This window comes from Aphelocoma coerulescens, assembly GCF_041296385.1.
Source record: "Aphelocoma coerulescens isolate FSJ_1873_10779 chromosome Z unlocalized genomic scaffold, UR_Acoe_1.0 ChrZ, whole genome shotgun sequence".
Taxonomy (NCBI): domain Eukaryota; kingdom Metazoa; phylum Chordata; class Aves; order Passeriformes; family Corvidae; genus Aphelocoma; species Aphelocoma coerulescens.
Genome location: NW_027184085.1, coordinates 10,493,393 through 10,712,081, shown reverse-complemented (window position 1 = coordinate 10,712,081; position 218,689 = coordinate 10,493,393). Strand labels below are relative to the sequence as shown.

Sequence of the window (218,689 nt, the reverse complement as noted above, 5' to 3'; positions counted from 1 at the left end):
CTGCTGGCAGTAAAAAAGTCACTCTGGAAATATGCACAGGGAAGTTATATATAGCAAAGAAAACTGTTCCCTGCCCTGGGGAAGGCATGTACAAAAGGGTTATGGGTCAAAAGGGAGGATTTTCTTCTCTGCAGTAAGAGGACCAGTGAACAAGAGGCAGAGACTGGAGTTTGTCAGTGTGTGCAAGGTTTCCAGGAAAGAGTGAGCTGAGACAACTACTCAGGCATGACCTCTTCCAACCAGCCTACTTGCCTGAACCCTAGGCTGAACCCTAGGACAAGAGGCTTCTGGCAATTTTGGACATACAAGTTTCTTTCCAGCTTCCTCAAGCTTGCAGTTGGGTAATCCTGGCCAAGGATCACCCCTGATCCTAATTGATTTGCACCCAAGGTCAGTTTGGTTTAGGCCCTGCATACCTAATGGTCACAGTGTTGTTTTAGGAGTGATTTATCCTCCTAAACCCAAATGAGCTCTCTGTCCCTGTGTTGTATGGTGCACGCACAACTGAGAAATTCAATTTTTTACTTGGGCACAAAAATTCCACTAGGGACAAAGTTCTGTTAAATCTCACGTAACTTTGATCATTTTGAATGAAGTGTCAGTTGCCAACAGGAGGTCAGAGGAAGTAATTTAAACTGATGGTTTGTAAAGGAAGCTATCAGTTAGGGTTTAATGCATTTGGCCCAAGATGAACTTTAAAACAGGGATCTTAAATTGCTTTTAGGTTGGTCTTCCTCTGAACTGATTCCAGTAAGAACAGTGTTGCTGTTCAAATGCAGTAGCTGTTTTAGTAATTAGGTTTTTAAGTCTGTCCTAAAGGACTTGTACAACAACAGCAGTGAGTTGAGGAGGAAGAGCAAGGGGATTTTTCCAGTATGAAAGGGACAGAGAAAGATGGGAGAAATAACTTTTCTGTATCCATTGCAGAGATAAGGCAGCAGGAATTATTTTGTAAGTCTTCATCCCAACTAAATAAAATGCGATGTTATCTACCTGCCTGCTCCTTTTCACAGTTTGATTTGTAGCTAGCTTTGTATTGATGGATTTGAATCCAATTCTAATTTAATGCAACGGAGTTGGAAACTCTACATTTTCCTACCTGTGAAAGCTGTTACTCCCCTGGTGTATTTTTCTTGCTCTTCCTACCCAACTGTGCCTTTCCTGAGGCAACAAAAAATCCTCTCCCGCAATCAGCCTTAGTGCTCCCATCTGCATAAATCCACTTTCTCACTCAACAGATGTGTGGTGTGTAAGAGTCGCTGCAGACAGCAGCAAAATCTCCATTCAGCAAAAGTCATCAAAACTTCTGCTTACAACCCAAAATGCTCAATTCTCAACAGCCTCTTCTTGATTCATACGCAGCTGCTGGCTCTTACCACATCCTGTGTGCTTGGTTCTCGCCCACACATTGCAAAAGTGTCAGCAGTGCTGTGGGCACTTGCTAAATCTTACAGTACTGATGTTCTGAGTTGATGAATGAATTATTAGTAACTGTTTTATTAGGTTGGTGTCCCAAGCATAGCCCTTGGCTGTTCTTGGCATGGAGAGTGTCCTTCTTCAGGCAGCTGGGCTAAAGCTAAGCTCACATCAGTTTAACCTCTGTGTCCCTTTTGGAAAGGAGTTTGTTCATACAGCCCATCTACTTGTTAATTTTATCTTGATCATGTGTTTCACATCATCTGAGCTAGTCTTGGCTTTGGGGCTGGAGTGCCTGGGTTGGGGTCTTCATCTCTCCTTTCCGTGCTCTCCATTCCCATTGCATTTAGAGGCCGGAATGCTGTTAATATCCATGTGTGATGAAGTTAAGTCATTGTCTTTTTCTCAGCTGTTTGTTTCTGGCAGCTGGTCTTTCACAGCAATGCACCAATGGGGCGGGTCAGTAAAAAACTTTAAGTGTGAGGAAAAGATGAGGAGAACTTCTGCAAAACTTGGGATGCCTCTGGGTGTAAGAAAGGCACTCTGGGAAAGACCTTGTGTTTTTTGTCATTGAAGCCTTTCTGAAGCAGAGCCAACCACATTTCACAGCCAGAAAGCAAGTTGGGTCAGAAAGTTGGCAGAGCTTTTGGTTCTGTTTTGGTCTTTGTCTGAAGCTGACGGGCTGTGAACGCTGCTGAAAGCAGAGCTCTCCTTCCCACTGCTGCACTTGGAGGGTTGAAGTGTTTATGGTGATGGGTGGGGGAGTGAAAAGGGGTTTGGGCAGAACGCTGAGCTACTGGGATACACTGGTATGAGATGAGCTGTGGGGAGTTGGAAGCCATTTCCACCTCTGTTTCCCAGTCTCAAGCAACTGCTTTGGAGCAGGGGAAGAGATCCTCTAGAGGAGATGGTTTTCCATGTAGTGGTTTCTTTGCCATAGGGCTGCAGATGTTCACTTCCCTTTGGGGCTCCACCTGCACGTGAGGCCAGATGCCACCAGCAGCTCATTGGCAGCCCCAGTGGCTGAAGGGGCAAAAGATGGGATAGTATTGCCATAGAGATTATACTTAGAGTTCTACAGAAGTGGGCAGGATGCTGGGAGAACGCAGCTTAACAAATCACAGTTGTTAAACTGATATTTTTATAGAGTTGTGGAGGGAGAAAATATCATCCATGTTGCATTCAGTCCTAATTTATTGCTTTTGTCTCTTATTCCTATTTTTGTTTGCTGGGGTGACAGAAGAGACTTTGAAGACATGTTTTCCTTAATTGACATGGCTTGTTGTCCTCAGAAATACTGGAATACAATGAGTAGTTTTCCACTGCCATTGTGCCCAGTTAAGTCTGTGTGTTTCATCCTCATGAAGAAATTTTGTCATGCACAGGTTTCTGGTATTTCCCTTTCTCTCCTCTGCTCTGGCTGTGCTCTCTGCAGATCAGACGGATATGGACATCCCACACATTTGCATGGATCTAAAATATTTTGAATAAGGAAGCTTTGGGTTGCATGTTAATGTAATTTGCTCACATATTAACACTTAGAAAACTCTGCTGCAAGGTCAGTCTGGTTGTTCTTGCAAAGCAGTCCTCACCCAAGGAGGTTGTTATACTCTATGTTATTATACAGTTGAACATGTATATTGGAAGTCCTCCTTTTGTCTTACCTCTCCCTTCAGCCTTGTCTTGGTTGTGACCAGCCAGTGGTTTAGGCTCTCATTGTTGTGCTGTGGCCCTGACCCACGTTCACGGGAGCAGGCAGGTTCCCAGAGCCTCCAGCAGGCAGCTGATACTACTGAAAATTGTCATCTTGTGCTTTTCCCTTCCCCTACTCACTTACAGCTCTCACTTAGCTCTGATTTTTCAAAGCAGCCAAATCCTTAAAATTCAGCTGGACATTTCCTGTTTATGGCTCTTTTTTGCCATATTTTGGCCTTATTCAGCCTTAATGCTTTTCTTTGAACACAGAAATTTAGAGGGAGAAAAGTGGTATTGAATCAAGCCTAGTTTATTGATCCTTAGGAATATTTGCTGCCTTGCTGCACTAACGATGGCTGTTTTGCATGATATATGATGTATTTCTGTGACATCCACACAACCTCTTGGTCCACAGGCTAGCCCAATCTCCCACTAAATGCCAACTTGCAGGTAACTGTCTGAAGAGCAAAAGGAGACCCAATTCTCGTGACAACACCAGAATGGGACAAGGTGGAACATTCAGAACAGTGATTCTGACTGGGCCAGGAGATTGTATAGGTACACACACACACACACATATAAATATATATATTTTATATTTTTTATATATATATATATATGAAATTCATCACCAGTGTCAAGTTTCTTTCAGGAAGAGCATGCTTGCTGCTCTGTGTTGAAGTTGTGAAGGGCTCACCAGAGCTTTGACAGCATCTGGATGTTAAATATTTCAAGGACTTTCTCAGCACAAGCTAGGATTGCCCGACACATGCTGCATGCCAAATTATTTTACTGAAATCGGTAAAGGCTGCAATAAATCAGGAGTGCCTGAAGAGTAACCACATATGAGCTAGTTTGCCAGTATGTTGTGCTATTAATGATTACCCACCCTTCGTTAGGGAACAGCACAAGTAGCACAGTTGGTGTATCTAACCATTAGCCAACGAATGTTTTCCCTTCTGTTCTGACTGAACTGCTAAGGGGGGAAGGTGCTGTTAGGGTTGCACATTGATCATGTCTACTGTGGAGTGGCTGATGCCATCGGTTCATGGAGTGGGAGCCTGACATCTCAGAGCTGTGCTGGGTGATTGTCACCCCAGCTCCGAACCAGTGCTGCTGGGGGCAAGGAGTCACCTACGCCAACTAAGAAAGGGAGTGGGAATTCTGGGATGGATGGGGTTGTGGAAGGACAGAGAGGGAAAATGCTTGGAGGAGAAGGCAGCAATGGATGGCATAGAGGGCAGGGCTGTCTTGTACAGGCCACACATGGGACACTTCAGACAGACACTCCTCAAACGTTTCTTCTCCTCTGCAGACGCATTTGGCTGGTGATGGGGCTGCACTCATCTGATGGACACACTGTCTAAAATCAGGGCAGGTACTGAATAAACAGGAGCCCTCCTGAGCCGCTCCTTGGCTGCTCCTTCGTGCTGGCCTGAAACCCGGGACAGGATCTGGAGGGTTGCCTCAGAAAGAGAGGCAGAAAGCAGCAGTGGGGTGAGGCCATGCTGATGCATCCCTCGACCAGTTTCTGTGCTGTGCCTGCTCTGACACCACGTCTGACAGCCTGATTGTTTGTCCGAGCTGCTCAGCTTGGAAAGGCGTTATCCCAAGGGTAATATTTCATACACATTCTTGTAATTCATTGAACCCCCCTTTGCTCTCATGGCAACCAGCCACCTACATGCATTTAATCCAAAAATAATTGTTGTAGATTATAAATAGCTCCTGCACACACTAGGAACGTATTTCAAGGAAATATTTTGACATGATGCCTGAAAGAAGAGTTAGTTAGGAAAAGCAGCTTGGTTCAGCTAAGTGCCAAGGTATGCATTGCTAATTTCCCCTGTTGTTCAGTGGAAATGAGTTACTATCGTGATTGTTCCTTTGCCTGCTCTTTTTTTCTGGAAAAATAGAAAAATAGCTGACCTAACTTTGATAAGTATTGGCTGCAGAGGTATAATATAGAAACATAATTTTCTGGAGTATTGAGATCCCCCTCACCTGTTTAAGGAATCAAACAAAATATAAACAAAATATCATTCCATAGATACTTTTTTTCTCTGTATGTCTGTCTTTTTTTGGTTTTGAGTTGGTTTTTTTTTGGACTGAAACACAGACCTGGAAAAGCTATTACTTGATACATAAGAAAAAATAGAAACACAATTTTGAAATACAGTATTCTGGCTGCAAAAGACCATGTGGAATTACAAGAACAGCGTAACTTAATTCTCCAGTGTTTTGGTCCTTCCAGACCTCTGCTGAGAGATGCTGAACCTTGTTAAGCACTTTAATAGAGCAGATTGATGTATTTTGTCTTTCGCAAGAACTTGGATCCCTGTTATCACTGTGTCCTGAGGCCTTAGAGACCTCACTGTGTCTTTCCTTGAGGACACCTGGAACACACACATCATGAGTCAGTGGGCACTGCCAGATGTTTTGAGTGACCTTCTTGCAAGATGCCGGAGATCAAGCCCTGCCTGCTTGTAGTATTAAGGGACCTGCAAGGGGGTAAATGTGGAAAGAATGTATCTCAGATTCGTTGGTGTGAAGCATGCACAATTTCTTGTTGAGGCAAATCAGCCTTCTAGTGACAGTCAAGGCTTAGGACTCTTTTAGCCTGAAGTCAAACCAGACGTAAATTGCTTATTTTGCAGAGAAAGGTCCTTCTCAAGGCAAAATTCTGTATTTATCCTAGCAATTAACACCTCAGTAAATGGACATCAGAATGTGGATTTTGCCCTTTTCTGGGAGGAAAATTATCTTTCCCAACTTGCTCAGTTTGCTTCCTGCCTGTTCTTGACAGACTCTGAAATCTCCCACATCCATCACTGAAAACAGAAACTCAGCACTTTATGAGCTCAAAATAATAGATTTTTACAATTCTTTTTCATCATTGATTTTCTTCCCTCCAAGTGACCCATACCACTGCCTTAAAATTCTTCATCTTGGCCATCCACTGCAGGGATCAGGCCAGAAGCAATACCATCAATCATGAAATAAACACTGAAAGATTTAGATAATTTCGTATACATTTCATACAGTCAACCCCAGAATTAGGAAGTGTTCGCTGTTAATCATGGAGGGTGCCTGGACATTCATTTTCCTGCAATGAAAGTGCCAGAGCCTATTTCTGAGTAATTTATTGTTGATTTGTCAGAGTGGTCAGTCCTCATAGAAAACAGTCTTTTATCTCTGACACAACCAGCACAGCTTTAATGGGAAGGGACTCTTTAACCGAGACAGTTTAAAAACACTTGCCTTTTGACCCCTTTCTTTGAGATGTGATTGAATGTGTGGAGTGTTTTTGCAAGGAGTGCAGAATAAATAAGCAGTGAGTGAGCTGTCACAAGCTGTGGAGTGAAGGTCGTATTCTTCTTTTTTTTTTTGCTTGTGTTTTGCCAGATTAACTTCAATGAGATGGGTGACTGGTCTGAATCGAGCCCATTTCTGTGATGAGTTACACGTGCTGCTCCATAGGGCAAAGTGAAACTCCCCAGTAGAAGCTGCCTCATTTAGAAAGAAATCAGAGGGGAAAAATGTATTGGAACTAATAAGGCGACAAAACTGGCATGCAGGAGGTGAAAAGCAAGAAGCATACAACCATTTCCATGTCAGGGAAAACTGCACTGTCAGTGCAAAGCTGTTGCTTCCACTGTCATGCCAGGTTGATTTTCAGTTTAAACAACCTGCCTGAGTCTGTGAGTGTGGGGGGTTATATTTGTGTAAACTTCATTTGCCCACTTATAAATTATATGGAAGTTAAAACATTCCTTCCCTGGTAGATTTAGAGGTAAGGGTCGAGGGGTTGTGCTTGCATGAGTGTGTGACCCAGCTTTTCCACGAGGGCAGGTGCAGTCAGCACCCCAGGAGAGGAAGATTTCAATCTGTGGTTTACCAATCATCTCTCAAGCCTCCCTGCACCTGGCTTTGCCCATAGATACAAGAACTGTGATTCCATAGCCATACAAGGAATCTGTGCTCCCCAAGAAGGCTCAAAAACGTTGGGATTTTTATCCTGTTGCATATGTGTTAATGCATCTATCATTGGAGAGTGCCCATGGCTCCACAGGAGCTCGAGCCAAAGAAAACACATCTTGGGGGAGATGCCACAGCAGGGACACGTGTACAGAGTCTCCAGGCTGCATTTGCTTTGGCACAGGCTCCAAGGATTGCCATGAGCAGAGCAGCATGAGGGCTGCTTTGCTTTCCCCTATGTCACAGGGCTTCCTCAGCTTCCCTGCATAGCTCCAAGTATAGGAGTACTTTGAAGGAATGCTGCAGTGAGCTGTGGAGAAGCAGCTTTCTCACAGGTGTAGCTACAGCTACCTGAGCTGCCTTGACCTGTGTCCGGCCATAGCTGCAAACCAGCTGCACAGCCCATGAGATAATGTTTCCTTCTCTGCAGGTGGGATGGCAAATCTGTGGGAGATCCCATCTACAGGGACCAGACCATGGCAGATACCCGAGCTGCCTGCAACTTGCTGCAGATGGGTCCATAATGGAAAAATTTTGGTTTAGCAGCAAGGAAGGTCAGTGTGCAACACTCCTTGAGGAAATTTGTGCTGGGAGCAAGTAGGAAACTGTAGTTACATATTCTAGTATTCTATAGAGTGAAACATAATTTCTATAACTATCCAGTGTATTTTTCACTCTTAAAGGCATCTGTTTTATTAACGATACTGTCATCAGAACAAATAAATACTTGAGACCTTATATAAGGTGTGGCTTGATGCCTTAGTCACTGGAACATTTTTCCTAGCATTTGCAAACCATTGAAAGAAGCTATTTTCTTCAATGAGCAGTATTCTATACTCCAAAATAAAGGCTGGTCAGTTTAATTACCACATGTAATTAAAAACAAACAAACAAAATAGCCCACCCTTTATTTGTAAATTTTCAGTTAGCATGGATTTTTCACTAAGGTCTCCTCTTGCTCAAGCCTCTATGTCTAGTCTCTGCACTCTTTGGTGTAGAGTTTGCAAAATAAACCCCAGAACCTTGCTGGGGATCCATCATAGTCCTAAATGGGTTGAGGGTGTCAGGGTCTGACCTTTTACAGGCTGTTTGGTAGCATGCACATGCCATGTCTTGAGTATTGCACTTCCTGTGCCAACAGCTTGCACACTAGAACAGGGCTCCCACAGGTTTTTTTTAGTCAAAGGACACCTAATTGGTTTGTGGAAAAGAAGGAATACTTCCCGGGACCATCCTCCTCTGTGCTGCCACTATGATGTGCCTCTGCAAACAAAAGAACAAGTGCTCAAATTTTACTTCAATTTGTATCATCAGATCTAGTTTCCCACCTATTCAGTTTCTTCTACATACATGTGGGAACTGCCTGCTGTTAAAAAGTTATTTCTGGGTCAGTGACCTTCCTCCTCAACATCCAGAGCTTCTAGAACATGACACTGCTATGGGATGCTCATCAAAGGAGCAATTTAGGTGGATAACCTTGTAAACTTCAGAAGCACAGTGCCTTCATTCTGACTCTTACAAAGACTGGATAGAAGGGGTCTGTTTATCTTGCTGTCCGTGCACTTAGAGCAGTGTCCCAGGCCTTTCAAAGGAGCCCAGACTGAAAAGGAGCACATACAAGCTGCAGAGGTCGATGGTGGTTGAGAGCTGGGATGCCATGGAAGATTTCACATTCTTCAGCTCTAATCTCTTATAACAAAATGGAATTCAAACCTAACCCCTGAAAAAATAAGTCAGGTCTGGTTAGTGTGATGCCATGTCCCATGTATCCATCAGGATTTGGTTTTGGTGGATTAGTGCTCTCATTTAGGTGTTTTCTTCTTGGTCAGCAGTGTTATTGTTTTAGCTGATACTTTCAAAAGGTGTTTATTTTTGCTGATAATCTAAGATGAGCCCTGTAATTATCTGTGAAATAGAAGCAATTCCTTTCTGTAGCTGTGATGCTCTCTGGAGGCAGTGCCTGACGGTCATCATTTCATGTTTTCTGACGGGCCTTTTTCCATGGCTATTTTCAAAACAGTTGCATCAGATTTCAACTGCCTTGGTCCTTCATTGACATGTTTTACCAAAAATGCCTCCAAAAAAAAGCAAAGACTTTTTGTCTCCTAGATGGATTAAGTGCCATTCTAGTGTTTGTGATGAGAAGTATCTTTCTCTGCCTCAATATTTTTATTTAATGCAATTTTTCTTGTTGGGCTCCAGAAGTAAGACAGCCCCTCGTACTTACTAGGCAAAATAAATAAAATATTTTCACTTGCATGGTTTTCCACCTATTCAAGTGGCAAAAGGATGTCTTGAACAAACAGATAAGAAACATAACAGCCTTTTCCCAGTTTTTAGCCATTCTTTACCTCGTCCTCTGCTCTTTACTACCCAAACATAACTTGGTGCTGCTGTGAGTATGCCACTGTTTTCTTAGCATCCCTTTCTACCTTTTTCCTGCTCTGACAGATGCTTTGCTGGGTGCTCTACCATCCTCATTCGGGATGTAATACCTATTTACCCATGGCAGACCTTGTGGTTCCCTGACATTTCCTCAGATCTCTTTTTCCCTGGTTTTCCTCTTCTCCTTCCTCTCTCTTTTTTTCTGTTCTTTCTCTCTCTTCCTTCCTGTCCCAGACCTGCTCCTGGGGGATCATTTCTGAGGGCTTTTGCATTCACTCCTAGCCTTTGCTCTGCCTGTTTCTTACTTCATACAGCCTTTTACAGACTGCGTAACTGTTGATCACAGAGAGGTTAGGAAGAAATTCCACCTCTGTCTTGAGAGAGAGATATAATTATTCAGCATTTTCTCTCTCTCTCTCTCTCTCTTTCTCTTATCTGATTGTGTCTTTTTATCTGAGATGGAACACTGCTCTAGGTGCCTCCTGGAGTTCCAGTGGTGTGGGAAATCTCTACACTCCCCAGGCCTGGATGAACGTGTAGCAGCTGAGCTTGAGTTGTGCTGATGCCTTTTCCTGGTCTTAAAATCAAGACCGTCATACATGGTTAGAAGGGGAAAAGGGATTTTTACCTTGGTATTTATTTTAAGGATCCTTAGGTGTACACGTCCAGGTCATATGCATCGAGATGCACCCTGCCGAGTCTATCTCTCTTTGTCTGTCTGATCCCCAACATTGGGTATAACATTATAGGTTTTACTAATTAGCAGATCTATCAAAGATTCCCCAATGAGAGGCTCAAGTGAGCCCCCCTCCCCAAGGAACCTTCCCCTGGATGGTTCTGTCTTGGTTTACAGAATGTGTTCTGGAGAGGACACTGGGCTCTGGGGCACACTGATCCCCAGCTACGAAGCTTCTAAAATGTTTAGTCTCTCAGCTTGACAAACAAGTCCAAGAATGTAGGCAAAAAGCACTAGGAATACAGAAGTTGTAAAAAAGGTATAACAGGGGTATAAAGGAAAGGGCAAAAATCTTCATGGCATCAGTGCAGTATTCCTTGAAAGCAGAAATCTGGATCTGGACTTCCAGGTTCAGTTTGGACATTCACGTGGAAGGAAGTCTAATCCATGAAATGACCAACATGAGGCCTTTCAAAGTATCTGCCCAAGATGTTCTTGAAAATCTCTGTTTTCTGTCTGTTTACACCTTCAGCCTTGCTCTGATGTCCCCGAACATGTCAATGCTGACAGCTGGAGACCTGGCACTTGATGCGAACACAATGCTGCAGTGGGATTAAGACTATTTACAATAACTGGTTACTTGCTTTATGTTTGAAGCAGATGGAAAATACACCAATGAAAGTGTCGTTTGTAAACGGATTAAGAATAATGACAGTGCATACTTCTGAAGACTGCAGTGAAACGTCTAAAAAAACCAACCAACCATAAAATCCCAGCACACCCCTACCCCCACCCTTCCTACCCAACCATCATGGTCATAGCTCTTTTAAAGGTAGGAATAGGAAGGAGGGAAAAATAAACTTCTCTGTTTAGGATTGCTATCAAACTTTCAAATTTCTTGTATGCATTTATACTGAGCCTAATACAACTGCCCTGGTGGAGGCCAGTGAGTAGTAGATAATTAATAACTGCTCAAGACCTACATGCATGCAAGCAACCTCAATGTATATCCAAAGGGCACCTTTCTCCTCGTGTTCAGAGGCTTTGCCTTTCCGCTACAGAAAGAGCCTCTTCAAGAGGCAGTGATCATGGTTTGCTTCTAGGCTATTCCAGTTACCAGCAATATTCAGAAAAGAAACTTGAATTTGTATTATTAATTCAACAACACCATTATGAATGAACTGCAGGAAATAATGCATCTTCTTCCTATGTAAACAGTATAAATAAAACTTCTGATAAGCACTTTACTACATTGAATTCCTCATTCTTTTCTTTGAGAGCGTTCCAAAGTTTAGTGTGCAGCTTAATCAACTTCATACGTGCTTGAGTTGGGCAAGTCAAAACTAACATGACCCTGCACAAGGAAAAGCATCCCTTGCACGAGAAATCCCATTCTGCTTATTTACTATACATAAAAACAGCCCCAACCATTCCTTGCCTGAGGCAACAGGAACTTTTCCATGTTTCCTTAACCACTGTCACCCTTCAACACTTTTCAGGACGAAAGCCTTGTTCTCAGGATGACCCTGCCTGCATGGTCATTAAAGTTGAGATGGAGCTGATGAAGCAAAATGACTAAACCTCCAACTTTAATGTATTCAGCTGCAGTATAGTTACCAACTGCAAACTGTGGTGCTGTTCAACCTCTCTTTTCTCTCAACTATTGATCACACTGAACTTCTTCTGCATATAAAACTTTGGGACCTGCTTTGGCAAAGAGTTGAGGTACAGGATTATCTTCACCTGCAGGTTACCATTTTTAAATTAGCAAGGCTGTTAGCATGGGTTAAATAAATACATATGTAAGTTAATATATTATTTTTTAATTAAAAGATAGCAGTGTGTTGATACAGTGCTGTGTGGGTGGCAAGCATTAAAGAAAAGGCAGGGAGACAAGTAAAGTAATTCAGGTAGTGAATCAGATCTGCACTGAGTGGCAAAAGTTGTGGAAAAACCCTACCTTTTTAGAAGCATACTTATGCCAGGCCAATATACAGGTCTTTTAAAATCAAAGTCCTCCTGAATTCATGACACTTGGGTCTGGGCTGGAAATCATCCAAAGGATTTCGGCTCTGTTCTCTGATATGATTCAATCTCTTTAGAAAGGAGCTTTTTGGAGGGAGTGTGACCACTTCTGGAATGTGTTAAATTAAATCCTTTGTTATCTATAGACAGACATCACAGGGGTTACAGCAGTGCAAACCTCTCCTCATTTCAGATCTTGTCACTGGATACTTTCTGCTTGGAGCGGGAGGGTAAGGAACACGATGTGGAGACAGGTGTCTCCTGAGCTCTTGGGTCCAAGAACCCAGGTCCTGCTTTTGTCCCTCTTATCTCCAAATCAGGAGAGGCTGTCTGGCAGAGGTGAGTGCTTAGCCCTGTTAGAAAGACCCACAGCTTCCTCTGGCTTCAAGACAGCAAGTCCTGTCTTTGCTTACTCATTATTTGTATAAAGGAAAAAGAAGTAATTATGACAGAATAAACATTTGAAACATCCTCTTGAGAGCAAAAGCCAAAACAAGTGGTGAAAAAAAATCTGCCGTGCATCACTCCTTTGCTTAACTGAGCACAGGAATAGCAACAACGTGCAGGGTTGCCTAGAGGAGAGAAATACCTCGAAGCTGGCAGTTCACAGCACAGGCAGCAGACCATGGTGACAGTGGATGCTGTGCAAGTCAGGAAAAACTTCTGAAAAACCCCAGAGTTTCCCAGTTCCTCTATCGTTAGCCTTTTTCTGGGTACTGGACAACATACCAAAGGGATTAACATCTTAATCATAGCTGTTTCTTATATGGGGATCTGCATTGTTTATTTATTTATTTTGTTATCAGGAACTTCCTCTTAGAGACATGGGAAACTGAGGCACAGAATGGTGAAATTACTTCTTTAAATGTTGCCTGCAGCAGGGGAAAAAATAGAAGTGTGTTGCTCAAATCTTACCCCTTTATTACTCCTGTGCTGGTTTAACAGAGGACTTAAAGTTTGTTCCTGGCATATCCCCGATTTTTCTGGCTGTAATCATACATGAGTACAATCTGTTGCTCACATGTCCCTGATTTTTCTGACTGCAAAATGAGGTCGTTTATACTGCAGGTGAAAGTGCTAGAAAGGCTGATTCGCACCCCCCATGTCCCGGGAGCTTTTCGTACTTGTAGGAAGTTACGTGTTGATCAAAGCCAATGCATCTGCCAAACACTGCAAAGGCACGGTGGTTTTGTAGGTTTGCTCCCCTGGTCCCAAGCAGTCTAACCGTGAAAACAGGATATGGTACAACGGGCCAGACCTGATGCGCTGCTTTATCAGAGTCTGCTGTCATTAATCTCCGTCTTTATGAATGGTGGGGAAGTGGCAGCTGTACACAAGGATAAACAGCCGTCGCCGCAGAGATGCTTTGAACTGCTCTGTTTCTTTGGGGAAGACATTTGAGATAAAGCCGAATCTGGAAAGCATCAGTGATGGTGCACCGAGAGCCGCTGATCACCCCCGGCGCTTCGGACCCTTCCACCACTTTCCGTCCCCCCTCACCCTGGGGCGGGCACCCCCCTCCCCCTCTTCCCCCTGCTGTCCGCAGCCGGGGGGTCGGGAGTGGAGCGTGGCGGGGAAGGGGGGGGGGGGGGGAGGGGGCGGGGAGAGACTGTGTGTTGATGTCCCCTCACTCCCACCGCACATCTGCCGCGACCCTGCCACATCTGGCCGCCGCCCCGCCGCGGGGCAGCATCTGCCGGCACATCTGGGCTCGCGCGGCCCCTCCCCGCGGGCACATCTGTCGGCGGCGGGGGGCGGCCCCGCGGCGGGGCGGGAGGAGCGCGGTCGGCGCAGCCCCGCCGCCGGCCGGGGCGGGCAGAGCCGGCGCGGCGCGGAGGGGAGCGGCGGCCCGATGGGGCGGCCGGCCGGCAGCCTGGCCCCGCTCCGGCTGCTGCTGCTCCTGGCGCTGGGACACGCCTGGACCTACAGGGAGGAGCCGCAGGAAGGCGACAGGTGGGTGTTGCGATAGCTCGGCTGCTTCTGTGCGTTTGCTCCCCGTCTACCACCTTCTTTTTCTTTTTCCTACCTTTTGGGTTTGTTTTTTTTTTAATACTACGACTCCCTGCCCTGTAGGGAGGTCTGCTCCGAGAACAAAATCGCGACCACCCGCTACCCCTGCCTGAAACCCACGGGCGAGCTCACCACCTGCTTCAGGTGAGCACCGCGGCCGCGGAGGACGGGGGGAAAAGGGGGCGCGGGGCACACGCGTGTCCGCGGCTGGGGACTCGGGGCAGCGGGGGACACATGCGTGTGGGTGTCAGGCGCAGGGACGGCTGCTGCGGCAGCTTTTTGTCTCCCCCCTGCTCCGTGCTAGCCCACCCCGGCATTCCCACCACCCCGCGCACCGCGGAGCAGGTAACTTGGTCACATCCCTCCCGCGTTCCGCATCTCCCCTGGCAAGTCCCGCAGCTGTCCCAGGGAAGGGTTTCAGTAACTCGCTGCAAACGTCACCTCCGAGACAGCGCTGGAGAGCGCGCCTGTGGTTCTGATTGCCGTATCCAAGCCACCGACAGTCACTGACACGGTGAGAGAGGCTCCCTCTGACTTGGGTGTCCAGCAGCACATTGGAGCTACAGCTGCATCAGTTGCAGGATAATCAGGGAGATCGTCTGGATTTGTGCCACGCATAAGATATCTTAAGTTAGGTAGATGAATCATACCCTCAGAATGAGTAACTTCTTCAGCAATCATCTCTGGGGGAGAAATTCGGCAGAGGCCTCTCAAATTAAGTAAGATGAATCTAATCATGAGTTTTCATTTTTCAGCTGTGTGTTTGAGGAACTTCATCTGTTTTAATGATGACAGCTGTGCAGAACAGTTGACAGTGGATGTGCTTTTTCAAGAGCTGTACACAAAGTGTGAGCACACACGTATCCCTCCACTGATGCCCTCGGGTTAGCCCTGTCCCCACAGACGAGATGTTTCTCATATGAAAGCTGCTTCTTGTGAGAGGTTGCTTTGTGCAGGCAACTGTGCTCTGCCTGTGTGTGTATGCCTGCATGTGGCTGGGAGCCACTTTATATATACGAATAACACGATAATGCATGCAGAAAGTGCTACAGAGATTGTCCATTTCTTCTGTTCAGCATTAGTTCCAAAGAGCTATAGACACATGGTGCAGCAATGTTGCCCCTCTCCCATGTTCTCAGGCTTGTTCATGCCCTCTGACAGCCACAGACACCTGGGACAGTGTCCTGCAACTGCCCAGTTCTTAGCAGCATTAGCTTCCTCCCAGTCCCTGGGAAGGGCACTTCAGGGAATGGAGACCACCTTTCCCTGCTTCCCTTATCATCTCTCTCTCCTCTCCCTGTGAAGGTGAGGCAGAGCCCTTACAAGCATCTCTGTAGCACCCAATGGCAACACCTTTTGGAGAGAGACAGTGTGTAGGTTTTGCAGGGAAGGTTTTGCAGTTACTTGGTTGAACCTGCAGCATGTCTCTGGCTTGGGGGCAGAGCACTGGGGTGGACAAGGTTGTGCTGACTGAGGAGTTACTGAATGAAGAAGCCAGAGTGGGAGCTGCATAAAGCAGCACACACATGACCATCCTGTTCCTTAGTGCATGTCCCAAAATCCTTCTGAGGAAAGAAAGTGGTTCTGCTTTGTGTGTGATGGAGGAGGACTACACAGGCTCCACTGGCTGCTATGGACCACTGTGCAAAGAAAGAAGGTCTCTGTCCAGCTGCCAAGTCCCACTTGTGCCTTCTTTCATCCTTCCTGAGGTATTTCTGACCACTGGGCTCTAGATGTGATGAGCCTTCCTCCCTCCCCAGCTCTCCCTTTGTACAGTCCCAAGCGTTATTCACAGTCCCAAATCAGCACAGTCTGTGTGAATGAGCATTTCCAAACTGCTGCATTGAACTCTTGGTTGTTCTAGTTCAAACCTTTTCGTATCTATGATTTCTAAGTCTGCCTTGCTTTAGAAAAGAAAAAATTCCGTTTCTTTGTAATCACATACTTTCAAGGTTTTACCTTTAGGGTTGGGTGAGGGCTCCATTCCCCACCCTGTGAGATCTCTTTCATGATGTCCCTGCGCAAGAGCAGGGCAGCATCTCTGAGAGGGAGGCATGTGGCTCAGCAGGGCAGCTCTGCACCGAGTCCATACCTGAGCTGCTGGCAATGTGCTGCCAGTCCTGGCCCTCGGAACTGTGCCACACTCTGACACAGACCCGCAGCATCACCCTCCTGAGGTGCTGAACCCCAGGGGCAGAGCAGCACCCCATTGCTCCAGGTAACAAGGTGTGCTCCCAGCAGGCATGTGGGATTACCCTCGGCAGAGCACATTTTAATGTAAGATTCATTAATATTTTGAGGTTGAGGTTGTTAACAAGATGACAGGAAACTTGCAAGTGTTGACTAATCCTCTAGTGCCTCAAGGCGGATTTTGTTTCATAGGACATTCAGGAGCTTAAGGATTCAGTTTGCGTCTCTGGAATGACAACCAACAACTTATATTCAGCTTGATGGAAACTCAGCTGTGGCTTTGAGGAGCTTTCACTCCAGTTTTCACATAAACTTGATTTTGATGTTCTAGAATTTATTCTTACAACACTTCATTTTTTATCTTCCTAGATCTCTTTTTTCACAGTACTTCATAATGAAAATAGTTACATAGTTCATATACATAGATGATGTGGGAGATAGATGAAGGGATTGTTAGAGGTAGATGAAGGGATAGTTGATGTGAGCTTCTATTTACTACTAGCAGACACACCTAACTTCTTTCCTATGTCAAAATAACTTTTGTGTAGAAATTACACAAACTGACACAAAATTTATCTCATGTCATAACACATCAGGCATAAGGCAACATGCACCACTACAGATGAACTGTTGTGCAATTAGTCAAATAAAAGAAGGAATACATATGAAGTGAGACATCAAAATTCCTGACCAAAATTCTTGATGGAAAACAATTTCATCTTTATATTAGTCCTGCTGGAATTTGTCAGGAAAATCAGCATGTTTTCTGAGCACTTCAATAAAAATAGCATTTTTCATCACAAAAAATATTTTTTTATTTTATTTTTTTAACCAGATTTACTCATGATTAAAGATGATCCAAATGGAGGGCCAAGCTAGAAGTGGGGCCAAGCACTGAGAATATATTGGCTTTTTTCCCTGTGGTCATAGCAACCACATACACAATCAGATGTATTTTTCTCTTTTGAGTGTGTGCAGTCTGGCCCTTGGTTTAGTTTGATTTGTATTTTTTTATACATGTCCTCTGTATTTGTTTTCATAAGAGTACAGAGGAACAGATGCAAAAAGCAGAGGGAGCTTATACAAAATCTTTTCTGTGGAAATCTCATTTAAACTCTTGTGTGTAACGGCACAAAGTACCCGGTACTGATGTTCCCATCAGGTAGGTACACTGAAGAATTTCTGCAGATTTGTTGATAGTGGTATGGTCCAGTAAGACACTGAATTCCTACTGTATGCAAAAGTTCATCAAATTTTAGGAAATTTGGGCAGCATGGGAATATGAAGCCCCAGTCTCTTGTTACTGTCTTCTCCAGTTATTTGGATGGGATGTTAACCTGTTTCACTCTCAGACAGACTTCGAAACAATTTGTTGGCATGAAAAATTACATAAATGTTGCTGTTTTCTCCAGTGCCTGTGACAATTCAGTTTGTGCATCCTTGCACCAGTCTTTTTCATTACAGTCCGTCCTTCATTTTCATTTTAAACAGTGCTGCTGTATGTTGTTTTTCTGCTCCAGAAGGAAAAGCAGCATCTGGAACAGGCATCCCCTTGCTTCGTCCTGATTGTGTAGCTGTGTTCCCATAAGGGAGTGGTAGTGGTTATATCACTTCCAAGTTCAGAAGGATCAATGTCTAATCTGGTACAATTTATTAATTTGAGTTGCTCCATTTTTTAAAACCAGCAAACTTTATCACCTCAGTAACTGTTGTATGTTAGGAGAGCTAAATATTTTATTCAGTTAGAATTCAGAGAGTGTAGTGAATTATTCAGAAAGGCAATATACAGACTGAACAGAAACATTTGCTAGTGGGAAGCTGTTACAAGTTGTAGGAAGATTCAATCACGAAACATGGGAAAATGAGAATATTTTTATTGCCTGACTGCCCATCTCTTTGCCTACTAGACACTTAAATATTGTTGTAAGCTGACATGAAAGAAACAGTTTTGCTCCTCCTCAGAAAATGTTTATAAAGTGTTAAATTAAGAAAACCATCATGCGTAGATAAGGCAGATGAAAACTTGAACCTGGATCTGCACAGCCTGGAAGAACACTTTAGCCATTGCCTTCATGGGCTAAGGGAAGATTCGGTTTTCTGTCTTTCATGAAACTGTTAGTCTCAGCTGACAAAACTGATTTTTTAAAAAACAAATAGACTATTGATATGGTAAGAGGAAATATCCATCTTTCTCTGACATTGCCATAAGTACTCTCCTGCATTTTTTGCTGAAAATGAAGCGTGCAAGGACAAGTTACACCCTAATTTCGTGTGTACAGTGATGGAGACTGCTCCTGGTCTTGCCTTCCGCAGGGGTAAGAAGTTCAGAGTTAGGGTGCTGGGGAGAACAATCCTAGCTAATGAATCGGTCGAATCTTTGTAAAGATGAGCCAAATCTTTACATATTACAAATGTAATACAACAAATTGCTACAAATCAGCCCCATGTTGTGGGACTTAATTCTTAGAATTTGGCTTAGAACTTAATCTGTAACTTTTTTTGGTAGTATTTTGCAAGAAGAAGGTCTTTTAAATAGGATGAACACATTTCAGTGTAGGTTGTCAGCCTCTTCATCTGATAATTAGCAGCAACAAGTATTTTGCATAGGCCCTCCCAGCACTTCAGGTTTCAAATTCTGCTGTAAAAAATTGTTCTACGCTTCATAACAAAAACACAGTTCAAATGTATTGTGAAAGAGAATGCATATATATCTATACCCCACTTATTCCTGATGCTAAACAGGGATCACATGCCTCAGAAGGCATTTCTCTTTACCCTCTTAAATGCTGACACTGCTGGTGAAGCCTACTATTTTTATAGACTATCATTTTGCACATTCTTAAAAGATAAAAGTAATTGCGAATAAGTTGAATTGTAGCTGTTTCACAAAGAGCAGCACTTTCACTAATATGCCCTTGGGGACCGTATGCAATTCCTGGTTCCCAGATACTCAGAGAGCATGTAGCAGAGCTTTCCAACATGAGAAAAAAATTGCTGTATATAGTTTTGGAACTTTCAGCTGGAGTAAGCAGGGATAACATTCGGTCATCTTATCTTCTGACTTTACTTTTCATAAATTTCTTTTTTATAGTTGCTATTGCATTTCCTCTCTGAAGTTTTGCTGACTATTCCATATCATTGAAAGACCCCCAACTGACATATTATAATATAAGAGCTAAACAAGAAACGAACTTGATTAGAGCAAAGTACTGCCTAATCTCCAGTTATCTTGAAGGGAAATGCACTCTGTAGTGGAATTTTGCTGGAAATTTAAGAGAGAATATGATTTCAAATTTTGTATTGGTTTCAGAAAACTGAACGTAAAGAATATACATATATATGCATTTTTTTAATAAAATCTTCCAGGGAGTTGCCATCACAGGTAGAACTTTGTACATATCTACATATCTATGAATAAAATTTTGCTTCAATACAGTACTTTTTTACAAAACAGTGTATGCTACAGTGGTGCCAACACATTCTTCCTAGCTTTCCTAGATTTTTTTTTTTTTTCCCACTATTGCGTTGGAAGTAGCACCTTCAAATTTTATGGTTCTGACTGCATTCAGTCCTGAGTTTCATTCATTTTTCTTTGCTGTGATTGCCAAAGGAACAGATTGCTCACTGCTACTGAGACACATTGTGAATATATGCTGATTAAGGCTAACACCGACGCCACACAGTTGTCTGTAAGCTTCCATGCTACATTTGGGTGGCCATGACTTTCTGTGTCACTTTTCTGACTCAGGTGCTAAGGATAAGAAACTTAATTATTTCTGGATTTTGGTGATGTTAGAGACACCTGAGATCTCAGGAGAGGTCGATGTGACTGGCTGCAGCAGAGACCCCTGCAGCAAAACATGGTGCTCCTGTGGGTTTCCTGTGCCGTGTCTCCTCTGTACAGCCAGCTCACTGCAAAATGAAACAATTTAATTAATGGTCTTTAAGAACATTGCATAATTACTGTGAGTTGTGCTCTCAGGTAGGACGTGCTAATTAAAGGATGAGGTGAGGCAAGTGGTCGTTCACGTAGTCCAGCAGTTTTTGATGTTCACATCAAAGCAGTTTGGAGAATTTTAGAACTGGCCAGCTGAGAGCTTTATGATAAGTGCCTTGCTTGGTGGTTTGATTGATAATGAAACCCAGGTGCTTTGCATTATGGTTTTCATCTACAGAATATAGGGTTAAATATGAACTGACTTTCCTGGCCATGTCGTCTAGCTCAGAGACTCCAGACAAACAAAATAGTAGCCCCAGGGCCTCCCATGGCTGATACGAAATAGGTAATAAAAATAGGCCACCAAAGGGAACATGACGTTCGCAATTATCCTAAGTATTGTATATGCTCCCTAAGGTCAGGCTGTTTTGTCCTTAAAAAAGTGATTGTAGTCTCTCCTGCTAACAGCAGGATGTTATTAATACTTGTATTACTGCTCCCATTGTGGTAGACACCCATTGAGCTGAGTTGAGCTGTACTGATTGCAGACAAAACAGGCAAGACAGAAAAGGCAGGAATGGAAGGCTAGAGATATGGAGCAGCAGTGAAGAGAAAGGACAAAACCCTGAGGGGCATGGAGCAAGCAGAAAAAAGAATTGACATAGCCATAAAAAGACAAAAATTCCATCTTGGTGGTGGTTTGTGTGACAGATATGTGTGTGACAGAAGGGAGGTAATCACTCCCCAAAGAAGTATAATTTAAATGCTTCCAGGCTTCTACTTAAGTTAAACCCATAAAAACAAAACATCAGCCAAAATCAGACAAAAACCCCCATGCATGCACCCCTGGGAGGATTCCTGTTCTCCCAGCTAGACTTGGAGCTAAGCTCCAGGGACTGATGCATCTTCCCTTGACAGACTCTCCCCTTACTTCCTTCCTCAATCTGGAAAATCTCTCTCCCTCTCTGTCCCTCTCTGTAAAGTGTGTGTGAGCAGGGGCAGGAGAGACAATTTACAGGCAAATATTTAAATTTCCCTTTCAGTCATTGCTCAGTTCAGATTGCCAGGGCTCCTTGTCATAGCGAAGGGTTATTGGGAAGTAGTTGAGCATGAAATATTTAAACTATGTGTGGAAAAGTAGATCAGGCCTGCTAAAGATCCCAGGTAAGACAGGATTGGCCAGTACAAAGAACATGTGAGCAACAGGTTTTTTGAGATCTCTGCTGTGCTGGCCTGTTTTTCTGTCATTGCATGTTTGGAAAGGAAATTATTGTATGTGGGGAACAAGGTCACACCAAGCAGGTATGCGGGAGATGCCTGATGTTGATTTGCAGATAAGCAGTTACACTGAACCTGGGGTATATCTCATTTCAGATTACACTCACTCTTGCGCAGTGCTGGTCGTTTGGGGCATGTGTGATTTTGGGTTTCATTGAGATTGTGCTGAATTCTCACAATCTTGAGTTTAATCTTTTGGTTTTGCCTCCACTGCAGTGCCCTGAGTCCTGAGACGGCTTTTGTCTCAAAGTGTGAGTCACTGCTGAGTGTTCAGCACCCATGTCACTCCAGCTGGAGCTGTTGGGGATGGCACATGGCTTTGTCATAAGTCAGTGACAGGGAGAACGTCTTCTCTGGAGACCCTGTGTTGCTTACATCTCACACAGACCACATTGGTCACTCCAGGGTTCCTCTTTATAATTGTGCCAACCACCCCAAACAAGCAAAGCCAACTTTGATTTACAGTAAAGAAAAAAGTTTTCCCAAAGTCTGCTCAGATTTTTTTTCTTTTATCTGTGTTGTCTGTTTTCTATTTGGTTGGTTTCAGTTTTCAAACTAATAGTGGCTTCTTTCGTAAACTAACAGTAGCAAATATCACTCTGCTCAACTGCCATTTCTTCTATGTGGTTCCAATTGTAAGCAGAAACAATGGAAAGCAGAATCCATACAGTGCTGACTTGATTTCTTCTTGGCCGAGTAAAAGAAAACAATTTGTTTGCATCTCCTCAAGAGTAGCTCTGTTTAACTGTTGAGGAGAAAAACAATTTCAGTTTTAGACAGTAATCTCCGAGTTTAGTGTTTGGAAAATCCTTCTCCCTTAATGAGTGTTTTCCATTGTGTTGTGTTGATTTCATTGCTGATCCTGGTTCAAAAAATGCAGTACAAGACCAGCAAGCATTTAGCATACATCCAGCTATTAAAAATAAGTTCTTCTGAGTTTCTTTGTTAGTTTCAAGTTCTAACCACATTCATTTTCATTGACAATCCGTGCTGTAATTGAAATGAGATTAAATACCCAGTGTTTGTATTAACTGCATTAATTTTAGCAGCCACTCAGTAGTAAACACAAATTAAACAGAATTTTTCTCCATCCTTTTCAAATGGAGTAGGACATAAAGTGATGCATACACAGTGTTTTATGTGGGAAAGAGAGGCAAAATCTAAGATATAATCCAAGTTTTTAAGTGGGTCGTTTTTGGAAAATGAATAAGCTTATTATAGGTCAAAGGCAAGTTATTGTAGAGCATGAGTTTGGAGAAATATAAGACAGTATTCATCTGGGCTAGCAAGCATATTATTTCTCTTTCTATAGAAAAATTACTGGTCCATAGCTTCCAGTGTAAAACAGCAGTGTTCATGTTGGCTTCATCATTTCACTATCAACCGCTGAGGAGGAAGGTTGACCACCTAATTCTCTGTAACAAGGTGTGCAAGTCCAAGAAGTTATATTGTACAGTCTTCAAAAGGGATGAAGAAATACATTAAGTATTATCATAATATTTCAGGAGAAATGGATGAATGCTCAAAATACAGAAATTTGTGAAAGTACACCCAGAAAAAAAGTGTGCTCAGAACTCTTTTGTAAGAGAGAGCAAATAACATTACTGGATGCACTTTTTCTTCGTAAATAACTTCCTGCCCAGAGCTCCAGTGTCTCTGTGGAATGTTAATATTCCTGTGATCACATTCAACACGTTAAATGTGTGTTGTGAATCGGACATCTTGTCTACTCAATAGGATGTAATTATCATACTCAATTTTCACTAAGGACTTTATTATCATAGCTGCACCAAAATAGCGGAGTCATTTCCTAAACATGGCTCTCTGGAATTCTGACAAAACCCCTTAGTTTAGAGATTATTGCCTTGGAGAGTTGAAACAAAAATAGCCAAAGGGAAAATTATTTAATCTTTTAAACACCATCTGCGGGGAGAGGAAGAAATGGGTGAAAACAGGGTTGAGGGGCTTTGGTAGTTCTAAGTGGTAGAGAAGTGGAGAGTGAGAAAGAGACTTGAGGGACCAGGAATGGAGCTACTGTTTGGTAAATGCTTAATCCTACTGGGAATATGTGCTTTTAGCTGCAGCTTCTTAAGGCAGGAGTAAGGAGCAGTGTCAGACAGGCAGTGCTGGCAGTCTGGGCTGATCTGTGGAATCCTGTAGCATGATGAACCGAACTGTTGGTCTGCACAGTGGCCTGGACAGTCTAAGGGAAAGTGGTGCCTCAGACTGTGACTCTTGGGGTGCCTCAGATGTTGACTTTTTCATATGTTACTTAACGTGCTGATCATATGCAAAATTATATGTTTGGTTAGGCAGTTGTATAAAGGTTGCTTTGATGTATATTTGGATTTTAAAAGCTCATTAGGGGTTTTTTTGGTTTGTTTTCCCTGTGGAAAGTGTACGTCTACTCCATTGGGCTTCTCTGGAGGCCTGGAGAGATAAGGACCCTATAGCAAGCAGGTTGTTGCAGTTTTTTTGTGTTTTCTTTTTTTTTGGTTGTTTGGTTTGGGATTTTTTTTTTGTTTCTTTGTTTTGTTTTTTTGTTCATTTGGGTTTTTTTTTGTTTGTTTGTAGTTTTTTGTTTAGTTTGTGGGGTTTTGTTTGTTTTTTGTTTGGGGTTTTTCTGGTTTAGAGTTTTCATGGGAAAATTTTCATTTCAAGCTCTTCTGATTTTAAAATTAAGAAACACAAAATGAAATGGGGAATCTAATTAGAAATAGAGAACATGTGATTCATTATTATTCTCCCTTATCCTGCTTGCCTTCTAGCTTGTCTAATAGCAAACCAGAAGATACTGAACATGCTACTTCTGAGAGTGTTGCCCTGCTCAGTGTCACACTTCATTTCCCTACATTTCTAACTTCCATCAAAGTGCAGTAAATTAGGGATGACAGAGGGAAATGGGACAATCTGACAATTCCCAGTTTTCAGGCATTTCTGTTCAGAGTCTGCTTTAGGAGTCCAGGGTCAGATTCTTTTCTCTGTATATGGTCAGTGAGGAGAAGGAGAAAGAATTACCCCTTACAGCAAGCTAACGTGATATTTCTTCTTAGTTTTAAAACTTGTTAAAGAGAAATGGAAATTTTCCTGTCATATAATCTCAGCAAAGAGCTTTACCCACAAAGCTTTATAAAGACAGACCAGCATTCCTGGATCTCCTCTGGATTTGAAGTAAATTCAAAGTGCAGTCAAACCTTCTGTGCTTGATTTTAAATCAGGCCCTTTTCCTGCAGAAATTTCTCTGTGTGGCAGAGGAGCTTAAGAACATTTAAAGAATGTGTCTGCAGGACTGGTCATTTTTTGATTTTTCTTAAAAGCTCACCTCTGTTAAAGGATGTCTGTCTTGGTCCCTGCATGGGCACTAAAGAATGGATGGACGCTGTATGAAAAGATTTGCAGAGGTTTGCATTTCCATAGCTCTACTGACTTCCCTGGACCTGCACCAAAGTGTGTCAGTTGGAGAATTCTTCATAATTATTCTCAGCGTTCCACGAAAAAAAAAAAGAATGCAGGAAGATGTTAAAGCAGATTGAACGCGTCTTACCAACAAAGTGAATTCTCTGCCTGATTTTCCAAGCTGAGATTCTTGGCCAGAGTCTTGTTTGTGCTATTTGTTGTCCTCGCACTGACCTATACTTGAATTTGTGGTTTTATTGACCATGCCTGGAAGAGTCCTTGGCGGTGCCCCTCCAGATTTACATTGGTGGGAGCACTGTGATCCAGGGAGGCAGTGGGGTTTAACATTAGGAGGGACTTGCCAGGAGTCCAGTTCTAGGTCCTAGGCTTAATTTCTCTGCTCCTCAAGGAGCTGTATCATGCCAAATTCTTCTTTCAGTTACCCACTAAAGTTTTCCATCGGATGTCAGTATTAGCTACTTCTCCAGCTATAAAATGGAGGACAAAGCCTAATTTATGCCTCACAGGGAAGAAAGAGAACCTAAAAGCTTAAGCTGAAGATGTAGCATTCCTGTTACAGCAAAGAAGATTGTTGTAAATCAAATGTTCAAATAACTTGCTTGACTTTGTTTACTTTGGTGATTTGCTGTCATTCAGTTCAACAAAATACTACTGTTTGAGATAAGAAGAATAAAATGCTCATTTTTAAAAGTATATTTTTTCATATCCACGAAGAGACAAATTAGATTTTTGAGATGTTTTCTTATGTTTCAAAAGTATCCAGAGTATTTCCACAGGGGGAGTAAGCTAATGGTACATCACTGGAACATCTCCAGTGAAAACAACTGTGGCAGAGTGAAAAGAGCAGTAGAAAACAAGTAGTCAGGGACAACAATGGCAAAAATACACATATATTTATTTATACATCCTTGTTTGCAATATAGACCTCTGGATATTTTTAAGTACCAGTAAAATAGACTTCAAACATTTTCATTGACCTTGCAGCCATTACAGTTATAAGTAGTTCCAATGAAAAGAAAACTCTTCCAAGAAATTTTCCTCAAGGACTTGACAAAGATTTAATACAGGACAAATATATCTTCAGGATGGAATTAATGGAGAAACTTTCCTGTGTTCAGATTCCTCTTAATTGTATATTAGGTCTGAAGACCCTGGCTGTATTCCATATTGTTCCATTTGTTGTTTGCATCTGTAAGGCTTCTCTTTTGGAAGAAAGAACCAAACAAATCTAGCAACCCTTTTATTAAATGCCATCTTGACCTTGCTTCTTGGAAATATAATGGCCCAAAGGATGAAAAATTACAGCAAGTGTTTATTACTGAAATCCAGTCTCAGTTGTGAGAAGATTAAGTGTTTCAAAAGATTTAATATCCTGCCTGCTTCAATGGGATGCATGTGGAAAAGAGCTGCAAAGCAGCAGAGAACCGGAAATGGCTGTGTGATGTCCTGCTCTGTAGGCACGTAGTTGATACTTGTGGGAAATGCTTGAGAACACAAGTTTTAGAAGGGATCCTAACCAAATCCCTGATTTCCCTATCAGGCTCCTACGAGGAAGACTTGGACCATGTACCCTTACATCATCCCAAACTGCCTGGTGACAATAGCAGAGAGAAGCAGAGACTCCCAAAATATGGGTTTGGAAGTCAAGTGTCAAATTGGTGTTCTGCAGTGGGATATCAATATCTGAATGAAAAGCTACTTTAACCCTGATTTTTTGTAGGAAAACTGTAGTTCCTAAACCCATCTGGATGCATGAAAAAGTCTGTTTATGAGGAAGGTTTATTTGGAGAAGCAGGTTCCTGATAAATACAGAAGCAGATGCTAACTTCTACTAGAAATAAGTTTTCTTTTTAAAATGGCTAAACTGCAGACTTTAAAAAATTGCAAGTTTTTTCTTGCTCCTGGAGACAAAATGAGATTGGTTGTCTTTGCAGATGCTTTTCCATCTTTTACTGCACAACAGGAAAACATTCTCCATTTGAAAGGCTTCCTGAAACATTTCATGATATCCTTATGACTGTAACTTAGTTTATTGGGCAGAATATTGTTTTTGCAGTCCTTCTTACTGAAATATGAGTTTTACAAGTAGATACAATATCTTTTTCATTATTTGGTATCTGACATATAGAGCATGGCACATTATCTACCTGCTTTACTCAGACTAAATACATATCTCGGAAAGGCTTTGAAAGGCACAGACACCTGCTGCTCTTTGTTCACATTTTTTCATACTGATTTTCATACAACTTTTTTTTTAAAGATTTCCTTCTTAAAGAGTAAATTTTCCACAATGTATTTTTCTGTTAACTGCTCTGAGGTAATTCATAGGCCACATTTGGATGGTCTGTCATTCCCTTTGTAAAGTCAATGTTTAGATGGAGGATTAGCCATCCTGAGGTTTTCCTTTTACAGTATATAGCTGAAAAGCATAACAAAAGGAAATTATTTATAAACTTACCATCTCAGCTGTTGAAGTTAGAAACGTTCTGACAATCTCTTAGCTGTCTGTAATGGCAAGGCATGGACTCTCTTGGAAGAAATTTCAGCTGAGATATGACAACATATACACATAAAAATGCTACATAAATTAATGTCTCATCCAAGAGAGCAAGAATACCTTGTGCTTGGTTTTAGTGCCTGTGAACAAAAAAACTAGCTAGAGTCAAAACCTGTTTTGCAACACTAGTGCAAATTGGATATAGTTCCATTGGCTTTGATTGAACTTCTCTGGATTTATGCTGCTTTAAATGATGGTGAAAATAAGGTTTAGTCCCTGAAATTCAGCTTTCGTGAGGTCTCTCATTTCCCATCAGGATAAAGTAATTTGATTGTATTTTACAATGAGTCATCTAACTCAGCAATTGTTGTGTATGAGCAATTAAGTTCTGGTTTTTTTGAACTCTTCTGTTTCACCATAGATTTTTGAAGTTATTTTTGATTGTCGGTTATGAAGATTAAAGGAAAAAAAAAAAAGCAGCAAGAAAAAAGGCCCCAGCAAAAACCCATCAAAATCCAGCTTTTTTGTGTAATTTGTTTGGCTAGTCAGCACTTCTGGGCTGCTTCTAAATAAATAAATAAATTATGTGCAATTTTTTTTAAAAAGTTGGAAATCTTCAATGAACTGATGTATCTTCACTAAAGACAATGACACTTTGTATTTTTAGCCCAGCTGAAGTTTATTCTCATCCCTGTGATGCCCTAAGAGATGGATGATCAAACTGTTTGGATGCTTCAACCCATTGAGTTTGGTAGAAGTCCAATGCATCTGAGGACCTGTGCTCAAGTAGAGGGTATATGGAATAAAATTATTAGGAAGGATCAGTTAATTCTGGTATGTGGTAGAACTTTGCAACTTGCTGATGCGAAAAACAAAACAAAACAGGTCACAAATATATATTTTTTAATATGAGCAAGTCTGTATTCAATATCTTAGTCAAGTAAAATAGGAGGATGCTCTGTATTCCCTCACCTTCCCATCACTTTCTCAGTTCTCTGAATTCTCCTGCATTTATCAGCATCCCTGAACTGAAGAGAGCAGAAAAGATGCTTAATTTTAAGGCTGTGTTCTGCCAAGGCAGAACATACTCTCTCTTTTCCCTGTTAATTATCCAGAAGTCTCAGCACTGTTTTTTTATTACAAGTCTGCATTTTTCCCTTCCTAGTGTGTCACTTTAACTCATGAAGTTTTGCGCAGATTCCTGCAAACTTGCCTCAAAATTTTTCTTTTTTTATTTGCTTGCAAACACCTTAACTTTGCTAGAACAGTGTTGCAAGTAAGCAGAGACATAGAAAACACTTCAGCCTTATCAGGAGTCTGGGGAGAGTGTGTAAGTCTGCCAAAGCAGGAATTGGATATGCCCAGGAGGGAAGCGCCGCCAGCATTGAGACATGGCAGGATTACACTGTCCTTGTTCCATGCTGTGTGACATGGTACCATGCGGTGAGTCTGAGAGGAAATTAAAGACATGGGTCTGATCACAAATGTAAAAATGTACTTGTGATTTTGATTTTGAACAGAAAACTAATCTTGGATCATTTTTCTTGGACGTAGTTGGAAATGTAGAGATGCAGAACAAGAATCCCTGAAACCACTAGTCTGTCATGGTAGCAACAAGGAAAAAGCCCATTAACTTGAATAAATAAGGGGAGAATTATGTCTTTGAAAACTCTAGACTTGTTAGAATTCAGAGAAAAACAGAGGCAGTGTTTCCCCGGGGTACCCAAAATTGTGAGGAGGTGCTCTGAAGTGCTCCTTGTTCTGTCATCTGAGAAGAGCCAAAGGATATCCATCTCAGGGGAGAAAACTGCATGTTCTGTCTGCTTTAGAGCTGTCACCACAGTCAGACTTTCTCTGGTGCTTTCTTAGAGGAATATATGCAATCACTGGAATGTTTGTGCTTTTCTAACACTTCTGCTTGGTGGATCATCGCCTCAAATGTCTGGAAATGAGGGAAAATAAATAGGGGGCTAAACTTGGCAGGAATTGATCCCCAACAGGGATTACCTAAACCATTTGCTGTTCCATGTATCCCTTAAAGAGGCAGCTTGTTGTAGGTAAAACAAATTTTTCCGGTCTAACAGTAGTTTTGGGGCAATTGTCACTTTGAGATGATACTGAAAGTGAGAAACTTATCAGCTGGGCAAGGCACAGGATTGGGACAACCAGGAATTGGAAATGAGAAAGTCAAGTGTGGTGCCACAGTCTATATAGTGAAGTCTTTCCAGTAGAGGTGAGAAATCTTTTAATACTACTGTGCAAATCCTTGACAAGACCTCAGTTGGAAGAGCCTGAGTAATCCTGGTCATTAACTTGCAAGGATGAGGAGGCATACTTGGAGCAAGGCTTTCAGAAACAGGGACAGCCCATGTGACAGCAAGAGGGAAGTGGTCTAGGGATGGAAAGGATCCCTCTTGGAAAGGTACAAGGCAGTTGTAGTTAAAAAATTATGTAGCTATTTGGGTGACGATGAGTACCAAGCTTTAAGATATGGCTCTTGTTAGATGTAGTGCCATATTCATGTGAAAATAATTTTCTAGTCTTGGAACTGGTTTGCACTGGGAATTCTGGACATGGTGATGGCACCTTGCAGGTATCTTTATCCAAGCACCCAACTTGGGAGTTGCCTTCCTTCTGCTGCATAGCTCAGATCCTTTCACCAGCCAGCAAAACTATGTCCGTATATGTGTCACGTCGCCAACTGTCTAGTGGCCAAACTGAGCCAGCCTATTCCCAGCTCTCATGGGAAGTGCCAGTGCCACCTTTACAGGTCACAAACCAGCAGCCCCCAGGCTGTGGTCGTGCTTACTCCAGCCTGGAGGTGCTTTGTGTCAGCACAAGCAGGGTGTTCGGGTCTCCAGCTCAGCCCCTCACACTTGCACCAGTGCCTGTGGTTCCATCACTGATTACTTTAGCAGGATGGAAATCCTCAGGCTCACACAGTCATGGTCTGGTGCCTTAAAATCGTGGCTCCTTCCTTTTTGGCATTTTCGCTGGGCTTTTTTTGTTACTGAATGTAGTGAATGTGGGAAATCTTATCTCTTATCTGAATGACTTCCATGGCTGTACTCAACATCCTGTGATGGTGCTGCCTCTTTATGAACATCTCCCTTGTCATTGTTGGCAGGGAACACGTATCCCTGGAAATAAGCAAAACAAGGAAATATAGAAAATATTTGCTATAAACCAGAGTTGTATTTAAACTAAAGGTTTTCCCAAGGAGTTTACTAATACACATTTAGAGTAGACCATTCTTTTTCTAGTCCTGAATGTTGATTTTTCCTTTTGAATCCCAGCAGGATAACATGGGGAGTTTGAAATGTCAGAGTCTCTTTCATGGATCTTAACCACGACAAGTCTTTTGTACAGAATGATTTAAAACCTGAAATGGAGTTAGATCCTTAATGTCATGACTGTGCACAAATTCTTGAAAAATTATTTTTTTAATTAGTTTGCAGTATGGTATTGTGCTAATGTTTGAAGGTGGGGAGAATGTCTGAGTCTGCTTTTCTCAGTACCTGATTGACAGATTTTAACATCAATTAGACAGTATCTCCAGGGACACAGTTTTGAGTAATAGCCATGATGTTGTTCAAAGAACAGAACTTTTGCTCTTTAGGTAGTTGTTCCAAGTGGCAGTTTTGAGATTAAATGTCTCAAGACACATGTAAAAAGAGAACTTTTTGTATGTGTGCTGCCTGCTCAAATCCAGCCTGGAGGCTGCTGGTACACAAGCTGGAGTAGTTTGGCTTTGCTGTCTTCCATTAGGAGAGTGAAGAAGTGGGTTTAGTCTTGTTTAGATGATTTTCAGAGATTCTTGTTACCAGACAGTAAGAGAGAAAAGCCTTAATCTGGAGGTTGACTCTCCAGTGACCCTTAAAGTTGGAATAACTGAGAAAGCAGCAGTTGCACCAGCAAAAGCTGAAAATTAGCTGAGGGCTAAGAAAAGGGATATTGTTGCTGTAAGAAGAACTGAACCAATGCCAGCAGAAAGCTGATACAGCAGCGACATGAGCGATATTATCTCCCCAACAGTCGTGACTGTGTTCCAGAGGCTGCAGGGTCAGAGCGTGGGTTTGCTTAAGGCCACATGAAGACAAAATACATCCTTTCTATACTACTGTAAACAGGGATCTGAAACAGGATAATTAACATTATTAGAAGGAGCTCTCTGCTTTGTCAAACTTCTCAGTGTGTTTCTCATCCAAGAAGGACGGAAGAGTCTTTGAAAAAATAATTTCTACCAAGTTTAGTTGACTCAATGGCCAGAAGGAGAGAGGCAATGGCTCTATTTTCTGTCATTTGTAGAAACTGCTCCATCTAGATTAATTTTACCATGAGTAGGATTTTACTGCGGAATGAGGATTTACAGGATGAAGTCAAGGCAAACGTGTCCCAGCCATCCACACAACTTCCAACCCAACACTTACAGTTGTTTTCTCCCAGCCTTCTGTATTTAAGGGTCATTACCACAAATACCAGAGTTTTTGGGACAGATTCTCCTCTTTTTGTTATTTTTTTAGGTCCTTGGGTCATGAATGAAGGACAGCTCAACCATGACTCATGGCAGCAGACCACCACCAAAGGCAGTATGAACACTTAACAGAAAGAACCCCAAGCTGGTCAAATATTTGCAAGTTATGGCACATTTAGTCCTAGGCACAAAGGTGGCTAATTCTTTAGATATAACCACCACATGAGCTGGTTAACTAATTGCCAGGAGGGCTCAGGGCACTGGAAGATACTGGAAGAGTAATGCAGCCTCAGAGGTGCTTGGTTTAGACTCATGCCACATGGTGACTGTCCTGTAACTTCATATATAAAACAAACAGAACGGAAAAAATACAAGCAAATAAACAATACTAAGAGTTGGGTTTTTTTTTTTTCAGATCCTGATGAAATTGTTGAGTGAAATTTAATATTTTGTGTCAATTTAACAACCTGACAAGTCAGACCAGGAGGTACAATGAGCTAAACTAAAAATTTTACAGAAAAGTAAAACAGTGTATTTCAGCTGGTGGGGTTTGTTTTGTTTTGTTTTCATGTTTACTTTTCCAAAAAATTAGGATGCTAACATGATGAAGTCACGTGCTGTGGGTCAATGTGTTCCCAAATGCAATGCTGAAATAAAACAAATCCCATGCCTAAACTCCTTGAATTTGGACAGAGACTGCCCCTTGAACTTGTGGGAATACCAGCAAGGAGCAGCAGACACTTCAGTGCCTCTGAGGAGCCAAGCCCCCTTTTCAGATGGATCAGGTGGCTGGAAATGCTTACCACAGTTGTATACAGTCTCATTCTCCAATTTTACTTTTGCTGTTTGATTTTTTTGTTGTTTCCCAGTACAGAGATATGTTTGTGTGTGTAGCACCCAGAAAAGGAAGCCAGAAACAAGCCAAATATTTTTCTGCAACTACCTGTTACAAGTTAAGAGCAGTTACTGTGTCTAGTTCAGGATCTGAAAATATAGTTCCAGTTCTAAAGCTAATAGCTGTGTCTCATGCTGTTATTTTGGCAGGGGTTTCCAGAGGGGGTACAGTTCAGCAAAAATGGGTGGAGATCTCAAGAAGCATTAACTTTCTTGGAAAAGTCTAAAATGACCAAATATTATGGGAGAAATTGGAAGAACATCAATTATCTCTACTCTCTGGAGTGGTATCAGTAAGAAGGTTTTCTCAGACCATATATGATCTCTTGTATTTATCAATTGAAATGAAAATCCAAAGGTAAAATCAGGGCTGGAAAGCACTTTGTAGGCTCTGACACCCCCCAATATCTGTAATTTATACCTGGGTTACAGGGAAATGTGAAACAGTATTTTAAGCTGTGACAGCTGTAAGCTTGCTGTAATTTTTAAGAAAAGGCAAAACTAGCTAAGAGCCATAATTTTAATATGTTTTAGGATCTCTGTTCCACTTGTCTTGAAAATGATCACAATTCACACTGCAGAGTGAAATCAGCACAGGAAACTCTGTTTTTTAAGTAGAAACTAGGTACATATTCTTATATCCTCCAACCATGCAGGATTTTGGGGGGAAAGGATGTGACTGTTGCTAACTGGCATAAAAATTGCTTTTTCCTCCAATATAGATCACTATTTACCATCTTCCATGTAGAAGATTTTTAGACACTCTTATGGCATTTGTTCATTTGTTGGGTTGGTTTGTGGTTTGGGTTTTTTCTCCCAAACGACGCTGGTGTTTTTAATTTCTGTTACATAGCACCGATGAGATAAATGAAGCACCACAGGGGCCCTGATGATGCAACTGGTGTTTCATACTCAGGGGAAGCCGGGGGAGCTGTAAATCCTCTAAGAAGGATGCTGTGAACACAGTAACTTGTGAGGAAAATAATTCTGAGCCTTCCTCTCCCCAATCCCAGCATCCCTCTGGCTGCTTCCCAAGGGATGCTGTTCATGCGGGTGCACAGTGGGGATGGGACACATCCCACTGAGGACTCTCTCAAGAAGCAAGTCCAAACCATATCTGTGCTTAATAAAAGGAGCCAGCTCCTGCCAATATCAGCATCTCCCATCAGCTGGCATCAAAACTAAGTGGGTGGGGAAGGAGTAGGAGGTTCCATGAAGTGCCCACAAAGCTCCAACTGTGATCTGTTTTCAGGAACAATATAATGATACTGACTGTGGGATAGAAACCTAAACTGCTTGCGTTTTTGCTGACATTTTGCCAGTAGTGTTTTAGAGCTCAAGACCACACAAGGAAAATGGTGTTCCAGGATATATTGCCTCCTTAAAGAGAGGCTGTGAGACTATGACCTAATGTTTATAATTGTAAGAGTTATTGAGAGTCAATTGAACATGCAAAATTCCCAAGTGACTGCATTTATCACTTGTGTGATTAGCATGCTTGTGGAGTATAAACAGCTGAACAGATCCAAATGGTTGATGAAGTTTATCAAGAGAAAGAAAATTTAAAATACATCAGATATTGTTGAAAATGTAGGTGAGGTATGATTTTAACCCCTGCTGAGAAAGAGGATGATCAAAGAGTTTTTTAATGGGCTTTTCATTATTGCTGGTCCCCATAAATGTCTGGGCAAATAGAGTTTACTTGGAAACTGATAGGAATATTGATAGCATCAGTGTACTTTGTGGGATTTTACACATTCAGATATGAAAGTTTGCACTATGAATTATGAATTACTCCCAAGATGCTTTGGTTTTTGCAAAATGCTCCTAAGACGAGCTTTACTTTTAGCATAAATACATCAAAGTATGCTAAAATATATAGCATCATCTTTATTATGTTCATAATAAACTTTATGTAATACATATATAATCTCAAATATTTATGGGTTTGTACATGTATTATTTATATATATATATATATATAAATAATGCAAATCTCTTCATCATTCCCTAAGGCATCATTTCATGCATTGTATTTGTATAAGTGTAGCAAAGGTTTCTTTAGGTGAGATTACAGTTGGAAGTCTGCAGCTTTTTAAAAATTACTTTTTAATTAGGATTTCAGTATAGATAGTTGAAATCATCATCTTAGATGACAGAAGGTCAGATATTTAGTACTAGTCTGTAAAATCCTGAAGACCTGTTTCGTTGTAGATGAAACACAATGATTTTTGAATTCTAATTGTATTTTATTTTTACATTTTTGTTGGCTCAAGATAGAACATGAAATTATTTTTATTTTTGTTGAGCTTCCTTTTAAGAGGATTTATTATTTTGCTTTGGCTTAGGCTGAAGTTAGGGATTTTTTCTCAGCCTACTCCATTTCAATATGCCTGCATCCTGGAGAGGGAATCTGGGAAAAGAGGGGAGAAACTAAAAGTACAATTATTGAAAGTACAAAAGTGCAGTTACTGAAAGTACAAAAACTGAAAATTGCAGATGATTTTCATTGACTTCAAAACAAGTTTTACTTTGTGCTCTTTTACCCCTTCTTGTTTATAGGTTTTTTTTTAAGGCATGCCAATGATAATTTTATAACAAATACCTTTTTTTCTCTCTTTTTTATTTTAATCACAAGGTAAATGGAGACATTCTTTTTTAAAAGCCTTCATGTGAAAAGGAATACTTTGAAAGTTATATTATTGGTGGTAACTACTGCCAAAGTTATTATCCATGCTGCTATCACAATATTTCACAAGCAATACCTTCTATATCTTCATTCATTTGTGAACATAAATTCTGCAGTTCCAGAAACTGCAGAGATTTCTGCAAGAAAACCCAAGCTGGAAGGTGTCTGTTGAGGGGATAGCTTCAGAACAGATTTATGTAGCTTTCAGTTTGCGTGCAGATGGAGTTTGGAAACACTGTTTTTATTGGTTTTGTTCTGCTTTTTTCTTCTGGCCGACGTTGCCCGTCTTGTTTCAGTGAGCCCCGAGAGCGTGCTGTGGCTGGGACCTTGCACTTAATTCAGTAAACACTTCTTTGAGTAAACACTTCATTTAAAAAAAAGAAAAAAAAAAACATTTTGGAATGCATTTTTTTAACAGCTTTTACACCTGTATTATTGACACTTTTAACAAACAATATATGCCCCCTGACCATGGTGCAAGAAGAGACATGCATTGATTTTGGAGAAATAAACACTTGCAGATGAAAGGGACCTTTTCTATGTGCTTCCCTTCATCAGATCTGCCCATTGGCATTGCTTATGTTTTGGATGACTTTGTCATAAAAACCGGGATGATGGGAAGTCAAATGCCTCATCGGTGCACGGAATGTCAAATTTCTGTAGTTGTGGTGGCTTGAGGTGTGGGGGCTGCCTTAAAACCACCCTCTTCTACCAGCCAGGTGTCTCAGCTGGGCTCTACAAATGTGGTGGTTTTCTCAGTAAAGCCCATGACTCACATTTTCTCTGCTTAGTTTATGATTTATTTGTCAAAATGGCCATAACGCGCACTGCTTGTAAATGGTCCGTAGCCTCGTGAGAGAGGCTTGGCTCATCTGCTGTGGCTTTTGAAATCCTAATGACCATTTAATTGAGTAAATGTGAGATAAGCTGTGAGCTAGGGCTGGTTTCATGGCTCTGCTTGCATTTAACAGTGTCATGGTCTTCAAACAATACATATCCTAAAGCACGAAACCATGCCGGGTGTTGATGGCATTAAGCTATTTTCCATACCCACGGTCTAGCTGTGCATCTGCGACTCAGTGTGAATTGCCCCACAGTTGGGGAAGTCACAAATACCCATGTACACTGTCTTTCATTACACAGCTTAATGAGATTTCCACATCCCCTGGGAAGCCAGCATGTCCCGCAGATGGGTGATATCCACATTAGCTTTTTCTATGGCCAACACATCCTCGTACTCCTGAGATCCTCTCCAAAGGAAAGGCATGATTATGCGTAACAGATTGTAAAAAAAAGAAGTTAAAACGAATGCCGACATTTCAATTTCTTATTGTAAGAATGTATTTTAAACAATGGAAGGAAGGAATATATTACAATTTTGGGTTTTTTAGTTTGTTTCTGTATGAATCTCCAGGTAATGTTGAGAGGCTGGTTTGTAGCTTTTGTGCTTCTGGCAGATACCCAGCCGGAGATAATTATCTTTCAAGAGTCCCTGGCTTCTTTTTTAGTAATTTAAAATAACTGGCCAGCAGAGAATAAATTGTTCCAAAGTTTCATGCTTGGAATGAGATTTCCCAAACTACAAAGTTTTATCAAGAACAAATGAGATAGTAAACGAACGTGCAGGCAACCGCTTAAGATCTGACTAAAGGAAAATTCTGCTCCAAACAACACAAAACTGCAGGAATGTGTTTTGTCAAAGTCACAATTCATTGAATTAAAATTTCTCAGAGCTTACTGCTCTCCCCATCTCTTAGAGCACAAATAAAGAACGTGTTTTTCCATTTTCAATCACTCTGGATCTGGAGTTGACACAGCCATCAGAAAGAGAGGAGCTTGGTCAAGTAGCTGTGTTGGGGAGTATAAAAGTTCTGTTAAAAGTTCATGTTAATTTGTATGTGCATTGTGAAAAATAGTGGAATATCAACTTAGAACTGAGCATCAACCAGGTCACAGAAATCACAAGGTACTTTTATCTTCACATTTACAAAGAGGTGTGAATAAGTCCTTCTACAGTCACCAGACTGCAGTCTGTATTTTATCAATCTTAACAGAGCTCTTTCTACTTGATTGCTTATAATGCTGATATAATATTTTATACTTTGTATTTTATATAATATATTTTTAGTAATGTTCCAAAAACATTATTGAAAAAAGCTCAAATAAACCATTATTGAACTTACTAAAGAGTTACTAAAAAGCCTCAGGTAAACTATAGAAAGGTAAATATCATTGAACTCACTAAAGATGAAAAATATGTCCTCTTAAATACATTTTTTGATTGATAAGAAAACACAGCCTACTTAGCACTAAAATCATCTTCTGAAGTTACATAATTTCCAAGTATTTTAAAATGAAGAAATGTTTAGAGTAATTTCCTATTTCCATAAAATGCCATGCCTAGAAACAAGGCAGAAAATCTGCTTTTCTACTTGCATCGTGCACATGCAAAGGACATCCCCAGCTAGCCAAGCACTGTCCTGGGCTGTAATCAAAATGAGACTGAGATCCAGTACTGGTCTAATATATTGAGCGTGTTTCAAGTGTCAATAATGAAACCAGATTTTCTCCAGATTTTGAATATGCCTTGCTATATGTGAGATTTTCTATGTAATTTTTTAAGGTGGGAGCAAAATATTTTTACAGTCTGCACGATATTTTGAATATAGGTGTGTAAAGGGTATGATTTGATTTTTCATTTCTGGCCTTAGCACAGCTGGTGCTGTTTTGTAAAACCTGATTTTGGTTTTGGAGTGATAAATGAATGCCTGACGGCCACATGCAATTGGAAATGTGGTCATGTCCCAGACAAGACAGGACATCCTCTCCTTGGGCACAACCAAGAGTCTGATCTTTTCTGGTAAAGCTGAATTAATACAGAGAAAGTTCTTAACTAGGAAATTTTTGTATGTGCAAGAACTTTGTGGTTTTAAGTATAGCCACAGGAAACAGAGTAATCGTTAATGAATTTGGAGTAGATGAGCTGGCAAACTGAAAATGAACAGCACTCTCTGTAATGAAATGTTAGCCAACACTGGGTAGAAAAACCTATTTTGTGAGATCTTCAGTCACAGTGGGTGCTGCAACACCAATTTTTGGTGGCTTTTTTGTTACCAAAGGACTTGCTAATAACACACAATTGAGGCTGCAAGTAGATCCATAATCCTCCTGACAGAAGTGCTGCTTTTTAAAATTTTGACTCCTGTGAATAATGTTAGCCTTTCCAGTTTTGGACAAGAGTATGTCCATTACACATTCTATTAATATTTTTCCTATGGCAGGCGAATCCTCACACAGCAGTGGTCTCTTGGGTGTTATTTCCCGTGCAAATTCCGATTGCAAACTTAAAGACATTTTTAGTTTTTAATTATGATGGTGCTTGGTAAAATGACACTGCAGCAAGGAATACAGCCCATGCAGTGCCTCCCCTAAGAGTGCAGAGATGCCTCCAAGTTATTTTCTTACATACTTTCCTTGCCTATGGCCTTTCTTTGGTCTATGAGTTAATTGATCCAGGATTTTCTGATATAATTGTCTTAAGCTGTTGACAATTCAGTTAAGAAAGCAGTTGAGCATGTAAACAAAAAATAAACTCCATATGCTTTCATCACTCTTGCAATTAGGCAGCACTACTGATGGTTGGCTTATCAGGAACAACAGTGGGATTTTTTCCTTCTATAATTGAGGATGAGGTTGTGCCTTGATGACTGACCACCTGGGACTTCAAAGCTCCAGGAGAGAGACTTCAGCTATTATCCATGCTGTGATCATTTGGTGTTTCTCAGTGATGGCAAAAGAAAACAATGGCACCCCCAAATTTAACTAGTTCCTCAGGGCTTTATGTGATGCTGAGAGAAAGGCTCATTATGAAGTTCAGACCAGAACTTTAACTTGCTTGGTGGGACAGAGCAGAGTCTTTGACCTCAGCAAAGTTTTAGTCTCTTTTTCTTGTTGATTTAGCATAGGGCTGCATATTTGGCATTGTCAAAGTGGAGGTTGCAATCTGCCTTCAAAAGAGAACGGCAAGTGCAGTGTCCTCACAGCTGTGGGCTTTTTTGCCATTTCACATTCAATGTAAAGAAAATATATAAAAAGAACAATAAATCAATAATTGTTATAAAGTAGAAACCTCACTTTGGTTATGTTTTAGTACTGGTATTTGCACCAAAGGCTTTTATCAGCCTTTAGTGGCAGTGGGGATAGCCATCAGAGTATAATTAAACTCCATTTAGAGGGTTTAATTTGTCCTTTGGTGCTGAAGGAATCATTCCAAAGCTTAGAGTTATAAAGGGGATTTAATCACAAAAGATTAAATAAATCCCAGTTACATTTGACAAGCATTTCACTCTTCAGTAAGTCATATGATCCATAATTATTCTCCTAAAGCCTAATTAGCTCTGTTCCTTATTTAAATCATATCTCTTCCACAAGACAGTCCTGGCGTGGCTCGATCTTGCCTTTTTGTTGCATGTTTTACTAATCAGACTTTTCATCCATCCAGTTAATCAGCCCTTCCCCGCCGTGAAGCCCGGCTGCTGTACTCCCTCCCTGCTCACCAAGATGCTTTAGATGTCTCATAACCCAGCCTCAGAAAGCTTGTGTGGCCAAGTGCCCCAGGGCAGATGATAGCAGGAGTCAAAGGCCAGCATGATAGAGAGCAGTGTGATTTAAACCTGTCTGAAGAAACCTCTGAAGAGATTTTTGCTGGAGGCTTTCGTTCCACCTATGACCTCCTCCACCAGGACAGACACCCACTTTATTCTCTTTATGGAAATTTTTATTTTCTTCGTTTAGAACAATACCATCTCTCTTCAGCTTTCATGTCCTTTTTCCAAGTGGGGTTTCTTATCAGGAAAATCTTGCAGTATTTTTCCCCAAGGTGAATACAGTTTCGGTATCATACTGGGCATGTGTCATTCTGCCAGTGTACATACTTAGCTCAGAAAAAAAATTCAAATCTTTTACCTAATCAAAAATTCCTCAGACAGAGTGCATGAACTTTTCCAAATACTTGAAATTATTAATAGAGATGCCTTCTGAAGTGTAATAGCAAACCTGAATGCTCCTGCTAGCAGACATGTAATCTGTTCCCATCTGTATAGTGCTGGGGAACATTTGTCAAGGTTCATTTGGCTACAGTTATCCCTTGTTTTTCCCCTTTAAAACTCAGTTGCAGAATTTCCGAAGTGTTTTCTGTTGAACAATAACAAAGAAATGAGGGAGCTCTCATGCACACTAATGGCTTGCATGTTTTGCCTGAAATCTTTAGTGGCTAGCAGCTCTGTGCAGATGCTGTTTCCTCTGCACCAAGACCTGGCTTGGAGCTGGAGGCCAGATCTCTGGAGAGTGGTGTCACACTTCCATATTGTCTATGGCTAAATTCCTTAAAAGGAGGCACAAACCTGCCCATCTGTGTGTGCTTATCACTGAGCTAAGTGACCAGACTGCCTGGGAGCTCAGGTGTGTAAACCCTGACACAGGTATCAGAGTAATGCCTTGCAAATACATCTTGATTCCACAGATTTATCGTGCTGTGCTGATTTTTATTATTATTTAGTTTAATTTTATTTTATGGTGCTCCAAGTAGACAGCAAAAAATATAAAGCAACACAAACCCTGCTGCAGGCAGGAAGAGAGCTAAATGAGGAAGGAATAGATTTGTTGGACTGATACTGGACAACTTCTTTTCCATTATGTTTGATAAGATTGCTTATTGAGGCCAAGCAAAAGCCCAGGCAAGATGTGCAGTTCTGTCCATGCTCACGCAGTGGTGCAGCCTGCCCCCCTCTGCTGATGTGTGGGCTCAGAAGGGAATTAATGAGCCATGCTTACGGGAGGCAGCAGGTTTTTGGTTCAGATTGCACCGTCTCCACACTAGAGATTGCGAGATATCTGTCTCCAGCACGCCCTTTGGGGTTTGCTACACTGCCAGAGCTGGTGCTGATGCAGACAGGGGGTCTCTGGCCTAGCTAGAGCTCTGTACAAATCTCCAGGGTAAAAGCAGACCATGAGATGGCAATCACCATGGTTAGGACCACGGAAGGTAAAGCTTATTAGCAAAGCCTGGGGCAGAAGGACCCCCTGGCAGCAGTGGTTTGGCAATTCAGAGCTGCCATGTGCGTGGCCAGCACTCTGCTTTGATCAGCGTATCAACTCCTGATGTTTCTGTCCCAGTTTCTTCCAAGTGACATAAACTCTGCCAGCAAAAATATCATTCAGTATGCTCCAAATCATTCAACACTTGAAAAATTCCTTAAAATCAGTCTGTGCTCTCAGACTTTTGCACAGAGAGATTTCCCAAGTGGTCAGAGCAGATGTCAGATGTTCTGCTTCGAGCATCTTCCCAGTTTCCCCCTTCCTTAAAACAGAGGGATACACAGATATTTCTTAAGTTGCAATCCATAGGAGAGGGGAATTACTTTGCTACATTTCTGAAGCCAGAATGTTTTTCTGTGGAGCTATGGTATGGAATCAGTTTTAAATTTAAAGAAATGTAGTCCTTTGGAAATGAGAAAGTCTGAGTTCTGAACCTGAGGCAGTCAATGATGCATGGACTTTTCTATTCTCCTTACTCAGGCTCTCCTTGTTACCTTGTGGATATCCTGTTGAGCTGGGTCTGAAAACAAGTTGTGTGGCCAGAACTGAAGATGAGATGTATCACCAAGGGAAAAAGAATCTTGGCTATTTTATATAAGCATAACTTTTTATAGGCTTTTCTAACATCAGCTTTAAACAGCTGAATTAAAATTTAGAACACAATTTGATTAAAAAAAAAAAAAAAGGACAAGAAAAATTGCCTGAGGAAACATCCTGTGTTTATAAAAAGCCACATTACTGAAGAGTGCACCTCTTGTTGTGCCAGGTCCGCTTCCTTTGGCACAGGTAAGGAGCAATGCCATCGGCATGGACACTCCTCATATGTCCTGGAGGCTGGGACACTGTATCGCTCCTACTGGGCCCTCTCCCTCTGGCACTGTGGACCATTTCCTTCCTTCCCCTGCACCCTGAGCTGTCAGTAGCACCCAGCAATGAGAAATCTCTTATCCAGCCTTAATTAACGCAGTCTGAGTCAAGTGTGTCCCTCTCAGCCTTGCCGTGCTGCCACTATTATGTGTGCCAGGATCATGCAATTCAGGTACAACCTTACAAAGAAGGATGGAGAGGGATAAGGACATAGTGGAAGGAATGAGGACAGCAAAGAGCTTAAGAGACAGAGAACTGGTAGCAAAACATACAAATTCCCAGCTCTGGAGAGGCATCCTCCTGAGAGGTACTTTGCTCCCTCACACAGTGTACCTTTGCAGCTGTAGTTTAGTCCCAAAGTGTGGATGAAACTGTTAAGAAACTTGAGGCCATTCCAAGATTTCAGAGCAGCTTTGTAAATGCACCAAAGCCTTTGTTTGACCTTTCCCTGTAATCCCATGAGTGCAGCATTGTTTAATCAAAAATGATCATATCATTATTTTTTGAATAGTTGTAATAATAATAATAATTGCTATGTGATTTCTTTTTCACGATTTTTATACCAGCAGTCATTTAACAAAAATAGCTGAGGTGTTTACATAATTGAGAGCTTTTAAAAAGACATTGTCTACATTGTCCTGGTCCATTCAAATTTTGAATAAATCCTGGGCCAGAGAAAGCTACGGGATGTTTGAAGTTGTTCAAGGGGGTAAAAGGATATGAATCTCACTGGCTTTAGAGAAGCCAAGATTTTCAAAGGCAAATTAAGTCTGTTTACTTAATTTTTTCGGTTAGGAGTCTGGCTCTTCTGGGAGGGACTGGGGAATATTTTGAAACCCAAACCAATGGAGCCAGGACACAACGATGTCTCATTTCCTCAGCCAAACTCTTTGCCCGAGAGGTGAAGAGCTGGCCAGGTTCTGGACACTCTGAGGGTCAGTTTTCCTGCTCCATCACGCACAGACTATGGGTTTATTGGTGGCTGTGTGGGTTGCCTTACCACTGACCATGAGGGCAGTTTAGGATACTTTAGGCAGACAGGGATGCAGCTCCCTGAGCACAGCGTGCAGGGGCTGTAGCTCCATCTGGAGCAGAGTCCGCTGCAACTGTGTGAATTTTGCCACCTTAAAACACCCACATGACAAAAACCCAGCTCTGTTGGTTCTAGCTGTTACACTCCACAGTGTGTGTGCCACCTTCTTGGGATGCCACCTCCTTATTGCTGGGACAGGGATGCAGGAGGAAAACCATGCTGTGCTTGGCTGTTTTTAATACTCTTCAAGCTATTGCTTAAGACAGGGCTGGGACAGATGGACTTTTGTTCTGACCTACCTATGGCAGTTTTGTGGTCTTATCATCACTGGTTATTTATGCTGCTCTTTTGTGTAATAATTTCCAAAATAATCTTGGTTTACAGTGCTTCATCTTTCTGGGTATTTGGAGAACACATGCATGTACTTAGTGAGGTGACAGGCTGATTTAGTTTCTCAGTAACTTGAAAATAAAATGTCTGTTAAAAAGCCATGAAAGATTTGAAGAGCCAAAATGCTACATTCAAAAATGACAAAACACTCTGAAATTTGTTTTAACAGTTTGGATGCACTAATACATTCCTTTTATCTCTCCTAAACTTCTTGGCTCACTAAAAAGATTCCTATCCAGATTGTCTCTAACAAATTCATCCTACACATGGGTTGCACAAGTAAAACCAATCTTAATTGTTCATTCTTAGGCTTTCAGCAGTATTATCAAATTCTGGATTGATCGTTGTTTTTTAATCTTAATTATAGTGCTGTTTTAAGTGCACAGAGGGGCTTTAAAAATAATTTGAGCTGGGATCATGTCAAAAGCTGCATCTGGATTCCTGGAGGATGAGGGAAGCTTTGAATCAAACATCTGGCAAGTTTGCTGGATAGAGAAAGGCCAGCACAGTACTCTCAACCTGTGCAGTTATCAATGGGAGCTCTTGGCTGCTGTGGCAGAGTTGCTCAGGCTTTCTGTTTCATTGGGATTCTTGTGTCCAAGGTCTTGCTTAACACCTGAGCTGATGATTCCTGGCTGTCCTGAGAAAAAGTTATGCTTGGGGGAGGAAGAGACAGATTTCTTCATGGTGGTGGGGGTTATTTTTAAGCTGTTTTCTGCAGAGGGACTTGAGAAGATAAACAAACAAACAAAAAAAAAGCCAAAAACATCAAGTGAAGGACTCCCAGGCTATGCAGTATCCCTGTGCCTGCTGCAAGCTGCCTTCCTTGGCACTTTACACTGGTGGGATCCCACTCTTGTGGTACCACATCGCAATGAGCCCAGGTCAATCCTTGCAGTTTTAGGGTCCGAAGAAGAGCTTTGAAGACCACTTCCCTCTCTATTGCCCTTATTGGACCTCCTTGATGTGACATACACAATGGCCTGACTTTGTTGCTAGTAAAAAGAGTGATGGCAACATCCTGAGTGTCCCACTGGAAATGCCGTGTTTGTTGTTCTGCTTGTACAAACTGGTGTTTTTCAAGCAGAGCTCCACCCGCAGTTTCATGGTGCAGAGTCCTTGCTGGCATTACAAGGTTTCTCGTGTCTTCCCACCCCCTGGTGCTTGTCCTTGCATTGCTCTGCCTGCACAGCAGTTTCAGGCTGACACAAAGAGTGTTCACAAGCAAAGCTGTACTTCCAACCTCACCCACAAGTGCTGTGTTTTTTGTTTGTGAGCAACCAGAGTGTTTGCAGGGAGCAACAGCAAAAATTCACTGGTTACAACAGAGTCCCGAAGCTTTGTGAATTTTCCCCTAAATTATTCGTGTTCAATTCTATCCTTCATGTCTCAGCCCTGAAGTGAACACCATGAGACAAATGAATTAATTTCAATTATTAGCAAAAAGGTGAATATTATCTTGCAGGGGCAACCAAAGTTATGTGTGTTTTGTGTGTGTACATTTAGAACATTGTATGTTGATGTCAAAAGGTATCCTGGAAGCTGGGTAAACTTGGTGCTCTTCATGTCACTAAACTTAATATGAAGAAGTTTTCTCTCTTAACTCCAAATAGCAGATGTGTCTGTTTAATTCATTTGTTTTTATCATCAGAAGCAAATTTAACTTCAAATTTCTGATTTCTGAAGTTGGATCAGAAATACTTTCCAGGCTTAAGAAATCATTTTGATGTCTAGGAATAGGAAGAAAAATAGCTTGTGTCCAACGATGCTTATTTATAAAGACTTTAAAAGGGGGGGAAAGAAGAAACAATGTAGTTTTTGTGACCTGAGCATTTGGCACTCACCCAAACCCGTTTGCATGCTGAGTCCGTCCATTACACACTTTGTCAAATCTTTCATATAATCCCACTGTCTCTGCTCTTAATCTTAAAAAAATAGCCCTTTGTTTTGTATATGACTCTGGAGGATAAAGAATAGAGACTCTCTGCAGTGTTGTCAAACCTGGGTGGGCATTTTAATGTATCTTATGCATTTTTCTATTGTGTAAGGGCATTTTGCTCTGTGTGCGTGAGTCTGCTGAGTGTCCATTGTTTATATCCTCTGCTGGTGTTATCTCCAAATTCCTCCCCTTCTCCAAGGGAGTAGATTTCTCCACAACAACTTCTCTTCCAGGGTCAGAAAAGATGTCTTTGTGGGGCCACTGGCAAGGCACACAGCTCTGCTCGTGGGCTGCCAGAGGGGTGAGTGCTCCTGCAGGGAGAAAGCCTATATTAAGATTTTTTCTTGAGAAATAATAGGAAAATTGCAATACCTCAGGAGGCAGGGGGATGCCTGGCTGCTCTGCCAAGGGCAGACCATGCATGCCACGATGTGCAATTGGGAACTGAGTCTCTGAACAGACTGAAATCTGCAGCTTCCATTTCCACTATGATTTTAACCTATATTTTGTGAGTCTCCCTGTTTTCTGTAAAGGAGCACTTTGGTTGCAGACACTGTGTACAGCTGTTTATTGCTTTGTGTTGATGCAATTGGTGATGTCAAGTCCCAGTCCGTATCTTTGCATCTCTCAGGAGAGACAGACACATTCAGCTGTCAAAATGCCGTGTTCTGGTGAGAAGGGAAAGGAAGGCAGCTTTAAATCTTGGATTTGCTGAAATTGTTTGTCACCTATCCCCTCCATTTTAGCTCATGGTCTGAACAGCCTCCCTATGTTCCCTGTGTTGCTGAAAAAAAATGCAAGACCTTAGACGCTCTGTTATTTTAAGACTAAAACAACATTATACTCACCCACATTATGCAACTAAGAGTTGCACTTCGTAGCTTAGTGAGTTTGTATACCATTAACCTTTTCTCAGCTAACCTGTTCTTCTTGGTTTTGCCTTATGTCCATAGCTCCAGGGTTATGACTGCTGGTACCCTATAACATGTCTCAGGGAAATATTTGGAGTTGTGGTTGGATTGGTATGGAAGTGATAGAAGGATGGGTTACTCTGTGGCAGCATCTGTCCAGAAAAGCAAAAAGTATCAGCTGGTTGCCTGCAAAGTCTCTTGTCAATTCATTACACATTTCTTTCTTAAATAACTTATTTTCTGGCTTTTTACCCAACAATGCTATTGTCATTGTGCCAGCTGAAAATCTTACACCTGCAGGTGCAGCTGGTCCCTGGGATCATTTGTTTAACAACCCCCCTAAAATGTGGTCATGCAGTGCCAGCATTTTGGTCCATGTCCATGTTTTTTTCCAGGGATGCCTGTTAGAGGATGGTTTGCTTTTTACAAGCCAGCTGATGAAACAAAACAGAACTGCAGTGCAAGCCATTGCCAGAAAGTATGTGAATATTGAGACTTAAACCACAAGAAAGCCAATCCTTTGCAAGCTGCAGCAGTGGAGGCTCTCTGTGTTTCACCCCATGAGGGCAGCTGAGGTGACACCAATGAGATGGGATGATACCAGCTGGCGTGGACACGGCCTTCAGCTGTGGGATCTGTAGGAATGTGGCGCTGGGTAAAGGTGTTTTCACTTAGTTAACTGGAGCAGGTTCTTTGGTTCCTGTGCACAGAAATGGCCTGTGCCTGTTTTTTGGTGTATCCTCTCCACTCCTGTGGCTTACTCAGGGGACTGGGGTGAGCAGGCTGCAGATGCTCTGCACAGGCCTGTGCAATGACAATACTTAAAAACTCAGCACTTCTGGCACCTCCTGCCCACCAAGCTGCAATGCCACAGCCTAAAGTGCTGCCTAAAACCACCAATAGCATTGAGCTAGGTGATGCTGATGGTCCACCAGTCCCAATATGTCACCTTCATAAGTACCCAGAGCCATTATCCTCAGTACTCTGATGTAGTTTCCCCCAGTTTCCAACCATTTTCAATTCAGGGACTCATAGAACAGGAGACATTTTCTATAAATTCAGTTATATTTAGTCAAAATAATGGATTACTCTTGCATGACTTAATTCAATTTCCTCTTTGACTGAAGACATTTTTATCATCTCCTGGCAAGGAGCTCCACAGTTCAAATATCCCTTGTGTGGGTAAAACTTATGTTTATTTCATTTGTACCTGATTCTTACTAGTTTCATGTGATGCGTCCCGTTTCCTGCAATGTGCCAGTGATTTAGTGTCAGATGGTACAGTGCAATCACACATTTTGAGACTTTTCAGCCTGGCAGGCTCCCAAGTATTTTACAGACATTTATTCAGTAAAAGTTACTCCAACACAAAAGTTCCTCCTATGAAGTCTCTAATTCCCCATATTTCTTAAATCTGGTTTCTGGGACAAACATCTCTTAAAATATATTTTCTGCTAAGTTAAAAAGTTTCTCATTTGTAGTCAATTAGGAAAGAAATTATTGAGGGATGCATTTTCATTGAGATTTTCTGCAGAAGCAGGGAGGAATTGTGGCCAGATATAGCACAGGCAGGACTGCACCTACAAAGCCTGGGGCTGTTTCTCCTGGCACACAACACATTTGGCTCCCCAAAACCTCCATACCTGACTGCTATGGCACTCTTATGAGCTTGTGGCAGGTTTCTAGGCTTACCCTGGCCACCTTGAACCACTGATGTGATGCATTTCTTCCCTACAGCTGGTCCTCCAGCACTGTTGCTGTAAGGGCTGTAACCTGACCTTGATCTCCAAAGGGCCTCACCTGCTTTGGGTTGATGTGTGAAAGCCTGTACAGTACCAACAGCCCAGCTTCAGGGATCGATCCCCCACCCTAGGGCAGCACTGCCTTATGGTTGTGGCTGGGGCCAGTTCCCTGCATGGGTTTAACCCTGAATGTCCTGACCAGACACTTTCCAGAGACCCCAGGACATTGTTTCACCACGTGGCTCATGCAACAAATTCATCCTCTCACCTCCCTTTTTTGCCCAAAACATGTCCAATGGGTAACCTGCAGATTGTTTGGTTCTCATCCCCACTGGTGGGCCTGACATTTCTGAGGCCAAGGAGCAGCTCTTCAGTCACCCATCCTTAGGCTGGTGTATCACCATGCTGGGGCCAGCAGGGAATGTGGGGATTTCTTCCCTTTGTCAGCTTCTCAGAGAGGTGGGAACCCACCAAAGCAGCTGCTGGTCCAGCATCCATCTGGGCTTGGTGTGCAATGAGCATCCCTGGGACAGATGCATAAGGAGATTGGGAAAGAGGAGGTGAGTCTACTGATAACTCTCCAGAGATGTGTGCTCTGCCACAGGCATTTTCCATAGGTGACTTATTTACACAAAGCAGAGATCATGGGATTTACTGATAAACTGTAGGAAAAGGGGGAGCTGGTGAAATGAAGACTTCTTATCTCTGCATGATGTAGCATGCAACCCAGGATATAAATTACAATTTTCACCAAGTACTACTGGAAATGCTGTTCCTGAAAAGCAGAGGTAAAGCCCATGAAGCATGCTAAGCAGCTGTGAGCTTTTTAACTAAACTCAGGATAAGTGGCTCCTCAGATAACTGCTTCACTGGAGTATCTGTCAGCTGTGGGTGTCATTTGGGTGGGAGATATCAGAGGATGAGAAAAGGGCTTATTTCTGTACTTTCTGGGATGTCCTCAGGGTGGCTGTGAGAGGCTGCATGCTAATGAGTTCAGCAGCTGCTGGAAGTGATATTTTCCCACTGTCAACACGGATGCTGTGTTACCAGGGGTTGATGTCTTTAAAATGAAGGATGCCTATGACAGGTATCAAAACTCCTCCAGTCTTTGTGGGCTTTTTTTCTTTGTTTCTTCTAAGATTTAAACCAGCTATGCTCTTACTGTCTCTTTTAATTTTGTATGAGTATTTGACATCACAGGCATAAAGTGCAAATTTTTTAAGCTCTTGGAAGCATTTCTTAAGTTCTGCTAATGCCCAGTATTGACCTTGCCAGTGGGCTGCTCTCCCAAGTGCCACAGACACAGGATGGTGTGCCAACAAAATCTGCAGAGCAGTTCTCACTGAGTGCCCAGGTATGAAAAGTCTCTCCCTCACATGGCCATCCCCTCTTGTGATTACAAAGGATAAACAACCCTCTGTTGACCAGGTTTTCTGAGAGGTTCAGAGTCGGGTTTAATTATGTATTCCCCCAAACAAGAGTTAGCTTTTATTATTTCTAGAGATTCAAGCCTGTTGCTAGAATACTAATGCTACTAGTTAATCTTTCTTGAGGCAATGTAATTTTTTCTTGGCCATGTAACTTATCTTCCTTTGCAGCGAACAGATGTTCTCACTGGATTCCTCACATCTCTGAGGTCTCTTTCCTGAATGTTTTACATTCACTTAGAATTTATGAATGTGTAGAAGCTCCTTCTGGGATGTGCTGTGTTTCTTCCCAGCAAGTTTCCCAGGGCGCTGGGATGTCTGTTGGCTTTCTGGTGTTTCGTGGATTTGTGCGGATGCAGCTTTCCAGATTGCTTTGTCTGACAAGGATCTCTTCTCACCTTATGCAGCTGATAATTAACTTGCATTAATTATTATTAATAACAAGGGCAGGTCATTATCCTACTATTTCACTTAATGTTGGAAACTGCCAGAATTTTCATCCTGAATGTTTGTCTCTATTTTTTAACTTCTCAGCCCATAACATAGTATCAGTAATGACAATGAATCATTAATTTTTACATCACAGTGCATGTGACGTAATGAGAGGGGGTGGCTTTCTGGTCCTTAATCTTTCAGCTTTGATATGCCTAGGTTTTTTGCAGGCACAAATATATGGCTGTCTCTCTGGGTCAGTTTTGGGTTTCTACACTTTACTTGAAGGTGCAGCTTTCTGAAGTTGAGCACCTGCCATCTGTGCTATGACAGGTAGTCTGACATGCCTGCACTGCTCCATGAGCAACAGCAAGTACAGCTAATCCATGCCATTCCTCATACACTTTTCCAGTTGAACATATGCAAACAATTTGAGCAGAAACTTCAGCTTGGCAGTATTTAGGTAACATGCGCATGGGACAAAACTTTCTTCTGCTATGGGATTACCTCATGGGAGAAGTCCTTTGTTTCATTCCAGTTTGGCCTTAGAAGTACATTTTGGTTTAGTTGGTGAATTTCTAAAAATGAAGTTCAGACAAGTAGGGCAATGGCTTAGACAAACAGTTTATAACGGTTATAGTTGTTCCGTGCAGCTTCTTCATTATTGTAGCTATGGAATTAAAAAAAACCCCAACCATTTATATTTGTTTCGGGTTTTTTTACAGCTCATGGCCAAAACTAATTCTTAAAATTACTGATTTAAAATAAATGTCAAGCTCCTCTGTTTACAATCAAATTTATCTTTTTAAAGTGTGCGGGGTGGAGGGGGTGCCTATCCTCCCTGTCTGTTTTCTTTTCACCTCCCCTCACGTTATCTGGAGAAGAGTGTGATACATGTTATGGAGATCATTTATCTAGACTAACATATTAAGGAAACTTGGCAAAGGGGGACATGGTTTGCCTGCACTGACTACGCACAGAGGATGTGCACTGGGCTGTTCCCCATCTCCCATCTTTTATCTCTCCTGGTTATGCTGTGCTGGCCCCCATCTATCAGATCATGAGCTTTAAAGCCATCAGCGCTTTTTTAGGCTCAGACTTTGCGTTTCAGTTTTCAAAACTTCTCAGCACTCCTAAAATCCCAGTTTGGAATCAGAAAGAGATGTGTGTGCTCAAGTGCATCAGTGTCTTGTTCTGGAAAATGCTGCATACATCTTTAGAATGGAGACTGTTTAGTTCAAGTGTGGGTCTTTCAACCACGTTTGACCATCTTGAATCCTTCTGGAGTTAACTACAGCTGCTGGGTGTCATTAGGCATGTTGCTTTGGGATAATCCCAAAGGGATTTTGGTATTGCAGTGGCTGACTTCTAGGCACCCAGCTACCTAATGAATTCCAGATCCCAAAGTCAGACATTCAGACACATCCAGGGGAAACAAAGGACCTGAATGACAGAGCACCATGGAAACCCATGAGATGGGGATGCTGCCTGAGAAGACACTGGGGAATTTTATGTTAAATATTGCTCAGTGCTGCACTGTCTGCCTGGAACCTTTTCCTGCAGCTTCAGGATTCTTCAGGATTGCATGCACCTTTTTTTAATAGGGAAAGTGGAAAGATCCTTGTGATGAGCCCTGTTTGACAGTGGAAGCTTTGACTCAGGTATTGGGTGCTTGGGGGCTTGGTGATGGCAGAAACAAGGTGCTGGTGCCCTTCTGTTTCATGTCCCTGGGGGCGAATGGCAGGGCTGCCACCACCAGAACTGGTGTGGAACTTGCACCGTTAATTCTTAATTGTATCTCAGCTTCAGTGGGAAGATGTGTCCAACTGCTTTTCAAAGGACTGGGCTGGATGGAGAAAAAAAAGCCTCATGGAAGCTGGATATCAGCAAGACAACATTTACACATTTGGCCTGTGAAGCTGTTTTAGCGTGTCCATCCCCAGTGCGTAATACAGTCCGTCAGTTCACAAGGCTGAAATACCTCTGCAAATAAAAAGCAGCCATGCTGGCAAACAGTCTTCAAAGGTAGCGAAATAATCCCTAAGGGGAGATCTGCTTTTGTGTGGAATTCCCCAGCAGACGGCTGGGAGATCTTAACAAACAAGTCCTTTTAAACTGCCATGTACTTTGAAGCCTGAGTGAGCATTCATTCATTCGGCACAAAAAGCAACAGTAAAGGGGGGGGGGGGGGTGGGGTGGGGGGAGGGTGCCAAGGGGTGGAAGGGCTTAGTCAAGGTGAAAATGAAGTTGGGTCTTTCCCCAAAGCCACTGTGGGTACAAATGAATTGCTTCACTGGAGGTAATAAAAGATATGTTATCCCACATTTAATAAAAAGCAACAGTGAAAATACAAAGAGCTCATTTCAGGCTTCAGTTATCCGATGTTTATTGCACACAGGCCTTTCTCCAGGACAGAGACCCAAGAAGTGTATTGCCCTTTGAAGTGTGGGCTGTGTGGCCACTTGCCCATTCGTTGGTTTATGGCTAAATCTCCTTGATATCTTCCACTTTCATCTTTCCAGTGGTGGCAGGGGCCTCTGCAGAGGAGAGAGGGTAAGCAGGGTTCTGGATGTGCACTGGGGACAGGGCAAATCGGGGAGTGCTTCACCCTTGGAGCGTAGGTAGAGAGGATGCAGCATGAAACAGAGGCTGGGCTCGGCGAGATGTAGAGCACACATAGCTTTGAGTAGAAGTGATCTTGGCAGGACTGTGGGGACTACAGGCTTTCCAGTGAAAAGTGCTGAGCAGAACTATTGTGTTGCGAGTGTTCCCTTTGACTAGGAATAACACAAACTGGTCCTAATTTTGCTTACCCCGCTTATTTTCAACTCTCATTAGAAACCATTGAGTTATCTCTAGTGGTTAGATCATGGTATTTGGAAAAAGAAGTTTCTTGACAGTGCATTTCCTGCTAACTAAGATACTAAACTCTGTATAAGAATCCCCACTAACATCAACAAGCTTTGGGCTCAGGCCATCGTCCACTTCCAGGCAGTAATAACCTCTGCACGTTTTTTGTATCAAAAGCAATTATTTTACAGATGAGCTGCAATGAACTGTCTGAGAAGTTTACCTTTGTAATGCTATATGGGCAAAAAACATCAGTGGACTTGAATCACTGTCATTTTTAAGTTTTCTTGTATGAAACAGTAACGTAGTATTTAACCTTATCTTACTTTTCCTAATGCTAAAGTTTTTTGCACCAGCCTCATGTTTGCAAGCAAGCCGAAAAATTTCCAGCAAATGGAGTGGATTAAGATAGTCTTTTTTCAAGGAATTGTGTTGTGAACATTCTTAAAATAACATCTTTCTTTCCTCAAAAAGTAGATTGGTGTGCTGTGATATCATTGTGCAGTCATGACTTTGAGAAACAAACTTATTTATATTAATGAAAAATATTTCAGTTGAAAGTGCTGTCAAAACAATCTCCAGGAAAGTCATTGTTGTGGACTGAAAAGAATGCTACTTCACATGTGTTTAATTATTGGGGGGAAAAAAATGAATCTTGCCTTGCATCACAAAAATCAATCTGCAATAACAGGAAATCCTGAGCCATTTATGTAGAGGTTCCTCTTTCATTGTAACTGGCAATTGGTTCCAGCTTTTAAAACCTGTCTAATTCTCAACTGCTACAAGAATACTGCCTCAGCTGGATTATAGACAGCAAAGCTTTGTGAGTCTGTTTTAATGCTGTAAATCAAATCACCAGCCAGCAATGGAAATAACTTGTTGGTATGCAGGGATGTTCTGCTGCTTTTTGCTTATGGACGCATAGGTCAATTGAAATAGTAGTCCAAATAGTCCAAATCCATGAGCAAGAGGATGATTATTATCCTCCCTTCCTCAGCCTATGCATGCCCCTGTTTACACAAGCTAAGGAAGTAAAAGTGAGGTCTGGATTGCTGTTATTTTTGCCATCCCAAAGCCCTGCGTTCCCAGCTCTGGTGGAGGATATTTGTACAACAAAGAGCAGGAGCAACAGCCCCATTGCCAAAATTTTGTGCCTTTTGGGGTAGAAAGACAGCAAGATGAGGATAAAGGGCATTGGGATAGTGCAAGAGAGCTACACAAGAGTGTTGGTGCTATGTCACCAGTGAGCCTTTTCAAAGTCTTTGGTGCACACAACAGCAAAGGGGTCAGCCAAGGGGCTACACAGCAGCTGCTGCTTCCCAAATGTAAGACGCAGGGATTGAAACTACGACTGTGCAGGGTCTCCCTGCCAGTGAATAGCATCAGCCTTCTCATCTATATGACACCTTATTTGTTACTAGTTTATGCAGTGTCTGTATGACACCTTTTTGTAATCTCTGTAGGTCGCTTAAGTAGGAAGTACTTTCACCACCTCTCATGTGGTGTTCCGTGGTTCTTCTGCATGCCATGGAAGTCTAACACTGATGCATGTGTCTTGGCATCAATGCTTTCAATCTTGTCAGTGGATTTACTGACACTCTTTTGTATGTTCCTTGGTTTTCCCTTTCTGATCATTTCTCTATAACATAGGGGGGTTTCTCATCCTCTAATTGATTTTCCCACCTGTCACACACACATACATGGAATGCTTGCTTAAAAAGTTCGCAAAACTAAATTACTGGGATCTTGGCATAACATAAATCTTGCTCAGGTAATCAAACCTCTCAAGCAGAACACTTGATTTCTGCCCAAAAGTTGGCAGGGGGCACCATTGCAGGGGTCCCTGCAGAAGGATGAGGTGAAACTCCCCAATCTGCTGTGCTGCTCATTTCATGCAGTTCTTCCTGCCCTGCTCCAGTGCATGATCCATTGCTGCCCAGAAAATAGACAAAAGGCTCTCCTTCATTACCCTTTCCACATCTTCATTTGACTTTATTTGTCATTATCTTTCCTGAATTCAGCTTTGGCTGCCTTGGGGAGCCTCTGGGACAACCAGATTCTCCACCATGATGTTAATCATCACATTGGAGAATAAAAGTAGGGGCTACCAGCTGGCCTGTGCATCCTGGGGGAATGTCTAGCTGTCCAAAATCCCCTCCTGGAGCCCCTTTGCAGCAGTCAAATACTGTGCTGTGAAGCCACCTAGCAGGTGGGTCAGGCCCCAGGCCTCTTTCTGGGCTTTTGCCCCACAGTGCAGAGATGTGCTGGGGAGAACCTGGACCACCCTGGAAATTAATGGCTAAGCACACTGGGTGTGCAGACAGGCACAGCCCCGATGCTCAGCTGTACCACAGCTGCAGCTATAAGACAAGCTTGACTTGTATCCTTATATCACAATTATAACTTAAATTCCATAGGTCTTAACCACCTGCTTTGTGCAGCCTCTGGATTGAAAGGCAAGCACTGGCTGCTGTCTTCCAGAGCTAAGGCAGATATCTACTTTACCACTGTTTGATTGCTAGCTGAAAATTAGAAGGGAAAGTAAAGTCACCCCCACAGGTACTCGAAGTGGCTTCAGGAGAGGATGATCTCTGACTATTTTCAGATTCCTTATGAAAGGCTTGCACACTTCATAAAATTCACGTTCTGCATCAGCTGCAATTCTCGTCTTGAAGGATCATTTTCCAGGCTGTTACATGACTCACGTACAGTTTCTCCTTCCTTTGCCTGACCCAATTCCTCAACTTATTTGCTATTCAATTCCTCTGATGATATTTGTCCTGTATATTTAGAGACGAATATGACTGTCTCTTCTCTGTCTACCTGTGAAGGCATGCTCCACATGCAAGGATTTAGTGAGGAGCAATCTTCTGCTTATGGGGGACTTCTTCTCTTCCTACCCTTTGCCAAGGAGCTGATGGGTGTCCAACTGCTGTCCTGCAGCTCCAGCATCAGAAACCACCACATCTCCAGGCAGATCAAACCGCTGACTGGCATGACTTGGAGAGTTAAACTGCAGCTATAAGAGGATCACATTAGGGCTTGCCTGATGTCTTCATTCATCATTAAACTACAGAACCCCCTTTCTAATATTTGGATTCTGAGCCTGTTTACCCAGGGATTTATTGGTTTATCTGCATGGTGAGTCACTGCCCTCTGTTTGGAAAGCAGATGTGTGATGCTGCCCTGTGGCATGCTCAGAGCTGGACGATGGGGTGGCTCCACACGGAGCTGCATCAGCAGCTGGTGGCACTCAGCTGCTTAATGCTTTTTTAATGCAAATGTTCACAAAACTGCTTCACCTCAGGTCTCAAATTGCACACGTGGCATCTGTCTATATTTACATATTATGTCCAAAGGCAAGGGGTGGCCTGGACTGTTGCCATATGTTACAAGATGAAATTGCCCTTTCATAAGCTAGATTGAAAGCTGGAGGCATGTTTTCAGTGTCACCAGTTACCTAGTTGATGTCCCTAATGGGTGGCATTTTGGGGGCTTTAGTGTTGCCATTCTGCCACGTTTTAAAACCAAACCAACAGTATGAGCACAGAGAAAAATTACTGACTGCAGTGTGTAAATGAAGCATTGCTAGGTCAAAAATAACCCATGGAAACAGGACACTGTTATTTGCAGTGTATGTAAAAGTAAATCACAGCAAACAAACTGGCAAAATCAGTGCTGGGGAATGCATGGATGGTTTCTCTGCTGAACTCAGTGGGCGAGCTCACGGATAAATTACAGGCACAGAGAGCAGCAGGAAAACAGGCTTAAGTGGTTTGTTTGTAGGCAAAAAAAAATCTCGCCTTATTCAGATTCTTCTGGATAAGATACCCATTTTTAAAAGTAAAGATTTGACATTCAAGCGTAAATTAATCTTTTAGCCATTGCCGCCAAGGCTACCTGCGTTATTTGGCAGCACCATGAGCCTGGCTGTGGTTGTCAGCATTTGTACGTTCGCAGTCCTTTGCAGAGCAAGGCTTGTCATTCATCCTGCTGGGAGCAAACCCAAAAGAGCTGGGATTGGTTGAGCACCACAAGTCGGGAGCAGAGGCTAATTGTATTAAAGAGTTCACAAACAAATGTGTCAGAAAACAGGAAATAGCAACACTTGGGGCATGCTATCTCCTGACTTAAGGGCAAAAATAAGAATTTTAAAATATTTTGTTGCCTGAAACATTTCTGTGCAAGAAAACTTGAAATGCTCTTCAAATTATCTGGGATTTTTTTTCTATTGAAAATGTCATCAAAATTGACACAGTGATGGAAAACACTTGAATTGCAATTAATCAGCATTTTTCCTGTACTGGATAGGTCTGCCTGGAGTTTTTGATCTGGCCTGTTCAAGTCAGAGACAAGCCACTTAGGAGGGAGCTTCTGAGAAATAGTTTAAAAAAATGGGATTTCATTTTCAATGGAGGTAACATGTATATAGATTTATTTATATGACAATGGAATAAGATTACTTTGAAAATTCATCTAGCTGAATTGATTTGCTTGACACTCTAGCACAGAGTAGAATCTCACTTCTTTGTGGAGCACAATTACAGCAAATACTTCAAGCAACCCCATCCTCTCAGTTATTATCTGTGACATGATTGTGTAGGTACCACTCATTTTGTGAGTAATAACCATGTTGAGATCAAGTAAGAGATAACACAAAGGTGAGGGGAGGCTCTGGAAGATGGCAGGAAAGAATAGTTTGGAATGAAACAAGTTGCACAGCACCACCGCAAAGCTGTTGTGGCAGGAGCCTGTGAATGCACCCTGCCTGCCCTACAGAGAATAATCCATGATCTCAGTGTCAACAAAGTGCTATTAATAATTTTCCTGGGAGCCTGGAACACACCATTGTTATACACAAAGAAAGGAAAAGTAAATAAAATAACTCCTATTGTAGCTATTTTAAAATGCTCAATCTGGAATCCTGCTTTTCAAAAATACTCTGTTTTGGATTTTTGCCTGCATGTGGACCAACTCCAGCACTTTTCTAGCCGGTGCTGTTCAATCAAAAATGTGGTAAGGTAATAGGGGTAATCCCTTTCTTGCTGTAATTCCACGGGGAATAATTTAATTATGTCAAGGATAGCTGTTTTAATTATTGCATAGTAAATGAGGCATTAATAAGTCCCTGGACATCCTGCTGGATTATGAACTTCCACAGTGCATGTAAGGGGTTTTTTTAAATCTTTTTTAGTGGTAGTACGTGTTTGGAAGCAATGGTGGTTCTGACACCTGTGTCAAGAATTATTCAGATGAGATAAGGAGGTATATTAAAAATGTGCCCTACATTCTTTGAAAACAAAGATTGTCTGTGGCATTACTGGCGTATATCACACTTCTTTGAGGTGTATCTGAAACTCTGGATGGGTGGCAGCTACAGAGGCACAATAAAGTAGCATTTTTGGCAACCTCCGACATGATTGAAACAGTCTGTGTGTTCATGAGAAGCCCAATCCTTTTTTATTTACTATTTTTCCTCTGTTATTTATAAAACATCGTGGCAACATAAATATCCTACATGAAAAGCTTATTGCATCCTGTTTAAAATAGTTGTTTTGTTGTGTACAAGCCGTATTTCCTGGATACTTCAAACTGAATTTGCCGGCCAGATTTTCCCAGTGCTTATAGAAAGATTTACACTGACAAATGCAGATAAATGCATGTCTCTTGAGTGCCAGTAGTGCTTGACCCTGGGCTGTAAAGCACCTTTGCTGGGGGCTCCTGCAGGGATGCTGCTAGGTGGGACCTCTGATCGATGCTGATAAATTTTACAAAATTGAAGTGTCTCCATCACGAGTGGTGCAGTAAAGCTGCCACGGAACACGCGATATTAAATGGATTACCAAAGAGCCTTCCCACTGGCTGCGGTGCTTGCCTGCCTACCTCCTGGAAACAAGCACAAGAACATTTTTTTGTGAAGGGAAAAGAACAGAGTGTTTCCAGTGAAGTATCATAATTTGTCCCCTAAGGGTTCATTGAAAAATATCCTTTAGAGTAATTATTTTTCATTGGGATAAGAAAGGCTGTAGAATCTTAGATGTTGTGTGGGTTCTGGAAAAACCCCAGCTAGTGAATAAACTTTCTTTTCACTTCGTGGCAAAAGCTTATTATTCACAGCAAAGAATTCAGCCTGACAAGAAGCTCAGATCTGACTTCCATTTTAACAGCCCTCCTCCTCCTCCTGCCCTCTGCTCTAATCTGGCAGACTTCTGCGTTTCTTGCATAGGTTTTTCATTTTACCACAAGCATAATTTCAATATGCAATAACATTGTTCTCTTTATTGGGTTGTTTTTGGTTGTTGCTTAGCTAGTAACCCAGGCTGGCACTCCAGGTCCGTGACGTGACTCACCCCGGAGGAATGCCCGACTGAAGACTTGCCCCAGGCCAGTAGTGGCCTTCCAGCCTTGCCGGGTCAATGCAAAGTGTATTTGTGTCCTTTGCACCCCGTCTGCTGCCGGCCTGGCATATCAGTAGTTTGGCTTTCATTGATAAAGGAAAGCGGGAGAAAAATATCTCCAGTGCTAGAGGAACGCCCAACCCTTCGAATCAGAAAGTAAGGTACAAATGAAGGTGGAAAGAGATCCTTTTTTCTTGCGTTTCCGTGGGCGTGGTCTAAGCCGAGGTGAAGCGGGCAACCTGGCAGCGCCGGAATGCTGAGCATCCGAAGGGCCAGTGCCCCTGCCTTCCCGCCTGCCCACGGCTCCCCGTCACTCCTCTCCCACCCGAGCAACTTTGGGCTGCCTCCATCCTTGCGCAAACACAAGGCTTTGCTGCGTGTCACCCTCAATTATGGCCATGCAGCTGATGGTCTGCGCTCATTAATCATCGCGGGGAGGAATGCTGGGGAGGGAGCTGTGCGGTTCTCTCTCTCTCGTGTCCTTGCTGATACAAGGTCTTCTCACATTCTGGTATTAAAAACATGACTCCCTCTTTATCACTGTCTGCAGACAGGGCACAGCTGCGGCCAGCAGCACCAGTCGTCCTGAGGCTCAAACCGGCACGGCCTTTCACTACCCCTGTTCCACACTTGTGGGTGCAGAGGACAACCCAGGTAGAGATGTGCTTCCTACACCACAGCAGCCATGTGCATCCCAGCCAGTGGGACAGCCACAGAGACAGCCGAGGTGAAAGCTTCAAAGAAGATGCAGATTTCTGTGACTTAATAAAAACAAGAAGAGGTGAGCTCTGTGCAGGTCACCAAAGATGGGTGAGCACCAGTGTGTCCCCTCCACCCCACCAAGGCTTCAGACACTCAGCTCCCTGAGAGATTAGGCCCTGCAGTTAGTAAACACAGACAATAAGTCTTGGGTTTCCCCCCCCTTCCTCTAGTGTTTTCACTGCCAAGCCCAAACTTTATGTGTAACAGATGGAGCTAATCTGCAAACTCATAGTGCCTGTTCATCTCCCAGTCTTGACCTTTGCATGTAGAAAATGGCAGGGAATTCATACGAGCTATTTTAGCAATCTCTGGCAGCTTGATTGACTTTTAAGTGCTGAAAAACATGTCTTGCATTTAAAACAGAGTTCATTAGAATAGGGGTTGCTTAGCATCATTGCAGCGATGTGTTTAAAAAGAAAACTAGAGAAACCTAATAGTATAGCTGGCTTTCTGGCTTTGCCAGAGATTTGAGAAATATGAAATTAAATAATACTTCAGCACAGAGTCAACTACAGGAACTTACTTAAATTCACTTTGGAGTAGTGGCTGTGTTATTAAGCTTTTAAAGTAAAAAGAAAAACGCAGGTAGCTGTTACCTTGCAATATTACCAACATGAGAAATTCCTGTCCTGTGGTTTACATTTCCCTATTGTCCAAGAGCATGAAGGGAAAGGAGATGGGAAGCAATGCCTGACAATGACCTGTGTGCAAGTGTGTGAAGAAGAGAGGGAAGAAAACGCACCCCCAATTCCTCTGCAATGTACCAGGAGGTATCCAGTGCTGCAGACCCCACACACACTGGCTGCATAGGAAAGGAAAGTGGAGGTGGTGGATGGATGAGGCCAGGCCAGAACATCTCTGCACAAGGCCACCATCCCTAGAAGTGGTCTCTGCCCAGCAGAAAAGTGGGGTGGAAGGTGAAATTCTCTTTTATCTCCCTTCCCTCCTCTCAAAGAGAAGATCAAGAGGTTTTTTTCTGTACTACCCTATGCTTCTTGGAATGCTGGAGGAGAACATGTAAAAACAAAGCAAGGGCTGCAGAAGGCAAAGCCTGGGGAGAGCTGGAGCTCACCTTCCAGTCTTTTCTGGTGCAAAAACTGTTTTAAGCTGTTTTCTCAGGTGACACCTGTCTTGGGACTTTGTCTTGCATTTACAGTAGTAGAGAGCACTCACATCTAAACCCAGAGCCAGTGGGAGCAAGGCTTCAAACACAGAACGGTGCAAAAACTGAAAAAGCGGCCTCTTGTGAGCTCAAACTCCTCCACAGTAAGTGGATAATTTTTTTTGTGTGTGTCTTAATCTGCCTGTGTTTCAGCTTGCTACCTGGAAAAAAAAGGAGGAAACTCTCCGTAAACTTCACAGAATCTGCTTATTTTTGTGTGTATATAAAAGAATGCGGGCATAGCTCAATACATTATATTTGCTATATAAAATGAAACGTTAGAAAACAGCTCTTGGGCAACACATTCATCTTTTCAAACTGATAGAACCCTGATTCTGACTAAGCAATTATGTTTTGACTTTTGTTCTCAATACAGGGTTTTTAATCCTGTAATCTTTCCTCTTGGCTGCAGTTGCTGATCTCCAATCTGAATCCTATAAAATGGTTTTTGGAAATATATGCATGCTAGTAAATTTTCTTTATCTCTCATAGCAATAATACTTTCAAAAAATGCCATAGCACAGATAAGCACGTGCTACACATGAATCTGTCCTTAGCTGACATGTTGGTTTGAAGTGTTTTCTTAGCCCCTTGGTAAGATCACTTCCAGTGTTTCCTTTGCATCTCTTTGTGCTTGCATCAGTCAAGAATTTATTGCGAAAGGTGAAATGTCTCTTCCAAAAATACAAAACCACAGATCTCCGGTCAAATGCTACAGAGAAATCTGCAAGTTCCATGCAGATCGTATAACTGAAAAAGTGAATGAATCATTTGAGCTCAGTGAGTGCATTTTCTGGTCACTCCTGGGGTCCTTCTCATCTGGAGAGGGTTATTTCTTGTGAGTTCTTCCTACCTCCTTTCTGATGCTATTGTCACAATTGTCCAGCAGTGAGGCAGCTGCCTGCCTGAGCACCCAGCAGCGACTGGCAAGGCTCTTACCTCCCTCTCTCCTCCTGCAGATCAATACTGTCTTGTTTGTCCTGACCCTGTCTGAGCTTTACTTTCATCTTGCAGAGCAGATAGAACAATCTTGCAAGATACTTTCAATGTTGAGAAAAAACCAACAGTGCTCCTGTCCCTGTCCTGTGCAGCACTTTCAGCATGCATTGTGTTGTGGATACCACCGTGTCTCCTGCAAGCTGCTAGGATCTCTAAAGATGCTCTAACCCCTTGGAAGAAGAGAAATAATAAACACCACCTGGAACTAGAAACTTGCTAGTTGTGCTGTTACCTGGGGGGTTAACATTTTTTGTCTTTTTTTCATCTGCGCAAAGGAAGCCTCAGAGCAAACCTGTTTCCTTTGGCTGCCGTGCTATCGCGGAGCTGTGCTTCTCACCAGCATTCCCCCAGCCCTGCTCCTCTTTTGGGTCTAATGCTTTAGTCAAATGGTTCTCCACTGCTGATATTTATGTGGGGCAGAATGTGCTTAGGAGAGGCCAACCAAGATTTATATCTTATCATCTAAAGCATGTTTTTGGAAATAACGGCATAATTGACAAAGAAAACAACTCCCTTCTGCAACAAGCCAGCTTGTCATGATGGTTAGCACAGAGACCAGCAGCCACTGGTGAGATTTCAGCTCTTTCAAAATGACTGCTGTATTTTTGATGTAGGGAAAGCTCTACATGTGCCTCCACTCAATCAGCAGAAATATGTTGGGGCATAACTAGTGCTTAGATAGGAAAGGGTGTCAGTACAACCATTAGTTCCTTGAGTTATTTGCTTTTGGATGATGCTTTAAGGATTATTTCTTGATTTCGGTTTCTGAGTGTGATGCTGTTAAAAATACCAGCAGTTTTCTTGGAATTTGCAGCGTGTTGAGTTCTCAAGTGAAAGCTGAAAGTTGCAAATTACTTGGGAAAAACAGCAGTAGCCTGGGGATGTGAGCTGACTGGGGTCTGGTGTTGGGCAAGCACTGATTGCAGTGGTTTTTCAGGCACTTCAGTGTGAGCATTTGCCACACGAACTGCTGGTCAGAGAGAATGCTGTGAATTGCAGGCACCACCGCCTCTGCCTGCACCGCAGGGCTCAGCAGTGTGTGGTTACTGACTTTCTGGGCTGTTTTGTTTCCCCACGTACCGAGACCAGCGACTGTGGCTGTCAGGAGGGGATGGCTGTGTTTGAGGGCAAGGACTTTGTGCAAGCGCCTGCTTTTTTTGCATGCAGTGATCTGGAGTAGAGGATGTCCCTGCTGATGTGAGGGCTTTGCAGTGAGCCCTTTCATCATGCCCACCGTGTGAAAACCCGTGAGAATTGTGCTGCAGGGCTGTGCAATAGGATGTTTAGCTGTGTGGGTACAAGGGTGTCTGTCTCCGGGGTTTCCCGAGGAGAACAACGACTTGCCTGTTTTCTTACACATTTAACTATGCCTCTGACTGAGTGTCCTGTGTCAGTGCACACTGCTGCCTCCTTTTCAGAGCTGATGACAAAGGCCTTCTAACCCAGACCTTGGTTTTGGTCTTCAGAGGCTCTCTCTTATTCCTCGTTGGCATTATTCAGTGTAGCAAAGCCAGTACCCCATAATATTTTTTCAGCATTGCCACTCCTGACTGGTTTTTAGACTTTCTGCCAGCCCTACACTTCTACAGGTGCCGTGTCAGAGGCAGATGGGGGTTTGGAGGAGCTTAGCCCTGGAGTTGTTCCAATGGCCAGAGTGGAGGTTCAGAGGCCCCTGGGTGGAATCTCTGCTCTGTAGCTCTAAGGCATTAAGAGCCGTGGTATTATGGCTTGTTGCTTGTAGAAGTGCTGGTTTATCTGTCTGTATCTGTCCAAGTGCACATGTGCAGCTTATGCTGGCCCCTGTGAATGCCATCTTGCACAGTTCTTGAGAGCAAATCCAAACTTAACCCGTCTTTCAGCTGGGATGAAATATGAACTGAAGTCCAGGCTTTGCATGGAACATCTGCTGGTAGAATAAATACTGTAACAGCCCCCTAAATCCACACTTACTTAACACCTATAGGTTGAATTATGAAATGTAGTGAATCCCATCACATACTTCACACATTTCCTGTTGACAATGAAGTGGTGGAAGCAGGCTGGTATCCATCCCCACTGGAAACATTCATGTCAAGGTTTCATTCCAGGAAAATCATTTGGGTTGTTCTGTAAACTTCACTGAGATGATCTGTAACCTTTTGTCCAGCTGTGCCAGAGACATGTAATGCAGCTGGGGGGAGGCCTGATTCCCTCCCTGCACTTCAGGGCACTCTCCAAGTCAGGTATGATCCAGGAATGCAGTTGTAATCCTCGTTTGGTTAGAGAAGACCATTTAGCTTGCTGTGTGATGCTGTAATTACTGCTCCTTTCACAAGAGAGAGATTATGGCCATGTGGTTTTCCTTTCAGATTTGGGTCTTGGTTTCCATTTACAAGTGGTTCTTGTAAACAGAGTCTCCCTGTTTCATTTTTGCTGGAAAGCTTCTTGTCATAACACTCAGGGAGCTGCTTTATCTTGCTTTCAAACTAGCCCAGGTAGCTGGGTAGGCTGAGAGTAAGCTGTTCTTCCTCAGCATTCCCACTTGCAACAAGAGCTTCAAAGCTTAGGACCAAAGGAAATGGCCTCAAGTTGCACCAAGAGAGGATTAGTTTGGATACTAGGAGAAATTTCTTCAAGAAAAAGGTTGTCAAGCACTGGAACTGGCTGCCTGGGGAAGTCATGGAGTCATCATCCCTGGAGGCATTTAAAAGACATGTGAATGTGGCACTCAGGGACATGGTTGGGTGGTGGGTTTGGCAGTGCTGAGATAATAGTTGGACTCGATGATCTGAGAGGGTGATTTTGTATGAGCTTAGGTAAAATGCTGTCAGGTGACAGCACAAAAACAGCACAAGGCAGGATTGGTGCTGTGCCTACCCACCATGTACAGCTGGCAGCATCTCTGCCTGTCTGTGACAGTGGGGACTGGCAGGCTTGTACCTGTGGTGCTTTACCTAGAGCCCTTCCTCATGGGTTTGTGAGCATCCTCTGTGAACCTCCTTAAACCTCTAGCCCCCAACTCACCCCAAATATTGCAGCTTAGTGTTGCATGAAAAAGTACTTGTTATCTGGTTTATTTAATTCTGCTGCCTCATCATTTCCTTGGGTTAACTTTGGACTTTATGAACTGAGACATGGTACAGCAGTGCTCCTTATCTGCCTGTTCCCCACCATTCTGGAGTTTCAGCCCATTGTTCCACCTCCCTTTCACTGTCTTTTTTTTTTTTTTTTTTTTTAAACTCTGAAAACTTCTTGCCTTATTTACAAGTTTTCTGCAGGACTGTTCCATGCTTTTGAATATTCCTGTCCTTTTTCTCCAGACATTTGAAGATCTGTCCCGCACTCTAGGATCAGCCTGTATGGGTGTCCTCTGGTGAGCTCTTTGGGAGCTGGGGATGCAATTCACTTCATGTTTACAGTTGCCTTCGGGTGTTTTGTGCTTGACCTGTAGATCCTGGGAGCACCTTTCACCTGCCTGTGAGCACCTTTCACCTGCCTGCAAGTGGGTGGGTTGCAGACCATGAGCCCCACAGTCTGTTTAAGGGCTGCAGTGGAGAGAGGGCTGCTGGAGCCTCAGTTTCCTGGGTGATGCTGTGTACAGGGCATGCAGCAGCCAAGAGGTGAGGAATGGGACCAGGATTAGCCCATCTCTTTGGGTATCCCCGTGCAATGGCTCTCTGTGTTGGCTGGGAGAAAACTGCTGGCTCCAAATGTGTTGGTGGCAGGGGAAGCAGGTCCCTGCAAGGAGGGAGCAGCTCTCTGGTGTCACCCCAGCCACAGGCCTGCCTCATTGCTGTCCTGCTTTCCTAAGACACTGCTATGCCTTTCTAGATACTTTGGAAATGCTGAAACAAAAAAACTAGGTTATTGTCTTTCTGGGCCCCTGTGCAGTATTGCAGCAGGGAGGTGTTGAGTTTCCCTACAAATCAAAACCTGCCTTTTCAGCTCATCCTGCATGTGTTACCTGGCTTTCAGTGCAACAGGAAACTTAAATGTTGCCTTTTTTTTAGTATTATTTCCCCCATGCCAGACCTTATTTGCTCACTTTCCTTTCTGCCTGCTGACCTGCAGGCACAAATAAGGTAGGCTGAGGTGAGGAAGGCAGACGGGACCATGCAGCACATTCTCATCTTGGTGCAGTTGCAAAGCTCTCCCTGCATATCCAGAGCACATTGGCTAACCCAGGCTCTGTGGATGCGGTGGAATTCTGGCCATGATTCCTCATCTATGTAAATAGTCCAGATTTTTGTACGCCCTGCTGCATCCAGGACAGGCGGGTCTCCAGGGCACCGTGTATACAGTGCAGTCCAGCACCACAGGGATGGCTTTGTTTTTAACCACACTGACGATCCCATTGTGTTATATAAAGGTTTTGGCCATCTCTATGTGCTTTCATGTGAAATGGTGCCATTCTCTTGGCTTCCTTCTCTGAACTAGACATGCCTACATCAAAATCTGTTTGCTGAGTGAGAAGCCATTAGCGTTTCCAGAGATGATCCTCAGTGCATTGCTGGCTGATGCAGTTGTTCTCTCCTCCTGTGTTTCTAAGTAGCAAAGAATGTATAAGTAAATAATGATTTGGGGGGGAGAAATTGGTAATGGAAAAAATAACTTGAACAAGATTTGATAAAAAAGCACTGTTCTGATTCAAACTCATGGGTTACAAGCATTTCCTGCAGGCCAGTGGGAGTTGGAAGACTGTCTTTGTGGGTCTTTGAAATCTTTGACATTTCAAAAGTGAGACAATCTTTGTGCCTCTTAGAAAAACATCAGACAGCAATTAAGTTGTAGTTTATCAAACAGCTCTTTTAGGTAGTACAACCAGCAGAACAAAATCCAGCCCCAGCTTACAGATAGGCCGCAACACAAGTGTCATTTCTTTTAACCTGCCATGGTGTTGAGTAGGTTAATACATTTTTAACTTGTTGATTTTGAACCCATACAGGGATTACTGTGATCTCTTAATAAGGCATGTTGACTAGGGGAGATCAACCCCTACTATTAGAAGTTGAGCTAAATCTCTGGTGAAGACAACAAGCTGAAGCAAAAATTTGTGCCACTGGCAAAGTCTGTGGCTAACTCCCTAACTAGCAAAATGCTTCATCCTGCTGGATTTACAACAGACCTGCTCTGAGAAGGGGGGCTTATCAGTCCAGTTTTCCCCTCGCTGGTTGAATGATGGACTACAGCTGCAGGGTCCAGGACCCCCGGTGTGCTGGGATGAGGGGGATGAGCTGGGCAACACTGGATGTGACCCCTCAGCCCCAGCAGATGAGCAAGCTGCTGTCTTGGTCCACAGCCCTTGGTCCATGCAGATGAGGAAGCTGTGAGCATCACTAGGTGCTCCTGCCTGTGTTCCAAGCTCACTGAGCCTGGCCGGGCCTGCCATCATCACAGGGGTGAGACTGAACCAGGGACAAACAGGTTCAAAGGCTGAACTGAAATGCAAAAAAAACCCAAACAATTCAATTTGGGCTTCCCCCACAACACTTGTACTTGGGGGCTTGGAGTGTCCTTTTTGCCTTTGCAAAGCAGTCGATCAAGTCTGATCTTTAAACACCACTTCTTGGTGAGGAACTGAAACATTTTGGCCCCCAGGTCCATCTTATATTTTTCTTAGAATTAGTCATTTGCTGAAACAGCGCTGTAGTTAGGTTTCTCCCCTGCCCTCCTCCAGTGAAATGTTTGTCATCCCAATAAATAGGAAGAAATTCCCCAGCTCAAAGCCCGGGTGTCCTTGAGGCCAGAGGAAGAGTCATGAGGCTTGCTGTAGCACTTCAGCCTGGAGGATGCACTTGCAGATCTGCTGGGTCCAGCCTGGCAATTCCAGTCATGCTTAGTTGCTAATTAGCTCCTCCAGCCCTTTCTCCGGGAATCACGATAATGAACATAAAGAACTGTTTATTCTAAATGAGACTTCCCAAGGGTAACAGCCTCCTCAGTGGCTGTAGAAGTGGAAGGCAAGCCTGAGGAAACACCAGGGTGCTGTAGTTTTTGGCAGCAGCTGATAAACATTTCTTTGTGGATGGAGCAGAGCATGTAATTTACTGCCCAGCTCTAATAAGAGCAGTTTTGACCATTTTGCTATTCTTTTCCATTGCTGTCAAAATGCAACAGCTAAATCCCAGTGAGAAATTGTGCATCTGACGCTTTTGTAGGTAGCAGTGTAAAACTTCCTGGACTCTCTGAGAAAACTGAATTCATCATTTTTATAAGATCTCATAAGCTCTCTTAACTGCTCTGTCACTCATGGAGGGGCAGACCAGTTGTGCCCATCCTTCCACAGAGGACAGCTGTGGTGGGATCAGGCAGCACCTAAACAATTGTGCAGCTTTCAAGGGCAGAAGGCTTCTGCTGGACTTTGTGCTGGTTTTGCATTGCACAGGTGAAGAAAGGGGATGATCTAAAGCCATGAGCTTGCTCCTCAAACAAAACCATCAGCCATTTTTTTTCAATCCTCAGCAGCATTTAACTCTAAAGATCATCTCCTGGCAGGAACTGATCAGAGCGGCTACTTCACTGTGCTTGTGATGATATCAATAAAAATGCAGTAAAAGCCCTGTTGTCCCTGTTTTATCCCCAAAGCCATAGAACAGGGAATATATCAACACAGAGCAATGCCTGGTCAGAGCGATGGATTCAGGCAGCTGTCACACTTCCAGGCCCACATTAGCATGTTCAAAACTGTCTTGGGCACCTTGAGCACTATTGCACTACACTGTGTGTGAACAGTGAATTGAATTAATGAAAATTCAGAGATTCAAGCTGTGTGCCAATGAGGCCAGTATCCATGTCGTCAGGCGGTGAACATGGGCTTCCTGGCACAAGCTGTTGGAAAAGAATCAGGTTAGTCAGGGTCTGTGCTCAGTGGTGGGGCAACCTCAGCTGGTTTCTCAAGGGGGTTAATTCATGGATCCTGACATAGGTATATGCACTCCACACTGGGCTAGAAAAAATCCAGACATAAAGACTGGAGTGCCAGTTCCCATGATTTTTCAACCCAGCCTGTGTTTTACAGTTGTCCCCCCTTAGACATCCACCAGCACTCCTAGATGGTGCAGAGTCCCTGGGCTGGCACTGAGCTGCTGTGGCAGCCCATGGTGTCTCACTGTGGTGCTCTGACACTCTTCTTCTGCAGGACTGCATCATTAAAACATTCTGGCAGATAAAGCTGGACATTGGCTGAAAAAGTACAGGGAGACAAGCATAATTTCTGGTGGCTTCAAGCAGCACTGAAAGGGAGTTTGCTCTGCTGGGAACGCTGATCAAATAAAGTCGCCATTGCACATGATAGTGACCTTGTGAACATGCAAAGGGTTTTGGCACTCACAAATTAAGAAAAGCCAGCGTTAACCACATGCCAGCACAATTTTCACTGGACTTCTGTGGTTCTCTGTTGTGATTCAGCATTTAATTATGTGATTGTAGTCTGGAGTTTTTTTCAAGTTCCATTTCTGGAAGGGTTTCCTGAGAGGTCCAAATACAATGATGTTTTAGTATTGCACTCTCCCTGGCTTATGAAACAGTTGAATCCACAGGGAGAATCAGAGGAGCTGCAACTGAGGGGGCGGCTGCCCTTGTCTCCAGCTCTGCAAACAGAGTTCCCCTAAGAGCTCCCTCAAGGCTGACCCCTCTCTGGAGGAGCTCTGGGTTCACAATGTTTGGCTGTCAAATCACAGGCACACACCCAGCCTCCCACACAGGGCGATGCATCTGTGCATGGGGTGCTCGGGTTTGAGGAGGTACCTCTGTGGGGTCTCCCCACCCCAGAAGGGCTGTGGTTGGAGACTGTCAGCAGAGTGAGCAAGGAGGCCACCTCCTCCTCTTGCTTTTGGTGTAAATTTCATCATTTCATGGCCTTTGACCACCTTCCATAGGAGTGAAGATCTGAAACAGAGTTTAAAAAATTGGATATCTCTGCTGAAAATTGGGGCATTAAAGACCATGTTTTCTCTGGCAAGGCACTGGGGTTAGTTTTGCCATGCCACTGCCAGGCTGAGATGCTCTCCAGAAGCCTCTGTCCCTCCCTGAGAAAGACAGGGGCACCTGTACTTAGGCACATTTATCCCTGTGCATGCTGACATGGTGATTTTGACATGAAATTCAGCTACTTCACAGAAAACTGTGTACAGTTATAAAAAGGGATGTGTACAGCTACAATAAGGAATGTGATGGCTTTGATTTTCCTGCACTCACAATGTGCTAACATGGAGAACTCTGTCCTGGTCCTTGCACCCTGTCATAGCCAAAAACATATTCGGTCAGGAATTGTTGCTCTGGACAGGGTTTGCATAAGGATTTGGGATTCTGGTCCATGACAGGCACACTTTGATGTCAATCTAGAACACCAATTCTTTTCTTCTGTGAAAGCTGAAGAGGGGTGTTTATTTAGTAGCAAATCTAAGGAATTAGAATCATGGAATTATCGAAGTGGGAAGAAAAAAAATCTAAGTAAGGAACTATCAATTTTCTTTATGTTAAACTTAGTTTCTATTTGCAGCATTCATACCCTAGTGGTTAACATCACGGAAGCAGAAACATGTTATTACTACTACCAGTACTCATTAAGAGTGTGGAAAAGTCCAGAAATCCAATTCAGAGCAAATATGAAACATGACACATACATTTTATTTCAGCGGGGGGGTTTTGTGCCAGCAAACACCACACAAGTTCTCAGTAGAAGCTTCAAGCTCTGTGTGCAAACAGGAGAGTGTGATGCTGTTTTCAGGTTATGAAGCCCCCTGTACACGATGACAGTGATTACTGCTGAGCACCAGTGCACTGGGTTTTGCTGGATCCTAAAAGGAATTAACAGAACTATGGACTTGTGGTTACCTAATGTCCTGGCACTGAGTTTTTTCTCGGTGTCATGGATTGCTTCAGGACCTCTGTGTTACTAAAGGTTGCACATTTTTCTTCTGCTTGCAATAGAATCTGAAACTTCATCTATCATGAACTACTCTGCTTAACATTCTGCCTTAACTTTCATTTGATTTTTATTATTGCACTTTAGGAGATTCATCCACAGAAGAGTCTATGTGGGCAACAATAAAAAGCTCAAGTTAAATTTATTCTGAGTTATTATCTGCAATTGTGACAGATAATAGATACTGGATTTCTGTTAGTATTGTGGTTCATTTAAATAAAAACCATATGTCTGAAGTCAGCGCCTTGGAGATAAGTCAGACATCTGGCTGAGGCTCCACATTTGGGAATGTAAATGATGCAGATGGTGAGACTGTAATACACACGGTGCCCATCGGGTTGTAGCACTGATGAACAAGCACTTCATTAGTAGAAAAGGTGGGGAAAAAATCCGAACTGAGATGAAATTTCTCGAGGAATGTACAATATTGATTTCAGTTTGCTGCTTGCACTCATGGGTTTGGGGGAGTCTGCTTTACCCCACATGCCAAACCTTTATTCCAAATATATTAGAGTGCCAGTTATATTATAGTGCTTTCAAACAACTTTACAGAATCAGATTGATATCTTAGCCTGTAAAAATGTTGTTTTTCTTCCTTGGAGTGTCTCAGAAATAAAAAATAACTTGTAAGCAGAGTAGCAAAGAAAACACCTAGTTTGTTTTATTCTGCGTAAAATATCACCTCTACAGAACTTTCTGGTGTGAACTGTGCACTCAAAGACAATGCACAAGTATTAAATGTAGATACACTGGAGGTAATGTGGAAGCAGTACAAAATGACACAAAATGTACATTCCAAGAGGAACAGAAACACAAAATGGATGTTCTGAGGTATGAATCTAGTAATTGTAATCTTTTTTTTACTGATACTGATTTAGCCTCAAGTCTAAATTTAACATTGTCTCTACAGGCTAGCTCAGACAGATGCCTTGGGTGTACAATGTGTTTACCTGCAAGACCACTTTTTGGATACAGCAAGCACTTACCAAGAAGAACTAAAATTAACTCATGGAGAGCCAAAGTGACTGTCACCCACAGTCACATGAGTCATGATAAGCCAGTCAGAAAAAATACACTGCTCCCTTATCTTCTGCACTTCCTTAGCAGTCATTCTGTATTTACTTATTAAAGTGCAACATCAGATTGAAAATTTCTGGTAGTCATGACACATCATGAAACATGTTAGAGGAGGATGAGTTAATAGGAAAAAATCACCCGAACTTTCCCTGGTGGCCTGTTTTAGATGAAGGTGATGACTCTTGCCTGTGGCCATGGTCATGGTTTGTCTTGGGTCTCCTCTCAGCCATGACTGCTGTGACATGAAAAAGATATTTAAATATGTATAGAGAATAAAGCATTAGCCGAGATGAAGGCACATATTGTAGCAGAGTTGTTTAACTCTTGTGTTAACAACACCGAATTTTCAGGTTTATGGTACCATTCCAGCAAGGGCTGTGAAAGTAGGTTCAGGTCCTTCCACAAGGACCGTCCTTCCACATATTTCCTGGGTATGAACAGGCACTACAGCAGCAAGATATTTATGATGTAATACCTTAAATGTACTAATGGTAAAGGAAGAACCAGAAACACGGCACTGAGCATTGTCAAGAAACAGCAGCCTGACCAAGGCCACCAAAATTAGCCAACAAAGAGGTGACATTGTGAGAGAAATACCAAAAGCCCATGGCAGAGTGATGGGGAGACACAGGTTCCCACAGGCAAACAAGAACACAACCAGCAGCAAGCACGTCTTAAAACTGACACCCAGCAGGATGTTTGCCCTCATTGTGGGTCACGGAAATGAGGCAGACAAAGCAAAGTCCCATCACTAGAAGAAAACAAACGTTTACAAGTGAGTTGAAAAGACCTTGCAGTCACAGACAAAACAACTGGGCTGGTGCACAGGGCAGTTTTCCAGGATGATATGCAGAGGGGAAACTTGATGAAATGAGGCAAACTGAGGGGCCTACTCAATCTTCCTGGGTAAATTGGTAAATAACCCTGACTCTGTTCTCACTCTGGTCTCAGGTTTTTTGCTTCTGACCCCAAATGTTGAACCCATTTTGATACTTCAAACACCAGAGTCACTCCAGCGCTTGGAGCTCTGAATGGCTGCCTGGAACTGGAATTGCTGCACCAGCTCCAGCAGAGTCATCCCCAGTGTGCATTGGTTTTAGGAAAGCATGTAATAATATGAATTTGGTGTATGCGTGCAGGCACCAGTATCTGAAAACACAACCCCATTTTAATGGGAGGTGAAATCAATACAAGAGTAATTGCACAAGGCTGCAGGGCATCAGCCTTCCTCCCAGAATTCATCATGTTCGAGGCTCTCCATGCATCCATCACAAATCACCCTCACCAGCTCAGGACCACATCTTCACTGCCCACCTGAGGATGGGAGGGTCCAGGTTTGGGTTTGTGATCTTTCCTCTCAGCTCCCTTGTGCATCCCAAGATTTTTTGCCTTCAGGTCTCTGTCCCAGCAGCAAGGGTTTGCCCCAAGGCAGGTCCACTTTGCCTTTGGTTCATTTCTACTTCTTTGCTCTCAGTGTTTCACAGCCATCCAGAACAAAGTGCTTTTTTGTCCTGCCTCAGGCTGCCCAGGTGTCATGCCTGGTAGCAGACCTCATCCCTATTTTTGAGGCAGTGGGTTAGAGGGGACTAGGGAGGAGGAGAGTCTTTCTTTCAACTGGAACATGGCTGCAAATATCAAGTGTACAGGCTGAAATGGGGGTGAGTTGTCTCAATAGCATTTCAGTATCTCATAAAAATCATAAAAGTGTTCAACCTCAATAGGTTATTCAGAGCTAAAACCATAGTCCAGCAGCAGGATGAGAAAGAAGAGCAGCAGCCAATGCCAGTCTCACTAAATTAGGCAATAAAAACTGGGAGTGGAGCTGTGGTTTGATCAGTTAGGGCATGGTGTGGTCGCTCCTGCAATTAGTACTTGGCTAACAAGCAATTGACTGGCTTTGGCTGGATTGAAAGCTGAGCCCTGTGTAGATCACAGCATGGTGGGGAAATGGGGGGAAGTTTCTGAAAACAGCTTTGCTTTTTATTTTTAGAACTGTTGTCATGGCAGTCATTTGCTTATAGTATTTTTATATAATATTTATATATATATTTATATATAATATTATATATATATATATATATATATATATATATATGTATTTATATATATAATATTTTTATATATTTGCACTGGCTTTGAGAGGGCACTGCACTCCGTGCCCAAATCACTGCAGTCCATGTTTGGCTGGACGGCATTCCTGCTCCTGCCACTTTGAACAGAGGAGCTGAGTGCAACTTCCCACTGCAGTACAAGTGGAGTAGTCTCAGCTACCCAGGCAGCTCAAACACCACTGCCACATCCCAGATAGCAGGCCTTCCAGTGACACCATATAAACAACTGCTCGTTCCAGTAATGCTTCCCTACTTAGGAAATTGTTTAAGGATTCACTCCATCTACCCCATCCTGCAACAAATAACCTGCAGATGTGTGGCTCTAAAAATAAAGCTTGGCACTGGGGCCATGGTACAGCATCACTACATAATTCAACAAACTTTCATACTGCGTTGTCTTAGAAATTAATCTTTTCTGTATGCTGGAAGTGGTTCATGGAGACAGATTCTGTCCTAACAGAGACTGCTCTGTGCACTGAGAGCATTTTGCTATCATCTCTGTTGGCAATAAACATGGGTCTGACTTGTGAACATGTTATGTTAAGAATTATTTCTTTCCTTGTCCAATTCATTAAGTCTGTATACTTAATAAGCAGTTTCAGCATTTATAAGGTCTTCTCTGGGAACAATAAAACAGAGGGGGAAAAGAGAGAAACATTTGGATCAGTGAAACACTCTTGAAATATCATCTTTGTAGTGTCTTTACAGATATTTCCAAGGGCTTACACTAAAGAACATCATTCCATTGCTGCTATTGATGTTAAAATTATAATAAAAAAACCACTTTTAAGTTCTTATTGCTTAGATAGTGATCATAACTGACCAACTCTTCTGTTTTAAAATACTTTAATGAAAAAACAGCATTGTTCGTATTTCATTCAAGTTTTACTGCTTTTATTTTTTCAGTTTTTCCTCTTTTTAAACTCTATTGTGGAAACGAAGTGGGAAGAGAAAATAGTGATAGGGGACCAAAGCTTCCATGCCACCACAATTAATCAGATCACCTTTTTTTTCCCCCCTCCTTTTTATTTTAGTTTTTAATTTGTTTGTATCCAATTTTTTTATATTTTTAAAGAATATCTGCTAGTGTTACTTTTGATTTGGTTATGTACACATCTGTACACTCACCAATAAGCTGGAGCAAAGATCCTCAGAGGCTGGAGCACATTGTATTCAAAGGGAGCCCAAGGGATCTGTGTTTGCTCAGTTTGGAGAAGAGGGAGCTAAGGGGCAAATTTAATTGGTGTCTCCCACTAAATAATGAGGAGTTACAAGGAAGACATGGTGGGGTGTAGAGAAGATGAAGCCATATCTTCATCTGAGGTGCACTGCAAACAACATGAGACAAGGGCCACGAGTTGCAGCAGGGACATTTTAAGCAGATATAAAGGGGAAAATGGGCAGTGAAGAGGTTACACAGGAGGAGGGTCCCAGAGAAGTGAGGCAATCTCCATCCCTGAAGACATTCAACACTCGTCTGGGCAAGTCTCTGAGCAGTTGTTTGCTGTCAGGTGCACTTGGATCACAAGCTTTCCAAAGGTCCCTTGCAACTCAAATTATGCTGTGAAACTATTTTTCTAAAATTATGGGAGGTTTGTTTCTGTTGCTTGGCTGAAACCTTGCCTTGAAAAATCCCCTCGGCTGTGCTGAAGCAGGGTCATGCCCCGGTAACTCTAAGCCAGTTCTGGAAGGATAAAAATCCTTAGGCTTAAGAGGCTGATGAGCACCCTTATGCGATTCTTAATGTATAAAATTGGATTGCTGTGCCTTTTGCACAGTGTGTGCTCTGAAGAGAGGAGCCATCACATACCCCTTGTCTGTAGATGATGTGGAGAGTGACCACTGCGATTTTCACGTTGTCCTAGTAATCAGGGACAATCCATATAAACCTCTTTTCCTTGCATACCTCTTGTCCTTTCACTGTGAGCTTTCCACAGAGAAGCAGAATATCCAAACCGAGACATCATCCTCATGCTGTCAGAGTCCAGCCAAGTGCTGGAAACCACAGTGTCATCCGGGCATCATGGGTAGCCAGTGTGGAGAGTAAGGTGCTCAAAGATGTATCTTTCTTCAAGTGTTTTTCCATGCTATTTGACTTCCTTAAAAGCTGAAGGCTTTGTGTTTGGCTCTCCCCACTTCTAGACTATTTAAGTTGGAAGTGTTAGTCTGGCTGGACTTGCTTACTTACCTTTTTCCTAAAGTGGAATTTCAAAAAACATTGAAAAAACAAATTGAAAGAACTATTAATATCTGGATTAAGTATCTGGGTCTGTGTCTAGGGTGTAGATGGATGGTTTAAAGTATAGATGGATGTTGTGCCCAATGGGGGTGTACAGGAGTAGTGGTACATGTCAAATCCCAAATTCGTCAAAACCAGGAAGAGTCTTGCAACAGTTTCTAATGACAGATGTCAGCAAGACTTGATCCAGTTTATGTCAGAGTGATTTTTTGGAACTCTTCTTCCAAGAAGTCCAATTGTAGCACATCCTCAGAACTGAGCATATCCTCACCCACCATCCTGAGTCTTGGTCCGAGCCTGTTCCCAATCTGACACATGTTCCTGGCAAAGTTGCCAGGGACTGCAGCAGAACCAGGATCAGGCCCTTTAATATCAGCACACCAGTAAGTAAATGTAGACGGAGTGACTAGCTTGTCTCTGAAGGTTAATTGGGATTTATGTCCTGTTTGGAGATCCAGCCTTAGCGATCTGACTTCCTGGCACAGTTTGTGTGATGTGTTTTTCTATGCATGCATGTGTAAAAGGCACTTGCCTTTTGTTGTTTATCAAAAGGAGTTTATTAGACATTGCTGATGCAGCATTTTTGTGATCTTGTTGATGAAAGATGCTATATAAACAGGGCTGCATTGGACTGGATTCAGTAAGTCTGAGAGCTTGCCAGCAATTTATTGCTGTTTGACTCCAGTGACAGAGCACCAGCACAGCAGCCAGCCCATGAGTGCAGCTCCTCGCAGCACTGCTCTGGCTCTGCCTTCCCTCCTGAAATGGAATTTATTACTCTGTATCTCACATGGATACTTGGTAGGAAATTGGAGCTACGAAATGAAGAGTCATGGAAGTTTAAAAAAATCCAAGAGACAGGACAGATGTGCTGTGATTAGTCCTGGCTCACCTTGGGTTAGATAAATAATGAATGTGTGCTGTCAGCAAAACATACTACTTACAGACTTGGAAGGAAATTTGGCTAGCAGTCCTTTAATTGGAAGTCCAAGGTGGTGGAAAAAAAGACTTTTCCTTAATTTTTTTACTTTAAATCTCAAAGCAGTGAGTTATTTTAAAACACAGGCCTAATCTTGGATCATTTAAACTCAGATTTAGAAGCCTGCTTGTTCGTAGAAATGACAATATATTTATGAGGATGGATTATACTTTGCCAGTTCATTAGATCTTTTATTAAATGCAAACAGTGCTATCATTGTATAAAATTCCTTTTTTTCTTCCCCTCAGAATTCATACTTGTCAAACATTGACTTGATTCTGCAGAATCCATACCAATTTCACCTGCAAAACTAAACAAAATAATTTTCTTGGTACAATGCCAGAAAATAAAAGAAATTTGTAAGAAAAGAGAGCAAGACAAAGCTGACAGCATGTATATAAAGCTGAGTCTAAGCAGATGAAAACAGTCAAAAGCCTTTTATTTAATCCTTCTGCTATTTTTGACATGTTGTCTAGTGATAAACCACATGAGCATTCCCTTGTGCTAAGAAAAAAGCCAACAATGAAATAAAAATCCAAGAAAGAGGGGAAGAAAGTACAGTCTAGCACTGAAGGAATCTCGTATGTGATTTCGAGGATGATGTTTACATGCATGTAAAATATCCAACAAATGGCTTTTCCAGCGGCAGCTGGGGTCGTTACCTTTTTGAAGTTGCGTAACGTTTTCCTGCTGAGAGTTTCCTTCTTTGCTTAGGGGACATTTGCAGGCAGACCTTTATTTAGTAATTTTTGGACACTGGTATGCTAAGTGAGAGACAGGCCCTGATGGTTACCAGTGCTGCCAGTTGGTCTGCATTGCACAGATTAGCCTGTGCTTGGTCAGTGTGTTTGCAGCCCTGAGGCTCTGGGTGGGCCAGGGGCAGAGGAGGGACAACGTTGGTTCTGGCCCTGTTGTGCAGTGTCATTCAGCTTCCCCGAAAATGTGGAACCTTGGTCTCTGTTGCTCATAGGGAAATGCCAACAGCATCTTTTTGTTTCACTCCACATTGAAAGGGATGACCACAGGAAACGTTTGCAAAGGTATTTTTTTCTGCCCAAAAGGGAGACAGAAAACTGAGGTTTAGTTGCCTCTTCTTTCTGCAGTGAGCAGAAGCTCATGAGAAATTTTTTTTGGTGTGGCTGCTGTTTTCACACCAGCCCCTTTCTCTGCATCCCAAAGCCCTAAAAGAGTCCAAAAGTGATGGTTTCCTGGGAGTGCTGATCTGCTGACACAAGGAGATGTGCGGGGGGAACGGTCTGCCTGCCCTGATGTTGCTTGAAACCTCTACTGAACACCTAAGCGCATCTCATTTACTTAAGCAAAACCCCAAACTCCATCAAGGAGAGATGTCCTGCACTGTGCCCATGGAGAACAGAGGTCCAGGGTGCTCTACAAGAAGATCAGACTTTTTTGTTTGGTGGATAAATTTGCCAGACCTGTGAGGTTTTTCTTTTTGTGCATCTTCCAGTTTCATGCCGGTCAGCACCTTGAAACCCCCACTGATACTCGTGTGGGGGAGAGGGCTTCTTTCACCCCTCAAAGTATTTTTATTCTCTTTTATAGAGGAATGAGCTCTGCAGGGGCTGGAAACCATCATACTGGTTTGGAAGGTCTCTTCTGAGAAGAAGGAACCACAGTTTATGCTCCACCACCATAAAAATCCCTTTGACCATTAAAAGATGATATGAAACAGCACTTAGAGAAAGGGAGGAGTCAGTTAACATAAGGAGCAGCCAAGGAGCGTGTCTGAAAGCTTTCAAGAGCATCAGTCAGGGTCTCCCAGCATAAGCACTGGCACAGTTCCTTAGAGTCAAGAGAGGTATGTGGCTTTTACCAGGAGAAGATCTGGTCCCTGGCTTGCGTTCACACAAGAAGAGTCCAGGAACTGTGAATCTTATCAAAACCTTCCCATTAGCAATGACTGGAATGCAATTTCATTTCTGGTATCTGTCTTAATAGCCAGAGTTGAGCAAAAGAGGAGATAGCAGGGCTTTTTTTTTTTTTTCTCTCCTAAGAGGAAGAAAACCACTATATGTGGTCAAAGTTATTTAACTTAAGTAGCTAATGAAAAACAAGGCTTAGATTCAGACAACGCTTTAACTGCTGAAAATTTGACTTTCACAGAAATCAGCTAGCAGGTTGCAGGGATTTGCTCTCAGAGGTCTGAATCCCCTAGGGTTGTTCAGGCAAATCCTGCTCTTATCAGTCAGTTAAGAGAAATAAGGAAGCACACAGGTACACACAGCAGTCACAGGTGCTGCAGCATTGGAAGACTTCACAGCACTTGGGTTACTCACTCTCAGCTGTGACGATGACAGGAAGGGCTCGGGCTGGCCTTGGACCTTGCATTACACCCAGCATGAACATAAATTATCTCTTTACAAAACTGTGAAACAGGACTAAGTCTGGAAATCATGGCAAAGTGTATGCTGAGCAAGTGTCTGCAGGGAGGCCATCCCCTCTTACTCAAGATTTCGGTATGTGTCCCACAGAAAGGCAAACAAAAATAAAGTGCATTGCTTCAGTTTTACACCATGTTGACATAAATCTTCTCCCCGTGTGAATTACAGCGAAACTGTGCACAGCTACTGAGCTGCTGCACTTGTGCTGCAGATGGGCTTTGTCTGTTTTTGGTAGACAAACCTGTCCCTCATTTGGACTTTATATAAGAGAAAAGTAAGTTTGGGGGTTATTTTTGTTAGGTTTCTTTTTCAGTATACCTTGCTGGATTGCATCTATAGCTGTCTAATTATTTTTTGTATATTCATTTCTGTACTTTATATTTGCATTTTTGCTACACTCTGTATTTCTCAAATCCAGGGTGATCAAAAATAAACACTGTGTAGGCACAATAAGGAAAGGGATCTAACTATGACCCTTTTGTGCAATTAAAAACACCGTGCCACGGCCTTTGCTAACTCAGGTCTTCAGACCACAGTGCAAGTTCTTCTGAGTTCAAGTTATGATTTAGGCTGAAGTAGTCTGGTATTAAAACAAAAAGTTCTCTCCTTTCCCAATAGGAAGTCGCTTCTTTATTAAAGACAGTTTTTTTGTGTCTTATCATTGCTTTTACCAACACCAACTTGGAAGAACAATGGTGATATATTCAAATCTGTGTAAGAACTTAAGCAACTCTTTTGCCCCCTAAACTGCAGCTCATTCGACATTCATAGGTCAGAAAGAGCATTTCAGAGAGGAGGGATTTGACCTGCATGACCACCTATGGAGTTGCTGCATCTTCCAGTGACACGACCTCAGGCCTCAGCTGAGCTCTAGAAACCATCCATGTGTGCTCTCCTAGCCCTAGTGAATGGGAAGTAAAGTTCCTCTGCTTGAACTACCTCTGTCTGGGAGGAGTCAGTCTGGATCTGATTGCCTGTCAGCATTTTAGGGATACAGCAAGGGCAATATTTTATCCTAAGAACTCACTTTCGGGCTCACCATAGAGATTTCTGTGTCTGCTTTGCTCCTAGGAGGAAAATATTTCTTAGAGCAGACTCTTCTCTTTCTACTTTTGACATCTTTAGCAAGTGCTTCCTTAACATATCATGTTTAGTCTGAAACCGGTATAAAACTTGTCTTTTTCTTCTCCCCTTTGCATTTCCCCTTTGCCTTCCCTTTTTTCAATCACTAAACGATCATCGTGTATCTTTTTCAACATGACTCATGCCAGAGTTTTAGAGCTGCCTCTTCAAAACTTCAATAAATGCACAGAGCAGCTGTTGTTATAACCCAAGTCACTGCCATGTTACTGCAGACAGATGCAGGTTAATTATAATTTCAAATGTTTATCCTGTTATTGTTTGCATTTCTGAAGATTTTCAGCAGCTGTAGGACCCTGAGTGACTCCCTCCCCTCTCACGGAGTGTATTTATTTATTTTCTGGGTTCAGCATGCCCTCCTCGGTGTCTCCAGTGTCTCTGCGGTGTCCCGTGCAGAGCAGGAGGTGGGCTGGGGTGACGGCAGCTCTGTGCCAGGTGGAAGCAATTATGGGAAAAAAACATGGTCCTTGCTGGATGAGTTACTGCTGATAGCTGCCAGATAAGCTAACTTAATAAAGCAGTGGCTTAATTAACCTGCATTCCTCCCATCTTGCCTCTCGTCCAGCCCGTCTGAGGCGATGCTATCAAGCAGCTACTGCTTTGTAGGATGGGGCAGGGGTGCTGTGCTGGTGCACCCCCGTGTGTTGGGCACTCTGGAGGGCCTGCAGGTAAAGGGACACAGGGAAGCTCCTGGAAAGCTCAGCTTCTCTCTCAGTTTGCAAGGTAATGGGCCACAAGAGTCTGAAAAAAGAGGCAGATCTGCCACTTGCCTAGTCGTGGATATATTTATTGGTATCAAGAGTTTGGCACTTCTGGCATTTAGTGATCCGGAAGCATCTCGACCTCCAGAGCAGAGGGGGGGAGCTCAGTATCTCCCTGCTTCTCCAGCAGCTGCCTGCCAGAAAAAAAAAGGGTGACTTGGTTTTGGGGGTGTCCCTATCACTATGGATTTTCTTACGGGTAACACAAAAGCTGGATGTTGCAGTGATTGAAATCATGGCACCCCAAACCCACTGCCAGTTTGGGCTTGTGCCTATTCCTGAGTAAAGATTGCATGAGAATCAAAACTTGCTATATTTTTAATTGCTGAAGTACCCCATCAAAAGGTGTAACAGATAACAGTCTGCCAGAAGCTTCTTCTTTTGTAAACCAGATTTAAAGTTAACGAATCAGCTTAATTTCCCTGGAGATCCAGGTTTTAGTGGTGGACCTTCTTACACAGCCATGTGTTTGTGTTTCATGCATGGTCACATGTACAGCTGCATAGCAACCACCCTGCTGAAAGTTACCCAGTAGCTAAAATTATCAGTGGGAACCCCCTCTCACCTCTCATTATGTACAACGAGATTGCTGCTGTGCAACGTTGATTAGACATGTCAGCCTGGACCGGGATGTCTGAAAATGAGTGTTGCTATTAAAATGCCTTTGCTAATGCTCATGTGTCCATCATTTTGACAGATTTCGCTTTAAGAATGTAGAAAGCTAAAGCATGCAGGAATCCCAAGGTTGCAATGTAATGTTCAGAGAAAGAGGTATTGTATTGTATTTCCTTTGCATTAACCCCGAAGTAGCAGTTTCCCTGGTAAAATCATGCTGGTGGCTCAAGACTGCTGTTGAGTACAGGCTGCACTAACGCAGAGATCCATAACTTTCGACTGGGAAGAGATTATCATGGGGAACTGGCTTCTGGAATGTGGTCTGAAGGCAGGGCATCCCTCTTCTAAAACACTTCTTTAAGTATGATTTAAAACTTATACAATGCAAAAAAATCTTCACGTATTTAGAGAAAATATTTCAAAATCTCCTTACCAGTAAGGCTTGGGAAAATTCAAACAAAGATTTGAGAGGGAGACTGAAAACAAGGAAATGGTTTCTCAAAACCATCTCATCCCACTGAGGAACTCATTGCTACAAGAAGTCACTGAAAAGAGGGATTTCAGCAAACATTTGGATATTAGCCAGGGGAACATGATTTTCTGGTTGTTTTAAGTGAAAGCTCCGCAAGGCTGTGCTTGCTTTGGGGCAATATCAGGGTGCCAGAGCAGTGTTTAATAGCGGCAACTTGGCATGTTATGTGTTCTCAATGTATGGCTGTGGGAGAAGGGTTTGAACAGGGCAAGTGGTTTGGCTTTTGGGAGAATCCAGTCAGGCAGATAAAACCTCACTTTAGCCACAAGAAAGCCAACACATCCAGCCAAAAGCCATCACCAGACAAGCTGAGAGAAGAGAGGCAGCTCCTGCAAGGTTCCCAGCAGGTGATCCCTTACCCAGGAGCAGGCTGTCTCATCATCTGCTGACACGGGTCTTATTGGTCCTAAACCTGAAAATAAGGTGGGTATTCCTAGAGAAGGGTACAAATTATGGAAGCTGCTGCTTCCTATTTATGGCTAGTTCTGCCTGGCACAACCCCACAGGTCAGCATCCCATGGCAAGGATGTCCTCCTCTCCTTGCTCATCTCACAGCCCTCTCAAGCTGGGTTGTATCTTCCTCTGAAGAGCAGCTACAAGCAAGCCTCTCTTCTTCTGCAGACAGGAAGAGATGAATGTGCACTTGGAAAGCCATCAGCATGGCTTGCAGCAGATGAACAGCCTCCCCAATGCACCTTTGAACTCATTCCTCCTGCATTTGTTTGTCTTGTAGATAAAACTTCACAGCAGTGTTTGGAGAGAAGTCTAATGAGGCACCACTGTTTGCATAACAAAGCAAGGCTTCCTCTTCAGATGTTCAACACTCATTAAGCATAATTTATATTCCAACTAATCTTTGGAAGAGGGTAAAATATGGAGCCAAAGTTTGTTTTTACATTGTTTGGAGTAATGCATTGTTTGTTTTAAACTGTCAGTTGCAACTGATAGTTGATTTATATTCAACATAATAATGATTTGTGGTGGCTACGTTTTGTCCAGGGGAGTGTCGTGTCATCAACTGATGTGGCTTTAGCACTCATCTGCATCAGTTATTGAATCAAAGGAAAAGACAGAGTGGATGGTTTCCCAGTTTGGAGATATTTCAGCAGATCCACAAAGCATGAAAAAATGTGAATTTGTAAAATACTGAGGGATATTTTCACATCAGATTCATGTATACTTGATGTAATAGCGCACTGGACAGCAGTTTTTTCTTTTGCAGCAGTCCTGGTAGTCACCCACATGGGATCCTTTGAAGATCACCAGGTCCCTGAAGTGAGTCACTCTTAGGGTGATAAGAGACAGACATTTGTAAAGGCTCCCAAGCACTGCTGGGAGTTCTGGTGACTTAATGTGGTTTGCTGCCTAGAGAGAAAACCAGCAGGCTTAGCTGGATGCCTAAATGTCATTACAGGCCAGGGTGTCAGAAACATTAATTTCTCAGCATTCAGACTTTGTTCATATCATAGGCACATAAAAAGTGTCTGATCCTATTGACTCTACACTGCAGTTTTGTCCCTCAGACTATAAAAGATACTCTCCCTTGCTCCAGCTGAAATACCCAATATATTTAATTTACCTCCTTCAGGTTTATTAGAAGATGAGAAATTACTGATAACATTTGTCTTCTGTGCACTCCTCACTCAGACTTACCCCTTCCTGCAGGTTTAATGATGGGTATTGGAAAGCATCCTTCACTGTACCATGAAAATGATGAGCTGAGTTGTGTATTTGGACAGCACTGAGCTGTGCTGCATCCAGTCAACACAGGAGAACAAGATTTTTGGAAATTACATGAGGTGTTGGGTGGGTCAGTGCTAGGATACTCAGCCCCAGGTTCCTGAGGTGGCTGGACATGCTGCCATGTAAAATCCCTCCTGGGCCAGGTGGTTCATTTCCCTGTTGTGTTCTGTAATGCTGAGAGACCTCTGACTGCAGTGCTGAGGACCCTCATCTTGTTTGGTTCATCACATCCACAATCCACCTATGGCTGTTTTTAAAGGCAGCGCCAATCTACAGAAAATACATTTATTTATTCATTTATTTATTTTATTGTTTTTCAGGAAAAAATGCTGTAAGGGTTATAAGTTTGTTCTTGGACAGTGCATCCCTGAAGGTATGTGATTTCACTGTTCTTACCCATCATGTCCCCATGCATTTGTCTTTCCCCATCTGCCCTGTTCTCCACATTGTCTGTTTGGAAGAGCAACCTGATACAAGCACAGGCTTGGCCATACCTCATGTATCAGTGTGGAGAGGAACCATTTCCCAGAAATTGTTGGGAAAGCAAAAAGATCAACAACTTCCAAAAGTTCTGCTTAGCATGCCAAGCCTTGATCCTTCCCTAAGTACACGTGGCTGCACAGATCTTGTGCCATGACCTGCTGCACTGCAAACAGAGGAGCGTGTTCTGCCCTTGGCTGGGTAGCTGGGAGCACCCTCTGCACCCAGAAGCACATCTTTCCTGGACAGTGGCTTTCTCCTTTTATCCCTCGGATCTGGTACAGCTGACTTGACTAGTCAGTGCACAGGGTGAGTAGGTGAGTTAGTCCTGCCTTTAGTTTCCCATGGGCATGGCTTCTTTGTCACCAGGGGCTAAGGAAGATGCAGTTTTAATCAGGGTAGTTCATGCAGTAGTAAAAATTGATCTAATTTGGATGAAACTGGCTCCAAAGTTGTAGGACCACAGGAACTGCCCAGAGATGACATGCCAATAAACTTTGTCTGCTCCAAAAAACAGGTTAAGAAGTTGGTCTATGGCAACACATTCTTCTATTTGATGACCTATGGAAAGCCTTGATTTTGGTCCAAGAAGTTTGTGGTGGTGATGTTTTGAAAAAAAAGTGACAAATTAACATACTGGAGAGTCAGACAGTTTTGAATTACAGTCTCCAGCCAACAGGGATTATAACCCAAACTCTAATCCTGATGGTTTGTTGTGAGTTTGTTGTTGTTGTTGTTGTTTTTATTTGTGTCTTCTTTGCTGCTGGCTAGAAATACCAAACAATTGTTGGGGGGGAAAGCAAAAAAAAAGAGGGAAACAGATCATGATGAAAAACATTATGTAAACAGTAATGAGTATTTTGGACCAAACCACTACACTCTGCACCTGGAGGACCTGGGTAGGGTTTGGGTGAAATTGGTGCTCACAGTTCCTTTGTCCCATGGTTTTGCAGTGAGTTTTGTGTCAGCATGTGTGATACAGGATGACAGCTCCAGTGTGAGACAAACACTTGGAGAAGGCAGCTGTGTGTGTTGGAGGCAGAAGTCCTGAACCCTTTCAGGGTGGAAAGAAGCCAGGACTCTACAGTCTGGCCTCCAGCTTTCCTATGGATTTAAGAATTTTATATACTGGCTATTCACTGAATATAATGGATACAGAGGATTAATTAATAGGAGTAAAAATAAAATGAGAGCAATGGTAATCTATTATTCTGGCTTCTAATTTTCATCTCGTGAGATGTTAGGTGATTATGAAAGCAGTTTTTATTACGTGTTCACTGACTTTGTCGAATCCTGTCTTTTAAATGCATTTCAGTAACTGGGAGTTTCTGCTCCTAATTCAATTCTCTGCTGGCTGCAGCTTCTCTCCCTTTGTTTCTCCATTCTCCCTTTTCAGCTTTATCTGTATTTTGCCTGAAATTTCGGAGGCCACAGCAACTGCTATAACATCGGAGACAATCTCAGGCCCTTGGTATAGGGATGAGAAACATGATTCACAGAAGTATTCATTTCACTTACTCTGTTACAAGACATCACTTGGCTCTTCACACATTGTTTTGGCATAATCTTGACAGAGTAGCTGTATGAAATCCATATCTCAACACAGCCACATAAATGCACTACAGATGTGAGTTTATTAGAGCACATCTGCACCTTTTAATCCAGTACTGGCATGTTGAAACTGTGAGAAGTAGTTCCAGCCCTGTCTTCTCTGTACTTTAGCAGTGGCTGCAGGGAGGAGGGTTGACAGAAGTATAGATCCTCCCCTGTCCACCCTTTTATAGCTGCCTTGGGACACCAATCTCCTTCTGGGACAGCTGTTCCTTAAACAGACTCTTTCCCAAAGGCTCGTGTCTTTGTCCACATCCGTTATTGTTTTTTGTCCTGTTATTTTTCATCTGCCCTTGAAAAGGAACAGAAATCAGTACAGTAGCAGTGTATGAGTCCATGCCTCCAGGTTCTGCATTTAATTTGTTTTGTACTCACCTTCTCGCCATGGCTTTCAGCTGCAGGACCAGGGAGCAGTGATCCTCAGGAAACATTGAGTGGAGTTACTTCCACGTGTCTGATTCTCTCCGTAGCATCTCTTCCTGCTCCACCTGTTCAGCAAAGATGGGTCAAAAAACAGCTCCTCACTTTTTTCTCCTGTGTGATCTCCTTTTTCTTTGCTTTGGAGATTCACAGCTCCAGCCAAGTCCAGGCTCAGGTCCTGTCTCATGGCATCATAGAGTGAAGAAGGAACAGATGTAGCACATCTGCAGTTTATTTTGGAGACCAACCTTCCTGCCACTGGTTTATTACCTGAGTTGGCTGTGGTTGAATTCATGGTAAAATACTCTATTGCAGGCAAGCTGTAGTCAGATCTGCTCTTTCCTTACTAATGTAGTTTCAAAAGTTTCCTTGGTAAACTTTCCATACTGCATTGTCATTTCTGAGTTAATTGAAACATATGTAGAGACATTTGTTATTCTGCTTTGGCTTTTGCATTTTCCTAAAGTCTGGAACAGTGTGATCCCCATTTTATGGTTTTGATTCATCCTCAAACCACAATTATTGTGCTGAGCTGGCAAACAAGGAATTTGAACACAGGAGGGAATGTGCATCCCCAGTTCTGCAGAGCACACACAGGTGGTGCAGCAGCTTTTGCCTAATTTCACCCCAGTTGTGGGAACTATTCCTAGGGAAGTCATGTTAGCTGGGACCAAGCCCTGGGGACACAGCTCTGGGACCTGGGAAGTGCCTACAACCATTGTGTGTTCTGGGTTGACTGTGTGGGATCACCAGCAGGGATATTTGTACTTCCTGGACCCTTCCCCAGCTTTGTGTGAAAGTAAATGAGGCAATGGACATGATGGAGCTGTTCTGAGGTGGACATGAAAACCATGTTCAAAGACTGGTTACATTAAATATAGCAACAGACGGATAAAAAGACCTGGCATTGTTTAGTCTAGAGAAAAGGAGGCTGAGGGGAGACGTGATAACAGTTTTTAGGTATGTGAAAACTCGCTGCAAGGGGGAAAGTAAACTGTTCTTTATGGTTGAGGAGAAGAGGACAAAAAAAATGAGCCTAAGTGGCTGTAAGGGGAGTTTGGATTAGATATGAGTAAAAAGCTTTCTGTCTGCAAGGATATTTCATCTTGGGACTAGACTACATGGCGGGCCATATCCCATCCCTTAGGGAAAAGCAAAACTAGGAAAAGTCTATGCATAGCTGCTCCTGCTTGTGATGGGAGATGGGCCCTTCCAGCATTGGATTTTTTTATTTTGTTAGGGCACATCTACTCATGGAAGCACAGGGAGGCCAGGGCTTGTTTTACCTCAGCTCTGAATAGTGGAACACAGCACAGGCCAAGTCCAGCACCCGAGTGGGTACGCTGGCCAAGGAGCAGGCATGTTTATCTCCATGCTGGGCCTTCTATCCTGTTCTCACTCTGATTTTGTTGCAGTGGAAAACAAAAATTGCAACCATGCCCTGGAGAAACACCAGCAATGCTTTATAGTTGGGACTATTTAGTACTGTCAAATGTAACAGGAATTTACAGCCCAGCATCACCTAAAGAGTCCAAACTACCCCCAGACTGAACAGTTTGAAGGTGAGAGCTATGTTTTCCTTTAATGGCTCTGCACTGTTTGACCCTGGTTACTGCAGGGGTCCTAGCATTGCCATTCACTACCACAGCACTGCAGGCAGACCTCAAGTTGTGAAGCGAGAAGGAAAGAAAGGATGTCTGTTATTCAGGAGGTGACAAGCAGAATGCTTGGCACTGTTACAGTAGTATGTCTATTACAATAGTACATTTTTGTCTAAGGGGCTCTGGTGTGAGATACAGCATCTTGTTAAGTCTCATTTTGTGCTTTTCTCTACTTTGGCACACTGTCACTTTTAAACCCAGAGCTACACATGTGCTCTATATACTTAGTACAGAAAATGTGTTTTCATTTACCATCTCTTGGCTCATTTTAATTGTTTGGAACAATCATCATATCCAGAGGTATCTGCTAGTCATTAGGGTGAGTCAATAATGAGTTTTAATGATGTAGATGGAAATAGTGCTGTGCTGGGAACTCGCTTGAACCACTTAGATTTTGTTTGGACATGTTTGGTCTGGAGCATGGATGAGATATTTCTGCTGTGGCCCCCAGTACCCAGTCACTGGATTGTCACAGCCACCTGGATGCTCTCTGCGGGGTGATGTTCTTTGAAATGGTCACAGAAACTGCTGCTTGCTTTGGTGTAAAACCTGACCTTGGGCAGGGTGTGCCCAAGCTGGTTTTGAGACCAGATGCCGCTTCATCTCCTGGTGTCTCCTGGAAGATGCTCCCCATGGTGCTGCAAAACCCTCACACCCATGGCTGGGAGCTGTCCTTCTCTCCCCAGCCCTGGGAGGAGGAGAGCACCACACCAGGGGCCAAATCCAGCCCCTGGCAGGACAGAGATGCAGGTCAGACCCTGTTGTGCTCTGATATCCATTCCCAAGACTTCAGCTCTGCTGCTACATAGCAGTGAAATTAGAAACAGATTTTCCCTCCTTTGGGTTTCAAACAGGGACTTCAGTATTCTGGGATTTCCCTAACATACCCTAATCTGCACACTGCTGTTATTAAGAGAGATGTTGGGTTTGTAACAATGCATTCTTTGCTAGAAGGGTTATATCTGGCTTTGAACAATTAACGTCATGTAATTAACTCTTCTTTGTGATATATTTTCTGCCTGGCTTTGGCAGTTAGCCCATGGTTTTTCACAGTATTCTGCATAGGAAATGTTGCTATCAGACTTAAAAATCTATTGAAGAAAAGTTTTTAAAGTTTTAGGTAATTTAATATTTCTGTGAAAAGAATTCTTAAAATCTGCCAATTGCAAAAGTGACCCTTGCTTAAAATACAACTTTAAGAAATAGTCTAACTAGTGTAAAGCTGTGAATAGCAATTACAATTTTAATATATTCCTTTGATTATGTCTCATGGATGTTTTATATCTAGGTTCCTTCAGTCCTTAAAAACAATGTCACTCAACTTTGTATTAATTAGCAGAGAGGTGAAATGTTTGCTGTCAAAATATCGTCCATCTATTGCCTTTGGTGTTTTTCCTAACCATGTTTTTCTCTCCCTTAGACTACGATGTCTGTGCTGAAGCTCCCTGTGAACAGCAGTGCACTGACAATTTTGGGCGAGTCCTATGCACCTGCTATCCTGGATACCGCTATGATCGGGAGAGGCACAGGAACAGAGAGAAGCCTTACTGCCTGGGTGGGTAGATGAGCATGTGGAGCTCATGCCTGGTCAATGATTTATGCTGCTCCCTTGGGTCTTTTAGGAGTCAGTTTGCATCTGAAACCTTTCTTGTTCTCAATATGATTAAAGAAGAAATGTGGGGATTAACTGTGTTAAGAATTGAGAGATCTAGATTTTCCTGAAATTATTAGGAGGTGTTACCTACAAGACATACACACCCAAACACTTTGAAGTGTTGGGCTGATGTAATTTTTCCTTTAATTCCTCCTGCAGGTTGTGAGCCATATTTGCTAAATATTGAAGCATTATTACCAGGCCTGATTATGAAAACTAATTCTTGGGGTTTGATTCAGATGGCCAGTATATAATTCAGGACTGATCATTTACATATGGTCCTGCTCTGTGTGGTTTGCCATGCCAGGAAGCCAAGGTTTGCAGAACTGAGCTTTGCAATGCAAGGAGACTGTCAAGCAATGTTCAGTGATAAAATGCCAGGTGTATTAATAACAACATAGTGCAGCTTGCCCAAAGGCTCCAGCAGTGCTGCAATCACTTGTTTGTTTAACCACAAAATCTCTTTTTACCTCTAAAGAAAGTCTTTTATTGTATTTGAGGTCTGAAACCTCCAGCTACAGGATATTTTTAACTTTGCTTCTCTCCAGATATCGATGAGTGTGCCACGAGCAATGGGACTCTGTGCTCTCAGATCTGTGTCAACACCGTGGGCAGCTACAGGTGCGAGTGTCACGAAGGCTACGTCCGGGAGGAGGATGGCAGGACATGCACCAAAGGAGATAAAGGCAGGTGCTAGTGTAGCTTAAATATCCTGGGCCAAATGGATGTCTAAAGAGCTGGTCTGTCATGAAAAGGAACTGCTCCCAGTGCTACACTTGGAGCTGGGGTCCAAAGCTGGGATGTAGCTGATGCTCCTGGAGCAGCTGGGCTGTTCGCGGTGCACCTGAGCACCTGTGGAGCAGCCCTGCCACACGCTATCCTCTAATGCACACACAAGTTCACTGGAGGATGTGGAAGGCATCTTCCCCTACGGAGGCAGAACAGCTGAATAGTGAACTTTACCATTACAGCTTCAGTTAGATAATTTCTGCTGGATCCAGTTGCTAAAAGCCATATTTTGCTTCAATACCAGCCTGGATTGTACCTTTTTTGTGGTCCAGAGATAAGGAGACATAGGAAAAAAATATTAGCAGATGATGACCCCTAAAAATTTTCATTAATTTTACCTGCTAATTAAATAATTTCAGTAACTTTAATTTGTATTTACCTGCCCACATCTGAGATTAGCAAATGGCCTAGGTTGGATGGCTAGAGACCCTTGGCTCTTAGAGGCTCCAAAAATGTGTATCTGGGAGTCCAACACACTTTTCAAGCATTGCCTAAATCAATTTCTAAATTACATTGACTAAGACCAAATACTGCTGACCTTCAATTAGTTTCTGTGTCCTGTGGCTGGGGTCAGATTTTTTTTCTTTCTTTTTTTTTCTTTTTTGGTGAAGAAATGTGATGGGAAAGAAGTAAAAGTAAGGGCTTGTTCTTGCATTTCACTGTTGGTCCAAAGTGTATACATGTGCTGCGTATAAATGATTTTAAAGGTTTTGACCTCATCCTAGTTACTAAATTACAGCATTTAGAATATTAGATTCAGAATATTAGAATATTTAGAATATTAGAATCAGATTAAATACTGATATGTAAATTTTAAAAGGAAGAAGGAAGAGAACAGTGCTCTGGAAAAAAACCCCAACAACTTTTGATGAATGGTGACTTACCACAGGTTCATTAATTAATTACTGAATGTGGTATCACAGGGTGATGCAAATCCCACTGGATGGCCAGAGCAATTTATAATTTTGATTTTCATCTGAAAATGTGTAACTGGAGCCATTCATTAACTTTAATTGTTCCTTGTCGTTTTAAAACATTTTTTCCTTATGTGTGTGTATGTGCCATAAAGGAAAGAGGTATAACCTAGATAATCCCCTTACAAATAGGGAGGTTTTTTTAACTTTTCCTCTGGGTGGTTCAAATTTCTTGATACAGTAATATCCAAAACATTCAAGATAAACAACCATTCAAAATATTCAAGGCTGTGGAAATAATTCTACTGTTTGAAACCACCATTTTTACACTGAACGTGCACAGCACATAAAAATGTCAGTTCCAGCAGATAGTCTGGAATGAAATACCCAACATCTTTCCAGATATCTCCCAAATCAGCTGTTCGAAGTAAAGAACGATGCTTTCTGCTCAGCTACCCCGCTGTACTCCACATAAATGCTGCGAATTTTCAGACCTCTGGTGAAAATGAGAGGAGCTGTGTCCGTAACTCATTCCTAGGAAAATGGTTATGTAAGGAACCAGCTGTAGCGACGCTCCACCCCGCGGCCAGCCCCAGCCCTGCACCGCATCCGTGCCGGAGCGGCTTCCTAATAAACGCATCATTTGCTTTTCATCGTAGCCGGAACACTTATAACTTATTTTAAAATCTAGTGTGAGAGGCTAAAAGACACATGTACGCCTCCCCATCTCTAGCGAGGTTGAATGTTTTCCGGGAGATACAGCCGTGTTTTCATTGTTCCATCCCCGAAGGATGCAATTTGGACACTTTTTTGGCTCTGTAAGTGGCTGCAATGTGGTCACTTTTTTTGGCTCTGTAAGTGTCTTGACAGAGAGCTTTGGGTTGGTCAGTGGACACAAGAATAGGGAGCATTTTTTCTTGCATCCACAGTCCCATTTGATGGAGGCAATACAGCTACCCATGCAGAAGTAGGCAGAGGAAACCATCTCAGCAGGCTGAGCCCAGATAATACAACACAGATGATCGGCTCAACAGCATCCCGGCGAAGACCGCCCGCAGCAGAGCTCCCGCAGAGCTCTGCCCTGCCAGCACCTCCTCCTCTTCCAGCACCAGCACGGCACAGCCTCCGAGCCCATACACAAAGAAAACACATCACTCCCCCAAGCAGACCTCTTAGCATTAGGTACCACAGGGTTCACCAGTGTCTCACCAAGATTAAAGGATCCCCATCAGGACAGTAATGTCATGCATGAGCTAGACTTTGTGTTCTGGGAAGCCTTTATAAAAATGGGGCAGGTTTAAGCCTTCTTCAAAACAATTTCAGTTTCCTTGTGCAGGTCTGTGCAATGGAAATAGGTTGTGTAAGTGCCTCGCTCAGTGCTGGCCCTGCTGACCCTGCTAGGTGACCTCGGCTTCTGCCCCATGCGTGGGTGGCTCCATCCAATGGCCTTTTGCCCTCACTGGCCTGTCCTAGGTGACTTCTGCCTTTATCCACACTTTATTCTGGCTTTACTCATAGTTTGGTCCTGATACAGGGTTGGATGGGGGTAGAGCGTTTGATGGATGACTCCTTCCCTGGGCAAATCATCACCTCTGTCTGGTATGAGTTAGGGGGATTCCACCTCTCTCCTGGGATGCTTGCTCATAGGAGGATGTTGGACTTCTTCCTCCGACAAGTCAATCCAACTGGATTTGCAGAAATCTCACTGGTATGACATTTCCCAAACATTAGCTGATCCCCCCAGCATTCACCTCCGTGGATTGTTACAGCCCTGTTTTATCTGTACTTGTCAGCCCCGTGTGCCACATCCTTCTGGAAGATAAACCGGGTTTTATAATGAAACACAAGGCTAAATTCACTGCTTCTTAATCTACATATAACTCCACTGATTCTGATGGGATTGCTTTAGGTTTCCAATAGCAGAGACTCTGGCAGTTTCTCCCTATGACTGTGTGTTGCTTTCAGCAACATTACTTAACACAATGATAGAACTCATTTGGTGAGATGGCTATTAAAAGAAATTTTTGTTGAGACTAGTACAAAATCCAGACTTTATTGGTCTTTGAAAAAGAAAAAAAAAAAAGAAAAGAAAAAAAGGCTTTTTTTTTTTTTTCCTAATGGTTCCATATACGTGCATCTGTAACTCCTACACAGGTCCAAAAAAGGGCATGTCAAGACACTGGGTTTTTCCCAGTGGAAATTGGAGAGGGAGTAAGAACTCCACAAAACTGACTTGTGGTCAAGAGCAAATTTATTTTACAGAGATGTCAAGAGGTGTCTTCATTACAGTACCTCAATTCGCTCTTAAGGGAAAAAAAGCCCTGCATGGTGCAGATTATTTCATTTACAAGAGAAGGCTTTATGGGCAAAGAGGCTTTGGAGTGAATCAAGGGCAGAATGATTAGCATTAGGAATACAGGAGAGAAGAAGGAAAGCAGCAAATGCTGTGTGTTCTGGTGCCTTCTCAGAAATGCTGGAGTTCCTCTGGGAGGTCTTGTGGCTAAATAGTCTTGAATCCAGCATAGCTGAAATTTGGGCAAATTCTATCTATGGTGTGTAGAGTCCATTGGAAAACACCAAGTGGTACCATGTGGCCTTAAATCTTTGAACCATCTGTACACTGCACAGAAAGCTGATCAGGCACTAAACCTGCGCTGGGGAAAGGGCTGCGAATCTCAAACAGCAGTGTGTGCTTGCTGCCATAAAAATGGTAAATATTATAGGTAATATTGTGTGTATATATGTATAATATGTGTAATATAGAAGGTAAATAGTATGAGTAAGGCTGTTGGAGTGCAGCCATGGGAACAGGCAGTTCATGACTGGGAGAAAAACCCAAGACTTTGTGTCCCAATTTTCCAATTAGTTCAGTACTAATACCAGTCTTAATGGTCCTGGTTATTCCGGCATCTTGCCCTTACACCTCTCTCCTAACTGATTAGCAGATAAGTGAGACAAATTTTTGTCTTCTAAAATCAATCATAACTGATATGTCATTATATCCAAAAGACTAAACATCCTGAAAATCAGCTTTTCATAAATATGTGCATTGGTGGTCCATATATGACCATCAGGTAGATGCAGTCTTCCTTACAGGACCCTGCAAATATTTAAAGTCAAGTAGCACATAATATTTTTAATGTTAGAAACTTCGAGGTTCATTTAAAAAGATGCAGGTGTTTCAAAATCAATACGCATTTCCAAAGAGATGAAGGGCATTTAAGGGTGTGTCCAAGTGAGAAGTGTGACAGTAACTCAGCGCATCACAGCTGATCCTTTTGGAAGATTTTGAAGATTCCCTGGCTTTAACCAGGAGCTCCTGCAGAGTTTTTCCATTGCAGGACATGCTCTGAAAGGTCAGTGCTCACACATGCCCAGCAACCCTCCCATGTAACATCATACAAGGCCATACATCATATGCAGAACCTCAATACACTTGATATTTCTCAGCAACATTGAAGTGAACAAAAACTCACCTAGAGTTTGCCAGTATGTGCCACCCTGTGGTTTGGAAACCAGATTTGTCTTTAAGCAGACATCTGTTACAACAATGCTTGTTTCCTTGCAATGCAGAAGTGCTTGACTGTGTATGGTACTGGGGAAAGGACAAAAATAACATTTGCAATATCTCTCATAGTTTGAAAAATTTAATGGATTCTTGAAAAGATCCCATTCATGCATAGTATCAACAGATGTGACCCTTCCTCTTGTGTGGATTCAAATCCCTGTCATTAATCTCAATCCCCACCTCTGCCCAGGCTGATTGTATCACATGGAGAATAACCCGTGATGATAAAGAGCAGTTTGTGCAAAATGAGTGAAATAAGCATATTGTGAGGGATTTTACTGTAATTTATAGCATATGAAAATTTGCCCTTCAGGGGACTGTAAATCAGTTCAGATCTATGGGGTTAGTCTACCCTAAACAAAAAGATAAAAGAAAGGGTGTGAACTTTTCCAGGTATTAAAAAAATGAATTCTTTGGGGACTGTTAACTGGAAACAGCTGTTTTAAAAATGTGCTCAGAGCTGTCCCTGCAAAGTTTCTCAGCTTTACATAGACAGTCACAGTCAAAGATTTAATAATGGCAAGTATCTCTTTTCACAGTCCAGGGAAATGTACCAACCTTCAAGCTGTTTATGCCATCACTTTATGAATATCTTTTTTTTTAATCTTTATCTTTATAGTAGAAACTTCTTTCTTTCAGCTGGGCTTCCTGAGAAATCTGAAAATGTGGCAAAACCAGGGACATGCTGTGCCTCCTGCAAGGAATTCCATCAAATAAAGCAGACGGTTTTACAGCTGAAGCAAAAGGTATGAACACTGATCAGTCATGTCTTTACCAGACCTGCATGTTTTACAACAACTGAGGTTAATTTCAATGTTTGGAGCTGTCATGCGGTCCTTGTACATACAGAGAGGATGGCAATGTATTTTGAACTCATGTAGGAATGGCATCTCTCCCTTACGCTTCTGTACAACTTGGAAGCACATTGCTCCCCAAGTTCATGGAGCTGTGTTACCAAGCTCAGGCTAACAGAGTCTGGCAAACACCCATCCCAGGCTGAGCCCAGGTTTCTTGGCAATCTGTGCTGGCCGGAGCTTTTCACTCACTCTGAACGCACGGGATTTTGCACATGATCCACCTTCAGAATAAGCAAGTACAAGACATTTCATAGATGCAGGACTATGATTTTGCATTAATAAGGGTGCTGATAAAGGATTCTTGCCAAATAGGTGTGGGAGTAAACAAAAACATCACTAGCTTTAAATATGATTGTCCTTTTAAAAAAGAAAAACCCTCAGTCACAAACCTTTTTTTTGTCTTCACGTGTTTCCTTGCAAGTAGAGAACAGTGCATTTAGGGATTTCCCCTCGACTTTAACTGCTCCTATATGTAGCTCCCTTTTGCACTTTAGTAGGATTGAAATAATGCAAAGACCCAGCCTCAGATTTGGAGAGCCAAATGCAGGTATGCAGGTGTAATGCCTTTTCTAGTGGCATCTCCTTTGAACACTGACGTTTTCTCAAATTGAAATTCTCTGTAGGAATATCCTCAGCAGTTCATGCTGACAGGCTGTAATAATTTCAGCCAGGGTACTCAATTAATTTCATTCCATTGTGTCAAAACACAATTTGGTGTATTCACTCACTGCATTTGATGTTGCTCATTTAATATTCGGAAGAAAGAAATCTGCTTCATTAAAGTGAAATTCATGGAGGCTGGAGATACTCTTTATCTCCAAAATCTCAAAATATCATGTGTTCCTTCTGAATCAGTCTGAACACAAATGTGGACGTGACAGAATTTCACATGTGATGGAAATTCTGTTTTTCAAAAAATTGGTAGCAGAGAGATTTAAAAATGATCCATGCTTTTGAGTGGCTGTTTCTCCAGCTGTTGTCTGTGATGCTGAGCAGGCTTACACTGACCTCCAGGGAAGGACCTGAGGGTCACATTTTTTGCTCCAAGAGCTGATTGATGGAATTAATGGAAGTTTTTTGTGTCTAACTTCTGCTGTTAGATGCTTGTGCTCAAAACTCATTCCAGGAAAACTCAGACCATTGGCACCTGTCACTGTGGGCATTTGCACAGTAGCTGTGGACAAATTAAGCAGCTCACTCTTGCTTCATAGCTAAGTCCTGTCATAGTCCATAAGTTAATTTTTCCCCCAGTATCTTCCTAGTGAGACTTGATCTACTTGGCATCCTCAGAGGGAACCCACTGGGTTGTGCTCTACACAGAAAGAGCTGGAAGAGAAGGTTCCCGATACCCTCAGCAACTTTTACCCCACAGAGAGCAGAGCTTTTGTCTATGCTGAGTGGAGATCTGGCCCCATGGTGCTTCTCTGCCCAGGGAGACATCAACCCTCATGTTTCACCAGCCGCTCCCCATGGCCAAGTTCTTCTGGGGAGGATGCTTGTCAATAGCTGTGGTTAAAGCTGTTCTGTTTCGCATAGAAAAGTTCATTTCTGTCTGCCAGCGAGAAAGTTTATGAAATGAGTCTTCAGTCTTGTGGTGAAGGCTTTCAGATTTTATGAACTTTATTCAAAATTGTGGTTAGCAGAAAAGCCTGTCATCCAATGAGATGCATTGTCCTGATAGACTAGAGGTCTGTGGGCAGTCCTAGATTGATCTAAGACCTTGATGAAAGGAAGAAGAGTGGAAAGCTGAAAAGCTGGGGGGAAAATATCTGGCATGCTGACACACAGCCAACAATTAAAAAAAACCCAACAAGTAAGTTTGATCCTATTGCACAGATGTGTTTAAACATCTTAATTAGAAAGCCATGTTCCAAGTCAGTCCTGACAAGCACTGTCCAATTTTCTAAACCACAGACCTCCTAGAAACTATGCAAAACTCCAAATGCAGCATGCAAGACAGCACATGGAAGTCATGTTTCTAGAACAATCTTTCTTTAGAATTTACCCTTGCTAATATGTGCATGCATATGGAAAAAAACCCCATTGTTTTCCAAGGGCCATTAAGATTTGGAGCTGTAGATGGAGAAAGCCAAGGTCACCCTGTACTAGGATCCTGGTTCAGCTAAAAGGTGAAACAGAAATTGGGCCAGTGAGTGTAGCCAATACCTAAGAGGATGTGAGTCAACAACAAAAACACATGGTTTGGCCCAGTGCATGAAACAACCATTTTCTGGCCAGAAGATATCAAAAAGCAGTGAGCTAGACCAGAGCCTGGGTATTTTGGCACTCCTAGCATATGCTTCAAGTCCAGCTGACTCAGTGGGGAAGCATGCATAGATGCTTTCACAGCAGCTATGTGATTTCTTTTCTAACTTACTCAGTTGTTACAACAACCTTGCTGGCAGGAACAAGGAAATATCTAAGCATCAGAATAGAATACACTTCCAAATCCCCATCATGATGAGTCTTTGCCACTAAATGCACCTTTTTATTCCAGTCTGACCAGTTGCAGAATAACCTGAAGAGTATTCATGGCTGGGTCTATGTACTAAGTGACATTTATTTATCATTGATATAGCAATAGATCCCCAGAATGAGATATGTTGAGAAATTTACACACAAGCTAAAAAGATTACTTTGATTAATCTGCCAATCACCTGTGGCCAGCACTCAGGAGAAGCACTCACTGATGACACTGAAAATATTCTCACAAAAACTACCTTAAAAACATAATACTCTCAGACAGCCACAGGATTTGACTTTGTGTCTCGGTTTTAGCACGGCAGCATTGGCACTGCAGAGTCCTTGGCTGATTTGTGTCTTGTAGTGGAAGTTTTGCAGCATGAAGGTCCTTGCAAGCCTTTCCTTTGTATCCAGCCAGGAGCCTGCTCTGAACAGGGTGGACACACCTCCAGGAAACAAAGCTTTGCTGACCAGAGCCAGTCAGTAGACCTTCCCATGCTGGTCCCTGGCCACTGCGGTTGTGAGAGCCCCCAGCTACTGCAATTTCCTCTTCAGCCCCAGGGGTAGGGTGCTGTGACCCACAGAGTAGCCCTTTATCTTCAGCAGCCCCACAGTTTGGTCTGTGCTGCATTGGCTGGGAAGTTGTCTGAGAAAGCTGCAGGGTCACTGGTAAACAAAGCAAATGTCTTCCTTTGAAAAAGCAGAGATGACAACTCATCCCAGAGCCCATAGGTATGCTGAATCCCCATATTCTCTGTGAAAAGCAGATTCATACAAGTGAGTGTACAAGAAACACCCTTTGGGACTTCTGTGAAAATATGACCTCATCCAGCCACTGATTTCTGCAGGGGTGGAGTGAATCTATCAAATTCTTGTAAGACTTACATCAGAATGCTTAATTTGCCTATAGTGTAGTCATCTTGTCTTTGGAACTGCAATGGTCTCCAAAACCTAACTCGGAAATGGCTGATAAATTGTTGTGTTCCTGTCATCACATTTTGAGTTCCAGTCTCAAAAATCAAACTGGTGTTTTGGAAATGCCACCAGGAACTATCTCAGCATTTCCAGCTTCTTTTTTTTTCCTGGCTTTTTTTTTTCCAGAACTGTTCTGTGCATTCAACCCCAATTTACAAGCAGCACTGCCTGCCTTTAAATTGTATTCCTTAAGCAATAACTGGTTTGCCAAAGGAAATTTGCCCAGTTCAAATAGGTACTGCAGGTGCATAACGCTGGGTTTTTCCCCTGTGCATTACAAACACTAGGTTTGCAGTAATGGCAGAAGAATGTATGTCAAATAATTACAGAAATATGTAGGAGCCTTGAGAACAGCCCAGCTCAGAGAACTCCTAATGGCTGACAAAAAGCTTGATCAGATGGCAGGGGTCCTCATCTATTTTACTTAATGCAGCTCTCCCAGGCAAATGTTGCAGAATTCAGCATCAAATTATCCAGAGAGCCAAATCCATTCAAGAAGGAACAAAGCTCACCCAGGGGTAGGTCTGCACTGGTATTGCTGAAATAGTGCTTCAGCTCCATTTGGCAGAGCAAAATCCCTAAGTCTACATGCAGCCACTCAACGCTAATAAACTTTTTTTCTCACTGCAGACCAGCCTCCTGGCTTGTCATCTCCCTTCAGCTGCCTCTGGAGAGACCAAACATTTGCAAAATATTTCTAAATATGTTTAATTATTAAATGTATTCAACTGGATAGATGAATGTTTCATGGATAATTAAACATGTAATGGATAATGACACTTTAACTATAGCATGCAATTCTCCTTACATTCTCACTTACTTTATCTTTGTGTCTCTGTGCAAAGCAGATCCAGATATCTCTTTGGTTAAACGGTGTGGTTGCTTTCTAGGCCCAGATTCACAAAGGATTTGGGGTTCTCATTAAAATCTATGGAATGTTAGTGGCTTGTGCAGCATTTCAGAACTTAAATATCAGAGCAAATATTGCCCTGAGAAAAGGCAATAAATGAATAGAGGAAAATTCAAACAAGGAAAAATAAGTTTCCTGAGAAGCAGCAATGAGACTCAAGTCTTTCAGAACTTGTTGCTATATCTCTCCTGAATTTCCACTGTCCTCTGTTGGATTGGCTAGCAGTATTTCCACAGTGACTTGAAAAGTGAACAGACTCATAGAATAAGGTTTTTCTGATGATATCAATGAAGGATATGAATAAACACTTTATATTTTCCTGAAATAATAAAATAGCTGTTTGTTCACATGAAAGCTTAAATAAGAATGTGATTTATTAGGCTGAACAGTAAAGGTCTTACATAGATTTGTTTGTTTGTTTGTTTTGGCAGGTTGCTTTGCTGCCAAATAATGCTGCTGATCTTAGCAAGCAAATCACAGGTGAAAAAGTACTTGCCTCTAATGCATATATCCCTGGCCCCCCAGGCCAGCCTGGCCAACCAGGCCCTCCAGGTAAGACCAGAGGGATGTGAATGTGCAATAGTGCTAGGACTAAAAAAAGTAAACTTCAGTCTTCCAGTGTGATCTGATTTCATATGTTTCACATTTTGACTGATATATTATGTTTGCATTTGTGCTAAATTAAAAAAAAAAACCTTTATGGTTTTTATGGTCAGCCTCTGCCAGTTGTCTAACATCATCCGTTGTGAATCCATGTGTTTCTTGGCATGCAAGCTGTGTTTGTCCTGGATGCGTTAAATTTCTCCCTCTCCCTGGGATATCTCACCTGCTTCACTTGTTATTTCCTGTATTTTAACCCTGTCTTAAAACACTCTCTGTTTCATTTCAGGAATATCTATTGCTTTAGTTCACTATCAGTTGAAGAGGTGAAAATGCGCTTTCAGTTTGTAGGAGTTTGTGCCAACTCTTTTATTTTACCTTGCCTGATTTGCAAGGATTCATCTGTTGGTTTTATGTCGTATTCCAGATTCAAAGGAAAATGAAAAGAAAATTGTAACTCCACTCACACCTTCTTTGTTAGGTTGTAGATTGAAATAATGCAAATAACAGAGAGGTCCTAAAGCTCAAACTTAATCCAGACACCTTGTACCTGGCAGCCAAACAATACTCAAAATTTTTCAAATTCTGTTGAATGCAGATCTAATTTTGGGTTAGCAATAAATCCAAGGAATTTTAGCACTGTGCTGGATTTCAGAAGGATTCTTACAGAGGACTGGCAACTATTCCTTACAAGGCTTGATTTACTCCCTTCTGAACTGCACCCCATCCTCCCATTTATACCCCCTTTTGCAGTCTGGCTTTGTTTTCTGTGTCTTCATCTCATTTTCCTGGAGGATGAGTATCTTCGGTCTTCAGTTTACTGTAAGTGCAAGGACAGTATGTTTAGAGGTTCTGCAACAGACTCTGATGGTACAGTGGGTTGCTTTGCAATCCCTCCAAGGTAGGCCTGACCCTGCAGGTCTCGCACCCACTGGGCTTCCCCATGACTGAACTGTCCGAGGTACTGTAGAACTCTGCTCTCCCTGAAACCATCCCTGTTCACCTCCCCTGCTGCCCCCGCTGGAAGAGTCACAGGGAGTCATCACTAAACTTGAGTTGTCTCCCTCTGAAAATCCTAACTGTCCTATTCAGTCCTGGTGAATCCTTTATACTCTGTGCCTTTTATTCTCTATGTCTTTCATGTGCCCTCAGTATGAAGAGAAGTGTTTCCCCCCAAATCATGAAGTGTTTCAACTAGTGACATTTTAGTGGTCTTTGTTGTCTGCAAATGTTGTTTCAGGTGCCTGATTTTCTGGTTTACGTTTTCTACTGTTTCTCTTGAGCTAAACATATGTTTTGTTGCCTGAGTCCTTCCTACCAGCAGAAATTTAAAACAATATAAAGCAAAATGGAAGAACAGAGCCTTTTTTGCCCCTAACACATTGGCTATTGCACTGGGCAAAAGAGGCACAGCCTCCCACTGGAAAGGGCTCGCTTGTGTCAGTCATGTAAATGCCAATGACCCAAAATTCCCGTGAGTTTTCTGAGGCTTTCTTTTTATGAGATGTCCCTCAATTGTGATTTGTTCTTCCTTGTGTGAAAATGAGGCATTTCTGCTTTTCTTTTCATTCCCAGTCTATGTCCCTAAGCACCTGGCAGACTCAAATTCTTGTTATACACAAGATTTAATTGTTTGGTGGTCATCTCTTGTAGCTATCGTGGCAAGGGTTAATGTTGTCTCAGATGGCTGCTGATGTGCAGATGCAGATGTATTGGTTGTGCTGTCATGGGTTTGGGTGTGAAAAAGTAACCACACCTTTGGGTCTTTAAAAAATGGTTGTTCCCCACTTCTTGATGAAACGTCCTGAAGGCTTTCCCCAGCAGGTAACTTTTGCTTTTGATTTCAGGGGCTCCAGGACCTAAAGGGAGTCAAGGAGCTCCTGGATTACCTGGACCTCCCGGACAGCCAGGCCCTCGCGGATCAATGGGACCTATGGGCCCATCTCCAGACATTTCACACATTAAGCAGGGCAGACGGGGCCCCGTGGTCAGTATTCTTGTCTCCTGTCATGCACTGCACAATTGCCATTAGCTCCACAACTTGTGAACACTTTCTTTTCTCTTGCAGGGCCCACCTGGTGCCCCAGGGAGAGATGGTAGCAAGGTGAGGAGAGGTACTAATTTCCATAAGATGGGCTCATGCACACGTGAAGTGCAGGCTTGCTAGAGAGACCCTACACACTTGTAGTCACACCCTTATACCACCTCATTTCCTTTGCTAAGATGAAAACATCCTGTTGTCCTATTACTGGGGTCCCTGCCAGCTCCGTGGCTCACACGCATGAGTGCACAGATGCAGGGATGGCTTCCGTAATATTAAGCACACGTCAAGGAGTTGAGAAGGGTCCTTGCTTAGAGTTCCACAGAAAGCAGTTTATTGCTACAACTTGTGAAGGTTTCCAGAGGCAAATGACCCTGAGCATGTGACAGCTCGAGCTTAAGTACAGGGGTGTGGCTAACAGGAGCCAGCTGGGGAAGCAGAACTGGGGTACATTACCATAACCGAACACGGCGTCCTGGGAGAGGCTTCTTTCCCTCACCATAACCGATAGGTCTTTGGCACCAGAAACTGTCTTACCAAGAACTCTCTTTGTCTCTTGTACCACAGGTCAATCAGCCACCACATTGTCCCACTCCTTCATGTCACTCTTCTGCTGTTTTGTGTTTGCAGTTCCTAAAATCTTGCAAATAGTCCTACCAGGTTGCATGTCACACAGCATTCTTTTCTTTCTCTGCAGCTCTTTTGACTTTTCCATGAAGAACCTTTGATGCTTTAGCCCTTGTCATTCACTGTGAATTCTTCCTGTTCATGATTCACTTGTTACTGTCCAGGAGAAATATCAGAAATGCCCCACTCTTCTACCACTAGAATAAGCAACAATTTTCTTGCATTCCTCCTTCACTTCCTTTTCTTTTTACAAAGAAACATGAGCTGATGATTCTGGATCTGGGGACAGTAAGGGAGGCTGCAGAGGCAAACGGTGACTTTTTAATTTCCTTTGGTCACAGCAAACTAACTGAGGTGTAATTGATTACAGGGGGAGAGAGGAGCACCAGGACCAAAGGGGATACCTGTAAGTATTCCACACAGGAGGAATTTCCACAATAGAATCATGTTGACTACTAACTACAGGTCAGCCAAAAGTTAAAGAAAAAAACTCCTGTGCCAAGAGAACAGATAGTTTACATACACAGAAAATGTTGTTTGAAACAAAGTAATTGCCTGTTTTCATCCAAATGTTTTTGCTTACAAACCTCTTCCCTTACTGGGTGTGCGACCGAAGGCCTGTGGGTGCACCTCCGCCTTACCGTGGCACTGAGACACCCTTAGAAGGCAGAACCATGCAGGGTGCTACTCAGTACAGTTCTAACCCTGCTCTCAATGGGAATTTGATCTCTGGAACCTTTTAAAATCCTGCCCCTCATCTCTCTCGGATTTGTGAAACCATAGGTTTTGAGTTCAGAAGAAGGAACGAGTATTGACAATCTGTTTTCAGGTGAACTTGTTTAAAAAAGCTCTGGGGTCCCCAGCACAGGAAGGACATGGACCTGTTGGAGCAAGTCCAGAGGAGGCCACCAAGATGATTAGAGGGCTGGAGCATCTCTCCTATGAGGAAAGGCTGAGAGAGTTTGGATTGTTCAGCCTGGAAAAAAGAAGGCTTCAGGGTGACCTAATTGCAGCCTTCCAGTACCTGAAGGGAGCCAAGAAGGAAGATGGCGAGGGACTATATACAAGGGCATGTAGTGACAGGATAAAGAGGAATGGCTTCAAAATGAAAGAGAGCAGGTTTCAATTAGATATTAGGAAAAATTCTGTACTGTGAGGGTGGTGAGACACTGGCACAGGTTGCCCACAGAAGCTGTGGATGCCCCATCCCTGAAAGTGTTCAAGGCCAGGCTGGAAGGGGCTTTGAGAAACCTGGTCTAGTGAAAAGCATCCATGCCCATGGCAGAGGTGCTGGGACTACAGGATCTTTAAGGTCCCTTCCAATCCAAACCATTCTATGATCTATGAATTTACTTACGGTATTTTCTCATTGGTGGAGTTGATTTTTAAGAGTGCCCAGCAGGGTGTGCTCAGTATTAAACAGCTTATTTTACTGTGTGAAGTCAGCTAAAAAGAAATAATGATTTGCTAAAATTAGATACTCTCTGCATCATAATTACCAATATACTCAGTAAGTGATGGACAGCAGCAAGGTTATCCTATTGAAAAGACAATTGCCAAATAACAGCATTCTTAAAAGAATTTGTTGATTAATCATTCTAAGAATGTAATTTTTGTCAGTTTAATAAACAAGAAGACAAGGAACCAAGATGAATCTCCTCTGTTCCCATGAGGTGTCAAGATACTCTTATGAAGCAAAGGAATTTTTAAGTGACAAAAGGGCTGAGCATCTTGTAAATGTAGGCTCTGTCTGCAAAAACATTTGATTCTTTTGAAAATTTTTTCCTGAGCAAAGTTGGTTGAAAACCAGACCACTGGCTTTTGGCAACTGGTATGAAGCAGTATTTTACTGAACAACCCTTGCAGGAGTAATTCTATCAGACAGTTTGAAAACTGTAAGAGCAAGGTGGATTGTTATTAATGGCAGTGCCTTGTGACTGCAGGGCCCACCGGGTTCATTTGATTTCCTATTGCTGATGATGGCAGACATCAGAAATGACATCGCTGAGCTGCAAGACAGAGTGTTTGGACACAGGACTCATTCATCAACAGAGGAGTTTCCATTACCTCAGGAATTCACAAACTATCACGACACAGTGGATTTTGGATCCGGAGAAGACTACAAACCACGGGCAACATCCAGAAACACCAGGATACAGAAGGCAGATCATCCTTAGCTATGCCTACTGAAAAACAAAGCCTCTTTAGAATTCTTCTATATAAAAAAAAATGCACTGACAATGTAATATGTATATATATATATATATATATACACACATATACATATATATATATATATATATATATATATATATATTATTTCTGCTTTTCCTGAACCATGCTGCCTGTACTGTAGCTTTCCTGGTTCATGGTAGCCTCCTTGCAGAAATTCCATACCGCCAAGCCTGCACTGTGCATTGTACCTAGACTATCAAAAAAACCTTCTTAGCATATAATATGATTAAGGCATGCTCTAGCTAATAACACAGACCACAGCATTCCATCTGCCTTCTTTGCATTCTATGTCCAAATGACCCAGTACCCAAATTTTGCCAGGGACAGAGGGTTAGCTGAACATCATCCCTGAATGATGTCAATAACAAACACCTTGGTCCATAGTTACTTTACGAATGCGAATAAATTATACCACCGAACTCGAGTCTCCAGCTACTGTCCCCAGGCCTCGGAGAGTATGAGAAGTGGATCCCTGTTTCACAGTGCAGGCCATCTGTAAGTGAGACGTGTCCTTTATTATGCCTCATCATGGCAGAAAAAGGAAAAAAAAAAAAGTTGAAGGGTTAAACAAGGGTGCTGCTGCTTGATCTGGAAATTATTTGGCTTTGTGTTGCTAGAGTATCATTCAAAGATAGTCAAAAGATGTGTTTGTCTTAAACAAACACTACTTTTTCTTTACCATTGTCCCACTGCTCAGTGTGAAGGCCAGTTTTCTTTCTCAACAGATTAATGTTGGATACATTACACAAAGATGAACAAGATAAAGGGGATGTTTAAAGCAGGAAACCAAATCCAAACTGAATCAAGCAGGCTTATTGGCAAGCACAAAATATATCCCAGCCTTGCAGAAAGAGTCCAATTCTGACATCCTGCAGGTGCAGGTCTTCCTTGGTGAAATTCTGAAGTCTGAGCGAAATCAACACCACAGAGAAGGCCTCATGTTTGCAAAGAGCTTCCATCTGTTTTGTTCCTCTGCTGCATGAGACCAAACTAAATGGGGTTCACCAAACTGGAACACAGAGTGGCAGCATGTTTGGCTGGGTGTATGAGGAGTGTGAGTAGGTGCAGGAGTGCACATGACAAAATATTTCAACTGGTACGAGGATGGCTAAGGTGAGATACTGCACATGGGATCCTATATTATGAATGGGGATAAAAGGGAGTGCCCTTTATTTACACTGGAAAATTGGATGCACAAGTTATACCATACCTCATGGATGATGTATGTTGCCATTTCTTTTGGATTACCACAGCTGCTGAGGACTTTGCCATGCTTAGAATATAAAGGAGTATATTAAGCACAAAATTTCAATGTTGAGTCTGTGTAGCTGCTACTTCTACAGTATGTTTAGTGTTCAGTAGTGTCCATGTTACAAATGCAAAGAAAAAGTTGTTATTTTGCCATGTTTTCCAGGGCTTGCATGTTCTAGTAGAATAAATACAGGTGAAAATATAAGAAGGGCCTTTTCAGATAATACATAAAGGTTTGGATTCCCTTCCATGTTCTCTGGGCCAAAAGATAGTTGGTGTAATCCTGACAGCATCAGTACAGGTCAGGCTGTGTAAACAGCTGGCTGTCTAGCCTTTTCTATAACTTCTGTGTGTTCTCTTAAGGGGATGTGCTCATTCCTGTAACCGTTTCCCAATTTCTCACTGCCACTAAGCCACAAGCAAGGGTATTACACGAGTGTTCTGTATTTCTTTTCATGTTATATCTGTATCAGTATTTACAAAGCAATGCCTAAGTTGTGGGGATAGCTGAAAAAAAATTACAGTGATCTCACCCTGTGGTCCTTGGGCTTCTCCTCTGTCTGGGAGGAGCTCTGCCAGCAGCTGCAGATCCAAGTAACCTTGTGAATCACGTAATAAGGGAGACCTGAGGAAGGAACCTGTGGCCAACAGAGGGACAGTCTTATATGCAGCAGGCTCGATAAAACCTGAAAGACAGTATGAACTGAGGCATTTATGTCTTATTTTCTTAATTTCAAGCAGGCAACGGAGTATAAATTACATCATTTATGAATATGCAATTTTAATTAAATTTGTTGAATGTCAAAGGTTGTACTTTTAAATCTAGCAAATTACGGAACTCTTGCATATGTTTACCACTGCACCCTGTTGGATCAGGCTGGATCCCACTAGAGAATTAGTAGCTGCAGGTTTTTGACCATGAGATACTGAATGATCTAACTTAGATGAGTCACTTCCTATATTTCAACTAAATTCTATTGCCCTCTGCCCATAAGGTGATGTATTCTAAAAAAGGCACTTATTTTAGTTTTAAGTTTTGCTTTTCCAAATAGAGACACATACCAAATGAGAAGTTCCCACAGTTTGACCATCAAATTCAGGAAGAGGTGACAACTGCCCTGCTGTGTGCAAGTATCCAGGGAAGGGCTATTCTGAGACTGGACCAGCAAAGCAGGTAAAATACATATTTCACTGTAAGTACAGAAAGTTGTCCTAGAGGTTCTTGAATATAAACATAGCACATGTTTACATGCCTTTCTGAGTGGAAACCTCAATGACTTCCCTTTCTGGAGCTGGCATCATTGGCTTTCACATTGCTTGCTTCATACAAAAAAGGTCACAGAACATGTTCCTTGGGTTTGCCCTTGTCCTTACCCTCCTCTGTCCAGATTTTCTGCCTCAAAACTGTTTGAGTGTCAACAGCAAGGAGAGGACACTATGGAAAAGACAAGTCCACCCGACACGACATAGGAATTCAAGCAACAGCAAGAGTCCCTCTGAGCCCAGCTGGCTGGGAAGGGTCAGCCTTCGGTCTGCATCCAGCTGAGATCTTTGCATAGAACTTTCTCATTTCTGATTAACTGTATGATAACTCATAACACATTGTATCAGCAACATTTCATTCAGATTTTGCTGTAAACACATAAAGGCTCAGAAAAGTGTCATTTTCTTCAGCATACCCAACATTTCATACAGCCAGAGCAGAGGAATCATTTCCAATCTTAAGTTTTGTTACTGGTAGCCAGAGAAGACATAACCTTGCAAATTATTTATTACTCTGTGGCTCCAAAAATAACAAACTCTCCCAAGAATCCAAAACAAGAAAGTAGAAACTTCTACACTCGTGGCTAGTCTCATTACTAGGCTCATGCACATGACAACTTTGTTTCATATAAATGATATGTATAATTTTATTAGAAAGAAATATTATTTTGATGTTAAGACATCAAGTTATAAGCAGAAGGATAATGAAGAATTTGTTATTTTATTAATATTAGAAATATATTTAATGGAAACATTTGCAAGACTGTGTAGTGATGAGAAAATTCTGATTGTTCATGGGTTTAACAAAATCATGAATCTTGAAAAATTTTTTCTTTCAACACTGTGCCAGGTACATAAAGGTTTAGTCTTTCTTACACAGCCGTAGTTCTGACACACAAGAATTCCTATATAGTCAGGCTAAATTAGGAAAATGAGAGGAAAATTGATGGTAAATGGAATTAGGGTAATGCTGGAGTTGCTGTTGGCATCACAGCTTGAATAGCCTTCTGCCTAGAAGTATTTCAGGGTTAATGTACCAAGTCCCAGAGCAACAACAAAAGATGGGGATGGGGTCCAATTCTCTGTTAATTTCACATTAAAAAAAACCCCATATGTTTGTTCCTTTTACACATTCCAATAACTATACTGTTCACTTTATTTATATATGAAATACTAAAATGTGTATAAGATGACTGTGATTTTATGATGTATTCATAATAACAAAGATATTTTTTCTTACACTGTTGGTAGCTGCTTTTTTGTCACACATCACCCTTTCTCTGAAACACACTGATGTTGGCTTGAAGAAACAGATGGCAGGAAACCTCCTTATGCTGCCTTCTAGCATTTTTCTTGGAGCTGAACAATACTGTCTTAGTTCTTTGACTCTGGGGCTCTTGCAAGCTAGGGTGGGTTTCAGTCTTTGCGGGAATAAAGCAGACGACCACCTCTGCGGACGGATGGTGGCTCCTGTGCCACATCAGGACTACATGAGGTTGGATGCGGCAGCCCCACCCCACGCTGCCAGTGTGTGCAGCTTCTGCACATCCTGGGGATGCGATACGGGGGTCCGGAGCTGTCTGGCATCCCGCCACCAGTGATGGGGAAAAGAGGGAATAACACACAGGCTCCATCAGGCCTTGCCTGCCCCTCGCACGCACCCAGTCGAGCGTCTTCCCGCAGCCCAGGAACATCCTGCAGGCTGTGTCCGACAGCTGAGGGGCAGCGAGGAGCCCAGCTTGCCCCCTCCTCCCTGCAGAGCCCACCCTGCCTGCCCAATGCCTCAAGGGCAGCCGCAGGGCTGGCACCCTGCCGGGCTGGCTGTCTTCCCTGGCAGGATCCGACTCCACCACCAGGATCCAGGATCGCCGACATGCGGGTAAACGTGTGAACAAAGTAAATAGTGGAGGCAAAATTTTTTCTTTCTTGTTAAAGACAAAAATCTATTGTTAGCAGATCTAAGAATGAAAAGGCAGACAAAGGAGTTCCCAGTTTTACTGGGAATCCTGCTAGTAGTATTGCTCCGTGACTGTATGATGATAACAGAACTGTCAAGAATTCCTGAAAAGCAGAATCTCAGTTACTTGATGTCTGTATTTGGGGAAAGCCAGATGGTATTCCTATGACATGATGATGGCGTCCTTTTAATTTTAACCAGTTACACAGCAGTGTATTAAAGTTAGGCATTTTAAAATCTGCCTGTTTAATTAGCTCATCTCCGATAGTTTTTAAAAGAACTAACAGAGGACCGGCGGGACAATGGATCGCCGCGGCGCGGCTCCTTTGCGCCCGCAGCCAGCTCCCAGCTCCGCCGGCTCTGTCCCGGCTCCCTGTCCCGGCTCCCTGTCCCGGCTCCCTGTCCCGGCTCCCTGTCCCGGTCAGACGGCTGCGGCCTGGACTGCATGAGGAAGAGCAATGCCAGCAGGGTGCGCGAGGTGATCGTGTCCCTCTCCTCAGCACGGAGCGCTGTGTCCAGTTCTGGGCTCCTCAGCGCAAGAGAGACGTGTAGCTCCTAGAGCGGGTCCAGAGGAGGGTCACAAAAATAATTAAGGGACTGGAGCATCCTTTACGAAAAAAGGCTGAGCGAGCTGGGCATGTTCAGCCTCAAGAAGAGACGAGGATCTCATCAAAGCCTGTCAGTATCTGCAGGGAGATGTCAAGAGGATGGAACAGGCTCTGCTCGGTGGTTTCGCGCAATAGGACACGAGGCAACAGGCGGAAGCCGATGCACAGGAAGTTCCACCTGCACACGAGGAAGAGCTTCTTTACCGTTCGGGTGACCGAGCACTGGAACAGATTTCCCGGAGAGGCTGCGGAGTCTCCCTCATCGGAGACACTCAAGAACCGCATGAACGCACTCCTATCCCGCGTCCTCCAGGACGACCCTGTTCGAGGAGGGAGGCTGGACCAGGAGTCCCGCCGTGTCCCTTTCCAACCCGACCCGTTCCGGGATTGCGGGATTGAGTGGCTGTGACTACAGTTCCCGGCGCGCTGTGCGGCGCTCGGGCGCTGCCGGGAGGCGGCGGCGGCGGCCGGGGCGGGCGGCGGTGGATCGGCGGGATGCGGCTGTCGCTGGCGGCCGCCATCTCGCATGGCCGCGTGTACCGGCGGCTCGGGCTCAGCCCGCGGTCGCGCCTGGACCTGCTGCGGAACCTGGTGACGGCGCTGGTGCGGCATGAGCGCATCGAGACGCCCTGGGCGCGGGCCGACGAGATGCGCGGCTACGCCGAGCGGGTGAGCGGCGGCACCGCGCCGGGCCGGGCCGGGCCGGGCCGGGGGGCGGCGGGCGGCCGAGGCGCTCTCACCCACCGCCTCCTTCCTCCCGGCAGCTCATCGACTACGCCAAGCGGGGGGACAAGGACGAGCGCGCCATGCGCATGGCGGATTTCTGGCTGACCGTAAGTACCGCCCAGCCCCACACCCCCGGGTCCCGGCCCGGCGCGGTGCCGGGGCTGAGCGTGCCGCCCCGCAGGAGAAGGACCTCATCCACAAGCTGTTCAAGGTGCTGGCGCCCCGCTTCCAGCCGCACCCCGGCAGCTACACGCGGCTGCTTCAGATCCCCAACCGGGACGGGCTGGACCGCGCTAAGATGGCGGTGATCGAGCTGAAGGGCAACCCGCTGCCGCCGCTCGTCCGCCCGCGCCGCGACTCCGACAAGACGCTGCTGAACCAGCTGCTCAAGGGATACCGGCAGGACGCGCAGCGGGCGGCCGCCGCCCGGGGAACCCCTGTCTAGGGTCCCCCTGTGCCCCCAGCGGGCTCCAGGGGAGCTGCCCGCGCACCAGGGCCGGGTGCTGTCCTGGGACACGGGAAGGGAAGGTGTGGCAGGTGGGCTGGAGGGTGATGGAAGTTGCCGCGGCGAGGGCTGAATTTACTGGCTGCTTCCAGTGGTTTGAATAGAGACTCAGCAGGAGAAGGAAATCGAGCTAGGAGCCCTGATGGTTTATATTCTCTGTGTAAATAAACTTTGTCCAGAAGGTCAGTTTGCTTGTGTTTGAATTGTATTCGGAGAATCATTTAAGTCAGAAAAGATCTCTGAAGTTATCAAATCCAACCTATGATCAAATACCACCGGGACAACAGAGCATGGCACTAAGTGCCATGGCACTAAGACATCCAGTCGTTCTTTTAACACCTCCAGGGACAGTGACTCCACCACCTCCTGGGCAGACCATTTGTGTCTATTCACCCTTTCTGTGAAGAAATTCCTCCTAATGTCCAACATAAACCTACCCTGGCACAGCTTAATTCCTGTGCTTGCAAGTTAGTAACTTACTCTAGAAAAAAATGGATATGTTAGAGTTTCTGGTCCCACATCCCTGTGTCAGAGCTACAAGTGTGTTCTAGGAGCCAGTGTTCAGCATTGCAGAGCAGAAAGTTTGGTGAAAAATAAGATACTTCTGCCATTTAAAAGGCACCAAATGCAGATAAGGTAACACTGAGCTAAGTCCTATAAAGAGACAACCAAAGGAACTTATAAGGTGATAACATAGGCAGGAGTCACAGTAATCTCTAGCTAGAACTTGACAGACATGCTGACTTCAAGTGCAGGATTACAGGAAATCTCTGCATTGCTCTATTACAACAAAAAGGGGGAGTAGCAGAACTTTTTCAGAGTGATATAACTACTGAGCAATAAGAATCTTAAATTGTTAGCTTTGTCTCTCATTTCAAGCATGGCTAGTACTTGAAAGTCCTAGCTATAACTTTGAAGTGTAAAAGCCCAAAACAAAACCAACCCAAACGTAAAGTCACAGGATAGAATACCGGGTTGGAAGGGACTGTCACAACGGAGGGAAAGCCCGGACACTCAATATGAGGGATCAGCAGGATTCCGTTTATTAATCATACTAAAGTTTCTTATATACTATCGATAATAGGCTTATGAATATTTGTAAAGGCACATTCTAAGTGGTTCATGTAGTTTTAGCTGACTTCTTAACCCCTCCTAACTCCTCTTCTGTGGTCAGCAATTCTCTTTCTTCTTTGTCTTTTCTAACCAACAGTATTTTATTGTTTTACTGCCAAAGACTAACCTTGCTAACTCTGCAATAAAACACTTAGCTTAGCAATAAGAACTCAATGGAAGCCCAGTTGTTAAGCAGGACAACTGTATCTTTTTGCAACTTCATTTGTTACACAAGATGCGTGCAATCAAACCGCTGGGGTTTTATGTGCCCTTTTTCACGTAGCCAATCTTCCACAATATTCCCTTTCCCACAATCTTCCTCAATATTTCCCCCGATACAGGGACCTCAAGAACACCTGGCCCATCCTTTCTTGGCAAAACACAGCAGAACCAGTGTGGCTTCCAAAACCCTGTTGCATTTCTTCCTCACAGGTTTCACAAACTTAAGACATTTAAACGGGTGATCCTGTGTAGCAAGTTAATTGTATGGAAAGACCAAAAAAACCCGTTATGTATTCTCTCTTTGGGACATTTATCTCACAGAGTACCAGTTCTGTTTTAATAAACCCCAGTGAGAAATTAAAGATGGGTAGCTGCTTAAGGAAGAAGAAAAAACAGTTGAACTGCTGAAAGGTCAGTGTTCAGACAGACCTTAATCTTCATGTTTCTAATAAGCTTGAAATTGTCCTCTTTCAAGTTGACCATATTCAAATAGATGTTTTCTGAACCAAACTGATGTGAAACTCCCACATTATTGAAAGTCCATGCTGAGGCTTTAACAAAATACAAAAATACCTTTAAAAAAAGCATTTAATGAGGGAAAACAAGTCACACTCCCATCTGCTTGACCTTAAGTTAATAATCTGAGTTTACTAAAGTGCAGAAAAGCTAGAAGCTTCTAAGCTAAATTGGGGAAAATCCTTAGTACAGATTTTTTTTATGTACAAATGCATTTTTTGCAGTATCTGTATGAACATAAGGGCAGCTAACAAAGCATTCATCATCTCACAAACATGCTGTGTAGTCCCTCTCAATGCAGTGCTGCTATATGTCGCTGAACGTTTTCTAAGATTGTGGAAGCTTCTGCCACAAAGGTGGTGGTCCTGCCAGTTTGTCTTGTACTCAGGTGGGTCAGGCTTTCAGCTGCCTGTAGAGGAAAACAAAGGGGAATTTCACAGTTAATATGGGAAGTCTGTCCTTACTATTCCCTTGTATCCTGGCTGCCAGCATCAGGCTGCTTCCATCCACACACGGGTCCATATGGTCACTTTTATGTCCTGTCCCCTTCCACTTCTGGAAAATAGATGCCTACCTGACTGCAGCTGTGAGACTCCGGTACCAGTCATGGATCTCTTGTTGGTTGCTGGACATCAACAGCAGTGTCTTCTGTGGAAAGGAAAGCTGAAAGGCAAACAGAATCTGTGGCATTCCTTGCCAAGGCAGCAACTCCAGTAAAAAGAAGGTCATCACCACTGAATTCAGTCCCTGCATGCTGATTTTCACCCTTCTCCTTCCCAGATAGAAAAATTTAGCCTTAATATTGGGCAAAGCCAGAGGCTGCACAGTACAGAACAAGAGCCAGTCTTCTCCATTGTTTCCAGTTGCAGTTGATAGCTCACTTTGATCCATTTGGAGATGAGCAATTACAATTCTCAGCAGCTCATCATCCAGTTTTCTACCATATTCCAAGCTGTCCCTAGGGATCCTTCCACTGCCATCATCCACAGATCACAGCTTGCTCAAATACTTCTTTGTCACAGCTCACAAAAAAAGCTAACACAGCCCCAGGTGCAACCTTGGAAGAACTGACCTTGAAACCACTGCAGAAGACTCTGGCCCCTGTCAAGGAATCTGCAGCCCTCAGGGAGTTAGATAAACAACACCTGTTATAATAACACCCACATCTCCTTCACTCTCTGTTTTTCTACATGTTCAGTCTGTAGTCAGTGTAATGCTACATATTCATTGCCATTTGACTGTGGGGCTGCCCCCCAAACCTGTGGCTCTGATGAGGGCATGTCAGAGTCCTAGTGGAGCTCCTTACCTGAGCTAAGTGAAGCAACCAACAGCCTGTAGCCCCAGAATGTGCAGGAGGTTCTATGCCATGAAAGGAAAAGTACTTGCATCACTCAAGAAGGGAAGGGTTGCCCTAACTCAGACTCTTTCACTGCATTTTGTCACCACTCTCATCATCTCGGTCCTGCTTCTGCTGAGACAGCTGGAGACCTGCTTCCAGGTCTGACTCCACTGGCTCTTCTGCCTTGGCACAGGTGGGAAGACTTACACTGAGGAGCCCTCCCTGGCTCTGTGTGTGGCCGAACACTTTATCCACTGAGCACTGGTGGAGTGGGTAGACAGCCTGGCAGGACAGTTTGTTCGAGTTCAGCAGGTGCAGTGGGTGGCAGGGCTTCGCTGCAATGAGGATATCGGAGAACAGGAAGAACATCCTGCGCTTCAGTTCTTCTCCCTTTGAAGGCACCACCAAAAGCCAGCCTTCCCGGATATACCAGCGCCCTGGGCATGCAGGGGAAACAGAGACAGCTGTGAGATCTGGGGAAGGGTGGGAGGGAATAAAAAGGAAAGGGTGCGATGACACAAACAGGAATAGAGTGTGAGCCACCCTTGAAGATTGCCGTGTTCTACATCAATTCCAACCACTAGAAGGCACTGATGTCAGCTGAGTCCAGTCCACCAGCGTGGATAACACTGGTGCAGAAGCAGTAACCAGCCCAAAATGCTTAGTATATGAGGAACAGCTGAAGATGTTATAAATCTGTTATGTTAATTAAGAGTATATTATCATATGCAAGTCTCTTTTAAATGATCAGAACAAAAACACGGTTTGAAAATGATATGCATACCTTTAAATTAACATAAGCCTTGACAAAACACAGCATGAACTATCTTGAATTGTGTTGCCCAGTTGTTTGTCATTAGTGGTGAAACAGAAGCTAGCTTCAGCTTTGAAAATCTATTATTTTTTCCTTGCTTTGTTTGTGTGTGCTAATTAAACAGATAAACCCTCCTCCCCAAAACTAAAACAAAACTACGTTTCACAGGTCATCTAACTATGTACAGACCTACAGTAGCCAAGAGATTACAGATTGCAGATGACTGTTCTATCAAAGGAGATACAAAACGAGAAAGGTCTGAGTAGGCAACCTTATCAACCTCTCTTGCACAACAGAGTCCAGTGTCATCCACCTGTGAAATGAATTGTGATAACACAAGAGGAAAAGAAAGCAGCAGGAAAATAATCAAAACAATTCAATAAGCCTAGCTGTAAGCAGCAATTTAAAAAATTGAATAGTGAAATAAATGAAATAATTAAAGCAGGACTTCTTACTAGGATTATTGTGGAAGATAGCCATCAACTCACGGGAGTTATGAAGACACCTGCCAGTAAGATTATTTATAAAAATGTAAAGCCATAACAAAGTATTGCCAGCTGGTCTTGTCTAGGAAACATCTGCCAGGGAATTTCAGTCACTCTTTCATGCCTTAGCTTCTGTGTGAGCTATTAAGAACCTTTTAGAAAAAAAACCCCTCAGTTTTGTTTTTATTATGGATTGTGTCTTATTAGCATGCTATAGTCACAAAAAAAAAGAGGCTAGTGGATTCCTGCTTAGCTTATTGCACAGGAACCACTCCTTATCAGAATAAGAAACTGAGGAAGACAAGGGTGAGGTGCAGGAATCAATCCCTGTTTAAAAAAACAAATGGGAGGATGGTGTCAGCAGCATGGGGCTGGACTGGGAGCTGTTTCCCTCAGGCTATGCTGTGATCAGACTCAGAGGCATACAGTCTGACCCAGACTGTACTGGAAGTCTTGGAATATAGATGCATGTCCAGGATCCCCAGATGTACAAGTTCTAAGAAATTGTTGTGAAAGAATGTGCTCAGTTAAGGAGGCATTTCTGGCTGATACAGTATTTGTCCTAAATATGGAAGGCAGCAAGAAAAGCAGGGTCTCCTCACTGGGAGCAGGACCTCTCAGAGGCATTGGCAAAGGTGAGACACCATCTCCAGCACTCCCCCTTTGCTCTTAATCTACAACATTTTGTTTTCTCTCCTGCTCCCTCTTGGCAACAAAACACAATCTTGTCCTGCAAAAGCTATCTTGTTTTTGGAAAGCTGGACCAAAACTAGCAAGCTCCAGCTGCCTCTTATGTTTCTGCTTCTCATATCTAATGGTAACTATGTTACCCCAGCCAATGGAAAACAGGACTACAAGAATTCTCTGTCCTAGATAATGGAAATGACTTTACTGACCCTCAGCGCTTGTCCTACTGCATCTCAGAATTTTCAGACCAAAAAATCAGTGGACCAAACACTTTCAAACAATGGCCATCTCTGGTCTAGTTATACTGTTTTGGGGTGTTTGGAGGTTTTTTGTCATGGTGTTACTTTATTAGTTCTGATATTCAGGATAATTGATTTACATTTTTACACTTTTCACACCTTTTTACACACTACACCAAGTGTGCCCAGGCACCCCAGCACATGCTTCTGCTCAGTATAAGCAGAGCATACCTGTGTTAGCTCCCTTTCACCTGGCATCACCAAAAGGATTCTAAGAACAGGAAAGAGAATTGTAAATTAATCTGCCCATTGACTGAGCATCTTTGAGAATAACCTCTGATAAGTAACCTTTGTTCTAGCTGTGCTGCTTTGGCTAAGATAGAGTTAATTTTTCCCAAAGTAGCTGGTATGTGGCTGTTTTGGATTTGCACTGAAAACACCATTGACAACACAGGGATCTTTTGTTTATTGCTGTGTAAGCAGTGCTCAGTATCAAGGTCTTTCCTGCTCCTCATCCCACAAGTGAGGAGGCTGGGAATGCATGTGAATTTGGGAAGGATCCCAGCTGGGACACCCGATCCAATCTTCCCAAAGGAACATTCTATATCATATGGCATCATGTTCAACCTGTTATGAAGGGAAAGAAGGACAAAAGGGGGGAGTTTTAAAGTGGTGGTTCTTGTCTTGCCAGGTAACCATTGTGTGTGGTAGAGCCCTGCTTTCCTGGGAATAGCTGAACACATGCCTGCCCACCCACGGGAAGTGGTGGATGAATTCCTTGTGTTGCACTGTTTGCATGAACAGCTTTTGCTTTACTTGTTAAACTGTCTTTATCTCAGCCCATGAGCTTTCTCAGTTTTATCTTTCCAAGTCTTTTGCCATCCCACTGGGGAAGGTTTTTTTCAGCCAAAGATCCACAGGTATGAATTTCAACCACATTCACAAGTACCTGGAGGTACTTGTCTTAGAGACCGTCACACACAGTGACTTTAACACTCCTCTCCAGCTGCAGCACTGGGCCTGGAAAACTTCTGAAATAGCAGAGTTGAGTGAGGCTACAGGTGAAGCCCCAGGTGACGGTTTCATAATTGCCCCGACTGGGCACATTTCTCACAATATTTCATACATAGCTTGGAGTGTGGTCTGTGCATGGAGAGCACCCAGTCACATAAAAGACCTCTTATGCATTTAAATATTCTTACATGCCAGTGACTGTGGCTTTATCTATCTCAGCTATCAACACTGATACTGATTTACAGCACAGTTTAACCATGCAGATAGAAGAAAATTCTCCGTATGAAGGGTCTGAGAAGAATTCCATGAATCTTGTAGCTTAAGGCAAACAACAGCACAGTCCTTGGGCCCTTGACACTCAGAAATCTATGGTCATGCAATCCATCTATGCAATGGAGTAGGGACAATACCACTACTTACACTCTGCCAAAATGTTTTAGTGTCTCTCTTTCATTCCCACCTGGGACTTACACTCCTGACCTTATTGGTCTCCTAGCTTTCTAACCACATGTCATCAGCTTCTCCTATCTGAATGTCAGGCAATTAAACTGTTGCTTATCCTTATTCTAAAATTCTTAACTTAAAAAACTTTAAAAAAAGTGCTTGAATTAGTAGTCATATTCTTTTACCACTTGAATTTGGGCAGTAGGGGAAAACTGGTTAATGTGAGTTGAGCCAGAGATGAAGGAGAACATATCTCCATGTATCTCAGCACGGCAGAGGAAAAACAGAGCTGTCAGTAAGACTCACCTGGAGTCAAAACCTGAGTCTTTTGTCCTTTGAGCAGTTTCTGAACCCGAAGCAGCTGCAAGGAGTTCTCTCTCTTATCAAAGATGTCTTGGACCCACTGAGATACCTCAGAAACAGATTTCACGGCCTCTGAAATTATAGCAGGGTACCCTGAAGTTATCACAAATGAATGCTTATTTCACCTTATACATCTTGCTAAGAAAAAATAGTATGACATTAAGAAACAAAGTTTTAAACTAAGTATCAACAACAGCTTTGTTCAGGAATTTCTGCAAGAGATTGGACTACATGACCTCCAGAAGCCTTTTTCCAACCAACAATTCTGTAGTTCTAGAAAACATTTGCCAATAAAACATTAGAGAGAGGAGTGATTTCCTGGACTTGGAAGCAAAAACAGGAAAAATGCCCTACAAGTGGTGTTAAATGCTTGTGAGAATCACAGAATCATTTAGGTTGGAAAAGACTGCTGAGATCACCAAGTTCAACCTTTGACTGACTACTACCTTGTCAGGTAGACCATGGCACTGAGTGTCATTTCTTGAACATTTTCAGGGATGGTGACTCTACCACTTCCCTGGACAGTCCATTCCAATGTTTAACAACTCTTTCCATAAATAAATGCCTCCAAATATCCATCCTGAACTTCCCCTGGCACAGCTTGAGGCCATTTCCTCTCATCCTGTTGCTTGTTATCTGGGAGAGGAGGCCGATCCACAACTGGCCACAACCTCCTTTCAGGTGCTTGTAGAGAGTGATCAAGTCACCCCTTTTCTCCAGGCTAAACACCCCCAGCTCCCTCAGCCACATCTCAGAGGACTTGTGCTCCAGACCCTTCCCCAGCTCCATCGCCCTTCTCTGGACTTGCTCCAGCAGCTCAGTGTCTCTCCTGTAGTGAAGGGCTCAAAACTGGACATGGGATTTGAGGTGTGGCCTCACCATTACTGAGCACAGAGGAACAATCACTTTCCTGGTCCTGCTGGCCACATTATTGCTGATACATCCAGGATGTCCTTGGCCTTCTTGGCCCCCTGGGCACACACTGGCTCATGCTCAGCTGCTGTGGATCAGCACCCCTAGGGCCTTTTCCTCTGAGCAGCTTTCCAGCCACTCTGTCCCAGCCTGTGGCACTGCCTGGGATTGTTGTGACCCAGGGACAAGACCCAGCAACTGGCCTGGTTGAACCTCACACAAGTGGCCTCAACCCATGGATGCAGCCTGTGCAGATCCCTCTGCAGAGCCTTCCTGCCCTCCAGCAGATCAACACTCCCACCCAACTTGGTGCCATCTGCAAACTGACTGATGGTGCTCTTGATTCCCTCATCCAGATCATCAGTAAAGACATTAAACAGGACTGACCCTGGTACTGAGCCTTGGGGGGCACCTGTAGTGACTGGATATAGCATGAAGGACATGAATTATCCTAGAAAATTGAGGCATGTGACCAAGAGAGTCAGAGAATGGTTTGGGTTGGAAGGGACCTGAAAGATCATCTCGTTCTAACCCACCAGCCATGGGCAGGGACACCTTCAAATACATGACATTGCTCAGGTCCACATCCAGCCTGGCCTTGAACACTTTCAGGAATCAACTAATTCCTTGAGCTACCTGTTCCAGTGCCTCACAAGCAGCAGAGCTTAAAAAAAAAAGAGCTGCCATTTCTCTAACCTAGCTACTAGGCCATTTTTGCAGGCAGTTGTTCTACATATTTTTACTCCTAATGTATTCTCAGGGACATCTTGGTCAAGACAGAGAAGGAAAATAGTAACCCACTAGAACCCCAGAGAGAGAAGAAGATTTTTTTCCTGTGGAATAAGGCAGGAGGTGGTAGTCAAAATATTCTTTGCAAGGAGTCTATCATTGATCAAATGCCAGCATTTACAGGTGGAATCATACTTGCAAGTTTCTGGTACTCAGCAGTGTCTGGGCTGGTGTTCTGCAGCAGATCTCTGAAGAAATGCTTGTACCTGAGTTGGAGAGAGCAGGTTTAATTCACAACATGATACCAAGAAGAGCAGGAGCACCTCCTGTTAGTGACAGCATGGTGAAAAACACTCGACCAGGGGACAGAGCAAACCTAATGAAGCAGTTTTGGTCATACTTCGATCACATTCTTTTTATCATCAGATGTCTCAACTAAAATAACCCAAGTATCTTGTACATCTGCAAACCTTGGGCTTTTCCTGGGGATACAATAAAAGCAGCCTCACAAATCACTTGAATTCATGAGGCGCTCTCAGAATTCACATAAACATGCCTTCAATAAGTTACAAATTTCTCTTTGAACAACCTATTTTTAATAGTATCTGAATGGTGGCATTCATACCATGTTTCCTGCCCATACAAGAAAATAAAGGCATTTCTATAAGAACTAGGAGCCGCCTTTTTCTTTTTTCCTTCCCAGTCTTTACTGGAGAGGATAAGATCTCTGCAAATGCTTTCTCCCAATGAAGTCAAACAACAGGAATTTAACAGACTCACAGACTGGCACAACTCATATGACCTAGTGCATATGTTAAGAGAGTTTTAAGGAAACTTGGACATGATAGATCTGATTAATGAAAAAATTAGACTTTCTGTTAAAAAGCTCACAATTTTCCAAATAGTTGCACAGCAACAGATATACTACTGTTTTGCAAATTTAAGGGAAGTATATGAAGAATTATAGTAAAATCCCACCAACCAGCTTAAAGTTTATTTCTGCCAAGCTGATTAAAAACACTATATAAAACTACATGAAAGACTTTGGTATGATCTCTCCAAGTTATTTTCAAAGAAACAAGGTGCTCAGTCTCTCAAATTTGCTTTAGTGTAGATAAGATCATGGTTATAAAACAGCTACTGGATCTATAGCAGCAGAATCTGGGTTCCCAGAAAACCACCTTTATTACCCACACACCCTCCCCAAGAAAGAGCTGCCCATGAGTGCATGCAGCACTCTCCTCATGCGGTCAGTTTGCCTCTTCAAAGGGGAGATGATCATAGAATATCCTGAGCTGGAAGGGATCCACAAGGATCATTGAGTCCAGTTCATGGCTCTGCACAGGATAACCCTAAAAATCACACCATGTGTCCAAAGGTGTTTTCTAAACACTTCCTGAAACCTGGAAGGCTTGTTGCCTTGAGAGGGAAAAGCAGCAATCTACAGAGGATCTGTCCAAGCTCAGACAAATGTGATAGGCATCAAATCTGAGGAAAGCATAAGGCCCTGATAACCAGAGAGGAAAGAGAAGCTCTCCTCTGTTCATTAATCTCATTTCTCTCCAAAAGCAACCATCTATAAGAGCCACAATGCTGCTCCAGGTCAGCAATCTGCATAAAAATGGAGCAAAAGCATCTCTGGCAGAGAGCATCACTTCTGCAGCATTTCAGTCAGCTTGCTTTCATTCAGGGCCAAACTTCAGTAGCTTATTGAGATGGCAGAAAGCCTCCAATTCTACCCAAGAGATAGAGGAAGGGCATAGGAGCCAGGGCTAAACACACCAACCTTCCTGCATCATCTCCCATCCATGTACATGGATTCCACTTTGTAGGCACATCCTCAGGTCTGTTTCATTGCTGTCTCAATGTTTTGATTTTGAGACAAATTAGGCAACTTTCTCTCTCATAAAAACAAAGTTATATTCCTTTATCCCTTCTCATGATAATCCCTTGAAGACTCACAATTGCTTACTTACTGGTGCAGCCTCTGCAGGGGCAAAGGAAGCAGATCCTCTAGTTCCCTCCCTTGAAACTGAGGTCGAGCCTCCTGGAGTTTCTTAAACCGCCGAAATGACTTATTTTTCCTCAGTTGCTCCTGTGTGCAGCAGAAAAGGGATATAGCTTCGAGACTAGAAAAATAACTATGTGCTCTAGTCTGCACCAGAGCTTCAAACTCTTCACTTTAGAGTTTACGACTTCAGTCCCACAAGCATCAATTTCTTTTGTGGCTATGGGCAAGCCATTGCCTTTCTCCTGACCATCCATTCCAGTGGCCAATGGAAGCAATATCCCCCTTTAATACACACACAGCAAATGGAAATAAAGAAAAAGAGAAGGTTGAACCAGTTAGGAAAACAAGGAGTGCCCTTGTGGCTTTGTGCCACGCCTTTCAAGGAAAAGCAATGCAGATCTGCACTCCCATCACCTCAAGACAAGTATCCAAAATGGCTTTTTCTCTCGGAAAATCAAAAACATGAATATATGCATGCAAAGACAAGAGAAGGAAAACATCCCAGTACATTCTGCATCTGGGGACAAGCATGGACAAAAAACTGGAATCTGAGTGGTTTAAATTCCAGATACAGCTGTCAGGACTTTGGAATAAATATGTATCCTGCCAAAATTTCTTGAAAACAGGTTGTAATTGGAGACATGCGTGGGAAGAAAAAATTTTCTTCAACCATAGAAAAAAAACTATGAAGGAAATGAAATACCACTACTAGCATACAGGTGGTCATAGTGGGAAAGACTAGGAGACATGACAATTCCTAGAAAGAGATCTCTGTATCATAGTGAAAGCCTGGAAACTCTCTAGGCTTGCCAGCTAGGAAGGAGCAGGAGTAAATACAGAGCCCTGTTTGAGAAAGCTGTGCTCACCATATGCACATACATACGCAAACACCTGAGAAAAGCATCAGAAATTGGAAGCTCTAAATAAGTAGAGAAATTTTCACCATTTTGTTGTGGAAGAAAGCCTGAATTTCATCAGCCCAGAAAAAGTAAGAACACTGATGACTCCAGAAACAGAAGATAAATGGAAGGATGTGGCAATTTCATGGAATGGAAAAAGAGAAATAATATGAAAACTAAAGTAGGTATTTACCTTCAAGGTTTTATTTGCCTGCTCCAAATTCTCTGCATAGTGTCCATAAAGATCCAGACTTTGAGAAAAATTTTCCAGTCCTGGTCCCAAATTCCCTTTTTCCAGGTGAAATGACAGAACACTGTGCACAAGGAGCAAAAAGCTTGTGAAGGATGCATTACAGATGGCATTTTCACAACTCCTTCTGATTCATTCCTTTGGTGACCTTCCTTTACCATTCTCCACCTCATATCCAATTTCTATGCCAAGTTTGCCTGGAGGTCAGAGAGTAAGCCACAGAACACATTGTGGAGCAGACTTACTGGGCTTAAACCACTGTCTAGTAACTGGGTACCCAGATATGTGATACAGATCAGGACATCCCCGGGGACACCTCCAAGTGCCACTAAGGCTAGCAGTGCTAGGAGTGAATGGCTGTTTAACAACATGTTAGCCTTGTTTCCCCAAATCTTACTTTCTCATCAACATAGAGTCCTCCCAATATAATTACAGGAATTGCATCCTGTGTCCACTTACTGGCTGGCAGAATATAAGGATTCCAGGGGTCCAAATATAGTTTCCAACACAGCAGGTTTCAGCGTCCCTTTGGCTTTTAAAATTGTCACGAAGTACTAAGTAGGAAAGAAAAAGAATTTCAAACAGGTAGAATTCACAAATCATCAAACTGAATGGTTTGTGTTGGAAAGGATCTTAAAGACCATCTACTTCCAACCTGGTCAGGGACACCTTCCAAGCCCCATCCAACCTGGCCCATCACTTCCAGGGATGGGGCATCCACAGCTTCTCTGGTCAACTTCGGCCAGTGCCTCACCACCCTCACAGTAAAGAATTTCTTCCTAACATCTAATTTAAACCCACTGTCTTTCAGTTTCAAACCATTCCTCCGTATCCTATCGCTATATGCCTGTGTAAAAGTCACTCTTCCTCTCTTTATAATCCCCCTTCAAGTACCAGAAGGCTGCAAAGGTTATTAACCTCTGAGGTCACTCAAAGGTTAGTTGTGGCACACAGCAGAAGCCAGAAGCTGCAGCCTGAACACTCTTTGGCTCAGAAGGATATCAAACATTGTGAATGTCTTCCTAAGATATCCACCATCAGATGTAAGCCTTACTTGTAGCTTTGACCATAACTGTAAACACATGGAAGAATACCACAGCTGAAAAGGTTGTACAGTGAACACTACTGCACTACTACTGAGATTGAACAGTACTACACTGAAAAGATTCTGTTTCAGTGTCCTCAGATGCATCTGTTTTTCACTCTCTTGTCCATAATTTTTGTTTTGTCTGTGTCCCTACAGTTCATACATCTCAGGCATCTTAAGATGAGCCCCCTATTCAATCAAAACTTGAAGGATTTATGTCTGTGTACAGAACAAAGCTAAAAGGCCAAACCCATGAGCTATTGAATATTACAGAGGACGTAAAAGAAAAACAACAAAAAATCCTTTTAGCCACAGAAGGTGTCCCACGCATTAGGGATGTATCAAAGTCTTGCTCTTGACCCTTCTCCATGACAACACAGATAAATATGTGCTGTCTGAATACACCCACATATCAGAAGGGGCAGAAATACTCACAGTGAGCACCAAGTCCAGCTGCTCAAGGTATTTGTGTTCCGTTTCCAGCAGTTCCTTGGCTGTCCGGCTGCGCTTTCTCTCCCAGCGAGCCCTCTGGTCTTCCACAGTGTTTGCTCCAACTGCAAACAGCAGGGATGAGGCACTCATGGCAGAGTCAGGGCTGATATACAGGGATCTAAAGGATCCTGAAGAGCTAAGCAAGATGGACACATTACAAAAGAATAACCCATGTTGCAGGGCAAGATTCTGAACTAAAACCTCTGCACTTTCCTATGAAATAAGGGAAGTCATTTGCCACAACCGTTATTAAGAGCTTCCTTCTGTATTCCGTCATGTTGGGCACAGGGGCCCTGCATCAACAAGAGGCACAGCATTAGAGAGACCAGGCTGTGAAAGCAAGAGCAGTACATGACAATATATCTGTAAGCAAATCTCAGTGCACAATCCCACGTGCAAACCACTACTTCCTGTGCTTTGCCCTTCCCATGCTTTGTGTGAAATTCTCATTAAACTCAAGCAAGTTAGTGGGTGGAAGAGGTACTGTGGATAGAAGTAGAAAACAACCATAAGATTTGTCTTGTGAGGGAAAAGAGAAGAGAAAGAGACCACTCTTGCTTTTTTCCCATGGAGGTTACTAAGAAGTGAGTGGTTTGCTTTGTCATTTACTAACAGTAATTTGTGCTTCTGGAAGTGAGAGAGGCCAAACAACTGCTGTGAATCACACCAGCTTTGTTCCTGCTCTGCTCTTCTGATACAGTATCATGATTTTGTTACACAGAAAAAAATTTTCCCTTTCAGCATACCCTCTCAGAAAAAGAGGCGTTTTAGCAGAACACCGGATAGATATTGTTCTTTTGATGAAAAAGCAGTGCAGGCAGTTGCACACTTGCCCTGGCATTAAGTCTGCAGTTTCACTGGAAGCTGAGTAACCTCCAAAAAGTTCTGGTTCCCACATGGACAAGATACACTAATACAGAAAGATGTGCCATCATAGAGAAGGAGATTTGTCAAACACCATCTTCCAGAGACATTTCAGATATGTAAATCAATGTCTGAAACAAAAGCTTCACATCAAATGAAAACCAGGACTCATTTAATGAGTTCGCAGAAGTCCAGAGAGCTGAGGGACACGTGCAGTGTTTTACAGTAGCAGCGGCTTCTCCAGAGGTTTACCCTCATATTCACTTACAGCACAGCCACAAGCCTAACCAAGACCTTCCGTCTTGGTCAAAGAGGGCAGACCTGGTGTGGATGGAGGCAGCACGGCAGGGAACACCACCCAAAGCTTAGCATTAGTCCTCCCCTTGAAGTGTTCGAGGCCAGGCTGGATGGGGCCCTGAACAACCCTGCCTGTGGAAGGTGTCCCTGGGCTTTGGAGAGGTGTTGGAAGGAGGTGGTCTTTAAGGTCCCTTCCAACTGAAACCATTCCATGATTCTATTTGTGTGCATTTGCAAAGTACTCACCAGCAATGGACTAAATCGCTGCCATTCGCATAGCACCTCTATCCAGGGTAGACTGCAGTCAGGATGTTTATTTTGCAGACCAATTTCTTTTAACAAACAATAATTAAAACAAACAAACAAGTTATACTAGGTTTGACCAGCTACTGCTCACATAAAGAAGTTCAAACGCTCCCATTATTGCATAATATATTCTAATTGTGTCAGGTCTGTAGGGTGAGACCTGTCTGCAGCCTGTGGGTACACTAGAAAACGTTTCACCTACAAGTGACAGAACTGCTCCAGCTTGCTTCTTCCATCTCACATTCACAAACCACTGAACACACTCTGTTACTGTTAACTACCTTATAGTGCACCATTAGCAGCATGCCCTCCAACATTCCTAAATGTTTTGAGTACCCTAAAAAAATCTCCTGTTATTATTGCAGTACAGCCTCCCTTGATGTTTCAGGAGTGTAACCACATGGTGAGTCAGCTCCGAGGGCCACATGGCCCCACATCCCACACTGTGAGATAAGGGGAAGGGAAAGGAAGAAACCCTGGAGCCCACAGCCAGTCCTCAGCCACCCTGAGGAGTAAAGATCACAGGAGTTAATACTGTAGGTAAACTATGCACCTAGCCTTCCTTCAATTCGCCTGTGCTACTGGGTATTTAAAAGTGGTTTTGTGATCAGTCAAAACCAAGCGTATTAGATTCTTTCAGCAGATGAGAAAAAATCCATCGAAGTCTTATAGGATTCAACAGAATGCTTTTCTTGACCAAAAATGAAGCATTTCATTCATTATCCGGATTTTGTGGATTTTTTTTTAAAACAACTTAAGTATGCTTTAAAGAAACAAATGTTTCCAGTAAAAAAGAACGCGGGTACGCTGAAAAATGTTAACTAAACGCTAACCAGATGTTTTTCTCTGACTGTGACATGGGTTCAGGAAATACTTGGTGGAATCAGGGACTAGTATAGCCAAAGGGATCTTTAGGGGTCAATCAGCTGAGACCTATGCCCGGAGCGGGGCTACCACCAAAAGTCAGGCTGGGCTGCACAGGGCTTCATCCCGTCCAGGACCATTCCACGGGTTGAGATCAGGACACGACGGAACCCGACACCGGTCGCGGTCGCGGTCGCGGTCGCGGTCGCGGTCCCGGTCCCGGTCCCGGTCCCGGTCCCACGCCGCCCCCGCCGCCCCCGCCGCCCCCGCCGCCCGTTACCTGCCGGTCCCGCCGCCGCCCCGCGTTCAAACGGCGGCCCCGCCCCGACGGGCGGTCCCGGGGCGGAGCGGGGGCGGAGCGGGGGCGGAGCGGGGGCGGAGCGCGGGCGGAGCGCGGCGGGGCCGAGCCGGGCCGGGCAGGGCGGTGGCGGGCGGCGATGGTGTCGTTGGGGGAGCGTCGCCCCCCGCCCGGGGACCTGGCGGCGCTGGCCGAGCTGGATGAGGCGGCTCTGCTGGCCGGGCTGCGGGAGCGCTTCCTGCAGCAGCACATCTACGTGAGTGCCGGGGCCGGGGCGGGGGGCGGCGGCGGCGGGCGCTCGACTGACCGGCTGTCCCCCTTCCACAGACCGACATCGGGGACATCCTCGTCGCCATGAACCCCTTCCAGCCGCTGCCGCTCTACGGGAGAGAGGTGAGCGCCGCGCCCCCCGCCGCGCCCCGCTGCCCCCCGGCTGCTCACGCCTCTCCGCTGCCGCTTCCCCGCAGGTCTCCGAGCGGTACCGGCGCCTCCAGACCGACGCGCTGCCGCCCCATATCTTCGCCGTGGCCAGCCGCGCCTACCACTCCATGCTGGGCCGCGGGGGCGGCGGGCCCCGCAACCAGTGCATCCTCATCAGGTGAGCGGCGGCCGGGGGTCCCGGGGCCGGCGGGGGGCCGGGGGCGGCCCCCGAGCTCTAGCTGGGATCTCCCCGATTAAGGTTCAGGCGAAGCTCATCTCCGATGCTGTTGGTGAGTCAAAATCCATCTGCACTGGCAACACACCCCTCATCCCGACCGCTTTCGAGACAGGAGAGCGGGCAGGTTGTAAAAAGGTGTAAGCAAACAAAACTGTCTTTCGTGGAGCAGCTCGGCCAGCAATCTTTGCAACGGTAAAGATGTCAGGTTCACTTCTGGGGATCCCTGCCTTTGGAAAGATTTAACCAGCTCTAGGAAAAGCCACTGGGTGCTCTTCTCTGACAACACAGCTGCCAGGGTAAAAGCTGCAGTAAAAGTTGGAAGGGTGATAATGGAAAGAACCAGTTTTCATGAAGTGGAGTTTCCCGTGTATAACCAAAGAGCAGGAAGAATTAAAACATGCTTTTCTGCTCTAAGACCTTTGGGAATTTGGTCAGGGAGGATCTTATTGTCATGGACAGTTCTGTGCACCAGAAGTTGGCGGAAAGCGTTTCTTTTAAACAAAGAGCCTACCAGTATCACATACATTTCACTCCATCGTGTCACTCTTGTTCTGCTGGAGCTCTGCAGTGCAGCAGGTAGCATCATTTAACAGAGAAGGCCTCAAACAAAATCAACTAACAGAGAAAGTATCAAACAGCAAGGAGAAAGCCTTGAAACATTAACTGCCTCTTCTCTACAACTGAGTGTTGTAGAGAACAGTTTAAATGTCATCTCAGTTAAAATGCTAATTGCCAGCTTCTTTGATTTAATACTCCTTTATATTTGCCTTCTGATCATTTTATCTGTGTTTTCAGTCTACAGGGTGTGGAAGTGAATTGCTGAATCACTGCTGAGTGTTTTGGTGGGACTGGGAGCTGACTTTGAGGGGCACTTGAGCCCCACTCATTTCTGTAGCCTCCAGGCCACTGGTGCCTGTGCTTTACATGAAGTCCTCTCATGAAGCAGAGGCTGGCCATGGAGTCAGCAGGTGCCAGAGGCACTGCCAGTGGGGCTCTGGGGGATAGAGAACAGTCATTGTATTTGTCTTGGGAGGTGGAAGACAAGAAAGAGTAACCTGTAAGAATTTGCCCAGTGGTCAGTGGTCTGGTTATTTTCTGGCAGCAATTCAGAGATGAGGCTGATGTACTCCTGTGCATCTTGCAACCTTTTACCTGGTCTGTGCATTGCTGTCACAGGAAGTTCATGGTTTTCCTCGCTATGAGTGGTGAGACACTAATTGACAAGTTTCCCTTACATGAGCGTAGTTGAGGTGAATGAGGAAGTTGAGGTCACTCCTATTAGACCACAGTTCACCACAACAGCACAGGGACACACCAGGATCTGCCGTCCCTTGTGGTCTCTTCAGTGAGACCTCTGAAGAATGCTATCCAGACCTTCCAGACTCTCCAACCGAGTCTGGAAGGTCTGGATAGCATTCTTCAGAGGCTGATGTTGGATGAAGCAGCTGCTGCCAGGTCATAAGTGTTCATTGCTACCAAACTGTCCTGAACTACACGTTCCACTGGGTCCTCTTGCCTTCCCAGTCCCAAAGGACATTAGTCATGCTTGGGTGTGTTGCAGTACAGCACTTGGGTCACCTGAAGATGACTTTGCATTTCTTCACAGCTGGGGGCAGTTACACACCTGCTGAGCTTGCAGGACCTTATGAAGGTGTTGTGCTTGTTGGAGGGTCTAAGGACAAGCTTGAACCATGGAAGTTGATAGTTTTTTTGTGAAGGAGGGAAGTTACTGAAGAATAAAAATAAACCTGTCATACTGAGCAGGGGCGCTGGATGGCCTGTTCTCAACTGGCAAAGTGGTCTTATTTTGTTCGTATGTATTTGGATGGTACTGATCTGACCTCTGCTTGAGATGAGGGACCTGCTGTAGTATTTGAGGTTTTTAGCTAGCTATGACACATACTTGATACCAAGCCCTGAGCAACTGGGAACTACAAAGCAGTAAAGCCACACCACATGCTCAAAGGTCAGCTGTGGAAACAAGCTCAAGTATAACACCAGCATTTCCTGCAATTTTTTTTCACCGTGCATATGCTGAAGTTCTCAGCTGCTGTGATGTAAAGGACATATTGTCTCACTGATTGTACATTCCCCCTCTCAGGACAGGGGAAACTGCATTTTCCAAGTGCTGGTTGTTTGACTTGGAGGCGGAGGTGCCGTGCATGTGTGACAGGACAGTGACGTGCACTGCTGGCACTGTGGGAGTGTGGGCAGCTCTGTGCCCACAGCTCTGTGTGTTCCTAGCCGGCTGAGGCACGTGAGCGTGTGAAACATCCGATACCTGAGACTGCCACAGCATCTCATGATCAGTATCCAGTTGTGGATGTGATGTGGATAGGGCAAATCTCTCTGGAGAAAGAGGAAGCTTTTGGCTCCAGCATATGCAAGGGAGTTGATGTACGGGATGACTTTTGAAGCAGAGCAAATGGTCTGTCTGGTACATCCCATCCAGAACTGACAGTGTAGGGTTTATCTGTACTGCCTTGCAGAGGGAGAAAAGTTCCCTGATGAAGGACAAGAACATCATGGGACACACTGTGTAAAGCTGTGGTGTGTGAGCTTTCACTCACACATGTGATTTTGCTGAAAAAGTTGTGAAGCTCTCGTAGAGCACTCTCAAGTGATGGAGCACTTGAACTATAAGGGGCAGAACAACTTTACTTTAAGGCTGATGGAATTTATCTTGCTTTTTCTTGGCAGCGGTGAGAGTGGTGCTGGGAAAACAGAGAGTACGAAGTTTCTGTTGCAGCACATAATGAATCTATGCAAAGGCAACTTGCAGCTGGAGCAGCGGATCCTCCAGGTAGGTTGTTGCAGGATGGTGCTTGGAGGTTCAGAAGCAACACTTCTGCAAGACAACTTGCACTAGGCTTAGGATGCCTGCTGGTGAATCACCACTGGAAATCTGGGACCCATGCATAAGACGCATAAGAAAACAGTGGATAAGAATGGTGAGGTAGCTGACCACAAGTTAGAAGGGTTAGTAGGTCAGTAATTTTTTTTGCTGGAGATGATTCTTAAATTATAGAAAACTATTGCAATCATTTATAATGTTCTCTGTTACAAGAGATTGGTGCCATTTTTTCAAATTATTTCCTGTTTGAGGTAGAACAAGGACTTTCATTAGAAAAATGAAAACTTGATTTAATCGTACACAGGGATGAAGATTTCACACAGCCTTTAGTAACCTATCCTTGGCTACTTATACTGCCAGGCACATATCTGCTAGCTGGCTAACTGCCATCTTTGCTCTTTTCATATATCTTCACTAGCTCATTTTGAAACATATTTTTCTCTTTGGTCTGAAATATTTCCACCTGAATCTCTCCCCAGGGAGTTGTGAGGTTTTTTGAACAAATTGTACTTTAAACGTTCTGTGTGATATGTTAAGAAGAGTGAGTTCTTGGACTACTTCACTTTAAAGTCTGTCTTCTCAGATTTCCTGTAGAGGTCTTTTTCTGTGTGGTGGGTTAACTTCAACCAGTGCCCACCAAGCCACTCTATCACTCCCCCTCCTTAACTGGACAGGGGTGGCAAAACATGACAAAAGGCTCATGGGTTGAGATAAGGACTGGGAGATCATTCAGCAACTACCATCACAGCCAAAAGAGGCTCAGCTTAGGGAAAATTAATTTAATTTCTTGCCTGTTAATATCAGAGTAGGATAATGAGAAATGAGAACAAATCTTGAAACACCTTCCCCAACTCCTCCCTTCTTCCTAGGCTCAACTTGACTCCCAGTTTCTCTACCTTCTTCCCTCCCACAGGCGGACAGGGAATGGGTGTTGAGGTCAGTTCATCACAGATTATCTGTGCTGCTGTCTTCCTCCTCCTTTCCTGCCGCTCCTCCAGCAGAACTCCTGCCTGTCCCTCCCACAGAACACAGTCCTTCAGGAACAGACTGTTCCAGCATGGGTGCCTTGATGTGATACAGTCCTTCAGGAACAGGTTGCTCCAGTGTCAATATCCTCCTCCAAAGGGTACTATCCTTCAGGAGCAGACTGCTCCACTGTGGGTCCCCTCCACAGGGTGCAGTCCTTCAGCAACAGGCTGCTCCAGCATAGGCCCCCCACAGGGTCAGAAGTGCTATCAGCAAACCTGCTCCAGTGTGGGCTCCTCTCCACAGGCCCCAGCTCCTGCCAGCACAGGCTTCCCATGGGGTCACAGCCTCCTTCAGGCATCCCCCTGCTCCAGTGTGGGGTTCTCCAGGGGCTGGAGGTGAATCTCTGCTCCCCCGTGGACCTCCAAGGGCTGCAGGGGCACAGCTGCCTCACCATGGGCTGCTCCAGGGGCTGCAGGGCAATCTCTGCTCCTGCACCTGGAGCACCTCCGGCCCCTCCTCCTTCACTGACCTTGTGTCTGCAGAGCTGTTCCTCTCACACACTCTCACTCCTCTCTCCCTTCTGTGGGTGTGCAGCAGTTTTTATCTCAGAGGTGCTGCCACTGTCACTGGTGGGCTCAGCCTTGGCCAGTGGCAGGTCTGTCTTGGAGCCAGCTGGCATTGGCTCTGTTTGGACATGGGGGAAGTGCCTGGCATCTCCCTCCTTTAGCTCCTGCTGCAACCAAAATATTGACACGTAAACCCAATGACCCATGCTGTGCTTTGTGCTCTGGAATGCTGTATTAATTCAGTGTGGTATCCTCCCTGGTGGATCCAAGGTTAATGCCTGTGTTGGGTTGTGGGAACATGACATTGATACACCTGCTATCTCTGCTTAGAGCTGGCTTGGGTCACTACCAGGCTGCTTCTGACCTGAGCAGGTTCCACAAGCAGGAGAGCTGTGTTTGCTCAGCAGAGTGCCTAGAGACAGCCTGCAGTTCCTTCACTGGAAATAACACTTCAGCACACATGTGCTGCCCTTGGAAAGCCTGGAGGTGACAGCAAAGAAACAATATGTGTCTTATTTGGTTCCTGTAGATATATCCAAGGATTAAGTTTGTCCTTTAGCTGATTACAGTGTCATGCCTTAAAGCTGTGTTCAATAGGCTGTCCAGCATCTACACTGAGGCATTGTTCTTCCAGCTGACAGGCTTTCTTTGCTCAAATACAAAAAACCTGTCATTTTGCCACCTTTGCATCCAGTTTAACAAGCTGGTCTGATTGTTCTGTTAATTTCTTTATAATTCACTGTCCCTATGTCTACAAATTTCAGGAGCTAAGCTGACATACTTGTATTAACTGAGTGCCACGTTGACTTTGTTTATTGCTGTAGTATAGCACTCAAATTATCTAGTGACAACAGATACTGTGTCGAAATCAGTTATACCAACCTTATCTTTTAACAAATGACTCAATGATCTTACTGAGATCCCATCAGTTTCATTGTACTGATTGTCGTTAATCTCATGCTGCTCAGTCTTTGTGATATTTGCCTCTTCAAATTTCTTTATCCGGGCAGAGATAAAATAGGTGCTCATCCATATTCATGGGTGGATCCCTTCCCATCTGAACTCTGAATAGCAAATGCTAAAGATAATTTTTTCCAAGTTAGATTGGATCACTTTATCTGAAGAATGGTTGTTCTGCTTCCTCGCTTTTTTCAGGTGAATCCATTGCTTGAAGCTTTTGGCAATGCCCAGACTGTGATGAATGACAACAGCAGCCGCTTTGGAAAATACATACAGCTGCGTTTCCAGAAAAATACAGGTAAAGTCAAGGGCAATTACTAGCCTGGGGAGTGGTTAGAAACTGGAGGGAGTAGACTGAGTAGCCAAAACTTGTGGAGGGTATAATTTTGGCACATGGCTCCCTGTGGGAAGGGTGTACAATTAAGTAAAATCTCACAGCAGCCACTGTTGGATAGAACCTGGATAGGATAAGGCCTGGGTTTGGACTGAGTGGGAGTACAGGAAGGATATGCGGGTGTGAGTGCAGGGTAAGTATCAGTAATACTCTCTGATGCCAGAAGCCTTTGTTTCTGCTAAAAGAGGTTTACAGAAATCTCTAAGACCACAGAAAGCATGGAGAAGCCCATTTCCAGTGTGCTGGGCAGCTTAGGGGGTCTTGCACACAAGAAAGCTAATTTAGACAGCTCTGTGCTCCTGTCACCAAAGAAGAGATGTGGGACAGCCCAGGCAGCTTCATGTCCCCCAGAGTGAAGTTCCCCACCCTGTCACCTTTTTGTGTGCAGTGCAAGGTGCAAAGCTGAGTGAGTACCTGTTAGAGAAGTCACGGGTGGTGCAACAGGATACTGGGGAGAGGAATTTCCACATCTTCTACTACATGTTTGCTGGACTGTCTTCAGAGCAGAAGGAGATATATGGATTGTTGGATCCTTCACTCTACAGGTACGTCAAAGACAGACCCTAGTTTAGTCTTTGTGATGGGTGGTGAAGGGGAAAACAGCATGATGGAGTTTTTGCCTCTGCCCTGGGGTTTTGTCTGTGGGTGAGTGGAAGCTGGAGTGGGATCTAAATGGAGCTATGTGAACAGATGTTATGGATCATCATGGAAGCTGGGAGTTCTGGGATCTCTGCTGCATTATCTTGCAAAAGTTTCTTTCCCCTTCTTGTCTCCACTGCTGGTGATCTGCTTTGTTCCTGTGGGGTAGGACAGAGTTACAGTGCTGACTGTGTGTTGGAGAATGGTTAGAGGATCAGGGACATGGATTATTGATAAAACCAGATCAATAAAAAAGCCTGCAAGCAAAGGCCTGCACGAAGAAAAGCCTACATGAGAAAATGCCTGCGTGAGAAACAGGCCTGAGAACAAAAAGGGAGTTTTTAGGAGGTACAGTGCTGTTCTGATAAAGATGTGCTGACCATGACAAGGGAGGAAAATCTTTGATCTCTCAAGACAAAACATAAATAATAGAAGCTTGCCAAATGTAGTCTTTTATCTAACCCAATTATGTAGAAGAATGCTCTTTCGTAAGTTTAAACTAATTAAAGAACTGATAAGCATGTATACTTTCACACTATATAAGTGCCTCTGTATTGCTAATAAACGAAGCTTGCTCTATCGATCACATTGATTGTCTGCATGGCTTCCCCCACCAGAAAGTCAGCAATTGTGTGACAGTTTTGTACGGGATATGCACTTTCTCAGGTACATAAGTGGACGATTTGGTACGCAGGAAGTATCTGAACAGTGGAAGCACAAATACCAAGAGGTTTGCAATGCCCTTGACATGGTGGGCTTCCAAGAACAGGTTAGTCCTGGAGCTGTTTAATTTCCATCTATGCTACCTGCAGACACAGGGTTTCTTTCTACCTGCTCTTTTGAAGCTCAGTTCTATTTCTTTCTCTAGATTTTCGGTGTTACTTTCGGACCACCTGAGTCTGCCAGACTTTGTGGAGAGCTTTTTCCCACAGGTTGCCTGTGCCTCTTCCCTTAACCTCTCCATCTTCTGGGTCCTCTGTGTAGTACATGCTACATGCCAATAGGTTTTTCAGTCACCTTTCTTATGTGCTTTAGGAACAAGTAGACCTGCAGGCTATCTTGGCTGGTGTGTTGTCTCTGGGCAATGTGACCTTTGAGCCTGAGGAGAGCAATGGGTCTGTAAAAGTCAGTGAAGCCTCCCGGGGATGGCTGAAGGCTGCAGCGGTGAGTCACAAGAAATGTTGACAGAAACCTTATGGGTATAATGCTCTTCCCCAGTGGCTGTGTGACTGCAGGAGCTGTTCCTGCTATAGATGGCAGAGGATCTTTCTGCCTCAGAGTGTGAAGGTTTCTAAAGAACGTGGGTTTTTTTTGGAAATGTACAGTTTGACCCCATGATTGCATTTGTGTTCACTGCTATTCATACCCAAAGAGATGTGTCTCAGCTTCTATTTCTTGTGTGTTTAGAACCAGTGTCTTATATAGTCAACACATGCCTTGCTGACTTCATACAGCACAAGCTTTTTAAAACTAAATGTTTTATGTTACTGAGTGTGACAATGCCTTGGGGAAGTTCAGGTGTGCAATATCTGTACGCTGGTTCTGCATTTTCATCGGATTTTGTCCAAGGATATGACCCTGAGTGCTGCCTTTTTTTTGGTTGGTTATCTTGAATTAAGCTTTCTACTGTTTTGCATTAAGTTATCACAGATTAAGAAATATGTATTTCCCAGGACCATTTTTGTTATATGGGATGAATACATTATCCTGCTTTGTTAACAACACAGGACAGAAAAAAGTAACATACTTCTCCTCTTTCTATTTCTTTTCATTTTGACCTATTTGAAATCCCAGCACCCTTGCTCTTTCATTTCACTCCCATCTCTTTGCCTGTTTCCCTCCTACACCATACCTGAAACAACCACCTACGTCTGTTCAGCAGCCAGCTTCTTTTTATCTTACTTCTGAAAGCCTGCTCCTCATTTTTAGCCCACAGGAGGGGAATTCCTGTTAAACCACTGAGGAGTTTAGTGTGTCTGAGTTCGCTTTGTTTCCTGCCTCTCATGTGGGTTCGTGTGACTGCAGCTGAGATGCTTCAGCACCTGCACAGTCACCTCCGTGTGGTGCTGTTCAATAAGTCATTAAACTGCTCAGCAGGGACTGCCGTGGCTTCCAGAGAAGGTGAAAGGTGGCAGCACTGGAAGAGCAAAACAAAAACTGTTTGAGAGCGAGCGTGTGAGGTTGGTTGCTGCAGGGGTGGAGCAGATCAGAGCCCGCATCTGACTCCGGTGCCAGCAGTAGCACTTGCCTTACAGTGGGGCTCAAAGGCCTGAGCCTGAATCATGACCCCGTTACACAAAGATACAATCCCCATGAGCGGAGTGAGGGTTTGCAACTGACTGTCCTCGTCCATTTCCTGTTTCCCAGGGTCAGTTTGGAGTCCAGGAAGATGAGCTGTTAAAATGCCTGATTTGTACGACGTCAGTGACCCGAGGCGAGCAGATCCAGCGTTTTCACACCCAGCAGCAGGCAGAAGGTAGGAAACACAATGAATTGCAGATGTGCTGGCTAGAAAGACTGGGCTTTGATGGAAGGGTTTCCCCACACATGTGCAGCTTGTTGCGAACAAAGATGTCCTTCTGTGCCCCTTCATTCCTCTCGCACAGAGGCAAGTATGTCAGTGTTTATCTGTTTAGTCTCTTACTGACATGTAGGGCCATGAATGCTGCTTTTGTTTGGTCTCCAGGAGACTGCAGAGATTAAATGAGAAATGAAGGAATTAGCTTTGCTTTTTCCCTCAGTCCAGCCTAGAAGGAAACTCTAGGTGTTTGTACAAAAGAGGGGAAGGCTCCTGTTGCAGAGTGCTGGCAGTGTGCAGAGCTCTAGAAACAACCACGAAAACAATGAGATATCACAGTATCAGGAATGGAGTGAAAAGAGTAAAATAGCAAGTACGAGGTGTTATTTTCCCCTTCAATAAAACAAGAAAATAATCTAAGATAATCTGTACCAAGAGGTTCAGTTAAAATATAGTATCTTAAAAAGTAATTTAAAAGAGCGATTACTGCTTAAAAATAAATGAAAGAAGAAAATTAAAATGAAATGGGATTAGCTAATTCTGTTTTACAAATTTCTCTAGACAATAAAATATACATCTCTTATCATAGGTCATGTTAATTTGTCTCCTTTTTAGAATGTCAGCAAGCTTTCCTTCAATTGTGTCCTCTTCTTGCCTACAGCATTTAAACAGTGAGCAACTGTGGGCTAGGAGGAAGAGAACCATCCAATTTTCCAAGTAAAATTTGGAGCTTCTCCCTTGGTTTAGCAGTGAGGGGATCCATATTCAATAGATCTTCAGAGGGGAAAGCAAGTCTCTGGGTAGTCTACAAAGTGGCATGACTCAAAAATGCCCTGGCACGCCATGTGTGATCTTGTAGAAAGATTGTGAAGATTTTGTAATTAAGAGCTGGTTTTACACTTACAAAGGGTGGGGACAATCAGACAGATAGTGAATGTTTATGTGATCTTTAAAGTAACTTTACATGAAATTGTTGCTAGAGGTGGTGAGCCAACTTGTGTGTTGTGTCCCCTGCTCTCCTGTGAGCCCTTCAGTGAGCTGCTGCTGTTCCCTCCGTGCAGATGCTCGGGACTCCATTGCAAAGGTGGCCTACGGCCGAGTGTTTGGCTGGATTGTTTGCAAGATCAATGAGCTTCTGGCTGAGAATGTGGATCCTGAGGTGGAACTGAGGGAGATAGGTGAGTTATGCCTGCCTTGCTCCTGTTCTCAAATGTGCATCCCTCGGCCACAAGGAAGGATGCAGCGTGAGGTTTCACAGAGCCCGCGTTCTGGGATGCATTATCAAAACCGTGATCCTGCTGGAGGTAAGAGTCAGCAGCATGAAGTGTGTAGGGCCATGTTCAACTCTGAGCAGTCAGTTGATCTGAAGCAACTGTGGGACTGTAGTTCTGGGGCGCTCTGGCTTAGCAGAGAGGCCAAGCTGGAGTGGTTCTTCTCTTAACTAACTCTCCAAGCTGCATAAGAGCTGCCACTGGTGTCTCTTGGCTGCATCTTCCCTGTGCCACAAGAGCTGTGTGATAGGAGATTTAGTTGTGTGTGGGTGTACACAATAACCCACAGGGATAGTCTGCACACTCCATTATGTGCTCTTCTTCTGTTTTTTTTAGGCATCTTGGATATTTTTGGGTTTGAAAACTTCGCAGTGAATCGTTTTGAACAGCTTTGCATAAACTTGGCCAATGAGCAGCTGCAGCATTTCTTCAACCATGTAAGTCTGCTGAGGGTGACCTCACCTTGTGTTGCAGAGAGAGCAGAACACTGCTCTATCTGGCATGTGAAGGAGAGCTTGGGGAAAAACAGATCTGTCTGGAAGGACAGAAATTGTGATTAGTGAAGCAGGATAGAGAGCAGCAACCTTCCCTGCTGGGGCAGGGGAGCCACTGGGACAGGAAAGGAAGAAGTAGAAGGATCAAGCAGTAGCCAAAGTCACAGGAGCAGGGACACTTACACCCTGCTTTATGCACCAGCAATAGTGAGTGCCAGGGTTACAGACAACCACGGAGAACAGCAGCTACATCTTGAACCTCTCATGCTGTGGCTGTGAGTGCCATACCTCCATCCTCTTGTTCAGGGCAGGAGGGAAGATATTTCGGGATTGTCTAGCCAAGTCTGCTGGGTGGTTCAACCTTCTTTTTCTTTATTTCAGCACATTTTCCAGCTGGAGCAGGCTGCCTATAAGGAAGAAGGGCTGCCTTGGGAGACCATCACATTCAACAATAATGAACCTATTCTGGTGAGTGAGAGGACTGACAGAATATAGTTGCTCTGTCCAGCCAAGAAAAAAGTCTTGCTCTTTCTGCCATGGGGAGGAGGTGCACCTGGGAAGAATCTCTGCAAAGGGTGGTGAGGGTGAGAGGGGATATCCTGCACTGCTTCAGACGTGTGCTGTGTCTCTTTTCCTGCAGAATCTGCTCCTGGCCAAGCCCATTGGGCTGCTGTCTCTTCTGGATGAGCAGAGTGCATTCCCTCAGGTATGCATGAGAGAGGAGACAGAGAAAATACTCTGGGGGATAATATATCAATGAATATCTGGGCTACAGAGAGAGCTTTTGGGTTGGAGTGCGGATGAACAGAGATGTCCCTACATGTGACTTAAGAGATGGGACATCCAATTCAGGGGCAGTCTAGTGGCTTTGGCATCCCTGGGAAGAGTCAGAGAGAGGAGGTACAGCAGGAGACGATTGCACAGCCAAGGATGCTTCCAACACTTTGTTTTCATTCCATGTGTCCTCATCAGGCCTTTGTTGCAGCTTTTGAAATCTGCTCTTTTGCAGGCAACTGATAAGACATTTGTGGATAAACTAAACAGCAGCTTTAAGGGGAATTTACACTTCCAGCCAGCCCGAGGCCATGTTTTGGGCTTCAGCATCGTTCACTATGCTGGGAAAGTATGTACTGTTTGCAGGAAGAATGCTGTTGTAGTGCATGTTGGAGGGGGTGGAAGTGTTGCCTGACAAATAAGGCTTTGATGCTACGGAATGTGTGGTCTGAGGATGACACAGAAGTGATGTGTTCCAATGGACTGCCTCCTGGAATTCCCTGTGATTTATGTAAAAACTACAGGAAGAGAAGACCCCTGAGGAAAGTGGGGCTACCTCTGGGAAGCGTAAAGCATTAGAAGAATCTGCTATTCTTCTAATTATCATTCTACTAGAGCTCTAGTTCTAAAATAGTAGTTTATAAATACAAGTACTGTATCCACTGTGCAGCACCAAAGGACAGGCTACAGGCTTTTTCTTTACCTATTGGGTTCCAGAGCATAGCAGTGACTATTTTTTTGCAAACACCTGGGAACACTGTGTAAACAGCCAGGTAATTAATTTTTTGAAAGTGTAGGCAGTTATTTACACACTCAATGATATCTAAGCAGCTTGAGATTTAGAACTGTTGCATGTAACTTTACTGCCACCAGTATTGAAAGCATTGGTCCACATGAGTTGAGTTGATTGGAGATCATTTTTGGAACAGGAGCAGATATGACAGTTCAAGTCACTGTAACTTGCAGCTTCGTAATCTAATCTCAGCATTGTTGACTAAGTTATTGTTTGCAGCATTCATGATTACAAAAATTAACATTTAACATGTAAAAGGTGGATGTCTCGGTGTTATGCTGCACTCCTGGGGTTCTGATGCCTCTGCCATGTGCATGGTTTTGTTCCTCAGGGTTGGCATCTGAATGGGGTGCATGCATGTTTAAAGAATTCCTGTGCAAGCCAGAGTACATTCAGTTTAGCACATGATCAGCTCCTGGCAGGCTGTGGAGGTGGCTCTCACAGCCAGCCTGCGAGCACTGCTGTCCTTAGTGACTTGCTGCCCTTTCCCCAGGTACAATACACTGCCAGGGGCTTTCTAGAGAAGAACAGAGACACCTTGCCAGCCAATGTCCGTGGGCTCTTCATCAGCAGCATCACCCCTCTGCTCAGTGTGCTGTTCACAGGCAAGTCCCTCTGCACATCCATCATGAGCCAAGGCCCACCTTGGCAAGAGTTAAGCGTGGGCATGAGGCTTCATGTGTTTCACAGAGTGTGTTTCACAACTGGCAGCACCAGGGAGACTCGACTCTGGGAATGCTGCAGCCTGGAGTGGGGCTGCTGGCATGTACTGAGCTATCAGAGCTGTTTATTCCCTGCCATGGAAAGCCAGACAGGTTGTATCCCCTTCCAGAGAATTAGCCACCGCTCAGAGGCCTTCCCATCTTCTCCAAGGCCAGTGCAGGACTGTCTCCTGATTCTTTCTGTACACTCTGTTCGTGTCTAGAAATGAAGCTTGTCAAGGTCGTACACTCTAAAAGTGGTGCTTCACAACTTGTTAAAACCCTGAGGTCATGCATTATTTTCTCCTACCACTGTACTCCCTTTTTCTAGTTATCAAGAAACCTTCAGATTCTCCAAGGCTTCTAATCAAATTAAAAATTTAGAGAAAGGTCGGGTGGATGCTTCCTTGGAAATTGGCTGGCTGAACACAGTGCTTCTGGTACAGAAATTCCATAAATTTTTTTTGGGCCCATTCAATCCATGCCACTTTCTGTGATTTACAAGGAGCTGATGAATTTCATTTCTATTCTCCACTGTGTTTTTCAGCTGCTGCTCAGGACTATCTTTCTTCTTTAACATTTCTGCACTGTTACTGGAGCTACTTAGCCTAGTCCCAACTCTTTCAAAGTTCACAAACATCAGACAAAACCTGTTTTCAGGTTGGTTGTCCAGTCCTGGGCAATGGCTTTAGGTGCTGAACAAAGGGTTTTGCCCAGATGACCTTCAGAGGATACTCCCAACCTCATTCTGTGATTTTATGATTCACATTAAGCTATTGAATCAAGGGTGCACAAGATTGTTACTAGATCCTTTAGTAAATTAAAGTTCCCTGATTTTCGCATCCTGTCACTGAATCAGTTATAAGCTGACATTAAGTAACTTCCTGAGTGCTGTCAGTGAGCTCCCCATTTGCTGCCTGTACCATTTTTTCTGCACTGTTAGATGCCCGTTGATGATAATTCTGTTGAAAGTCATTTAGGTTTATTTAATAACCTGATTGCCATGTCTTCTCAGTGGCAGAAAATAATATTGCCTGCCTTGTGTACTTCATATATTTGCATTTTCTTCTTCCTTTTTTTAGTTCTTTCCTTGTAGTTCCACATGGCGAAACCTAACATCCTGTCTGTGATTCAGGATTTGTAAGGAGGCACATGTGTGAAGTTAGGTTTGAATGTTTAGCCCTGGTTGACTGCAAGCAGAGGTACAAAATCAACTAATTGTCTCTGTTCTTCCAGCCACTATCTCCAGGACGGGGACCCTGATGCCTCACATGAAAGCCAAGGTATTGTACTTCAGGTTCACATGACAATTGATAAATGTTACCTGATAACTATTGTTTGAGAAACTGGCTGAAAAGGGGCAGAAGTTGGTTTAAAATAAGAGCAGACAGCAATCAGCTTGTAACAGTTTCTCCTTTGTTTTTTACCATGTTTTGTGCTTGCTTCTGTCATTTTTATGTTTAACTTGCCTTGCAACCCCTTAAATGCATTCTACCTCATTTTTTGCCATCTGCCTTCCAGTGGTGCTCTTTGGCTGTCAATCAAGCACTTCTTCCAGGGCTGATGCTTTGTTTTGTTCTGGTTTCAGGTCATACCAGGAGCAGATGACAAGTTCAACAGCACACGGAAGCAGTCTGCTGGAGCTCAGTTCCGGGTACGGTATTCCTGCCCGGAGGTGCCCTGTGAGATGAAAGCAGTGATAACTTTATCACTGCAGATATCACTGCACTGCTTCCTGAGTGCTAAGCATTGTTAAAGAGGACATTACGTAGACAGGGGTTTTCCTGGTTGCCATGCAGGGCTGATCATGCTGGGACTGACCCAGTTGTTGCCAGAACCCAGGAAGTTGCTGTGTGGTCAGAAAACAGTCCTTGTTTCACATCTGGCAGTGCTTTGGCTTGATTGACTGTTGATTGACTGTTGATCTTCCTCTACCCTTGCCAGCATTCCCTGATGGTGCTCATGGAGAGGATGTATTCTGCCAACCCACACTTTGTGCGCTGCATAAAGCCCAACATCCAGAAGGAGCCAGGTGTGCTGGATGACCAGGTGGTGCTGCTGCAGGTGAGTGTCCTTTACAGGGACTTCTGCCACATCTCAGTGGGAGGACAGATCCCACCAAAAGGCTGTGTGTGGAAGGTGACTCACTTCAGTCTCCCCTTGCAAGAGGGAGGGTGGCCACACTTTATATATGTGTAAAGATTCTGAGTACTGGGTTGTTTTTATGACACAGACTGCTACGTCCAGATTTTGCAATCTTAGTTCTCTCTCATTTCTTTTTCATGAATGCAATGAAATCTGCTTGTCGGGCACGCTAGGATTCATCTTTGCATCTCCCCCTGGATGGGAACTGGTACAGACAGTACTCCGGAAAAAATGCTTCCCAGAGGAGACTGTTCTCATCCATCAGCCAGGGCAACTCTGAATATAAGCCAAGATGGGATTGCTTTGATGGGATCTGAAATGCATTGATATGACTGTATTTGGATATTCTGTCAGGTCTGAGGTCTAGATGCTATAAAGAACACTGAAAATGATTAGAAGAGTTCAGAAAGATCAGCAGCCTCTTTAATGTATATAAGAAAGGATAGGATTGAGGAAGTTCATCCATGCCTCAGAGTACTTCTGTGTCCAGATTTGGAAATACAAAGCTATCCTCTGAGGGACAGAGGCAAAGCAGTACCCATGGCTGGAAGGTGAAGTTATTTCAGTCATTGGTTTTTATGGTTTCCAACTTCTAACTCCGAGTGGTTAATCATCAGAGTTACAGGATGTGGTAAATTCAGTCCTTAACCAAGGAAACATTTTCAGAACATTTTTTTCATTTTGGACTGGAGAAGTTTAGGGCTGAATGAAGTAACTTCTGCCTGCAAAGGAGCAAACAGATGTCTTAATGACCTGTTTCTCTTTGTTCTCTGATCCTCTTTGTGGTGCTGCTTCAGCTCCGGTACAATGGGCTGCTGGAGACAATCCGTATCCGAAGGGATGGTTTCTCCTGGAGACCCTCCTTTGAGGAATTTGCTGAAAGGTCTGTTAAAACCTCTGAATATTCCTTGTTAGGTATTATTAAGGAAATGACCCTGATAACCAGATGTGGGCAAGGAGTAAAACAGCCTCTTCAAAGTTCATGTGGTCTGAGGTCATGGGGTTATTTGCTGTGGGAGGCTGAGTGGGAAAGATAGTGATTTATTTTTGTTTGCTGTCAGGGTGATGGCGATTAGCTCAGCCCATTAAGGATGCAGCTTTTATGTGTTTGTATTGGTTTGTTTTCCACAGATACGGAATTCTTCTAGTTAAACCTGGTGTTCCCCTCACAAAAGAAAGGTAGGAACACATTGTTGTGTGCAGTCTGGTTTGTTCTTCAGAAGCTTTTACTCTGAGTAGCATAGCAAACCGAGTAAAAGGGACAGACAAGAGAAGAATGGGATCTTGTGGCGATGGGGAACATGGATCCCAGGCAAGGACATTTAATGTTTAAAAAGCATTTGGTACCATGATGAATGCAATCTTTCTTGAATTGTTATGTAGCAATTAAATTCAATTACTATTAAGCCTTGTTGTGCTGTGAGGTGAGAACTGACCAATGTACTCAATTTAGGGAGTGACAGTAGTGGTCAAGGGCGTCCACTGAACTCGGCATGGCAGGGGCTCAAATACAGTTGTCAGGTGCCTCTCCAGGCTTTTTCCTGATGGCCACGTGTGAGAAGAAGATAAAGACAATGCTGAACAAGCAGCCAGCACTGAATGTCTCCCAGGCTAGAGAAGATGTTTCTAAACCAAGGATTTTGTCTCTGTACAGGCAAAATATGCCATCAGCACTTTCAGAATCTGACTGTTACACATGTAAACGTCCTTCCAGCTCTGCAGAGAGAGTTTTACCCTGCCAGCTTTTTCCTTCCTACATCTAGGGCAGCAGTTCCCCACCTCCTCTTCTCTACTTTCCCAGCCTCTCCTTTCTGCCAGTGTCAACTGTGATTGATAGTGAGAATGAATCATGTAAAGAAGCCAGCTGAGGGGTTTTTTTTAGTCATTTAAGAAAAGGATTTGAATGATCTCCTGGAACAATTCTCTCCTGGCAGTAGCTCCTCCTGCCTTCACAGTGCTTCCTTGAATTTCCTGACTCTTCTGAATAGTAAGAATTGCAAACTCAAGTGAGGTCACAGGAGAATCTCATAGAGGGGGGAGAGATGATTGTAAACAGGCAGCGTGGTTTGTTTGGAGACACAAAAAGCATGGGATGCATTTCAGAAAAAAAAATCCTGTGGACATAGATTGTGGCACTGTGGAATTTGGCTGAGATAGAAAGAAAAACACTTCTGCTTTCCTGTGTGAGATATTATCAAAAAGTGCCACTATGCTTTCACAGCCTGGATTAGCAGGAGATGGAGGAAGCTGTCTGTGTGTTGCAGCTAGAGCTGCTTTCAGTTCCAAGTGTCATGGAATCTTTCCGAGTGACCCAAATTTTATCAGTGGAGTCTGCAAAATGAAACTGGAGTTGGAATACAGACTTTCTCCTGGAAGTCTGCTGTGCTGACCTTGCAACTTGTGTCCTCCAAAGGGCTTGGAAACAAAATGAGGAAAAACACTTCTGAGAATAAAATAGGCTGTACAGAATTGCCTCCCAGGGAGTTGAAGTAAATCTGCCTCTGGGAACCCCTTTGCTGATGTTCTTCCCAAATGTGATCCTAGCTGTGCCTCAAGGAGCATTACAGACTGACAGCCTAAGTTACTAGCTATTGGGAATTGCTGAGACACTTTATGCCCCTTTATGCAACTAAAAACATTGGTGTTCACTTTGGGTGGAAAATTATTTATTTCACTTTTTTCATGTCTTTCAGCTGCTTGGAGATACTGCAAAGTACAGGTCTGAAAGGCTGGATTTGTGGGTAGGTGTGCATCACTGTTGTTGGGAATTGGAAGCCTAAACTGCAGAGATTTTATACGTGTAATCTGTTACCTGGTCCTCTTCAGGGAGAGCTCTGTGGTTGTGGGAATAGCCTCTTCAAAGGGTGATGGATAAAAGTCTAGACAGTGTTTCTCACTGCATCTTTCCGTTTCCAACTTCACAGAAAGTCACGACTTTTCTTTAAATATTGGCATCAGGAACAGCTGGCAAAGTGTGTGGAGCAACTGGAAAGAGCAGCAGTTGTCATACAGAAAGGTGAGCACTAGGACAGGAGCATCCCTCAATGCTGATCTCACACCAGGGGAAGGAAAACCTTTTCTGCCGTCCCTGCTCCATCTCTGCACCTTTGCAGAGGACAGAAGGATAGGGGAGGTGCCATCTCTCTGTCAAGGCCCTGTGAAGTCAAAGTGCTTATTGCAAATGCCTACATCCCCAGTGCTCATCCCAAATCAGGGAGAGCCCTCAGACTGTGTGAGCCTTGGAAAGGGAAAACGTGTGCAGGAGATCTGGACTGAGCAGGACAGGCACATGATTTGGCTGTGTCCTGAGATCTGGCTCACTGTCCTCTGGAGTAAGGATTGTTTGTGAGTTGTGTTGAACTGGAAATAGGGAAATGAGAGAAGCAGATCTCATTGCTGCTTTCAGAGGCAGGCAAAAGGAGATGAAGTTTTGGTCTGGTTTGGTTTTTTTCTTTCCTTTCCCCATAGCATCTGCTCTAGCAGCCTGTTCCTTCAGAGTGGCTGTGGGCAGACTGGTACTTCCCTTTGCTACATGAGGACGGTGCATCCAGGAGGAGGAGGAGTCTGTCACCCTTCCTAGTCTCTCTCTGTTGCGCTTCTCTTCTGTATGGGTTGTTGCACTGCTGGAGCATCTGAGCAGCGTCCAGCTGTGCACCATACAGTGTGACAAACGTCAGACTGTCACAAGCTGTGCACTCTTGTCATCCATGGGGAAGGTGTGCAGGTAGTGGGAAATGAGAGGGTGTAGCTTTCACTTCATGCGCTTTAATAACTGGTAAAGTTGGTGGGATCACGCAATGTCTGTAATGCTCCTGGTGAACCCTGTATGGCTGCTTATGGGAAAGGTTTTCCTGTGGGCTGGCATCAAGGAAATCCTGTCCCCTTCATGGTGTCTGAGGGGTACCAGAGAGATAGATGGTTAACAGGCCCTTTTGTAAGGCTTTGTTTTTTAAATATTCCATTCCCTGGCATTAGAGATGAGATCTTAGATCTGTAATTTGATTTCTGTAGGTCCGTGATCTGGCAGCTTAGAGGCTAGAAGAGTTCTCACAAGGTTTTGGCTGCCTGCTCACACTAGAGGTTCCATTGTTCTTTATTAACATGATTCAAGTGTTGAGGGCTTCACACTGTATGAAGGACTATCACCCAGTGTTCTTCCCTGAGAGAATTACAAAGGCATGAACAGCATTCTTTTCCTAACCATAGCTTTTCTCTGAACAGTTTTTAAGGGATTCAGATGCAAGAAGAGTTTTCTAAAACTGTTAGCTGAGCTGAGAGCTCAAGCACAGCAGCTACAGGAGGCGGCAGAGAGAGAAAAAATCCAGCAGCTGGCACTGGCAGCAGCAGCAGCCCAGGGTGAGTTGCTCCCACTCCCCCTGACCCAGTGCGTGTCCACTGGTGTGATGATCATCTTGAAGTGCTGTAAGCTCCAGATGATGGCCTGCCCTGGGATGGGAGGCCCATCAGTGTGGTGGGCAGGGAGCTGGTGATGTTTCTGCACTTTGGAAGTGTGGCTTTGTCTGAGGGGAGCTGAAGCAGCATGGTAAGGGTTGTTCGCTTTGCTGTGCTGGAAGGAGGGCCTGGCTGTGGTTTTACCACGTAATCCATGCAGCAGAGCCTGTCCCAGTCCTAGGCATGTGGAGGATGGATCTCATGGATCTTGGATGCTACATTTCATCTACTTATTTCTTCTTGTTGCAGAAAGAAACTCCCTTCCAGTCCCCATGCCACGAAAGAGGCACCCTCAGTCTCGTCCTCATCCTTCTGAGCAGTCACAACAGCCACCGGTGCCCCGGCCACGCAGCAAACTAACAGAGGTAGCAATACTGGCTCTGCTGGGGGGGACCCTTAGCCAGATGTGCTGGTTTCCTGCTCCATCCACCTTCTGCATGCACATGTTCTCCTGCATGTGGCCCCAAGAGAATGTTGTCATTCTTGTTATGAGAAGTGTGAGTCCTGTCCTACTGTGGTTAGTTAAAAAGCGCGGTCAGGATTTTTGAGGAACTGAAAGCAGCGTTTGGTAACTGGTGACTTGATCTTGTCTTAAGGGGCTCAGGAATGGGATCACCCGCCGAAGTGCTCTCTTCAAATGTCCCCTACCTTTGACTATGCTTTTGTGCTGACTTTCCCTCTCTCCTTGCTTTCAGTCCACTCCTTTTGATAACTTCTTGAACCCTTCTGTGCCTCGTCCTGTTCCGGGAACTGAGGAACAGACTGGGGAAGAAGCAAACGTGAGGAAACTCAAGAGAGGAGCAACTCTCCACTGGTTCAAAGAGACACAGGCCCAGAAGGTCATGCAGGATGATGGGGCCTTTCCAAGCTGGCTGCATGGGATGATCAGTCGGAGGTGAGTACTCTGGACACAGTGGCCACAGGCAAAAGCCACTGTGTCCTTTGGAGGACTGTGTAGGTTGGATTGGCCAGGCTTTGCTTCCTTAAGGAATGGGAGTGACCTGCATAAGTTTTCCCTTTCAATCTGTGAGCGTTAAACTCTTAGGGGGAAGCTTAAAAGTCCTCATCATAGGCTGAAAATGCTGAAATTTTGTGTAGGTTCATGGAAAGACTATGGAAATTCATAGTAAATAAGTCCACTGTAGGTCCCTAAATACAGATCCTGTGTAGGGATGGGAGGCTTGTAAAGTAATCAGAGAGGAAATACACATATGCGCTTTCCCTGTTGTGGACCATTTGCAGAGACATGAAGATGAACTTTTGGGTTAATTTGTTATGACTCTTTCTCGTATCCCAGTTTAGGTCAGGAGGAGACCCCAATTTACAGCAGGAGAATACAGAATTCAACTTATTTTAAAAAGTATTAAGAGGGGCTTTAGTGAGTACTCAGTGGCAAAACTCCACTAAAGCCCCCTGATGAAGGGAAAAAGAGGGTTTTTGTTGATTCCTCTGCCTGTATAAGGATGGTGCAGCATAGGTGGCATTTACTTCTACTTAGGCTGGGAGAGACATCCACTAAGCCCTTCTTTATTGTGGAGTTGTTTACGAGACTTTGTTTAAATGCTTGAAGTTTTTCTACCAAGTCCACATCACAATTCACTCTCTTGGCCGAGTCCAGCACTGCTTTCCAAGCAGTGGCATAATCAGAGAAGTGCTGATTATGCCAGTGATCAGGTAGGAGCAGGATGGCAGTATGGTCTCACCTGTGTGCAGATTGATCTGTGGTGCTCCATGCTTGTTAATTGTCAGTATCTTGTAATTGGTGGGATTTCTGTGTCGATGTTGCTGCCATTTGAACACCCTCATCATTTTGCTCCGGTTTCTAACTTTTTTTTCCTGTTCCAGCTGCAATTCTCCTTTGGTCTTACTAGATCTATGTTCTTGGATTTTGTCAGGCTATCAGTGTGATTTACTCAGAGACATTACACAGCACATTAGCTTAGTAAAGAACACTACAATAGCTCACAACTCCCTGGCAGCTGCATTTCTTTTTAATAATTTTAAAATAATTTTTGAGGCCCTAACCTGTATTAATGCTTTTGTCCACAGATGAAAGAATGCAGGAGAGCAATTAGTGCCTGGAAGACAAAACACACTAAATTCAAGAGCAGACTAGCCATGAGCACTGCACACTGAAGGGCATGGCAGATCTTTCCCAAATACACTGTTGCTTAAGCAGAGACTTCTTAAGTCTCCACACAGCCATGTGAGCTCAGCTTCATGAAATGGAGCAGCCAGAGCAATCCCAAATTGCACTGGTGATTTGCAGTCACCTTTAGCCTGGATCAAAGCACATGACAAGCACAAAGCAGAGCTTTGTCTCCTGGGCAGAGAAGGGGAAGTCCTCCTTCCAGCAGGAAGTTTAGAAAGCTGGAGTGGTGTAATGCAAGTTGGCACTGAGCTTACCCAGTACCCCACAGCATCCTGACTTCTTCATCCCTGGACCATAGGAAGTGCACATGTGCGCAGATTCCTCATCTCAGTGATGCTTTGTGACGTGCTTGGTGCTGGAAGGCAGCTGTGGCTATTGCACTAATCAGACTGCTGGAGCAGGTTTGGAGCAGCCCTGCTTGGAGGGTCTTTGGATGAGAGTATTGTGCTTCCTCATCCTGTTAATGCCTCCTGCACCACCAAGCCTGAGTTGGGAGATGTGTAGCTAGGAACACATGGGGCAGACGCTGGGCTCCCTGGGACACTACTGGGGTAGCACATGAGGTAGGATGTGAATCCCTGCTGTGTGGCAAGGCAGCTGCTGGCTCTCTGCTGAAAAACTGTTTCCTGATTCCAGGGAAGCTGAAAACTTGCTGATTGACAAGCCTTTGGGTTGCTTCCTTGTTCGGATCAGCCAGAGTCGACCAGGCTACATCTTGACATACCGGTAGGTAATGAGCAGAGGAGGCTCAGGGGAGACATTATTGCTGTCTACAACTCCTGACAGGAGGCTGTAGCTAGGCAGGGGTCAGCCTTTTCTTCCAGGCAACTGGCAACAGGACAAGAAGACACAGCCTCAAGCTGTGCCAGGGTAGGTTCAGGCTGAACGTCAGGAGGAATTTCTTCACAGAAAGGGGTGTCAAGCACAGGAACAGGCTGCACAAGAACAGGCTGCCCAGGGCAGTGGTCGAGTCACAATCTCTGGAAGTATTTAAAAGATGTGTAGATGCGGCACCTGGGGGCATGGTTTAATGGTAGACTGGGCAGTGCTGTGTTAAGGGTTAAACTTGGGAATCTTAAAGTCTTTTCCGGCCTAAGTGATTCTATAAAACTGCTTGACTGAAGGAGATTACCTGGTCCACAGAGGAGTCCAGTGAGGATCATGTTCAGCCTCTCCTGTTGTGGGTGCCCCAGAAAGTTTGTAGGAGCAGATGGGACACTGCAGAATCTGTCTCTTACTGAAAAAATAGGCCTGTTTGTGGGTGGGGTGCTGTGGCTCCAAGGGTAGAGGTCCTGCTTAGGCTGTACTCTGTGGCTGAGTGGGCAAACCAGGCTGGAAGGAGCACTGAGATCGCAGCATCTATGAGCACATGTCAGTGCACAGCACATCTGCTGCTGCTGCATGATACTTGTTACTGAGGATCCTGATCACAACTGGCCTCTGGAGACCAGGGGTGCAGGAAGCAGGAACTAGGTTGTAACATGCTGAGGCCGCATGTCATGACTGTTTCTGTCTGTCCCTCTCCCCAGGGGCGAAGGCCGCTGCAGACACTACATGATCCAGATGCAGCCCAATGCACGCTACGTCATCCTGGGGGAGGACCGGGCTCACGCCTCACTCACCGAGCTGGTGCAGTATCACCAGACCGTGGGCATCCAGCCCTTCATGGAGATACTGACTCTTCCCTGTGGGCAGGTGAATATCGGGATCTGCAGTGGGAAAACAGGATGGGGCATGGGCTGTGCCCTGAGTGAGTGGTTAGAGTCACTGCAGCAGCATCTCTTTTGTGTTCCTGTAGAGGGATGTCCCATTCTGGCCAAGCAGCTTGGCTACTTCTGCACGCACTGGAAAATGCTACTAGGTGGAGAGTCCTGGGGTGGGGGAGAGGCAGTGGCAGGTGGATGACATCCTGCTGCCCCCTCAATGTCAGCAGTGGCCACAGATGGGTATTTCTCTTTGTTGTGCTGTTCAGTGTGTGTGAAGGGTCTACAAACCACTGCTGAATCCACTCCTCCTTTCTCCAGAAAAGTAGTGAGAGCCTGAATTATGAAAATCTGGAGAGTCTCACACTGAGTTCACCAGCAGACAAGGGGGAGACACCTCCAGAGAAGCAGTCCTGCCCCTCCATGGCTTCCACTAGCAAACCTGCTCTGCAGTGGTTCAGGAGAACCAAGAATTCCCAAAACCAATGGACCACAGACAAGAGTAGAACAAAGTCTAGCTCTGGAGAGAGCAGCCAACAAGCCTTCCCTCGCCTCCGCTCTTCCATACGCCTGGCAATGCAGGAAATCCAGCAGGTGAGCTGGGACATATCCTCTGCCAAGCCACAGCCCCTCTGGGACACGTGGAGTTTCCCTGCCCAGAGCCAGGGGAGACGAGGCTTCCACAACTAGCACTTGGTTTCTTAGCTCCTGGGTCATGGGTTTTATTTGGTGGTCTTGGGTTCAAGACTGTATTCCTTGGAGTATTCCTTGCCAGCCTGTGCTCCCTGCCTAATGCTGTTTCTGTGCTTCTCACCACAGTTCACTTCCATTTCCATGAACATGGCGAGACAGAGGAGATCATTCCACTGAGGATGTACAGCCTGAGCAAACACGGTAAGAGGAAGCAGTGCACAGAAGGGAAAACAGCAATTGCAGCTTCCTGGGAAATGGAGGAGCAAAGCAACTCTTCCCTTCGTGTCCCACCTGTAGCATCTCTTGGCCACAGGCTATGTAGAAATAGAGCAGGAAAAACAGAGCAGCACCCAGCTTCCATCCCAGGACTACAAGGAAACCAGGAAAACTGGGTAAAATCAGCCTAAATTTGGGTTCCCAGCAGCTGTGGTGCCCAGAGTGCTTGCAGTACAATGGCCAGGCTGCTGGAGGGAGCTCACAGTTTGTTGGAGGCCTGGGGCTGGAAAGACAAGGACTATCAGAATGCATGCCACACTAGTCAGCTGTAGTGGCTTCGTGGGGTGGAGAGAGGTGTTGGGAAGGGAGCCCTGCGGCTTGGCAGAGGCAGCCAGCTGAAGGCCAAGCTCGAAACGTAGGAAACGGCAGCAGCTTTGTTGCTGTAAAGAGGACTTTCAACAAAGTCTCGGCAGTGGGAGCACAGCTAGCAACTGAGACTGTGATGCACTGGGTGGGTGACTGGAGTCTGGAGTGGGCCAGAAGAGGCATTTTGACAGACTCTGCATTATCTGAAGTATCAGGTGGATGTGCAGCTCCCCTGTCCCACTCAGCTGAAGGCAGGTGGGAGCTGTAGTGGTGCTGTTGTACACGTCTGGAAGAATCTGGGTAGGAGTGGAGAGGGATTAGAAGACTATGCTTTTGGCTGTTTACCCACTGCAGGGCTTCCAGCCACGCATCCAGATTGCCAAGTTTCCTGTGTAGTGCTGCTCCCATGTTGGAACTCATGCTGGAGCAAAGCTTTTTAGCTGGAGCCTGTCTTGTCTTTCTCTTCATAGCTGAGAAAGACAGGATCTCTTCAATAGCTGAGAAAATCCTCTCCCTGAAGTGTTTGGCTTAATTGCTTCATTCCTGTATGTACCATTCATTGACATACCCAGGGGATGCTCCCAGTGTCTGAGGTTAGGCAGAGGAAAGATAAAACACAGGGATCTGCATAGAAAACTGCAAACTTCTTGTACTGGGATAGCTAAATGAAACCCTTTTATGTCCTCCAATGAGTTGTGTTTCTTGACTGTCTTGCAGGTCCTAGTGGCTCAGAACTGTCCTCTTCCAGTGCTGTTGGGCCTTGCTTAATAGTCAACACATCCAGACATTCAGCAACCTTTTTCCTTTCCTTTTTTTTTTTCTTTTTTTTTGCTGCAACCAGCTGGCCCTGTGCTTTTAGACAGGACTGATGCGAAAGTTAACTTTCCTGAGCACTGAGGAACTGTGACTGCAGTATCTGGACTAGTGTGATCCTGGCAGAGGGGACAGCATGGGAACAGACCCACAGTGCCTGACAGTCTGTGTGTCAGTACTTCAGTGTTCCTGGAGACTCCTCGCCTGGCACTGTGAAGTCACAACCTGGGTATCTCCCAGCAACCTGTTCTGTCACAAATACCTGATTACCTACCTCTTTCTCTTTAAATACTCTCTGTTTTGGTCCTGTGTATCTGCTGCTCTGGGAGCCAAGGGAAGATGGGCTTGGGCAGTAAAATATAAAACTGAGGTGTCCTTTTTGTTGAGTGCAGGAGCACTTGAACAGAAACTGACACAAGGTCAAGAAGATCTTTTTGTAGAGGGGATTCACTGCCCTTGCATCAGTGTGCTGGCACACTGCTCCACAGTCCTTAACCAGAGTTAAAGTCAGGGAATCATTGCTGAAACCCTCTCACTCATCCTGGCTGGAATCTCTACAAGTCCAGACTGGACAACATGCTGCTTTACACTGAGGTTGGGTAGAGAGCATGGAATGTAAAGGGCCATACTACTTGTACTGTTTTTCCTACCTTTTAAAATAAATCTCTTATTTTTTCCTCTTAAGGAGAAGCTCACCATTTCCTTTGTTGCTGTTACCTGCCATCAGTTCAGCCACAGATTGCAAGTGAAAGGGAGCAGCTAACACCTCTGAGGGTAGGCATGGGATCATATGAAGTGTCTCAGTGGAGAAGCTGAAGGCTGGTGCAGCACTAAGCCTGGCATACAACTGCTGCCTGTAACAGCACTCCTCCTGTACTTAGGCCTGAAGTACTTCTGGAATACTCCTTACCCCACCTATAAAACTCTTCTCCCATGCCAGCCTCATCTCCCTGTGGCTCTGTTTCCCTGGCTCTGCTCTGAAGGACAGCCAAGCTGCCCACCCTGCCTGCCCCATCCTTGGGAGGCACAAGCACAGCTGAGTCCAGGCTGGTGCTGTTATCAGTATGATATAGGGTGTGAGTTGCAGTGTCTCAGCACTGCCTTTAGTCATGGGGCTATTTCTCTGCTCTGGTGCCGAGCTCTGCTGGATCACAAGGCAGCACTGCTGGCTGCAACACAGGGAAGCAGTCTGGCTCTCCCCAACACTGCCTTGCAGCGTTAACACAGCTTTTCCTCATGGTGGGTTTTGGCAGCTGGTTTGAAGCTGTTCAGGAGAGAACCAGTCCAGGCAGTCAAAGGCTGCTGTTGGCAGATTTTTCCTGGCTAAGCCCAGGGGTGTTTTGCTGGGCAGCCTTGGCCTCTTTTCCAGTGTTCTCCTTAGTTTCCTCCACCACTGGGCTGCTGGGAAGCTTGCCTTCTGGGTAGCACATAGAACCACTTCATGGTCAAAACATTTCTAGGAACTCAGGCTCAGAGCTGAGACATGTATAAGAAATGCATGTCAGTAATGAGGTCCCTCAGTAACTCTTTCCTAGTTCCTGTGCCAAAGAACGTGGTGCAAGCCCGGGGCTAAGACCCATCTACAGAACAGCTCCTGTAGCCTGGCAGGGATCATGCTGAACCAAGGAGGGTGGAACCAAGAGTGCCTCAAGTACCTCCTGGGTGCTGCTGCAGGCAGAGCTCACAAGTGACACAGAGGAATGACATGAGGAGAGAGTCAGGACAATTCCCTGCATGGCACATCTGGCAAGCTTTCCCAAACTAGAGCAGATCAATCCCAGATTTCTTTTGTCTCTGTTGCAATGGGTGGGAAGTTGAATCACAGTGCGTGCAGCCAGGAGCCTGGCACAGAGCCAGGCAGCACACCTGTGCTGGCAGGTCAAGTTTCTTTCACATCTGTTATTTCTGCTTTTTCTGTGGCAAGGCAGGAGCGAACCAAGTGAAGAGAGGGTGAGAAGCTGCTAGTCAGAGGAGGTTATGCAGCACAGGAGTCACTGTCATAATTTCTGCAGGGGTCTGGTTTGCAGAGTCATTAGCAAACAGTCCGTGCCCTGCCTACACGCAAAGTCTAGCCAAACATCTGGAGAGCAGTGTGGCTGGTGTTGGACTGTCATGGACACAAACATGTGCCAGCAGTTGGGAAAAACTGAAGGAAGAACTGAGAATACAATAGGCTGCTGAAGAATAACAGGCAGATTTGGTATCTCTAGTGTGGTCTTTGCCTGTGTGCTCCCAGCTCATGGCCAAACTCAGCACTGTGTGGAAGCTAAGAATTTATTTCAGCTTCTCGCTGAAGATGACCTGTCCTGTGAAGACAAGCTATGAGAGTCAGGGTTGTTCTACCTGGAAAAGAGGAGGGTCGGGGGAGACTTTATAGCATCTTCCTGTACCTAAAGGGGCTACAAGAGAGCATGAGAGGGACATTTTATGAGGGGCTGTAGTGGTCAGATAAGGGGCAATGCCTTCAAACTGACAGAGGGCAGGTTTAGATCAGATATCAGGAAGAAATTATTTGGTGTGAAGGAGGTTAAGGCTCTGGAACAGGTTTCCCAGAGAGGCTGTCTATGCCCTATCCCTGAAAGTGTTCAAGGCCAGACCAGATGGGCAACCTGCTCTAGTTGGAAGTGTCCCAGCCCATGGCTGGGAGTTGGAATGAGATGATCTTTCAGGTCCCTTCCAACCCAAGAGTTTCTGCGATTCTGTGATCCAAGTATCTGTTGAAGAGGAGCAGGTACATGGGCAGCCCTACCTCATTTCCTACAGCAGCAGCTTACCTTGTGGCACTCAGAAAATCATGTTTCAGAAAAAAGCAAAGGAGAAATCATGTAAGCCGAAGTGGGAAGACCTTTCATGATACATCACGCTATATTTCAGCTGGTGTATGATGAACCGTAGGGGATGAGGATGCACTCACAGAGGGCAAGTGCCAGCCTCTGTTGGGCTGAATGAGCAGGGGCAGCACTCAGAAGGGGGTCAGGCAGCCTGCAGATCCCCTGAGCACTGCATTTCACACCCCATGTGACTTAAGCTGAGCTCTGAGAGGAAGCATAGGAATAGAAACACAGGCGTGGGGAGCTGGGCAGGGCCAGCACACAGGAAGAGGAAGGTGGGGAGAGCAGCAAGAAGGATTTGCAATCCACAAGAGTGAGAACTGGAAGTGCTCCTCTGGCTCTGAAGGCTTGGGAGGAACTTTATTTCATAATAGTCATCTCCCTACACTCCATCTCTGCAACTGGTGCTTCATATCATCCTTTAGAGAGCTTCCCTAACCTGCTTCCGTGTTTTTGCAGGAGGGTTTTGTGCCCCTCTGTTACCTCCCTCTGTCCTTTGCATTTGAATGATCTTGGCTGCAGACATTTTAGCCAGTCACTTTAGGACTAAGATCTACTCCAGGTTAGTCTTGTTCTGTCCAAACTAAAACTCTGTCTTGCCACTGGCCCTTGAGGTATCTGACAGCAACTCCCCATCAGGCTGGCTGAAACAGAAATTTTCACTCTCTTTCCATTCTCAACCTTTCTTGTTCTCCTTTTTCCCAGTTCTGTTTTTCCACCTCCTCTCCTCGGTCTGGCCATCATCTCTGGCATACACTTGGGTTTTAGGAATGCAAGCCTGGAACCCAAGTGCCAGTATGGCACTTACACTATTTTCACAAAACTGGCAGCCTTCACATTGCTTGCTTTCTTCCTGGGCAACTGTATGATGACATGTTTCCTTCCCCAAATGTGCCTTAAAGATCGATTTGGCCATCAGCCCAGACAAGGGCTATTCCACACTACCCTTAGGCTCACTCCAGCCTGTGTCAAGTGACCATGGAGTGTTTAACTGTTTCTCTGAGATACACTCTTTCCTATCTTCTAGATAACTTTGTTGTCCACACCGAGTGCTCACATGGTGTGGCTTGGCTTTGCAGCAACATTTAGGACAGGCTACTTGACAAGGGTTTTGCTTATCATCTTGCTCCTCCTGGTGCATCACAAGAGCATAGAAGCCACTGTGGGGTTTAGAAACAGCACTGGATTCTGGCTGTGAAGGTGGCCAGGGTGGTATGCTTGGAGCAAATGGAGGAGCAGTGTAGGCATAAAGCCTTTCTCTGCCACATTTTCAGTAATGCTCTGCTTAATCTTATTCTGACCAAGTATCATTTTGCTTAGCAGTTCTTGCTGCGTTGTTCTTCCATAAGAGAACCTGATTTCTTCAGATCTGTTCTGCATTGTTTTGCATCCTAGAAATCCTAATTAACTAATTCCTCAGACTTACAGAATCACAGAGTGGGTAAGGCTGGAAAGGACCACTTTTGGTCCAACCTCCCTGCTCAAGCATGGTCATCCTAGAGCACATTGCAGAGGATTGAGTCCAGATGGCTCCTGACTATCTCCAGTGAGAGAGACTCCTCAATGCATAGCAAAAAAGTACTTAAATTTGCTTTAATCTGCTATGTCATTACTTGATTAATATGCTCTTGTTCCTATACTACAAAACATAACATGTTATCATTTCCAAATTACCTCAGTCACTGCAAATAGTTTTCAACACATCAGTTTGTCTCCTTTGGCTGTCTTCTTTGTCCTATGCATTTGATTTTCTGTTTCCCCTTTTCTGCTTCTTCTTAATTCCGTGGTACCTCCTCTGAGAAGGAAGGGAGAAAACCTGTAACTGATCCCCAGGCCGCTTTCCCAGTTGGTGCTAACTGGTCTGAACTCCTTCATTGTGCAGGTAGAGTTTCTCGTTGTAAATACATCTACCCACTCTTTAATTTGTTGTTTTATCCCCCAGCTCTTCATCCTGAGATCTCATTTTCACTACACTGCATTCTTCAGACTCACCATCAAACTCTTCCCCCTCACTGCTCACACACAGACCATTTATGAGTACATTAAAAATCACAAGCCCTGGCATAGGTCCTGGTGGGACAGACTGGTGTGTTCCATTTTAAACACTGACTTTTCCGTTCATCATCTTTGCCTTGCTATTAATGGGAATAAGCTGGGAACAAGCATGTTGTGGAAGAGAGCAATTCAGGACATTTGGTGTGGGATCTTTCTGAAAATGTTTTGGGTATCCTGTAACATCCATCTGAACAGCCACATTCATTAAACTGGATTCCTCACTACTTTAAGAGTGAGAGATCTCTTTCTTCTGCTATAGTGGGATTGTTCCTTCCCCTTTAATCCCATTTCTCTATGTGTCCATGGATGCTATTCCATGGCACTCTGTTGGAATTCCTCCAGAGTTCCTGGATAAATGCCATTTGTATAATTTACTCTTTGTGTTCTCAGTTTGGGTTTAAACATACCCAGCTTAACTGCTTTCGCTTGAATCATCTGACCCTCCAAAAGGAGATTGTAGGATGGGATTTTCCCTTCATTCCTTGCTGGTGTGGATTACTCATTTTGCTCTTCTGCTGGGCCTCTACCTTCCCTGAATGGTCTTTCACACCTCTGTTATACTATATATGGCAAACTTCCAGGGTGAAAGTGGTTTTTTTTTTATTGGAATGGTTTGGTGGCTTGGGGTTTTGAGGTTTTTTTAGTTTTCCAGCTTATCACTCTAACAGACTGTTATGGTTCTCCATTTCATTTGTTGTGGTTACTCTTCTTCAGAGAATTGCTGGAGGTGTCGAAATATTCTCAAAGGGTGAGCTGTCTCTTCCGATATGTCTCATTTTCCCTTTTGCATGCTAATTTCATTTTTCGGAATTTGGAGTTTTCTGGAATCCCATTAAAAAGTCCTATCAGCCACCTTTTTGCCTCTTGCAGCCAACTTTAAACACCACTTCAGATTTCAGTAGCTCCATCTTGAGCTCTTTTAGAGCCACTTTGGAGGAGGCTGGAATGTGCAGGACTTCTTGCAAGGGCACGGAGTGATAGGACAAGGGAAAATGGCCTTTGGAGGAAGAGCATACATTTAGATTGGGCATTAGGAAGAAATTGTTTGCAGTGAATCATGTGAGACATTGGCACAGGTCACCCAGAGAAGCTGTGGATGCCCCATCCCTGGCAGTGTTCCAGGCCAGGCTGGATGGGGCTCTGAGCAACCTGGGAGAGTGGAAGGTGTCCCTGCCCACAGCAGGGGGGTGGAAAGAGATGATCTTAAGGTCCCTTCCAAACAAAACCATTCTGTGGTTTTACAAAGCATCCAGAGAAGGTGCAGAATTAATGCCCCATGCAGCACCATGGACCTGAGTCCAGCAGCAAAGTTATGGTCAATCTTTAGCCCCTTAGGTGCTACATTCACACTTGCATGAGGTTTTGGGCACTTTTTGCTCTCGTCACATATTGGGAATGCTGCACGTTTCCAGCAGAATCTCTGGAGGAAGCACAGCACATCTGAGGCTCACAGCTGCTCTGGACCGGGCAGGCCAGGCTGAAAGATTTTCAGCTTATGTTTTGGTCTGTGCATTGAGTCTGCTTACTGTGTCTGGCATCAGCTCTTTGTATCACAAATCCTGGCAGCTGAGAGCCAGGAGAACCCCTGGTGTACCACAGATTTTGTTCCCAAAGCTGTGCTTGGCTTCCAGTCAAGCAAAAACATTTGGGAAATTACGATGTTGGAAAATTAGTAAGAAACACCACATTGTCAGGAGACCTGGTAGAGAGTTTCAAAGTGTTTCTCCCCCTGCTTTTGTGCTTTGGAGGTGTCTGCCAGCAACTGAGCCCTGCTGTGGCTGGTCTGGCAGGCATCAGCTCAGTTGCTCAGTCCCTGCCAGAGGCATCGTCTCACCAAATATTGGCTGGAATGTCAGCAGCAGCACGGCTGAGGGCCTGCTGAGCAGAGACTGCACCAGCCTCACCACACTGCATGTGCTAGGAGGAGAGCAGAGGCACAGTGGCAGGTAGTTTTGTACAGCCCAGCGACAATGTGGTGGCTCCCCTGGAGGAACTGAAGCCATGGCATCAGGCAGATCCCAGTCAGGAATAGGCAGTTATCACCCCATCTAAGCCTGTAAGAGATAGCTTGTGTCCTTGTATGCCTACAAGTTTGCTGTTATCCTGGATGAAGATCGAGGGGGAATGGACTTCAATCCTGATGAGTTAGGTAATAGAAAATATTTGCCAGTGCAAGACACAGAAATGCTTCTGTAGAAACCAGCCTGGGTCCAGCATGGTCACCCCAATCCGCAGCTCAGTATTCCTAACACAAGCCACTTCCAGGTGAAAGAGCAGGTTTAAGGTGCCCACTGTGCTCACTAATATTGGAGCTGGGGGAGGGAGTTGTCATGGGTGCTGTTCCACCTTCAAGCCAGCTCTGCACCACACTACTCACATCAGCCAGGAGCTACCTCTGTGTCTTCACATCCACAGCAAGGTTAATTTACAAACTGTCCTCAAACAAGGGAGAGTTGAAGTTTTGGAGGGGACTTTGTATTTGAGATAGAGCTGAAAAAACATAACCCTGTGCTGTAGCCAACAACATCCAGCAGTGCTTGCCTTTAGCTTTCAACTGCAGTTCTCTTCTAATTTCATCCAAATTTAGGTGCATCTGTTCTACTTCTCAGAATCTGAAAATGCAGGAGTTCTATCCCTAGTTCCATTTCTCCTTAACTAGATTTTTCATTCCTCTCTAACCTGTCTTAAAAGAAAGAAGAAAAGGAGCTTCATCTGATTTCTTTGAGGAAGTATCACAGGACCTGGGGAGTGGCATGTTTGTGCTGAGGCCTCCAAGAAGAGGTGCCATTTTTTCTCAAGAGCAGTGCAATCAGCCGGTCTGGTGCACGCATACTCTGTGTAGCTCCTGCGACCAGCTGCAAGCACAGGCCATTCCTCTCGTTCTGGGGCGAGGGAAACCTGGCTGCTTTTCAGCCAGATGGCTAATGGCTGGGCCAGGGGACGGCGCTGCTAACTCTGCATCAAAGGCTTAATGAATTCCAAAATCATGTGCTCCACGTGACAGCTTTAATGCTTCCCTTCAGCGGCTCATTTGGGATTTGGTTAAAAACACATTTGTCTGACAAGTTCCCAGAGCTCGTTACTGCTCTTTTGATCCTGTTATCCCCTCGTGGTCCTGCTGCAGTGGAGCGAGAGGCGGGGGCTGGGTCTCCACAGGGCTGGGCATTCCGTGGGCCCCATGGCTGTCCCGGGTATTATCTTTGCCATGGACACTAGAGCAAGGAGAGCAACACGATGAATCACATGGGACATGGGACTCCAGGCTCTGTGGTGGGAGTTCTTCAGTTTTTTGCTGAGATTTTCCAAATCCAGTTTTACTGGGACAGATTTTTGTCATCTGTAGAAGATATTTTTTGAGAAGGAGGCTGCTTTGCAGTTTAATAATAAATGACCCAGGTTTCCCTGCAGCATGTGCAGATGACTTTGCAGTTGTCCAGGTTCTACAATAACACCTGGTGTTTTCTGACCACACTGGCCAAACTCGGCGTGATGTGAAGCTTTTCTGCTTCTTCTTCTCACACATATACACATATATGGATATGTTTAAAATAATCACATATTTCTCTGTTCTTTCAAAGTTTTGGTGATTAACGTCTTTGTTCTATGTTACCTTCCCACTGGTTCACTTCACACTGACATGGTGTACTGTGTGCACAGTCAATTTATACTTGAACAAGTCCTTCCCTGCCTCTCCCAGCCCCAAACTGCCCAGTTGCTCTTCTTTTGCCTCTTTTATGTAAACTCCATCCTTTTCTGTAGGGGCTGCTGCCAAAGGAGATGATTGATCTAGCTGGACTTGAGTAGGAGAGGAGAATCTACTGTTTGCAGAGAGTTTTTGTTCAGTGAGGATTGTTTTTAGTTGTGAATTTGTAGCATGAACTTTGACTTGGCAGGGAAGTCATCTAAGTCATCTATGTCATCCTCATAGGAGGTGAAATGTGGAGCTTTTTGGATGGAACAATGTCAGTCCAGATAAAATGCCAAAGGGTCTTCATTGCTCTTGAGTCCTGATAATGTCTGTCAGCAACAGGAGTGGGTATAGCACTGAGCCGCTCTTCTGCAGGAAGAGGTAGATAAAGTGGGGCATTTAGTTGAAGCCCTGTGATTGCCTGACTTAATGACACTTAATTTGTTATTGCTAAGTGTTTTGCTGACTCTTTTTCCCCTCTAAGAAAATGGGATCCTATGTCTCAGGCAAATAATATGCTGCAAGACTGTGGGATGAGGAAATTACCTGCATCTGATAGAACTAAAACTGTACTCTCTGCATTCCTGCTGTAATTATACCTGTTAGAGAAGAGTCTCTGTGTAACATGAAGGTCTAATTAAACTGCAACCAGGAAAGAACTTGTCAGTTCATGATGTATTAAGTCTGCAAGAGACCACAGGATCACCTGGCCAGAAGTCTGTGGTGGCCCAGGGGAAGGCTTTCATGCAGCCCTCACATCATGCAAGGCCTCCATCCAGGCAGACTCTGGGCGTGTGTTGGTTTTGCTGCTAATACTTGGCTTATCCCACCTCATTTTCTGTCTTCTCAGGCTGTCCACTTGAGACTTGGTGGTGCACCAGCCTCTGCCAAGTGCCCTGGGCCACCTCCCTACCTGGGGACAGTCTCCTTTCCTGGTGGCTCTGGCCTGTCCTGGCATCACTTGAGCAGCATTGGAACTGGTCGCTCTTTCCTGCACTGTTCAGAACATCTGCCCTCCTTCTGCTCCCTGGGCAGCTGGGTTCCTACCATCAGAGGCTGCCTGCTGATATGACTCTCTCCTGGGAGCACACTGCTACGAGAGCCTGTGCAGACTTGTGGTCTGGCTGGTTTGGGCTTCTGCACTTTCCTGGCAGGTCAGGGCAGAGGGACACAGGTGTCATGCAGAGCTAGGGGTTTTCTCATGCTGCCCCTGAGGTCTCACACTGGTGCCTGAGGCAGCAGTGATGGTTACACTACATACTATGTTGCAGCACGCTCTGAGCCCAACCCTCACCACGTCCAGAGGAGCTCATAAAATAACATAATAGCTTAAATTGAAAAGGGCATAATCAAGGTCATTTCTGCCATGGGCAGGGACACCTTCCACTAGACCAGGTTGCTCAAAGCCCCAGCCTGGCCTTGAACAGTGCCAGGGGTGGGGCAGCCACAGCTTCTCTGGGCAACCTGTGCCAGTGCCTCACCACCCTCATTAGTAGAAACTTCTTCCTCGTATCTAATCTAAATCGACCCTTTTTCAGTTTTACGCCATTGCCCCCTGTCCTATTGCAATGGGCCCCGCTAAAAGGTTTGGCCCTATCAGATCCAGCAGTCCCTCTAGTAGTGACAAATTATCCCAGGAGAGCCTGGTGCCTTCTGTTAGCTTCTGAACCAAGAGTTGCCTGCTCTGGAGCACGTCAGCAGCAAAACTGATGCTAAAAAAAGCCATGAGAGGTTATGAAGAGTTTCAGGAGAAAAAGTACTGGGAGAATACTGTGCAGAAAGCTGCATGGGGTCAGGTCCCCAGCTGCTAGATGAACATCTTGGGAACACTCCTGCTGCCTGCATCACCTTCTTCAGGCATCACACGTGTCAGGAGCAAATGTGACTGAAGAGGAGATTCAGGAGCAACTGGGTCAGAGACCTGTTAAGGCCAGCTTTCTTGGTAGCACTGTTTTGGTGAGCTGTTGAGGCTGTAGAAAGATTTGTTAGGGAACCCTCTATTTCTGCAGGAGACAAAAATTATAGCTGGTCTAAAAATTATACCACAGTGGGCTATAGGTAGGTGTCCCCAAACTGAGCTGCTCAGCCCTGAGACACCCCAAAGCCCTCATGCTCTAGGAATGCTTCCTGCAGCTCAGGGTTGGTGCTGCTGAGTAACACCCCTTTGCCTTGTGCTGTTGCCAGCCAAAAGGCACAGATTAGGGTAGTGAAGGAACCAGGTGCACGTGATAGCAAGGTCCTGCCAAGAAAACCAGGGAATAAAATTATTTTGCCAGTGCACCTTGTTCAGGCAATGCTCCCCTCATGCACCAGAGCTAAATGCAGAGCTTAAGCCCAGGAAAACCAGGAGAGGAGCACACAGGGAGAGGCAGAACCAGCTTGGAAAAAACAGCAGTTAGCTAATAGATGTTGTGGTGAATTGAGGCAGGGGTCTCACAGTGTCCTCCTTTTCACAGTGTCCTCCCAGGAGTCATCAGCACCATCCCCCTCACAGCTGTGAGTAGGAGTGACACAAGGCTCACACATAACCCCACTGCCTCACCCTCATGTTCTGCTCCAGCTGCTATTCAGATTCTGGGCTGCCCCTCTCCCCTCTTTGAGGAAGGAGCTCTTCAGCAGTTGTGCAAGGGCCTCCCCAGGACCTGGCAGCAGCACATTTCCATAGGCTTTCCCCACGCTCTTCGCCATCTCAGCTCAGACTGTGCTGCCGATCACGTCCACCCCAACACCCCGCTGGCAGAGCTATCTGTGGGTTTTATCGCCCAACAATGCGTGCAATGTTATTGTGCTAAAAAGAAAACAAAGACTAATCCATTTTAAATTAAAACAGTGCCCCAGTGTCATACATCTGATGCAGACATGGTCTGGCAGTGCAGTCCTGCTGGCTCCCCAAAGGCTTCACCCGAGAGGTGCTGGGCTGTTCACTCTGCTCCCAGCAGACATCAGTCACAGCCTTTAGGCTGGGGGGGTTGGTTTCCCCAGGCCCCTCTGGTCTGAAGCCTGGGCTCGCCTGTCTCCTAAAATGCTGTGTCACTTAGAGGTGGAGCATTGCCATGTGCTAGAAGTTAGCAGTAGACAGAAACCAGGGGAGACAGAACCGGGACCTTTCTGTGGAAGGAAACATTGATAGGACAAGAGGAAACAGCTTCAAGATGCACCAGGGAATGTTTAGACTGGATATTGTGAAAAACTGCTTAATTGAAAGGGTGGTCAAGCATTAGAACAGGCTGCTCAGGCTAGTGGTGAAATCACTGTCCCCAGAAGTGTGCAAAAAACATGTAGATGTTGGCACATGGGGACACGGTTTAGTGGTGGATCTGTCAGTGTTAGGTTAATGGCTGGACTCAATGATCTTAGAGGTCTTTTCCAGGCTAAATTATGTCATGATTCTATAGTGGTATGAGGCTAAAATAGAGGCTTTGCCAGGCCTGGCTTGGGGTTTATAAAATCTCAAATGGACTGAAGAGGGAATGAGCATGGGTTTGGTGTTCACAAAAAAGGGCACTGGTCCTTTCAGCCCGAGAGACCATTTTTTTGTCTGTACTGCTTCTATTCTAAGAAAATAGTTTCTATGATGGTCCCTCATACCTGTATTTGTCACCCAGCAGCTGAGTCTGCTCAGGAGGCAAGGCTGGCCCTGGGGGTGCTGCCTAACCAGGGCTCTTTCCCAGCCCTTCTCCATGGTGATTTTGTTTCCAGATGATGTGTGCAAGGACATTGGCCACAGATGTGCACAGCAGACCCATGGTGTCCACACTGGGTTGCATGGTAGAAAACAATGCTTTGTGGTTCTGATAAGCAGGCTCACCTCCACCTTTTCTTCATCCCCAGGTCTGGCAAGATGAATACAGTTTCATCCCATTGTGGTGAGGGACATGCTGTGCCCCGCTGTGCAGAGCTGTTTGGCTTGTTTGATATATAGGTCTTTTATGTTTGCGCTGTTGTGCAGCAGTCACGGGTGTGAGCTTCGCTCCATAGCCATCACGTGGCAGCGAGCCTTGCCAGTGGGAGCTCTGGCTGCACGTCCCTTCTGAGATCCCTGCCTGTCTCTCCTGTGCTGCTTGTCACTGCATGCAGGAGAGCCTGGTCCCCACATACAGCTGTGGAGGATAAGGGCTGGCACTGCTGAGCAGGCTGAAGACTTGTTAGCTTTTTATAAGCCAAGTAGCCATGAGTGGCCAAACCTCTTTTGTTTGTGTGCTGCATCTGTCAGCATCTGGCCAGTGTCCCTCTGTGAAAGATGCAGCCCCTGCCCCGTGGCCGTGAGTGTGCAGCTGGCACTGAGGAGCAGAGAGGTGCTGGCAGCCTGCAGCATCCCCCAGGGGATGAGCTGGGCTGGGCTGGGCTGTAGCGCCTTGGGGGAGCCTGTTCAGCATATGCTAGAGCCTCATGATTTCTGTGCGGTTTTCTGGCTCTCCTCACCATTGTCACAACCCTGCAAGTGTCATTTGTGAATCTGACTTCCTTTTCCTCAGCCTGTTTTGCCAACTCATCTCTGACAAGGATGATTCCTAAGAACAGAGGTGAAAGAGTGCACTGACTGACCTCCCTTCACCCTGACATACCCTGGCCTGCTAAGTGTTAAAGACACTTCCAGTTTTCTGTCTTTGGGCTTCCACAGGCAGTGTCAGAGATGCTTTGGGCATGGGAGCTCCACAGCTCAGCTTCTGAGAATGTTTGGCAGCAGAGCAGTTCTCTCCTGCTGCTAAACAGCCTGCTGGGATGGATGTCAGGAGTTCTGCTGAAAGTGGCTTTATCTGGGGGTAATCTCTAGTTTGGAGTTTAATACAAGGACCCTCTGGCAAAATCCCAGCTGTGCTCAAAGGCTGGTGAAGTGAGAATTTACTGTGAAGCCTGAGTGACATGGATCTCTTCAAAATCATGGCACATAAAAGCCAAGTGCGAGGGCAGGGAGCAGGGCAGGCTTAGGAAATAAATGTTTTTTTTCCTTGGAAATCCAGATGTTAGTAAATAGTATTGAGTAAATATTCAGTATGAAGCAGAATGGTATGAATTCCTACCAGGATACTGTGCCAGAAGGAGCTAATGCTTTTCCAGACAAGGATGAGTTACAATGAATCACAGATTGGTTTCAATTGGAAGGGACCTCAAAGATCATCTGGTTCCAACCTTCCTACCCTAGGCAAGGACACCTTCCATCCTGGATCTTGGATTAGTATGTGGGAACAGGGAAGGGATTCCTCCTTCATGAGCAGTTTTGGTGAGGCTGTGGCTCATGTAAAGTGTCCTGTTCCTGTGTCCACATCTTCGAAATAACGGTGATGGAAAATTGGAGAACACACAGTAAAAAATTATGGGCTCTAAGGCTGGAAGAGTGTCCTCCAGAGACCTATTAAAAGGGCTTTGTTTTATCAATTTATCAAGAGGTGATATTTATTAATATTTATTAATTTATTGAGAGGTGCTTCGAGTGAGATATGGGAAAAAACAGGGATGGTTCAGAATCCTGGACTGGCCGCACAGCAGAATGAGAAGCAGCAGCATGGTGTTACAGTCAGACTAATGAAAAACAAATACAAAGCATTTAATTTCGACATCCATTGGAGGAGAGTTCTAAGAAAAATCCTAAGTCCCCTGAAGGTTTATGAGCTCCAGCTATGTTTCCCAGAAGTGAACACTGGATCATGTGCAAGCTGCCAGGCTGGGTGCCAGGGTGATTGGGTAAGGTGATGCCTGGTAGAACGGCCTAGCGAGCCTCTTTGCAGCTCCTAGTCGCTAAACTGCCACTGGGATCTTCCATCCCAGGTACCTTCTATTTTATTTTATCTGCTTTTGGTCCATAAGACACTGTGGCAATAGTTCAGAGTGGTTCTTTTTAACCTGCTCTTCCACGAATTCCCCTTTCTTAAATATTTGTCTTGTAGTCTTATGGCCGCAGCAGAGGCTTTGCTACTCTATTCCCTTTCCGGAGAAGCGCTTAAGGAAGAAAAAGTCATCATGCAGTGCACCATACAGTCATCCACAATGCCACAGTGTCTCAGTAGTCCTAACCAGCATCTAGTATCTCCTAAGCAGTGAAAACATGTTTGGTTTCTAGGGTGTAAAGTTTGCAGTGCTGGGGAAATTTCACCAGAAAGCATTTCACAATTTTCTGTAAATTACAGGCAAGATCCTCAACTCTGCTAATTTCTTATTCATTGAGACATTGTTGCTCTTTACCTAATGCCAGTTCACGATGAGGGAGTAGCTTGGTAGTTTCCTGTGACTCTAACGCAAGTCAGAGTTTACTCTGAAGCCCCTTGCACCAGCCATGGCTTGCTCAATTTAAAGATCCAGGGAACCAGCCTGAGTCGGTGGTCATTAACATTGTTTCTTAGGCGTGTGGAATTATTGTAGTCAGGCTCTTTGCGGAAAATAACCTTATACACACTGGTAACAGTTTAATTACACCAAGTGAAAGGTTACAAATGTTTATAATCATGATACTTAATTTCAAGGACAGAAACTGGAGCAATAAATTACAGGAACTAGGTAATGAAGTCACCTGGACTGAGCAGCACGAGGACTTGGCATGGAACAAAGAGAGGCATGGAATTTTTTAGTTCTCTCACTACAAAAAACCATTTGAAACTTGTGTCCTGAATAATGTCTAAATATTTTAGGAGGTGACTCCAGCCCTCTGTGGTCTTATATCTATGGTGAATGATATTGAGGATGAACAAAGAATCTGAGCTGTAATAAAAGTGGTCAATCAACAAAGAATGCTCTGACTTGGAGGTCAGGTTGTGCATGGAAAACCTGAGAATTGTTCTCATTTGAAAACCTGCGGAGGAAACTCTAAAGCTCCATGAAAGGGTCTTTAGTAGTATTTGACAGAGAACAGCAAAGAGGAGGGGAACCCGAGCGAAGATTAAAAATCAAGTGTTAGGGGTGACTCCTCAACTGGACAAGCATCCACGTCCATGTTGTGAGACAGGAGGACAGAAAAAGAGGACAAAATAAAAAGCAAGTATAAGGACTGGCCACCCCATCCAGAATAAAGTCTAGAGATTAAGGTGTTCAAAGGACTTGAAAATTGCAACCTCAGACCAGAAAGAAGCAATAGTTCCCTACAGGTCTGGTGTCCAACTGGAGGTGGTGCCACAGGAGAGACTAAAAAAAGGTACCTCACTTTCAGTGGAGAAAAGGGATATGAGTCTTTCTGGAAGAAGGAAAGTTATGGAATAAGCAGGAAGAAGGATAAGGAAAGGAATACAAATTTGTTACAATGATTTTTTAGCGTACTAATCTAGATTCTCTCTGGACAAAGGAAAAGTTCTGGGCTCCTTTACTAGGATTTAAACACATTTTTAAAGTACTTTCACATGTGAGTATTAATTACAGTCAAGATGATAAGGAATGCAAAGATACAATTTAAAAAGGGAAAAATAATGGGTCATCCCAAGAAAAGAGTCTCTGCACAGTAAAGAAGATATTGCTGAAATGCACTGGAAAGGGTTTTAGGACCAACATTCATAAATTCTGTCATTAGGGACCTTCCCAAGGGGGAAGAATGTGCCAATGAAATGAACTGGGAAATACTGCTGCGCAGCTGAAAGTCAAACTGCTGCAGCATGGGTGTGAAGACCGCCTGTCATGGAACCTCGTGTTCCTGAGTGCTTATGAGCTGCTAATCAGAATTCCTGGTATAAAGTACTGTAGGAAAACAAAAAAAGAAGAGCATGCAAACCACCCGATTGTGTGCTTTCCATGAGTGGTTTCACATGTGGCAGGAGAATGATTTTCCGTGTAGGTTAAATGTATAATTTAGCATGTGTACATTCAGAAAAGATTAATTAAAACTTGAAGAGGTGCAGAGGGTAATGAGATCCAGAGTAGAAGGGGCATTTAGCCTCTGACAAGCGAAACTCTTTCAGACTTCAGTCTGAACTTTCAAAACACAGTTTGAGAAGGGATAGAGTTGCTGCCTATAAATACATCAGAAATAAATGCTACCAAAAGGGCAGCCTTCATATATGAGCAAATAAATTCACTTTAAAGGAAAACGCAAAGGAGATTCGTAAACTCTGAGGTTTTCTAATAATGCCAAGAAAACACAGGGCAGGAGGACGACTACTTTCCACATGCTTTCATCAGAACATGAGGGAGGCCATGAAATCAATTTTTTAAAAGGGGGGATCAAACTCAGTGCCCAGGCAAGTATTGTCAGTCCTAATTTGGACATAGCTATAGGTAAACTCTTGCTCTGTTCACTGAAATTACAAAGATGATGTATTCACTATTAAAGAGAGATCGTGGTGCACCTCAGTGCTCTTGGAAGTGCTTGCCAGGTTCAAATCTCCACATTTTTTGTCCTGCTGGGACAACACTCTCATTGGTGCTTGCCAGCAGCTGCTGGGGAGGTTGCTTTCCTACCTGGAACATACTGACATAAGGATCCAGAGGCTTCTATGTAGATTTTGCCTGAAGTCAGATTTTTAAGTTTACAGAAGTTTTGATATTTTGAGACTCAGATCCAGAAGCAAGCCTCTTAAAATAAAATTCTGTTTCCCATTATTCAAGTTGTTTTTAGCAATAGGCAACAACGAGTGTGTAAATATTATACATTATAATTGTACATAGAAACACTGAAATGTGTATTTTAAACCCATCCCTATTTAGAATTCATAATTTTAAAGCAGCTCGCATACCTCAGATTGGCCGAGGCCCAGGAGTTCCCAGGCCAGCTGGTTCCCCTGGCTACCTGCTTCCTACAGTCTGGCTACAGAGAAGAGCAGTCCAGGATCTAGACTGGGTATAGAACCCCACAGCACAGGTGCTGGGGTTACTCTGGAACTGGGAACCATCACACTAGACATCCAAGGGAAAGCAACCAGCTAATTAACACTCCTGCCTCAAAATATCCCTTGTCAACCTACCCTCAGGCACTGAAAGTTGGTTACTTGCTGGAGACAAGCACTGTGTTGGTGTAGGGCTTGGGCAGCCAAAGGCACCAGCGCAACAAATGTACAGATGGGGAGATGAAAGAAAAGATAACTGGGAAGAGATACTTTTTGCAACTTTTGCAATTCCAAAGCAAACTAATACCACCTCAAAGGAAAGATTGTTGTTTAGATAATTCTACCCAAATCTCAGTAATGAAATACAAACTGCAGGTGCGGGTATCTGGGATTCACCTCAGTGAGTGGTGTAGATCAACCTGAATTTGTTTGGAAATCTTCCAGGAAACTTAACTCTAAACTGTGAATAGGCACAACAGCAGCACTGATAAAATAGTGTCCACAGTTTTTACGTTGAAAATAACAGACAAAAAGCCCTCCATAAGCTCCGGAATTCACGGGTATATCCCGTGGGAAAGGATTACTAGCATAATTTTGACCCAGGCCCAGAGTGCCAAAATTCTTCTAGATATCCAAGCCTTTCCTTAACATGAGTCAATTTTCCTGGGAATTACATCCTTTTCCTAAGAATAAACCCTTTTACAAGCATTTAGAGGTCGTCCCTCCCTACAGCACTGGAGCTAAAACAAGACAAGCCAGTGTTTCCAGAAGTACACCCACTCTGCCTCAGCCGGGTGCATCTTGTGCTGCACGGGATTGGAGAAGCTCCCTGGTACACCAGTGCTTTCTGCCTCGGGCTGGATCTGTGCTGAGCTGAGCACAAGTTTGGTGCTGCACATCTCCACATAGCTCACAGCAAAGAAGGGCACAGAGCTGGGCTGTTTGCAGGGTCCTGGATCCTTCTGATCAGATCTCCTCTGACATAATTCTACCAGAGAATCCCAGGGGACAGATTTTGGTGAGGATATAGCACTGATGTGAACCTTGCACAGGACAGCAAACCCCTTGTGCTCTTCCCTGTGTGGGCTGAAAGGCTCATGGAAGGTGGCTGTGATCCACAAACCCCAGCATTCCCAGGAGGAACCATCCAGCCCAAGTGCCCTGATGATGGAGTCACCTTTCATTCTAAGTGTCCACAGCAGCCAAGTATCATCTCTACAAAAGAGCTGACAAAGTGTAAGGGATCATAGGTGGAAAGAAGACACGCGCGGTTACAGCGGCTGATATGATATGCTCATCCTCGAAGAGCAATAGAGAGGGAGGACAATGAAACCTAAGAAAATCATGGCAGCAAAGAGAATGCAGGGTAACCTCCCTGGAGAAGCAAGCAGAATTGATAGACTCAGGTGTGAGGTGAGAAGTCCATAGGGCTTGTCCTGAAAAAAGGGCAGGCTGAGTCTGTCATTCCTCTGCTGTATAAAACGGCCTTCTTCATCTCCGTCCAGGATAAAGACCGCTTAGATAAACCATGGGAACATGAGCAGGAGAGAGCACTGGAATTACAGTTTATGGTTTGTTTTCCCCCCCACACCCCTGTTTCCTTGAGCCTCGACAAATGAATATCTTCTTATCCAACGGTTCCGTTTATCTCGTGTTGGAAGGAACAAGGTGAGTCAGGACAATTGCATTGATCCTACCTGCAGGTCATCCCTGCAAGCACAGTTCTCTGGCGAGGCCAGGAGTGAGGGACCATCTCTGGCACAGCCCATGGCAGAACCCCATGGTGTCAGGTAGACAATGGCCAGCAGCCTCTATTCCCAGCTGCCACCTTTTTGGCACAGATTGGTTCTGCTCAGCAAAAAATCGGGCCCCAGCCAGATCTTCTGTACTGCTTGGTGGAACTTGAGCCCTCTTGCAGCGATAGCAAGCCTGTGGATACAGATGTATTCACACGGCTATACTGAGCGCATTCATAAAGCAAGGTGTTGGGATGACCAGTGACGGGCTGGGAAAGAGCTGGGCAAACTGGTTTAGCAGAGGTGTGGAGCCTATGGGGCATGGCGCAGAGCTGGGACTCTGGCCATGCCACAGAGCAAGGCACAATACCCCATTAACTTGTCCAGTACCTTTTTGTGTGTGCACAAATCACACACTGAGGGAAAGGATTCTCCCATTCCCTTCTGCACCACATGAAAAAAATAATTTGCTTGTTGAACTCAAACTTCCTGCTGGATTATTTTCATTGGTTGTGCCGTAAATCCGCTATCCCAAGAGAGTAAGTGCTCGTTCCCTGCTCTCCAATCCAATCCAAGCCAGGATGCTTATGGGCAGAGTTCTCTCCACCAGGCTGGGCAGCCATGCCTGCTTTGCTCCTTCTTTACCAGGAAACCACCCTCACTCCCAAACAGCCCTGGGGCCCCATGCATGCTCTTTCTGTTCTGGACCCTTTTGTGATGGGAGAAACAAAACCATGGGCAAAAAATTAGAGGAGGTTTCACCCAAGATTTATTCAACATCAGAATGGGGTGGGTTTTTTTGTTTTGGCTTGGGTTTTTGTTTCTTTCTTGATAATCCCTGATGCTTAGTTCAGTTTTTTTCTTGGCAAGTGGTGAGTTGACATCACCATGACTCTCTGGTCTGCTCTGTGAGTTTCATTAGCCGATTAAAGCCCACCCTCATGGCGCGCATCCTTGATTCATCAAATGTGCAGCACTTTGCACCTACCAACATGGACCACAGTCTGTTGTTGATGTGCCCAGCCACTTTTGGTGCAGGATCTTTGTTCAAAGCTTTTTGGTATCCAGGTACACTGTATACACACACTGAGCAGCACCCAGATGTTTCCTGCCACCTCTGAAGAGCAGGAGAAAGACTTCTGCCCAGAGTGTAGTTGTGGCATCCTCTAGCATCCATGGAAATCCTTTTCTTAACTCTACATCAGTAAGAAGAGGGGACATCCGCCACTGAGGAGTCCCTCACCTACCGCTGAGGAGAGGGCACAGCCATGGCTGAGGGGTCTGCACCCCAGCAGGATCCTTCACCCATTGCTGAGGTGAGTGGACACCCACCACTGAGAGGCCCTTTGCTCAGGGTCCCAGCAGCATTCCTGAGGAGAGGGGACAGCCAGTATTGAAGCTTTTCACCCGTCTCTGAGGAGAGAGGACACCCATGATGGAGGGGTTCCTCACTCACCACTGAGAGGGAACAGTCATGGGTGCGGGGTGCCAACCCTGTTGCTGAGGAGAGGTTTCACCCACTGCTGAGGAGAGTGGAAACCTTTTGGCTGACAGATCCCAAACTCGTCACTGAGGAGAGGGGACACCCACTGCTGAGGAGCCTTTCACCCGCTGCTGGGGAGAGGGACGCTCACCTTTGAGGGCTCCTTGACCCATCACTGAGGAGAAGGGACACCCATGGCTGAAGAGACTGAGGAGCCGACTGGGGCCCCCCGCCCCCTGCTCCACCGCATGTCCCGGTGGGGGACTGGGGTGGGGTAGGGACACCTCCGTGGGGAGCCCCGGATTCGAGTCCCGCGTCGGGCGGCTCACCTGGCCGGACCGTGCGGCGGCAGACTTTGGCTCCAGCCCCTATAAAAGGTAACGGAGGCGTGATTCAGAGCCGCCGCCTCCTCCCCGCCCGCTCTCACTTACGTGCGGCCGGGCGGGCGGGCGGGCAGGCACGGAGCCGCCGTCCCGCACCCGCGCACTTGCCGGAGATGAACCGCGCCGGGCTGCGGGTCTCGCTCCTTCTCCCGCTCCTGCTCCTGCCCGCCCTGGGCCGTGCTGGCTCCGACAGCGAGAGCGACCAGGAACACGGCGGCGAGGATCCCCCGCATTCCCCCGGGAAAGGTGAGCAGGGGTCCCTCGGTGTGCGGGGCTCCACGAGGCGCAGAGCACCTCGCTGCTGCCTTTGGGGTCCCCGTGCGTGAGGCGCCTCGGAGCTTAGTTAGGGATGGCCGGTGCCTGAGCACCCTGATGCGTGCCAGCACCCCGATACTGAGTTTGGGGTCTCTGATACATGGGGTACCTTGATGTGCAGGGTTCCCTCTCTTGTTGAGTTGGGAATCCTTGATGAGTGGAGCGCCCCAGTGCAAGGGGTGCTGGATTTGGCGTGTCTGATGCTTTGTGGAGAGGTGTCCCCACTGCCAGGGAGTTCTCCCCTTGCTTGGTTTGGGGGCAGGGGGGCTGCTCTACCTCCTACTGCACCCTTTTTAGGGCTCCAGGTGCGCCCCAGGGTGAAGTGCCCCTGTGGAGATGTGTTCCCCCAGCATCGCCCAGCTGCGGGCGCTGCACCCCCCAGCACGTCCCTGCCTTTGTCCCTGCTCCCGCCAACTCCCGACTGGCCCGACCCCTGCCCAAGGGCTGGGCCCTCGCTTTGTCCGCAGCCCTTTTCCCTCACTGGGTCCCGTTTGCATCAAACTGAGGGGGTCAGGACTTCCTGAGATGGGGGTACAAGGGTTGTGCACCAAGCAGTCCCTGCTTGCTCCCGCGGACCGCCCGGAGCTTCCAGCCCTGCACCCTGGCGCGGTGAATGATGGCCGGTCCCCCTTACCCTGCAGCGTGTCGGCTGGGCTGCCCTGCATCCATCTGGTCCCCCCCTGCCCGCCAAGAGCGGGGTCTGGTCCTGCTGCAGAGTTGGAGGGGGGCTGCTCCACTGCTGACGATGGGGGACGGGGGACGTGACAGAACGCAGGACTGCAGGGTTGTGTGCCCCTCCTCCTCTCCGTGAAATGTCTTGCTGGTGGTATGGGGGCTTTCAGAGTTAGAGGTTCAGGGGAAAAGTCCTGGATCTTTGGTCTTGGTCCCTTTTCTGACTGGAGGCTACGGCACTACCACGGCTCTGCGGGGATTTTGGGGGAGTGCTGTGGATTTTCTTGCCTGGGGACGAGTGCTGCACTGGGATGTTGCTGTCCCTCGCTATGCACCTTGTCCCCTCTTTGCCCACAGGTTTGTTTCCTGGGCTCAGCCTCATAGCGTGTCCTTGGTTTTGCCTCTGGTAAGGAGTTGTCCTGACCTGTGCCAGGACCACTGCCCTGTGGTAAGGACTGGGAATAGTTTGGTGCCAGGAGCTGCTTTTGTTATTGCAATGAATCACTCTTCTTACCACTCTTGCCGGGCTGAGCACTGGACAGAGATGGAGATGCAGACGGTTCTTGCCACAGAGATTAAGTAACCCAGGCCACAGGGTGGGAGGGTGTTGGGTGTCCAGCATACCGGTGTGCTGTGCTGGCCAAGGGGCTGGACACTGAGTGAGGTTTGAGAGGGGTGGGTGGGAGGACTGGGATGGAGAAGGGGCAAGGAGGTGGCCAGGAGGTCGGTAGGGAACAGGCAAGTTAGCCCGTGCTATACCAGTGTTAAAGGCTGAAGGTCTGGATGGAATCCCATGGGAAGCAGGTCATGGCTGGAACCCTCCAAGGCGCCTGCCAGGTGCCAAGAGCTGCGTGTCTCAGCACCTCTGCTGGGTGATGAGATGGTTCCCTCTTCCTTGAGGCTTGTGCATGAGGCAGGGCTGGTGGCCCCCCAGCCCTGGGCACTCAGCACGTGCTTGGGGATTTGTTGTGAGGTTGCTCTCTGAGAAGACTCTGCTTGCCCAGAGACCTGAGTCCTGTACTAAGTGTGTCTTTGGGAGACAGTAACTCTCTCTCCCTATTTCCTCTCCCTGCCATTCAAATGTATCTTGCTCTCAGTGTCCTCCTCTTGGTCATTCCCTGATGTCCTTTACTTCCAGGAGAACCTATTTTTCTTGCTTAATACTCCTTATTCATGTCTCTCCCCAGCTCCAAGCACTGATCTGTTCTCTGGGATTTCCCCATTTTTATCCCTTTTGTTGGGATGGCCCTTTCTCTGCAGCACTCTGGTTGTTTCCTGCTTCCCCCAGCACCTACTGGGGCAGCTGGGTTCAGAAGGAGCAGGAATGTGCCTAGGAGTAAAGCCTGCCCTATGTCTTCCTCCACCCAAACCCTCGCCCCTCTCGGTGGGAGCTGGTACAGTCTTGGGCTCCACAGCCCAAAGAGAACAGGATCTCCACAGCCTCGGGAGAACAAAGAACAATCCCTGCAGCGACCTGTGCTACCAGTGGCAGATTAAAAGCTGATCCCAAAGATTTTCAGTGGGTCAGAGTTTATAAACACAGAGGGGCTTTAATGCAGCCAGGCTTGGGAGGGATCAGTGCCCCCATGGGCAGCACATGGGGTGGTGTCCTGGGCTGAAAGTACATGGGTGCAGCTGCACGGGGGTGTATCTGGAGGGAGAAACCAGGGAGGAGGTGGGGCTGGGACAACACAGCCCTTCCATACACATGTTTCCTGTGGGACTTGGCAGAAGGATGCTCAGGTTATGCACCCCCCTGCCCAGACCCTCTGCCTGTGCCATGTTTGCCACAGACTGGAGAGCTGGCTTTGGGCAGCATGAGCACAGTCCGGGTACCATGATCAGGTTATTGCTTTCAAGGGATGTGGTGTTTGGATATGTTTTGTAGGCTGGGACCCGGCTGCTGTGACTGATTCCTACTCTGGGACCTGCACTCAGCGCATCTCTGCATGTTCTGGTACCTCCTGGCTTACTGACCCTTGGGGAATAACACCCCACTTACCCTCTTTTCTGGGCCATGAGCTCCACTGATCTCTCCATAGCCTGGAACTGATCCAGAGACAGGGCACAGAAAGGTGGTCCTGGTCTGGCATCTGCAAGCTGAACTCATCCCATGGGACTTTGACACTGGTATAGCTCAGGATTGGCTCCCAGTCGGAAGAGGAGGCTCTGGCAGCATGCCAGCACTCCCCGTGGCTGAGCACAGGGCACCGTGTGCCTGGCCAATAAGAGAGCAGGATGGGAAAGCTAGAAGGGAGCCCGCTGTCCTGCCTGCCACACACGAGCCATCCAAACTTCTGGAGCTCAAGCTCACAGCAGTGGCTGTGTTGCTGTCAGGCAGCATCCATGCTGTGAGCAGCACATGTGTTTCAGGGTTGTCAGGTATCCAGCAGCACCATCAGACTGCACAGAGCCTAATATATGAAAAAACTCAGGATGGGAGGTGCAGGCCTATAGGGCAAACCCTCTGATCCCCTTCCTTATTGTCTGGCTCTGCTGAAGGTTGCCTCCTGGTCTGTGCAAACGATCCTGAGTCCTTTGGGTGCACAGTCCATCCCTGTGTGCCCTTGGTGAGGTCTCTCTTAGGTCTCACTTGCTGCATCAGTGCCTTTCCTATGAGTGATTCACAGCATCCAGTGGTTGAGCTGGCTCCTCACGCTACCAAAAGCTGCTCCTACCCTTCCTCCCTGGCTGCAGGACATGCGGAGCAGCACGCTGGTAATAGCAGCGTCTGCCTGAACTCGGCAGGAAAGTGTTGTTGGATGGTGTTGGATATCAAGGAGGGAAGGGAGCTGGCACTTGCAGCAAAGCCTGTATCCCAGAATGGGAGGGCTGAGTGGGAGCAAAGAACAGTGGGAGAAAGCACAAAGGGAGGGTGTAAAGGGGGGAAACTCGTGGGAAACTTGGCTGGACCGCGGGCTGCTGGGGAAAGGCAGGCGGCAGGCAGTACTCAGGTGAACCGGGGGGCTCTGCGCGGCTGAGCACGGAGGCGTTCTCGCCTGCAAGGGCAGGCAGCTCCTGTCAGCACCCTACTGTGTTTTCCCGCAGGAACCCCTGCAAGGAACCCTCTTCTTGCGCGTTATCTCCCGGTGTGCGTATCGCATCACCAGGGCTGTTTCCCCCCACTTTTTCGGGAGCGCTTTGCAGTCCCTGCCCGGGCAGTGGGTGCTCAGAGGTAAGGCAGGGCATGCAGAGAGCTGCAGCATCCGCTGCCGAGGTTCTTTTGTGGTGAGTGGCAGCAGTTCAGCAGAAGGGAGACCTGGCATCACACAGCTTTCCGAAGGAGAAGACGTGCTCCGGCGGGAAGTGTGGGAGGCAGACTGAATTATGCAAATCAACACTTGGGCAGGGCAGTGGGTTAATGTTCATGGCTGCGAGACTGCAAAGGCCCCCAGGTGGAAGGGATTGGAGCAGTTAGCGCAGGGCTCCTCCGAGCCGTGCCGGGGCATGGGGGAATGCTGAGAGCCTGACCCAGCGCCCGAGCTGGGCTCGCCTCGGCGCTCTCCTGCAGCGCTCGGTGCGTGCGCCACGGGGGCCCAACCCTGCACGGCTGCGCTCGAGAGATGCCTGCCCGAGAGGGCGGCCTGGCTGTGCCATCACTGCACCCAGAACCACGGGGTGGGAAAACGCACCCACGGGGGCTTCAGTGGATGGATAAGAGCTCATGGATCCGTCTGGATTTGATGCCAAGACATCCCTGGGGAAGTCTGTTGTGGTGGGGTGGATTGAACTGGTTCCTCGGTGCAGCTGCAGCCTTCGGGGTGTCCAAAGCTGCCGAGCTGAGCTGGCAGGAGGCTGCAAGGAGGGTCCAGAGCCCCCGCAGCTGTGGGAACAGATGTGTGCTGGGAGATGTGGGAAGCTGAGGTAATTGTCAGAGTGCTGACACAGCAGGGCAGGTGTCAGCACAGGGCTATTGCTCAACCGGTGATACGATGTTTGAGCTGCTTTCTGTCAAGGCAGAGTCCCTGTAGGTGAGCAAAAAGTGGGGTGTTGGGGCGGGCTGTGCCAGTTGAGGCATGTGCAGTGAACTGAGGCACCGTGTGCCACCCCCGGGGTGCTGTGCCTCACCTGTGCCAGGACTGCCCCAAAGTGAGTGTTTCTGTGTGCAGATAGTGCCCAAAGGGGTAGGAGAGTGGGAGCAGAGTGGGAAAAGACATATGGTGTTTCCAGAGGAGGGTCTATCTTCTCTCAATTTTGATGCACAGTCAGTGTCTGGACAGCAGGAATCCTTTGTGTGAGCAAAGTGGGCAGGATAAATGGATCTCAGCTTGCTGTAGCACAGCTGGGTGCATGCCTGGGCAGTACCATGCAAGCAGGCATGGAGAGGGCACTGCAGTCTGTCCTGGGGCACATGTGTCCTGGTGCATGCAGCTGCGGCTTGCCCAGTCGTCTGCTTGCTGCTCCTTCTTCCTTTGTCTTTGGGAATACCCAAGAGATCCCTGAGCATTGCTCCTAAGCGTCAGTAATGCGACAGAGGTGAGTCACCAGTCATACTGGAGGGAGCCCTGAGATCTGTTCCCATCTCCGCAACATACAGTGCCCCTAAACACCCTCCAGCCCTTCCCAGCCTGGTTTGGCTGTGGTCATCCACTCCCCTGAGCAGCAGATGCTCCAAAACCCCCAGCAGTGCCCATGCCTGGATCCTCACTGAGTGGAGGGCAGGATCCTGCTGGGCTTAGGGCCTTGCATGGGACATCTGGGCCTGGGAAAGCTTGCCTCTTCCTTTCTCACCCCTGAGCTGGAATCCACTCCTATTAATAGCAAGTGGGTGTCGATAGCTCTTGTCAGCAGCAGGGATCGGGGCCGGAGCAGCTCCTGCTGAGATCCTCCAGCATCCTGGTGAGGCTGGCAGGCAGATGGCCCCACCAAGGGACAGAGATTATATTGGGGCTCAACTGTACTTCTTAAATGCTCCTCCATGTCATTGCTGCTGTATGAATGCCCCCCTTTGCCCCAAACCTGTCCCAGTCTGGCACTCTCTGCTCCTGCACTCGTGATCTGAGAAGTGCCAACAGCCTGTCTGCAGTGACAAGCTTCCTGGTAAGGACAAGTTAGGAGGAACCCATGAATTACATATTGTGCCAGTTAGAGCAGGCACATAATCCTTTTGTGCCATGTTTCCTTGCTTGGGGCAATCTGAGTCCCACATCCCTTTGTCTGGAGCTGGTTGTTTAGAAGGGCTGGTGATAGCCAAGGTGTTTGGTCGAGGACATCTGAGAAGAGGCTCTGGTGCACTCCTAAGGCTAGCTCCAGTGATGTGCCAGGAATCTGGGCATTGCTGACAGCTCTGGAGGAGAGTGACAGTGCAAGGGCCAGCCTGTTGAGTACTGGGTACTCTCAGGACCTTCCCAGGAGGGCTTTGTCCCCTCTAGATCTGCACAGTGGGCACACCACCAGCTGTGGGAAACTCAGATCACATCTTGCCCTGCTGTGGTCACTGTGTGACCCATGGGTGACACAAGAAGAGCAGAGGTCCTGGCACAGGATCCCCCATCCTCCCTCCTGCTTTTCCTAAGGAAAGGGTTTTGCATGGTAGGACTTTACACAGCTCTGTGTGGGCATTTGGGTGGTTATATGAGTTACAGCTGGGGACAGGAGCTGAGCATTTGGCCTGGCACATTTTCCTGTGAAAGCCCATGCCTACCGCAGGGGCACTCGCTGATGTAAAGAGAAGGTTTTGATGCTCCTTTTCTTCCTCTGCTCTCAGTCCCAGGCAGCTTTCCCAGGTGGGAGGAGGGCGTCTGCATGGTGCAGTGCATCTTGCTGCCCAAATTCCTCGTGGAGTGGGGGAGCTGCACTTGTGAAGTGCCTTGTCTTGAGGCAGTGGGAGGCTTTGGCTGCTCTGGAGCAGCTGCTGGTACAGCTGCTCAGTGATGGAAGCCAATACCTCTGATTTTTCCTTTTTAAGGACAATGCCAAAATGTCAGGCATGGAGTTTTCCCTCTGACCGACAACTGCAGGGGACCTGGCCGTGCTCTGAGGAGGCAGTACCCTCTGGGAACATGCCTCTTGTTGGGACAGAGGGAGAAGTGGGAAAGCAAAGGCGAGGAGGGGGATGGATGGACGGCAGTGGGAGCACAGAGGCCTGCTGCCTAGCAGAGACGTGTTTGCTGACAACCTTTCCCTTCCATTCATGTGGTTTTTTTCTTTTCTTTTTTTTCAAGGCCACAGCCACTGGAGCTATGAAGGTAAATACCCTGCAGTTACTTCTGCTTTTTTCCTACTACCCAGCAAATCCTGGGCCTGAGCCAGCCATGGTTAATGATTACAGGGCTTCTGTGCACACTCCACGACTCACCCTTCCCTCCTGCCTGACCCTGACACAGTGCCTGCACTCAGGCGTGGATGGGCTGAAGAACTAGGTGTTGCTCTGATTTCACCAGGAAGCAGCGGCTCCAATGAGGGCTTTCCTAGCCCCTGGGTGTGGGGGGATGCCCCTCTGGGAACGGATCCTCCCTGAACGAGAGCTCCCCTGACCCTGTGGGAAGCCAAGTGGGGGAAAGGGCTGCACTCCCCAGGCTGGACTCCCCGTGCTGGGACTTTGACCAGCCCAGGGATTAGCTTGTCTTCACTTCTGCCCTCTGTCACCCTCCCTTCCCATCCTGCCTGGCCCTGCCCTCCCATCAAGGCTTGGGGGGCCTCTCCACAGCACCCATGATGGGCACCACCACAGTGCTGTGACAGATGCACCCCTTACTACTGCACCATCACCCTGGGGTTTGGCTCAGCTGCTAAAGCCCAGCTCCGTATTTACAGGGGTCCTGCAAGGGGCTTGCCTGGTGATGAGCCTGGGTTTGCACTGGCCCATGACATGCTAGAAGCAGACCTCTGCTGTGCAAAGGGAGGTTTCTGGGGCATCAGCTGTGCTTATCACAGCTGTGGCACTGGGGAGAGGCGTCCATTTCTGTGGCCAACTGAGCCATGCGAGCTGGCCCTTTGTAACAGAGCCCAGGAGCACTGTGGTACCTTGCTCAAGCAGCAGCAGGGGCAATACCTACCAGAGGCCAGGCTGTTCAAGGCAGCAAGTGTGTGATGAGCTGCAGGGCAGCAGCTCCTCAGCTTGCCAAGTCCACTTGTAAATGATCTTCTTGCACTCTTCCTAAACACCCCAAAAATAGACTTTCCTGGCAGCTCACCATGCTCCGAGACCTTTCCTGATACAGCTGCATTCAGTCACATGTTGGCATAAAGCTGCTCCCAAGCTAACTTCATGGAAGCTAACCTTATGTGCATGGCTAATTCCCTGGCCAGTGCCTGTCCCCTTCCCCAATACCCCCAAACCTTCTTTCTGGAGGTGTCCTCTTCCTGGCGCTCTCACTGACAGTTCCTCCCTTCCTTCTTGCACCAGACCTGAAGCACTGGAGTACGGACTACTCGGACTGTGGGGGCACCAAGCAGTCACCCATCAATGTTGACACAGCTCAGGCCACCTTCAGCCCTGACCTGCGGCCAATCCAGCTCTCTGGCTACAGCCTGCCTGCCAACAAGCAGCTCAAGCTGAAGAACAATGGGCACACAGGTAGGGGCAAAGGCACCTGCAGGGGCTGGAGCACAAACAGAGGACACTCAGACTCCCCCAGCAGGACCAGGCTTCTCTGACACCCTTCCCCTGGGCTCTGGGAAGGAAATAGTCTTGCAGGCTGCAGCCCTGTTGCCTTCTAGGCCAAAACAGAAGCAACAGGCTGTAGAAATTTTGCAGGTCCATGTGTTTTCTTGGACAAAGTGAGAAGCCCCGAGATGTCCAAAGCATTTGGGAGCTGGCTTCAGAAATTTTTTAACTCCACATTTTCTTTAAAAATGTGTCTCTGGTATTTCTGATGCAGGTTTTCAGCCACTGCTTCCTCCCCTGCATTTCACTTTCAAAGGACTCATCAGTTGCTGGATGTGGCTTAACCTTTAAGCTACCTACATCTGTCTTTTAGGGCACAGCTTTGACCATCTTACTTTGTACTTAAGGATTCTATCTCAAGACCTTAAAACTTTTTTATAGGTCTTTTGTTTCCCTTCTCCAGTATCAGATGGTTTTTGTAAAATTCTGGACAGAACTTATTCATGTTATTTTAGTATCAGCCTCAGTATGCCAGATACGGACAAAAACCACATCTTTCCAGAGCTGAGGATGGTTGGACCTGGTTGCTACCAGCTTTTTCTTGGAGGAAGCAGAACGTGTTGTGCACACTGGTGCCTGCCAGTCCCCAGGCTAAGAAAAGGTTATGGAGAAAGGGACTTAAGAACTTGCTGACGGTGTGATAAGGCACCTCCTTGCCCTGGTAGCCAACGAGATGGAGCTGACCTGTGTATACAGCAAACTTGACAGGTCAGACTTGCTGTGTATGGCCAGATCAGCTGCGTGGTGCATGCGCAGAGCTCTATATTGTGGCCTCCTGCCCTAATGTGCCTGCAGAGTTAAACTAGTTGAGCTCAGTGGTTGCTATTTTAGACACCCTGGAATCTGGTGTTGCTTGGTGTTTAGGAAAGCAGTGAGAGCATTTTCATTGGGCAGGGGGGAAGTACTTTCTCACATGCTTATAAGATGCCTTTTTTTATTGTGGCAACCACTGGTCTGCTTTATGAAGATCCATAAATAAATAAAAAGTTGCAAGTCCAGTAAGATATTTGTACAGTTACTCATTTCAGTAACAAGGTATTTATGCTATACAAGCATTTTTTGAGGGCCTGAAAATGACTCAGGTAATTATGAGAAGGAAAACAATAGTTTAGCTATACAAAAGAAGTATAAAAGCAGGTAAATTCATAGGGAGGGAACAGTTTCTCACTTCCTGTATTTGAGTTTTCTATCTCTGAACCCAGTGGCAAGGAAGCCGAAATGGCCAATGACTCATCACAGCCCTGTTACGTGGTTAATCCCGAATTTGTGCCCTAGCTTGGCAATGTTACTAAGACGCACTTCATCTAAAAAGGGAAAAGGGAAAGAACTTACATTAAAAATTAGGAAAAAGGTGCTTAAAAGGATAGGACAGCCTCTCTCAGGGTCAAGGGATGCTCCTGATATTTTTGCCACATGTCCAGGTAACTCAGTTTTAGATTTGCCACATTGCTGCCTAAGTCCGAAACAGCTGGATAAACAACATTAAAGTAAAGAAAAATCAATGTGTGAATTTATGGTATCCAAAGAAGCAAAAATTTTAGCTCTAGGTGCTTTCAAAATATTTAATGCTTCTGTGCCACTAGCTCCAGTGCTGTCGTACACTTACAGGCTGCTTTATTTGAAAGGTCCCAGCTTGCTAAGAGTTGCAGCTCTCTGTCCAACTGCCCTGCTCTCACAGATATCCACCACTCTGCCAGTATCTTTCTCTATGAATTTTGTCCATGGTCTCTTTATATTATTCTCACTTACTCAATAAATTGTTGGATAACATTTGGCTTGGAGCTGGCCCTGGGAGTCTTTGCGGAGGGGGTCTTCACTTTCTGGCATTTTCGCAGTAGCTATTTTTGAAGCTGATGTATTTACTGCAGTTTCCTACAACCTTAAGTCAAAAGTTGAACCCTGGCACATTGGCAGGCTTGCCCACAGCCTCATGAGAGATGGAAAGCAAGGTTTTCTGTTATGACCAGTTTCTAGAAACCCAGGGTGACTGTTTCCCTTGAGACATCTCCTTTGCGTACCTGTGGAAAGGACTGGGCTTTATGTTGAATTACTGACTTACTGACCTCTTCCTTCTGCCTCCGCAGTTGTCCTTGAGCTGCCTGAGTCCCTGGCCCTCGCTGGTGGCTATGCCCAGCAGTACCGAGCTGTGCAGCTGCACCTGCACTGGGGGTCCCCGCTGGGACCCGGCTCAGAGCACACCATCAATGGGCGACGCTTTCCTGCTGAGGTAAGGAGCCCTCATGGTGCTGGATGCATCTTTTCCCTTGTGGTGTTGGGCAGGGAAGGAGTTGGAATGCTGTGATGCTTCTCACCCATGGCTCTGGTTGTCACTGGATGTAGGCTGTAACCCCTGGCCAGGATCCTGGGCAGCTCTGCAGCTGTGGTGGTTCAGTGTAGGAGGCTACATTTTGATGCTGAGCCAGACACATGTGAAGCCTGGTCCTGGGCTGATGGAGCAGGAGCTGTGTCAGCTCCCAGGCTGTGGAAGCCAGCTTCCCTGGAAGCTGTGAGCCTGCTTTGGGAGCTACAGGGACTGTTTACTCTGTACACACTGTCCTCTTGCTCTGCCAGCTCCCATCTGGTTTTATCCCTCCTTCTCTAGCTGCTGTCATCAAACTGAGCCTGGCTCTGCAGTATGAGCCACTGGTATGCAGGACAGAGTGCTGGTTTGCTGTTCCTGACCAGGGAAGTTTCTGCAGGCAGACCTTCATGCTGGCTGCTTTGCAGCAGCAGATTTTCTTGGTCCCGCCAGCATTTTCCCTTCCCTACAGGGGTACTCGTCACATCTGCATGTCTCTTACAGCCCTTGCATCAGCAGGCTGTAGCCCTGTGGGAGTGAGCATCTCCCAGTGGTGCCCATCCAGGACTGGGATTACGTGTTTCCCTTCCAGATCCATGTGGTCCACTACAACACCAAGTACGACAGCTTTAGAGAGGCATTGGTTCACCCAGATGGCCTGGCTGTACTGGGAGCCTTTCTGGAGGTGAGTTCCATGGATCAGCAGGGGGAGGATAGGACTAGAGTGGGCAGAGTTGGGCACAGTTTTGGGGACTGGCAGAGGTGCAAATGCACCTTGAAAGAAGGGGAGAGAAAGGGCAGAATGAAGGGGTCACTGGGATAGGGTGCCTCTCTCAAGGGGTGATACCTTCTTGCTGGCACTGCCATCACCATCTTGTCTCCCTTTGGCCCCTGTCCTTGCCATTACAGTGGGGTCTCTTTGTTGCAGGTTGGGCACGGGGAGAACCAGTACTACCATGAAATACTAAAGCATCTGTTCGAAATCCAAGAAGTGGGTAAGGCCCTGTCCCACTAGTGCTTTGTCTCAGCGGCTGCAGTCCAGCAGAGAAGCCTGCTGCTCGGCAGAGCAAGGCTGCAGCAGGCAGCCCACCTGCTTTCCCCTGCCTCCCAAGCAAACCAGCTGCTCTTCCTCCAGTGGCTGCAGTGGCACATACAGTACCAGACTGCCCACGATCTTCATGCTGCTGTCCTCCAAGGAATTTGTACCAGTCTCACTCCCATTATGTTTCCTCTCCCAGGACAGGAAACACTGGTGCCCGGATTCAACATTGCAGGTCTGCTGCCTGACAACCTGAAACTCTACTTCCACTATAATGGCTCTCTGACCACCCCTCCCTGCTACCAGATAGTCAAATGGACAATCTTCAACCAGACCATGCTGCTTTCTCATCACCAGGTCTGTGTGGGCAATGAGCTTCGCACTGGGTCTTTCCCAGCCTGTCCCAGTAAGCTGATGCAGGTGCCCTGTGCCAGTGCTCTGCAGCTCATCCAGCCCCCAAAGGCAGGATGATGCTATTCTGTTCACACTGTTCTCCTTCCAGATGTCAATGCTGGTTTCAAGCCTGAGAACCGATGATGACAAGCTGTTGCAAAGCAACTACCGGCCAGTGCAGAACCTGCATGGGCGACGGGTGCTGGCGAGTTTCCAGACCACCCCTTTGGTGAAGCACGCTCCTGGTAAGGAGTGTGTGAGTGTGCCCAGGCTGCTCCCAGCTGCAGGGATGCAGTGATGGGGCGAGCAGCAGGAGTCAGTGCTTTGCTGTCTCTTACAGAAACACAGCATCTGCATGGGTTAGATGTGCCCAGCAAGTGATGTGTGGCAGCACTGGTCTTAGGGTCCCACACTCTCTCATTTCTGCACTTCTTTCATGCTCTCTGGGGAAGATTGATTTCTAGGAACTTATAGTCTTGCAGGCATAACAGTAGCAGGACTAGGGGATGCATGGTCAAGAGCAAACAGGCAGGTCCTAGCACTCCAGCTAGCTACTTCAATCCCAAATGCAATAGACAAATTCAGTAGGAGCTGCCAGAGATACAAGCCTGCAGTGAACACCCCTCCTCCAAATCCTGCAGGAAGGGCAGTGCTGGGGACCCCTCCTGAAGGCTGCGCTCTGCCAGTGGGGCCTCACAGCTGTGCTGGCGAGGCACACAGTCCCTTGCCTGAGAGATCCCTGTCTGCCCACCCTTTATTTCTCCTTGAAGGTCTTTCTTGCATTGGTGATTTCCAGGCATGAGTAGAAATCACTATTAATCCTCAGGTGTGACTATCGCTCTGCATCACTGAATTTTTGCCCATTGCTTCTCCCTGAGGTCACTGGGGTTTTTCTGTTTAACATCCTGTTCCTTTTCTTTTCTGATGGCATTTCCTACACCTTTTGTGAAGGTGACTAATAGGAACAGCACAGGGTTGGTCCCAGGCGTCTGGGCAATGCCTCGATAACCACACACTGTGGTGCAAGGCACTTCCCTCACCATCCCACCTGCAGCCTGCTTGCTAATGGCTGTAGGCTTTTAATCACTGTGGTCTTCAGCCTGGCCAGCTCTTTCCCATGTGGCACTGCATCAAATACTTCACTGAAGCTGGGAGAGATAAAATCTACCACATTTTCTTTGTCTAGAACATCACTTATCAAAGAAGGATATCAGGTTAGGCTGGCATGCTCTATCTTTGGTAAACCTGTTAGATACTTTATCATATTTTCCATTTACCTCCAAGCCTTTCTTTTCCTATTTTCTTGCAGAAGCTGTTCCAAAGCCTCCCAGTGCTGGGGCAAGGGGGGAGTTGCCCAGTTCTATTTTTTTTCTTTTCATTTTTTGCTATTTCTATACAAAACTCCCTACTGTAACAAAGCCACAAGTCTCTTGTTCCTGAAGTGCCAGGAGAATGCCCCAGTACTCCTGGATGAGGTCATGCCTTGTGTGCACAGAATTGTTGGGGGTTTCTCCCCACGTCAGTGCTGACTGCCTGCTTTACCCCTGGGGCTGCTGAGCACAGAGACGGGGTGCTGTGGGGTCACATCTTGTTTTGTTTGTAGTTGCACCTTCTGTGCCCATTGTTGATCTTTTTTCCAGTCACCACCAGTCTGGGATAACCGCTCCTGCCCCCAGCTGCTGGGTGGAGGTGGCAGCTTTCCTGGATAGAGCCCGCAGATAGTGCCACTGTGTGCAACACCCAAGCCGTGTACAGATGATAAAGCAGCTCTTTAAAAGCCATGTTTTTATGCTGGGTAAACATTTGTCCAGCACAGCTCCTTCCCAGCATGTAGGGCCACCAAGCCATCCCCATGCCAGGTGCCCTACGTGTAGTGTGTGGCTGCCTCTTCTCTGGGAGCTGCTGACCATCTCACTCCAGGCAACTGCTCCCACAGTTTCTGCTTGCTGGGCTCATCCCATGTGACTCTCTGGGGACTCCTGTGGGGTCCAGTGCAGTCATGGGGTGCTGAAGTGCTCAGCACCCTGACTGCTCCCTAGGCTGTGGCAGCAGCAGTGGGGGGAGTTTCTGGCTGGGCTCAGCAAAGCTCAGGTGTGGGCTGTGGTTCAGGGATCCATTTTTCTCCCTTTTCCTCCCTTTTCCTCATGCTTCTGCCAGAGTGTCAGAGCTGGGCTTCCTGCAGCAAGATGCTGTGAGCTGCTGGGGATGTGGCAGGCATCTCTCCCCTGCTCATGGGTGATGGGGAGCCTTGAGGGGAGCCTTACTTTGGAAGTGGGGTCTGAAGGCCTGCAGGCTTGAGACTTCCCTCTCCAAACACTTCAAAGGCAACTTCCTGACTGTGTTGTCTCTCATTACAGGTAGCGATGATTCAGCAACAGCAGGTAGGTGAGGGTGGGTAGGTAGGTAGCAGAGGGTCTGGCACAAAGCAGGGGAAGGAGGGCACGGGGTGTACCTGCTTGGGAATTGGGGTCCTGTGGAAGCCATGTGCTGAGCTGGGAGCAGGCAGCCAGTGGGTTTGTAGGGCTGCTCTGGCATCCATGCTGCTGGTTCTCATCCGCTGGTCTTTGTCTCCTTTGCAGAAGGACACTCCAGCTCATTTCATGCAGGTAAGTGTGCTTAGCCAAGGCTGCTCCTTTGTCTCCTCTGCCCCTGGGCTACCAGCCTACTCCTTGCCTCCTCTTACTCAGCTAATAGTCGCAGGGAACCATCCCCAGAGTAACACACCTGTGCTTGGCTTGCAGGAGATGTGTTGGCCGTGCTCTTTGGGGTGCTCTTTGCTGTCACAGCACTGGCCTTTCTGCTGTACATCTACAAGCACCGCAGCCAGAATGCACGGTGAGCAAGGGAGAGATGCAGGAGGACAGGGCTTGGAGGCAGAAGGGTCCAGGGCATGAGAATGGGGTTTAATAGTGGTTTTAGGCAACAAGACCCCGTGCCTGGTCTAACACTCCCCCCTTCTTTCTTTCCCCAACAGGCTGGACTCTCCAACCAAATCCAAGGTCATCTACACGGCAGCCAGCACTGAGAACACCGCATAAACTCCACACCTCTGTGGCAGTCCCAGCCCCACAGGCTCAGCCTGCCACTCCACCTCCCCTCACTCCCATCCCAGGTCAAGGAAGACCAGTGCTCCCGCATCCCTTGGCTGCATGAGCTGCCCACATGCACTGTTTGTCTAGGGGCAGCATTTGGCCCCAATAGATATTTTTGTTATAAAAAAGGTAAAAACTATTAAAAAAAAAAAAAGTAAAATCCTCCCATGGCACCAGCTGTCTCTGCTGTCTTTGTGAGAAGCTGTGGGGCAAGAAAGAGCGCCCTGGTGAAGCTGGACTCACAGTGGAGAGGGGTGTGCAGGGACCCCTTCCCAAACAGCAAAGACAGCATCAGCCTCTGTGCACCGGGCAGAGCTCCAGAGTAAGCAGCAAAAGGCTTCTTGTACAGCCCAGCCCTGCCCTCCATCACTCTGGGACTTCTTCCTCCTCTTATTTGTGCAAAGCATTGGAAAAACATAGCTTGGTAGGACTGAAGAAAGGCAGAGCTGAAGGTGGCAGAGCCACCGCTTGCTTGCTGGCCAGCCCCCACCCAGCTCACCCCCAGCTTTATCATAGCTAGATTAGCCAGAACAACCCTAGATCCATGGCTACCTCCCACCTTTCATGATGGCTTCTGTGGAGCTGGAGCCAAGTCCCAGGAAGCTTTATGGCCATGGCAAAAGCAGGAGAAACTGGCCCTGTCTGGGAGAGGAGAGGAACCTGCAGGTATCCAGCCCTCAGCAGCCTCCAGGCAAATGGGGCCTGCAACTGCCAGACCATCCCCCTCCAATCATATCAGCACAGGCCACTGCCACCACTGCTTGTACCCTCCCCACAAGGGCAGCACTGATGGCCACACACACCCCCACTTGTCTGTGGTACTTAATTTTATTGGTATAAAAGCCCACTGTGGATAAAACTGCCTTTTCAGCCCAATGGCAGTTTCTCCCTCCCAGCCCTGTGGCACAGAACCAGGGCTGGTACCCGCCTGAAAATCCCCAAGAACAGGAGAGGGCAATGATCCATTGGAATGGTCCCTTGAACCCCCTCCCAAATCTGTGCCGGCAACAGCTGTGGCATTGCATCTCCTCCCAAGCCCTCCACCACCCTCCATGTCCACTGGGTCTTTTGCATACTGTCTTTTTCCCTCTTCTCCTCCCATCCTGCGAGCTGTCAGTACCCGTGGGTCCCCCAGCACCATCCTGCTGCACCAGGATGCCGGCTCACTGCGCTACTGCAGGGCAGTGCCAGGGCCATGGCTTCTGGGGCAGCAGGACTGGGCAGAGAGGTGGAGAAAGGAGCACTACAGCAGCCAGCCACGACCCAGGGCACGGCAGCACTTTGCAAAGCCCCTTCCTCCACCCTGCAGCGAGGAGGCAACGCAGGCCCCCTGCCCTGGCATGGGGGGCAGCACATCTGTGGCAGCGGGGGGAGAAGCGATGGGTTTCTTTGGGCTCAAGCCTCCGGCAGTCACAGGCAGGCTAACTAGGGCTGAGCTCACAGCAGGGCCAGCAAAGTTGGGTCCCCCAAAACTGAGGTGTTTTATGGGGACTCCCAAAGGGGCGTTGGAGTGAGCCAGTCTCAGCCACACCGGTCGGCGGCTGCCACAGCTGGACCCCAGCGCCTGTCCCACCAGGGCTGGCCAGGGTCCCCCAGTCCAGGAGAAAAGATATTGCAAAGAAGGTGATGGCCGATCCTGCCGCCAGGATAGGAGGGGAGGGGAGGGGTGGCTGGGGACTGGAACATCCTGCAGGGCCTCAGGATCCTGGCTGGGGGCTGGCTCCACTCCGTAAACCTGCAGGAACCAAGAAGAGAAGTGGTGAGTTTTCACCAAACTCTTTACCCCACTTCTCCCAGGAGAAGCAACAACCTAACCACAGCCTCAAAAACTCCCTGCTCCTCTAAAGTGGGAGACAAGGGGATGATGCCCTTGTTTGAGCCACAGAGAAAACCTCTTGCCACCCCAGCACTGGTCCTGGTACCCCATGAGACCCGAAGTGTCCCCCATGCCTTTTTTGGAGCAGTACTTACAGAGCAGGAAGCGCCGCAGGTTCTGCGCAGATCCCCCCGAGAGCAGGTACGCCCAGGCAGCGGCAGCAGCCATCAGCAGGTAGGAGGGCACCAGGCTGCCCACGTACAGGGGGTTGCAAAATGACTGCGGGAAGAGGCACAAGAAGAGAAGGGTGAGCAGGCAGGAGAGGACAGGGACAGGATGCGTGGCAGTGTCACCACCTCAGTGAATGGAGTGGGACAGGTGGCACCAACCCCAGGATTTGGTTTGTGAAGGACCAGCTGCTTCACTAGTGCCAAAGGCTGTTTCACCCCAGCATGGGACCAGTACTCTGAATATAGGTCCCAGTGCAGAGCCCTACTCCCAGTTACTCACCGACCCCGAAACAGTGAGATGCATGATAACGACTGCTGCGATCTCCCACCAGCGCCGGTGCTCGCAGCCATGAAAGAAGAGGATCCCCCAGAAGGTGTGAAGGAAAATCAGCACCATGGTCATAAAAGCTGCAGGGAGAAGTGGAGGTGTCACCAGGGACTCACCCACCTGACCTGGCCTGCAGGCTTGGGGAAGGGATGGAGATGAATCAGTAAAAGGGGGATAGAGAAACAGCATGGCTGGACTGGGAGGTGCTGGGTCAGACTTTGAGTGTGGGAGACATGAAAAGAAGAGCAGGGAGAGTCACAGGGAACAGCAAGAAGGGTTTGTCACAGAGAGATGTAACAAGGGACCGTAAGGAGCTCAGGTGGGTGAGGGTGCAGCATGGGCAAGACAATGTAAGAGGGAAAACTCCAGCGCCTCATCTGCTGCCTCTGTGGTGGGGCAGAGATGTGAGCGAAGGGTGCCACTTACTCACCTGAGGTCAGGAAATACAGCTGTGAATCCCCATGGATGCCCACAGTGCCAGGCCCTAACGCGTCTGCCAGGAGATTGATCATGGAGAAGGCGCCGCTCATGAGACCAAAGCCCACGCCAGCCACTGTCATGACAGGGACACTGTTAAGCTCTGAGCCTCCCAAGGGCCACCCCATGTACCATCCAGCCAGCTTTGGCATGAGAAATCTCTCTTTGCTCCCAGCACCATGTGCAGCCCTGCCCAGCCTCGCCCCCTGTCCTGTGCTCAGGCTGCTCTGCTCTGCACAGCACTCACCATATGCCATTTGCTGAATGGAAATGGGGGAGCAGCCGTCCTCACTGAGGGCCACCAGCCCCTCGATGGCCTTCCTGTGGGGTGAGAGCACACTGGAGCCCAGCACAGCCAAGCCACCTCCCGAGGCATGGTGCAGTATTCACTCTGCACCATGCCACCTTCCTGGCAACCTCCCCCTCCCCGAGCAACACCCACCACGGAGATCCTCCGTGTGACTGTACCACCAGACAAACCAGGCATGTGAAAATCACGTGAGGCCACACGGAAAGATTTTCCATAGAGGAATGTGGGTGCCAGCCAGCCCGGCAGAGCAGGGCTGGTGTGAGCAGGACGCTGGGTGTAAGGCAAGCAGCACCCCCGCATGGAAAGCAGCCCCACTGCAGGCGTGGGAGGCTGTACCTGATCTCTGCACTTATACCGAGAAGATGTTGACAAACAATGGAGGAGGTGCAGGGAAGAGCTCGAAGAGCTAGAAAAATTCTTTCGGGGGAGAAACTGGGAGAGGAGAGGCTTCATAATTTATGCCAACTAGAGGTGTGACAGGTAAGGAGCACGCCAGGCAGCTCCTCGGCCCGGGGAGGACAGCAGCACTTGGGACCGGAGATCCGCAAGGCGAAGGAAACGCAGTAGTTTGTGTCAGAGGCTGCTCCGTGGAGCTCTGCTACCCTCTGCCTGCCCGCCTCCGGCAGTGCCCTGCCGCAGGGAGCAGCATGGCCTGCAGACATGCTCCCCCCAGCATTCTCCCAGCTTCCAACCAGGAAGACTAGGGAGTATGAAGGACACCTCCCCGTGCCTGCCTGCCCAGCCCCAGCACAGTGTCCGTCCATACACAGGACAGGGTGCAGCACGTGCTTCCCTGCCAGTACAAGCCCCTGTGCTTCAAGACAATGGTATCAGGAAGGCTGGGAGCTGCCAAAGCTGCAATGAGACTGTTTCCTGGCTTGGTCAGGGCACCAGATCCTCCAGAGCTTAGGGCTGCTCTGCCCCACCACCTGACACCCACTAAGGTCAACACACAGAAGCAGGTGCCACCCATGTGCTCCCAGTAAGCACTGAGGCAGTTTCGTGCCACACTTGACATTCCCCCCAGTCCAGCAGCTCACAGACGGAATCTGGCACCACCATGGCTGGGAAGACTGTCCAGCAGTGCTGGCACAGCGGGGAGATGCCATTACCTGAGGAGCTTGTAGTAAAGGAAGCGGAAGGCCTCCTGCAGCAGCACAGAGAACATCACCCCAAAAATCAGGAGCCCCTTCTGCAGCCGCTCATCCTGGGGGTCGCTGGCTTTCACTGCGATAAACCAGATGAGGGACGAGAGCAGCAGCGACACCAGCCAGAAGAAAGCCCTGTAAGAGACAGAGCTTGCTGGCACCGGTGCTGTGCTGGAGCTGCTGCTGTGTTGGGACTGGCACCGGCAGCTGTGCCCCGGCCTTGCCCACTCTCTGACCAGCACCAGTGCCATTATGGTACCAGTGCTGGGCAGCTGGTGCCTGTACTGGTCCCACCACTGTGCTGTGCCTGCACCCCTGCTCCACTGGTCACCAGAACTGGCAGCAGTCGCCCTGTTGTGCCCACAGCAGTACCAGCACCCGTGCCAGGCTCATATCCATGCCAGTACCAGTTCCAGTACCATATCCTTCTGGTCTCACAGTGGTACTGGTACCAGTTACCCAGAGGCACACAAGCACCAGTACCACTACCAACCCTACACTGGTACTGTATGAATGCTGGTGCCCACAATGTGCCAATGGCTGTGACAGTAAGAGAAACAATATTTGTGCTCTTACCACGCAAGCAACAGCATCAGCATGAGTCCTGGTGACTCCAGTGAGCCCACAACAGCACCAGCATGAGTCCTGGTGTGTCTGCTGCACCCACGATGGTGCCTCAGCCAGTAGTCACATGCCTATCACACCCCTGATGCTACCAGCACCCTGTCACACCCATACTGGTACCAGCACTCCTGTCACGCCCATCCTGTACCAGCACCGTCACTGGTACCAGCACCCCGGTCACGACTACAGTGATCGCGTACAGGCACTGGGACCAGCACCAGCAGCAGAATCGGTGCCCCCGCCACGATCGTTCTGGTAGTAGCACCGGCGCTGCTCCTAGCGCCCGGCCACGCCCACACGGCTCCCGGAGCCGATCCTGGTCCCACACCACGGCAGCACCAGAGCCCCCATCGCTGACTGACCCGGCGATGAGGATGATGATGCGGAGCGGGTCGCGGGCGATGGTGAAGATGAAGAGGCCGAACGCGGGCCCGAAGGCGATGAAGGTGCACCCGAAGAAGACGGCGAGCGTCATTTCGGCGGGAGCGGGGACACGGGACCGGGGTCGGACCCGGAGCTCGGACCGGACGGGCCCCGCGGCCCCTTCCCCCTCCGCCGCCCTTCCGGGGCCGATGACGTCACACGTGCGCGCGCCGCCGCCGCCGGAAGCAGCGTCCCGGGGCGGGCGCGGGGGGCGGGGCCAGGCCCGTCAGTCACGGCGGGCGCGGGGCTGGATCTCGGGAAAGGCCCGTCCGGAGCGTGCCGGGCCCTGGGACAGGCTCCCGGGGGAAGGGGTCACAGCGCCGGCCTGGCAGAGCTCAAGGAGCGTTTGGACAACACTCTCAGGCACACGGTGTGACTCTTGGGGTGTCCTGTGCAGGGCCAGGAGCTGGACTCGATGATCGCTGTGGGTCCCTCCCGGCTCGGCATGTCCTGGGGTCCTGTGGTCCTTTGCGGGCGCAGCTTGGCCTTGTCCCCACGGCCCCCCCACGAGTGGGGCCCTGCGCGGCCCCCCAAGAGCAGGGGCTGGGTGAGGCATGCAGGCTCGTGGTTCTGTGTTCCCCCCACTTGGCACCTCGAGTCCAACCCCATCTCAACGAGATTGACACCGAAAAGCACTTCAGGGCACTTCCCACTTACTGATACCCACACCTCAACACACCCCCTTTCCGCCTCCAGAAGACTTCGGACAGGAGCACTGGATGTAGAGTTCTGCATGTGCTGAACTGGCAGAAGCACCGCACCCATGCCAGTCTTGGCACATATGCAACAAGGTCAGAGAAGGCTTTTGAGGGGTCTGGGTTTCATTAACTCATGGAAAACAGGCCCCATTTTTAAGAGGCACAACTCACAGCAGAGCACTCCAGCGTGGAGTACAGAGGACTCTGGTGAACCAGGGGAAATCCCAGGGGTGCAGCGAGATGTGGGTCCCAGCATATCCCCTCCAGCTCATGGGCTTGCCCTTGCAGCCAGCAAGTTGGTAGCTGGAAACAGGAATCACAGGATCTTTTCCACTTGTTCTGGGGACATGATTGATGTTTGGTTTGATCACCAGGGTTTACAAGGCCACGTCATGCCCCAGTACAAGGGATCCCAGAGGAGGAGAGAGGGGAATAGTTTCATCCCTGCCTGAGATTTCATAGCTTCTTTGCAAAACAGCTCAGAGTCAGACCACCTGGCCCAGAGGAAGTCACACCTCCCTCTGTAAGCCAGGGACATCCACTCCCAGTCCTTGTATTACTTTCAATTATGGCTCTGGGGTATCTGCCCACTTGGTCAAGAGAGCCTCTGTGAGCTTGCTCCTGGGTGAGGATGGCCAGGACCCACTGAGGGGTGCAGGTGAAGGCTGGGGCTTGCCAGCTGGGAGATGTGGCTCTGGTGGCTGCACCATCAAGGAGGATGGGTCACAACAGGAGGTGTCACCAGGGGCATCACCAGGCATCCCCAGCCCCACCACAGCTGGATTCTGGTGATGGGTGAGTGTGCATGCAGAGGAATGCTGGGCTGGATAGGGACAGAGACAATGCCCAGTCCAAGAAGAGACACAAGCACCTCAGGGCAGGACAGGGCACAGAACTGCGCTTGGGGCTGAAAGAAGAGGAGCTTAGGGCTCTCAGTGGTGGCAGGTGCCCAGAGAGGCTTTGGGGGACACCCTGGGTGTCCCCAGCCCCCTGCTCCCTCCCACCCAGACCTGATGAGCTCCCTTTCTATCCACCAGGCCTTGGCTCCAACACTTGTGTTCTTCCTGGCTCTGCTGACCATTCAGCCCAGACTGCAGCACCGTGACCAGACTGAGACAGACACAGCCAAACAGATAAAAGAGTGTGAGGAATATCTGCATCATGAGATGACTTGGCTGCTGGAGGTGATTGAGGGGAAGAGGGGGACCATGGCAGCCCCACTCCTTTCTGCAGTGCAGCAGCAGTGGCTGTTTTGAGGTGCTGTAGCAGCCCTGGTCCTGGACAGGTGAAGGAAGCGTGCCTCTGCCAGCTGCAGGGAGCAGGAGAGCTCCAGCAGCAAGGAGAAGGACAATGGCCAGGAGGAGTTCAAAGGTGCCCACAATGATCTTTGTGACCACCCCATCCATCACCAATGGGAACATTCGAGCTAAGGCTGGATGGGGCTGTGAGTAACTTGATCTAGTTGAGAGTGCCCCTACTCATTGTGGCAATGGTCTTTAGAGATCCCTTCTGACCCTTCTGATCCCTTCTGTCATTCTAAAGCAGGATCTGCCCAGCACATGAAGCATGGACCAGCATGATAGAATCAAGACCAGTGATTTTATCATCTCCTAAGGCAATACTATGAAGTTCACCATAATGATGATCCTAGCCCAGTCCACAAAGACAATAAACATCACCATAGGGAAAACATCCTGCAAGAAAGGGATCACATAACAGAACCCTGATAACAAGTGCTTTCACTTTATTGTCTCTTGCTCTGAAAGGCAATAAATCAACCTTGTGACCAGCAACTGCTAAACCAATGCAATGAATGCCCCCCAAGGGTCCCTTGCTGCCTGTCACCCTGTTGTAGGCCTGTCTTGCAGCAGAGATGCTCCAGTGCTGCTCCCAGATCCCCTGAGCAAGTGGAGCAGGGGCCACATGTCCTCCTGTACTGCATACTCCACCCTCACAGGCAGCACAGCCCCAGGCACTGCATATGGGGCATGTTCATACAAAAATGAGATGGCACCATGTGGTCATGGCTATCCATGCTTCCCTCCAGCTGCCTTGTCCTCTGCTGGCATTGACAAGTCAGTAATATTGATTTGGGGGCTGGGAGATTTGTGTGGCACTTGGCTTTAGGGGGCCTGACCTGTTTTGAAATCCCCCAGTCTTGCAAAACCCTCACAACTCGGCAGCACAGTTTTTCTGGTCCTCACCCCAATGTCTCAAGCTGTAGATGCAGGGAGGGACTGAGGGGTGGCAGTAGGCTGTGCCTGGCTCTGCACAGCTCGACGCGTCTCATCCAAGTATCTCAGATGCTCTTTGTGTGGTCCTCCCACTCCAGCATGTAGTTCAAGGGCATTGGACAGGAAGGATTCAGAGGCGAAATGAGGCACTGGAGAGCTGAGAGAACTGGAGCAGAGAGCAGAGGTGAGAGGCTGCCGGAGGTTAATGTGTTGGTATATCAATGGGGTGGCAGCCCACAGCAGGGCTGAAAGCTCTTTGGGGAGGTCATCAGTCTGCTAGGCCAAGATAAACAAATCCAAAGGTTGAAATTCCATGGGAGAGGTGGAGAGAGAGGAAGGGAGGAGGGCACCAGCATTTCAGTCCCCAGAGTGGGTCTGTGACACCTGTGGGGAGACATGCTCCCATGCCAACAGTTCCACAGTGCCCCAGGCTCCCAGAGCTTTCCCTGGTCTGCATATTTCTCTGTGGGGCTGCAGGGGAAAGGAGATGGGTGGGACAATGGAGAAAATGCAAAGCCTTGCTGAACCATGACATAGCTCATGCCTTTCCCAGGCTGAGCATCACCTGGGAACAGCAGTCAGGATCTCACTGCCAAATCACAGGCAGTTCAAAGGAATAAAAAGTCCCTTGCAGCGAGGTATAAACAGTTAAGTAAAGTGGACTGGCCCAAACCAGGAGGCAGCAGCAGCTAATGGGGAAAAAACAGTGGGTGTGAAAGGGCTCTTTGTCCCAGCAGGAAGGCGAAGGGCGCCCAGAGGCTGGGCACTGGGACGCACCCTGACCGGGGCACAGGGCAAGCTTGTTTGCAGTACAGGGTGCAGGCTTCCAGAGAAGAGGTGCTTTTACACTCTGGTTCTTTTCAAAACCAGACAACCCCCTGCCTGGAAGGTGCTTTGACTAAACAACAGAACGGCTCAGCTGATGCACTGCAGGAAAGGAAGGCGGGCCCAAGGAGGAGCTCCAGCCCTTGCGCAGGGACAGCTCAGCAGTCCAAGACACCATGTGCTGTCCTCCCCTCTGGCTCCCCCAGGCCCAGGGTGGGAGGCTGCAGCTCACAGCAGACTTTGTAACCTTGGGAGGATGAACTGAAAATGAGCACCTCATGCATGGGGAGCTTTTTTCCCTATTGTAGAAGGTCTTAGAACCACGAAACAGAATTACTGGGCTATGGAGAGGGCGGGAGGCCAGCAGCAGCTGGGCAGGAAAGAGATTGAATCTCAACACCCTCCTTTCCTGACCCGAGAGGCGCAGCAAATAAAGGAAAGCAGATAACAAAAGCTATCCCTGCCGGTCTCTTGCTGGGTCTGCCTTGACAAGGGGTCAGCATGAGTTGTGTTTCCTGGCAGTATGTGGATGTGCTTCTAGAGGGATATCCGCTGGGTAGCGTGGGACAACAGGGCTCAGTGCACATTATGGAGGGGCCCGAAGTGAAAGGCAGGACTAGATAATGGATTTGGGCATCCCCAGGAAATCCAGCCCATTTTGGTGGCAGCAATGAGACACATCCGGCTGCTCTTCAAACTGTGTTGAAGAAAATACAGCAAGCCAGGAAGAAACTTCCTGAACACTTTGTCTGCTGCATTAATATTTGCTAGCTTATACAGCTGTCTCTCAGGCAGGCGTTCAGTCACCGGCAATAGAAATTGCAGCTAGTACAAAGGGTGAGCAGCTAATCCCAGACCTGGAGAAGACCCTGACAACTAATAATGTGAGCATGCATGACCATGTGCTTGTGTGTTTCCTCATTGTCATAAACATGAACCCTCCATGGAGACGTCAAAGACCTTGTGGCTTCCCCAGTGGCCAGCCCAGTAGCATGCAGACTGTGGAAGGGGACACACCAGTAACATGGTTTATCACTGTGTACTTGAAGAGGATGGTGAGTTTGGACTGAGCTTGAGACCTGGAGGTTTCCTCTGCATTCCAAGGAAGTGATGGAGATGAGGGAACACAGTCCAAACCACATGGTTATCCTTCCAAGCCCACCACAGCCACAGAGGTCCTGCAGACCCTCCTTGCATGAACTGGGGAGAGAGACGCACACCTCTTATCCCAGTGCCTGCACCCACCCAAAGGACCAAACATAGCCATCCGTCTTGTCAAACTGCTTTAATATTTGGACATAAAGACAGGACAGAGCCATTCAGGCTGTGCACAAACAAGATCCCCATGATCAGCCACAGTGCAAGGCTGCTGAGCTTCCCTTCTCAATGGATGTGTGGATTTGGCCAAGATGCAGTTCAGCTGATGACATCCTGAGCATGCCAGTGGGGTGCATGTGTTGGGTGGGGAAAAGGGATAGGGGGTTGCCAGGGCAGCTCAGAGGTTGTTCAGCTCCAGTAAGGTCTGGTCCAGGACCTGGTGTATTCCCACGTTCTCCTCTTTGGCACTGGCCAGGCTCTCTGTGAATACAAGGGACACCCAGCCACGCACACAGACACAGCCCAAATGTACCCAGGTGCAGCAGGACCCACACACACCACACCAAGCACAGACACACACACACACAGATGGACATTTCAGTACAGCTATGGCCTCCAGTCGAACGGGGCGTCCCCTGTGGAGCACAGTCCACACAAGCAGCCCCATTTCTGGCAGGGATGAGTCCAGCCAGTCTCAGATCTGCCAGGGAGGCCAGGCCAGTGAGGCTGATCTCTGGGGCAGGCAGTTAGCACTCTTCAGCATTTCCATCTTCCCAGGGTGCCCCACTGCCCATGACTGAGTACTCTGCAGCATAGGTGCTGCTGGTGAGTACCATTATTTGGCCAGACACTGGGGCATCACCACTGGCCAGCTGTGGGCACGTGCACAAACCCTTGGCCAGCAGAAGCAGAGAACCAATGCCTGCTGCATGACCCAGCAGTGCTCCGTGAAGAAAAGGAGTGAGAAAACAATTAACAGCCCAGAAGAGTGGGCAGAGGACAACAGAGAGATAAGGAGCAGAGCTAACAAGGCTACAAGGATAAGCTCTGCCAGGCAGCCTGCTGCCAAGGCAGCCTCCCTCTGGTGTTCACTCCCAAATGGCATCGTGCTTCCCCCAGAGATGGGTATGGAACAAGACTGCTGTCCAAGCAGCCCCATCTCCCAGTGTGCCCTGCTAGCCTCTTCCCTGTCCCAAGTTTGGGGCAGCGGGTGCTGCTGGATCCCCAGCTCCTATCCCAGCCTTCCCAGCACCCTGCAAGGACCTCTTTCTAAGGGGATCCTCCCTGCACAGTTTGGGGTGACCAGAGTAAGGAAGAAGAGGCTGCCCAGTGACTCCTGGGACAAGGGGAGGAAGGCAGCAATACAAACCACATCCCTCCCCAGCAGAGCCAGGATGATGCCAGAGGACAGCAATCACTACGTGGGCATCCCAGGACATCACAAAACCCCTCATATCTCTCCCACAAAAAACTGATCAGCTCCAGAGGGGCTCCCTGTCCTGCCCAAGCATGGTAGTTACCCCTATTAGGATAAGGCAAGGCTTCACACCCTGCCTCACCCCAGCAGGGTGGGGCTCCCAGCCCGGAGCCAGCCTGGCCAAAATGGGGCAGGGAGGCTGGGCCGGGGCCAGGAGCTCTGGGCAGCTCAGTTGTTAAGTTCAGTAAGGATGACCCGCAGCTCGTTAGTGAGAACACGGTTTTTCTCGGCCTCCTGCTGAGAGCGCTCTAGAGAAAATGGAGACATCAACGCAGCACAGGAAAGAGAGAGAAAAAAGTGAGTTAGTGAAAAGAGAGCATTTCTGAAAGCCTTCGCTGGAAACACCACAAGCCACCCAGACACTGGTGGGATACAGCTGGACTGGCAGGAGGAGGCAGCCAGTCTTGGTGCAGGGACAGGGCTGTACGTCCATCACTTTGGAAACTGGGTTCTGGGACATGGTAGGGTGGTGAGGAAGGAGGAGGGGCATCAGGACCAATTTAGGGATCACAAGAGATCACTGCTGAAGGGTAGCATCAGACCCTTCACCAAGGGAAGGGGCTGCAGGAGCCATGACAGGGCTGAGATTGCTGCTTGTAGGCAATGTCGGGGAGTGGAGACAGGGAATGGACAGGACCAGGTCTAACCCTGCTATTTCACGCCAAAAGACTCATGGAGAAGATAGCATGAGATGAGGAAAGCTGTATACAAGAGTCAGAGGGTGGCTGGGGTCAGCAGAATGGCCCTGTCCTGCTCAGCCTGGCAGCGCAGGAGCCTCTTGGGTCTCAGCCATGGTCACCCCAGGGGGCCTGTGGCTGTGAGCTGCCTGCAACCACCTCCTACCACACTGCTGACAGTACCCACATGAGACAGGCAGGAGATGAGGGATAGAGTGGCATGAAGAAAACAAAGGAGAAACCAATGTTAAAATTTTATTGATATCAACTCATTAACCCAGAGGGACAGAACACAAAAGAAAAGTCATGAGATGCAAACTGAAGAGCAATGTGCAAAGGACAGAAGGGTGAGGGAGGAGTGGGGGTCGCCTGCCTGCCGGGGAACAAGGTGTCTGCACAGTTGGATCCAACCCTCTATCCCCCAGGCCTGAGCTTTGGCAGTGGAGGTGCCGCTTCCCCAGTGCAGGTCATCCCCATGCTGGGGCCAGCAAGCAGCACCGGGAGACTTTGCTGGAAGTACATGGAGGGGGGGAAATGGCCCCCCAGCCCCGGAGCTGCAGGGTCCCCAGTGCTTCTGCTGCTGGGGAGCCAAGGAGGGAGCTGCTGGAACAAAGGGCTTCTGGGCACAGTCCTGATCCCCAGGGCAATGCTGTGGCATGGGCCTACAACTACACTGTCCAGTCAGTATGTGGGGCTGCTCTCCTGCCCTGAACAACAGCTCTAAGCACCTACATCTTGTCTCCCCAAAGAGGGGTACAGCGGGAACACCCCTCGTCAGCTCCTGTCCCAAAGGAGCTGATGGACAGGCACAGGCTAGGTAGGACAGAGGAGGACAGAGAGGGTAGGGAGAGAAGTGGGATGGCCAGGCAGGCAAACAGCCGAGCTGGGGAAGGGAGAGACAGGCAGGGAGCGGGTGCAGTGCTGGTGCCCAGCGTGGGGCTCAGAGGGAGGTGATGTCGTTAAGTGCATTGTCCAGCTCCTCGCTGATGGCTTTGTACTTCATCTTCTGCGCATACACTTCATCTGCAGGTGGGGGCAGGCGGGGAGCAGATGGTGGAGTAGAGTGAAGGGCACAAGGTGGAGAGAGAGAGTGGCTGTGAACGGCGGGCTGAGGGCAGCAGGAGTGTGCGGGCACAGGCAGCATGGATGTGACCCTATTCCCAACCCGAGGGCAGAGCACAGACCCCAGGAGCTCTGTGCCCCTGCACCAGACATTGTGACTTCCAGCCACCCCGCTCCCAGAACTTCTGCCCATCCCCTCCCTCTGGCCAAGCACTGTCCAGCCACACCAGGGGCATGGTGTGCCCAGTGCCACCCCAGGAAAGAGGGACACAGGGCTGGTGGGAACATTTTACCTTCTAGGTCATCAATGGTTTTCTCCAGCTTTGCCACAGACCTCTCTGCAAACTCCGCTCGGGTCTCAGCCTGTGGGAAGCACAGTGGGGAAAGGGTGAGCTGCAGGACACAACACGGGAGGTGCAGGCTGCACCGCACTCCAAATATGCCCCATTTGCATCTTTGGTACCCTTCTCCGGAAGCCCTCCCATGGGAAAGGCAAGGGACAGAAGTGACTAGGGCTCCATGGAGCCTCACACCCTACATCAGAACAGACTAATAAAGGTCATCCCAGATGCAGGTACCTGCTATGCTGCAGGGCTGCAATTTAGGAAACCGTGAGAGGACATGGGCATAATGGCGTCAAAACCCACTCAGGATAGCAAGCTCATGCCTGTAGTGGTTCAGTGGTGGCCCTACACCCCTTACCTCCTTCAGTTTTTCCCCTAGAAGCTTGATTTCCTCCTCGTACTTATCCTCCTTGGTGGAATACTGCAGAGACAGAGACAAGCACCTGTGAGTCCCAAGGCGTGCCTCCAGCTGTCCTTCACCCCAGCAGGAGACCGCAGCACTCCCAGCACCCACACACTCTTCCCAGCCCCCCATGCACTCTTCCCAGCCCCAGCAGCCTCACTGGGTCCTACCTTGTCAGCCTGGGCTTCCAGGGACTTCAAGTTGTTGGTGACAATTTTCAGCTCCTCCTCTAGGTCACCACATTTACTACATCCCAAGCAGGGCCGGCAGGAGGGGGGGAGTGGGGCCAAAGGGCAGGAGAGAGGCAGGAGCAGAAAGAACAGGCACGGGGAAGCAGGAAAGAAAGAGAGAAAACAAGTTGAGAGAGGAGAAAACTCAGTGCAGGTGGACCAGGAGCAGAGCCGCTGCGAGCAGGAGCTGCCGGGACGCATCTGTTCATCCATTCCTTGTGCTTCCTTGCACGGATACCTCGTGCATCACCACCAGCCAAGCTCTCGCTGGCCCCGCCAAGGGAAGCATGGATGGAGGGATGGAGGAGCGTGCCCGGCCTGCACCCGCTGCAGAGGGAGGCGAGGGGAGGCTGGTGGTGGAGGCAGTGGTGCAGAAAGGAGAGAGGTGGCTCGCATGGTTCGAGAGACAGCGACAGAGAGAGGGGGCTTCTGCACATCGCCCCGTGCCCCTGCCCCAGTACCTCTTCCTCTGAGGCAATGAGGGATTTGAGAGACTGGTCCATGGTCCGCAGCTCTTCTTCCAGCTGTCTCACTCGGCTGGGGTGGAAGAGGGGCACCCCAGGTGGGGGACAGCAGAGAACAGGGTCAGGGATGTGATGCCAGTGGGTTGGCACTCCCCTACCCCCAGCCTGCAATCCCAAGGACCACTCCAATGACAAACCCTGCTGCTTCCAGGGAGGGACATCCCCATCCCCATGTCTGCCAGGGATTTGGGGCAAGGGCTGTGTGGGACCCCTGCACGCTGCCCACCAGGAGCCCTGCTCACCTCTCCGCCACCTCTGCCCTCTCCTCTGAGCGCTCCAGCTCTCCCTCAAGGACGACCAGCTTGCGGGCGACCTGTTGATGGCAGTAAGAGGCCCATGTCAGCCCTGTGCTTGCCCCAGTTGGGGGCACAGGGCTGTGAGGAGGTGGCTCTGGGTGCTGCCAGGGTGTCAGGACTGGGGAAAGGGGTACACACCTCCTCATATTTGCGGTCAGCCTCCTCTGCTATGTGCTTTGCCTCCTTCAGCTGCATTTCCTGGAGTTCCATCTTCTCCTCATCTTTCATGGCCCTGTTTTCGATGACCTTCATGCCTCTGAGGAAAGACCATGCAAGAAGATGTTATGACTGTGGGTCAAGGTGTCATCTGCACATCCTGCCTGCCCATCTGCACATCCTGTACCCTAACAACACCACCCTCCAGCTTCAGAGACACGGTACATTGCTTGGGGAGGACGGCATGCAGTAGGGTCACACCAGCAGTACCCCAAAAATGCTCCTGTGCAGAATTAGAGTGGAGCTGGCCCCAGGGCTATGTTCCAGAGTGAGGTATGCCTATGGTGCCCCTCAAGCAGGCAGGTCCTGAACCCACGTTTGGGGGTGAAAAGGTGTGCAGCCCAGGATGAGCCAGCCACAACCTCCACGAAAACAGCCCAACAGGCTGGCAGCCCGAAGGAAACACTGGAAAACATCCTGTGGCAAAGCCTTTCTCATTCTGGGTGATGCTCACAAACAGGGAATTACCAAAACCCTGCAAACCCCCACAGAAGGGACTCCTGCAGACTCTTCTCTCACTCAGATGCTGCTGCTCAAACTGGTCTTTGCCAATGGAGGGAAGAGCTCATGTAGCTGTCAGGAGTGCTGTGACATGTCTGGGCACTCCCATACAACCTGACTGCCCTTGCCTGCACAGTTCCAGTCTGGGAAACCTGCTTGCCATGAGGATGCTAACCTATGACATGGGGCAACACACACCCTGTGGAACTCTCTTTGAATGAGGCTGTCTTGTTCTCAAATCTGACCTTAGTTACCAGCACAGAGGTTCCCTCCTGGGCTGTTGTGTCTTTGAGCATAGAAAGCTGCTCTGGGGAATAAAACATGCTCATATCTTCCTCTGGCTTTGGTTACAGTCTGGTGCTTTTATAAATACAAGATAAAATTTTTCAAGATTTAATGTGTGCTCTGGATAAGAATGTCTGTATCTGGGGGACTTCTTTGCATTGTGGCTTTATTCTCTCCCTTTGAAGTCTGCAGGAAAACCAACATAAACCCCAATAAGGTCACTTCAGAGGGACCCCACTGCAAAATTAAGGGGGCTGTCTGCAATCAGTGGTGACCTGATACCACTCCCACTGTGTCTATCCATCCCACCTCTCGCTCTCATCAGCCGCCTTCTCAGCTTCCTCCAGCTTCTGCAGGGCAGTGGCCAGGCGCTCCTGGGCACGGTCCAGCTCCTCCTCTACCAGCTGGATGCGGCGGTTGAGGGAAGCCACTTCAGCCTCAGCCTGGGGGAACAGAAACCCCTCAGTCATCCCATGTCACATACATATATTGAAAAATACATTTTCAATGGTTACTCCTACATTTACCATCTGGAATGCCCCTTGGCACTGTGCAACAAGTCCATGTTCACTGGAATGGCATGCCTGACCATGCATCCCCTCACCTCTCTATAGGGTTATCTCCATCCCTAGTGGCTATTTGATGCTGGCTCCTCCCAACCTTGCAGCCACAGCCTGGCATGTGCAGCCCCACCATGTCCTCGCACCTCCAGCTCCCGCCCTGGAGGGGGACAGGGCACATTCACTGGGGTAGGGTGGCCATAGCAGCCATGTCGTCATGGGGATGGTATTTGGGGTTTGCAGAGCAGTGAGTAAAGGGGGAGGAATGCCCTGTGCGGCTTCGCTCCCAAAAAGGAGATCGGAGCTGCTTGTGGATTTCCTGTTTACAGAGGCGGCGGAGTGAGCCGGGAGTTTCTCCTGCGGGAACCCCCAGGGCCCTGTGCAACAGGGCAGCCTGAAGCCAAGCACGGAGCCCCCCCAGCTGATGTACAGCACGGTGCCGGGGGCAGTGGAGCGAGTCGCCCTCGGCAGGCTGGCGCCCAGCCAAGATGAGGCTGGCAGGACCAGAGCCCTCCCTTTCCCAGGCTCCCCACGCACAGGGCTGGGAGCTGGGGCTGGCCAGGAGCAGTGGCCCTGGCCCTCCGCCAGCCCGTTGACGCCTGGCCTTGCACTCTTTCCATTTGGTAAAGGCCTCCTGCTCCATCGCCACAGTCGGGAAACACTGCCTCAGCAGCTCCCAGCTCCGCCTCCCACCAGGGGGGTGCGAGGAAAACAAACCCCTCAAAATCAAGGGATGGGTGGCAATAAGACCTCACTGTGGGGAGCAGCCCCATGCACCAACTCAGGAGATAGTGCCTCCTGCTTATTCACAGGCTGCAGCAGGACTGGCTGGCTGCGGTGCCTGGACACATCCAGCCTCATGCTTCAGCACTGAGAATGCCCCAGGGAATATTAGCCAAGCACAAGGCCTATGGGAACAGCAAGGGGCTGTCACCCTGCATGGCACCACTGTGACCCCACAGTTCCCTGTGGGGAGTTGGCAGAGTGGGGACAGGCACAGCCGGCACCTCTCTGAGAGGGCTGCCAGCCCCACATCTGCCTCCACACCATGAATACCCTTTCTACAGACTCTCCGAGAGCTGGTCCCTTGCCGGACTGCCCAATGGGGAGCTGGAGCTGGCCCCCACAGGGCAATGCTCTGCTCACAGCATCAACCTCACTGTGTCAGTAGATTTTTTTCCCAGGGAATCACCCCCAAAGTGGGTCAGACCCGCTTGGATGGACACTTGGGAACATGAGCTCTCCCGGCAGCTCCCAGTGACCGGGGAACCCGATCTGAGGCTGCAGGAAAGGGCCATTTCCTCCGCACACAGCCCGAGTGACAACAACCCGGGTACTGCACCCAGCTCTGCCGCTCCTGATATGGTGAGAATGTTGAATGAGTAGGCATAGGAAACAGAAAGAAAGGAAGAAACCCCAAAGCTCCAAAAACTAAAAAGACAAACCAGGAAAAAGCTGCAGCTTGGGAATGCCATCCCACTGCCAGAATGGAAATTTTGGCCTGAGGCAATGTGAAGGGGCGGCTTGTCCCCAAGAAGGGACAGGCTGGAGAGCTAAAGCTCTGCGGCCCGGACCGCAAAGTCCGCTGGAAGCCAGACAAGAGCCTGGGCGTGGGATTCTGAGCTGTGCACGCTGGCCTTCGAGGGAGAGGATCCTTTCCCAGGAGGCGCCCGATCCCTAGGCACGGCTGGCCGCTGCCCGCTCCCAGCGCCCGGCCAGCCGGGAAGCCCTGGGGAGCCCTGCTGAACGCAGCATCTTCTCTCGGAGGAGGGAGGCGGCTGGCGGACGCTGCCCGCAGGCAGGGACTGCCCCGAGCTCCCTAGCGCCGGGCTCTGGCCAGCCGGGTGCCAGCTCCCCGCGGCTCCCCGGGGACCTCCCGGCGCTCCTCCGCCCCACGGGCAGCCAGCCCGGCTACCGCGGCTCGGGGGCCCGGGGCCGGCCCGCCGGAACGGATGCCGGCAGCGGGGCCGGAGCCGGCGGGGCATCCCGGGGAGCTGCCGGGGCGTCCCCCGCCCTCCTCTTCCCATCCCAGCGGCCCTTACCCGCTCCCGGGCCTGCCGCTCGGCATCGGCCTCCCGCTGCAGGTGCTCGGCGCGCTCCTCCGCCTCGTCGGCCACCTGCTGCAAGCTCTGGATCTTCTTCTTGACGGCATCGATGGAGCTGGCGCTGGCCATGGCGGGGACTGCCGGTGGGGAGGCCACACCGCCAAGCCCTTTGTGGGATCCGCCCGGCTCGGGCAGGAAGCGCTCAGGCAGCGGCCGCTCCCGCCGCCCGCCCTGCCTCCATCCCTTCCTGCTCCTCCTCCTCCTCCTCCTGCTGGTGCTATTGCTGCCTCCGACCGACCTGCTCCGCCGCTCCTCCGGGCAAGGCTTGCGGTGCTCACCCACGGCAGGAGAGAGTTCCCACGCCGGGAGGGATGCACAGTGCCCCTCATCCCAAATAGGACAGAGGGTGCCCCCGGGCAGGGTGCGTGGTCCTCCCCAGGCTCTGGTCACTGTCTCTACATCCCCGCCAAGGCAAGATGCACAATGGCTTCGGGGCAGGGCAAACTGGCCCCCACGCCGGGTCAGCATGCATAGTCCCAGGCAGATGCATGGTCCCCACTGAAAGGGCACATGGTACCCCCAGAGAGGGCACACAGTGGCCCCAAGGCAGGGCACACACTTCTCTCCGTGCCCCGGATGCAGGCTGTCCCCCAGGCAGGGGTGCACAGTCACACTGAAATCCCCCAGAGCAACGGAGAGGACCCCAGGGAAATGGACTCATTCCATCAGTCCACAGAGTCTGTGAGTGCTGGAGCCTGTCCTGTGTGAGCCCCCATGGCCACAGGAGCTATGTACCCGTGGGTATTCCCCAAAGGCTGCCCTCCATAGCCCTTGCTGCGGAGCTAAGGAGGGTTGTGGACCTTTTCCTTATGGAAAGTCAGTAAGAGGGATGAGCAGAGCCCGCTCCTGGCTGCCCTCTGGGGCTACCTGGGTTTCAGCCAGGTCCCCAGTATCCATCATGTTCAGTCCCTTGGTATCTGCTCCCCAATGTGAGGACCTGTCTGGCAGCCCCACAGAGACTCATGGGGCCCATGGACACCCTGGCACCTCCAGCCTGGGGATTGTTCCCTGTGGGGGAGGTCAAACCTCCAGCTCCTGGCTCTCCATTCTGGCTGGGGCACATGTCTTGATCCATCAGAAGAAGTTGGAGCTGCTGGCGCTCAATCCTCCCTTAAGAAGTACTGACAGCCTTCTGGCTGCACTTCACACCTGCCTCCAGGAATGCCAGTTCCCAGGCTGACCTCACCAGCTGGCTCACCAGGGCCAGGGGTCCTGGGGGTGACTCAGCCACACTGCTATCTGCACCTTGCAGACCCATGTCCCCTTGCCAAGAGGCAGCGGAAGAGGCGATACTGTGGGTCCCCTGGGAGCACACAGCCTTGGACTTGGCCTTGGGCCCAGCTGGTACTGCCTCCTCCCAGTTTGAGGCCTGGATGTCAGTAATGCTCCCAAGGCAGGACATGGGGGCCCACAGCAGAAACAAGGGTTCCTGGCAGCAGTGGGGCAGGGATGAGCCAGCTGCAGGCAGGAGGGGAACAGGATGCGGGTCAGCCACCCTGGTCCTGCAGTAGCCAGGCTAGGTGCCTCCTGCTGTGGCCCCACCCCAAGATGCAGTCACTTCCCAGCAGAGTCCTGTTCCCTCCCACCAGCTCAGGGAATCGCCAAATAAGAGCAAAGTCTTGGCTGGGGAAAGCAGCTGGGGCGGGAACGTGGGTGAAGCCTTTGGGATCATGGCCTGGGAATGGCAGTTTCCCTTAGGCCCCTCCGGGGTGGCTGGGGACAGCCACTGCTGGGGATGCGGGGCGATGGAGAGGGCTGTTCTGGCTAAACCTGCTCTCCTGGCCTCACCGTTTCCAGCAGCCCTTTCCCATCCCGACCTGGGCACCATGACTGTCCCTCCTGGGAACAAGAGATTCTGGGCGCATGGTGGGCTCTCAGAGCTGCTGGGAAGGTCTGTGGAGTTGCTGATCAGGAGTCAGGCATTCCCTGCTCTGTGCCACCATCTGACACTTCTCCAAGTGCCTGGGGCATTGTATTTGCACTCTTTAGTGCAGTCCCCGTAGCCTTCGTGCCCCAGCATCCAGTGCCAGCAGCAGGGCAGGGCCATACTGAGGTGGCTGTTTATTCTTTTAAGGCATTGATATTTTTGCCAAGAGCAGGAGGCTGCCTGGATCGCTGGTATGAGCCTGAGCCGTCTGAGGAATGGGGACACTCTGTGCTCAAAGGCACCCACTGTCCTGACAGCCAGGGAGGGCATGGGGTGCCTGGGGTGGGTGTGCTCTGGGGGTCTACCCAACGCTTCCTCTGCTGGAAGCAGGAGCTGTGCTGTGCCTCGCACCAGGGAGGAGGTGACACCAGCTCTGGCACTTAGAGCTGTCAGCACATTCAGGTCCCTGGCGCCAAGGGGTGACTCCCAGAGCCCCACACATGTCCAGGCTTTGGCATGGTTCTGGGGAGATCCCGGTGTTGGAGCCCTGTAGCCTGACACTGCTCCTTCATCGTGGCTCCTGCTCCAGCCCTTCCCTGGTGGCTCCCATCCACTGTATCTTCTGGTACAGAACTCTCTGTGCTGAAGCCCACAGAGCTGCCAAACTGCTGTGGACCAAGAGCTGGGAAACACCGTCCCTGCCTAGGATGGCATCACACAGCCTACTGCCAGCAGCAAACCACACCCCACAGCCGACATCTGCCCGGTACCACTGTTTGCCCCTTCCTCTGAGCCCTGCACAGGGAACATCATGTCCCCTTTCACCCACACTGGGTTTGCCCTGTCCCACACCAGCATGGACCCAATTAGACAGCGGGAACCCCACTGCACACAGCAGCCACCTTGCCCAGCTTGACATGGCTGCCCTACGCCAGGTTGAGTGTGCCCTTCCTGAGGATTCTCAGTGTTTTAAAGGAGGGTCATCTGTAGGATCAGCAAAGAAGTCGGAGGAGACCCCTGGCTGCTGCCCAGGGGCTCTGGGCTGCCAGAGGACTGGTGCTGCCATTGCTTGTCCTTGTCCGCTCACCCCTGTCCTTGGCGGCAGCCTCAGAGATTTGACGCATCTCCCCCATTTAGCTCCATAAACCAGCTGGGATTGAATTTTTTCTTCTCAATCCTAAAAAGCCTGGCCATGCCCTGCTGGCTGTACTCCAGACGGCTCTCCTTTAGCTTCTCCTCCAGTTTCCAGGGTTGGTTTTCATCAAAGAGGGGCTGGCTATCAAAAGGAGGATTTATTTATAGGGTGTCAAATACCCTGTGTGGCACCACAGGTCGTTATACTCCATTCCCAAGCGGCCCCGTGGCCGCACACAGCTGTTCCACCCTTCATCCTGGCCAGGCACAAGCCAATTTCAACACCTTCCTAACATCTCCCCAGAGGGATCTATTTCCCAGGAGGAACATCAGTCTTGGCACTAAATAAAACTCTTCCTGGCCTTGCCTTTCTCAGGGTACAAAGTAGCACACCGGACCCCAAATCCACCCAAATCCCCTTCCACACACCCCAAGCATTCTTCATTGCAGCCAGCACTCAGCAGCCAACCACAGCAAGAGATTTTTTTGTTTCTCTGCTCTGCCACAGTTTAGCAAACACAACAGTTTTTCCTACTAGCATTGAGGAGGTGCATGCCTGGGACTTGTGACAGAGCTTGGGACATTTGTCCCTGTTAGCTTTGGGGAGCCAGGTTGGAGGCTGCCCACAAACCTCACGACAGGAGCAGCAACCCCATCACTGGCCCCCACAGCTGGCCTGGCCCCCCCACTCCACACAGGACCCATCAGCCCAGTTCAGTGTCAACATCGAAGGAATGGGATCCTGAGAGTCTTCCCTTCGGACGCTTTCCATATAAGGGCCCCCTCTTCCTTTAACCCCCCCCGAGGTCCAGAGCCTGTGCAGGGGAGGAGCTGCTGGCGTGCCTACTTACATCTGTAGCTTTCTTTTCTGCCTGCTCCAGCTTCTCCTGGGCCTCCTTGACAGACTCGGAGTACTTCTCCACCTCATCCTCGGTGCCCTTCAGCTTCTTCTGCAGGCCCTGCTGTTCCTCCTCCAGCTGGGAAAAGACAAAGGGTGGGGGTCAGGGGAGATGGCAGTGTCTGCAAGGCTGGAAGGGGATCTGTCCCCCCATCCTTCTCCTGGGGACACCTAGGCTGTGGGGGGCACAGCAGGAGAACATGGATGGACGTGTCCTCTCTGACAACTTTGGGTCTACACGTCCTTGAGGGGCTCTTGGTGTAGAGCAGCTGCCGGGACCCCCATCATGCCTGAGCCTGGCAGAGGTAAGGGGGTGGTGGTCTCCCTCCCTTTATAGGGGACTGGAGAGCTCTGACTTGGGGATACAGCTCTGGGGACACCAATCTGTGTTCCCATCTCTGTGTGGTTGCGGTGGGAGTATGCAGTCCGCAGGGCTCTCCCTGGCACGGGGACAGGGAGGTGGCACGGGGGAGTCCCACTGAGATGAAAGATGTTTGGGGGGACCAGTGTGAGGGGTCAAGGAAAAGAGACTGAAGCGTTGGTTCCTGGGGACAGACCCATGTGGAGTGAGGTCCCTGGGGGCACAGTCCCAGAGAGGTAAGGTCTCAAGGGCTGTCAACCAATAGAGCTGGCATCCACAAGCAGGACACCCAGTGGGGCAAGGTCCTTGGGCCAGGACATGCGTAGGTCAGGGGACTCCAGGGTGGACAACCAGTGTGGGGAGATCAGTGTGGGGACTGGGTGAGCCTAGAGAGTGCAGTGTCCCCAGGCTGGACGATCAGTGGGATGGAATCCCCAGGGCTGGGCACCCAGCGGGACGGGGTTTCCGGGGCTGGACACCCCTGGAGTGGAGTGTTCCTAGGTAATGCCGGGGAAGCCCGTGGGACACCCACCTGCTTGCAGCGGTCCTCCGCCTGCTTCTTGTCAGCCTCCGCTTGCTCGGCGCGGTCGATGGCATTCTCCTTGTCCAATTTCAGCATCTGCATCTTCTTCTTGATGGCCTCCATGGTGGCGGGGTGTCGGCGGCGGGGCGCGGGACGACAGAGGGGCGCGGAGCACCGGGAGCGGCGGGAGCACCGGGAGCGGCGGGAGCACCGGCACTGCGCTCCCCGCCCCGCCGAGCTGCCTAAAAGCTGGGGAGGGGCCGCGCCGGGCGGGGGCTACCCCGGTACCTCCCCCGCCGCCCGCCAGCACCTTTTAGGGACTGGCTCGCCACCGGCCCTCGCACCGAGCGGAACGGGGGGGCGGCCACCCCCGGCGGGCATCGCCGCAGCCCTGGCGCCCGGCACCCACGGGGGCAGAGGACGAGGGACACCCCGGGTTACTGGGCTGGGGACAATCCGATGGTACTGGGCAAGGGACAGCCCGGCACACTGTGCTATGGGTACCCTGGTGGCGCTGGGTGATGGACACCTCAAGGCAATGCTCTGGTGGCATCCCAGTGACACTGGGTGAGGGACACTCTGTAGCTCTGAGCTAGGGGTACCCCTGTGGCACCAGGCAAGGGACATCGTGGGGCACTGAGTAGGGGTAGCTTGGTTGCACTGGCTCCAGAGCTGTCCTCATGCTAGTGCCCTAGGTACACCACGTGCCCTGTCACAGCACACTGGGGCCTGAGGGACCCTGCTTGCTGGCACTAGCTTGGGGACACCTCAAGGGCTGGCATGGCACTTGGGAACACCAATGAATTGGCCGGCACTGAAGGGTAGGGGACACACTCAGGCTGTGATTGCACTGAGGGACACGTTTGGCTGGCATTGCCCACATGGGGAAAATCCCCCAGGGGAGAAGTGAGCAGAGCTGGGGGAGAAGTGAGCAGGGCTCCCGACATTCCCATCCAGCTGCTGGTGGGGCAGGAGGACCAGAGCTCTCTGCAGACTTCTTGGCACCCACCTACTCTCTGTTTTGCACCTTGGTGCCACTGTCCCTGGCACCCACAGGGACACCTGGCACATGCACAGCCCATACAATGGCATTTCAGGGTGACACAGGGCATACAGGCAGCTCACTGCCCCTCTTCATCTTTCTGCTCTAAATAAACTGTATTCCACAGGCAAAAAAATGCAAACCTTTCAAATCCCAGCTCCTCCAAAAATAACCTGTACTTTAATAAGGATCGTAAATGCTTCTGGCACATTCCCAGCTGCAGGGTGGGCTGTGGGTCGGGGGGGCTGGAAGGAGCTGGTGGAGGGGCCATGGGAGCCGTGTGGCACGTGTGGAAAGTGGGGATGGGATGGGGACAGGAGGGGTGCACAGGCTCCCCCAGCCCACCACCTCTGGGCTGCAGCCAGTCCTTGCTTGACGCAACTTCTCGGCACCAATGCTCCAAGTAGAGAGGAACAAAAAGATTTTGACAGCTGGAGAAAGTGCCTTTTAGGAGCCCTCAGGCCCAGATGGTGGAGGGCATAGGAGGGGTGAAATAGCTGAGGACCAAGTGGCTGCTGGCTCCATGGGGAAGGGAGAAGAGCCACTGCTGGACTCTGGAGAGCGGCTATTAGTATTGATGAATTAGGCACATATTTGGACAAGAAGGGTCTGTAGCTGCCAGTGTGTGGCTTCTGAGGGGAGGGGAAAGATCCATCTCCCATCATTCCTGGGAGAGAATAATTGTTTTTTCTGCGAGATGTTTCAGCCTGGAGCAACTTCATGGGCTTGAGCAACTTCATGTACTCAGTGCATGGGGCAAAGATAATGATGGGCGTGGTGCAAGCAGCAAGGAAGTTGCCCTGGAGCTAGGCCAGCCCTCGGATGTGCCCCCAAAGGATGCTGCTTTCCCTCTCCACCCCCTCTCCTTTGCTCCAGGCATCATAGCCATGTCTGATGGACACTGCTGGAATCATCCAGGTGCTGAGCCCCATGACTCTGCCCTTCAGTCCATCCTCTGGGGTAACCTGTGGGACAAGAGGGTGCAGAGAGGTGTGGGTGCACATCCCTCCCATTGCTGCCCCATGCCCAGGCTTGTCCTGGGCTAAGGTCTCCAAGGATGGCAACCCCCTCCATGTTTCACTCTAGGGTCAGACCTTACTCCCAAGGAAGGGCTCATCCTGACAACTGATGGGACCTTCCCAGGTGCAATCCATGCTGCAGCCTATCACCTCATCCCTGGGCTCCCCAAGAAGTTGGGACATGGTTTGCCCACTAACCTCCAACTTAGTTGAATTTGGATCCCTGCAGAGGCCTGGGACCTCATGACTGTGTCATCCCAGCTCCAAACCTCTGTATGTGCTTTCCTGAACCTGCCTGCCAAAATAACCCTTTGATCAGTATGTGAGATTGAGGGGCGGTGGTTAATCACACCCCCACATCCCTCCCCTGGTGTTTGTGCCACCACCTCTTGCTTGTACCCAAGCTGGAGGACACAGCAGTGGATATGCTTGCAGCACTGTGCAGGAAGTACTGGAGCTCCCTTGTCCCCAGGATGCCAGGGTGAGGCCAGGGCTGCTGCCACGCTGTGCCCGCTCACTGTCCTTGCTGGACACTCTGAAGGGCCCCATGTCCAAGCCGGTACCTGGGTGAGAGCCTGGTGCCGGGTCAGGCCAGTGCAGATTGTCAGGGGACAGCTGGGAGGATTGGGATGCCTGTGAGAGCCACAAATCCACCCTGGATCCTGGCCAGGGGTGAGTGTCTTAGGAGAAACAGCCCCTCCACACCCCCAGGGACGTGACCACAAGGGGAGAGGAGTTGCTCTCTGGGATACTGTGGGATGCTGCCCTTGCCACTGATGATGTTTATAGCTCACACTACCAGGAACAGCCCCAGAGGCAAGGGACACGTGCCAACCTGCCTGTGCCCCTGTTGCACCCCGCAATGTCCCTGTTGCACCCCACATCACCCCTGCCTGCCCTGCCACTGCTTAGGCCCCCCAAATCCCTGCTGAGTGACGGGGTGGGAACAGGTGGGGACACACTGGGGCAGCTGCTGCCCGCACAGGTTGGCTCTGGGGGGCTATTTCGGGGCGTGAGATCAACGCCAGCAGCCGGGAGGGCTCCGGCCACATTC

General features: G+C 46.6%; 7 protein-coding genes across 17 annotated transcripts; 4 read left to right on the top strand and 3 right to left on the bottom strand.

The window, feature by feature from the left end:
- The first annotated feature begins 13,605 nt into the window (after positions 1–13,605).
- CCBE1 (collagen and calcium binding EGF domains 1) lies at positions 13,606–106,877 on the top strand. The gene is given in 13 exon segments (XM_069002128.1): positions 13,606–13,665; positions 13,667–13,783; positions 13,785–14,128; positions 14,249–14,329; positions 85,394–85,446; positions 90,666–90,800; positions 91,448–91,585; positions 96,810–96,916; positions 101,807–101,927; positions 103,823–103,962; positions 104,044–104,079; positions 105,014–105,049; positions 106,587–106,877. Coding segments are annotated over 13 exon segments (1,602 nt in total). The 3' UTR covers positions 106,821–106,877.
- A 5,272-nt stretch (positions 106,878–112,149) lies between these two features.
- Positions 112,150–113,374, top strand: MRPL17 (mitochondrial ribosomal protein L17). Its single transcript, XM_069001482.1, has 3 exons — positions 112,150–112,626; positions 112,722–112,790; positions 112,865–113,374. The coding sequence occupies exons 1-3, from the start codon at positions 112,453–112,455 to the stop codon at positions 113,126–113,128; spliced, it is 507 nt and encodes a 168-aa protein (XP_068857583.1). The 5' UTR covers positions 112,150–112,452; the 3' UTR covers positions 113,129–113,374.
- A 680-nt stretch (positions 113,375–114,054) lies between these two features.
- On the bottom strand, positions 114,055–129,464 carry ARHGEF39 (Rho guanine nucleotide exchange factor 39). 2 transcript variants are annotated; one of them, XM_069001297.1, is made up of 11 exons: positions 129,416–129,464; positions 128,212–128,297; positions 126,748–126,940; positions 125,685–125,779; positions 125,169–125,289; positions 124,042–124,160; positions 122,261–122,331; positions 120,368–120,496; positions 116,586–116,815; positions 115,614–115,702; positions 114,055–115,448 (listed from the first exon to the last, which is right to left on the bottom strand). In XM_069001297.1, the coding sequence occupies exons 3-11, from the start codon at positions 126,892–126,894 to the stop codon at positions 115,433–115,435; spliced, it is 1,017 nt and encodes a 338-aa protein (XP_068857398.1). In that variant the 5' UTR covers positions 126,895–126,940; positions 128,212–128,297; positions 129,416–129,464; the 3' UTR covers positions 114,055–115,432. The 2 variants fall into 2 exon arrangements, with proteins under 2 accessions (XP_068857398.1, XP_068857400.1); XM_069001299.1 differs by lacking the exon at positions 129,416–129,464 and adding an exon at positions 129,105–129,178.
- An 80-nt stretch (positions 129,465–129,544) lies between these two features.
- LOC138103363 (myosin-IIIb-like) lies at positions 129,545–156,248 on the top strand. Of its 2 annotated transcripts, none has more exons than XM_069001604.1 (30): positions 129,545–129,689; positions 129,761–129,826; positions 129,901–130,031; positions 132,792–132,894; positions 135,636–135,738; positions 136,223–136,379; positions 137,140–137,242; positions 137,509–137,637; positions 138,841–138,949; positions 140,053–140,169; positions 140,599–140,699; positions 141,138–141,224; positions 141,397–141,462; positions 141,766–141,879; positions 142,817–142,928; positions 144,261–144,307; positions 144,613–144,678; positions 144,969–145,088; positions 145,967–146,052; positions 146,301–146,348; positions 147,863–147,910; positions 148,094–148,185; positions 149,391–149,525; positions 149,871–149,986; positions 150,317–150,516; positions 152,410–152,499; positions 153,303–153,468; positions 153,798–154,070; positions 154,296–154,370; positions 155,593–156,248. In XM_069001604.1, exons 1-29 carry the CDS (start codon positions 129,573–129,575, stop codon positions 154,344–154,346), a joined length of 3,153 nt encoding a protein of 1,050 aa, XP_068857705.1. In that variant the 5' UTR covers positions 129,545–129,572; the 3' UTR covers positions 154,347–154,370; positions 155,593–156,248. The 2 variants fall into 2 exon arrangements, with proteins under 2 accessions (XP_068857705.1, XP_068857704.1); XM_069001603.1 differs by having other exon boundaries at positions 155,469–156,248.
- Positions 156,249–176,544: 20,296 nt separating this feature from the next.
- Positions 176,545–192,073, top strand: LOC138103431 (carbonic anhydrase 9-like). Its single transcript, XM_069001725.1, has 12 exons — positions 176,545–176,727; positions 183,633–183,656; positions 184,817–184,987; positions 187,162–187,304; positions 187,969–188,061; positions 188,305–188,371; positions 188,615–188,772; positions 188,918–189,053; positions 191,166–191,189; positions 191,388–191,414; positions 191,550–191,643; positions 191,783–192,073. Exons 1-12 carry the CDS (start codon positions 176,595–176,597, stop codon positions 191,844–191,846), a joined length of 1,134 nt encoding a protein of 377 aa, XP_068857826.1. The 5' UTR covers positions 176,545–176,594; the 3' UTR covers positions 191,847–192,073.
- A 636-nt stretch (positions 192,074–192,709) lies between these two features.
- LOC138103602 (gamma-secretase subunit Aph-1b-like) lies at positions 192,710–197,407 on the bottom strand. Its single transcript, XM_069002019.1, has 7 exons — positions 197,196–197,407; positions 196,174–196,344; positions 194,999–195,072; positions 194,705–194,827; positions 194,227–194,354; positions 193,872–193,995; positions 192,710–193,635 (listed from the first exon to the last, which is right to left on the bottom strand). The coding sequence occupies exons 1-7, from the start codon at positions 197,306–197,308 to the stop codon at positions 193,598–193,600; spliced, it is 771 nt and encodes a 256-aa protein (XP_068858120.1). The 5' UTR covers positions 197,309–197,407; the 3' UTR covers positions 192,710–193,597.
- Positions 197,408–202,283: 4,876 nt separating this feature from the next.
- On the bottom strand, positions 202,284–215,786 carry TPM2 (tropomyosin 2). Of its 9 annotated transcripts, none has more exons than XM_069001888.1 (9): positions 215,584–215,786; positions 214,644–214,769; positions 208,436–208,569; positions 207,263–207,380; positions 207,071–207,141; positions 206,245–206,320; positions 206,030–206,092; positions 205,621–205,690; positions 202,284–202,591 (listed from the first exon to the last, which is right to left on the bottom strand). In XM_069001888.1, the coding sequence occupies exons 1-9, from the start codon at positions 215,695–215,697 to the stop codon at positions 202,509–202,511; spliced, it is 855 nt and encodes a 284-aa protein (XP_068857989.1). In that variant the 5' UTR covers positions 215,698–215,786; the 3' UTR covers positions 202,284–202,508. The 9 variants fall into 9 exon arrangements, with proteins under 9 accessions (XP_068857989.1, XP_068857985.1, XP_068857991.1 ...); XM_069001884.1 differs by lacking the exon at positions 206,245–206,320 and adding an exon at positions 206,766–206,841 and having other exon boundaries at positions 215,584–215,785; XM_069001885.1 differs by lacking the exons at positions 202,284–202,591; positions 206,245–206,320 and adding exons at positions 204,504–205,288; positions 206,766–206,841.
- Between the last annotated feature and the right edge of the window lie 2,903 nt (positions 215,787–218,689).

Excerpts from the sequence above, each read along its gene's own strand:
- LOC138103431 (XM_069001725.1), top strand. The coding sequence starts at position 176,595 with ATGAACCGCGCCGGGCTGCGGGTCTCGCTCCTTCTCCCGCTCCTGCTC. Across the intron at positions 183,657-184,816 it reads CAGCCACTGGAGCTATGAAG|ACCTGAAGCACTGGAGTACG; the intron begins GTAAATACCCTG and ends TTCTTGCACCAG. Across the intron at positions 188,372-188,614 it reads GTTCGAAATCCAAGAAGTGG|GACAGGAAACACTGGTGCCC; the intron begins GTAAGGCCCTGT and ends TTCCTCTCCCAG.
- MRPL17 (XM_069001482.1), top strand. The coding sequence starts at position 112,453 with ATGCGGCTGTCGCTGGCGGCCGCCATCTCGCATGGCCGCGTGTACCGG. Across the intron at positions 112,627-112,721 it reads TGCGCGGCTACGCCGAGCGG|CTCATCGACTACGCCAAGCG; the intron begins GTGAGCGGCGGC and ends TCCTCCCGGCAG. Across the intron at positions 112,791-112,864 it reads TGGCGGATTTCTGGCTGACC|GAGAAGGACCTCATCCACAA; the intron begins GTAAGTACCGCC and ends GCCGCCCCGCAG.
- LOC138103363 (XM_069001604.1), top strand. The coding sequence starts at position 129,573 with ATGGTGTCGTTGGGGGAGCGTCGCCCCCCGCCCGGGGACCTGGCGGCG. Across the intron at positions 130,032-132,791 it reads AACCAGTGCATCCTCATCAG|CGGTGAGAGTGGTGCTGGGA; the intron begins GTGAGCGGCGGC and ends TTTTCTTGGCAG. Across the intron at positions 141,225-141,396 it reads ACAATAATGAACCTATTCTG|AATCTGCTCCTGGCCAAGCC; the intron begins GTGAGTGAGAGG and ends CTTTTCCTGCAG.
- LOC138103602 (XM_069002019.1), bottom strand. The coding sequence starts at position 197,308 with ATGACGCTCGCCGTCTTCTTCGGGTGCACCTTCATCGCCTTCGGGCCC. Across the intron at positions 194,828-194,998 it reads CATTCAGCAAATGGCATATG|TGGCTGGCGTGGGCTTTGGT; the intron begins GTGAGTGCTGTG and ends CTGTCATGACAG. Across the intron at positions 194,355-194,704 it reads GCTGTATTTCCTGACCTCAG|CTTTTATGACCATGGTGCTG; the intron begins GTGAGTAAGTGG and ends TTCTCCCTGCAG.
- ARHGEF39 (XM_069001297.1), bottom strand. The coding sequence starts at position 126,894 with ATGAGTGCCTCATCCCTGCTGTTTGCAGTTGGAGCAAACACTGTGGAA. Across the intron at positions 125,290-125,684 it reads TCCTTATATTCTGCCAGCCA|TGTTCTGTCATTTCACCTGG; the intron begins GTAAGTGGACAC and ends CCTTGTGCACAG. Across the intron at positions 116,816-120,367 it reads GACTCAGGTTTTGACTCCAG|GGCGCTGGTATATCCGGGAA; the intron begins GTGAGTCTTACT and ends CTGCATGCCCAG.
- TPM2 (XM_069001888.1), bottom strand. The coding sequence starts at position 215,697 with ATGGAGGCCATCAAGAAGAAGATGCAGATGCTGAAATTGGACAAGGAG. Across the intron at positions 208,570-214,643 it reads CAGAAAAGAAAGCTACAGAT|GCTGAGGCTGAAGTGGCTTC; the intron begins GTAAGTAGGCAC and ends CTGTTCCCCCAG. Across the intron at positions 206,321-207,070 it reads AGGGCAGAGGTGGCGGAGAG|TAAATGTGGTGACCTAGAGG; the intron begins GTGAGCAGGGCT and ends CTTGGGATGTAG.